Source organism: Stegodyphus dumicola, chromosome 4 (assembly GCF_044657685.1).
Source record: "Stegodyphus dumicola isolate Sdum_Otavi_A_Nest chromosome 4, ASM4465768v1".
Classification (NCBI taxonomy): domain Eukaryota; kingdom Metazoa; phylum Arthropoda; class Arachnida; order Araneae; family Eresidae; genus Stegodyphus; species Stegodyphus dumicola.
In genome coordinates this window covers 72,614,476-72,902,833 of record NC_140771.1, presented here as the reverse complement: position 1 = coordinate 72,902,833, position 288,358 = coordinate 72,614,476, and the positions used below count along the sequence as shown (strand labels likewise).

At 34.8% G+C, this 288,358-nt stretch overlaps 2 protein-coding genes and 1 long non-coding RNA gene across 4 annotated transcripts; 2 read left to right on the top strand and 1 right to left on the bottom strand.

Annotated features, from left to right (window-relative positions):
• Positions 1-1,241: 1,241 nt before the first annotated feature.
• Positions 1,242-2,006, top strand: LOC146997573 (uncharacterized). The gene has a single exon (XM_085814250.1). It carries the CDS (start codon positions 1,242-1,244, stop codon positions 2,004-2,006), a length of 765 nt encoding a protein of 254 aa, XP_085670376.1.
• A 136,368-nt stretch (positions 2,007-138,374) lies between these two features.
• Positions 138,375-265,261, top strand: LOC118191468 (neprilysin-2-like). 2 transcript variants are annotated; one of them, XM_085815076.1, is made up of 24 exons: positions 138,375-138,432; positions 139,099-139,197; positions 173,629-173,714; positions 189,997-190,268; positions 193,173-193,271; positions 197,738-197,845; positions 206,339-206,500; positions 211,454-211,537; positions 216,931-217,142; positions 234,072-234,245; positions 235,931-236,017; positions 240,106-240,218; positions 243,532-243,754; positions 246,293-246,391; positions 251,691-251,768; positions 251,873-251,973; positions 254,657-254,736; positions 255,156-255,207; positions 255,343-255,410; positions 257,692-257,816; positions 258,913-258,978; positions 262,090-262,185; positions 264,725-264,801; positions 264,999-265,261. In XM_085815076.1, the coding sequence occupies exons 4-24, from the start codon at positions 190,223-190,225 to the stop codon at positions 265,096-265,098; spliced, it is 2,250 nt and encodes a 749-aa protein (XP_085671202.1). In that variant the 5' UTR covers positions 138,375-138,432; positions 139,099-139,197; positions 173,629-173,714; positions 189,997-190,222; the 3' UTR covers positions 265,099-265,261. The 2 variants fall into 2 exon arrangements, with proteins under 2 accessions (XP_085671202.1, XP_085671201.1); XM_085815075.1 differs by lacking the exon at positions 138,375-138,432 and adding an exon at positions 138,572-138,746.
• Positions 265,262-270,652: 5,391 nt separating this feature from the next.
• LOC146997572 (uncharacterized) lies at positions 270,653-273,455 on the bottom strand. Its single transcript, XR_015040494.1, has 2 exons — positions 272,519-273,455; positions 270,653-271,000 (listed from the first exon to the last, which is right to left on the bottom strand). It is a non-coding gene; the product is annotated as an uncharacterized LOC146997572 (long non-coding RNA).
• Positions 273,456-288,358: the final 14,903 nt, after the last annotated feature.

The following is a 288,358-nucleotide window of genomic DNA, read 5'->3' as shown; positions in this document are numbered from 1 at the left end:
AGATTATAAAATATTCAAGAAAGGAATTGAAACGGAAAACTCTAAAATAATAGCTATCATAAATTACCGTCTGCCGAATAATGGAAAGAAGCTATCTTCATTCTCAGCCATTTGTTCATATTATAGAACTTTCATTAAAAGACTTCGCTAAAATAGCTGAACCATTGTTACAATTAAAAAAATAAGTGACTTGTATGGAATATTAAATTATAAGCATATTTTCTTGCATTTAATTTAATCTTATTGGATTGTTCGTCGTTAACGCATAAACCACAATAGAATAAATGCACTCTTTAAAATTTACTATATTTGTTTACCATAGCGATACTCTGGCGCTAGGTTCACTTAACAGCGTTATATTTCGTTCCTATTATAATTCAGAATGCTCAAAATTTATATAATTTGAAGAATTATCTAATCGTTGCCATATGTTCTATTCAAATACTATAATAAATCTAGAACGATGTATAAAAGAAATTAAGCAAACAAAACAAAAAAGAAACAGTATTTCACAGACGATTCAGTATTTCTCATTCAATTAATTCAGTTCTCACTTCGCGAAAAGGCAAAAACACATAAAAACCCAAAATATCTATATTAAAAATTGCGAAGTAAATCTTAAACACTTATTTTGTCGAATGAAATTCAGAATGGATCGAGCATGATTTAATTCGCAATAATAAAAGAAGGCGTTATCTTTGTTGTTGAGAAACTTAATTTGTCTAGATTGGCAACAAATTCGTTATTTTGCCCCAAGTTTCAAATGTAAATAAACATGGCTGCCATCGTAAAAATAATTAGGCTTAGCCGCACATAAATAACTTTTAAATTGTTGATAATTCTAAAAATATTACATGCAGATTTACTAAAGGCATAAAAACCTTAACCGGAAGATAAGAACAACATAATTCAATCATTTTTAAAGCAAAAAAATGCACATACAAACATATAAGAGTTGTGATGTTGCCATGGAAACACAAAGTTTTGTAAGTTCTGAGCATGCCCGTCTCGGATGAGCAGCGGATGGAGGAGAGAATGTCGTGTATGCAGCGGCAGTTCCTTTTTCTTATCGAAATGTCATTATTGATGTGTTAAATAAAGTTTATATATTTTATACTTGTGTCTTGCCTCACCATGGAATTTCTACATTGGTGATTGACGTTGGACAACGCATATCTTTTGATCGTTTCTTGGAATTCGGACAAAATACGAAAACGGAACTAAACAAAACATCATAAACAATGGATGAAATATCAGCAGTGAAAATACCTCCTTTCATTCCTTCTAATCCATCTCTGTGGTTCACGATGGTGGAATCTACTTTTGAATTAGCGGTTCCAAAGACTATAACAGAATCCAGAACCAAGTATAACCACTGTGTGGCGCATTTACCTCCCAACATCGCTATGACCGTGAGGGATATCACCATTTCTCCTGACAAAACGGATCCACATGGGAAACTGAAGAATGAAGTCCTTTCTCGCTGTGGTGAAAGAAAATCGCAGGAAATACGTCGCTTACTTGCCGGTGAGAAACCAGGGGATCGAAAGCCGTCTGAACTCTTACGCGTTATGCAGCGGTGTGTAGAAAATCATAACGTGACGGATACTTTTGTTTTGGAAATATTTCTGCAGCAACTACCTACAAATGTGCAATCTATTTTAGCATCAATGACCCCTCTAGCCACACAAAAGGCTGCTGAAATAGCGGATAAAATAATGGAAGTGTCATCTGCTCAGCTAAGCGTAGTTTTTGATTCTTGTGCATCATCTAGTGCTACACCGAACTCTGAATTGCTTAAAGAGATAAAATCGCTTCGCAAGGAAGTCGCTTTTCTACGACATTTAAGAAGTCATTCTCGTAATTGTAATTTTCGTCATGCAACAAATCGTAAGAAATCCTCTGAAAAAAGTGATCTATGTTGGTATCACCAAAAATTTGCTTCTAGAGCAAAAAAGTGTACTCCACCCTGCAATTTTCAGGGAAATTTCCAGGGCAAGGAGTAGCGGCGACATAGGTCTCGTTTTTCAGTTCTCTTCACCTATTTGTTCGTGATCGCAAAATCAATATTAACTTCAAGTAGTGATTGTTCCTTAATTCCAGCCTCAAGATTAAATAAAATTACTCTTCCTATTCCAGTGGCCAATCGCTAAAACCGCTGAATACTGGTAATTCGACATGGGTTCAAATCCTGACGAACGCGCTTGTTCTATGAAACTTTTCCAGGGGTTTTCGACGTTCAGTGTGGATGAGATCTAGTTCCCCTTAGAAATTCCCTCCATGATAGTTGTTCGCGCCTGCGCATCTGTAATGTAATCCACGCATGCGCATCTGTAATGTGATGATCAGACGAGTTTGAGAATCGCCATCGACGGTATAAGAGGGCTAGTCACAGCTATGAGTTAATTGTAATTAATTATGAGAATTAATAAAGAATCGAACCAGCGAATTTATTTAGTGTGTGTTATTTGGGACGAGACCCAATCATATCTGGTCGTAGTCGACCGGAGTGTGAGTTTGTGCATGAATAAGTAGTGTTTCGTTTTTGAGAACACAGGAGTGTTTGTGTTTGCCAGTATTCCAAGCTTGTTCTTTTCAACGAATATCGCTGATTTTGGATACGGATATTCATCAAAAGTGAATCACTGCAGAGGTAAGTGATTCCTCTCTTGTTAATTCTGTACTTTCTGTGCTTGTTCTGTTATAAATAACAATGTTATTTAAGGGTGCTAAAAAAGAAGATTTAAGGCTTATTGCCTTAGAAATAAATCTAAATGTTGACGAAAAAATGACTACAGCAGATTTGACTGATGTTATTGAGAATAGTGAAATTTTTAAAACTAAACAAGATTTAGTAAAAGAGATAGCAAACTCTATTATCGAAAATAGAAAACAGGAAGAGCAAAAAGAGCAAAAACTTGTCGAGTTAGAAAAAATAAAACTTGAGAGATCAAAGAATGAGTTAGAGTTGGCTAAGCTTAGAGCAGAAACTAAACTTGATGGTGTAAGCGAAACCGAAACAAAATCAGAGTCACTAGATCAATTAATAAAAAGTATCAGAACCTTAACTGTAAAAATTCCTATACGGCCTGAGAGTTGGGGATTTTTCTTTTCGTCATTAGAACGAGCGTTTATTACAAAAAATGTTTCGGAGGACTATAAAGAAGAAATTCTGTTAAATCTGTTAGGAGACAAAGCTTCGAATATAATAACCTATTTACATGATAAGGATATCGCGAATTATGAAAGAGTAAAAGAAGTAGTTCTAAAGGAGTTTCAGCCAACGCCATATTCGTGTTTAGAAAACTTTAGAAAAACTGTTAAACAACCACATTAAACTCATGTGCAGTTTGCTTCTCGCTTAGTAACTACTTGGGATTATTATTTAAAATTAAGGAAGGTAACTGACTTCGAGACTCTCAAAGAACTAATAGTTTCAGATAGGTTATACCAATCTTTAGATGCGGGAACATTCACCTAGTGAGTTAGGTAAAGAAATAGATTTATATTTCACGTCACGAGGAAAACCTCTTACTGAGAATTCTCATGTTAATCGTAAGTATAATAGCTCAAAAAGTGTAGCTAAAGTGTTTTTATCAGATGTTAAAACAGAGAACTGTATTTTATGCCACGAGAATCACGGATTGGCAAAATGCCCATCGTATTTAAAATTACCGGTACAAGAAAGAGTACAGGTTGTGAAAACTAATAAATTATGTTTTAACTGCCTACATATGCATTCAGTATCAAATTGCCCATCGAAATATTCTTGTTTTTGTCAAAAACGGCACCACAAAACTATTCACTTTCCGAAAGCAAATAATATCGTAAAGGAGAAAGAATGTTCATCGGAACAAAATAAAAACAAAACAAATGTATCTGACTGCAACATTCCCAAACGAGATGACTCATCGACCTTGAATGTTAATGCGCAGGAGTTCGTTCAAAAGGCATTTATTAGCAATTATTCGAATAAACAGAGTACGGTTCTGCTTTCAACAGTCGTATGTTTTCTAATTGATAACGAGGGGGAAAAACACAGAGTGAAGTGTCTGCTGGACGGGGGCAGTATGTCGAACTTTTTGACACGGAATTTTATTGAGCATTTGCAGTTAGAGAAAGAAAAAACAAACATTTCCGTTTCGGGAATAAATGATGCTACTTTAACAATAAAGCATAAAAATAATGCTTCGATATGCAATAAAGAAGGAACTTTTATAAAGAATTTGGACTTTTTAGTAATTCCAAAAATAACTGCTGATTTAACACCTTCGCGCAAAATTAAAATTTCAGTGCAAGATCTTCCTAATTTAAAATTAGCAGATGAAGGATTTAATGTTCCAGAAAGGGTAGATATGTTGTTGGGAGCGGGAGTTTTTTATGAACTTTTGAAACCGAGTCAAATTCGAATGAATAATCCTGATCTTATTTTTCAAGATACAGTTTTTGGTTTTATCGTGTCTGGAAGTATTCCAACAGAGACTGAAAACAGGGTTCATTGTGGGTTGATAAAGGAAGAAGACAACTTAGATAAAACTCTTAGAAAATTTTGGGAATTAGAAAATATTGAAACTGATAAACCCCAAAACAAAGAATTTTTAATTTGTGAGAAACATTTCGTAGAAAATTATACACGAGATAAAACCGGTAGGTACGTTGTTAAAATGCCATTAAAGGAGGATCCAGACACTTTAGGAAGTTCTAAACAAATTGCAACGAGTAAATTAAATTCCTTATGGAAACGCTTAGTAAAGAATCCCGAATATTTAAAATTATATTCAGATTTTTTAAAAGAATATCAACAGTTAGGACATATGGTTGAGGTGAGTGAAAGCGAGGAGGAAAAAGGTTCATATTACATTCCTCATATTGGAGTATATAGGGGAGAAGAGAAAAGTAAGTCGACTCCCTTGAGGGTAGTATTTAACGCTTCTTCTTTGACAACCAAAGGAAACTCTCTAAATTCTATACAGTATAATGGAGGAGGAAGATGATTTATTCTCAATTATGCTGAGATTCAGGAAATATATTTTTGCTTTCACTGCTGATATACAAAAGATGTATCGAGCTATTTCTATCCATCCAGATCAATGGAAGTTGCAAAGGATTTTATGGAAAGAAGGCATTGATAAGCCAGTTAAAAACTTTGAGCTAACTACTGTAACCTATGGAACTGTGAGTGCACCATTTTTAGCAATGAGAACATTTGTACAGCTGTCAAAGGATGAAGGAGATAAATTTCCTTTAGCAGCACCTGTACTGAGAGAAGACATGTACATGGACGATATTCTATCTGGAGCTGAGTCGCTAAGTTCTGCGTTAGAACTTCAAAATCAGTTAATAGGCATTTTGAAGAGTGGAGGTATGTTACTCCATAAGTGGTGTAGTAATGCTACTGAACTGTGTCAAACAAACGACAAAACATATTCCTTTGGTAAATCAGAAGAATCTAAAGCATTAGGTATTTTATGGAAGTCAAAAGGAGATTGTTTGAGCTTCAACGTTAAAATCGAAGACGACGTAAAGGTTACGAAACGGCAAGTGTTATCCGTCATATCTCGCATCTTAGACCCGTTGGGTATCATTTCTCCAGTTATAATTGTAGCAAAAATATTTATGCAGAAATTATGGCTGTTAAAATTGAGCTGGAATGATGTTTTGCCAGAAAAGGAGGCTAAAGAATGGAAAGAATTCTCCACTACCTTGCAGCTAATTAACAACATTGAAGTCCCTAGATGTATTTTATTACCGGATAGAATCAAGATTGAATTACATGGTTTCTGTGATGCCTCAGAGGCCGCCTATGGAGCAGTTATCTACTGTAAAGCAACATCAGCAACAAACCATACATCAATGAGGTTGGTGTGCAGTAAATCGCGTGTCTCCCCCCTAAAGAAGACTACAATCCCAAGATTTGAGCTTTGCGCAGCAGTGCTATTAGCTAAACTGATGCAGCGAGTGAAATCATCATTAAAATTGGAGCTTACTGCTATTCACCTTTGGACCGATTCTATGATTGTACTGTCATGGATCAACAAAGAGCCACACCTGCTCAAGACATTTGTTGCAAACCGGATTTCAAAGATACAGGATCTGACTGAAATAGCACAGTGGCATCATATCGCTTCTGAAGAAAACCCATCAGATCTCATATCTAGAGGTATGTCTGCCAAAAAACTGCAACTAAGTCAACTGTGGTGGAACGGGCCTGACTTCTTAATGAAGGATGAGTACCCTATAAGAGTTATACCTGAAGCAATTACTGAAAAAGACAGTAATGAACTTAAAAACTTTGCTGATTCTGAACTATCTACATGTTTAAATCTGAATGTGAATAATTTTATTAATGATTTATTGAATTGCAGTAATAAGTATTTAAAATTAATTCGTATTATAAGTTTTTGTTTTAGGTTTTACAAGAATTGTAAGCAAGATCAAAAGCAGGTAGGTAATTTACAAGTGGGAGAATTGAGAGCAGCTGAAGAAACTTTAATAAAATTAGTACAGGGTGAGTATTTTATAAATGAGATAAATGATCTTAAAAAATCAGGTATTGTTCCAAGAAATAGTTCTATTAAAAGTCTTAACCCTTTCATTGACAGTAATGGACTGTTGAGAGTTGGAGGTAGATTAAAAAATAGCAATTTAATTTATGAGAAAAAATTTCCTATTATTCTGCCTTCTAAACATAAATTAACAGAGTTAATAGTTAATTACTATCATTTAAAATATTTGCATGTGGGTCCTCAATCTTTGTTATATCATATAAGACAAAAATTTTGGATTGTAAGTGGTAGAAATGTTTGTAGAAAAATTGTATAATATGTTTTAAAGCTAATCCCAATGTAGCTCAGCAAATCATGGGTGATTTACCCAAGGAAAGAATCACAGCTAATCTTACATTCAATTGTACTGGAGTTGACCTCTGTGGCCCATTCTTAATTAAGTACAAAAAACAGAGAAAAGGTACATATCAAAAAGTTTATGTGTGTATATTCATTTGTATGGTTACTAAGGCCATTCATTTAGAGCTGATAACAGATCTAACATCTGAAGCATTAATAGCTACCTTGAAACGTTTCTTTGCACGGAGAGGTAAAAGTTTAACACTATTTAGTGATAACGCTACAAATTTTGTAGGTGCAAATGCAGAATTAAAGAGGTTAAACAAACTAGTGAACGAACAAGATGAGCGTTTAGCTGGTTATCTGAGTTCTGAGAATATCGAATGGAAATTTCTCCCTCCCAGAGCACCTAATTTTGGAGGCCTTTGGGAGGCTGGAGTTAAATCTTTTAAGTACCATTTCAAACGTGTCGTAGGTAATGCAAAATTGAAATTTGAACAATTTTTAACAATTATGATTCAGATTGAAGGAATTTTAAATTCCCGACCATTGACACCCTTGTCTTCGGACATTGATGATTTAGAGGTTCTAACACCTGGGCATTTTTTAATTGGTAGAGCAATTAATTCGATCCCTGAGCCAGATATCACGGAAGTTAACATTAACAGGTTAAAATTGTGGCAACAGATCACAAAACTAGTACAAATTATCTGGAAAAAATGGAACTCCAATTATTTAAGTCATTTACAAAATCGATCTAAATGGCAAAGTTCTAAAAACAATATACAAGTTGGAGACATGGTCTTAATTAAAGATAATTTGCCTTGTTGTAATTGGGCGGTTGGTCGTATAATAGAAGTATTTTATGGTAAAGATGGAAAGGTTCGAGTGTGTAATGTAAAAACTCAAACTGGAACTTTCAAACGACCAATTACCAAATTATGTGTCTTACCAATACAAAAATGAGTATTGTCTGTATAGTTATTGTACAGTATTGAATGTGTTTCACATAAAATGTCATTATGTAACTGAAATGTTATATTGTATTGCTTTGAGTTGTACGCTAATGTATATGGTAAATGTCTAATTATAAAAATGATTTTTATGTAATAGTACTTATTCAAAATTGTTTATGATATACTTGTTTAATTTTTATGCTATATCTTAATTACAATAGTTGAATGCTAAGCATTGCAACGCGGGGCGGCATGTTCGCGCCTGCGCATCTGTAATGTAATCCACGCATGCGCATCTGTAATGTGATGATCAGACGAGTTTGAGAATCGCCATCGACGGTATAAGAGGGCTGGTCACAGCTATGAGTTAATTGTAATTAATTATGAGAATTAATAAAGAATCGAACCAGCGAATTTATTTAGTGTGTGTTATTTGGGACGAGACCCAATCAATAGTTTCAGTCCTCTTGCGCAGATTCCAAATCCATTAAATTTTCTTTATTAAATACAATTATAATTCTTTCTTTTTAGAGAAATCGCATTGAAAAAAACTGTAAACATCAAATCGACTGCGATTACGAATGCTTTAAAATAGTTAACATTTTGAGTGGGAAAGCTTTTTTAATACGTTCATAAGCAACTGAAAATTAGGGAAAGAAAAAAATTTTAAATTGGCATAAAACTTTGTCGATTTCTACAATAATCTATATAAATGCGTTTTCAAAAACTTCTGCTGAAATATGAAGAGTCGTATTTGTAAAGCATTTATTAGTGAGATTTGTAATTATATACTCAGCTTTTAGTTTTCATAACCTTCCATTCATCAGAATTTAGTCATTAAGCGTAAGGGGGGGGGACGAAAAAGGAATTTTAAAGAAAAGATTATTTTTACAAAATGACTCAAAATTTCCTGAGCTAGTATAAGTAATTATGTAACTCAAGTAATTAAATATTTGCAAAAATTTTGTTGACCTCTCTCAGTCTTGCCAATATTTCGGTATAGATATAGAACATAATTAAATGTCGATAATGAGTATCATAGATAGTGGAGCATATAGAATGAGCATCACAATATATAATTATGTTTGTCGCAAAAGCAGCCATTTTGATAAATGAACAGAACTGTCGGGAATCGCGTATGAATGTCACATCCATGCTTTATAACACCAAGAATGTTATAAAAATGACGGTTATCTGATATCAACATTTACCGAACTTTCCAAAATGTTTAAAAATGTAATATTTAAGAGTCGGCAAATTTGTTTAAAAAATTGTATGCATTTCAATGACGGTGTTTGTCGCTATAATCAGAAGCTCGTCATCGATATTTAGACTATTTCTCGATAAGCTACCGAGTTCAAATTTTGTACTCACACCGTTTACGGATGGAAATGCGGCGTGGTAAACAGAGTTTTATAAAATTCGATTTAGAGGTCTTAAAATTGAATGTTAAAAAAATTTTTTGGGCATATTTCCATTTAAAGAATAAACTAAAAATCTCACAGATTTTAAGTTTGCATCATTTTACAGAGCGTAAAATAGCTTTTGAAATAAAATTTGCATAAAATTAATATAATTTCTGATTTTGGGAGAATTTTTAAAACTTTATACTTTTATGAGGTAAGAGGAATTTTGGAAGTAAAAGACTGAACCAAAAGGAGAAAAATAATTTGTCATACAGATAATGGGAATAAGACCGTGAAATAAGTAAGTTTTGAAAAATTCTTGTACAGTTTTATAACAAGAATAATAGATTCTTAAATAACGAAATCAAATAATCGAATCGCATTGTCAAAAGTATAAGATTTATGAATTTATCAAGACATTCGTACTTTTTTATTATTCGTGATATAAATTTGTAGAAAAAATTTTTAGAGAATTATTTAATCATGTGTGTTCCCAGTAAATTATATAATACATTATTTTTCTCATTTTAATTCATTAATAATTTTGAGTCATAAACAAAAGTTTATTTTGTAAAAACTCGTTTATTTTATTCAATTAACTGTTCTAAAACGGAAATTCTTAATTTCTGTTATATATACATTCATTTTGTAACTGGTAATAAATTTGTTTCCTTAAGAGTCAGTGTAAGGCCTTTATCTCAAAACATCGAGAAGACTTCTCCGCGCGCTAATGACAGCCATTACCCATTGTCGTCAGGAGTTGCGTGGACCCTTGTCCCCTTAGGCAATGGGGATTGGAAGACGTACAAAAATCCGGGCTAGTCGTTTTTGGCGTATTTTTTCGCTATTACAAAAACACGGGACGATCCGTTTTCGAGGGTACATTTAAACTAACAATAATTCGTAATGAACCGTTAAGAGACCTGCATAAAAGAATGAGAAAATACGTGTCAAACCGTTGAAGGGTTAAGCTGCGCTTCAAGAGTTCAAAAATAGTAGTAGCGGACTAAGTTCCGATGTCTATGCTGCGAGTTTAATATTAGCTCTCTAGTTTGGTGTTCGACATCTTTCAAGCTTGTGCTAATACTTTTCGGCTCTGTTTTGCTGTGTGCAGTCGATTTAGCGTTAGTTTAAGCTAAGGAGCCGGCCATTAGACTTTCTTAATTTACTAGTGATTTGTTACATTCTTATTTTTCTGTTACGTACCACAAGTGGTGGTGATTTGTGAGCATGAATTGCGTGCATCTGTTTTAATTTAGTTTTAACTAAAAAAGGTTATTTAAACCTTTCTTCTGCAGCATTTATTCTTAAAGACATAGCGAGAATTCGCTACTTCTTTTTCAACGTAGAGTTCAGGGTGTATACTACCAAAGAATACACACAGACTCCATAAAGTGTGCTATGCTTACGGCAAAACTCCTTGACTCACGCAACACTATCGTACAAGAATTATAAAGGGATCACGATTTTAAAAAGTTTTATTCTTATTTGAAGGATGGATCAGTTTGAGCACCCGGAAATTTAAGGCCATCAGAAATAGAGCCGAAAACTATGAACTTAACAATAACTTTTTATTTTATTCGAAAACAGTAGATCAAAATTACCAGCTTAGACTGGTTATTCCGAAGAGCTTAAGATTAAATATTCAAAGTGAATTACACGATTCGCCCATTTCTGGCCACCTAAAATAAGGAAAACAGTACAGCGAGTTCGCGAGGCAGTATAATTTTTGCAATTGCAAAAATTTGTAAGTGCATATGTCAGGTCGTGCCAAGCTTATCAGCTAAATAACGATGTTAATTACAGCTCGGCTGGGTACTTAAATAGAATAAAGGCAAAGTTTCCAAACGCATTAGTTAGAATAGATTAAGTCCGTGTAAACGTAGAAAGCTCCGTGTAAACGTAGTGAAGTCAACAAAAATATATATTTACTCGTTATTGTAGACAATTTCTCTAAGTGGACAGAAATATTCTTCTTAAGAAGAGGCTCTCATAAAACAGCTGAAGATACTTTCTTAAATATATACATTTTAAAATACGGAGCTCCGTTAAAAGTAATATCCAATAACGGAAGACAGTTTATTAGGTAAATATTTGAGCAATTATGCGCAGGACTTGGCATGCGACATCTAAAAATAGTGCGAGAAACTTTCGCAGAACTTTTCTTAGGCCGAAAACTAATTACGCCACAGGATAAATTATTTTTTGTGCAGAAAAGAACGCCAGAGTTCAAAATGGCAGATATACAGGAAATTATAAATGAAGCAGTGAAAAATTCAGATATGGCAAGGGAAAAACAGTAGCTGTTCAGTGGGAAACCAAGTGCTCAAGGCGAAGTATTTTTGGGGGAAGACAGGGTAGCTTTTTTCCACGATCTCAAGCACATAAATAATTGAAAGAATTTGAAAAACTGTAATTTACCCAAAAGATAGAAATGGAGAACAGATAGTGACAAACGTAAACCAGATCAAGCCGTACTATGATAGAAACGAGCTGGAAACATTCGAAAATGTTTTACCCGAAACAAGGGAAAGCTGAGACAGCAAGAAACAGTGGTAGAGCATAATTAACTTCGAGAAGTGATTAGAATGTAAAAGGGAAAAGATATGTGGAAATTTAATTTCTCCTTACTAAGATTCAGTTTTATTTTATGTCTAAAAATATAAGAGCTGCTAGTATATTTTTGAATTTTGGTTCAAGTGAGGTTATTTCCGTTGTTTAAGTAACAGAAAACTTCGAAGTAAATTGCAATTACTCATACTCGTTTTAATTTAGTTTAAAAACAGGAACTTTATTTTAGTCTGAGAGATTGATGTGAGGAAATGTTAACGAAAAGGTAAAGAGGATCTAAGTAATGCGCGTGTCTTGATATAAAGTGCAAGTTGAATTTTCCTTAATGTGTTGTAAATGTTTCATTTAATTTAGTATATCTAATATTTTGTATTGTAAACATTAAAGCTACTATTAAATATACGTGCAAATTGTCGTTTAAGAATCCGAAATTAGTTCATGGAACAAATATTGTTGCATAAAAATTCAATAATTTAGATAACTATTTTACTCTTGTTATCGAATATGCTTGTCACTTCATAACCAACCAAGGAACCAAGAGCTCCAAAATTCAGGTAACTGAAATAAATGAATACAATAATGTCAATAATATTAGAAATAAAATCACATCATAAATAAGACAATTTTAGCCGAATTAATGATTAGTGCAGTATGTGGGACATATTAACAACTTACTTCGATCGATCTTTGTCAAAATATGGAGGTTGTAAAACTAGAGCAGTAAAATCTAGAAAAAAAGTGTTATGTTGAAAAATATAGTTACAATAAAAAATAAAATTTGATTTAAATAAAAATAAGTTTCCTGTTTTGCGTTTCAAAATATTAATATATAAGTTAAAAATTAGATCAGTAGGTCTAAAATCATTCAACTCTTGGTTTTTGAGAACGAGCATGCATTCTACAAATATATATATATATATATATATATTGACACACAGAGAAAAAATATAATCCAATTGTGCGAAATTTATAAGCTCTTCTTTCGACTAAAGAAAACTTAGCAAAATATTAAACTTAACGCTCATTTAATCAGTAACCGTCATTTCAGTATATCAAAACGGAACAATGTACAATGCTTTCAAAAATTAAGGATAAGGTGGAGAAATTTGCATTAAAGCAAAACAAGGCCCCAGAACGGGCTGAAAGACCACCCAGGGGCGAAACGTGGGACCAGTACAATACAGCATGACTTAGGAGGAGGAATGTTGGAAGGGGTGTGTTGTAGAGGCGATGTACAAAGTTATTTCATGGTTTACAGTGATTTCAGCAACGTCAAGTTGTTACCTTGTGATACGGCCCATAGACAATCAAAGAGATATAGTCAACGATAATTTATCGGAGATCACGTGATTGGGAAGCTCGAAGAAAGTCGAAGTGCGACAAGAGTAGCGAAGGAGTTCCGGACCGCTCCCAGCATCTTTTCACGAACAATTCAAACGGCTGAACAGCTGTTCTAGCGTTTAGCTGTGATCGTATTCTAGAGGTCCGCGGTTCGATTCCCGGGGAAGGCGTTGCTAATTTTTCATCTTGCCTGATTCAAAAAAAAAAAAAAATTGCCTAATGTTTCTGCAACTATTAAACTCAAAAATCTCGTGAAGAAAAAGAACAATTGATAGAAATTTTCTGTGATTGTACTCTAACTGGACTTCAAAAATAACACACTTGTAAATTTTAGGCTGAAGTGAAAAAAAAAAAAAAAAAAAAAAAAAAAGAATTTAAAGGCATTTCAAATAAAGCTATTAAATTTTTATTCCCTTTTTACACAGCTGTCTGAACAAGGATTTTCTTTCATGTTATATTCGGGGAAAAAAAAAATTACAAAACAAAATTAAAAGTGGATCCTAAATTACCATTCAAACTAAGTGAAATATGACCAGACATAAAGAAATCGATCTCTCTTAAACAGGCCCAAATTTCACAATAAATTTTAGAATTAAAGTATTATAACTTAAAGTTTTAATAATTAAAATGGAAACCAATTTCTAGTCTAATATTTTGTGTGTGTGCGTATTTAATACAAATAGCCAACAGGTTGTGCAAATGGCAAAATATATTTTTAAAAATTTTTGTATTGAGAAATTGAAAAATTGTCATTGTAAAATGTAGTGATGGTTCTAAAGTTTTTCAGTTTTTATTTAAATAGTTCGCGTTAGTCAAAAGGTTGGGAACCGTTGGGTTAGGCCAGGGGTCGGCAACCTTTTGAGTCGGAAGAGTCAAAAATTACAATTTACAAAATTTCAAAGTTATTAAAGAGTCACCAAATTTTTTCTTGCCAACAATAAATAGTACTCGCATAAATATTTTTTTTTTGATAAACAAAAACTAATCTATTCATTCATAAGAAAAAAATTTATATTTATTCATAAGAAAAATATATATTTATTCATATATAAATAGTGTTTTTCACAACAAATTAGATAATAACAACAAATAAATAATAAGTAATTATCTAATATGTGGCATTATTAGATAATTACTTATTATTTAAGTAAAAAATTAAAACAATTAAACATTTACTTACAACACTAACTTGTACTTCAATAAAAAAACAATTGAACAAACAAATTCAATGGGAGACGATGGCTTTGCATGGTTTTAGAAAGTTTGGATAAATTTGGCTTATAACTGGTTGTTTTAAGTTTCAAACACGACTGTAAATTTTTATTTGTTAGTTAGCTTCTTACTGTACTTTTAATTATATTCATGCAAGAGAACGCTTGCTCGCAAAAATATGTCGATCCGAAGATAGCACTCCAAATGCCAACTTCTTCACCTCACGGTAGCAATCTGGAAGACTATTCCATGTGTTAAATATAAGTGCCTCAACTCGCTGCATTTCGTTTAAAGCTGATCACTTTTGTTGCACTATGTACATTCATTTCTGGACCTCCAACTCTTCCAATTTGCTTTTCCAACTCTGTAAATTTTCCACTCCACAAAGCTTTGCTTTTTAAATCGATCAATTGCATTTCTAGAGATTCAGTATCAATTCCAAATGGCTCAATGTGGATTTCGTTACTATTTGTGTTTAGAGGATTTACTATAAATGCTAGAGTGGCTTTATTGGTTTTGAGTTGCTCAAATCTGTCTACAAATTCATCTTTAACTTTTTGTAACTGTGCTGAAGTAATTCGTGTCAACAGTTGCAGTGGTTTTATCGCGATAGTACTTTAGAAATTGAAAATGAAGTAATTTACCGCTCTGAATATCTTTTGCAAAAAGAATTTTTTTTTTCAAAACAAACCTATTCTTCTTCTAAAACATAGGCTGGGTTTCCCTTTCTTTGCAATTTTCGATTCAGCTCATTTAATTTCGCTGTGACATCCACCATAAAGTAAAAGTTTTGCAACCGTTTGTCGTTCTCTAATTCAGGGTGATTAATGCCTTTTTCATTTAGGAATGTATTTATTTCATTCAAGCACAAAGCAGAACGTTTCAACACCTTTCATTTGGAAAGCCATCGCACTTTATTGTGAAGAAGGAGGTCGGAATACTAAGTCTCTTTCGTTTAAGAATTCTTTAAACTGACGATGGTACAGTGCTTTTGACAAGATACTGTTAACAATCTTAATTACCAAATTCATGACTCAACTATTTCGGGAGGAAATGTTTGGGTGCAAAGCGCTTCTTGGTGTATTATGCAGTGAAACGTAACAATTTCGTGGTTTATTTTCCTCTGAAGAATCGTTGTTGCCCATTTATTTTTTCCTGTCATACTTCTGACTCCATCAGTTGCTATTGAAACGATTTTATTTAAATCGATCTTATTGTCTTCTAGGCATTTTTGCACGGTATTCGCTATATCTTCCGCTCTATTTTGTCCCGAGAGCGGTAGCAATCTTATAAGTTCTTTTGGATCTTCGGAAGACATATACCTGACAAAAAGGGCAACTTGTGCTGTGTCTTTTATGTCGCAAGACTCAAGTGCAAGTGATAAGGCAGAAGAAAGCTGAATATCTTCCACTTGCAAATATGTTACATTTGAAAACATTTTAGCTATTCTATCTTGTACTGTTTTAGCGGATAGTGGCAAATCTTTGATTTTTTTCAAGACTTCTGGTTTGTTTTTGAAATCACAAAACAGTTCTTTAGATGCACGTATGACGCAATCTTTCGCATACTCACCATCTGTGAATGGTTTGCCTTTTTTTTTTTTTTCAATTTCTAATGATACCGCGAAGCTTGCCAGATTAATGTTACTTGTAGATTGCGTCCAGTTACTTAACATGGAACTTGACTGCTGTTTTTGTTTTTGGAGCTCGTTGACAGCTTTCTTTCGTTCTTCGCCAGCTGGATATTTACTAGCAAACTGAGCACGTTTTTTTAGTGAAGTGCCTCTATAAATTTGATTTCTTATCGTGTGCGAGTTTTTGTAATTAACATATAATTTCTTATTGTGTGCGAGCTTTTCCATTTGAGTTGCATATGAAAGCGAACGACTGCGTCCAATCCCGATTGAATTCTCGATGCTCTTCTTCAGTTCTTATCTTTTTTTTGGGGGGGGAATAAAATAAATAATATTTGCGTATGGAACTAAAGAGCCGCAGCTTCACATCCAAAGAGCCGCAGGTTGCCAACCCTGAGTTAAGCCATATGTAACATGTAGAAATAGAAAGTTCGCTTAAGGTTTGGGTAACAGCGATGCAGCGATTATATAAATTTGGCAAAAAGGTTGATGAACAGGAGATTATAGTATCTTGAGGACCACATTTAACTTTGGGCCTCATCAGAGCGAGAAAGTATGTTGATTGCCAGAGTTCGTGCAGCAGCTTATTTGTCTGATTAACGATACGAAGCGGTATCGTTAATCATTGCACTTGACGAAAAGTGAGTCCCAAGACCATTTAATAGGAGAACTAGAGAGTGGGTTTAATGGCAAAACGACTCACACAACCTGAAAAATTTTGTAATTAACATTTAATTAAAGAATAGCATATTATTGGAATGCTTATCTAGGTATATTTAACATTTACCAAACATGTGCTCAATTCATTCTTTCCTAGATGATTAATAGAATTTAACTATCCTGTCTATCAATACTTCTAAATAATCAGTACGCTTCATGAAACTGCTGGCAATGTGTTTTTAACTGTGACTACGTTACCTTAGTATCTCTATTTAAATCGCATTTAAGCAATAAATAATATATTTATTGGGTGTATACGCATAACTCCGTCCTTTTTTAATGTATCTTATGAGTAGCACTGTTGCATACAGCTGAAGCTTGGAACACATGTAACTGAAATGTTTAACAGCTACTTTTATTAAATACAGTAAGACCCCGCTTAACGCTGTTCCGTTTTAGCGCTGTTTCGGCTTAGCCCTCTTTGATTCCTAGAAATTGCTCGTAGCACTGCGGGGATTCCCCGAAATTGTGCGCAGCGCTAGGTTTCCAAATAACATATCCGAAACAGTGTAGTTGTGTTTTTTGTTTGGTGCGGTGCTGTACGGACGTATTTTTATCATTTGAAACATTTGTTGACATTATTGTAAGTATAAATTTATATAATACTATAACGATTAATGCAGTGACAAATATTATGATCTTTTGTTTTTATCATGGGTGATAATAAAAAAAAAAAAAAAAAAAAAAAAAAAAAAGCATTTCACTGGAAACTAAAATGCAAGTGATTAGAAGATTAGATTCTGGTGAACGTCAATCTCAAATTAGTGCTGCATTGAATTTGGCAACTTCAACAATAAGGACAATTCTTAAGAATAAAGAAAAAATACTATCATCGGCAACTGCAACTACGTGAAGCTCTGCAACTAGAATTACCCGTTCTAGAAATAACATTATAGAGGAAATGGAAAAATGACTGTGTATATAGATTGATGACGGAATTGAACGCAATATATCATTAAGCCAATCTATCATAATGCCTTCTCGACAAAAAAGCAGAAAATTGGAAACACAGAATAGACTGAGAATTTTATTTGTTTTTATAAGTATATTCGTTTATATTGTTTTATTTTTGTAAGAAATAAATGTTTGGTTTTATTTTTATTAAAAAAACATTATTAAATTTAATACCTAACCAATTTTCTATCCATCCTTCCCTAACCCCATTATTTACATGTTAAGATAGCCTCGTTTAGCGCTGTTTTGCATTACGCTCTACTTTTATGGAACGTATCCCCCGCGTTAAGCGTTGTCTTACTGTAGTATGGGGTGCATATTCAAAGTATGAGCAATGATTACTTTTACCTCACTATATAAGGTATTTCTCCCGCTTTCCTAGCGTGTTTTCGTGGTGTAGTGGTTTTGCACGCTGTGCCTGTATTCCAGAGGTCCGTGGTTCGATTTCCGGCGAAGGCGTTTGCTAATTTTTCACCTTGCTTGCTTCAAAAAATACCTAATGTCTCTACAACTAAAGCTATCGAGTTGGTACGAAAAGAAATATTTTCGAAGAGTTTTACTTCATTAGCTTATTGTAAAGTAAGATGCAGCAAAAGTGTACCGTTTGTGATTGGAAATTTACGGTGAACATACTGTACTGAATGCAACTTGAAAAGAGATATTTTGATTGTTTAAAAATAGTGATAGTGTTATACACATGCCAAAGACCACGGTAGACGTCAAAAACATTCTATGGGGAAGAAATGGAGGCGTAACTAGTTGAAGAGCAGTTTCAAATCACAATTAATAAATTTGTAGGAAGCGAAAATGCCTATATATGTCAAAAGACAAACATGGTTATCTTCCAACCAGAGAATGTTCACTTGGATGTTGCAAGACCACTCCACTGTGATGCATTGCCCCAGTTGCTCTCTTACACAAACGCTATTCCTTCAGGATGACTATTTGCTTGAATCCATGAAGAGTGGTCTTCCTGGAAAGCAGCTGAATTCTTATGAGGATATTAAAAATTAGCCGGAAGACTGCATTGTCTTGTGGTGATGGCGATAAGGAGCGCGCCTTGCGCCCTCCGATAAGTGTGGCAACCCTAGAGGAGAAGTTTCTTACGAGTAGCGAGCAGAGCGAAACAGGCAGGCTGTCGGGCAGTGTGCGCGAAGTTCCGAAATAAAGCTCAATTTTTATTGTGCACTATGTCTTGTTAATATTTATATTAATGCAGTAAGAACATAATCTGTGATATGGAATTCGAGGATTGGTGGTAAAAACATAACAGGAAATTTCCATAATGGTAACCCGGACTGTGTTAAATCGTATGAACAGTTCTCAAGCACTTTCGGTTTTGACTACAAGCCATCACTCAAGATCTCCAAACCAGAAGTAATGGATTACATCGGTTTTCGTCCTCCGGATCACAGATGAGTAGTAATTATAGATCATTTTATAATTCTGTTTTCTACTTATCATTTAATTTAATTTTCTTTAGTTAAATTTTTGCTTTTATTTTGGCTTAAAAACCTTGCACAATGTCTGATGTTCATGCCGTCCAAATTCCGGTTTATAACCGATCAGACCCATCTTTATGGTTTATTATGTGTGAAAGTACTTTTGCTCTTGCCACCCCCAAACCTATCACAGAATCCATTACTAAATATAATTATGTAGTTTCTCATCTTCCTCCAGATATCGCATCACTAGTACGGGATTTACTTATGAAACCAGACCCTATTGATCCATATGCAAAGCTTAAAACTGAGTTAATAAATCGTTCAGGAGAATCTTCTCAGCAAGAAATTCGCCAATTATTATCTGGAGAAGAATTAGGTTCTCGAAAACCTTCCGATTTGCTTAGAAATATGAAACGTCGAGCAGAATCTTTAAATGTTCCTGATAACTTAATGTTAGAATTATTCCTTCAACGTTTGCCTTCGACTGTTCAGTCTATTTTGGCAGCGGTTTCCAATTTAACTGTAGATAAAGCTGCAGAAATTGCCGACAGAATTTTAGAAGTAAATCCAACCCCAGGGACTTGTGCCGTTTCTCGCACAGTCGATCAGTCTCTTGAGGATAAATTATTTAAACAAATAGAAAAATTAAACAAACGTATTGATCGCATTTCTCTTTCTCGTGGTCGCTTGCCAAATCGCGGAGATCGCAATAAGGAAAGAAGCAATTCCAAAAGGAGAGATTATTCTGTTTGCTGGTATCATAGACGTTTTGGGAAAAAGTGTAGAGATGACAAATGTACAAAACCTTGTTCATGGCAGGGAAACAAAACCAGCAAAGAATAGAGGCGACTTATTCTTTGCCTCAAGTTTCACGTCGCCTGTTCGTTCGTGACCGTAGAACAAACCTTTCATTCTTGGTCGATACCGGCTCTGACGTGTCCTTACTTCCAGCAAATAATTCTCAAAAACGGAATTCGTCCCAACAAACACTTTTCGCTGCTAATTCTTCTACTATTCATGTTTATGGTCAAAAAACACTTTCTTTGGATTTCAAATTAAGACGACAGTTTACATGGACTTTTCTTATAGCAAATGTTAGTACACCCATTCTTGGAGCAGATTTTCTCCATTTCTTTGAATTGGTCCCTGATCTCAGAAACAAATGTCTCAAAGATTTAAAAACGCATTTTAAAACCGTCGGTTGCGTGAAAAATGCAAGCATTTATTCAGTAAAAACTGTATTTAGTGATACACCATATCACAAAATTTTAAAAGAATTTCCTTCAGTTACTAGATTACCAGATCCTAACCAACCTGTTAAACATAACACCGTTCATTATATCATAACTAAAGGTCCACCTGTGGTTGCAAAACCTCGTCGGTTAGCTCCAGATCGCTTAAAAATAGCAAAACAAGAATTTCAAACTATGATGCAATTGGGGCATTTGAGACCTTCGAGTAGCAATTATGCATCCCCACTTCACATGGTTCCAAAAAAGGGAAGTCTGGAATGGAGACCTGTAGGAGATTATCGAGCATTGAACGCTCAAACAATAAAAGACAAATACCCTATTCCATGTTTAGCCGATTTTACTGCTGCATTGCACGGTACTAAAATTTTTAGTCATGTCGACCTGATTAAGGCATACCATCAAATACCAATTAACCCAGCCGACATCCACAAAACCGCCATATGCACACCATTCGGTTTATTCGAAAGTATCCGTATGCAATTCGGCTTATGCAATGCATCTGCGACTTTTCAACGTTTTATAGATGAAGTCACGCGGGATTTAGAAGGCGTTTACGCTTTTGTCGATGACTTGCTCATAGCCTCTAAAGATTCTGAGGAACATTGCAGGCATTTGAAAGCTTTATTTTCCAAACTTCAGGAATATGGACTTTGCATAAATGTTTCAAAATGCACCTTTGGTCAAACATCTATTGATTTCTTAGGTTTTCACCTTAGTGAAAACGGAATTGAACCTCTTCCTGACAAAGTCAAATGTATTTTAGATTTTCCTCAACCTACCACTCTCACTCAGCTTCGCCGATTTTTAGGCATGTTTAACTTTTATAGATGTTTCATACCTAAAGCAGCACATATTCTTTCTCCTTTAATAAAATTGTTAGAAGGCTATATTAATAAAAAGAAATCTCGTTCTCGTGTTCAGGATTCATCCCCACAATTAAATTGGAACGAGAATGCTGAACAAGCCTTTATTGCTGCCAAAAATGCCATTGCTCAGGCTACCCTTTTGAGACACCCTATTCCCGGAGCCCAGCTAAGCATCTGGGTAAATGCCTCAGACGTCGCAATAGGCGGCACACTTATGCAGTTGTCTCAACAAACATGGGAACCTATAGCATTTTTCTCTATGAAACTCAGTAAAAGTCAACAGAAATGGTCCGCGTACGATAGGGAATTATTTTCTATTTATTCTGCAATTAAGAAATTCCGACACATGTTAGAGGGCAGAAATTTTATAATTTATACGGATCAAAAACCGTTAATATACGCTTTTAAACAGAACCCTCATAAATGTTCACCTTGACAATTGCGACATTTAGATTTTATTTCTCAGTACTCTACTGATATTAGGCATGTGCAAGGTTCAAAAAACGTCGTTGCTGACGCTCTTTCAAGAATCGAAATTGATTCCATAACAAAATCTCCATTTTTGGATTTAAAAAAATTTTCGGAAGCTCAACGGCATGATCCGGAGGTACAAGACCTTCTCAAAAACAACACATCATCTTTGAAACTGGAATTTAAATCGTGCCAATATTCTGATGGTAATATTCTTTGTGACATATCAACAGACATTCCTCGTCCATTTGTTCCGAATTCCTTTCGCAGACTCATCTTTAATCATCTGCATAATCTGTCACATCCAGGAATTGCAGCTACTACGAAGCTTATTTGTTCTCGTTATGTATGGCCCGATATGAAACGTCATATCAAAAATTGGGTGAAATCCTGTGAATCTTGCCAAAAATCGAAAATTACTAGGCATACTAAAGCACCACTGGGCACATTCTCTCTTCCTGATGCACGTTTTTCAGAAATCCATATGGATATCGTCGGACCGTTACCTCCATCAGAAGGCAATGTGTACCTTTTGACTCTAATAGATAGATTCTCCAGATGGCCTGAAGCCATTCCCATCCCGGATATGAAAACGGAAACCATTTGCAGAGCCATCTTCAACTGTTGGATATCTCGTTTTGGCTGCCCATCGATCATAACAACAGACCAAGGTTCTCAAATGAGATCCGCACTTTTTGCAGAATTCACGCGCATTTTGGGTACGAACAGAATCACAACAACAGCCTATCATCCAATGTCAAACGGCATTGTTGAACGATTTCATCGACATTTAAAATCTTCTCTCAAGGCTCACGAGACCAATAACTGGACTGAAACACTACCAGTTGTTATGCTTGGTATTCGGACAGCCGTAAAGGAAGATCTACAGTCATCTTGTGCTGAACTGGTGTACGGCACAACTCTCAAGCTGCCTAGTGATATGATAACGTCATCTAAGATATCTCCGTATGACACACAATTTATCACGAATCTTAGGCATAGAATGCAACAATTGAATCCAATAGCAACATCTGCACATTGCCAAGAAAAATGTTACGTAAGTGCTACCTTAAAGTCGTGTACGCATGTATACTTACGTGTCGATCGAGTAAAGCCACCTCTGTGCCAACCATATACAGGTCCGCATAAAGTCCTTTCTAGAACGGACAAAACTTTCACAATTGATGTTAACGGTCTGAAATCTACTGTGTCTATAGACCGTGTGAAACCAGCCTATTTGCTTTCGGACTCTAATTTGCCTGAACTGAAACCAAATAAAGACTTAAAGACAGTTCAGCAGAATAAATCTGCAAACGAACTCTCTAAGACACAAACTGTCACCAGATCGGGAAGACATGTTCACTTCCCTAAGAAACTTGCTTCTTACATAACAATTTAAAACATTTTTTTTAAATTCATATCTTAACATATTTCTTGTTATTTCATGTTTATTATATGTGTCAATACCTTGTTATATATTGAATTTCATTTTGATCTTTTCTAATTTTATATTCTAATTTTGTAATCATGTAAAAATACCCGACAGTTCGGATACTCTGAGATAATTTCATAACCTATGTCGTTCCTTTGAATAGCCATTAAAGGAACTGGGGGGAAACTCTGTGGTGATGGCGATAAGGAGCGCGCCTTGCGCCCTCCGATAAGTGTTGCAACCCTAGAGGAGAAGTTTCTTACGAGTAGCGAGCAGAGCGAAACAGGCAGGCTGTCGGGCAGTGTGCGCGAAGTTCCGAAATAAAGCTTAATTTTTATTGTGCACTATGTCTTGTTAATATTTATATTAATGCAGTAAGAACATAATCTGTGATATGGAATTCGAGGATTGGTGGTAAAAACATAATAGGAAATTACCATAGTCTTAAAGCAATTAGATTTCTTATTTCAAGAATCCGTTTTATGCAAATATTGCAATTCCCGTTGAAAAATGCTTTGAATATATCTTTCCTTCATTTTAAAAAGCAATAAATGTATTTTATTTATTCGAAAAATGGTGGAGTCATATTTATACACCAAATAACAGTGTTTGTGCTGTGCAGTCTGCCCACAAAAAAAATTAGACAATTTTATATCTTCTGTTCTACAGGACCGACTGACGTAATTTAATTTGCATTCTTCATGACACAAAAGCGCGACTTAGGATACATATTAGATTTATACATAGCAATTGTTCAAACAGCGGTATTTTGTCACAAAAATCGAACTTTTCCTGAAATGACATACCGATTTTTTCCCATATTTTGACTCTATGATTCAGAATGTGACTAAATATTGAATTTGGCGAGAAATTAAAAAATTTATTTTCGTGTATTCTTTTTTTTTTTAAAGATTGCACCAAGAATAATTCACTTGGAGTAATTCTTAATTTATGGTAACCTGTTTTCCTTTCCCTTTCATTGTGCACGAGCGGAAAAAAGGTGCATTTTTCGTTCTTTCAAATAATTTTAACAAAGTGCATAAATCATATTTAGTATTATAATCGCTTATAATAAATATGCCAAATTTCAAAAGGCGCCAATATTTAAATTCAAGTATATCTTAGTGAGAAATTTTGAATAAAATAAGCCTAATTGTTTGCAGCTATGTCTAGAAATTCATAACTTTAACATAATGGTAAAAATTTTATAAGTTGTTATTCAAAAAGGTTTTCGAAAAAATTATAAAAACTACTAAAAATACAAATTAAAAGAATAAATAAGAAAATATCTGCGAATTTGATTTGGATTGAACTTAAATTTCGAACTGTGAAAGAAGGAGTTAAGGAAGTTTGATTAAAAAAAAGAGAAAATTATAAACATATATATATATATACCAAATTCAACTGACACTGAGGAGCTAAAAGTTTGAAAGTTAATTTTTTAAAAGCTGTTCTAGCGATTTTTTAAAAACTTGGCGCAATTTGAGTCGTAGAATCGAAATATAGAAAAAATATTGGTATGTCATTTCAGAAAAAGTTTGATTTTATGTCAAAATACCAATATTTAAACAATGCTATATATAAATCTAACACGTATCCTAAGACGTGCTTTCGAGATATGTGAAACGCAAGTTAAATTTCGTCAGTCGGCCCAGAAAAAAAAGAGATATAATATGTAATAATGACGTAGTTCTTTCCTGCAATTTCCAGCATATTGACTTATTATTATCGCTTACTAGTATTTATAGTTACTTGCGTATATTCATACTATTACGGCATTTGTTTATGTTCGTGTTTAAGGTTTCATGATGCATCAAACTTGAGAGTTATCGCCTAATATCAAAAGCAGAGCCAATATAACTTCTAGTGTCATTTCTGTTTTATTAAAATTTATTAATATGAGCATTTTTGATTTTAAATTTTCAACAACAACTTGATAGAGTTTGATAACAGCTAACTAGCGAATGTTTCATCTCTCAATTTTTTTCGAACTTAAGAATTCCCTAGGGTATAAATTTATAGTCTTCTTAATTAACATATTGTTCTCATTCATTATACGATGGTGTTAGACACCAGGATGCCTGGGCTACTAAACTCTTTCCTAAGTCGAAATAATTAAAATTTCGATCAACATTAGTTCGAAATAACCTAGATGATTAATAACAGTCAATTTGTTAAGAAGAGAAGACTCAAGCAGAGCATACATGCATAATGCAGATGAGCAGATATGAAATCTTTGAAGACAGTACAGTAAACATTTCAGTATAGTAAATACTAACCAAAGAGTGTACTAGAAACACATGAGCATAGATTGCACGTTTAAAAAAACAAACAGAAGTTTGCAAAGTAAATTAAGGCACATGAAAGATATACCTGAAATATATTATAATAACAAATACTAATTGCGGGATTATCAATTTTCCCCTGTCGTTTATGAAAAGCGCCAAAAGATAATAATGCGTCTTTAATTGGATAATGGTTTGGTCTATATGAATTGTGTTGTTGTGAATATACCAGGATGAATCTATAATTTTCCGAAGAATACAGTTATGGGCAATTTGGAGTAGTCTGAGATTTGTTTTACAGGACAAACTGGACAGGGGTAACAAAATATGGGACGCAGAATGGATTTATAAACGTGTAACTTATCAGTGACTGACAGAAAGCTGTTTCGAGCAGTTAACAAATAGAGCACTTGAAACTTCTTAATAATAAATGCAATGTGTCGGGTTCATGAAAAAAAATTTGCCAGGATCCCCGCAAGGGAAGGGACTTTCGTAGCTCGGGGCAGAGTAGTTCCATAAAACTTGAGATTTTTTGCAATTTTCTTTTTTATAAATAAAATTGCCACCGTTTTCTAATGTTAATTTGCATCTTCCAGTTTTTTAGTGAGGTCTCTAAAGCTTGTATATAGTTTTGTAAATATCAGATGACTGGACAAAAGAATGCACTTTGGGCAAAGATCTCTGCTTCGTTAGCATACATTGCGTGTGTATAGAATGTTGTTCATATAAATGTTGAATAAAGTGGGCTCTAATAGGAGCCCTTGTGATACACCAGATGGTTTAGATTGGGGGTTCAATATATGCCTGAGGTGTGATCGACAAAGTGTTTACCTGTCAGGTAAGATTTGATTACATGTGCAATGTAATCCAGGAAGCTCAGATTGTATTTGGTGTAGGAGTGCGTACAACCAAACGCGATCAAAATCCCTAGCCAATCATGAAATTATTAATTTGATAACTGTTTCTGAAAACCAAACTGATATGGGATAATGATGTTAGTAGTGTTGAGATGCATATGTATTCTAGTGAATATTACGGCTTTAATGATTTTGCTGATGCACGATTTTGCTGATGCACGATAGTCCGTAAGACAACTGGGCAGCAGCCGGCTTGTCAAGTTTCAGATTTATGGGTACTCCTCAAGAAAATGTTGCATCGTAGGATGAAGTTGAATAAAAGTAATCTCGATGGGGAATAGCTTGATCATTTTGTTGAATTCTTGACTTCTTATTCTCGACTTCTGACTTCCTATTTCCCTTAAATCTTTCACTTTAACCAAAAATTTTCCTACTGAAGGTCTAGAACGATGATAATTGCATGTGGGTTTGTTGGGTAATTGCGAAGTAAAAATCAGAGACATTTTTTTCCATGGCGGGCCCAAACTGTCCACAGACGTTGGCCACTATTAAGGCCAGAAACGGTAGTCACATTATTATGGAGACACCCTGTAAAGTCATTAGGTTAATTAGAAGCAGAAAAGATGAAAAATATGCAACCTCCTTCGCCGGAAATCGAACCACGGACCTCTGGAATACCGGCCCAGCGTGCTGCCGTTACACCACGAAGGCAAGCTATGGAAGTGGGAGAAATACCTTATAACCTAACAGGTGGACTACCTTCGCCTCGTATGGGAGAACGAATAAATACAACCATGCCTTCTCCGGGATTCGAACACCGGCCCTTTGGAATCGCAGTCGGCTTCTCTAATCACCATACCGTTTGGGCGGCTAAATCAGAGATTAAGTTTTCAGTTGTTGTGTGAAAGTTGTTAATGCGAAACTGAGATGCCAGATGCTTAGCTACAATTCCAGCCATCCCAGTTTTAGAGAATCCTTTGAGGGCCTTTAAAGGGCGGAATTTTATTGTGGCATTTCTAGTACCTGGAGATAGCTCTTCACATGGAGTTATCGTCCAGGGAAAGGCGAATGCAGATAGTTAGTACAGTCGAGTTGTGTCTGAGCAAAAATAAGAGATCTGACAGTATTTTTTAGAAGATTTAATTTTTTCTTATCAGCAAGATGCCTTGCTCTTTGAAATGGCCACCTTGCTGCGTTCCTTTGCTTAATAAATTTTTTTAACTGTACAGCACCTTCAAGAAACATTTAGTTGTAAATATTAAGATTGATGGCCCCTTTAATTGCGCATTTATGGATATTTGTAAATCCCACCTTGTTTTTCTGGCATCATCTCGTGGAAATTCTAATATTTTTAACTTTCCCTTTTTTCTAATATTTTTAACTGGCAATATCGAATTTTTCAAAATTTAAATGTTTACATTTAAATGTTTCTTGAAGGTGCGATGATAGGTAGATTGTTTTACTGTAACAAATCAAACAATGCAGATTTTTAGATTATGACAATTTTCGTCGCTTTGAACGGAACCTCACTATTTTAAGTGTCAATCTCTGGATCTGGGGATAACAGAAACTGGCGCGGGTAACAGAAAATTAAGGCAAAATCAAAATATTAAATTACGAGATTTACAAGTTAAACTGCACCTACAATCTCTCGCTCCAGCCCCCAAATTATGCGAATAATTATGGCTACGACTGCTGAAGCCGATTCAAGTAATTCGGAAAGTGAAAGAAATAAAAGGTTTTTAAATAAGAAAGATATGATTTTAAAGTGAAATAAAATAAAAATTATTTTGCATACAACCAAACTCGCTATATTATTTTGAAGTACAATTCATGATATTGAGTTTTGAACAAAACATTATATAACATTATTATTACGACTATTACTTCGGCTTTCCTTGGCAATTCAGCATAGAGAGAGATGGCGATACTGGTGCGCCGAACAACAAAGCTGCATACAGGAGTGGCACAACATCCTCTTTTCAAACCAGTCCCGGTTTTTTCGTGCAGTATTCTGATGGCCGTATACGTATCTGGAGGCTCCGAGGAAATCGCACCTCGCCTGCTTGCATTCGATATCGGCATAGGCGCCCTGTACCTGGTGTAATAGTTTCGACAACTATTGGGTGCACGACACGCACATCTCTAGCTCGGTTCGACGGTAATTTGAACGCAGATCGGTACATTTCTGACATCTAGTGATTGCACCCTATCTTCGAGGCCTTCCAACAAGAAAATGCAAGACTACATGTTGCACGGCATGTTCTGACCTTCCTCGATAAATAGGGTATTTGATTGCTGCCCTGGCCTGCACGGTCTTTAGATCTGTCACCCATCGAAAATATCTGGTCATGGATTCCCGAGAGACTAGCCCGCCGTCCCTCTGCAGCTAATATGATTGATGAAGTGTGGAATAGACTTGAAGCATCATGGAATGAGTTGCCCGTTTCTGTTCAAGACCACTTCGACTTCATGCCTAACCAGGTAAGGCCGTTTAGATGCCAAGGATGGCAGGTGTTTCTACTAATTTCGCATCCCTGTAAGCTCCAAACCACTTATAAATTTAATAATTTTATCTTCATGCTATAGTGTTTACGTATAATAAATATCTTTTTTTATTTGCTTTCCTTCATGGTGTTGCAATTTTAATGGCCAGCAGTGTATAAGAATCAAAATGACATTGTATTTAATTGGACCGATCCTCCGGTTTGCCGTTTCGGCTTGGGCGATAGCCAACAAAACTGAAAGAGCAAAAATAGATGTTTTTCAAAATAAAACTCTCCATGTTATAGTGAATGTGCTATGGTACGTGAGAAATTCACAAATTTATAGTGATCTTCAAATTAAAGCAATACATGAGCAAATCTTAATCACCGCAGCACAACGTTTTTGAAAATATCCGAAACTCGCCTTACAGTGCAATTCAGGAACTCATGAATTATGACCCAACCGTAGAAAACATAGTCAAACATCCTAGAACGATTTATTACAATACTTGCTGATGAATGTTCATAATAAATAGTCAAGTTCTTGTGTTTTATTTTTTACCTGACAAAACAGATATTGGACTTTGATTCGCTGGCAAAGCAGGGTATCGACTTTGCATATTTTTATATTTTTACTCTACTTTTATCTTACTACATATCATTTAATTATCTACTGTGTTTTTGAAAGACTTTGTGTTTTTTCCCAAAGAAACTAGCGAAGTATTGTTAATTAGCATAATTACAAGAACAAATTCAATTAAGGCTTACGTTCTTCAAGAAAAATCGTATATTCTTCGTATATTAACTCAACTGACTAGAAAAATTGATTTCCGAAGAAGAATACGTATTATTAATTTTTCTTTACTTCGTGCTCTTCACCGAAGCTAGTACTTGTAAATATTAAATTGAAATTTTCGCAAACTGACAGATGAAAATGCCTCTTCGTTCACTCGCCGATATTCACATGACCTCGAAGTACTCTCTAAACTAACTAAAAATACATGATACTAGAAAAGAATTTATATACTGTTCATTAAGATTGAAAAATTTATACCGAAAATTAGAGCAATGAATATGACCTAGAAAAAAGACGTAGGGACATTGCTATGCCATAGAGAGACATTGCTACGCACGAGCTCTGAAATTGAAATTCCATGATTTTGTCACCTTCTGTTTCATGTCTCCGGACGATAGACGTGAAACAGAACATGACAAAACTTTTCCTAATTAACACAAACGCCTAAGCAAATTAAAATCAATTAGTAAAAGCTCCTTGCAGCTAAGACCGAATTGGAAAATGAAGATCCAAGATCTATTCTCATATGTTTAGTTAGCTGCTGTTATTGTTGCGAGTTTAGCTTGTGATCGGATTTACTTCTCGTTAGATACGCTTTGCATTGCCTTGTGTTTAACATTCTTAGTAGTTTGCAGTGTACCTACTGATTATACTGTGTGATTCTGTGAAGACTTGTACGAATACTTCTCTGTAAAAAATTCCAGAGTTCTGAAATATTTCTTTTGATAAAAATAAATTTTTATTAACCTGTTATCGGACTTGTGCATTCAGTGTATTATGAACGCAACAATGTAGATTACGTCGAGCAGGGAGAGAAGAGATATCTTTATCTGAGGATCAGGAGCTATAAAAGCTTGAAAAGAAAGTGCACGACATTTCTGCCACCAATTTCTTGTCAGATATGTATGATTACAGAACACTTGAAGTGCAAGTATATTTGAAAAGAAGAGACGCACCTATCAAAAGAAAGATTTAAGTAGCAGTCATACCACATAAATTTCTCCCAATACACAGTTTTTTAAAAACTTTTTATGCTACATAAATTCTTCTCTGGCTTTCAAATGTAGCTTGTGGGATGACATTACTAAGAATTCTTCATAACAGTTTGCAGAATGAGCATGTATTTTTAATGGACAGCAAAATTTAATATTAAAAGTAGTTTTTACTTATTCATTTCATTTTTTGATAACTTTAGATGAAAGCAGTAGATGTTCTGCATAAAAAGAAAGATCAAAATACTTGAAACATCTTTATTTGAATACAGCGTAGAGCACAATGGCTAAGGAAAGGAATGATTTTTTACAGAACAATCATATCATTCTAACCCTTGTGAAAATTAGTATTTTCAGCACTTTAAACCAAGACTAATGCTATACTAACCTTACTTTTTACCAACACCTTGTATTTTAGCTTTTAGCCACGTGATGGGTATATTTAATAAACGAGGATTTGTCAAAATTCGAATTTCAATCAAATCAATTTTCCTTGAAAAGGAAATTCCATTTGCATTTATATTTGGAAAACACATATTCCTATATATATTATCTGCATTATTAAATGAACTTACATTTCTTGCATTACATTTTTATATTTCATAAACGTATATGATGAATTGGAAATTTGAATTTTATAAACCATCGCTTATTTAGTGTATCCGCCATCAGCAATGTTTATTTGAATACTTTTGTGGTAAATTAACTGTAAATTAATTTGTTGGAAATTGTAATGAAATCAGAAAAACTTAAACGTTCTTTTTTCCCTCGAAAGTTTTGTTGTATATTGTATTTTAAGTAGTTCTCCAAAAACCATTTTTCATGAGTAAAATTTCCTTGAAATAAATTAATGTTAAAAGAATTAATAACAGTGATAAAAACGCTTACTGCGAACAAAGATTTAAACTGTTATAAATCCGTCATTTTTAATTGTTACCAATACTAGAATTTAACACTTGAATAATTTTATGATAAATCAATTGCACATAAATTTGTTCCAAAATATGTTAGAAGAAAATAAGTGAGTTTTTTAATTTTAAACATCTATAGTAAATTATGTTATACGTTATTTCATTAAATTTTTTCCCACGTGTAAATTTTCTTCCAGAGTTAAATAAGATTATATGCAACATTATCCCATTCAACACACGTTATGATCAGGATCTGAACTACGGACTTCGCGAGTATAGTTTTATTTAAATTTATAGTTATTTAAAAATTTAGTCTTTATTTTTTGCATATACCTTTGAGAGACTAGAGCGCTCCCTTCACCTTTGAGAGCATTTACACAGTTATGGAGAGTTTTTACAAAATCGATGACGTAAAAGTCGACACGCTGACGAGAACTATCCGGTATAAGAAAATTCCTGTTTAATCATAAAGCGCTTGGAATTTGAGCATTCACCCAATTGATATATTCCTGAAATGTTTATGCTTCGTTGCAGAACATCATTGGTTCAACAGCTTAAAACTGATAATTGTTATAAGAACAAAGCTTAGCGATTCACAGTACTTTTTTCGTATGGTTTGAAAGAAAATGAAGTTATTGAATAGAAATTTATGAAATTGATTTTAGTAAAATGTAATCAGAGAGAATATGACAGCCGAACCGAAATTAATGTATAGAAAAATGAATTATTCCATTTTGAACGGATATATATCATTCACAAATTAGAAAAAATTTATTCGGCAAAGAAACGTTAATTGCTTACCAATGCCAAGGCCTCCTGTTGTTTTTTGCCAGGTATATTCATCAATTCCATACTCAAAGCCCCTTGTACTGCAAATAAAAAGATGACCCATGTAAAATATAATTTTTGCGGTTTCAATAGCGGGATCCTCAAACGATAAAATTTACTTTTGATTTATTTACGCAGAAAAAAAAGTATCTTTAAATAAATTATGTAACTATGAAATAATTCAGGAAAGAAAAGATTTTCTATTAGTAGTTAGTTTAACTTAATTTTAAAATTATTTGTAATCTCTTGAAAAATTAACCTAGCACACAAAATTTAAGTTGTGATTGGTAATATCTGGAGCTTAATCTAATATTAACTTGCTGAAGTATAATAGCTATGGGATACTAAAAGTTTTCAGGTAAACACAGTGAGTGAATGAAAGTGATCACAGTGAGTGATTTCAGGTGAAATGAACTTCACATTTTACATCACAATTTACATCACTACTTGTGAGGGTAAAGTTAAAATACTGCAAAGCAAATTCATCAGTTCTTGGACATGGTTATGAACACAAAGTGTTCGCTCTTAAACTTCTTGTTTAGTATAATACATAATTTATTTCTAATACAGGCTACAAGTTTCCGATAGTTAGGGAAATGACCAACCAAGTCTTCCTTGAGATTTTACTCTGACGCAAAGCAGCAGCTATTCTCTCACTGGGAAGCTGAACTACAGACAAGCGATGCTAATACAAACTCTCACATACGGTTGCAAATTATTCCTACGTTTTAATACTAATTCGCTTGCCACTCATAATTTCTAGAATGAGAGAGAGAGCCTTATATAGGTGTAAACTAAAAATCAATTTGATTAGTGAAACTCAACACTGAAAAATGATGCATGTATTTTATGAGAATTACAGTCTATATAATGGGAAATAAAAATTCATTAAAACCGTATCGTTTGTTAATATTACTGGATTTGATTTACTGTATTAATGGAAAGAAATACATGTACAAGAGTACGCTTTGCATGTTTAGAGACATTAAGTTATTTCGAAATAGGAGACAGGAAAAATGAGCAATGCCCTTGCCGGGACTCGAACCACGGACCTCTCGAATACGCGCTGAGAGTTCTGAACACTACACCACGAAAGCATGCTAAGAAGGCAGGAGAAATACCTTATGTGGAAGCTAAAGTGCTTTGATTTTGGATGATATTTTCTGGGCAGAAAACTTCGATTTTTAAGCGATAGATTAAACTAGAGCCTCAATGAAACTAGTTGGAACTATTCGGCATTATACACTGGTGTGCAAAAATTAAGGACGCGACGGTTTTTTCAATATAACTTTGTACAAAAGCTTTCCAAATCAACACATTTAATACCGTAAGATCCCCAATACGTAAGGACATGAGTAATGTAAGCAACACTTACTAAAAGAGAAATCAGAGGGATAAAAAGAAGCTTTATTGAAAAAGTAGCATGGAGCGCAATGCAACTGAAGGACGAAACATCCCTTTGATGGGTGTCCAGCAAGAAACATCCGGTCTTTAATAGGGGATATGATCTCCCCTGACTGCTAGGCAGGTTTCACAGCGTTTGCCCATGCTGAGAATGAGGGTGTCAATGAGTTGTTGCCCATTCGTCTTGCAGCGCCAATCAAAGCTCCGGAATCGTTACTGGTGGTAAGATACGAGCTGCCAAGCATCTGCCTAGAAAATCCCATACATGCTCGATGGGATTGAGATCTGGTGATCGTGCCGGCCAATCCATACGTTCAATATCCTCACTCTCTAAGAGCTGTTTGGCAGCTACTGTGCGATGACATGGTGCATTGTTGTCCATGAAAAGGAACTGCGGTCCCATAGTGCCTCTAAACAGACGCACATATGGAAGAAGAATCTCGTCACAATAACGGGTCCCGTTGACTGAACCTGCATCGAAGATGTGAAGGTCTGTACGACTACCAAGCATGATGCCTCCCCAAACGAGAACACCACCACCTCCATACCTGTCCCCTTCAATGATGTTCGAGGGATGATTGCGGCTTCCCCGCTATGTCCAGATGAGTATGCGATGAGAATCGCTACTCAGACTGAATCTGCTCTCATCTGTAAATAGTACTCGTCCGCATTCATTGTCTTTCCAATTCCAGTGTTCCCGGCACCACAGAGAACACCTTCTCCGATGGGCAGGCATTAGAGGTACACACCGTACAGGGCGTCGTGCAAACAGACCACCACCGTGCAGTCTTCTGGCCATGGTAAAACGCGATATCGGTCGTCCAGTCACCTGTGTTGTGTGTCTAGCGATTTCTCCCGCTGTCTCCTGCTTGTTTCTTCTGGCCTGTAAGGCAATATACTGGTCATCTGCGGGTGTGGCTCCTCGTGGACGACCACTACTAAACCCCCGGATAGCTGTTCCTGTAGTTTGAAATTGTCTCCAAAGTCGTGAAACGGTGCTGTGAGCAATTCCGAACTCTGCAGCCACACTTGTCACACTGCGGGCTTCCTCCAACTTCCCAATGATTCGACCTCGGGTAAAAGCATCCAGATGTCGTCTAACAGATTGATTATTCGCCATTTCTCGCTGAGGCAGCAACTCGGTGTGATTTTAACTGCTATACGGCTTGCAATCTCTTTGCCAGAAATACTGATCTTACACCGACAACATGCTTTATACTACTCAGACACTCCTCCATTATGTCTACCTGCATATCTGCGCATGTGCTACCGTACTTCACCTTACTTAATCTCCTGATTGGTCTTTCTGTCCGCTCTGCCTCTTCGTTCAGTTGATATTAACTTTTCGACTTCGTCCTTAATTTTTGCACACCACTGTAGTTTAATGAATTTACACTTTATGTAAATATTTTCAAGCCGATCACACATATGTGGCTTAAAAAGTTTCTGCTTGATGGTTTTCTGTAGTGGGGCAAGCTGCAATTTTCAAAACAATCTCATTGCATGCATTATTTTACAGCAAAATGTTTATAACAAAAGCATTGCTGCATAAATAAAAAGCATTGCTGCTGAATTTGTTTCGCATATTAGTGCAGAAATTATTATTAGATCTTAAATGTCTTTGTTACCAAACTGTCATTTGTAATATAAATATTTTATCAAAATAATGAATACACATTAATATTGCAGAAATTCATAATATTAAAGCTGCACAGAAAGCGGGTTATTACTGCAGAAGACATGAAAAATCATTTTAAACATTTCAGATCTATGTCATTATATTGTAGGGTTTATATTTATTTTAACTAACATTTATTTTAAGTTTAAACTATCTTTCCTGTCAAGCCTTACTTTCCCCTGGAACTGCCAATGCCAGAATATGTAAATTTTAGTAGAACGCGCAAGGATTCAAATTATCAGCGGAAGTATTCTGATTTTAAATAGAAGGAAACGAGTTCGGTGTGATATTCTTACTTCACGAGCGCGGAGGTAGTTAGCGAAAAATTGAAGAACCCCGCGTTTCGGCCTATGTGCTTGGCGGGAAGTAGTGTTAATCGTCCAAGTGAGCTTCAAGTCTGCTGAATTAGCAGCGGTATTGTAAAACGCGGTGAGTTAGTTATTTTAGAGAGCCTCGTAGTTAGAGTCTTGTCTTTAGTTTCTTTTCAGGTTATTATTTTTATTTGACTGCCGAGTTGGCACAGTCTGTGAGCGTCAAGAGCACGCAATTGTAATTTTTACGTTGAATAAAAAGGGACTTAAACCCTTCACAAGACTCTGTGTTTTATACAGTTTTCACAGTCACCTCTTGGTTGCGTGCAAGTTGGAGGCGCGCAACGTTACAATATGTCAAGCCAAGGAAGAGAATGAAACCTACAGAAGGGAATGTGCCCACAGCTTTTATTGGAAGGAAGAGAGTAGAGTGAATCCTTCAATTTTTGAGCAAGCAGTTTTGTCCGTTTTAAGTGAACTGCAAATTGACTTCAATTATATATACTCATACTCAGAAAGTTCGTCCTAACAAGTAGCATAAGAAACATTCGTGCAATAATACCTTTCCTAGAGAATTTTGACAACAGATGGCTATGATAAGATATTCAGTATATCATTTCATATTATTAATTTCTCTAGGTATATTGGCTTTTAAAAATATTGACGGGGTTAGTAGAAATATTACATACCTTCCTCCTGGACTTATCGCCAGTTCGATTTGAATGTCATAGTAACTTTCCCCTTTAATGTTTATCTGTAAGAAAGATTAGATTATATGATTGAAAGTTATGGTTGAAGTTAAAGAAGTTGTCCAGACACCAGCATAATACAAAATAGTTCCTTCTGTAACTATCTGATACCAAACTTTCAGTAAGAAAGAAGAGACACCCCAGTTTTTAGCTGTTAACCGCTTCATGTTATTATTCAAGATTCTGACTAGATTCTTAATCGTTTCATAATATTTTTCAGGTGCAGTAGCCAAGAAAGTTTGGAGTTGATTGTGAGGTCTAGATACCTGAATTGTTGAACTATTTTAATAGTTGTGTTCTGCGACTTAATTGTGGACTTTCCTTTAAGAGGGGTATAGCTCCTAATATGTTTATAAACTTTAATTAAATACATACAATTATTCTATTACTTTAAAGTACCAAATAATTTCGAATAATCTTAGTTATTATCAGATGACTTATCTCTCCGTCTGCCTTCTAATTAAATGAATGGGAACTCGATGACGGCCGGCCTAAGTTGCTGAGGGCTCTTTCTCACCTATACGTTAGAAATGAGTTATTAATGCTTTAAATGATTTGCTGTCTGTTGGGAGTTGACGATAGTAGTGAAAATAAAGTAAAAATAAAACAAAAACAATAATACAATTGACAGGGATCCGATGGCAGTAAAAAGTTGGATTTTGTAATTTTTACGTGATGGCATAAAAATGACTAAATATGAATATTTGACTTATTTAAAATATTTTTGTATTTAAAATATTTTCATAAGATGGGAATCAATAATTCTTTCTCAGTTTTACTGCAAATGGTTACTTTTGTAACTACTTTGGTAAGACATTCTAATAAATATTAGTATAATGTACTTACGTCTCTATATATATGAGAGATTAGAGAATCATTCAGAACGTTTTCTGGATATCCCATATTTATCGTTACGTCTAAAGCCTGTAGAATAAATACGTAATTGTTATGCATATATTTTTATATTTCAAGTGTTCTATAGCTAAGTCTTAAATGTATAATTTTAGCAGATACACACACACACACACACACACATATATATATATATGTATATGTATATATATATATATATATATTCGCAATATACAAAAGTAATCAAGAGAAAATTTAGAATTATCTGTCAAAGTTAATATTCTATTGGATACGTACGAGGAAGGCTTGAACTAACGATTTTGTTGTTTATATGAAATAACATAAACACTGAAAAGTAAAAAATAACAAAATGTATAACTGATTTAATTTGAAAATATAAAATGGTCTTTTCCAGTTATAATATAAGACATATGGAAATTTAATAACTGTTGAGACATTTCCTCACTTTTTAAAATTAAATTAATTTAAATTTTTAATATTTCCCTTTTCAAATATTAAATTATTAAGGTAAGAATATGACTTAAATTCTAAACTTTGCCTCTTAGAATTTTCAAAACTACCCAGTAGGAAAAGTATCCTTAAAACCCTTCTTTTATCTGAAAAATCCAATACTCCTGTTAAAATAAAATACATGGCGCAGATCGTAAAAATGAATACTTATATTTTTTGGGACTCTCTGCACTTTGATATGTTTTCCTAGACACCGTTCAAATTAATGCTTTAAACTTGATGTAAATTTGACCAATTTTTAGTTTCTTCGCCTTCGCTTTTAAAATCAAGCTGTAAATTGTTTTAAAATTATATAGCGTTTAATTTCAAAATCAAAATTGCCAACAATAGTCGTGTTTTTGTCTCAGGAAAGTGTGCGGTTTAAAATAATGGAAATCGAGAAAAATGCTAAACCTTTTCTACAACACTCTGCTTGGTTTCTTCGTCCAACCATTCATTGTTTTGTATAATGCATATATATTCTCGATGTACATATTCAGCCAAATCTTGCATCTGAAAGAAAAGGAAACTTTTTTTTATTAAGTATGTTATCATTATATTACTCAGATTAGTCTCTTTCAAACTGAAATTTTAGCTGACCCCTTACGGTCTTGATAGACTGTTGTTCGTGAATTATATGTTCGAATTGTTACTTATGTCTAAAATAATCATTATTATCTGTATATATTTCCATAGAAATTTTGCGGAATCAAGCAGTTTTCCCGAAGCTTTCAAATCCATTGAAAAATGTATCTTTACTTATTGCATGCAAAAGCAGAGAATAATAACATTTATTTCTTAAGAACATATAATTTATTTTTTCAAAATAACACTCTTTAATCTTAATTTTTTAATCAAAATACACAGAATGCATTTTTGTGTTACCTGTCTTTCTTTCGGTTTCGGAAGCATCTTATATTGTTTTTTATTGAATTTTCGTGTCAATTTCTGCATGTGTAAACGCAATTGACTAACTTCACAATTCTGAGCGTCTATGCTGATACGTGGCAAAAGCTAGTCATACAAAGTTAGAAAAAATGTGTTCAGTTTATTGCTTCTGACGGCAAGGGATGATAAAGATTTAAGTCTTGATAGATTTCTAGGACTGTCATTGTATAAGGCTAGTATATTTTATTGATACCATGTATAATACTGCAGAAATTTTCCATGACGCAAAAAGAGTATTGATCTAGATTCCCTAACAGCTTGGTGCTTGACTCCAGTATCAAGGTTGAGATGGCCCACATCATGGGGAATTTGAGTCTAAGTTTGTATGTGAAAATAATACAGAAGCAAGTAAAGAAATAGAACAATTACAGGGTGTTCATAACAGAACTTCTCTAATATGAGCTCCTAATGGTCCATTCGCTCAATCAGTCGATATTAAATTTCAGATATTGTTATTTGAAGGTACGCGCTCGAGATTGTGATGATTTAAAACAATACAGCTCTCACGGTTACGGTTACAGTGAAAACATATCGAAATCTTCGAACGGCAACCCCCCTCCCCTCCACCACTTTTTTCTGCGTAAATTGATTAGTGCGTTAAAAAAAACATAAATGACGCTGAAACGATACACCTGTGACGAAAATTGCCGACATAAAACATGTACAAAGAAGAGATCATCATTATTCCTCTTCAGATGTGACAACTGCGGATGTTATGGACGGATGAGGAACATTTCTCGTTAACTGGATCAAATCTAATCTGCAAGAACTGTCTTCACTGAGTTTGTAAGGATCTTAAGTTTTACTAACGTTTATTTTATTTTAAATCTTTACTATCACTTCTTATTTTCTACTTCCGGCCAGAATTAAAAGCGTTAACTTATTTATGCAAAATTTGTCTGGCGAACGCCAAGTACTTAAGTTGTGGCTTTTTGCCAAGCGAAGAGAGGAAGCAGTTAGTCGAAGCAGGCCGCTTACCTTAGAAGTTTTACTCAGTTGCTGGTTGCCTTCCAGGCCAGAGGTTTAATCCTCTTGATAATATTTAAACGTATTGTAGTGTTAACAGTTCTCTGTACTACATACGGCTTCCTGTTAATATAAGGACGTTTATTATTTCAAAGTTAAGAGTTTAGTTATATTTTTATATTCTTACGTTTAGACCACAAGTAGTGGGTCTTTGTATTCCGAAGTACGGAAATTATTGTAAAGAGAGAAAAATAAAGGGTTTTGTGTACCCTTCTTGTGTATCCTGTCTACTTCCCACAGTTATTGAACATAGCTTTAGTAAGCTCTCTGTTCCGAGTCAGGTCCTTGCATGTTCCCAAAGAAAGTAAGACGGAACATTGAACCCGATAGTGGCGCCCGACGAAGAAGAATAACCATGGCCGTGTTTCAAGAAGAACCTGTGCTGCCTGCAGAAGCGGCTCAGAATCCAGAAATGCCAGCTGCCGCCCTGGAAGGATTTGGTTACATCGTCCAGACCATGCGCGCTTCGATGAAACCAGAAGCAACATTTAATGGAAACTCACCGGTAACCAGTTTTTTGGAAAAATTGGATGACCACTTCATGCTCTACCCCGTGCACGAGTTTCAAAAAGTTACCTTAGCTACCAGCGCTTTGAGGGGCCAAGCGCTTAACTGGTTCAAATGTATAGGCAGAAGTCTCTTGGGTCAAGCAGGAAGTCCCACCTATACTTACGAAAATTTCAAGACTGCCCTAGTAAAAGCCTTCCCTGTTGTAAGGGATCGTGCGAAATTAGAAACGGAAATTTTCAGTATATATCAGCAAGGAATCGAAAATCTCTCAAGCTTTATTTTAAGAAAAATTCACGTCTTCAAACTCTTGTATGGAAACCGTCCGGATCCTGAGATAATTCAAGTGATTTTGCCGAGGTTACTGCCCCAAGTGCAAGACTTTATTGAATTAAGAAATCCGACTACACTGGAAAAGTTATTTGAGCTAGCAATCCAGTTTGAAAGTAGAAGAACGGCGGACATTGAAAGAAGACGCCAATATCAACAGCGAAACCAATTTGGTGCGCCAAGACTACAGCAAACTCAAGCACACGGCTACGGAAGCAAAGCGAATCAGTGGGCAAGGAAACCCGAGCATTCAAAAACAGCCGGCGAACGTCGACAGTTCAATAGCAATCCAGGAAAAAAGTCTCAAGGCCAGTGGAAAAAGAAGGAAAGCACGGAAATGAAAAATAATTTAAACTAAAACGGATTTCTGCTGACGGGAGGGTGCGGAAATCCGAAGGCCACGAAAACCCCTCTTTCTTCAAGTTAAATACAGTAATAGTGAAAAATTTGACTCCTCCGAAGATTGAAGTGTTGGTGAATAATATCCCAGCCACCGCACTCCTGGATACAGGCGCGCAGTGTTTCTGTGTGGCAGAAGATTTTTTTAGGAAGTATTTTCGGAAAAACCGCATATATAATTCGGATAATACGACAGTGTTAGCGGCGCAAGGAGAAAGATGTAAGTGTATAGGTAAATACCGCTTTATGTCCGTATCAAGGACGAACAAGTAAAGGTTATGTTTTTCATAGTAAAGAATCTGCAAGCACATATTATCTTAGGAATAGACTTTCTTTCAGAGGCACAAGCAACGCTGGATTTTAATGAAGCGTCCCTTAAGCTGACAATGAAACCAGTTCGTGAAGAAAAGGCTGAACCGCCGATGTTAAACCTTGACCACCTGCCTAATGAAAAACAACGAAAAATCCGACAAGTGGTAAGTCAATTTGCTTCGTTATTTAGTGATATTCCAGGATTTACTCAGGTTACTAACCATAGTATTGACACCGTAGATTCAATGCCAGTTCGCCACAAAGCATACCGGTATGATAAGAATAAGGAAAAAATTATAGAATGGCATATCATCGATATGCTACGTAAAAAGATCATAACGCCCATCTCAAGTAGTTATGCTAGCCCGGTGGTTTTATGTAAGAAAAATAATGACTATCCTTTGACACATCCAAAAAGGTGGAGATTCGCAATTGACTACCGTAAATTAAACTCCATAACTAAATAGCCGGTATATCCGTTACCTATTATTGAAGAAATTCTAAGGAACATAACATCCACCAAATATATGACGACTTTAGACTTAACGACTGGTTATTTTCAAATAGGGGTTAGGCCTGAGGACGTGCCTAAGACTGCTTTTATAACCAAGTCTGGCACTTATGCATTTCTGCGTATGCCGTTTGGCCTTTCAGGGGCACCGGCAAAATTTCAGCGATGTATGGACATTGTGTTAAGGCCTGTTCTTGGAAAGTCCACATTTATCTATTTAGACGATATCATTATTACTAGTGATAATCTCGACCAACATGTACAGGATTTAAGACAGGTGTTTTCATTAAGAAATGAGGCCGGTCTAAGAGTTAATGTCGAAAAGTGCAAATTTGCAGCCCCTGAATTAAAATATTTAGGTTACAAAATATCTCAGAAAGGAATCGAGACAGACGAATCAAAAATAATCGCTGTACAAAAGTATCCGAGTCCAAACACGGCGAAGAAGCTCTCTTCTTTTCTAGGACTTTGTTCATATTATAGGTCCTTTATAAAAGATTTGCAGCTATTGCTGAACCATTGTTAAAATTAAAAAGGAAAAAGGCAAGATTCTCGTGGACGGCCGAAGCCAATAGTGCTTTCGAAAAATTTAAACAAGCATTAACGCAAGCCCCTGTGTTGAAATTTCCTGAAAATCCCTGAAAAGGGGATCCCTGAAAAGGATGAGAATTTAGAAATTTCAGCGGATGCTTCGGATTATGCGGTAGGAGCGGTACTTTCGCAAAATCAGCAGCCCGTGGCATTTTTTAGCCGAACTTTAAATCAAACACAAAGAAACTATTCCGCGACCGAGAGAGAGGCACTTGCAGTTCTGTTAGCAGTGTAAAAGTTCCGAGTCTATTTTGGAAAGGCGCCAATAACAGTGTACTCTGATCATGCGGCGGTAACTAGATTGTACTCAGGGAAAAACTTATCCCCAAGGTTAATAAGATGGGCACTCAAGCTACAAGAATATAATCTGGTAATCAAGCATACCCCCGGAAAGGAAAATATCGTAACAGATGCCCTATCCAGAATTAAAATAGTTGAAGAAGGTAATACTGTAAAGGTGGCAATGCTCACAGCATGTACAATAAATTACCGAGAAACTGTAATAACCGAACTGGGTAACGATCCTGAGTTTAGAAACATTTATGAGTATTTAAATGATCCTGAAAATTTTAGCCACCAAGATATTGTGGCGATAAGAAATAGGGCGGCCCATTACGAACTAATAGATGGTCTATTATTTTATACAAAAACTACGAATTCCAACAACGAATTTCGACCTGTTATCCCAGCTAGTCTTAGATTAAATATCCTACAGGAGCTCCATGACAGCCCTTTAGCTTCTCCTGCTGGTATTCGAAAAACTATCCAACGCGTAGGCGAGGCAGTGTATTTTCCTGAACTGCAAAAGTTAACAAAGGCGTATGTCCAGTCCTGCCCAACATGTCAAGCAGTTAATTATATTAATTTCCGCCCGGCCGGGTTTCTAAATAGTATTAAATCCGAATTTCCAAATGAAATAATTGGCATCGATTTACTGGGCCCTTTCCCAAAAAGTCAGTTAAATAAAAGTCGCTATCTCCTTGTTATGGTTGATCATTTTAGTAAGTGGACCGAAATTGTTCCCTTAAAACGAGCCTCCGCGAAATTAGTTACTGATTCTATTTTAAATAAATATATTTTAAAATGCGGGGCGCCCCTAAAAGTTATATCGGATAATGGTCCTCAATTTGTAAGTAATGTATTTGAAGACATGTGCCAAAAACTGGGCATACGTCATTTAAAAATGGTCCCGTATCGGCCGCAATCAAATATAGCGGAACGGGTCAATAGAAATATAGTGAAAATTATCCGTAGTTATGTTAAAAATTTTCATAAAAGCTGGGATAACTATGTCAATGAATTTGCTTTCGCCCTTAGGACCGCAAAACATGATACAACGGGCAAAACTCCTGCTGAGTTATTTTTAGGCAGAAAGATTATAACGCCGTTAGATAAATTATTTTATGTGGAACAAAGAGCCCCAGAATTTAAAATGGGTGATATAGAAAAACTAATTAAAGAAGCAAAAAAGAATACTGAAGTAGCACAGAGAAAACAAAAGCTGTATTATGACTTGAAACGACGGGGAGTAACTTATAAAGTAGGGGATGAAGTATTAAAAATTAAGCATTCACTTTCTTCAGCACCAGAAGATAAAACTGCCAAATTTTTTCCATGATTTGAAGGACCATATGTCATAGAAAAATACCTCACGCTGTAGTAGTGTTAAAAGCCAGGAATGGTGAAACCTGCTCCGCAAACATTGATCAAATCAAACCCTACTTTGATCGTAATAAAATGCAAATATTTTCAGATCTTTTGCAGGATCCGGCACCGCAGACATGGCAGGCACAAGCTCCAGAGGTGGAACAACGACAAGTACAAGGGCAAGCCATTAAGAGGCAGGAGCAAGTGAAAAGAAAGTTTCCCCGCGGGAAAATTGAAGGTAACAAGAAAAAGAAGCCGTTCCACCGTCCAGAAAAGAGAGCTCACGAACACCCCCAGAATGAAGAAGGGAGAAGGACGACGTATGCAAAGAGAGCCAGGAGAAATGACGGCAACTATAACCCGGCTCTAAAACGGAAGATCTACTCATCGGACAGGACTCTCCGCAGCAAATGTCGCCGAACTGCGGAAGGGCCACCAGCGGCGGAGGAAAAGTTACAAGGAAAATTTGAACGGCCAGCAACGAGGTCCAAGCAGGAAGCGAAAGAAGTTTCCCAGTTCAGCCAAGACCAGCTGTTATCAAACGGCCAAGACCACAGGCAGAGGCGAAAAAGAAGGTATTCAAGGGTGACCGAACTGGAGAAAAAAGAAACCTTCTAGAGAAAGACACTGAAGGGCGAGCCCGCACAAGAAGGAGGATAAATCAAACGAGAATATGCGCTACTTTCCAGGACTGGGCTCAGAAAAGAATGTCCGAATATCACAAAGATAAGTAAAAATTTTATGTTACTTTGCAAACTTAAGTTAATCTTTCATTCTTACTGCAAGTGGCAGATTTCAAGAAGTTTTACCTCATGCGAGGTCTACCTTTATCGCCAAAAGGGCGAGAAATGAGTTGTGACCGATTTTCTTATTATGTTTTTCAATTACTCGCGCGTAAAACTAAAGTTGATGTATAATAGCGTTGTATAAAGACTTAAATATTGTAAAAAGTTATTGTATAAATTTTATTTAAAACATTCTAACAAGAAAGAAGTTTTAGTCTGAAAGACTTTTTGAAATGTAGTATTATTTCAATGTAGAAAGAATTGGCACTTGCTTTGAAAAGAATAGAAGTTAACAATGTACTACTAACGTATGTTTTCAAATGCGTAAAATTAACGGCATGTTAATATGTTATTATATACAATGTGAACTGTTATTTTAAATGTTAAGAAATACCGTGATATGGTAAAAGTGAAAGTAATGTTAAAAATTTTTTTTTATTCGTGTGACTGTAAAAAGACCAAATCATGGTGAATATGTGTTAAAGGTTGAATGAATGTAGTTAGGCTCTCTGACGCTACACTTCAGAGTTAGCTACTTTCAGAATAGTACCTCAGGGTTTAGAGATGAAGTTAGGGTGTGTTACGAGGTCTTGGTATGTTGAATTTTAACACGTTAGTGTTTTGATTGTAGGAGGAAGTGTTGAACACGTATACATAAACACATTCATGTTTGGTGTTCTTTTACAACACATGTCAGAGAGCACGGGGAGAGATAATTAAAATAGTCATGAATGAAATAAGAATGTTAAGAGAAATATAAATATGCATGTTACTTGCCATTTCATTGTGTAACATTTCATTAAACTAGTTTTCCTTCCAGATCTCTGGAAGGAACCAGATTTGAATAAAAGCTCCTGTTTAGATGCAGTACAGATGAAAAATTGCGTGTCCTTGGAGCTGCTATTGTAAAAACAAATTTCTTTTTTTTTTTTTTTTTTAAATTTCTAGTTTCTAGCGAGAAATGTTTGTAAAAGATTGGCCTCGCGTTAGATTCTAGAGCTAAAAGTTTTCAACAAGGTCGTTTTAGACCTCAGTTTCAAACTAATTAACTCTGGCGGGAAGTATGTAAGGATCTTAAGTTTTACTAACGTTTATTTTATTTTAAATCTTTACTATCACTTCTTATTTTCTACTTCCGGCCAGAATTAAAAGCGTTAACTTATTTATGCAAAATTTGTCTGGCGAACGCCAAGTACTTAAGTTGTGGCTTTTTGCCAAGCGAAGAGAGGAAGCAGTTAGTCGAAGCAGACCGCTTACCTTAGAAGTTTTACTCAGTTGCTGGTTGCCTTCCAGGCCAGAGGTTTAATCCTCTTGATAATTTTTAATCGTATTGTAGTGTTAACAGTTCTCTGTACTACATACGGCTTCCTGTTAATATAAGGCCAATCTTCGACGTTTATTATTTCAAAGTTAAGAGTTTAGTTATATTTTTATATTCTTACGTTTAGACCACAAGGAGTGGGTCTTTGTATTCCGAAGTACGGAAATTATTGTAAAGAGAGAAAAATAAAGGGTTTTGTGTACCCTTCTTGTGTATCCTGTCTACTTCCCACAGTTATTGAACATAGCTTTAGTAAGCTCTCTGTTCCGAGTCAGGTCCTTGCATGTTCCCAAAGAAAGTAAGACGGAACATTGAACCTGATAAGTTAACTAAAATTTTCACGATGTCGCTCCAGCGCCTTTACACCAAGCCAAAGTTACTATGTGGTGTGGTATCGCAAACACATCCGTTCTCGGTCCATACTTCGTCGAAGAGGTCACTTCAACAGGTATGAAAACGTGCTCCACGTAATGCCCGGTATGCAGCAATATCACAGAAATACATAATTCTAGAATTGAACAAGCGAAACATAGTTAATGACATTATATGGATGCAAGATGGTGCTCTTCCAGACGTCGCTCCTTGTGTTCAACAAGTGCGCTTTGAAGGTAGAGTCACCTCTCGTACTTTGCAGTTTCGTAGCCACCACGATCCTCCGGCATCACTCCAATGGACTTCTGGTTCTGTTATATTCTGAAATCTATTGTGTACACATCAAAGCCACCATATTTGTGAGAACTGAAAGATTAAAATATGAAGTTATGCAGATTCCTCCTGCGATGTGACGTTCGTAACTGTTGTCAGCAATCTCGGTCTGAAATTCATTATCGTCTACGAATGTGAGCGCGTCAAAAACTTGTAATTCCAAAAACAATTTTTTTTCCTCTCTCCTGTAATGTGTTATCGCTGTGTAATTTTTTTTATCAAAATACGTTCAAAAACTGCGTGATTTTTAATTACATATTTCAGATCTACATATATTTTAGAGTTAAAATACACAAAAAAATTTTGTAAAAGAGTTTTTTTTTTTTTCGGTATAGAATTAGATCATAAAAAAAGGTTGTCGGAAAATTTAAACTGCAGAATAATCATATAAAAGGTAAATTTTGAAAATTAATCTTTCTTGAAATATGATTTATTTTATAAAATATAATGGAAAAACGAATATACTAATGAAAGTATGCAAAATATTTACAAAACACTTATTAGAAATGAAGTGCAATATGATAAACTTCGATGCAAGGCTCGAGGCATCCTACCTCGCCATCTTTGCACCATGTACGCGTTTCTTTGAGAATTTGTTTGCCAGTTTCAGTTCTTTTTGTAGAAACAAACAGCACAATGTCTACGATTTTCCTTTCTTGATGGAATTGGAGGATATAGTAGTATATCTAGCAAAATGTCGAGCAGTTAGTCTCATATGATTGAGAGTTGAACTACAGACATCTTTGAGCTTTGAAAAGAGCACGCAAAATGGTGCGAAACGTGTTTGTATATTTCGCAAAAATATGAACAACTGATGCCATCTAATACTGATGCCCAGATCTAAATAAATAATTAAACATCACAGAAAAGCCGAAATGAAACCAGGAACGGGAAAAGAGCGGGTTGCACAGTTAAATAAGCGAAAAAAATGCATCCCCGCGGAAATCGCGGGTTGCGCAAATTTTGCTACTTCTACGTTGTCCATGGAAATCGCGGGATACACAGTGAGAGGGATGAAAGTTCTTAAGTTTGCTGAGGACGGTGACATTACTGCCATTAAGAGTTCCTATCCAGGCTTGTATCTCTTTTAAAACACGACTTGGGAATCTGTTTTCATTAAAAACTAAATTATGCTTCTGATATTTTTTTAATGGTGTTTACTTACCAATATAGACTTAAAAGTTAGAAACTCAACAAAAACCTAAGTACATATTTTTCTGTTATTTTATATATATATATATATATATTATTTTTATAAAAATAATAAATACATTATTTTCAGCAATAGCAGTTTTAGTTTTTACTGCCCCAGATGTTTTGCATTTAAATAACTGCATTATATAAAATTATTTTCTTTTGAAGTGTTTCAATTCATGTAATATTTTAATCTGATTAAACGCTGGTGCGATGTTTTCAAATTTATGATTTTATTCTAATGCTTTGCTATAAAAGTAATAATTTTAGTATTTTATATTAGTGATAAATATATTTCTTTACAATCGCCTGCCATCTTGAGAAACGACGTTTTCAACCAAAAACTAATATATTATTTATAGACAGACAATATATTATTTATAACGATAGGCAAGACCCATGTAAGTTTCAACTCTTAAGAGTCGCTTGGTGGCTTCTGAGGTATAAAATTTTGCGGTGTTCAACTTTTACGTATGCATTAAAAAGATACTGCTGAAACAATTTTCGGTCATATAAAATAGGATGTGGCAATTTTGTCATACAGGCACTCTGTGACTATAAAACTGTAGCTCTGTGTACTGCTGTCCAACTCTGAATTCTTGATCACCATGAGAAAAGAAAATTACATACATCATCGGTTCCAAAATACGATTAAAAGTACTTTCTTTTCTTTCCACTGATAACGAGGCAGCTGATATGCTGGGGCAGTTAGCATATCGGCCAGGTAGTCCCGCTGACGAAATTAACTTGATTCAGATAACACGCTTTGGTGCATATTGTTCTCAAGACGAGTGCTTGGGGAGTGGAAACAAATGCTAGGCGAAGTCAGTGGTGCAGGTATGGAAGAAGGTTGAAATGCGGGTGAGGAGAATAATTTCAGTTTCACATTTACCAGAGTTATAGATAGATGATTACAGCATAAGTGCTGTCAATAGGCATCCACAGCGTGAACAACAAATGAATACTCTGGATAGTTAAAATGCAGGTATAATCAGCCGAATCGTTCATTAATTATGAGCATAAGCAATAAACAGAGTGCCTGATAAAAAAGTAAAAATAATACATCAAATAAGGCAATATAAATAATTCAAGGTTCACAATCCAAGGAAATAAGTATAAACAAAAAGAACAGAAAAAGACAAATGTTTGGCAAAAATCCGTAGACTGTTCTGCCAGTAGTCTGTTTCCCATAGATATTGCCAACGTTTCAATAATTCTCTCTCGAGCTCAACTTTTAAGAACGAACCCGGGAGAGGCACATCAAGTGTACGAACGTGGAGGTCAGTTGCTGCTCTTTTGGCTGTTGAATGTGCAATTTCATCACCCAGTGCTCCGGTGTGGGCCGGCTCCCACTGGAGTTCGGGTCTATAGTAGTTTGGAGTTTTTGCATGACCCTGGCGAGTGGAATTTTACTCATGTGCCTTGGATTGCTTGAAGGCTAGAGGCCGAGTCTGTATAAATATTGAAATAATTATTTTCCAGTGCATAGACAAATGCAGCTTCTTATACAATCAGTTCAGCCCGAAAAATTGAGATGTGGTGCCTGAACTTTCTTTCCCATGTTTTTAAGATCCGATTTCCATGCAGAACACAATATTCGCTACCGGTGCCACATTCGCCTTTGGACTCGTCAGTGTAGTTTACAGTAGCTTTGAACCACGCTGGTGACACTCAGTTAATCAAATATTAAATTCGACTGGGTGACAAGGTGGCTGGGGAAAGTTTTGGTTAGGTTAGGTTAGGTTATTTAATTACGGCAAAGCCTCGAGGGCTATCTGCCTAAGGGGGAATGCCTTCGTGGAGGACTTTCTAAGGGAAACTGGCTCGTATACACGTTGCACATGGGGAAAGCCACGAAAACACCCATGCAGCCAGCCCGTTCGCGGGAGTCGAACCTCGGACCTAACTACCAGTGTTCAGCGACTTTACCGCTTGGCCGCTGGTGGTCCGGGGAAAGTTTTGCTCATAGTCAGTATATACACAAGTCCTATCCCACAAACTTGTCTCTTTGAGTCGGAGCATACGCACTATTGTACTCCCGGGCTGAGATAAGAGTTGTAGAGGCAGCAGTCCTGAAACCACGTTTAATGCATTAGTAGGCGAGGTCTTGTATCCTCGGCAAATGCTTAGGAGGAATGGTCTTTGTGCTGAGAGTAGCAGATTCTCCATCGTAGAGAATAGCAGATTCTCCATACCGTTACGCCCCACATGGAGGTCCCATACAGTGCAATGGTTACAGCCGAAAACATCGCGGACGAAAACGTCGCGGAGAAAACAATGCAGGGAAAAAACTTCGAGGTACAAAACATCGTGAGAGAAAATAAAGCAGAGAGAAAACATCGCAGTACAAAATATCGTTGTCGAAAATAAAGCGGCTCAAAAACCTCTCAGTTTAAAAACATCGTCGTCGAAAATACTGTGGCAAAAAGTAAATTAACTAAATCATCGCATGAAGATAATATCGCGGGCATGCGTTTTTCAGGCTTTAATAATTGTAAATGGATATTCTTATAACGATTTGTGAGCGCAAAATGGAAAGAAGGATAAAATCGATGGCAATAAATTTACTTTCATATTTTTTATAAGCTAATAACCGTTTAAAAAGCAGAACAAGAAATTTAAACAAGATAAGAAACAATTTTCACTATAAGACTATCAAATTAACAGAAGTCAAGAAAATAATCTCATAATTAAGTTAGCAATTTTTTATAGATAAGGTCATGGAATTACTTATTCTTTCTCTATTCTTTTTTAGATTATACTTTTCATGAAAAATTACAGTAAAACATTATAAAAATATTCTGTTAATGACCTTTGTTAGTGAACTATTTCAGTATACCATGTCAGTTAAAAATTCTATTATGTGCTGTAGTCGCATTAATTTTCAATGTTTAAATTCCTATTTTACATTTTCAGCAAATTTTTATTAGCTAATAAAAATATGAAAGTAAAAATTAACCTTCTTTCCATCTTTGCGCTCACAAATCATTAAGCGAGTACCCTTTTACAATTATTAAAGCCTGAAAAACGCATATCTGCAATGTTATCATCATGCGATGATTTGTAGGTACTTTATTTTTTTTTACCACGATATTTTCGACGACGATATCTTTAAACTGCGAAATTTTGAACCGCTTCATTTTCTACGACGATATTTTGCGCCACGATGTTTGAGAACTGCGATGTTTCCACTTTGATTTTTTCTCCGTCGATGTTTTGTACTACGACGTTTTCGCCTTGCGTTGTTTTCTCCGCTGCGTTTTCGTCCGCGATGTTTTCGGCGAACACCTTGGTTACCAGCAAAAAGTCATCGGTATAAGCCAGTATTTCCGTGTGAAGATCTGTGTTAAAGAAATTCAACGCTGTGTCGGATACAAGATTCCAAAATAGCGGACCCAGACAGGATCCTTGAACACAGCCTTTATTGATTGAATGTGAGCGCACACCTGTGTTCGTTGTGGTAGGTGCAGCCTATGTCGCTTTCTACAACAATACAGAAATTCACTCAGCACCGTTCAGACTTAGTGACCACGCCTCGGTTTTCCAGGCTGAGTCCTTCGCTTTAAAGAAGGCAGCTCTCTGTGCAGGTAACACCATTTTCCCATCCATCAGCTTCTACACGTACAGCATGAGCGTCCTACAGGCACTAAACAGGAAGGGCGCACAAGCCTTCCACATCTCTTCATTAAAAGAAGTGCTTATTACCATGTCTTCTTCCAGGCAAGTGTCTCTATACTAGGTACGTAGTCATCAAGGTACCCAAGGTAACGAAAGGGACGACTCTTTAGCTAAAGAAGCCACGAGCCACTTCTTCATCGACTCAGAGATACCACTTTCCATAGTCGCTGCCAAATACAAGATCTTCTGCGCCTTCATGTCCATCTGGCAAGCTCGCTGGAAAGACTCAGAAAAAACACCGGTCGACACACCTATTCCATCTTTCCCGTGGTTTCCACCAAAAGGCTGAAAACAGATTTCTATCTACAACAAGCTTTCACAAATAACAGAAGATTTCCCGCGTACCTCAGCAGGTTCTGCCATCAAAACGTAAAATGCGCTTGCGGTGCTTCAGCTTCTTCAGCAGACGTTTCACATTACACCCACGACTGTCCACTCACTTCTCCCATCAGAGCCTTCCTTCCTCAGCTTCAGGGATCACATAGCCTCAAAGATCTTCAGGATTACTACGGACAGCGGGGCATCAGAACTATCATAGAGTATGTATATTCTAAGAGAAGCATAATCATAGCAGATAACCAGGTCTAAGCACCTGACGAAATGTAAAAGCAGCAAGCCTCATCTCATGTATATATGTAAATATCTCTAAGCTGACTAACCCTTTTTGCTAATTTTATACTAACATTCCCAAAAAATTGTAAGTTGGAACACCCAACAAAAGTAATAACTATTGTTAAATCTGTTTATCTATAATAAGGTTGAAAAGATAAACAACCAAAATAGGTTGCTGTAGCAACGATCAGAATAACATGATTCACTTGTAGTGCCCATTGAGGGGTGAAGCAGGCGGAATAATAATAAATAAATAAATACCATTATCTACTTCATCAGGACCTGGGGCTTTATTGGTCTTTAATACTTTATCAATGTCACCCACTTCTTTGGTGGTTAGCAGTGGTTCTATATCTGTTTTCTTGGTTTTGTAATATTACTCAACACTGGTCTTGATATTTTTTTTAATTTATTTGTGCAGGATTATCTGTGTCTGTGTTATCAGGTCTGAAGATACTGTCCAGAATATATACGACTACTTCTGTGCTAGTTACTGCTACGTAGCTTGTTGTGGCCGTAAGATTAGAAGGTGTAATCATGATGAAGGTGAAAACTCTTTCCAGGATGAAACCTTCGGCTTTGCAATCTATCTTTTGTAAGTAGCTCTGTGCTTTCGAAAAATTAGTGAGTGTGTCGCTCTTTCTGTGGGAGCCTATGCTTGCGTTCTATGCCTTAGGGCACGGACTTTGCTACGTTCTGCAGTCAGCGTGGAGTTTCACCAACGGGTGCATTTCAGGGCAGCATAATATTTCCTTTTCAAGACGTTTTCACATACTGTTTACATAACTGTCTGCAGTGTTTGCATAAGATCTTTATGTATTGCGTTGATGTCTTCTTCACTAAACGTATACTAAACGGCAACTGTTCTATTGTGGGCATGACTTTCAATATGAGGTAACAGCGCATCTTTAAATTTATTGAGGTTTATGTACTTCGTTTTCCATCTATTCTTTGACATAAATTGGTATTCCGAATCAATTCTATCGGTAATCAGTTCTACCGAATCAATTCTTCGGTATAGCGATAGTCACTGAACGAGGGTGTTTCACTAACCTTCCAATTGTGAATTTTCAAGAACAGGGAAAGCACGCCTGTTTTCCTCTGAGGCGCTTATAGATGGTTAGCATCATTAAAGTCCTCCTGTATTATCTTGTACCTAGTCGGAATCAACATGACTTGTTTCAGCTCCTGGAGTGCAGTGGCAATGTCATATGAAGAAGGAAAATACACGCTGGTGATGGCAATCAGTCCATAAGATCCTTCCCGCTGTACAGTAACTGTGCAATCTCCTTTATGCATTAGCAGGGGCGTTAAGTGACCATTGTAGGCGATGGTTGCTTGATTGCCTACGGATTGAAATGTTTTGATGTTCTTGAATCCTGTGATTCTATAGTTTAGGAAATGGTACTCTTGTAGTGCAGCTTGATCTATATTATTTTCTAGAATAACCTGCGCTGCTTGAACAGTTGCAGCCTGGCAGAGCTGCAAGTTTCTTTGAAGGACTGCCAAACCATATACTGTTTTTGGATATGTAAATGTCTGCTGCTCAATTACCACTGCGCAGCTGTTTCCATTCTCAGTAATTCTGCCTTTTAGGCTTGGCTTGACATTTTTTTGTACTTGATGGGTGTGTCATGTCGAAGCTAATCCTTTTGGATTTATTATGAGTTGCGCAATTGTCGCAATGGGGAGTCTTTGCTTTGCAATTATCCTCGCTGAACCTATCCGCAGTTAACGCAGGTCAACGCTGCTTTACAGGAGTGGCTCATGTATCCCAGCCGCTGACAGTTAAACAAATAGCAGTTTCAAATATGAGAAGTAAAATTTAACCCTTAATTTTTTTCACAACATATTCTACGGATCTAAAACACAAATGCAAAACAATTTACACTATAATATGCATATTATGTGTTCAAATATAATTCGTCTACTTGAGGACTTATGATACTACAAATAATATTTGCCTTTTAAATGCTTTACATTCAACTGCTTTAAAACTCAAATGCTTATGATAGTACAAATACTTTCATCAAAATTCCCGAGCTATATCAAAGTTTGCATTCGAAGGTAAATTAAATCAAAAAAAAAAAAAACATATATATACATGCTCATAACTAAACATTAATATAACAACTGTCAAAACATAAAACTGGGGATTTCACACCTTTCTCTTTTACACGTTCAACAGAAAAAAGTTTTCAGTTTTTCACAACTAATGTTTTACACTCTTAAAAGATAAATTCTAACATTCAAAACATTTTAGCAATGATATGGCAAAATATCAGCTAACCTTTAGAACCTTCAGAATTATAGCAATTCTCTTTTACTCATTCAAATATAGAAACTAAATTTTATCACATTTCAGATATTAAAAGATCTATTTGCATCGATTCAACTTCTAAATGTTCAAACCAACACATTTCTTTAAGCTTTACATAAACCAGTGTCGACTTAAAAAGAATTATGTGAACTTGTATAAATTAAATTACAGAAATAATTTAAACTACTTCAATGCCTCAGCATAAAAATCCAAGGTATTTACTAGGCTGGATTTGTAGACTTAATGCACTAGTTGATGCTTGTAATATGTGGATGCTGTCACAACTTAATTAATTAATCACAACTTAAGATTTTTATGTACGCTGATGGTTCAGATACGCATATCAATTATTATCACAATACCCTATACACTTCAAATCACTTCACGTTTCAGACACTAATGGCCCCACAAGATGCTGATGATCTTCGAACATTGGCTGTCCCACAAACTTTCAACGATGAACGATGAACTGGATTTTTGGAACCTGAGAGCCGATTAGTACTATGGATAAAATTTCTTTTGCACTTCACTACAGAGAAATATTTTCGGACACAAAACGGTCCAACAAAATTTTAAAATGCTGATGATATTTGGACAATGACTGTCACAAAAACTTGAATTAAATTTCAAATCCTGCGGTCTGAATTCTCTGCAAAATGCTGATGATTACAATGACTGTCCTAGAAACTTTAGCTGAATTTCGGAACCTGGCCGTCTGTATTATCTGCAAAATGCTCATGAAATTTGGACAATGACTGTTTCAAAAACTTAAGATCAGCTGAATTTTAGAACTTGACTTTTCCTTTCTCTTCACTAAAAAGGGACCACCAGCGGCCGAGCGGTAAAGTCGCTGAACAATGGTAGTTCGGTCCGAGGTTCGAATCCCGCGAACCGGTTGGCTGCATGGGCGTTTTCGTGATTTCCCCATGTGTAACGTGTATACGATCCAGTTTCCTTTAGAAGTCCTACACGAAGGCATTCTTTCCCTCAGGCAGATAGCCCTAGTGTGCTTTGCCGTAATTAAATAAACCAAGCCAAACCAAACTCTTCACTAAAAACATTAACGGACACTGGAGGTACCATAAAACCTAAAATTGCTACAGATCTTCGAACATTGTCTGTCCCGCAAAACTGCTTTCATACATTTCGCTTCTGAACACTACCTGCCGCCAAATATAATAGCTGTAATGTAAGCGAGCTTCCAAGATGGAAAATAATGAGACCAGTGGTCTTTTAAATATTTATTTTTAAACTTAAACAAAGATTTCTGGGTTAAATAAAAGTAAAACATCAGTACAGTTACAGAAAGAAAAGGCCCCGCTTTTCCAGTAGAGGGGCACGACCTATCCTTACAGTATTCCTCAAACAAAATCCTCTTCCTTTCCTGTTTCGTTTGCGTCGCAATGAAGCTGCACAAGGAGGTGTCCTTAACGAGTTTTTTTTTCTCTTGATTATTTTCCAGCCATTTCGGGGACCCCGTAGTTCTTTCGCAAGAGGACAGGAAGTTCTCTAATGTTTTCCATATGTTACAACTAACAACATAAGAAATATCGCTACCTTTTCGGGATAGTTAAAATAGTTGATAACAAAGCACAGTTTATATACTTTCATATAACACATGACAGCCATATAAAAGAAAATAAGTATGTTGTAAAGACATTAGGTTTTTATGAAGATCGAGACATGAAAAATTAGCAATGCCCTCGTTGGGATTCGAGCCTGGACCTCTTGAATACGTGCCGAGTGTGCTATCGTTACACCACGAAGGCATGCTGAAAGGAGGGAGAAAATACCTTTTAGTATAATACCCATAAATACCGAGAACTAACATCCGTTACAATTTGTAAAACAAAGTACTAAATGCTATGCATACTATAAATATGAAGTATAAAATAATAAAATAACTACTCTAGGTAATAATCATCAGTACACAATCAATGGGATGTGACATACATTTAACATCTGCTATGGGATCCAAATAACTCATATCTGTCAATTACCATAAAACTATGGCATTACATTTGATCTGTGTGCTGAATCATCACTCTTAGAATATCTAACTATCAAAAAAACAGACAGAGAATAAAAACACTTCAAATTTATTCTACCTCAGCACTTGTGAACGTTTAAATTAATGCATATCAAACACAAAAATTTCAGCCAATCTGTCCCTGTTTTTAATACGGAGCATCCTTTGCAAATTGGATGAAATTCAATAATTTAAATCTAACATGGGCAGAGATTAAAAGCTTACCTAGATTGCAGCAGAGATTCAAACATACACTTAACAAAACAAGGTCTAACCTCAGTCTATTGTATTCAGAGCCACACCAGTATTATCGTCGTCAACAGATTTTGTAAGAATTGGCAAGGCAGCGGACAACAAGCCAAAATCTCACACTCCTGTTTGTATAGTTTTAAACAAATTAGTAATAAAACTGCTTGCTACTCAAATCTGCATAAATACCGGGATGAGAAGAAGCAGAAAGGAAAGAAGTAAATTATAACAAAATTTTGTTAGAAAAGCCGAGTTAGTCTTGAATAGAAAAGCCACACTCGCCCTTTCCGGAAGAAGAGCATTGAATAAAATCCTCAAACGTACTTTATGAAAATCATTAAAATAGTAAATTCTACTAATGGTAGTCTCTATATTAATATTACATTTAATTTTTTTATATAAATTTCATTAAAACCGTACATGATCTATTCTTCTAGTTGAAAACTTGGAAGAAAAAAGATATCTTTTCAGTACACGAGTTGAGTTCTAATACATTCATTTCATTAAATATATTTAATTGGCTATGAGACATTCGTTCAGTAGAAGAGTTCGTTTAGTAGAAGATATTCCTTTTCTATCACCCCTTAGGGGCCCACTTTTGTGAGTACGGGTGTCGCAATTCCGAGGTACGCTAACCCTTCAGGGGATCATCTTCTTGGTGAGACGGGGTTCACGATCCCGGAGCCCTAGTGATCTTTCTTCCTTTCATTTTCATCTCTCCTTATCCGTGCTAATTTCTTTTCTTCTGCCCTTGTGGTTTTCTTTCCCGGAGGTTTGGGCTCAAAGTGAGATTCTAATACATCCCTTTGTTTCTAATTTCTCACAGAGAGTAAACCGCCTACGCCTTTGCCGTGCGTTGTGACCCGTATGGCTGGAAAAGAGGGTCTTGGTAATTGAGGGTCGAGGTACTGTCCCCAACACACTGCTTTGGCCTCTGCTTCAGATTGAAACAGGAGGCTCTTAGTTGTCTCTACTAGTGTCAATCGGCTGGTCACTTGTCCTTAGAGTCAGTGGTTTGGGGATAAGCTTTCCGGAGTTCCTGCTTTCGGGAAAGCTTACTGTGGGGCTTCAGATTGCGTATAAGCCCGGTTAATCCTGGCACAGATTTCTGCGTCCCCTTGTTATGCTCCGTGGTGGGTGGGGCTGCCAGGTTCGAATCTTAATTTTTTCTTTCAATATGGCTCAGAACAATTTAATAACTACAAATGAACATAATTATGCATCAAAACGAGTAAAAACAAATATAAATGCATATCCAGCAAGTCTACCGCAATTTCTCATATGTCATAAATGATTTCACAGGCAATCTCAAAAAGCTGTCATCATTTTTAATTCAAAAGTACATCCAGTCTTCAATTGGGGAAACGAAGAATGTCAAACGGTTGCGCTCTGGAGATCTTCTTGTTGAAACTATATCAGCTACTCAGTCTGCAACACTCCTTGGACTGAATAAACTTGGATAAATCGATGTTAAAGTGTCAGTAGATAAAACACTCAATTTTTCTCGTGGTGTTGTCCCAGAGATCCACCTTCTTCAAGATGCGTAAAGAAGGTCAGTTGACTGACCTTCAAATCGTCTGATCTGCCAAAAAGTATAAAGCCTGGGTACTTACACTGCGCTGTAAGATCTTACATACTGAACCCTTTGCGATGCCTTAAGTTTCAGCGCTTTGGACATTCAAATATGTCGTGGCGTGGCAAAATCACATGCGCTGCTCTGTGGAAGGCCATGACAGCGAAAATTGCAATGCTCAGCCATGCGCAAATTGCAAAGGAAACCAAACAGCATTCTCACGACAGTGTCCGAAGTGGAAATCAGAAAAGGAAGTGCAGACAGTATAAGTAACAAAAAACATATCTTGCACAGAAGCAAGAAATTTAGCAACAGGTGCGCAGCCCCGAAAATATTTGTCCTATGCCGATGCATTAAATTCCTTTAAATCAGTAAGCACACAAACTGCAATAGACCTAACAAATAAACAACCAACACATAATATACAAAAGAACAAATCACAGAAATCAGTAACATCGACAATTAAAAATCAGCAAAACAAAGAACCAAAGGATAACCAAAGTGAAAGTACTAGAGAAGCTAAGAAAAATTTAAAACCTCTCAGAAATCCCAGTTTGAGCTCTTTTGTGAGCCTCAGCTCAGACAGTATAGATTCTGAGATGGATGTGGAACAGGGGCTGGATATCCATAAACACCTGCTTCCACAAAAATCAAAACAACAGCACCGAAAGAACAAACATCAAGCGTATTGGCCACCCTCATTTCATGGAATTGTTGCGGCTTCCACCAAAATCTTGAAAATGTTAAGAATTTGATAGATTTGCATCATCCTGTGTGCTTGGTAGTTCAAGAGACTTTTCTGAAACCTGTTCATCAAGCTAAGCTTCGGAGGTACTGTTTCACGAGGAAAGATAATCTTGCAGATAAGCATGTGAGTAGGGATATCGGTGTCCTGACTTCACTTGACTATCCTTCTAGTCCGATATGTTTCTTATGTTGTTAGTTGTAACATATGGAAAACATTAGATAACTTCCTGTCCTCTTGCGAAAGAACCACGGGGTCCCCGAAATGGCTGGAAAATAATCAAGAGAAAAAAAAACTCGTTAAGGACACCTCCTTGTGCAGCTTCATTGCGACGCAAACGAAACAGGAAAGGAAGAGGATTTTGTTTGAGGAATACTGTAAGGATAGGTCGTGCCCCTCTACTGGAAAAGCGGGGCCTTTTCTTTCTGTAACTGTACTGATGTTTTACTTTTATTTAACCCAGAAATCTTTGTTTAAGCACCGGCCTCCAAGCTGTTGCCATCCAAGTAAATATACGGAACTTACTTTCAGTCTGTTCTGTTTATTTGCCCTCAAATCATCATATAGCTCAACTAGAATTAGATGACCTAATAAAACAGTTGCCTGAACCCTTTATCATCATAGGGGACTTAAATGGATATAGTCCACTCTGGGGAAGTAGAGATAAAAACCCTTGGAAAGACAAATTGAGCAAATGATTGTAGAGCATTGCCTTTGTCTCCTCAATAACGGACAGAACACCTACTTCCATGAACCTACAAGAATATATCACGCTCTAGATCTGGCTATCTGTACCCCCATCTCCCCTGTCTTTTTGTACGTTTAGTGACAGAAATGAACTTTATGATAGTGATCATTTTATGATAGTGATCATTTTCCCATTTTGGTATCTGTAACACGAGATGGAGTAAATACCATATCAAGATCTCCCCATTTCATAATTATTAGAGCAGACTGGGAACTCTTCTCGTCTCTCGCAGAGATCATAGAAGAGATGGTAAAAGATGTGCCAATCGACGAATCTGTGAAAACAGTCACGGATGTCATTATTCAATCAGCTACGGTCTCTGTTCCGAAGTATACAAAACTATGGTGGAACCGTGAATGTTATGATACACTGAAACAACAGAGAAAAGCTTTGCGAGTTTTTCATAAACATCCCACTTTGTCAAACCTTATTACCTTCAGAAAAAGCTAGAGCAAATGCAAGAAGAGGAGGCGTAAAAGCCAGAGGGATTTGTGGATGCCCTATGTGTCTGGAACAACAACCTTTACGTCTAGTAAATGAGTATGGGAAAGAGTTAGAAAAGCATGCGGACTGTACAAGCTCACTAACTTTCCTTTCTCTGTAAAGAGATGGCCGAGTGATCAGCACAACAGAAGAAATTGCGAACGTGATTGGTGAGCATTTTGCTGCCATTTCTAGTGGCAGCAACTACCCACCGACATTTCTTTCTGTTAAGCGACGCTGTGAAAAAGCTCTCATTCAATTCAACTCTCCCATCTACGAGCCATACAATGGCGAATTTTCCATGTTTGAGCTAAGTAGGGAACTGATGCAGACACACAGATCAAGCCCGGATCCGGATGGTATCAGTTATGATATGCTAAAGCATCTGTCCTATAAGTCATTGGTTGCTCTTCTCACCCTTTTCAATCGAGTGTGGAAGGAGTATTCCTTTCCCAGTGCATGGCAGAGAGCTGTTGTCATCCCCATACCTAAACCAAGGAAAGACCCAAAAACTCCCTCCAACTACCGACCAATCGCTCTTACAAGTTGCGTTTGAAAATTATTTGAAAAAAATGGTAAACCGCCGCCTAGTCCATTATTTAGAAAAATACAGAGTAATTTCACCATATCAGAGTGGTTTTCGTAAAAGTAGAACAACTATGAATAATATGATCCTTTTGGAATCCTGAATCCGTAAAGCCTTTGTCAAAAAAAACCATTTAGTGCCAATATTTTTTTATATTCAAAAGCTTATGACAAGGCATGGAGATATGGCACATTACGTGATCTTTAAAACAGTGGCTTGCCCAGTAACCTCCCAATTTTCATGAGGAATTTCTTGAAGGCTAGGTTATTTTCAAGTAAGAATTGGCTCAGTGGTATAAGATGTGTTTTGTCAAGAAGAGGGTTTGCTTCAAGGCTGTGTTCTTAGTGTTAGTCTTTTTAGCTTCAGAATAAACTGTTTTAAAGGAACTTCCTCCTTCCATTTCAGGTTCACTATATGTTGATGATCCGTAGATAAGTTGCAAGGTGCTGATTGAGATACGTGGAGAGACAGTTGTAGATCGCTCTGAATAGGAATCAAAAGTGGTCAGAGAGTGAGGGCTTATATTTTCAAAAGAAAAGACTGTGTGCGTGCACTTTTGTAAAAAGCGGAATCTTCATCCTGAGCCTGAGCTTTACCTTCAGGTTTGTTGATTTCAGTTGTCTCTGAAGTAAAATTTTTAGGAGTGGTGTTTGATCGTAAGCTTACCTTTCTTCTTCACGTGTTATATTTAAGGAAGAAGTGCTTCAAAAAGTGCGCGGAATGTAGCTCTTTACTTCGTATTTACAGATCACTTCTACGCTCCAGATTAAACTACGGCTCAATTGTGTATGGATGTGCACGGCCTTCTGTTTTAGTGAAACTTGATTCCGTACCCAAGTAGCACAGCAATGTCTTAACGATGTTGCAAACTCGTCGCGGATGTCGGTGCAAAAACGTTGCACTATGTCGTCTTTAAAACGCCAGATGTCCGTGAACATCCACTGTCTTGCAACTGCTGCAAAGACGTCTTTATTACTTCTTTGCAGATGAGGTTTTTGTCGCATAGACGTCGTTATTGCGTCTTTCGCAGGTGATATTTTGGTTGTGAAAGCATCGTATCACGATGTCTCAAAGACGCCTAAATGCTCTCCAAATTCCACCTTTTTGCAACAGTTGTGAAAATGTCATTATTATGTCCTTGTGTTAAATATTGATTTATGCAGAAAAATAAGCTTAATAATTAATATATTTTTCTTCTGTTTTAAAATTTTGTATTCCTTGTATTTATATAAAAATTAAATATTTTATCATTTCCTGAAAACCAGAACATAATACAATTTTTTTTTTCTTCACACTAAATATGCATAATTAATAATAGATTTAATTATTTTCAGTACTTTAAACTATACATTTTTTCCCCTTAAGTGAGAGTAATTATGAAAGTGGTTATTATAAATATATAACATTAATAGTAGGTTTTAAGTAAATAAAACTCAATTAGACATAAATAAAATTAAAGATATATATCCGGGTTAATCACATTTATTTCATTGATTACAGCATTATCACATTTATTTCTGTTAAATCTCAGAGACATTGAAAATTGCCCCTGTCATGATAAATTAGGAAGCGGTTCTTAAGGTAACCTAATTAGTATTTTACCTGAACTGAAGTATAAATAAATTTATTCGCGTTTCATAGTAAAAAATATTACCATCAACTTTTATATCTCCAAGAAATGAAAGACAGTATAAAGTAGTTAATAAATGTGATCAAAAATATACCTATCCCAAAACTTCCCGTATTCATATCTAAAATGAAATAATAACTTAACAAACAACATACATGACAGTACTATTTAAGAAAAAACATGAACTACTAGTGTTTGAAAGTATAAATAGCAGAAGGAAAGTAACAGAACTAAAATTTCCAATTAAGGAAGAAATATTTGTGTTTTTTAAATAGTAAGCAATTAAAAGTGCAATAATTATGCATTGTAGTATTTACTAGTAATGCTGATGATTCTTATCACAATTTCTTTCGATCATATGTTAATGTATTTACCTATTTTTAGTTTCTACATTTTAGATTACAATGATTATTTCATGCACTTTTTATAATCAATAACTTTCCTTTTTTGTTACTGTACAGAAATAATTTGAATAATATAATATACGATAGTAAGCGAAGTACGTTAAAGTAAGCTCTTCGTTAAATAGCACACGATGAAACTTTTTGTTTCTATTTATTATATTCCACAAACCACTACAGACCTCAGAGACACTATTTCACGAACATTAGATTCACACACAAAATAAGCACAAATTCAGCATTCTAACGATAATTTCACTCGCTGAAGGCAGTTGAAGTAAATACGCTATTTCACGAACACTAGATTCACACACAAGATAAGCACAAATTCAGCATTCTGACGATAATTTCACTCGCTGAAGGCAGTTGAAGTAAATAGATACAGAACAATGAGATGATTCACAATGCGTTCTTTGATTGACAGTGCATTACATTTACTTTTAATATAAGCAATATTATTTATATCAGCCATTGCTTGATTCAATTTCAAACATGAGGTAAGTCTTTTCAAACGTCTTACAGATAGCATCTTTACCAAATTACTTGAAAGAACTGCTAGAATCTGAATTAATTGCGCAGTTGGTTCGAATTTGGCAGCTAGCCAAAACGCGCAAATCTCGAGATGTTCGTTATATAAGCATCCAGTAAAGCATGTACAGGTCTGCTTCTCCTTCCGTCATATGTATCGGCCAGCCGTGAATTCGTCCTTACTTCAAAAATAAAAAATAAAGTCATATTTCAGTAGTGAAATAGTTGCTAACGCGTGATTTGCATTTATTTTCGGAAATATGATTTTTTTAGTATATAAAATGCATAACTTAATAACTTACTTTATAGATTAGTTTCATTTTTAAATATTTTGCTATAATATTTATAAAAAGTATTTTAAGTATTAATTACTTTAATAAAATTTTAAACAATAATTTAGCACGTATATTTAGTACTAATTAAATTTAATAAATCAAAAGTATTTATATTAAATTTACATTTCATTAAATGAATCTACTTTAGATTAATATATTTAGATGAAATAAAGTAATGAAACATTGCAAAACAAATCTTATGCGGACTTCAGATTCTTGAAAGAGCAGATTTAGTCTCTTTTCATTCTAAAAGAAATGCTGATGAACTATGAAAAAGATGCTAAAACGACGACTAAACGACGGCTAAAACGAAAAGCGGTCATTACATGACGTTTCAGCGACGTCGACAAATTGCCAAGATGCAACGGCAAATATTTTGCGTCTTCGCAACGTTGTAAAGACGTCGTAAAAGTTACCACGACTACTTTGCAACCTCTCGGACCAGTTTGCAACGTCGTGTGCTACTTGGGTATATCATCAGGCTCTGAGGATTAGTTTGGGAGCTTTCAGAATGTCTCCTGTGCAGAGCCTATATGTTGACTGTTATGGACCGGCGCTTCAACTACGGCGTGAGCAATTGTCTCTTTACCAGTATTTCAATATTATGTCTCAGTCTGATCATCCCCTCCAGGTTTGTATATGCTTGATGACTAACACATACGTTTATTTTCTGCACGATCTCTTAACGTACTTTCTTTCTTAGAGAGAACAGAAACGCTGATAGAAAAATTTTCCTTGTCTGATATCAAGGTCCAGGCAGTGAAGTATGTAGAAATTCCACCTTGGTATAATCCGAAAATTGAATAATATAATATACGATAGTAAGCGAAGTACGTTAAAGTAAGCTCTTCGTTAAATAGCACACGATGAAACTTTTTGTTTCTATTTATTATATTCCACAAACCACTACAGACCTCAGAGACACTATTTCACGAACACAAAATAAGCAAAAATTCAGCATTCTAACGATAATTTCACTCGCTGAAGGCAGTTGAAGTAAATACGCTATTTCACGAACTGGAAGTTTTTCAACGATACTGGAAGTTTTTCAACATCTTAATAAGAGTGACACTAATGAGGTAATGTGCAGGCAAGTTTTTCTTGAGCACAGGGATGAATACAACACTTTTATTCCCATACATACAGACGGTTCCAAATCAGTCGGTCATGTAAAAACTCCTTTTGTAAATCAAAACCACACTGAAAGCAAACAATTGCAAGATGTATGTTCCTTTTTACTGCTGAATTAACTGCTGTCTATATCGCTCTTACATTCATCTCTAAACAAATTCAGGAAAAGTTCATAATTTACGCAGACTCATTAAGTGCTCTAAAAGCTTGAAGTAAATTTTCTGACACCCGAAATCCACTGCTAGTAGACATTCTTATAATACATAAAAAAACTAAAGAGCCAAGGGTATGATATTCTTTATTGCTGGGTCCCTGGACAGTAGGCATAAAAGGTAACGAGGTGGCAGACACAGCTGCAAAGTCTGCAATTGCTTTGTTGAATCCGCTTGTTCCTTTTAATGATATCAAAATGGCCATCAAGCAAAGAATCTCAACTAAATGGCAGTTATTCTGGGACGATCAGGTTTCAGATAAATGGAGAAGTGTCAAACCTAAATCAGAGTACTGGGAGACAAATAGAAACAGAGGGGAGGAGGTAATTTTAACCCGCCTTCGTATCAGTCACACTCGAGCCACGCACGGTTATCTGTTGAAGGCCGAGATTCAACCTGTATGTTCAAACTGTAGTGCTGTTTTAACTGTTCGTCACTTTTTAATTGAATGTCCACATTTTAACAGACTTCTGTTGAAATATTTTAATGACTCTGACTTGTCTCTGGACCTTGTAATCGGGAAAGAGGCCAATACAAATTTATTTGACTACCTGAAAGAGGCAGGTCTTTATAATTTAATTTGATTTTGTATTACTGTTACAGTTTTAGAATTTTACACTTACACTTAATATCATCAGGTATAGACAATTTCATCTGAACATTGATCATTTCATCAGTTTTGGATGTTATGCAGTTTAACCTTTGTCTGTCTATTTGTATATATGTCTTGTTTTATCTATCAGCTGTGTTTTAAGTACCTGACATGTAGTTCGGCGCAAGGTTTTGCGCCATAATATCCACACATCCATCCTTTTCTACCACCCTTTTACCCATACCAACAATTAGGAACAATTTTACCTAACCTTTACCTACAGTCGTTGTGTTTGGTTTGAAAATAACGCTACTGAACTTAGAGCCAGGGAACTGAGCATTGAAGCAGTGCTTCCCACACTCTCTAAAGAACGTTTAATTAGATGTAACCACAGAAAAAAATATAGAAACACTCAGGAAAGCGATTGAGGAAATGCCTTCACTCTCAGCAGCAGTCACGCTCATAGAGCCCTCTTTCAGGAAGTCCACAATAATCGTTTTTTCTGTCCCCACATCCACAACAGCAGACGACATACGTGAAGCTTTAGCGAGCCTGGTACCCTCAGAAAGGGGGGTACAAATAGATCCTAAAAATCCTATTCGCACAACTACCGGCCTAACTTGGATCGTCGAACTTCAGCAGAATCGGTATGAGGATATTAAAGACCATAGAATAATTCTGATGGGATTTAGCTCTTGTGCTTTCATAAAATACTTTCAAGTTGCAAGGTGTTTTAAAACAATTTTGTGTATATATATAGAGAGAGGGAGAGAGAAAGTTAGAGTTGTTAGATTTTTAACATAGATTTTGGTTAATGGCATTCTTAGTAAAAGTTAGAAAAAAGGTTCTTATAACCTTAGCTGAAGAGTTAAGGGAAAAGGTCGGACCTGAAATTAGGATTTTCCATCTAATACAACTGATTATGAGAAACGAAGCCTACGAGGAGGAACTTGTGAAATGTTTGTTGGAAAATATCACTTTGTAAGGATCTTAAGTTTTACTAACGTTTATTTTATTTTAAATCTTTACTATCACTTCTTATTTTCTACTTCCGGCCAGAATTAAAAGCTTTAACATATTTATGCAAATTTGTTGGCGAACGACAAGTACTTAAGTTGTGGCTTTTTGCCAAGCAAGAGAGAGGAAGGAGTTAGTAGAAGCAGGCCGCTTGCCTTAGCAGTTTTTACTCGGTTGCTGGTTGCCTTCCAGGCCAGAGGTTTAATCCTCTTGATAATTTTAAACGTATTGTAGTGTTAACAGTTCTCTGTACTACATACGGCTTCCTGTTAATATACGGCCAATCATCTCGGAGGCCCTCGTTTGTTACTCCAAAGTTAAGTTAGAGTTTAGATAATATTTTTATATTCTTACGTTCAGACCACAAGTGGTTGGCCTCTGTATTCCGAAGTCCGGAAATCATTGTAAAGAGTGAAAAATAAAGGGTTTCGTATACTCTTCCTGTGTATCTTGTCTACTTCCCACATTTATTGAACATAGCTTTAGTAAGCTCCCTGTCTCGAGTCAGGTTTTTGAATGTTCCCAAAGCAAGAAAGGCGGAACACTGAACCTGATAGTGGCGCTCGACGAAGAAGAATAACCATGGCCGTGTTTCAAGAAGAACCTGTGCTGCCTGCAGAAGCGGCTCAGAATCCAGAAATGCCAGCTGCCGCCCTGGAAGGATTTGGTTACACCGTCCAGACCATGCGCGCTTCGATGAAACTAGAAGCAACATTTAATGGAAACTCACCGGTAACCAGTTTTTTGGAAAAACTAGATGACCACTTCATGATGTATCCCGTGCATGAGTTCCAAAAGTCACCTTAGCTACCAGCGCTTTGAGGGGCCAAGCGCTTAATTGGTTCAAATGTATAGGCAGAAGTCTCTTGGGTCAAGCGGGAAGTCGCACCTATACTTACGAAAATTTCAAGACTGCCCTAGTAAAAGCCTTCCCTGTTGTAAGGGATCGTGCGAAATTAGAAACGGAAATTTTCAGTATATATCAGCAAAGAATCGAAAATCTCTCAAGCTTTATTTTAAGAAAAATTCACGTCTTCAAACTCTTGTATGGAAACCGTCCGGATCCTGAGATAATTCAAGTGATTTTGCCGAGGTTACTGCCCCAAGTGCAAGACTTTATTGAATTAAGAAATCCGACTACACTGGAAAAGTTATTTGAGCTAGCAATCCAGTTTGAAAGTAGAAGAACGGCGGACATTGAAAGAAGACGCCAATATCAACAGCGAAACCAATTTGGTGCGCCAAGACTACAGCAAACTCAAGCACACGGCTACGGAAGCAAAGCGAATCAGTGGGCAAGGAAACCCGAGCATTCAAAAACAGCCGGCGAACGTCGACAGTTCAATAGCAATCCAGGAAAAAAGTCTCAAGGCCAGTGGAAAAAGAAGGAAAGCACGGAAATGAAAAATAATTTAAACTAAAACGGATTTCTGCTGAAGGGAGGGTGCGGAAATCCGAAGGCCACGAAAACCCCTCTTTCTTCAAGTTAAATACAGTAATAGTGAAAAATTTGACTCTTCCGAAGATTGAAGTGTTGGTGAATAACATCCCAGCCACCGCACTCCTGGATACAGGCGCGCAGTGTTCCTGTGTGGCAGAAGATTTTTTTAGGAAGTATTTTCGGAAATACCGCGTATATAATTCGGATAATACGACAGTGTTAGCTGAGCAAGGAGAAAGATGCAAGTGGATAGGTAAATTACCGCTATACGTCCGTATCAAGGACGAACAAGTAAAGGTTATGTTTTTTATAGTAAAGAATCTGCAAACACATATTATCTTAGGGATAGATTTTCTTTCAGTGGCAGAAGCAACGCTGGATTTTAATGAAGCGTCCCTTAAGCTGACGATGAAACCAGTTTGAGAAGAAAAAACGGAACCGCCAATGTTAAACCTTGACCACCTGCCTAAGGAAGAGCAACAAAAAATCCGACAAGTGGTAAGTGAATTTGCTTCGTTATTTAGTGATATTCCAGGATTGACTCAAGTTACTAACCATAGTATCGACACCGGAGATTCACTGCCAGTTCGCCACAAAGCATACCGGTATGATAAGAATAAAGAAAAAATTATAGAATGGCACATTAGAGATATGTTACGGAAAAAGATCATAACGCCCATCTCAAGTAGTTATGCTAGCCCGGTGGTTTTATGTAAGAAAAACAATGACTATCCATTAACACATCCAAAAAGGTGGCGTTTCGCGATTGCCTATCGTAAATTAAACTCCATGACTAAATATCCGGTATATCCGTTACCTATTATTGAAGAAATTCTAAGGAACATAACGTCTACCAAATACATGACGACTTTAGACTTAACGACTGGTTATTTTCAAATAGGTTTTAGACCGGAGGACGTGCCTAAGACTGCTTTTATAACCAAGTCTGGCACTTATGCATTCCTGCGCATGCCGTTTGGCCTTTCAGGGGGCACCGGCAACAACGTATGGACATTGTGCTAAGGCCTGTTCTTGGAAAGTCCACATTTATCTACTTAGACGATATCATTATTACTATTGATAATCTGGACCAACATGTACAGGATTTAAGACAGGTGTTTTCGTTATGAAATGAGGCCGGTCTAAAAGTTAATGTCGAAAAGTGCAAATTTGCAGCCCCTGAATTAAAATACTTAGGTTACAAAATATCTCAGAAAGGAATCGAGACAGACGAATCAAAAATAATCGCTGTGCAAAAGTATCCGCCGCCAAATACGGCGGAGAAGCTCTCTTCTTTTCTAGGACTTTGTTCATATTATAGGTCCTTTATAAAAGATTTGCAGCTATTGCTGAACCATAGTTAAAATTAAAAAGGAAAAAGGCAAGATTCTCGTGGACGGCCACAGCGAAAAGTGCTTTCGAAAAATTAAAGCAAGCATTAAGGCAAGCCCCTGTGTTGAAATTTCCTGAAAAGGATGAGAATTTAGAAATTTCAGCGGATGCTTCGGATTATGCGGTAGAAGCGGTACTTTCGCAAAATCAGCAGCCCGTGGCATTTTTTAGTCGAACTTTAAATCAAACACAAAGAAATTATTCCGCGACCGAGAGAGAGGCACTTGCAGTTCTGTTAGCAGTGCAAAAGTTCCGAGTCTATTTTGGAAGGGGGCCAATAACAGTGTATTCTGTTCATGCTGCGGTAACTAGATTGTACTCAGGGAAAAACTTATCCCCAAGGTTAATAAGATGGGCACTCAAGCTACAAGAATATAATCTGGTAATCAAGCATACCCCCGGAAAGGAAAATATGGTAGCAGATGCCCTATCCAGAATAAAAATAGATGAAGAAGGTAATACTGTAAAGGTGGCAATGCTCACAGCATGTACAATAAATTCCCGAGAAACTGTAATAAGCGAACTGGGTAAGGATCCTGAGTTTAGAAATATTTATGAGTATTTAAACCTCTTGATAAATCCTCCTGATAATTTTAAACGTATTGTAGTGTTAACAGTTCTCTATACTACATACGGCTTCCTGTTAATATACGGCCAATCTTCTCGGAAGCCCTTGTTTGTTACTCCAAAGTTAAGTTAGAGTTTAGTTAATATTTTTATATTCTTACGTTCAGACCACAAGTGGTTGGTCTCTGTATTCCGAAGTCCGGAAATCATTGTAAAGAGTGAAAAGTAAAGGGTTTCGTATACTCTTCCTGTGTATCTTGTCTACTTCCCACATTTATTGAACATAGCTTTAGTAAGCTCCCTGTTTCGAGTCAGGTTTTTGAATGTTCCCAAAGCAAGAAAGGCGGAACACTGAACCTGATAACTTCAATGAGGCTTGAGAGAGAGACAAAAAGGAACAGGATAGAATTCAAAGAGAAGACGAAGAGAGGCAAGATATAATTAGAAGAGAAGAAAGAAATTTCATAATAACCAAATTGAAGTTACAAGCTGCAGTTGATAGGAAATGCTTGGAAGTGGGACACTGTTTTCTCGGAAACCGCACTGCAACAGATTTAGCAGAAAATCAAAATGAAGAAGCCTTTTATTCGCGAAATTGTTAGTACTGAAATTGAAAACGGGCAAAAGTATAATAAAAGGAAAGAAGATGACAGATGCACAGCCAACGGCAAAATTTCGCCCTGGATCCGCACCTATTTGCCGGGAATTATGCTTCAAGAAGGCGAAGCTAGCTCTGCTAAAGAAAAACCCACCTTCTAGATACTTGGAGGATAAACAAGGTGTACTAACCACACCTTGTTTATCCTCCAAGTATCCAGAAACTATTCCAATAGAAGATATCACATCTGATACTGGGGGTGCATGCATTACCACCAGAATGGGAATTTCTAAAGAAATTCGATACGATCAAGAAACTTTAGTTATGCCAAGTTTGGTCTCGTACCAACCAAATAAATCCTCCGTAAGTCTGAGAGAACCTGAAAATTTCAGAATTGGTTTGTTCGAACCAAACTGCATTGTAAATTTCCCTGGCAAGAAAGGCAGATCCACTATTCGCCATTTCATTACGTTACAGCCGTACACGGAGATGCTTAAAATGAATAATTATAGTTATTTCACAAATGATGTAAATAAAACTTAGAATGAATTGGTTTCCTATGTTAATGCCAAATCAAATATACATGATTAAATCACTAAGTGCAGAAGTTCTGGATCAAGTTTCGAGTCTCCGAACAGAGATTTCCAGAAATTGATAATCAGATATATGTAAGGCTTTCCATTTCAGCCTGGATAAATGTATAATCAATATTAGATTTTTAAAATGGAAATTGTATAATACTTGTTTTGCAGAAAAACCGAAAAATTCTGTTTGGTATGTGTGTGATTAAGATTAGTTCTTAGTAATTGCTTATGTGCTAAAAAGCACATATTAAGGCGAGTATAAAAATACTCGCCTTAATATATGTTTCATATTTTTATCCTTGGTACTTAACCCAGGCATAGTGTAAATATTTGTGCTTAAATTTATTGTTTATTGCTGACTTTATGTGTTTCTAGCAGAATTAATCAAGAATCCAGCAACATATCTGTTTTGGCCTCCTCGGTGATTGCGGTGATTTGCCAAAATGTCGGGCGTATTACCGCTAATTGAGGTAATTGCATCGTATCTGTCAGGTGGCAGAAAACTAATATGATGTATCAATTCACATGCCAGGTGGCAGAATATGTCTATCATGTACATGCCAGGAGGCATAACGCTTGTAAACATGCCAGGTGGCATACGACTTGTAAATAAATTGTAAATAAATGTACAGTAAAATATCTTGGTGCAATAGATCAAGGAACACGCATCAACAACCTTCTGATCATTTGGATACGTACATTTTTTCTGGTGACCCGGACGTGATTTGTGGAGATGAAGAATGGACGAAGAAAATTAGTGAGTTCATGACTGAAAAGCCAGGATTTAACGCGAAGAAATTCGAGGTAGGCCCTTTTTCATTTTTCCAGTTTTGAATAGAATTGTTGAATAAAAATCTTGGTGATTATTATAGTTGATAGAATCTAATGGTAAAATGGAGGCTATGAATAAGGCAAAGAAGTTGCGTACGGTGACGCGTAACTTAACTACCAAGTTGATGAGTAAAATAGATTCTGCATTGTTAGAAGAGGGTGAAACCGCGGATGAGAAATTAAAAGAATTACTCGAAATGTTACTTGAAAAATCGCAGTTGTTGAAACAATACGATTCTGAGATTGAAAAACTTATAATTACGGAACAGGAGTTAGAAACAGAAGTACAGTGGATGGACAAAAATATGGAAACACCTTGTGAAATGCATGTTTGAAAAGAAAGATTGATTTTAATGAAATATGTAGGTGGCGCTGGCGTTTTTGACTACTGACGCCACCTATAAAACTTTGTAAATGTGCTAAACAGTTCAGTTGTTGTCGGAGTACTGTTATGTGAGATTGTCATTGCATTATGTCAGAGTTAACAGACTTCGAACGTGGGCAAATTGTTTGAGCACGTATGGTAGGTGCTTCCGTAAGCAAGGTAGCCGAGGTGTTTAGTGTTTCAAGAGGTACTGTATCGAAGATTTATTCTGCATATTTGAAAAGCGGAAAAACATCATCTGCTAAATCACAGCGCGGACGAAACTGTGTCCCGAGTGATCGTGACAGACGATCATTAAGGGCAATTGTGACGAAAAATAAGAAGACCACAGCTGCAAAAGTTACTGCTGAAATGAATGTTGTGTTACCGAACCCTGTGAGTACCAAAACAATTAGAAGGGAGCTTCATAAACAGGGAATTGCTGGCCGTGCTGCAATTGAGAAGCCACTCATCAGTGATGCTAATGCCCGTAACAGGAAAAGGTGGTGTTTAAGTCATAAAGCCTGGACTATAGAGCAGTGGAAGCGAGTAATATGGTCTGACGAGTCTTCTTTCGCATTGTTTCCCACTTCTGGCCGAGTTTACGTCTGGAGAACGCCATTTCAAGCCTATAATACAGACTGCTTGTTGCCAAGAGTGAAACATGGCGGGGGTTCTGTTATGGTTTGGGCAGCCATATCGTGGTTCTCTGCTAGCCCCATGATAACTGTGTCAGGGCACATGATTGCCAAGACTTATGTGAACATTTTGGCCGATCAAGTTCATCTCATGGTACAAACTTGATGGTGTCTTCCAAGACGACAAAGCCCCTGTTCACACAGCTCACATTGTCCAGGACTGGTTTTCTGATCACGAGGATGAATTGTCCCATCTCCCCTGGCCACCACAGTCACCAGACCTGAATATTATCGAACCTTTGTGGTCTACATTGGAACGGAAAGTGCGTTCTCGTTATCTACCGCCAACATCGTTATCTGAACTTGCCACCGTTTTGCAGGAAGAATGGTATAATATTCCCTTGGCAAACATACAGGAACTATATTTATCCATTCCGAGAAGACTGCAAGCTGTGTCGGATGCCAACGGGTTTCCTACACCATATTAAGCGAAGAAACATGTTTTTTTAAAGGTGTTTCCATATTTTTGTCCAACCCCTGTAATTTCCGCGCAGGAATATCAGGAAAGAATTATAAGTTTTAAATGTAAAATTCAGGAAAAATTAAGAAAAAACGCGTGTAAAGTTGAATCTAGAAATTCTAGTGAGGAAACTATATCCACGAAGTTGAAAACTTGTGAAGTTAATACTTTAAAATTGCCAAAATTAACGATTACAAAATATTACGGTGATCCTTGTTCTTGGCTTGAATTCTGGAATCAGTTTAGTAATTCCATTCACCAAAACGAAAGTCTCAGTTCGGTTGACAAGTTTTGTTATTTAAAATCGCTTTTGGGAGGTTTAGCTTTAAATGCTATTAGTGGATTAACATTTACTAGTGAAAACTATACGGTGGCTGTTGATATACTAAAAAACCGTTTCGGCAGAGATGACCTGCTAATTAATGCGCATATGAATAAATTGTTGAGTTTAGAACCTGTAAAATATTCCGGAAATACGGCTTCTTTGAGGAAGCTTTATGACTATATAGAAATACAAATAAGGAATTTAAATTCTTTAAATGTTACTAGTGGTTCTTATGGACATTTATTATCCCCTATTTTGTTAAAGTTAATACCCGAGAATTTAACTCTAGAATTCACTAGGAAAAGAAGTGATAAACAAAATTTCGATGTTAATGAACTACTAACGTTCTTGAAAACTGAAGTGGAATGTAGGGAAACATCAATGATGTTAGCGCGTTCTAAGAATTTTGATGTAAATGAAACACCAATACGAAACAAAAGTTCCCATCAAGGTTATCAAAATAAATCTTACATGCATTCTAAAAGAAATGATTACAGTACGAATAAGCAAGGTGCTTCGGTATTAACTAGTCAAAGCGAAACTCCCTCTAAATACTTTCAAAAATCACATTTTAATCCAAATCGAAAGTTCTCTACCCCGCCTAAGAAAGAGAATCAAAATGTCTGCATATTTTGTTTATCTGCTTGTCATATGAATCATGATTGCGCACTTGATTTAAAGACTCGCCGAAAGGCATTTTGGATCGAGGTTTATGTTTTATTTGCTTTTCGAAAGGGCATCCAAGGCGTTTCTGTGCTCATAAAGATGAAAAATGCAGACTGTGCAATGTCCAAGGTTTACATAATTCGTTAATATGTGACGCCGCATCGAAAGATTTAGAGACGGATACTTCCAATCAGACAAAACAAACGCCAATCCCTGAAGCTTCTCTTTCGCTCTTATGTAATGAAAATAATAACAAAATTAAACTACCGACTTCCGTTCTTTTACAGACGTTTTCGGCAGCAGTTAGGTGTAAAGGGGGGAACGAAAAGGTATTACGTTGTATGCTAGATTCAGGGTCAACAAAGTCATTCATCTTACGAGAAGTGGTTGATTCACTGGGGTTGAAAATTATTAATAAAGAAGCGCTTATCATTTTCACATTTGGATGCAAAGATGCAAAAGAGCGCTTGTATGACATCGTAGAAATCGTACTGCAAAATGTAAACCATCCCAATAAAAAGATAAAAATTAACGCAATAGTCATTGATTCTATAACACTAGGGCAAGTAAAAGTTCCTTCTCGGTGGATACGACAGATAGCGTTTGAGAAGGGAATAGAATTAGCAGATGCTGGTACAAATGACGAAATTCAAGTATTAATAGGTTCGGATTATATTTGGGAAATTTTAGGAGAACGAAACGTGAAGATTTGTAAAAAATTAGTCGCAACAGAAAGCACTTTCCGTTTTGTGATTCAAGGCAAGGATGAAGGATCAAAGTGTAAGGACGCAAGAGTTAATCATATAACCGTTGTAAATGAGGACTTAGATTATGAAAGAGTTAAAAAATTATGGGAATTAGAAGCAATTGGGATAAGTTCGGATAAAGAAATATCTCTATCAGATAAAGAAATTTTAGAGTCATTTGAACGAAATACAACTTACAAGAATAAAAGGTATGAAACTCGATTATTGTGGAAAGAGGGTGTTGAAGGTTTAAATAACAATTATGAAATCGCGAAACAGCGTTTACAATTTTTAAATAATAAGTTTCAGAAAAATAGCGAGCTATATTTAAAATATAATGAGATAATTAATGAACACTTGAGAGATGGTATAGTGGAACGGGTAGATACGTATTTAAATAGTAGTTTGAAAACGGGGTATTACATGCCTCATCACGCGGTAGTGCGCGAGCAGAAGGATTCTACAAAGGTTCTAATAGTTTTTGACGCTTCTTCTAAAAGTAAGGGAAATTTATCACTTAATGATTGTTTGGAAAGCGGACCTAATTTAAATCCTGATTTGCTAAAGATTATCATTAAACTCAGGGTACATTCAATTGCGTTTTGTGCCGACATTCAGCGTGCATTTTTAGAGGTAGGCTTAGCTAAAGAAGATAGGGATTTTTTAAAGTTTTTGTGGATAAATGAAGAAGGGTCAAATCTCGATTACAGTAATTCCAACTTACAAGTTCTTCAACACAATCGAGTTCCTTTCGGGGTCAAATGCTCACCTTATTTATTAACAGCTACAGTAAGACTGCATTTAAAAAAGTATGAAGATGCCTACGAAAAGGCATGCAGTATGTTAAAAGAGCTTTACGTAGATGATTTAATTTCTGGGACAGTTAATGTAGCAAAGGCCTTACATTTAAGCAAGGACATGATTTTCATTCTTAGCGAGGCCAGTATGAATTTACGTAGATGGGTTTCAAACTCACCTGAGCTGAATGAACTATGGAAACTTAATGGAATTGACTCTCGTGAAACATCTGAAGACTCTTTGGTACCGTTGAAAGTTTTAGGTCTTATCTGGGACAATGTCAATGATAATTTGAAAATAGATGTATCTCAGTTTGAGAAGTTACAAAATCTCAAAGTAACTAAACGCATCATTTTAGCAGCATGTGGTATGCTCTTTGATCCCTTAGGAATTATGAATCCATTTACTGTTCGAATTAAACTCTTAATGCAAACTATGTGGGAAAAGGGTATTCAATGGGACGAAAGTGTTCCCCTTGATACAGAATTCATATTTCAGGAATGGTTAAAAGAAGTTGAAAAAATAAAGTTTTTCGAAATTCCCAGGCAGTATTTCAGTGATATGTGTTGGAAGTTAATAGAAGTTCACATATTTTCTGATGCCAGTCCCAAGTGTTATGGTGCCGTAGCATATTTTAGATTTAAGAAGAAAAATAAATGTAAAACAAGTTTCATAGTGTCGAAATCCCGTTTGGCTCCATTAAAAAGGGTAACACTCCCTAGGCTTGAACTTTTGGGAACATTAATTTCTGCAAGATTAGGTTCGTATTTGCAATCGATATTTCCGCAGTTGGATAAGGGAAATATATTTTACTGGACTGATTCCCAAATTTGCACTCACTGGATCAAGCGATCTGCCAACGAGTGGAAACAATTTGTTAGAAATCGTGTGGTAGAAATCAAGGAGAAAACAATTTTAAACAACTGGTACTTTTGCAGTGGGAAGACAAACCCTGCTGATAAACTTACGAGGGGCATGGATGCTGAAGCTCTAATTAATGATAGTGATTGGTTTTCTGGGCTACCCTGGCTTTCAGAAGTAGATATTCGACATCACATAAACGAAATGAATACCGAAGCTGACTTGCAAAACGTTAGTGAAGAACGAAAATGTGTTACTTTGAAAACACTTGTGGAGTCTACAGAACCGTTACTAAATCTTAAACTGTACGGAAATTTAACCAAAGTACTGGGAATAATGGCTTATGTTCTGCGCTTCGTGAACAACTGTAAATCCGCTCGTGAAAAGCAATCTGGTATGCTTACCGCCTATGAGTTACGGAAGGCTTCAGAATTTCAAAGGTGGTTAGCAAATGAAAACATAAGGTGGATATTCAACCCGCCAGCTGCTCCACATCATGGCGGTATATGGGAGGCAGCTGTTAGATCTATGAAGCTGCATCTAAAGAAATGTGTTGGAACTCAAATTTTGACTTATGAAGAGTTTCTAACTCTAATTGCACAAATTGAAGCATGCTTAAATTCGAGGCCAATAACACCGGTCTCCAGTGATCCCAATGATTTGACAGCTTTGACTCCTGGACACTTTATTATAGGGACTTCTTTAACAGCTGTTCCGGAACAAGATTTAACCGAAGTACGAGTGTCTCCATTGCAAAGATGGCAACTAACACAGCAGATGTTCCAAGGGTTTTGGAAGCGGTGGTCTAAAGAGTACCTGTGCCAACTACAGCAGCGTAGCAAATGGAGACAGCCTAGCAGAAATATTCGCCTAAATGACTTGGTTCTCATTAAAGAAGATAATATGCCTTCATTACGTTGGAAACTCGGGCGAGTAATAGAAGTGTTTCCTGGAAGAGACAATAATGTCCGAGTGGTTAGACTAAAAACTGTGCACGGGGACATTAAACGTCCTATTACCAAACTGTGTCTTTTACCAGTTGAAGAACATTAACTTAAGTGTTTGGTTTATATTGAATATGTTTTATTATTATTTTCATTTCTTATTGTACTAATAATTTTATTTGTTTGTTCTAGTTTAACCCTCATAGTTAACGTTTCAATATAGTAAGATATAAGATGTTTTGCTAGAAGATTGGTAAGTGTAATATGTAATTTTATACTTTTTGAAGGTTCTTGTATGTTTTCATTTTCTATATTTTTCATTTACTTGTTTGCATATATTGAAGATTGTATTACGATGAATGTAATTCATCGGGGGTGCGGAGGATGTTTTGGCCTCCTCGGTGATTGCGGTGATTTGTGCCCAGAGGGCGCACCGCACAAAAAGTTAGTTGCGTTACAGAACGTAAGGGAAGCGGACACGCCAAAATGTCGGGCGTATTACCGCTAAATGAGGTAATTGCATCGTATCTGTCAGGTGGCAGAAAACTAATATGATGTATCAATTCACATGCCAGGTGGCAGAATATGTCTATCATGTACATGCCAGGAGGCATAACGCTTGTAAACATGCCAGGTGGCATACGACTTGTAAATAAATTGTAAATAAATGTACAGTAAAATATCTTGGTGCAATAGATCAAGGAACACGCATCAACAACCTTCTGATCATTTGAATACGTACAATATCGGTCTTCTCCATGGAAAGAAGGTGCTGTAACATATGGAAAATATTAAAGACCTTTCTGGCCTCTTGAGAAAAAACCACGGGGTTCACCGAAATGGCTGCGAAGTAATTAAGAGGAAAGACTAGTTAAGGACTCTCCCTTTGTGCGGTCTCCTTGCATCGCAAACCAAAAAGGAAAGGCAGGGGCTTTTGTCTGAGAAAAATCGTAAGCATAACTCGTGTCCTACGACGGGAAGGGGGGGTCTTTTCTTTCTATAACTGTGCTAATGTTTTACTTTTATTTAAAGCAGAAATCTTTGTTTAAGTTTTAAAATAATTATTTAAAAGACCACAGGTCTGATTATTTCCCATCTCGGAAGCTCGCTTACATTATACCATTTATTCAACTGTCATGCAATTCTATATGGATATCATGGACTATGTGCAGTTATATAAACTAGCGATACTTTTTATGTTCTTATCGATTATAAATATTTAGTTTTATATAAGTATCACGAATTATAAGCAGTTATGCAAACTATGTTATGAACCATTTGAACTACCTCAAAAAGGTGGCGATATTTTTTGTGCTGTTACCGTCTATGAATATTCAGTTTTACGAAATTTCTTGGGACCCACATGACTTCATAATATTCAGAGTGTTATGGCAATTAGAAGGAATCATTTTTCGAGTTAGATAGGTGCTAATAAAGTATACAATAAATAGGTGGACTATACGGGGTATATGAGGTGGCATCAAAACGTTTCGAATCTAGTTCACACCAGACTAGACACGCCAACTGATAGCAGCGCAAGGCTACACGCATAGGCACAGGTTCTTTCATAAGTCAGTGTGCCAAGAGACATTGTCCTGCGTACAACGGGAGTTGCGCAGCTGGTGCTATTCTAACCACTTGCATTACGACGTCTGCGATGTCATTATGAATAGCAAGTTAGTACAACGAGCAAACGTGGGTTTTGTGTAAAACTGTGAAAATCCGCCGCAGACACGCTTGACATGATTCCGTACATGTAAAGCGATGCTGCAATGAGTCGTTCGAGGTTTTGAGTAGCACGCTCGCTTCTAGATCGGAAGAACATCACTCGAAGACGACGAGAGATCAGGATGACCTTCAACGAACACAACACCTGAAAATGATGAAACCATTCAGCAGCTAGTGCTTGAGGATCGTTGAAAAATAATCCCCCGCATTATTGATATTGTTGGTGAGTCACACGGAACAGTGAAGGCAATCCTCAAGTGTGATTCGAACATGCGGCGTGTTGCTGCTAAGTTCATTCTTAGGCTGTTGATTCAGTAGCAGAAGGAATACCACGTCCAGGTCTGCCAAGAATTCCGTCAGCGTGCCATAGATGACCCATCCTTTATGGCGAGGATCATTACCGGTGACGAAACGTAAGTGTACGAGTACGAGATTAAACAGAACTAATCTCGAAACTTTTTGATACCACGTTGTATAGTTATAAGTCTAAGAATTTAGGATTTACTGCGTCCTTGTTTTCCTTTTTGAAGTACTGTCGCAAAAAATAGGAACTCATGGCCATGCTCATTTTAGTAAAAAGCATAGATATGCATTCTTTCCAAACGGGCTGTCGTCTTTTTTGTCCCGTGATCGCTGAAAGATGTTCGAAAGAGACATACCTCCAGTCGTTCGACAAAAGGCGATAAGACACCAGAACAATTCTCCACATCATATAATTAGCCACCACCCTACAAAGAAAAATAGTGATTTATAAATTATCAAAGTTCACACTAATTTTGCCTTATTTCGTATGCATACTAAATTAATTCTTTGAAATTCATTGTAATTCTTGTAAAACCCGAAATACAACTGTTTTTGGAGCATGATTTTGAAAGAAATTCACGACTAGTTAACAGCAAAGGAAATGACCAGTCATTTCTATCTGTAGGTATTTAGAAACCAATTTTTATATTATTTAGAATGCAAATTTTGCACAGTTTATTTTTAGATGAATTATTAAGCGTTTGAATGATTGTCTTAAGTACCACATTCAATCTTACATCAATGTTCTGTCTAAAAGAGCAAATACATGAGAAAAAACCTGAAATTTATTCACTGAGAATCCTCTTCTTATGACAAGAGTTGTTTATGAATTCCTAAGAGTAGTACAGAATAATATGCTGAGTGCTACTACATTTTTTCCTCCGTCGTAGAGAAACATTAGAAAAATTTCGTTTTTGTCATAAGAGTTGCTAACAATTTCATGAAAGTAATCTATGAAGTACTTTTCTCGACTTTAATTTTTAATTCTGCATAATATTTTTTTAAATCATTTTTTTCTTTGTTATCGAAACTTTGATGTAGTATACATCAAATGAAAGCCTTATTTAGATATTTTTCTCCTCGGGCTGGCTTGGTTTGGTTTATTTGATAATGGCAAAGCACTCGAGAGTTATCTGCCTAAGGGGGCGGATGCCTTCGTGTATGATTTCCTAAGGGAAATTGGAAATTGGAAATTAAGTAATGTATCTATATATATATATATATGTTTCACAGAAAAAAAAACACACATGCAGCCAGCCCAGTCACCGGGATTCGAACCCCGAACCAAACTACCAGTCTTCAGCTTCTTTACTCCTCGGCCGCTGGTGGGCCTTTTTTCTTCTAAGACAAAGAAGTAAATATGAGCCACTATATGAAGTTAAATTAACTATATCTGCATAATTTTATATTTTTGTACATGAGGTAAATGTCTTAAATAACAATAATCTTATAGTATTTTTAATCATTGCTTTATATATTTAGAAAAATGATACACACAATCTCTAGTTATAAATGTTTTAAATAACAATAATCTTATAATATTTTTAATCATTGTTCTATGTATTTAGAGAAATGGTACAAATAATTTCTAGTTTTCAAATAAAAACGCTAAAAAGTGCCTTTTTTTCTAAATAACGAGTAACAGGATAGTTATATAAACAGAAATATAATTAAAATAAAATTTACTGTGCTAATCTTAACGCTTTTTTATTTACGTTTTCTTACTTTAATAAATGAAATTCATAAAAAAATGTTTCAAAATGGACGTTTTTACTTAATTTACGGACAACAGGAAAAATCAGACATATCTAAAAGTTTTTCTTGATGAAGAATAATACAGTTTTTATTATTTATGTTTTTGAAGCTTATATCATCACTAGCACTGTTAATCTCAAACGTAAAAATACAAACGCAAACTATTTAGCGTCTAGAAATAACTGCTTTTTTAAAACTGGATATTCATGATGAGATCTGGGCAGTATTTGTATCATTTAGATATTTAAGCCCTAAGTTAGGAACTGCTTTATTAAAATGAGCTAAATCGAATAGTTTTCCACCATTTAGAAAATGAAAATCGGAAGATATACCATGCCTTTCTCTGCGTCAATTGTGAGATGAAAACATCTATCATTCCTGCTGAGAAAAAATATTTTCCCGAAGTATTAGTTCTTTTATCAGTTTAACAATTAATTTGCTAATCGTGCTATTCAGTTTATGTTAGCATATTCATTTCTAAAGCTAGATTTTCATATTTGTCAAGAATACTCTTTCTGTGAGGAAAGTGATAATCCATCCGTTCCTTTGTTTATTTAATTCAATTCAGCAAAGCAGGTAGGCATCAATTAATTGGGAACGTTTGCAAAGAGACAGACTTGTGATATTTGTACTTACATTCTACTAATAATAGCTTTATGTTAATTTCCATCCTATGTTTCATTGCTCATCTCAATAAACACTCAGATATGTGGTTTATGCAAACTGTAGTTTAAGGATTTGATGCAATCTTAACCGGTATCCTTTTTGGAGCTTGTTCCGTAAGCCTGACGCCTTTTGTTTGCAATTTTTTAGCAAAGTTGGGAAAACGCTGCGAAAATCTGTTTGAGCTCGGTAAGTATTATAAACATTAGTTCCATTCCAACCCAGGTCCGCCAGCAGCCGAGAGGTAAAGTAGCTGAATACTGGTAATTCAGCCTGGAGTTCGAATCCCGGTAAATGGACTGGTTGCATGGACGTTTTTGTGATTTTCCCCCATGTGTATTGCATATACGAGCCAGTTTCTCTTACGAAACCTTTCATGAAGCCATACTTCCAATTAGGCAGATAGCCCTCGAGTACTTTGGCATAATCAAATCCATTCTGACCCACCCTAAGTTTATAGTAGATTTACATAGGTGTACTGTTGTTATCACTTCATGTTGTTGTAACGATAGGGTAAAGACAGCAATCTCTTATTGTAAACTTTGACAGGAAAATGTCGATTTATAATTTGTTTTCATGTTAGCTTAAAACACTCACAAATAGTGGCTAATAAAGTTTATGCAAAGTTTTACTTTTGAGGGCGTGTGTGTGTGTGTGTTTTAATAATTAAGCAATACCAAGAAGGTATAACTCTCCAAGAATGTGATTTAACTTACGTATTTAAGGGGTTAAGACAATTAGTTCTAACTTATTTTACACTAAAGATGTTAAATAGCGTATCCATGTTATATACTGTAGTCATCATACATCGGCGTTTCATCATTTTCACATGATTTTCTTTCTTTCTGCATGTTATAAATATAATTCGATGTACAAGTGCAGTACAAAATGCTTTTTTGTTACTTTTTTCCTGATAAATATTTTACGCTGATTTTATATACACTTAATATATATATGTTGTATTTAAGTGAGTTTGATCACATATCACATATTTTGCACATTTTACACTTAATATGCTGCTTTCGTGCATTAAAATTAGGCAAAAAGAGAGAAAAAATCATAAAAGAAGAGAAAATGCACTTATAAATTACTTCACTCTACTCGCCAGTATCATAAAATAGATAGTTCGCAATGAGAAAAATTGTCTGTTTCCCACCAGTTAAATTAAAATTTAACTGGTGGTTAATTTTAATTTAACTGGTATTTTATCTTTAGTGCACGTTTTAATTTAACTTTAAATAAGTTAAAACTAAAGATAAAAATACCGTTTCTAATAAATTTGATAATTATTAGTTATGTTATTGTGTTTTTATGTTGGAGCTCAGCCGCCCGGTGGCTGCTGTCGTTTGTTATTGGACGGGTCATTAGGCTGTACGTCTTGAGTCTGAACAAGCTAAGTGGATTGAAGGCTGCACCTTGCTTGGTACCGTTTCTAATATACATAATTATTTACCCTACGTAAATATCATATACCTAATTAGATATTATAAACGGAACGTTTATTATTAAACGAAATCTTAAAAAAATATTAATAACTCATATCAAGTAAAACTTTTGTCTGATCTTAACAGTGCTAGTATATTTAATTTATTGACTTATATCTGAATTGCTGAATCAGTTTTAATTCATTGTGTTACTTAACGATTTGAAGTATTACATTAAACATGTAAAAATTAATCATGTATTCCGGAAGCTCAGGTTTATAGTAATGATCAGTTTACTAGAATCACGATTCTTTCGAAAGGACAGGGGTTGGACAAAAATATGGAAACACCTTTAAAAAAACATGTTTCTTTGCTTAATATGGTGTAGGAAACCCGTTGACATCCAAAACAGCTTGCAGTCTTCTCAAAATAGATGAATACAGTTCCTGTACGTTTGCCAAGGGAATATTATACCATTCTTCCTGCAAAACGGTGGCAAGTTCAGATAACGATGTTGGCGGTGGATAACGAGAACGCACTTTCCGTTCCAATGTAGACCACAAAGGTTCGATAATATTTAGGTCTGGTGACTGTGGTGGCCAGGGAAGATGGGACAACTCATGCTCAGAAAACTAGTCCTGGACAATGTGAGGTGTGTGAACAGGGGCTTTGTCCTCTTGGAAGACACCGTCACCATCGGGGAACAAAGTTTGTACCATGGGATGAACTTGATCGGCCAAAATGTTCACATAAGTCTTAGCAGTCATGTGCCCTGACACAGTTATCATGGGGCTAGCAGAAAACCACGATATGGCTGCCCAAACTATAGCAGAACCACCGCCATGTTTCACTCTTGGCAACAAGCAGTCTATATTATAGGCTTGAGATGGCGTTCTCCAGACGTAAACTCGGCCAGAAGTGGGAAACAATGTGAAAGAAGACTCGTCAGACCATATTACTCGCTTCCACTGCTCTATAGTCCAGGCTTTATGACTTAAACACCACCTTTTCCTGTTACGGGCATTAGCATCACTGATGAGTGGCTTCTCAATTGCAGCACGGCCAGCAATTCCCTGTTTATGAAGCTCCCTTCTGATTGTTTTGGTACTCACAGGGTTCGGTAACACAACATTCATTTCAGCAGTAACTTTTGCAGCTGTGGTCTTCTTATTTTTCGTCACAATTGCCCTTAATGATCGTCTGTCACGATCACTCGGGACACAGTTTCGTCCGCGCTGTGATTTAGCAGATGATGTTTTTCCGCTTTTCATATATGCGGAATAAATCTTCGATACAGTACCTCTTGAAACACTAAACACCTCGGCTACCTTGCTTACGGAAGCACCTACCATACGTGCTCCAACAATTTGCCCACGTTCGAAGTCTGTTAACTCTGACATAATGCAATGACAACCTCACATAACAGTACTCCGACAACAACTGAACTGTTTAGCACATTTACGAAGTTGTATAGGTGGCGTTAGTAGTTAAAAACGCCAGCGCCACCTACATATTTCATTAAAATCAATCTTTCTTTTCAAACATGCATTTCACAAGGTGTTTCCATATTTTTGTCCATCCACTGGAGATAACAATGTCAGAATGGCGTGTAAATCCTTAAAATGCTAGAGCATTCCAGTACTAACAAGTTTAAGTAATTAGCAGATTATTTCAGCAGTCCGAAAAATTATGTTTGTTGTTGTCAGTTTGTGGGTTATTTCACCCGATCGACAGTAACATCAGATCAGGTTTTTGCTATCAGACACAGCCCAGAAAATTCATCATGGCAAGTGGTCAAGTTTGCGTTGTCGCTGGCAAGAGCTTTAAGCATCATATAGGTGACAACAGGACTTTGCTCAGTTCCACCCCACCAATTTTGAAAGAGAGCACCCTGAGAGGACGGGTTCGGGAGTCTCCCACTCCTATTCCCCTACCATCACTCTCTCGACAGGAATTCCCTATCGCTGCATATTTAGAGGGCCTCATGCTGCATAGACATTATGCATTTACAAACATGCATGCCTTCTCCGCGATTCGAACATGGACCTTTCGGTACGGCAGTCAGCTTCGTTAACCACTATCATATTTGGGCGGCAGAAAAATTATAAAATATCAAATATAATACGAAGGCCATTGAGCTTCTTGCATTATCTATAGTCTTAATAGAAAGAAAGACGAAGGAAGTTGGTTACTGGCGACCTATGCTCTCCACGAGAAGAACATGATAATACACTGATGAGCACATGATAATACACTGACAAGCGTAGCAGATACTCAAAAAATTTCACGACGCTTTGCAATGGAACAATTTGGATACCATTTTCATATTCCATAGATTAATCCAATTACAAAACAGCCAATTCCCCCCCCCCAAAAAAAAACGTTTTCGCTTAGATTTTTACGCCTATCACATGATGCTTCGAGAGAATGAATTCACGTGATTTTGTGTCGACTACAGACGTCTAAATTTTATTACGAAGGAAGACAGTTGCACTTTGACTAGAATCGGCGACACTTCAGGTAAATGATTTTCCACCGTGAATTGTAAGAACGGCCATTGGCAACTAGAAATAGATCCTGAATATCTTTCATTTACTACCAGTCAAAGAATGGGATATTTTAAAGGACCTATTGAACTATCCAATGCTGCAGTGACATTTGAGAAATTAGAGATAGTTTCGAAGAGACTGTCACATGAAGTCTGCCTTGTACATTTCAATGACGTTATTATAGCCAGATGCGCTTTTGAGAAACAGCTGGGAAAATTAGAAAGAAAGGTAATTTAAAGTTGAGTTCTCTGAAATGTAATTTATTTTTCTTAGAAGTTAACTATTTTGATCATGCTATGTATGCCGATGTTGTACGCAAAAACCCCGAAAAAATTAAAGCTGCTCCTGACTAAAACGCTCGTGACGTAGCCCTCAAAATATTCATCAGTTAAAAGGCTTTTTCGCTCTCTCGACTTACTACTGAAGATTTATTAAAGATGCGTCTACAGTAACAGGCCTTTTATCTCGCTTAACAGTAAGCAAAGCAAAAGTTTTCATGGTCTGATGAGTACTGAACTATTTTTCATGATGTTACGCTAGTAATGGAAGAATTTGAACTATACAAGAAATTGATAGGAAGAGAGTACATCGTTGCCTATTTACAGCTTCTCAAAGCCAGAAAGTAGACCAGAAAAGAGCTGTTAACTGTGAAGACAGGAGAGTATTCCTATCACTGTCTTTACGGCAGCAAATTCTTATTGCGCACCGAACATGCTCATTAAGTTGGCTACTTAATTTCAAACATTTGGAGTATATAGATATCTACAAGTCTAGATATCTTCAAGTATCTAGATACAAGGGGTGATCAAATGAAAAGGTACGAAACGACGTAAAAATGTAACAGTTAAATATTTGCATATTCCGCCATGGGAGAACGTAACGAGACATCTCGGGATGCGATTGAAGTCTCTGACTGGGATCGGAGCCTCTCCTCTCTCCTGCGCATGCGGACGCCTGCGCAGGAGAGAGCAGAGGCTCTTATCAAAAGCGGCGTCCAAATGATGCGGCAGTCTGTATGAGGACAGGATGGCGTTTGCTTTGCAAAATTCGACGACTGAGGAGCAGCGAGGTGTTATCCGATTTCTGACAGCGGAAGGTGAGAAACCGGAAGCTATTCAACACTGCAACATCAGTTTCGGTATTAGGAAGACCCCGCTTTCATGGAGCGGATCGTCACAGGTGATGAGACCTGGTGCCATCACTACGAGACAGAGACAAAGCGGGACAGCATGCAGTGGAAGCATGTGTCGTCACCTCCCTCTAAAAATTTCAAAGCCGTGCCGTCAGCAGGCAAGGTGTTGTTCACCGTCTTTTTCGACGTTCAAGGTCCGCTTCTTGCGAAATTCCTCGAGCACAGAAAACCCATTAACTCCGATGTGTACTGTGAGACACTCCGACGCCTACGCAAGTCCGTCAAGAACAATAAATCAGGGCTGCTCACGGAGGGTGTGGTTCTGCTCCATGATAACGCGCGTCCACACGTCTCCAAAGTCACACACATGGAACTGGCTAAGTTCAAGTGGGAGACGTTGGACCATCCGCCCTACAGTCCGGACATGTCGCTCTGCGATTTCCATGTGTTTGGTCCACTGAAGAAACACTTGAAAGGGAAGCACTTCAACTCGGACGACATACTCAAGGACGCTGTGAAGGACTAGGTCTCGTCACGGCCACAAGAATTCTGAGAACAAGGAATCCTGAGGTTTGTTCATCAGTGGGATCGCTGTGCTCAGGCCTATGGTGTATATTTTGAAGTCTACATTTGTACCCACCATGTCGTTTCGTACCTTTTCATTTGATCACCCCTTGTATATGCAGCAGCTATAGCAATACGATATGAAAAATCAATCATCACAAAGGATGTTTCCATGAGAATGCTGGTACACTTTCAAGAACTTACAGCTCGAAAAGCCAAGAAAAAGCGTTACTTCGAAATCTCAGTGCCAAACAAATTAACACTGTCTTCGTAACATCATGGATTGATTCCTGGAGCAGCGAAGAACTGAGAAAGGTCCAAATGGGAGATCCTGAATTGAGACCATTATTTGAATTAATGAAGAGAAAGAAAGGAGAACCCAGCCGGTCAAAAAATGACACCCTTACTGGATTCCCTCCACCTGCGCGATGTACTTCTGTATCGTAAATGGAAAGCTGATGACAGAAAAAAGTTTTAAACGGCAGATCATTTTACCAAGGTGTTGAGTCCTTAGTGTTCTGTCGGAACTTAATAGTATCCTCAAGGTAGATCATCATTCCATAAATGAACGTTTCTTCTGGAACAAAGCAAATGTAGAAAAAAATGCATATTTCGTGGTGTGTATGAAACTCGAAAAAACCGTGAAGACGCATATGAGGAAGGTTATAACACTGCAAAGTGAAATCACCATTTGAAAGGATAGCTCGCTCTGCAGATTCTCAGACATTTAACACTTACAACTAAGGGTAAAGCGTGCACCCTAATTACCGTGGGCAACTTTAATAAATGGCTATTGTTATAAATTTCTTAATCAGAGCAGCTTATACAATAAATAACTGATCAAGATGCTTCACTTGTCGCAGACCTTCTAGTAGAAAACTGGATCTCACGTTTTGGAGTGTCTCTACTTACTCACTGTCTACAAACAAACTTCACATTGCCATATATAAAGGATTATTTAAGAACACTAAATTTGCTCCAAAGCAAATGACTTATGTTCTTGATCTTGGTCTACCATGTAACCTGTTTTTCTCACGACCACTCGAGAAGCCTTCATTTGAGTAGTACCTGAAAGATCTGCACTATAACTTATATATTAGAAGAAGAGTCTAGCGTCCACAGATACTTAAGTTCAGAAAAAAATAATAGTTTAATTAGAGAAATCTTCTACTGTTACAATAAATATTGTATTACTCGAATAAGAAGATCCTGTAGAGGTCTAAAAGGCGTAACGGAGAAATATATGGAAAATTTACAGAGTATATTGAAGGATTAGATCGTAGAATTTGAGGTAGAACTAACTACTAGAGTGAACAAGAGGCTCAAAAAGAAGAAAATAGAACAATACTATTTCTTGGAAGTCTGTGGAGATCTTAAAAACTTAATGCACAGCCTGGCGTTGCGAAAGTACCCTTAAGTAAATATACTGCTGGCCATTAAAATTGAAACACCATGAAGAAAGCAAATACAAAAAAGATATTTATTGTACATAAACAATATGGCATGAAAGCAAATTTAAATAAATCTGCAAGCAGTTTGGGGGTTTGCAGGGAAGCAAAATTAGTAGAAACAGCTGCCATCCCTGACAGCTAAAATGGTCATTATTCAGTTAGGCATGGAATCGAACTGGGCTTGGATGACAGAAACGGGTAACTCATTCCATGCTGCTTCAAGTCTGTTCTTCATTTCATCAACCGTATTAGTTGGAGAGGAGTGGCAGGCCAGTTTCTCAGTGACCCATGACTAGAATTTTTCAATGGGTGACAGATCTGGAGAGCGTGCAGGCGAGAGCAGACATCGAATACCCTGTGTATCGAGGAAGGTCAGAACACGACGTGCAACATGTGGTCTTGCATTATCTTGTTGAAAGCTGGCATTTTGGCAGGCCTCGAAGATGCGGCACAATCACTGGACGTAAGATGCCAGAAATATACCGATCTGTGTTCAAGTTACCGACGATCCGAACTAAGAGATGGGCGTGTTGTGTACCCAGTGGCTGTCCAAACGATCACACCAGGTGCAGAGCTCCTATAGTAATACTGAATGCAAGCAGGATACGCATAGTCTCCTCGGGGCCTCCAAACATTTATAAGTGACGGAGGGCGTGGGCACCATCCCTCTACCATGATGGTCAATTGGTATAGCGCCACGTCCTCCCTTATCTAGAGTCCGGCTTGAGGGGCCACACGCGAGCCTCGCACAGGACGCCCTGTTCCAACGCCCGGACCGTACCGTCAGCAGTCATGCCGACCAAATACCAACGGGGTGGACTCCCGTCCAAAGTGTCCGGGCCCAGCGTATATTGAACTCCAATAAAAGTTTACATGGCCGAACAGAGGCAGTAATACATTCGTTTGATATCATTGTGCATAAGTGCCACTCAAATGCATAATAATAATTAAAATAATAATAATAATAATAATAATAATAATAATAATTTTAAAAAAATTAAAATATATTTAAAAAAAACCCTAAAAGCATGAATACCTGAGAACTTATTGCGTGTGCATTTGAGTACTGAGTACAACGTTACCTGGATACTGAATACATTAATTTTAGCATACTTTTGTAACATGTTCATTCGTACACACCGACCTAATTAACCACATAAATACGCACATAAATACACTTAAAGACATAATAAATAAATACCTAAATACATAAAAACCTGAGAACTGGTTACGTGTGCACATGAGTGCTAAATACAACGTAACCTGGAGACTGAATGCATAAATATTTGCATACATTTGCGACATGTTCTTTCGTACGAATCGACCTAATTAAAACACATATATACACACATATATACATATATTCACAAATGCCGCTTAAATACATAATAAATAAACACCTATATGCCTGAGACCAATTACGTGCGCACATGCGTACTAAATGCAATGTTACCTTGAATCTGAACACATAAATAATAGCAATCTAATAACTTTACATATTATGCATACCCCTGTTGTATATATATCAGTATGTTGCCAATATTTACTTTACGCATTTTTACTTATTGGTACTTATATCTTTGCATAATTATCATTACATAAGTTATATATATTGTAACCTGACTAGTTTTAATCGTGCCAAAGCGTGTGTCTCTTCAGGCTGCTTTATGCTACTATCACTAGGCACTTTGACATAAATCAACACCTAATGCCGAGAGTTTTGACATTATGTTGCAGACTTTTCGTACCAAATGTTTTTGTTTTATTAGGTACTTGCAATATGCCTGAGTGTTTGTCGAGGGAATAGTCAGGTGTTGCCCAGCAGTGAGTTGGCAAGTATCCAGACACTTATACGCCAATCAAAATACAACACGCAAAATTCGGAATCTTCTGAAAAGACGACATTTTGCCACTCCTGTATCCAGTTTTGTCGTTCGGCGCACTGTACGAGCGGATACGGGACATGCTGCAAGCATCCCCATTTCCTGATTTACGGTCCGTGATGTGGTTGTATGATTTTGCAGGGCTGACCTCATATGTCTCAATATGTCTGTCCTCTCGGGCGTTAGTCATTTGAGGGCGTTGAGATCCTGCATGCCGTTCAGTAGACCCTCAGCAACCCATTGATTTCATATTCGCATGGCAGTGGTTGAATGTCGACCAGTGCGACGGGTGATATCACAGAACGATAATCCGCACTCTCGATAGGCAACGATCCTGCCTCTACTGTATTCAGACACTTGTTGGTAAGCATTTCTCCTTATTCGAGGTATAATACGATATTCTGAACAAACTTCTTTCTTTCATGGATTTTCACGTTCGTCAGATAATTTCTTCCTGGTGTGTTAATTTTAGTGGACAGCAGTGTATAATAGAAGAAGAAATCAGATTGAAAAGAAATATAGCTTATAAGAGGGAGCTAGTCTAATATAAAAAGCGATTAATGAAGCAAAAATACAAGAGTAAAGTATAATACTTTATTAAAAGTAACAATCACTATGGTGTTCTTTTTAAGACAGCAACAGGAAGATAAAAGATAATTTTAAGTCCACATGAGGCAATGGGAAAACGGATATGGAGGAAATTAAGAGAAACAATATTAAAGAGACTTTAAATGTGGGCCCCGCCCAGGATGCAGTTTTACCCAAGTTATTGAAAGAATAAATGAATGTGAAGAAAATAAGTAAACTTTGACGTCGGACGGGATTAAAGCGACTGTTCCTCAAATGCGTGCAAAGAAATTTGCAGAACTAGATGGATCACACATTGAACTTGTAATAACTTTATAGGAAAATTATTCAGGGTTTTTATCTTACTGTACAATATATGTTTTAATTGTAGCCTTATAATGACGACCTTAACAACTACTAGATTCGTTTTGAAACCAAAAACAATGATAGTAGCTATAGATCAATATGTCTTTCAAAACTCCTCGGGAACATTTTAGATATACTAGTTTTAAAACCAAAGCAGTATTAACCCCCTCTGTAAAGCAATTCAAAAGGCTGCCACGGTAGCAGAGGTACCTATAAATCACCACTGCAATCGTGGCAGCCTCTTGATCAGGATCAGGATACGCTTCAGGCCACTTGATGAAGAAATCAATGACAACAGAGCTCTAGTTGTTGTCATCAGCAGTTCGTGGACGCAGAATCTCCAAAACGATGTGTTCAGAAATCGCTCTTAAACTGTAACTTTACAGCTTCCTTAGGTTGCGTTTCTTCGTTCTTTCCGACCCGCACAAGCATCGCAACGTTGGCACCACTTTTGCAGGTCAGTCCTTTCATTACTCTAGAAGAAGCACTCTAGAAATCTATTCAAAGTTTTCATTATTCCGAAGTGAAGTCCTGTTGGACTGATATGTAATTCTTTAAGGACGTCCGTGATCTGGGATTTTCGAAGAATCAGCTGCCATCGGAATGCCTTTCCATTATCCATTTCCAACGTCCGGTACAAGACGCCGTTTCAAATATGGAGTGAGCCCCAGCGAGCCCAGTGTTGTTTATCGTAGGACTATGGATTGAAATATCCTGCCAGACAGAACTAATGTTTGAAGGTTCCTTTAAGCCAGTTATGGGTTTAAGGTTTCTGTCTCTCAACTGGTCTTTATTGATTTCTCCGCCAGTCTATGGAGATCAGTCGATATTGGAGTTGTATTAAGCAGCTTGTATTTTGTTTCGAATCTGGAAAAACACTGGCAGCTTTCTGAAAAGCGTCTTCTGTAGAGGAAGTCGGAGTTTTCGTATGACGATTTCCTATGACGGATTGTTAAGCCATATTCCTGGAGGTCTCTGTATCCACCTGGCCTTCGGGATTTTTGAAATTTAATAGCCATGTTAACAGTGTATGATCTGTACGGAGCCGTAGAGTTAATGGTGTAAATATTTTAAAGATTTAACTATGACCGGAAACACTTTTTTAGTGATACAGTGATTCCTGCACGGTTTAGATAGACGCTTGCTCCAGCATGTTATGACAAGTTCTTGACCATTTATTGCTTGAGGCAAAACAGCGTTGACACTCTTATTACTCGCATCCGTGTCGAGAATAAATGCTTTGTCGAGCTGAGGTTACGTCAAGACTGTCGCATATATTAAAGCCTCGATCAGTTGGCTAAATGCATCCTCACATTCGTTCGTCGAAAACTTTTGTCTGCCCCTGTCGGTTTGTAAGGGGATTTTTAAGATAGAAAAAAGTCCGTCACAAATCTCCTATAGCAGGTGCAAAGCCTTAATTTCTCAGCTGATGAACATTTTCGGGGCATCTCCAATTTTTAACTGTTGACGCATTTTTTGGATCTGTCCATACACCTTCGACAGAGATGGCCACAGGGATCGTGCAGCTCTCGGCTCTATTGTACGGATTTCAAGTTCCTGCGAGGGCACTGCACATTTTTCACGTTTTCTGCTTTAGAAAAAACCTTATGACTCTACAAAGTACTTAATATTTTTAATAGTGGCAATAATAAATAGTTTAAAAAAGAAAATTAGTTATTTACCTGTGGAGCATCAATCATCAGTTGCTTGACAGTGGAATAGGTCTCATTGTAACTGTAACGTGGGTCTTGTGCACTGAACTGAAAACGAATACTGATCAGTTTGAAAATTCATAGCATGTTTAAGAAGGCTTAAAGAAGCAAGAAAGGAAATAATTATTGAGCCTTAAAAATTTTATTTCATAGAATGCAAATTCCTTAACAAATATAAAGGCAGATTTTTGGGCATTTTTTTCCTTAACTTTATAAATTATTACTGCACTAAGATCAATTTCTCTTGTTTACGCGATTTCAAACTTGATATGAGTTAAATATGCTTGAAAGTTAATTTCATATAATTCTTCTTTGTTATGCTACACCATAAAGTTTTATGAAATATTTTAGATTTTATTAAGTTTGTTTATCATGCATGAAAATTTAGCACATAGGGAGGGAACATTTCGACGCACCTGCCAGAAGTTAGAGCCGATTCAGCTCTATTTTACTCAAGGCATACAGTGGTAAATTGACGCAGTATGAGCGTCCGTTCTTGATCAACTAGTTTTGTACTTCTTGCATTTTCATGATATATTTAAAGTAAGAAATTTTAGTGAGATATTACATGTTTGCAGTGAGGTTATAGAAAAGAATCTGTAGCTTGCAATATGAAGGTTAGGTTAAAAAATATTTATTGTATTCATATGGCTTATGTTACGAAGAACACAGAAAATATATAAATCAAATATATTCAAAACAGTTCGTTCAGTTGCGGGCCTGCCTCTACCCGAGGCTGGGTGCATTATGAATAAAGAAAAAAAAGTTCTTAATAAGTCATTCTTTATTTCCATCAAAACAGTATCACTCTTCCGAGATCAGCTTTCGTTCGTCTACAAGCAAAATCATTCGAAACACTCAGCACGCAGGCTGACGTCACAAACAGCAGCGCCTCGCGCCGGTTATTACTTCAGTTCATTTCACAACATCCTCCCCCCCCCTTGAGACTCAGGTTGAGTCTCAAACTCATAACAAACATTATTTAAAAGATCAAGTCTTTTTGGAGCTTTTACAAGTCGTCCAGAGGAGGAATATTGTTGCATCATCTGAAGACCAGCATGACAGTTCTTATTATGCAAAATTTCTGATTAATAACTTAGTGAAATCACATTTTTCTGGTAACAGTATTGGATACAGAAAGGATTCATGGTCATCTCTATTTAGTATTCTCGTTTTAACTCTTAGAATACCATCATCATCAATGAGCGTTTCAATAAAATTATAATATTTCTTATCAGTCAGATAATAATTTTGAACCAAACGAATTAAATTTTTCTCAGAATTTTCAATTTCATACTGTGAAAGTTCAATGTTTCTATTCTTTTCAGAACCACCTTTACAATTATTTACAAATCTAAATATCCATGCAAATATTCTAATCATTTTGTCATAATTGGATACATCGATTCGATGCGTCTTTTGATTGATCAATATTCACTATTTTTATCTTTCTCCTCTCCAATTCTATTTCTTCATGCAAACAAATAATCTCACCAGTGGGCCAGTTTTCAGGGCCTTCTCGCAACCACAAGGGCCCTTCCCACCATCTAGACCGAAGCATTTGCTTCGCTAAACATCCGCGCGATAACAAGTCGGCAATATTTAGTTTCCCTGGGACATGTCTCCATGAATGACCTCGCGTCAACTCTCGAATCTCTTTAACCCTATTTTCGACGAAAAACGGACCAATTTCCTTGCTCTGTTATCCACCAAAGGGCAGTGGTTGAATCAGACCAGAAGGTAACTTTTAAATCGGGCAAACTGAGAGCCTTGATAATAGAATTTGCAAGTCTAGAACCTATACAACAGGCCATTAATTCTAAGCGAGGAATGCTTAAAGATTTCAAAGGCGATACTCTAGACTTCGCCCGTACGAGATTTATTTTTACTTCAGAATTAAATATTGATCGAACAAAGACGCACGCTGCATACGCCCCTTTGCAAGCATCCACAAATACATATAGTTCAGACGTGTCATTGATAAACAAGTATCGAGGCAAAGTAACATCTTTCAAAACATTAAGTTCTTTAAACCAGTTCAAAAATATATTTACATCATTCGGAGACAATTCATCATCCCATGCAATTTTCACTTTCCACGATTTTTTCAACAACAGTTTTGGAAGCAATGTAGTTGGCGTTAATAAACCAATAGGATCAAAAATTGTCTGCACAATTGCCAAAATTGTCCTCTTTGTGATTTTCGTATCACAGGTCAATGTATCTGTGTCTGTGCAGCACCTCAGCGTATCATTATCCAAATTCCAAATTACCCCCAAAACGGAAGTATCCCCTGAATGTTTGTCAACATTTGTACCAGCCACATTGCTTTCAAAACCGCGCAAGTTAAAACATCCATTTGACATGATTAATTTGGAATGTTCAATAAACGTAAACTGTTCATCAATACTAAAAACACTAGATAAACAATTATCCACATAAAATGACGATTTCAATTTTTGAGCAACTTCACTTTTTTGACGTGGACGTGACAACTTCACTATATTGACAGTTTTCTAATAGATGCATTATAGATGCGTTCAACAAGTAGGGGCTCGAAGAAACTCCAAACACAACTCTGCAATCCCTATAAATTAATTGCTCTTCATTGCATGGGAAAAAAAATCTGAGAAAATCTCTATCTTTAGATGCGACGGATAACATTAAAAGAGCCTTTTCAATATCAATCTGATACATTCTAAACCAATCTGATACATTCTAAAACGATCTAGAATATCAGGCATTAATTCAATAAGATTTACTCCTTTACACAAACATTCGTTCAAAGAGAGTTTCCCTTTCTCAGATGCAGAAGCGTCAAAAACAGGACGAATTTTCGTGGTTTCACTTCCTAATTTGATTACAGGCCTATGCGGCAAATAATGACATTCATTATTCAGTTCGGTTTCTGGTACGCGTTCAATAATATTCAACCTTTCCCATTCCTTGAACACATTTTGATAATCATCGAAAAATTTACTACATCTGAGTTTATAGATCATCTTTTGATACCTTTTCCAGGATAATTCTTTATTATCGGTTAAATGTGTCGTATCACATTTCCATGGAAGTTCTACTTCATATCTTCCATCTGGAAGAATTTTCATTTTGTTCTCAAATTCAGATAAATTAAAACTTTCATTCATTTTAACAGTTTTGTTTGGAGCGCATATTCCTAATTTTTCATGTTCCCATAACTCATTCAGAGGAATTTTCCTGACATGCATTGAAAATGTTTTCAAAATATTATCCTTTTCACCCGAATTTCGTTTTCCAAATACCGTCCACCCAAGTTTCATTTCAACAGCCGTTACCCCGGACTGTAATTCAGTAGAATTTCCCGTCAATAAATTTCCTATAACATCTGATCCGATTAAAAGGTTAATTTCAATTTCCTTTCGCAATGGATCAGAAAATTCGATTTCTTTTTCTTTTAATTCATTCAAAATCTCTTTATCTTTAACCTTAGGAATAAAACCGCAAATCTTATTTTCCGATAATGCCTCAAAACTACATGCGAATGTTCCTTTTAAATTGCTGACCTCGACCGAAAACACTTCATGTTGTTTAGGTTTCGTTTCGTCCCCCCCCAAACAGTGCATGTATAACTGTCTCCTCCCGAAGTGGAGATGCTTTAAGCTGACTCATCATATTTTCACTAACGTAGCTACTTTGGCTTCCGCTATCAATTATCCAGCGAATAATTTTCTCGCGACCTTGACACCGAATTCGAACACAAAGCGTTTGCAAAAATACAGTTTCGCTTCTGCTACAGTTAGAAAGAGGACTCTCTTTTGAAACATTTATCTGATCATTATTTTTTAGCTTTTGATTACACATTACATCAAAATGATTACAACTTTTGCAAATAGAACAACTTAACTTACCTTTGAAAGTACAAAATTTACTAATGTGACTCGCTCTTTTCAGACAAGAAAAACAAGCACCTTTTTACAACAACAATTGTTGTTTTTCAGCTAAAGTCATTTTTTTTTTTTGCAGAGTAACATTTTTCACTAAAATGTTTCTTTTCACAAAAATTACAGTTCGGAACACTCTTACCTGAATTCTCAAGACTTAGCTGATGCTGTTACGGGATCATTTTGCTTTACCTGTTCGTGGTTAAAATCTTTCTTCCGATGGTTCTGTTGGGAAGCGAAACGAGTTCTTGCGAGGAGAACCATCTTTTCCCCCTTAACTTCCTGTTTTAAGAAATTCATTAAATATTTCAAAGATCGATTCCCTTTAGTTTCAATGGAGTCGTGATTTCTGCTTCTTTCCCATGCCATCAATACTTCTTCTGGTAAGCAACTTTCCACTAAGGGGGTCAAAAAAATCCCTATATTTTTTTTGAGTTCTTCCCAAACTTTCCAACGCTCGCAATTTTCCTTCTAGTTCATCATACAGGGAGGGTAGATCCGTTTTTGCTCTTCCGGTTACAGCGTTCTTCATCACTAGGCTTAACAAGTCTCTCACATAGATTTGCACAAGTAAATCTTCGCGTCCAAAGCGCTCTCTTAGTTGTTCGATGGCTTTAGGATAATTAGGTGCCGTTGCCGGGAAGCTAAGGACTAAGCGTTCTACTTTCGATTTGGGTTCCATGGCCTGCAATAGATACTGCATTTTATCTTCATCGGCGATACTTTTGTCATCGTGGATTTTCTGGAACTGACTCCAAAACGTCAGGTGATCTTTAGCTTCACCACTGAATTTTTTTAAGCTCAATTTTAGGCAATTTAAATTTCCTAGATTCGGAATTATTTTAAAGAGAGGAGGCTTGTATTTCCGCATCTATTTGAGCACACTGTTCTAGAAACTTATCTCGATAATTCTCCGCTTCTTGAAAATCATCACTAAATAATTTTTCTCCATCTTCAGTCTGCAAAATCTGCTGCGATATAGCACTCTAGCATACGTCAAGTCTCTGGAATTTATCACAAAGTTGACACTTCAAAATCGAAAGTATTTTTAAATCTCTTACTTCTTTAGTTAATTCACTTTCGGTTTTCCTTGAGGTTTGCGAAAACGCAATTCTAAGTCCTTTTCTTTGGTCCTTTAAAGCGATCAAATCCATCTTCAAAGTATATTCAAAATCGAAATTCAATATCAAAAGTTCAATCGGAAAATTCTAATTCATAGCACCCGGTCCCGCCGAGGGTACCACTATGTTACGAAGAACACAGAAAATATATAAATCAAATATATTCAAAACAGTTCGTTCAGTTGCGGGCCTGCCTCTACCCGAGGCTGGGTGCATTATGAATAAAGAAAAAAAAGTTCTTAATAAGTCATTCTTTATTTCCATCAAAACAGTATCACTCTTCCGAGATCAGCTTTCGTTCGTCTACAAGCAAAAACATTCGAAACACTCAGCACGCAGGCTGACGTCACAAACAGCAGCGCCTCGCGCCGGTTATTACTTCAGTTCATTTCACAACAGCCTATGACTATTCATATGGCCTATGACTTAATTAGTTACTTAGGTTTTATTGTATTCGTACAGCTTACTGAAAATTTCAGTTTGCAAATTTGATGCTACTAACCACCTAAAATAATTATTATGAAAACGAAGAAAAGGAAAAAAAAAACATATAATAATCATAATGAATTCCTCTAGTGTAATTTCAAAGATTTAAAAAATAAGAGCAAAATAGATATTCGTCTCGGCAAATGCATGCCAGGCTAAAGGTTTCAATATTTTCTTGCTTCTCCTTCACAAAAATTTTACATTAAACACTCACTGAAAACCTTGTTTTGATTTTTTTATATAATTCCTGAAATCGTAAAGTGCCTCTGAGTAGACAATACTAAGAGTGATTCTTTGTTCGATTAGATGAAAAGATATTCTTCGCTTCTACACGTAAACAGCGGACTTATACACTGGTGAACAAAAATTCAGTACGAGGCGGAGAAATTACTGATAACGGAGCAAAGCAACTAAACGGATCGAAAAACCAATCAAAAGATTGTCTTGGGACCAATGCAATAAGGCATGTCCATATATGGACAGAGTAAGGGACAGAGGACTGATTGTCGGAATGGATGTCGGATACAGATGGTATACGCTGAGCAATTCATTGAAAACATTGCACGGTTGAGTTGCTACTACAGTGTGATATGGTCAGAAGACGTCATCAGGATGAGTTTACCCGAGGTCATATCATAGGGGAGCTAGAAGAAAGTACGACAAGTGTAGCGGGGGCACACTAGCCGGATATAGTTTGCTGGGATTAGTTGGAGGCACTGTATCACTCACAGCATCGTTAGGAGCCTTGACAAAATTCCAGGTAATAAGAACAGCTGTTCGAGCGTTCAGGAGTGGCCGTTCACAAGGAACAGCGGCTGTAGACGACCAGTATATTATCCTATTCGCGAGAAAAGGCAGGTGGCAGACAGAGGGAGATATCGCAAGGCACATGCCACAGAGCACTGAACATCCGCTATCACATTTTAACTTAAACAGGAGGCTGAACAAACGCGGTCCATAAACACGACTATTGATACGGGTGTGTACCATTAACGCCTGCTCATCGGAGACGCCAGTTTTTGTAGTGCCGGGAACACAAGAACTGTATACAACAGGAATAGAGTGTTCTTTACGAATGGGAACCAATTTAGTTTGAAGAGCGAATCTGGGCGTATACACATCTGAAGAGAAGGGGACAGGAAAGCATCCCCAAAACACAATCGAAAGAGACCGTTTAGGAGCTGTCGAGGACCTTTTTTGGGGATGGTATCATGCTTGGTAGCCGTATTGACCTTCACATCTCCCTAGCAGTTTCAGTCACTGGTGTCCGCTATTTTATCGAGGATCTGTTGTCTCATGTGCGTCTATTTAGAGGTGCTGTGGGTGCAAGTTTCTTCTTCATGGACAGCAATGCTACACCTCATCCTACAATTACTGTGGCAGAGCTCTTGAAGAGTGAATGTATTTAACTCATGAATTGACCTGCAAGGTCCCCGGGACTAAATCCCATAAACCACGTGCGGGACCTTCTCGGAAGATGCTTGGCAGCACATGGCCAGCCTCCAGCAACGGATTCCAAGTTAAAATTAGCGTTCAAGAAGAATGAGTGGAGATGCTTAACAGCTTCTTGACAGTCTTGTCCTCCGTACGAACAGACGTTGTAATTTTTACATCGTAGTCAGCAGTATTCATATTCCCTTCGAAAGACTGGGAGTTTTATACTAGGCGCTTGTCACATGAATATTTCTGTCTTCTCGCCATGCGTGATCGGAGTTATCTTTTCAAGAAAGTGCCTTTTTATTTTTTATTCCTAGTTAGAGTGGCTTTTGTCACTTGTCCCATGTATTTACATCTTGGGGATCTTATTGTATGATTTGTGTCGGTGTGGAACACTGCTGGACGGCGTTACGAACAGTCTCGTTCTTAAACTTTGCATGTCAGTGTAGTTGTTTTTTGCGAGAAATATGTATTTCTTAGATCTAATCGAATCACTTTGAATGCGTTTGAGATCTAATTGAGGCCTTTAATAGTAGACTTGTAAAACTAATGGAAAATACTATGACTATAGGCGTTCGAACTGAAATGGAAAATTTGACAGACTGAAAATAACTCTTCATATAGCTTTCATTTCCTGTAGGTAGTCCAGTGATAATAAAAGTCTCAATAACATTATTAAATAATTGTTTGACTACAGTCTTGTTGCATTGCACAGTGAAGAAGGATACAGATTTTGTAGCAGGAAGATGGGTGCACTAATCTTTAGCTGTAATATAGGTGAAGATATTCCTGAGATCGCTAGCAAATTTAAGGAATCTGTAGGAAGGATGCAAAATATATTCATGTCGTACATGAATCGCACATGTTGATTGCTCGCTGAACAGAATCAGCAGTGAACATTCAGGAATGTACAAGGTAATTAAACTATAACCAATTCTGCAAGATCAATAACCACTTTTCATGAGGAGCATATATGTGTTGTAGAAAGATTGGTTTTTGGATTTGCCTGTGTATCTTGCGATGAGGCAAGTTGAGGCTCATTAATCTGCGAATCTCTTGAAAGACCACCATTGATAAGAATTTGTATCTCGTACTGGATTCCATTTTTTATGCCCTAATGGACATTTGGCATGGTTGCTTTATTTATATACTAGACCAGGGTTTCTTAAACTTTTTCAGTCGCGACCCCTTTTTATAACTGAGATTTTTTCGCTACCCCCAGTACCCCATAATATTTACAAAAATTTTGTGGGAACCCATAAGTATTGCGCAAATGTGACACACGCGTGAGTGAAACTATCAATTTTTTCACTTGTACTATAATATACTATTGCAGTTTTAGGTCATTAACTTTAATTTCTAATTTTAAGACATAGAACAATGTGAAAATTTTAAATAAGTAACAGACGAAATGACAGCGTCACGTGCAAAGCAAGGAAAATGAACGTTTATATTACAAAAAGAATGCGTCGAAAGGTTTTCGTTTTTTTTTCTTTGTCTATATTGTCTTATCTCTATCTATTTTCAGATACACTGTATAAAAATATTTGATAATTGTAAAATTATTATAATAAGTTAAAGAAATATCAAAACTGCTAAAATTTTTGGCGACTCCCTGCTGCAGGTCCCACAACCCCCTTGGAAGTTGCGACCCACAGTTTAAGAAACACTATACTAGACCATAAATGCAGATCATTTTAAAATGCATTTGTAGGTTTCCCTTGCAAAGCTTCTCAAATTAATATAATACTAAATACGATAATCATGGGTACTTATAAATAATTGATTTTGCTGGGAATATTGTAGACTGTAGTTAGCTCTTGCTTAGTAATGTATGCTTTTAAAACTCTTTATAGGTCTAGGAAGAGTTTTAAAAGCATATAATCTTTGTAGGTTAGATTTAAATTGTTGAATTTATATCCTTTGTAATAGGAAACTTGAGCGTACTGCCGAAACGTGAGTGAGAAACTTTGTGCTGAAAGCAAGTCCAGATTGGCTAGTAGCTTTTTTATTGTATATTTTAATTTAGTCACTCGTTGGTTAGTTAGATATTCTAATGGTGATAAATAAACTCACAGAACATTGGTAACACTTTATTGAGATTGTAATTGTCTTTACTATGTAGTTGTAATTCATATAGAGTGTTACAACATGCTTCTCTAATTTCTAATTCACCAACGTTTTTAAAAAAATACATTCTTTAAGTCTGCGTTTGCGCTGAAAGGAATCCCTAGAGAAAAGGCGTCCTGAATGCTGAGTTTGACGGGTATGAGAAAATACTTTAGCTTCCATTACATCAACCAGAGCTTAAAAATATGAATGTTATGTGCGTAGATACTTTTCAGATTATATGAAACTTTGACAGAATTACATTTAATTCCCAAAACGCAAATTTAATTCCCTCTCTAATTTCCCCTCTAACTTGTTATCCATAAGTTGGTAGTGATAAGTTACAATTTTGTGTTTCGTAATCTTCAAAACAGTCCAATTAAACTTTCTTTATTTTAAATATGAATCATTTTAGCGGTGCAAATGATCTAACAGAAATTAGAAAATAGACGAAACCTCGACGAAGCCTTTAGCAATAACTGACCTAGATATTCCAGTGATTCTGGTAATGCGGCCATTGAGTACTGCACATTTAGTTGATTGCTAGGTGAATTCTACTGAGTTCATTTATGGATATGCATATACTTTGGTAACATAAACTAGAGTTAGATTCCTAATAGACTTCGCACGAATTATCGTTGTGCCTGAAGTGACAACAGAATCATGAAAAGGTTTATGCAACCTTTTTATTAAAACAGACTTTGAACATAAATGAACTTCTCATGCTAACAGAATCAGCCGCCACTTGTGGCTATAAAACTAAAGTATCAGTCAAAATCTAAATTTAAAACATAGCCTAGTAATCAAACACTAAACAATTTATCTTTAATTTTAATTTGGCTCAGAACTTCTCCCCGTAGCAATTAAATTTCAGCAGCAATAGTGCAAAACCGAATCTTTGCAATATTATCAGAGCTGTCGAAACCTATTAATGTGGCCTCGAGAGGCATTCTAATGTGGAAACTAAAGGGAGAAATGATGGTAAAGGCTGAAATTATGAATAACTAATTTATGCAAAATAATCGTAATTGTACAAATTTTCTTTCTTGCATCCTTACCAAATTAATGCCGATGAAATTTTCTGATAACTAATTCTAAATGGGTTACAATAAAATAATATGCACAAAATAAAATAATCGAGTGATATATAATAAATTTCGTATTGAAAAGATAGTTTAGTTGCTAAACACTAATGCATAAGCAATAAAACTAGGAACTTTTTATACTTACATTAGCAAGTGTAATTTCGAAATTGAAAACTTTTCGTAGTTCTTCTTCCGATGTTGTTTTATTTGCACCAATTAGCTGATGCCAATTAGCTGATGCTACCATTAATTTGAAGTAAGTGTCTGCGACGGAATCATTTGTAATTCCTAAATAATACTCTTTATTTGGCATTCCAAGATCAGGAAAGTACATCTTAAAAGAACAAAAAATAAGTTTTACTACGCAAAGATTCTCGCACATTACGCACAAAGAGAAAAAAAACAATAGATCCCTTTTTTGATAAACACATATGAGGACTCATAATTTTCTCTGAGCTTTTGACTTTTTAACTATAATTAAAAATAATAAAAAAAATTAAATCTGAATGTTTCAGATTTTAAATTATGTCCAAAGGGGCTTTTTTTTCCCCACGTTTCGTGTATTACCTTTATTTATTAAATATGTTCTTCGCACCTAAATCATAAAATTCAATTCAACAGAAGTATCGCAAATTTAAAATTTCGGATGCACAGTCTCGCGCGCTGGAGATAAAAGTGCTTTTTTCTGTACAACGTTGCCATTGCTTGCTTTGAAATGCTTAAGTTTGTTAATCAAAATTGGTTAAAGGTTTTACAAAATATGAAATCGATAATAAAACAAATTCCAGATTCCAAATTTGTGCTACCAAAGGATTTCGTCATTCAAAATTTGATGGCTCTAGGTACTGTTGTTTTATCACAATGCGAGAAACATACATACATTTATGCAGATTCTTCCTTATTTAATTTCTTTAAATATAATACAGGGGGATAATATTTGGTGGCAACAATTTGAAAAGTGAAACAATGCTATCAGGTTCAATGTTTCTCCTAACCTTCTTCGGAAACATACAATGACCTGACTAGAACAGAGAGCTTACTAAAGCTATGTTCACTAATTGTAGTAAGTAGACAGGATACAGACGAAGGGTATACAAAACCCTTTATTTTTTCTTTATATACAATGACTTCCGTACTTCGGAATACAATGACCCTCCACTCGGGGTCTAACTTAAAAGATATCAAAATAAAACTAAACTCTAATTTAACTTTAGAATAAGATTGGCCTTATAATAACAGGAAGCGTATGTAGCACAGAGACTGTGAACACTACAATACGTTTAATTTATCAAGAGGATTAAAACCTCTGGCCTGGAAGGCAAAGTAGCAACTGCGTAACTTCTAAGGTAAGCGGCCTGCTTTGAACTCACGGCTTCCTCTCTTCTGCTTGGCAAAAAGGCCACACTTAAATACTTGGCGTTCGCCAGACAACTTTGCATAAACTCCTTCACGCTTATAATTCTGGCCGGAAGTAGAAAATAAGAAGTGATAGTAAAGATTTAAAATAAAATAAACGTTAGTAAAACTTAAGATCCTTACATACTTCCCGCCAGAGTTAATTAGTTTGAAACTGAGGTCTAAAACGACCTTGTTGAAAACTTTTAGCTCTAGAAACTAACGCGAGGCCAACCTTTTACAATCATAACTTAGCTAGAAACTAAAAAATTTTAAAAGAAAGAAATTTGTTACAATAGCAGCTCCCGGAATATACAACAATCTTTTTTCTTTTTCATCTGTACTGCATCTAAACAGGAGCTTTATTCAATTCTGGTTCCTTCCAGAGATCTGGAAGGAAAACTAGTTTAATGAAATGTTACAGAATGACATTGCAAATAACATATAGAATATACTTTTTCTTAACATTCTTATTTCATTCATGACTATTTTAATTATCTCTCCCCGTGCTCTCTGACATGTGTTGTAAAAACACCAAACACGAATGTGTTTCTGTCTATGTGTTCAACACTTCCTCCTACAATCAAAACACTAACGTGTTAAAATTCAACATACGAGACCTCTTAACACACCCTAATTTCAACTCTAGACCCTGAGGTACTATTCTGAAAGTGGCTAACTCTAAAGTGTAGCGTCAGAGAGCCTAACTACATGATTCAATCTTTAACACATATTCACCATGATTTAATCTTTACAGTCACACGAATAACAAATTTTTAACATTACTTTCACTTTTACCATATCACGGTATTTCTAAACATTTAAAATAACAGTTCACATGTATACAAGAACATATCAAGATGCCGTTAATTTTACACATTTGAAAACATACATTAGTAGTACATTGTTAACTTCTATTCTTTTCAAAGCAAGTGCCAATTCTTTCTACATTGAAATAATACTACATTTCAAAAAGTCTTTCAGACTAAAACTTCTTTCTTGTTAGAATGTTTTAAATAAAATTTATACAATAACTTTTTACAATATTTAAGTCTTTATACAACGCTATTATACATCAACTTTAGTTTTACGCGCGAGTAATTGAAAAACATAATAAGAAAATCGGTCACAACTCATTTCTCGCCCTTTTGGCGATAAAGGTAGACCTCGCATGAGGTAAAACTTCTTGAAATCTGCCACTTGCAGTAAGAATGAAAGATTAACTTAAGTTTGTAAAGTAACATAAAATTTTACTTATCTTTGTAATATTCAGACATCCTTTTTTGGGCCCAGTCTTTAAAGGTGCTGCAGACCGTAGCTTGGTTGATCCTCCTTCTTGTACGGGCTCGCCCTTCAGTGCTTTCCTCTGGAAGCTTCCGTTTTTCACCACTACGGCCACCCTTGAACATCTTCCTTTTGTGCTCTGCTTGTGGTCTTGGCCGTTTGAAGGCAGCTGGTCTTGGTGGAACCGGGAAACTTCTGTCGTGATCCTGCTTGGACCTCGTTGTTGGCCGTTCAAATTTTTCTTGTACTTTTTCCTCCGCCGCTGATGGCCCTTCCGCAGTTCGGCGACTTTTGCTGCGGAGAGTTCTGTCGGATGAGTCAATCTTCCGTTTCACAGCCGGGTTATAGTTGTCGTCCTTTCTCCCGGTCTTTTCCACATACGTCGTTTTTCTCCCTTCTTCATTCTGGGGGTGTTCGTGAACTCTGTTTTTTGGACGGTGGAACGGCTTCTTTTTCTTTGTACCTTCAATTTTTCCGCGGGGCAATTTTCTTTTCACTTCCTTCTGTCTCTCATTGGCTTGCCCTTGTACTTGTCGTTTTCCCACCTCTGGAACTTGTACCTGCGGTGTCTGCCGTACCGGATCCTGCAAAAGATCTGAAAAGATTTGCATTTTATTACGATCGAAGTAGGGCTTGATTTGATCAATGTTTGCGGAACAGGTTTCACCATTTCTTGCCTTTAACACTACAACAGCGTGAGTTATTTTTTCTATAACATATGGTCCTTCAAAGCGTGGAAAAAATTTGGCAGTTTTATCTTCTGGTGCTGAAGAAAGTGAATGCTTAATTTTTAGTACTTCATCCCCTACTTTATAAGTTACTCCCCGTCGTTTCAAGTCATAATACAATTTTTGTTTTCTTTGTGCTACTTCCGTATTCTTTTTTGCTTCTTTTATTAGTTTTTCTATATCACCCATTTTAAATTCTGGGGCTCTTTGTTGCACATAAAATAGTTTATCTAACGGTGTTATAACCTTTCTGCCTAGAAATAACTCAGCAGGAGTTTTGCCCGTTGTATCATGTTTTGCGGTCCTAAGGGCGAAAGCAAATTCATTGACATAGTTATCCCAGCTTTTATGAAAATTTTTAACATAACTACGGATAATTTTCACTATATTTCTGTTGACCCGTTCCGCTATATTTGATTGCGGCCGATACGGGACCATTTTTAAATGACGTATGCCCAGTTTTTGGCACATGTCTTCAAATATATTACTTACAAATTGAGGACCATTATCCGATATAACTTTTAGGGGCGCCCCGTATTTTAAAATATATTTATTTAAAATAGAATCGGTAACTAATTTCGCGGAGGCTCGTTTTAAGGGAACAATTTCGGTCCATTTACTAAAATGATCAACTATAACAAGGAGATAGCGACTTTTGTTTAACTGATTTTTTGGGAAAGGGCCCAATAAATCGATGCCGATTATTTCATTTGGAAATTCGGATTTAATACTATTTAGAAACCCGGCCGGGCGGAAATTAATATAATTAACGGCTTGACATGTTGGGCAGGACTGGACATACGCCCTTGTTAACTTTTGCAGTTCAGGAAAGTAGACTGCCTCACGTACGCGCTGGATAGTTTATCGAATACCAGCATGAGAAGCTAAAGGGCTGTCATGGAGCTCTTTCAGGATATTTAATCTAAGACTAGCTGGGATAACAGGTCGAAATTCGTTGTTGGAATTCGTAGTTTTTGTGTAGAATAATAGACCATCTATTAGTTCGTAATGGGCCGCCCTATTTCTTATCGCCACAATATCTTGGTGGCTAAAATTTTCAGGATCCTTCAGATACTCATAAATACTTCCAAACTCAGGATCCTTACCCAGTTCGGTTATTACAGTTTCTCGGGAATTTATTGTACACGCTGTCAGCATTGCAACTTTTACGGTATTACCCTGTTCGTCTAATTTAATTCGTGATAGGGCATCTGCTACGATATTTTCCTTTCCGGGGGTATGCTTGATTACCAGATTATATTCTTGCAGCTTGAGTGCGCATCTTATTAACCTTGGGGATAAATTTTTCCCAGAGTACAATCTAGTTACCGCCGCATGATCAGAATATACTGTTATCGGCGCCTTTCCAAAATAGACTCGGAACTTTTGCACTGCTAACAGAACTGCAAGTGCCTCTCTCTCGGTCGCGGAATAGTTTCTTTGTGTTTGATTTAAAGTTCGGCTAAAAAATGCCACTGGCTGCTGATTTTGCGAAAGTACCGCTCCTACCGCATAATCCGAAGCATCCGCTGAAATTTCTAAATTTTCATCCTTTTCAGGAAATTTGAACACAGGGGCTTGCGTTAATGCTTGTTTTAATTTTTCGAATGCACTATTGGCTTCGGCCGTCCACGAGAATCTTGCCTTTTTCCTTTTTAATTTTAACAATGGCTCAGCGATAGCCGCAAAATCTTTTATAAAGGACCTATAATATGAACAAAGTCCTAGAAAAGAAGAGAGTTTCTTTGCCGTGTTTGGAGTCGGATACTTTTGTACAGCGATTATTTTTGATTCATCTGTCTCGATCCCTTTTTGCGATATTTTGTAACCTAAATATTTTAATTCAGGGGCTGCAAATTTGCAATTTTCGACATTAACTTTTAGATCGGCCTCATTTAATAAAGAAAACACCTGTCTCAAATCGTGTACATGTTGGTCTAGATTATCACTAGTAATAATGATATCGTCTAAATAGATAAATGTGGACTTTCCGAGAACAGGTCTCAACACAATGTCCATGCATCGCTGAAATGTTGCTGGGGCGCCTGAAAGGGTAAACGGCATTCGCAAAAATGCATAAGTGCCAGACTTGGTTATAAAAGGAGTCTTAGGCACGTCCTCAGGCCTGATCCCTATTTGAAAATAACCATTCGTTAAGTCTAAAGTCGTCATAAATTTGGTTGATTTTATGTTCCTTAAAATTTCTTCTATAATCGGTAACGGATATACCGGATATTTCGTTATGGAATTTAATTTACTGTAATCAATAGCGAATCTCCACCTTTTTGGATGCTCCAAAGGATAATCATTATTTTTCTTACATAAAACCACCGGACTAGCATAACTACTTGAGATAGGCGTTATGATCTTTTTACGTAGCATATCGGTAATATGCCATTCTATAATTTTTTCCTTATTCTTATCATACCGGTATGGTTTTTGACGAACCGGCAATGCATCTCCGGTGTCAATACTATGGTTAGTAACCTGGGTAAATCCTGGAATATCACTAAATAAGGAAGCAAATTCACTTACCACTTGTCGGATTCTATCTTGCTCGTCATTAGGCAGGTGGTCGAGATTTAACCCTTGCGGTTCAACCTTTTCTACACGCACTGGTTTCATCGTCAGCTTAAGAGACGCTTCATTAAAATCCAGTGTAGCTTGTGCGTCTGAAAGAAAGTCTATTCCTAGTATTAAGTGTGCTTGCAAATTCTTTACTATAAAAATCATCACCTTTACTTGTTCGTCCTTGATACGGATGTACAAAGGTACTTTACCTACGCACTTACATTGTTCTCCTTGCGCCGCTAATACTGTTGTATTATCCGCATTATATATGCGGTATTTGCGAAAATACTTTCTAAAAAAGACTTCTGCCACACAGGAACACTGCGCGCCGGTATCCAGGAGTGCGGTGGCCGGGATATTATTTACCAAGACTTCAATCTTCGGAAGAGTTAAATTTTTCACCATTACTGTATTTAACTTGTAGGAAGAGGGGTTTTCGTGGCCTTCGGATTTCCGCACCCTCTCGTCAGCAGAATTCCGTTTTAGTTTAAATTATTTTTCCTTTCGGTGCTTTCCTTCTTTCTCCACTGGCCTTGAGACTTTTTTCCTGGGTTGCTATTGAACTGTCGACGTTCGCCGGCTGTTTTTGAATGCTCGGGTTTCCTTGCCCACTGATTCGCTTTTTCTCCGTAGCCATGTGCTTGAGTTTGCTGTAGTCTTGGCGTACCAAATTGGTTTCGCTGTTGATATTGGCGTCTTCTTTCGACGTCCGCCGTTCTTCTACTTTCAAACTGGATTGCTAGCTCAAATAATTTTTCTAGTGTAGTCGGATTTCTCAATTCAATAAAGTCTTGCACTTGGGGTAGTAATCTCGGCAAAATCACTTGAATTATTTCAGGATCCGGACGGTTTCCATACAAGAGCTTGAAAACGTGAATTTTTCTTAAAATAAAACTCGAGAGGTTTTCCATTCTTTGTTGATATATACTGAAAAGTTCTGTTTCTAATTTCACACGATCCCTTACAACAGGGAAGGCTTTTAGTAGGGCAGTCTTGAAATTTTCGTAGGTATAGGTGGGACTTCCTGCTTGACCCAAGAGACTTCTGCCGATACATTTGAACCAGTTAAGCGCTTGGCCCCTCAAAGCGCTGGTAGCTAAGGTAACTTTTTGAAACTCGTGCACGGGGTAGAGCATGAAGTCGTCATCCAATTTTTCCAAAAAACTGGTTACCTGTGAGTTTCCATTAAACGTTGCTTCTGGTTTCATCGAAGCGCGCATGGTCTGGACAATGTACCCAAATCCTTCCAGGGCGGCAGCTGGCATTTCTGGATTCTGAGCTGTTTCTGCAGGCAGCACAGGTTCTTCTTGAAACTCGGCCATGGTTATTCTTCGTCGGGCGCCACTATCAGGTTCAATGTTTCTTCTAACCTTCTTCGGAAACATACAATGACCTGACTAGAACAGAGAGCTTACTAAAGCTATGTTCACTAATTGTAGTAAGTAGACAGGATACAGACGAAGGGTATACAAAACCCTTTATTTTTTCTTTATATACAATGACTTTCGTACTTCGGAATACAATGACCCTCCACTCGGGGTCTAACTTAAAAGATATCAAAATAAAACTAAACTCTAATTTAACTTTAGAATAAGATTGGCCTTATAATAACAGGAAGCGTATGTAGCACAGAGACTGTGAACACTACAATACGTTTAATTTATCAAGAGGATTAAAACCTCTGGCCTGGAAGGCAAAGTAGCAACTGCGTAACTTCTAAGGTAAGCGGCCTGCTTCGAACTCACGGCTTCCTCTCTTCTGCTTGGCAAAAAGGCCACACTTAAATACTTGGCGTTCGCCAGACAACTTTGCATAAACTCCTTCACGCTTATAATTCTGGCCGGAAGTAGAAAATAAGAAGTGATAGTAAAGATTTAAAATAAAATAAACGTTAGTAAAACTTAAGATCCTTACAATGCAAAAAATGAATCAACGCAAAATGCCAAAACGAAATTAATAGTCCTTCTGGGCAAATTGCCCCTTTGGACTAATAAATAAATAAATCTGATGTATACACCACATGACTTGTAGCCTATTAAATTATACACATTTTTTGCTGCATTTCATTTAAACTTTTTTCCTCGAATTTAATTGGCAATATATTTCTCATTCAATTATTTCAATCCTCATTTCTCGGGAACGCATAAATGCATGAAAACTCAAAATATCTTCACTAAAAATTGAAAGATATGGAAAAACATAAAACACCACATACAGTTAAAACAATTAAAACAACATTTTTAAGGTATATTTTAAATTTTATAACAGTTATTTTAAATTTTAAGTCCCTTTCCTATCGATTCTTGTTTCCACTTACAACTCCCTACCGGAATGAGTTTTTAGAATCGCATTGGATGCAAATGAATTAGAAGAACTATTTAAGGAAGCTTTAACTTACTTCGTGAGAGAGAGTTTGGAATCCTGAGTAGCTCGTGTTTGCCTTCGGGCTAACTCTCTCTAAGCTGTTACACCCGGGCCTTATATTACGTGCCTTTTTTAGATAGTCGCCGGCTACTTTAAGTTAAGGTCCAACTACGTTAGATACTTATGTTTAGCTTCGGCTAAGTCTCTCTTAGTTAGTTATAGTTTAGTTCTTATTTCTGAGTTTAAGCCCAAGTAGAGGCTTTGTTATAAGCCTAAGAAAGGGGCTGACTGTTATTTTACTTTAAGTGAAATAAAGGGTAGTTTAACCCTTCTTGAGTTTACATTTTTAGTTATTTGAACTCAGCGATTAAGTCGCTAAACAGTTCACTAGGTTCCTCGACGTTCATCTTAGACAAAAAGAGTGTGGAATCCTACAGCATTTTACAATTAAAATTACTTTGTAGGCAACACAACAGTTTGGGAGCGACTAAGAAAGCAGATTTTTCGATGCACAAAACTGAATGTTTACACAAAACTGAATATTTATTCTGTCCTTACGTACTCAAAAACACTGTTACTCAAAAACATTGTTAAATTGCATTCGATATTGGTCAAATTGGATATTTTCGTTGAAATACGATACCCGAAATTTTTCGCGATTACAATACTTCCTTTACTTCGTACAAGGAAGTAAAAGTAAAATTTCCAAATGATATTTCATAAACAATTCTTCAGGTTTGCAGTCGTAGCAAGCGCCATCAACGTATATAGATCTAATCACTATCCAAGGAGCAATCAAACGTTCACAGCACAACTAAAGAGCGTACCATTCCTTCTGCGGCATTGTTATGTGCATTTAGAAAATTTTAGATGTCGCGTTATCATCCTGAGTATTACAACATAGTTATTAGAGAGCAGGTTTTAATAAACAATGCTAGTACTTTTTGAGACGTGCCAGTATGTGTTGTAAAGTACGTGTTACTCATGTCAGGTTTAGACCAATTTCTAGCTTAATAACAATTATCAATTAATTATTTTCAGACAAGTAACTTATTCAAAATTTTGCTTTTGCTGGCTTTTAACTGTAACAGATACATTTATTATAAATATATATTATTCACTCAAAATATATCCTCTGTTATTAAATAACGAATATTCTTTATATATGTTATTATCTTTGTTCGACGCATTGTGGAAAGAGGTGGCACCTAGGCAACAAATGTTGAACATTCCTAATTCTCCACCTGATTATTTTAATCCGTAAGAAACTTATATCAGTGATATTCATATAAGCCTGCATAATATTTGCTCAGCAGAATATAAATATGTTAAATTCCTGGGCAGAAATGTACCGTTTAAAGCTCAAGTGTTTTGCTATAAATTTCAGCAGATTCGTTATAAAAAAAAAACTTCAGTATTTCAGGGTATTTTCTTAAGATTTGTGTCCTTTTTATTTTGCAAGGTACATAATATGCCTTATCTGTAGGTTAATAGTTATGACAAAGCATGCAAGAACATAGCAATGCAAAGCCTGTCTTCAGACGGGAGCATTTTAAGGATTATTTGCTTTCGTAAAGGACATTTTGATAGAAAGTATCTGATATTTATCTTACTTCTTAGAAAAGCCGCGAGACTGAGCCCAAAATAAAAGACAGTTATAATATATCTTATTTATTTGGCTACGCTTGGTATATTATTTTTTAAACGAGAGAAGGAGTAGTTTTATATAAAATGCATATATATCTGATTGTAATAGAGTTTACATCGTATATGCGCAATCTTTAGCTTGTAAGCTAGGCGCAATACACTAAGTATGTTAATTAACTACGACAGCCTCCCTTGGTTTGGAAATTATATTTAGTTAAAAATTTCTGAATCTTATCATTTTCACAAGAAAATTTAGTAGAATCATACTAGTCAATAAAAACAAATAATCAAAATTTTTTTCATAGCTGGCACATTTGTATTATTTTCAAAGAAAATTATCTTACGAAGAACTCAGTGTATAGTAGCGTACAGCAATAAAATAAACTTCGATTTCAATATGTGATAGTGTATATTATTGCAGTCTGTCGGCTCGCTTATATATTTCTAAATGATCAATTCAGATAACGTGAAGAAATTAAAAATTTGGTACAAACATCACTTGCAAACAGCACAGTAATTAACTTGAAACACCTTAAGCGGAACGCAGATATAAATAATTTCTCTTCAATGCGGGAGAAACATTGGTGATTGTCAAAATCACTTGCAGACTAAATCTCATAGTTGAATAACATTTAAAACAGCAACAACAACTAATCCAAACCCTCTCAGCTGTATTTGTACAAGAAATGAGCTTCCAGAAAACTCAAGAAAAATTTGTTGTGTGAAGAACGTATCTTGTGTTTCACTTAAGCATTTTTATATTCCGAACATTTTCTTTCTCAGATTAACAAAATTAACAATTACATATACTAGAAATGAACACACGCATATATATTAAAAATAAATGTGGCCACAAATTCAAAAAAAAAAATAAATAAGTAATGATTACAATGATGTAATAAAAAGAATTGAAGTATTTACAGACAGATAAAATAGCATGCTTTCAGTAGAGAACATTTCACGACTTAATGTCGTAGCTGGCCTTGCCCTCTCCATTTCGTTATACAAACGGAAAATTTCATAATCCGTCCACTTCGACTGCGCATCATACATCTCTGTGGAACAGAGAATTTATCAGCACTGACTATGAGTACAGTAACCCAACAATGCCCTGCCATCCGTCCGAATTTGATCTTTATACGAAACTACAAGCTCTATCAAATCTTAAGTCATGTACACTCTATACCGACGGAAAAGAAGGGGATCTAGGAACAGCTTTTGTGCGAAAAAAAGGCAGCAGCATTTTACACATCTGGACTCGAAAAATAAATTCTATCACTACAATGTTTTAAGCTGAGCTTGTAGCACTCAGAGCAGCAGTTCACTACTACATTCTAGTTGGCGACAAATTAACTCTATATTTTGACTCAGCATCAAGCCTCTACTCTATACGAGGTGCAAATAAAAGCAGACAGACATAATCAAGGAGATCCAAAGAATGCTACTATCCTTGTCGGCAAATGTCACACCAAAACTTCAATGAGTTCATGTACACACTAGAACATGGCAGTGAAAAAGGAGCTGAAACTGCCATATTGGCAAACACGGACGAATGTATGCGGTCACTGTAAATACAAATAAGAAAAAAGATCATAAATTGCAACAGCATCAGAGAAAGGTTGGTTTCCAGTGGGTGCCACCATACTGTGATCTCTATGGTAACAAGAATGCGGGCTTTTTGGTAAAAAAAAGGAACTGATATTCTTCAGAATTTTATAGAGATCTTCCGCTCTATTCTGCTAAAATAGAAGTAAAGAGAATTTACAATCGTTTCGTCGTGTGGCTTTCCACGCTGCTGGTGTTAAGCCGTGGAGTGGGCTTTGTGGTACTCACAGTGTCCAGGACGCGTATTGGCAGACCGCACATTCAGTTGACTAGTCTTAAAGGAATTTTGCATACTGCGCATGCCCAGAAGAGAATATGGCGCAATTTTTAACGGTTGATATTCTGTTATCTGGGTGTAAACAGTTCGGAGTTTCAAAATTTGTCAGGTTATAAGTTGCTTCATTACTTGGAGTGTAAATATCGATTGTAAACTACGCAAATTTTTGTTTAAGACGGATTACAAAACGGGAGACATTACAAGATGTATTAGCTGAACGTTTAGTGATTGTAGTTCTGAAAAATAAAAGCAACTGAGTATTTATCATACGTTCCTTTCCCATATACTTTAACAAATTAAGGAATAAATCCAGTTTAAATTACTGAATTAAAGTCAAAGAAATTATTACGAATAACTGATATTAAATATAATGTTTATGAATAAAATAAACCAAAATGGAATGAAATAGAAGCAAATGCAATAATCACAAACAAATTTTCGTAGTGTTGCAGTTGCAAACAGTTGATAAGACCTACATGATGAACAGGCTTCTGTAGGGTTACTTTTGATTAGTCGCCGATATTTCCTTTCGCGTTAGCGGTACACCATTGAGTATGCGCAGTAAAGGAAATTCGTTAACCTTGATCGACTCAATGTGCGGTTTGCCATTAAGCGTCCCGGACTTACCCCGTGCTATAACGGGACATGGCCCCTATCCAGCGTATTATTATAGGCACAACATCTCCACTACAGATGCTTGCGTGTGCGGCCAACTTGCATCACCAGACCACTATATTTACTCTTGCCCACTCACAGCAGACAACCACATTAAGCATCTCACTCCTCCTACAGACGTCTTTCAACGGTTCATTATTAAAAACAAACCTGCAATCAATAAAATCTGTAAGGTCATTGACCAGTTCGCCGCTATGGGCCAAGATATATGCGACGCTGCATAATTCCACAACGTCCGCCACTAACAGAAGTCAACATGAATATCACCCTGTGCTGCTAACATGTCACCGCGCTCGGCATGCTCATATACTCAGCAACCTATGCGCTCCACAAATATATATTCGTCGGACCTCTACGTGTCCCCCATATCAATGTCCAGCAATCACATGTTATTCCCATCTTATGGCCCCTCGTCTGTAAACACACACCACAATGTACAGTATATGTGATCAATGAGGCCAAATATGTATCTGACATGTAGTATATGTGTATTATTATTAAGTGTGCTTTATTTGTCATAAGACTTCAGTGTTAATCAGGTGTATCCCTCTCCCCCCTTTTTTCCCCTCTGCGTGTGTGTTTTCTGTACATTTTCATGTTTTTGTGTTTTCATACATTTAGTACCTAGCTCTGAGCCCCTCACCTGTAAATCCGTCCCACAAGTCTCATACCTGTAATTATGTAATTAGTCAAGCAATGTTAATAAGTCGCCCCAGTTTGGCCATGTAAACTCCTGCACCCTTAATAAGCTCCCGGTGTGGACTCTTGAGGCCACAGGGAGTTGTTGCCATTAGATAGTGGAAGGCGAGGGACACATTCCTGTTTATCTCTGGTAGCCACCAGGCGTCCCCGTCTTCCGTCACCTACCTACCTACCTACCCCGTGCTATTGCCGACTTTAGATTTTTGATCGAATACGATTGCTTTAGTTCCTATTTGTTTCGAGCGGTAAAGTCTCTGTACACTGGTAGTTCGGTCTGAGGTTCAAGTCCCACGAACTGGCTGGCTGCATTGGCGTATTTATCGTTTCCCCATGTGTATACGAGCGAGTTTCTTTTAACCCTTCCTTCAGACAGATAGCCCTCTACCGCTTTGCCAAATATCAAATCAAATAAAATCAAAGCAAAACAAATCGGTTTACTTTGTTTTAACTGGTTAATTCACCTTATAAGGTATTTCTCCCGCTTTCCTAGCGTGGCATCATGGTGTAGTGGTTCTGCACGCTGGGTCGGTATTCCAGAGGTCCGTGGTTCTATTCCCGGCGAAGGCGGTTGCATATTTTTCAATCTCTCTTGCTTCCAAAAAATCCTAATGTCTCTACAACTTGAATGTGTTCTGTGTGACTCCGAACAAGACATGGCTGCTCCCCATTTGAAGGGGTATTCTGCACTGTCAACGACCTGGAATTGTTTAATAAATAATAATAGATGGACAGGTATATTTTCAAAAAAATGAGTTTATTTATTACCTCCGTAAATATCTTCTGGAAATGATAATATGTATATTTTTACATATTCTCAATCTTTTTAGCGTATCTTTAACAAAGCACGTAGCATATCTATTTTTGGAGTATCTGAAGTATCAGTAGTATTTTAAACAGGGTTTTGATACGAATGCTTAAGGAGAGGCATTAGAAAGTTGTAGCGATAGAGCTCTGGCAGCGGAGCTCGCGGTTGCTCTTTTCTCTCATTCTGCTCTTCTATGTTAATTAGCCGGCATTATTCACTTTGCTAGCCGAAATAAAATCGCGTGTTTATAATCTGAGCAATGCTTAGTCAGGCCATTTACACTGTATAGTCTTCGACTATGAATTGATTTAAATATGCGAATTCTGCTTTCTGATATCTGTTACCTCTAAGTGGTACAGTCCTGATTTGTTCGCGCAAGTTGTACTGCCGTCAAGTTCAAAATTTTAATAAGTATATTATTTAAAAACCTTCTCAGGGCTTTCGTAGATGGAACACTAACTCGTTTATGAGTCTAAGTAGTCAGTGAAGATATTTTAGTTAATTTACAAAGAGAGAATAAACCCTACATCATTCAATGATAAATGTTTTATAATAATTCTTTTATAACATTCAGACTCAACGGTGATTTATCATTCATATTTCTAATTATTGCTCTATAGATAATCCTTTAAAACGTGTCTAAAATAACCTTTGTTTTCAAATATATTCCCCAAAAAACTGCTGATTTTTATGAGCTATAGTATTACGAATATAGTTACCAAATATAATGCTTCTAAGCCATACTCACCACAGGCCTCGACGAACCACCCACATGTGCAAAAATGTTTTCGTTTTGGCCGTTTTGGGAGAACTTAAATAAAGTTTCCATCCAGTTAAAGCTTATCAGGTTCAATGTTTCTTCTAACCTTCTTCGGAAACATACAATGACCTGACTAGAACAGAGAGCTTACTAAAGCTATGTTCACTAATTGTAGTAAGTAGACAGGATCCAGACGAAGGGTATACAAAACCCTTTATTTTTTCTTTATATACAGTGACTTTCGTACTTCGGAATACAATGACCCTCCACTCGGGGTCTAACTTAAAAGATATCAAAATAAAACTAAACTCTAATTTAACTTTAGAATAAGATTGGCCTTATAATAACAGGAAGCGTATGTAGCACAGAGACTGTGAACACTACAATACGTTTAATTTATCAAGAGGATTAAAACCTCTGGCCTGGAAGGCAAAGTAGCAACTGCGTAACTTCTAAGGTAAGCGGCCTGCTTCGAACTCACGGCTTCCTCTCTTCTGCTTGGCAAAAAGGCCACACTTAAATACTTGGCGTTCGCCAGACAACTTTGCATAAACTCCTTCACGCTTATAATTCTGGCCGGAAGTAGAAAATAAGAAGTGATAGTAAAGATTAAAAATAAAATAAACGTTAGTAAAACTTAAGATCCTTACATACTTCCCGCCAGAGTTAATTAGTTTGAAACTGAGGTCTAAAACGACCTTGTTGAAAACTTTTAGCTCTAGAAACTAACGCGAGGCCAACCTTTTACAATCATAACTTAGCTAGAAACTAGAAAATTTTAAAAGAAAGAAATTTGTTACAATAGCAGCTCCCGGAATATACAACAATCTTTTTCTTTTTCATCTGTACTGCATCTAAACAGGAGCTTTATTCAATTCTGGTTCCTTCCAGAGATCTGGAAGGAAAACTAGTTTAATGAAATGTTACAGAATGACATTGCAAATAACATATAGAATATACTTTTCTTAACATTCTTATTTCATTCATGACTATTTTAATTATCTCTCCCCGTGCTCTCTGACATGTGTTGTAAAAACACCAAACACGAATGTGTTTCTGTCTATGTGTTCAACACTTCCTCCTACAATCAAAACACTAACGTGTTAAAATTCAACATACGAGACCTCTTAACACACCCTAATTTCAACTCTAGACCCTGAGGTACTATTCTGAAAGTGGCTAACTCTAAAGTGTAGCGTCAGAGAGCCTAACTACATGATTCAATCTTTAACACATATTCACCATGATTTAATCTTTACAGTCACACGAATAACAAATTTTTAACATTACTTTCACTTTTACCATATCACGGTATTTCTAAACATTTAAAATAACAGTTCACATGTATACAAGAACATATCAAGATGCCGTTAATTTTACACATTTGAAAACATACATTAGTAGTACATTGTTAACTTCTATTCTTTTCAAAGCAAGTGCCAATTCTTTCTACATTGAAATAATACTACATTTCAAAAAGTCTTTCAGACTAAAACTTCTTTCTTGTTAGAATGTTTTAAATAAAATTTATACAATAACTTTTTACAATATTTAAGTCTTTATACAACGCTATTATACATCAACTTTAGTTTTACGCGCGAGTAATTGAAAAACATAATAAGAAAATCGGTCACAACTCATTTCTCGCCCTTTTGGCGATAAAGGTAGACCTCGCATGAGGTAAAACTTCTTGAAATCTGCCACTTGCAGTAAGAATGAAAGATTAACTTAAGTTTGTAAAGTAACATAAAATTTTACTTATCTTTGTAATATTCAGACATCCTTTTTTGGGCCCAGTCTTTAAAGGTGCTGCAGACCGTAGCTTGGTTGATCCTCCTTCTTGTACGGGCTCGCCCTTCAGTGCTTTCCTCTGGAAGCTTCCGTTTTTCACCACTACGGCCACCCTTGAACATCTTCCTTTTGTGCTCTGCTTGTGGTCTTGGCCGTTTGAAGGCAGCTGGTCTTGGTGGAACCGGGAAACTTCTGTCGTGATCCTGCTTGGACCTCGTTGTTGGCCGTTCAAATTTTTCTTGTACTTTTTCCTCCGCCGCTGATGGCCCTTCCGCAGTTCGGCGACTTTTGCTGCGGAGAGTTCTGTCGGATGAGTCAATCTTCCGTTTCACAGCCGGGTTATAGTTGTCGTCCTTTCTCCCGGTCTTTTCCACATACGTCGTTTTTCTCCCTTCTTCATTCTGGGGGTGTTCGTGAACTCTGTTTTTTGGACGGTGGAACGGCTTCTTTTTCTTTGTACCTTCAATTTTTCCGCGGGGCAATTTTCTTTTCACTTCCTTCTGTCTCTCATTGGCTTGCCCTTGTACTTGTCGTTTTCCCACCTCTGGAACTTGTACCTGCGGTGTCTGCCGTACCGGATCCTGCAAAAGATCTGAAAAGATTTGCATTTTATTACGATCGAAGTAGGGCTTGATTTGATCAATGTTTGCGGAACAGGTTTCACCATTTCTTGCCTTTAACACTACAACAGCGTGAGTTATTTTTTCTATAACATATGGTCCTTCAAAGCGTGGAAAAAATTTGGCAGTTTTATCTTCTGGTGCTGAAGAAAGTGAATGCTTAATTTTTAGTACTTCATCCCCTACTTTATAAGTTACTCCCCGTCGTTTCAAGTCATAATACAATTTTTGTTTTCTTTGTGCTACTTCCGTATTCTTTTTTGCTTCTTTTATTAGTTTTTCTATATCACCCATTTTAAATTCTGGGGCTCTTTGTTGCACATAAAATAGTTTATCTAACGGTGTTATAACCTTTCTGCCTAGAAATAACTCAGCAGGAGTTTTGCCCGTTGTATCATGTTTTGCGGTCCTAAGGGCGAAAGCAAATTCATTGACATAGTTATCCCAGCTTTTATGAAAATTTTTAACATAACTACGGATAATTTTCACTATATTTCTGTTGACCCGTTCCGCTATATTTGATTGCGGCCGATACGGGACCATTTTTAAATGACGTATGCCCAGTTTTTGGCACATGTCTTCAAATATATTACTTACAAATTGAGGACCATTATCCGATATAACTTTTAGGGGCGCCCCGTATTTTAAAATATATTTATTTAAAATAGAATCGGTAACTAATTTCGCGGAGGCTCGTTTTAAGGGAACAATTTCGGTCCATTTACTAAAATGATCAACTATAACAAGGAGATAGCGACTTTTGTTTAACTGACTTTTTGGGAAAGGGCCCAATAAATCGATGCCGATTATTTCATTTGGAAATTCGGATTTAATACTATTTAGAAACCCGGCCGGGCGGAAATTAATATAATTAACGGCTTGACATGTTAGGCAGGACTGGACATACGCCCTTGTTAACTTTTGCAGTTCAGGAAAGTAGACTGCCTCACGTACGCGTTGGATAGTTTTTCGAATACCAGCATGAGAAGCTAAAGGGCTGTCATGGAGCTCTTTCAGGATATTTAATCTAAGACTAGCTGGGATAACAGGTCGAAATTCGTTTTTGGAATTCGTAGTTTTTGTGTAGAATAATAGACCATCTATTAGTTCGTAATGGGCCGCCCTATTTCTTATCGCCACAATATCTTGGTGGCTAAAATTTTCAGGATCCTTCAGATACTCATAAATACTTCCAAACTCAGGATCCTTACCCAGTTCGGTTATTACAGTTTCTCGGGAATTTATTGTACACGCTGTCAGCATTGCAACTTTTACGGTATTACCTTGTTCGTCTAATTTAATTCGTGATAGGGCATCTGCTACGATATTTTCCTTTCCGGGGGTATGCTTGATTACCAGATTATATTCTTGCAGCTTGAGTGCCCATCTTATTAACCTTGGGGATAAATTTTTCCCAGAGTACAATCTAGTTACCGCCGCATGATCAGAATATACTGTTATCGGCGCCTTTCCAAAATAGACTCGGAACTTTTGCACTGTTAACAGAACTGCAAGTGCCTCTCTCTCGGTTGCGGAATAGTTTCTTTGTGTTTGATTTAAAGTTCGGCTAAAAAATGCCACTGGCTGCTGATTTTGCGAAAGTACCGCTCCTACCGCATAATCCAAAGCATCCGCTGAAATTTCTAAATTTTCATCCTTTTCAGGAAATTTCAACACAGGGGCTTGCGTTAATGCTTGTTTTAATTTTTCGAATGCACTATTGGCTTCGGCCGTCCACGAGAATCTTGCCTTTTTCATTTTAATTTTAACAATGGCTCAGCGATAGCCGCAAAATCTTTTATAAAGGACCTATAATATGAACAAAGTCCTAGAAAAGAAGAGAGTTTCTTTGCCGTGTTTGGAGTCGGATACTTTTGTACAGCGATTATTTTTGATTCATCTGTCTCGATCCCTTTTTGCGATATTTTGTAACCTAAATATTTTAATTCAGGGGCTGCAAATTTGCAATTTTCGACATTAACTTTTAGACCGGCCTCATTTAATAAAGAAAACACCTGTCTCAAATCGTGTACATGTTGGTCTAGATTATCACTAGTAATAATGATATCGTCTAAATAGATAAATGTGGACTTTCCGAGAACAGGTCTTAACACAATGTCCATGCATCGCTGAAATGTTGCTGGGGCGCCTGAAAGGGTAAACGGCATTCGCAAAAATGCATAAGTGCCAGACTTGGTTATAAAAGGAGTCTTAGGCACGTCCTCAGGCCTGATCCCTATTTGAAAATAACCATTCGTTAAGTCTAAAGTCGTCATAAATTTGGTTGATTTTATGTTCCTTAAAATTTCTTCTATAATCGGTAACGGATATACCGGATATTTCGTTATGGAATTTAATTTACGGTAATCAATAGCGAATCTCCACCTTTTTGGATGCTCCAAAGGATAATCATTATTTTTCTTACATAAAACCACCGGACTAGCATAACTACTTGAGATAGGCGTTACGATCTTTTTACGTAGCATATCGGTAATATGCCATTCTATAATTTTTTCCTTATTCTTATCATACCGGTATGGTTTTTGACGAACCGGCAATGCATCTCCGGTGTCAATACTATGGTTAGTAACCTGGGTAAATCCTGGAATATCACTAAATAAGGAAGCAAATTCACTTACCACTTGTCGGATTCTATCTTGCTCGTCATTAGGCAGGTGGTCAAGATTTAACCTTGGCGGTTCAACCTTTTCTACACGCACTGGTTTCATCGTCAGCTTAAGAGACGCTTCATTAAAATCCAGTGTAGCTTGTGCGTCTGAAAGAAAGTCTATTCCTAGTATTAAGTGTGCTTGCAAATTCTTTACTATAAAAAACATCACCTTTAGTTGTTCGTCCTTGATACGGATGTACAAAGGTACTTTACCTACGCACTTACATTGTTCTCCTTGCGCCGCTAATACTGTTGTATTATCCGCATTATATATGCGGTATTTGCGAAAATACTTTCTAAAAAAGACTTCTGCCACACAGGAACACTGCGCGCCGGTATCCAGGAGTGCGGTGGCCGGGATATTATTTACCAAGACTTCAATCTTCGGAAGAGTTAAATTTTTCACCATTACTGTATTTAACTTGTAGGAAGAGGGGTTTTCGTGGCCTTCGGATTTCCGCACCCTCTCGTCAGCAGAAATCCGTTTTAGTTTAAATTATTTTTCCTTTCGGTGCTTTCCTTCTTTCTCCACTGGCCTTGAGACTTTTTTCCTGGGTTGCTATTGAACTGTCGACGTTCGCCGGCTGTTTTTGAATGCTCGGGTTTTCTTGCCCACTGATTCGCTTTTTCTCCGTAGCCATGTGCTTGAGTTTGCTGTAGTCTTGGCGTACCAAATTGGTTTCGCTGTTGATATTGGCGTCTTCTTTCGACGTCCGCCGTTCTTCTACTTTCAAACTGGATTGCTAGCTCAAATAACTTTTCCAGTGTAGTCGGATTTCGTAATTCAATAAAGTCTTGCACTTGGGGTAGTAACCTCGGCAAAATCACTTGAATTATTTCAGGATCCGGACGGTTTCCATACAAGAGCTTGAAAACGTGAATTTTTCTTAAAATAAAACTCGAGAGGTTTTCCGTTCTTTGTTGATATATACTGAAAAGTTCTGTTTCTAATTTCGCACGATCCCTTACAACAGGGAAGGCTTTTAGTAGGGCAGTCTTGAAATTTTCGTAGGTATAGGTGGGACTTCCTGCTTGACCCAAGAGACTTCTGCCGATACATTTGAACCAGTTAAGCGCTTGGCCCCTCAAAGCGCTGGTAGCTAAGGTAACTTTTTGAAACTCGTGCACGGGGTAGAGCATGAAGTTGTCATCCAATTTTTCCAAAAAACTGGTTACCTGTGAGTTTCCATTAAACGTTGCTTCTGCTTTCATCGAAGCGCGCATGGTCTGGACAATGTACCCAAATCCTTCCAGGGCGGCAGCTGGCATTTCTGGATTCTGAGCCGTTTCTGCAGGCAGCACAGGTTCTTCTTGAAACTCGGCCATGGTTATTCTTCGTCGGGCGCCACTATCAGGTTCAATGTTTCTTCTAACCTTCTTCGGAAACATACAATGACCTGACTAGAACAGAGAGCTTACTAAAGCTATGTTCACTAATTGTAGTAAGTAGACAGGATACAGAAGAAGGGTATACAAAACCCTTTATTTTTTCTTTATATACAGTGACTTCCGTACTTCGGAATACAATGACCCTCCACTAGGGGTCTAACTTAAAAGATATCAAAATAAAACTAAACTCTAATTTAACTTTAGAATAAGATTGGCCTTATAATAACAGGAAGCGTATGTAGCACAGAGACTGTGAACACTACAATACGTTTAATTTATCAAGAGGATTAAAACCTCTGGCCTGGAAGGCAAAGTAGCAACTGCGTAACTTCTAAGGTAAGCGGCCTGCTTCGAACTCACGGCTTCCTCTCTTCTGCTTGGCAAAAAGGCCACACTTAAATACTTGGCGTTCGCCAGACAACTTTGCATAAACTCCTTCACGCTTATAATTCTGGCCGGAAGTAGAAAATAAGAAGTGATAGTAAAGATTAAAAATAAAATAAACGTTAGTAAAACTTAAGATCCTTACAAGCTTGCTTCATTCCAATTTTCACCTTCGACTACAGGCCATCCTCCGAAATTCTTTAGCATCCTTTTCAGCGGCTCGACGCCTTGTGCGTTTCTGCTTTCTTCAAGAAATATATATTAAAAGAATATTCAATAAAATAAATTAAAAAGCAGTTAATCTTAATATCCGTTTATTTATTGCATCTGTTAAGGAACTAATACAAGGCTTATTCAGATTTAGCTGAAAAGCAACCTTATATTGGCATAGGTTTACAATATTTAAAATTTATTTAAATCTAAGGCTGTTTTTTTGCTTTATTTTATGTTTACGCGGAGTATTTAATCTTCTAATCAGAGATGAAGTTAGCTAAAAATAAAAAATGACAGCCAAATCAACCTTTATGAAAATTTTGAATTTATTACAAAGAAGATAATAAGGAAAATATGTTTTTATAAAACTGAAAAGTAGAAGACAAAAGATAGTATGTTTTCATATAGATAAAGATAGAAAGAGATAAATTTAATTAAAAACTAAAGTGTAAAAATATTGTAAATATTGCGGTTTAATCTTCCAAGTCTCGATTTTTTAGCTGAATCTTCATCGTAGTAGGGATGCACAGTTACATAAATAAATAGGTAGGCAGACAGTTAGCTGGAAAGAAAGAGTGTGAGCAGACTATACGAGCAATTTGAAGAATAAATAAATAGAGAAACAGATGCATAGACCAAGTGATAGATAAGTAGAAATATTGCTAATGCTGTTAAATAAAAAAGACATTGTTTGATGTCGAATTATTTATTATTTAGCATTAAATTATTTATTATTTACAGCATCTTTCTCATACTAATAGAAATTTCTCATACATTTTCTTTTTAGCCATTACCTCTTACATTTGCTTTTCAAACCAAACTTTTGAATTTTCTTTTTATTGTTGCCAAAACTAATTATGAAATGTGAGGTTTTCAATGAATCCATTTTCCTTTAAACATTATTAAATTAGTAAATAACTTGCATTTATCTTGTGAAATAAATGATATTGAAATTTAAAGGATGATTTGACAACAAATTTTATAAAATATTACTAGACTTGTCCTCCAGTTTTGAGTTGCTATGTCACTGAGAGGGAACTTTAGAAACATTGAAACATATATTACTAAAAGTTAAATTAGAAATTCAAAAGTCAAAAACCAAAATTTTAAATTAAAAGGAAAGAATTAATAGTTCAACAAACGAAAAGCAGGTTATGTGGGAATAATTTAAATGAAAATTTTCATTATGTAGCTGATTTACAATTTCTATCTCTACAAAACCGCCTATAAATTACACTAGCTTTGATACGTACTTATAAAAATATGGTAGGCGATGTCGAAATGTATACATGAGTTAATGCTAGTGTGGCATTTTCTATAACCAGATTCTTAAGGATATTAAAAAGGTCAGTTCTAAATTTTTGTGAACAAAACACTAATGAAAGGAAATTATGAAAGTGAGTCATCAGATGTATAAATTACATCAAGCAAATGTGTTATGTAATTTAAAATTTAAGCATAATTATAAAAATGATCCGAGTTAACAAAAGATGATTAAATCACACTAACTGCAGTTATTTAAGATAATTATGCGCATTTGAATACGCAACTATATTGCTGCAAAGGTACTGGCTACCAAATCGTCAAGTACATGAAATGGAACAAACCGTAAAATGAAACATGCTTGACATCGTTCACATATCTTGAACACAAAGGTGAGAGTTGAAGCTGCCCAGCTATCGATAGTTGTGTCTGAAAGAAATCGTTTGAATAAAGACCATAAGTGGTGAATAGTCTGTTGGCTCGATGCGGGTCAAACACTATTGGCATCCTTCAAAATAGCAAATTGTTTCACAGAGTGTGACCTCAAGAATCTTAAATACTTTTTTAAACGTGGATGTAATTAATCATCTTGCTAATCAAAATATTCAGAGAAAAACTGCAATATCCGAGAAATGGTACCAATCATTACTAGCAGGCAGACCATCTGTACGCATGCTAGATAACTTTGAAACTCTCCAGTAGGTACAATTATTTGAGTAAGTAGCAATTTACCTCTTATTGCGTCTTAGAGAGGAAAAAAAATATAATTTTCATCAGCCCAGCCAAAATAACTAGGACCTTCTACTTTACTTAACACGTCTTTCCATCTCATATTCAAAAATACGCTTTTTATATGATGCAGAGTTATTTGTTTCCTACTGAACCATGAGAATGGCACCCGAACTCTTTATCTAGCGTTACGATATTTTGGTAGCCACACAGAAGTAAGCACATGAAGGTCTTTATCTCCAAATAAAATTGTTAAGGGATTATTCGGATGTTAGTGTCAGCTGACAGTTATACCACTATACCTTAGGTTTCAAGCCTAAGGTATAGTGGTTGTGTAATGGTTTCTTCGTTTAATCCTTCCTAAAGAAAAAATATGGCATTCTATTCTGTCTTATGCTTGAAATGATGCTCTAATTTGTGATCAATTTTTGGCGAATGTTCTGCTGTAAGGTAAAATATAGTTGTGATTAACTCGCCTCAAGAACTATATCACTCGATGCGGTGATGGGTTTTCAGATATTATTAAAACCATTTGACCGATGAGTTGAATGAATCAATTGAAAACTAGACTTACCGATATCATTACAAGCCTTATACAAAGATTTTAGCTTCACAATGAAATCTGGTTCTGTTCCTGTCAACTCTTTTTCTAATAAAACTGAAAAAAAAAAAATAAATATTCTATTAGTTATTTAAACGAAAAACAAATTAGTTTTACTTTCTTCTTAAATTATCTCTGAAAGGTTTAAGCTATATGCACTGCTGGGCAGTAAAATTGCTACATAAAAAAAGAAAGCAAACAGCAGAATCTTATCTATTATACATATAAGAATATAATGAAAGGAAGACAACCAGATCCAGGTGGTTTGCAGGAGGAATTTGCAGATAGTTTGGGGTAGAAAATAGGCAGAATTCAATACAGAGCTTTAGCAGCAATAACGACTAAATTTGATTAGGTATCAAGTCGAACCGAATTTAGATAACGGGTAATTCATTCCATGTGGCTCCTTTAGAACTGATGACCTCTACCCCAGAGTTCATCAGTTTTAGTGGTTGACAAAAATGGCCTGACAGTCTCATTTTAACCAAATATTCTCAGTGGGTGAGATATCTGGAGAACGTGCTGGCCAGGTCAAAAGTCAGAGAGTCTGCATCCAGGAAAATCAAGACAGCACGGGGACATATGATCGTGCATTATCTTGCTGAAAGATGGCGTCACGCAGGCCTCAAAAATAGCGTACAGCACGAGCTTTGACGTATAAAAAAATGAAACGGTACTGTCTATATTGTCAGCTATGTGGAAAAGGGGTGCCCGGATATATACCCAACGGTATTCCATATCAGGGCATCAGGTGCTGGTTCTGTATGATGATAACAAATGCGCCTATCATGATGCTGTAAACAGAGCCGGAATTCAACTAAAAACAGGTCGTGGTGTCTGTGTCCATTGCACCTGTATCTAGTGCCGTCGTCCTGCTATAGGCATATCTGTCTCTGGCAATGTAAAGGGAAACCACAAAAATGGTCAGTTTCCGGGAAGTCATTGGACCATGATCTGCCGTGGTCGAGCACCAACACCGAGTTTCTCCCGTCTTATACTAGATATAAGTTACCCTTTTCACAAAAATGCAACATTCAAATGCAATTTCCAAATAAGAAACTCGCTATGCAGTCTTATCATTTATACACAATGCAGATGGAGCTAATAGTATCTGATTTATGCACATCAGCTGGAATGCTAATAATTTGCATAATTTATGGTACCTTTGATACAAATTCGACATTTATTGTTTGCCGCCTTCATTAGGTTAGCAAGTTTAATGGCCAACAGTGTAACATATGATATAATATATATACACTCATGTCCAAATTTATCTTTACGTGCTAAAATAGTAATAATATTTCGCGAACTATCGACGTAATCCATTTTTGCATGACAAGCCTATTTAGCGTTATCGAATCAAAAATGATGAGTTGGTTATTGATATGTAAATCAAGGCGTTATATCATTCGATGCCTGAATTAAAGCGTTTTGAGCAATGTGATTATCTGAACAAATTCCTGCATTAGCGTACACGATCTCAGTATGCAAGGACTGAAAACAGTTTACTATGGTTCCGAAGTGTCAGTTTGACGAATCTGTGAAATGGTAAAACATCGGCGCCGCTTAGAAGCAGGACAGATAACAGTGGAATCAATGAGATGCATTAAAATTTCAAGACAGACGGTCTCTACGCCAAGGATGTCCAACCCGCAGTTCGCCGAACCACATGTGCCCCTTGCAACCCTTTTATATGGCCCGCATTGCACTTCTAATCCTGTCTCAGTCTTTTGAAGTCAAGTGCCAAAAAGGTTAAAAGAAAAATCTCATTATTCCAGTACGCCACAAACTGAAAAGTGTAGCTGATGTAATCCGAAAGCGCAGCTAATGAAGAGATATCTTCTTCAGGGACTTTGAGCTGCCACGCTTTTTACACTACAATTTCCGTGGCAACATTGCTGCCAATATCTCATCAGTGACACCACAGTGGATTGCTTCAGATTGAACTGAATGCTGCGTTTTCATTTGCTAATCAACGACTAGCTATTTTACAGTCATTGTCAGCCTCTTGCCGAAACCTGTAAGAAATATACGGCAGCGAACACTGAACGAATTTTCCAAGTTATGCGTAATGTACTTGATTTGGCAGCTTCATATAACGCAGGAATATGTAATATAACAAATATTGTTTTCTTCTAAGTATGTTAATCATTAATTTTAATATATATTAATGATTTTATAGTTACACTAATCATGTCATGGAATAAGCGGGGGAAGAACCTATAATTATAATTTTAATAGCAAATGGGAAGAGAAAGTTTTTTTCATTAATTTTAAGAAAAATGAAAAATGCATTTATTTAATATATAGTTCAACAGTTTCTATTGAACAAAAAGTAACATATAATAACATTTTACAACAGTTCACTAAAATATGATACTAACAGCAATCAAGGGAAATGTAAAGTGGAAGAATTGAAAAGCATATTTATTGCCGAGCAATCAGCGTTTACCCAAGTCCGTAAATAAAGTTGAGGTTGCTATGATTGCATCTTTTAATGTTGCCCATATACTTCACAACCTTTGAGGACCTTTGAGGATGACAATGTAATTAAAGAAGCAATGCTTTCTGCATCGGAGACTTCATTTCAAGAACTAAAAATAAGAATAATATTATTTCAGCTACCCAGGATGTCCAATTATAAGACATTCCTCGACTCGTAAAATAGCAATCAAATCTGAAAATGTCAGAGGACAGTAAAAGTTGATTTACAAAAATGCGTTTACTAAGATTACTGTGGGATAATTAAAGAGATATCTGCAGTGTAGCTGAAGGAAATATTTTTATTATGATGGTATTTAATCATTTCTCAGTAAAGGAAGGTATATTGTCAGTTTTACCATTAAAACGCAATACACGCGGAATGGGCATGTATCAAGCTATTAAAATCCATATAACCTAAATTATTCTTCCGCCTCGAAAGCTTGTATCCATAATAACAGACAACTCACCTTCCACTACTGGTTCTTCTGATAGTTTCATCACATTATGTAGGAATGACGTTGATTTTTTGGACATTTTTAACAATCACTGCATAATCATTAGCAGGCATAATGCATGCGTTTTACATTACGAACATGCGATGAAAATTGTTAGTTGTTCAAGAAATCGTAAATTTCTTTCGTCCCGACTTACTTAAAAATAGATTGTTCAGAGGACTAATTGATGAACTTTATGCTGAATATGGAATTTTAATGTCATATTATAAAATTAGATGTCTTAGTAAAAAAAATTCCACAACGATTTTTAGCTATTTTTCCTGCGATAAAATAATTTTTAGAACCCAGAAACAAAACTTGCGAAGAACTTAGAGATCATAACTGGTTATCGGATTTAGCTTTTCCTACAGAACCAAAGCGAATAAACTAAAACTTCAGAACAAAGACTATTTATAATTGACTGAAGAGGAAGTGTGAATTTAAATTCAATTTGTAGAAAATATGTAATATTTTCAGAAATGTAACTTTTGAATGATAACAGGATTTGAATAATAAGAGTTTTGAGAGTTACGTGTATGTGCTTGGGTAAGTGGGAGAATGATTTTATACGATCGGAATTACGTATTTCTAAAAATACGGTGAGAGATGGGAAAAGATTTTATAGGGAAGTGTGGAGTTATGCTTGAAGGAGAATGTGATGTTGGGTGGGGAAGGCGGAATTGTGGAAATTGACTAAAGTAAATTTGGCAAGCAAAAATATCATAGAGGGAAAAGAGTCGAAGAGAGATGAGTGTTTGGTTTTCTTGAGAGAGAGACGGATAAGCGCTTTTTTAGAGTGGTTGAAAGCAGAGGTACCGAGTTATTGTTGGAAGTCATTAAACAGAATGTTCTGCCAGGATCAACTGTTATATCGGATTGCTGGAAAGCCTACAACTGTCTCGAGTCCGAAGAATATGCGCACTTAAAGGTCAATCATAGCTTGTGTTTTATATATCCGGAGACAGGTGCGCATGCCAACAGTATTGACGGAAGTTGGGCAGCAATTAAAAAACGTTTCTGTGGTCCTCGGCACGTAAAAGGACAATTCGATTCCTATCTGGCTGAGTACATGTGGAGACAGAAACAGAAGAAATCCTACATATGCCAATTAATGGTTATATTTCTCAATATATCCATTGTCAGCAATATATTCTGCAAAAGGAGAGGATTGAAGGTATGTTTCATTTATTATTATTGACATTATTATTATTATTGACTCGCGTGCTTGTCAAATATGGCAATGTCGCTTTATTTTACTAGCTTTATTTTCGTTTTGTGTCATTTTTCTGGAAACACTTTTTTATAACTCGAATGAATGGAGTTGGTTATGGGAGTATTTCTGCAAATCTCTGATTTATTTTAAGTGAAAGCAAGTTTCTGAGTATATGAGCAATGCAGAGTTTATTCAATATCTCATTTTTTTAATGAAAAGAGATCGCTGTGTACATGGGCTTTGCCCATGTACACAGCCCATGTACATGTACATGGCTTTGCCCATGTACACAGCGCAATGCCTAGGAAATGCGCAATGCCTAGGTTGCGTGTGATGCTGAGTTTGTGCAATTCTAAGATTTTTTAAGTGAAAATAGATCGATGTGTACATGAGCAAAGTCAATGTAGCGCGCAGTGCCGAGTTTGTATAATTCTCTGGTCTTTTTTAGTGAAAATAGATCGATGTGTACATGGACAAAGCCAAGGCAATGCACAAAGCTGAGTTTGTGCAATTCTCTAATTTTTTAAGTAGAAACAGATCGATGTGTACATGGACACCGAGTATGTGCGATTCTTTGATGTTTTTCGAGCGAATACAGGTTGAATAATAATGTAACGATGCGATGCGGATTAATAACAAACAGCAAATGGACTGTATTAGTAAAATGCGATTTTATTTTCAGGCCAAAAAAAGGTTCTGTTGCGAATTCAGCTAACATAAGCAGAATATCTGCTCTCGACACCAAAGTACGAGTAGTTGTAGTGGAACACAATTTAATGTTTCTATATAATTATTAAGATTTCCTAAGTGGCAACATGATATAATGTTTTGAATAGTTATTAACATTCCCCGTGTGGCAACAACGAGTCGAGCTGAAAACGCCGTTTCTTGGAGTATTCCTTGACGAGCGTTGCGTAAGCTTTATTTCTTAAAAGTTTGTTCTATTTTTATGTAAAAAAAAAATAAGTAACATGTTGCAAATAAGAATGGAAATTGTAAAAATAAATATACTGTTTCTTTTAAGACCAAAATAAGCATTTATTTCACTTATGAAATGCTCTGGCTGATCAGTTTCGATTTCACTTATTCATCAAATCCACATTAAAGGATTGGTAACAGTAACATTGGATAATGGAAGGAACATAAACGCTGGAAACTTGCAAAGTGAGTGTTAAAATTCCACCTTTCTGGCCAGAAAAGCCTGATTTTTTTTTTTTTTTTTTCAAATAGAAGCTCAATTTGAAATTAATGCAATAACTGTTGATAGTACCAAATTTAATTATGTAGTATCTCAACTAGAGCCAAAATATGTTGAAATTATTTGGGATATCATTACGGATAAAACATCTGATAATAAATATGCTTTAGTGAAAGAAAGTCTGTTAAACACATTCAAAGAGAGCGAATTAAGCGCTTAGTCACTGGCCTTGACATTGGAGATATGAAACCCAGTCAGATACTTCAAAAATGAGATCGCTCGCTACTGATGACGTTTCAGATAAAGTACTGAAAACATTGTGGTTAGAAAAAATGCCTGACTCGATAAAAAATATTTTACTGGTTTCCGATCAAGGGTTAGACAAAATAGTTTTAATGGCCGACAAAATAATGGAAATGAATTCAAAGCCTGAAATTTATTCCTCTGCCGAAAATTTAAATTCGGTCGATGAGTTACTGCTAAAAATTTCTTCTCTGGAAAAACAGATAGAAACTTTAAGTGTTTCTTGCTAATCTCGGTCTCGGAATCGTAGTAGGGATGCGAGACCGAGATTAACGAAAAGATTTAATCCAAGTAATAAACGAAAAGATTTAATCCAAGTGGAAAGTATTGTTATTACCATTACATGTTTGGCTCAAAATGCATTCCTGGAAAGTGTCAATCTAACTGCCCTTGGGGTCACAAGAAGTCGGAAAACTTAAATCAGCAGCGGAATTAACGGCTGATTTTGCTGCAGGTTATGCTCAGGATGGCCGCAAACACCGAATATTTGTGACTGACAAACACACGGGTTTGCATTTTCTAATTGATTCCGGCGCAGATGCTTCTTTATTACCTGCTGCAAAAAAAGATAAACTTCAAAGTGACTTCAAATTATATGCCGCCAATGGCACAGAATTCCCACTTATGGGGTAAAATTTTTAACGCTTGATCTTGGCCTTCGTCGAGCTTTTCGATAGCCATTCATTATTGCCAAAATTAATAAAGGCATAATCGAAGCAGACTTTTTGGACCATTTCAAGTTAATTGATTTAAACAACAAAAGATTAATCGATGGTGTAACTAACCTTACTACTAAATGTGACATTACATCCATCTCCAAAATGAATGATATAAGTTTAGTACATGGATAAGTTAAATTATCATGATCTGTTATCCAAGTATCCGAATATAACAAAACCTAATCTTTTGATAACAAATGTTAAGTATCACATTTTAACGGAAGGTCAACCGATGTATTCCAAGCCAAGACAGCTAGACAGTAAAAAATTACAGATTGCCAAACAAGAATTTCAGTATATGTTGGAAAGCAATATAATAAGACAGTCTAACCTTCATGGGCTAGTCCTCTCCACTTAGTCTCTAAAAGAGATGGAAATTTTCGTCCCTGTGGAGACTATCGAAGACTTAATGCTATAACTATTCCTGACAGATACCTTATCCATAGGATTAATTATTTTAGCCACATTTTAAAAGACAAAAAAATATTTTCCAAAATTTATCTTTTCAAAGCCTATTTCCAAATTCCTATAGCCGAAGAGGACAAATAGAAAAGCGCCATAATTACGCCTCTATGAATTTAATGTTGTGAGCTTCGGTTTGCGAAATGCACCGTCTACTTTTCAAAGATTCATATATGAAGTATTTGAAGATTTGGAATTTACTTTTCCATATCTCGATGACATATTAATTGCTTCTGCCTCAGAAGAAGAACACAGACATCACTTGAAACTTGTTTTCGATAGATTAGATAAATACGGTTTGAGAATCAACATTTTTAAGTCGATCATGGGTGATGATAACTTAGAATTTTTAGGATATCTTATAACACCGGAAGGATCTTGTCCTCTACCTGAAAACGTCGAAGCAATATTGAATTATAAATTACCAGAGACTATCCATGATTTGCGAACTTTCTTAGATATGCTTAATTTTTATCGACCGTTTCTGAAAGATGCTGCTAAGACACAAGCAATACTTCATTAATACACAAAGGGTGCTAAGAAAAAAGATAGAAGAAAAATTAAATGGCCAGATGAAGCTATATTTAACTTTGAAAAATGTAAACAGGTTCGGCAAACGTAGCTCTTTTAAGTTATTCCAATTCAGATTTGCCCTTGTCACTATGCACGGATGCATCCGATTGGATTGTTGGTGCAGTTCTCCAACAGTTTGAAAATGACCCATGGAAACCTTTAGCGTTTTATTCAAAAAAATTAAATATTACTCAGAAAAATTACAGTATTTATGACCGCGAGTTACTGGGAATATATCTTGCAATTAAACATTTTAAACATATGTTAGAAGGTCGCGATTTCAAACTTTTTACGGATCATAAACCACTAGTTTATGCTTTCAGACAAAAGAGCGAAAAGGCATCCCCAAGACAAATGTGCCAATTGCAATACATATCTCAATTTTCTACTAACATATGCCATATTAGTGGAAGTGAAAGCATTGTTGCAGATCAGTTATCAAGAATAGCCGATGTCTTTATTTCACTCATTGATTATGATAAAATTGCTGACAAAGAAGTTAATAATAAAGAATTACAAGATTTACAAGCTCAAAATAAAACGTTAAATTTCAAAAGTTATTTACTTCCATCTGGTAAAAATCTGTGGTGTGATATGTCTTCTTCTAACATTAGACGATTTATACCCAAGCAGTTTAGAATGGATATATTTCAACAAATCCATGGCCTCGCTCATCCAGGAATCAAGTCGACCGTTAAAGAAATGACGTCCAAATTTATTTGGCCAAATATCAAAAAGGATATACAAACATGGAGTCGTGCCTGTATTGGTTGTCAAAAAAAAAAAAAAAGGTTTCACGTCATACAAAGTCTGAATTAGGAACTTATCAGCAGCCTGATGAACAATTTACTATAGTTCACATTGACTTAATAGGTCCTTAATCACCATCTGATAATTTTGTGTATTGCTTGACTTGCATTGATCGCTATACTGGTTGGATGGAAGCCATTCCTTTGCGTGATATAACAGCAGAAACCGTTGCCAGAGCGTTTTATGAAAATTGCATCACTCGTTTTGGAGTTCCTTACGAAGTTATTACGGATCGTGGAGCACAATTTACTTCTGAACTATTTCGAACCTTGGCAATTATATGTGGAGTCAAACTTCACAACTTTCTATCATCCGGAAAATGTAACGGCAAAATTGAGAGATTTCATCGAACTTTGAAAGCTGCTATCAAATGTCATAATTCCATTAAGTGGTCGCAATCCATTCCAACAATTATTCTAGGTTCTTAGGGCAGACTTAAAAGAAAAATCCATTGCACAATTCCATTGCACAAATGGTTTACGGGAAAACAATCAAACTTTCTGGCGAATTTTTTGATCAACCGACAGTTTCTACAACACCTCAAACATTTTTGCATAAATTGCAAAAACAAATGGAATTGTCCAAGCCCTCTACGGTACAGCGAAAAATGATTCCTTAAGTTTTTGTCCATAAAGATCTGAATGTATGTACTCATGTTGTCCTAAGAACTGATAGAGTCAAGAAACCATTAGAACCTATTTATGAAGGACCCTTCAAAGTACTTAAAAGAATGGAAAAATACTTCTTGTTACAAATCAAATTTAAGTAAGTAAACATTTCGATTGACAGGCTGAAGCCAGCCTATTGTTTAACATCAGGTGAGCAAAGGCTGGAAACAAAAACTTCTGATACCCAGCCCAAGACTCAAACTCTGTTAAAATCTGAGACCAATAATGAACGACCTCAAGTCTCAGGAGCTGGACGACTAATAAAACGTCCTTTACATTTTAGTAACAATGTTGAATATTTTTCCTAACCTCTAATATTGAAATATGTTTAATTGTTATTGTATTTAGTATTTTTAATTCTAGTGTTAGCTTACGCTACATTACTCTACTACCAGAATCTCTTAAATCGTAACACAGTAGTTACTGGAGGGGGAGTAATGTACTGGAATATAATTTAATGTTTCTATATAATTATTAAGATTTCTTAAGTGGCAACATGATGTAATGTTTTGAATAATTATTAAGATTCGCCGTGTGGCAACAACGAGTCGAGCTGAAAACGCCGTTACTTGGAGTATTCCTTGATGAGCGTTGCGTAAGCTTTAATTTCCTAAAAGTTTGTTATATTTTTATGTGAAAAAAATAAGTAACATGTTGCAAATAAGAATGGAAATTGTAAAAATAAATATACTGTTTCTATTAAGACCAAAATAATCATTTATTTCACTTATGAAATGCTCTGGCTGATCAGTTTCGATTCCGCTTATTTATCAAATTCACAGTCACGTGATTGACTTAATCAGTCTGCGTTCGCAATAGCAGCGTCATCTACAAAGTTGAATTTAATAATAACACAGGTCGCTGTGCCCATGAGCAAAGCGAGGTTGTGTGTGATGCAGAGATAGTAATGTAATGTATTTATGTGCAATGTTTAATATATCGTTTGTGTATTTTAAATTTGTATTGTTGTTTTAATTGTTAATTATATTTTAGACATCTTTTTTTATTTAAATCATATTTTTAATTGTTTGGTTTTGCTATGTTGATAATGCTTACGATAAATATCGATAGTCCGACGATCTACTAAACAGTAGCAAAACTGTAAATGTTAAGTCCATAAATAATTTTTACCTCATTATTTTAATATAGTGTTTGCTATTGTAATTGCACTTGATAATATGAGTTCATTGATAATATGTGCGTGTATGTGAAGCATTGCTTAGTGTTACAAACTTGTAATATTTGTTTTCTTATCTTGTAGGTTTTTTCTTAATTTGCATAACAAATTTATTTTAAGTTTTCCTGTTCTCAACTTCTCAAACTTCCCCTCACATTCTCTCGCCAGGATGTAAATTTAAAGGTAAGTGAAGTGCTAAAACGTGTGATTATTTCAGTTTATTCAGAGCGTGTTTCGCTAGCCTAGTGCACGTTTCGTTGTTATTTCGCGGTCACGCTAGTGAGCCTCTTGGCCTTATCAGTTTAGTATCACGCCGGTTAGATTTCTGTGAGTCCATCTCTAAGGAGTAATTTTGAAGTGCGTTCTTGCACTCGTTTATTTTTCAGATTTGATTTATATTATAGTCTACGTTTAGCTACCGCCGCAAGTAAACGGTGTTTTTGTAACGCACGAAGTCCCTGCTTTCTTTTAAATCAGTTTTATTCAACAAAGGGTTATTTTGCACCCTTCTTCTGAGCTGATATTTAATCCTGTGCGAGAATTCGCCAGGTTCATTGTAGGATCTAAGTTAGTGTATGTGGACAAGTAGAGAAAGATCTTACAATCTTATTTTCTTATTTTGTGAGAAGTTAGATTATTTTTATTTATTAATTCGTAGAATTCTAATATGCCTACAGAGAATATGACGTGATTTAGGAATTTAAGAAACTGATATGGAAGCTGTGTATGATGTTCATATGCAATATAAAATAGTTTTTTTTATTAATGTAAAGTTTAAAATTTTTAGAAAATATTGAAAATTTTTAGTAATAAGGTAATTTGTAAAAATGATGAAATTAGAATGTTCCACAATATAAAGAATTTGAAAAAAATTCTCTTTTTATTTGTATAAATGCTTAAGCTTAAAATCTTTGAAAATACTGAAGCTGTATGAAATACAAGTATTAGAGACCGCGACGTTGTTTACCGTTTTAATAACTGGTAGAATTCGCTTACTGTATCATAGTAATTTTAAATATAAACAATTTATTATACTTATTTTCAGTAATGCCAAGCTAAACTGTTAGAAATGTAAATTTAAAGTAAGGAACTTGATGTTAATTTACAATAATAAACCAATATTGTTATTTTTAAGAGAAAATATAAAGCACGCGTAGCGTAAATGCGAGAATACCATGGACCTTATAAGAAATAGACTAACTCACATGGGTTTTCTCCCTCGTCTGAGGTGTTCCCGGCTGTCACCTTGATCACATCCGGAGGAGTAGGGACGACTTGCAAAAATTTAACAATGGTTGCCTATTGCAGCCTGTATAATTGTCAAGAAAAAGCTGGTTGTAGCTCCTCATTTCACAAATTCAAATTTTTTTTTTTTTTTTTTTTTTTTTTTTGAAATTGAGATTGATTTTTAAAAATTTAGCATATTTATCAAGCATAATTAACGTTCCAAATAATTATAAAGCTATTGCATGCTTTCAGGACTGGATATTTTTTTTAGCTTTTCCTATGTTGTATGGAAATTTGTAACTGCTTCTTTTAGAAACAAATATTTTATATCTGAACTAATAAAAAATTTCAAACAAGCAATTTTCTCTTGCAATTTTTAAGCTTTTTATTGGTGTAAATAAGTAAAAAATACTAAAATATTTAAAAACGAATTTTTGAAAGTTTTGTTTAAAATTCTAAATTGTGCTTGTGCTGCTTTTTTAAAATTATAGATGCGTATTACAGCACAATTTCTATAAAGGAATTTTATTTCAATTGTATTTCATAATACATCATAGTGATAAACACTTCTGAATCCTTAACTTTTATACATTTAATTCTAATATTAAAATTTATTTAACCGTAGTAATTAATTTTGCTTGTATAGTGATTATTTTTTAATTTATTTTTAGTTCTGAATAAGATTTTTTTTATTTACTGTTAATTTAATTTATTAGCTCGAAGCGGCATTTTGCGTTGTTTCACTATAAATGTCCGTGTCTTCTTGCAAATTGTTGTTACCAAATATTATCGCCCTGTATTATATTTGAAGAAATTAAATAATGAAGAATCTGCATGATGTATGTTTCTCGCACTGTGACAAAAACGACGGTATCTTGAGCCATCAAATTTTGAATAATGTTATCCTCCACCCGAACAGGGGCATCTGGACTGCCGAATTTCGAATTTGTTTTAAATTTCATATTTTGTAAAACTTTAACGAATTTTTGATTAACAAACTCAACGAGTTCAGAGCGAGCAATGATAACACTGTACGGAAAATAACACTTTTATCTCCAGTGCGGAAATTCTAAAGATATGCTGTTTTCAAATGTATGTGGTTTACGGGCGAAGAACATGATATTCAATAAATATAGGTAACACACAAAATATTAAAAAAAGGTTCCCTTTGGGCGTAATATAACATCTGAGTGCTTCTAGAGTTTTATTTATTTTTTTTCCTTCATTACACTCAAAACATTTTATGCTCCGAATTTTATAAATTACTAAAATAAATATTCCACTTTAATGTTAATAAGTTAATGATGATATAATCAAAAAAATCATTGTTTTGTAATGTTATTATAGTTTTGAAAATGGTCATTAAATTAGAAAAAATTATCAGATCTTGTTTAATTTTACCTTATTTATTTCAAAGCATCACGTACTATCAATCTTATTTAATTTAATTTTATTTTTACGCAAAATTAAGTTCATAAATTTTGTGCTTAGAGTTTTTACCGTTTTACTAAGAATTATGCGTGAAAAAAATGCACGAAATGCAGTAAAAAGTGCTTTAATGAGATATATTAAATCCTATTTGGAAAAAACTGTGGCTTTCATAATCTCATCACTATGCAACGTATCACATTTAATAATTAAAAAGAGTTATGTGATACAAACGCCATAGGTTTCAGTGTTAAAGTAAACCAGATCGTCCCTTCTCTTTCTTGCCGACATGTCGGTGACGCGCGCCCCCGCCCACTGGGTTAGTCTATCTCTTATAAGGTCCATGGAGAATACCATGAACCTTACCTTGCTTAAAAATAAAGTAAAATTAAATAAGATTGATAGTACGCAATGCTTTGAAATAAATAAGGTAAAATTAAACAATATCTGATAATTTTTTTAATTTAATGAACATTTTCAGCCAGTGATTTTCCAAACTATAATAACATTACGAAACGATCATATTTATTTGATTATATAATCATTAAATTATTAACATTAAAGTGGATTAGTTATTTTATTAATTCATAAAATTCGGAGCATAAAATTTTCTGAGCGTAATGAAGGAAAAAAAAAAGATAAAATCTAGAAGCACTCTTTTTCTAAAGTTTTGTGTGTTACCTATATTTATTGAATATTATGTTCTTCGCCCGTAAACCACATACATTTGAAAACAGCATATCTTTGGAATTTCCGCACTGGAGATAAAACTGTTATTTTCCGTACAGTGCTCGCTCAGAACTCGTTGAGTTTGTTAATCAAAAATTCTTTAAAAGTTTTACAAAATATGAAGTAGATTAAAACAAATTCGAAATTCGGCCGTCCAGATGCCCATGTTCGGGTGGAGGATTACATTATTCAAAATTTGATGGCTCTAGATACTGTCGTTTTTGTCACAGTGCGAGAAACATACATGTATTCATGCAGATTCTTCATTATTTAATTTCTTTACATATAATACAGGGCGATAATATTTGGTAACAACAATTTGCAAGGAGACGGCGCAAAACGGACATTTATAGTAAAACAGCGCAAAATGCCGCTTCGAATTCGAAACTAGCAGCCTTTCTAGGCTACCGCCCCTTTCGGCTAACAAATTAAATTAACAGTAAATAAATAAAAAAAAAATCTTATGCAGAATTAAAAATAAATTTAAAGAAAATAATCACTATAAAATACAAGCAAAATTAATTATTACGGTTAAATACAATTTTAATATTAGAATTAAATGTATAAACATTTTTAAGGAGTCAAAAGTGTTTATCACTGTGGTATATTCTGAAATATAATTGAAATAAAATTCCTTTATAGAAATTGTGTTATAATACTCATCTATAATTTTAAAAAAGCAGCACCATTTAGAATTTTAAACACAACTTTCAAAATTTCGTTTTTTAATATTTTAGTATTTTTTACTTATTTACAGCAATAAAAAGCATAAAAATTGCAAGAGAAAATTGTTTGTTTGAAATTTTCTATTAGTTCAGATTTAAAATATTATTTTCTAAAAGAAGTAGTTACAAATTTCCATACAGCATAGTAAAAGCTAAAAAAAATATCCAGTCCTGAAAGCATGCAATAGCTTTATAATTATTTGGAACGTTTATTATGCTTGATAAATATGCTAAATTTTTAGAAACAATCTCAATTTCAAAAATAAAACTATGTAGAAAATCTAATTTGTGAAATGAGGCGCTACAACCAGCTTTTTCTTAACAATTATACACGCTGCAATAGACAACCAATGTTAAATTTCAGCAAGTCGTCCCTACTCCTCCGGATGTGATCAAGTTGACAGCCGGCAACGCCTCAGACGAGGGAGAAAACCCGTTTGGGTTAGTCTATTTCTTATAAGGTCCATGGAGATTACATTGTGACGTCACAAGCTTAGTCCCACCCATTTATAGAAGTCACAAAGCTCCGCCTTCTGAACTTAGTTTTATGCAGCGTATTCTGAGCTTTTTCCTATCTCTGAAATATCGCAAAAGATTGCAAATATGCTAAATAAAAAATTCTACTTATCTAGAAATGGAAATAATTGATTTTCAGTTTGATCTACAACTAAAATCAAGAATATCACAAACAAATTGTTTGATTGTCATAGATGATAAAAAAAAATTAGTCTCAAAAGAAAATTTTCAATGTTTCTCTTGCTTTGGATAATCTTTCTATTGCGATTGTGGTCTTTCAATAATGAGTTTGTTAAACTCAAAGTTCAGATCCGGGATAATAAACGAACATCCGAACGCCTGCACGAATTTAGCCATAACATCGTATTGTGATACTTGTTTTGCAGTTGAAGCAATCTCCATTAATGGAACACAACAGTGACTTTATTTAACACTTTAATTTCACAAGATGAAAGATACACTGCGAAAAAAAGGCAGCATGCAAACAAGAAAAGAAAACGTATTCTGACTTTTGATAAATAAAATAATTGCTTTCTTCATGGGAGAACCGCATGTGGTTCTGAGCATGGGTTTCAAACATTGCCGTTAACATATACATTAATCTTCATTTATTCCAATTGCACAAGATTTTAGCAACAAAATTTAAAGCTGTTACAGTATGTACCAGAGTGCAATAAAGTCGCAGAACAAGTGCAATATTAGGTTTCACATTAATACATGCTTTTCCTGTATTTAATTTGCATTTCAATTTTTAATATATAGTAATGTAAGAATTACATGATTATCTTTTGCTTTTACATGTGATACATCACGTTTTTATAATCTTGGGTATTATATTTATTTATAATTGGAATATTAAAAGTGCAATATATAACTGTAGCCAGCGAAAACTTTTTAAATTCTAAACTGGCTCTCGTTAAGTTACAGGTTGGGCACCATTGGCCTAGGGTATGTGTTTTACCATTTTCACAACAAAAGAGGGATCACTTATTGGTGCAAAAGCATCAGAAGTAAAGCGAACACAAGCGGTTCCATGGGTTTTCTTTTCTCATGAATCGACATTTAGAGTCAGAAATGCGAAATCTTCCTTCGAAAATATTATGGAAAGTGAGCATTTCGGTAATGATGAGGTGTGATTGAAAGGGAAGTTTTCAGTTTTGTTACACGTTTACACGCACTACGCGTTTTCAACAGCGGATTTGTGACTGGCCAAAAATATTGAGATGAGGTCTTAGAACCTTAAGAAGATACAGTTTTCATTTAGGTATGATTTTTACTTATGGATGATATTGCTCGTCCATATCGAAGAAACCTCATTGACGAATTGTTTGAAACTTAAAATTTTAAGCGAGTACAAGGGTCATCAAAATCTCCTGATCTTAAACCCGATACAGAATTTATGGGACTACCTTGGAAAAGCAGTTGCACAGAGACATCGTCCTCCTAGAAATCCAAAGGCCCTGAAGACCGCATTGGTGGAGGAGAAATTTATTCCCAAACTGTGGTTAATAACTATATTGTCAGCATAACATGATATGTGTTTTCAAGTAAGGGAAGATCACATTCCATATTAAATTAAAGAGGCTTACTTTTTTCTGAATTATTACTTTTCCATTTTTTTCTTTCGTTGTAATATGTTGTTATTATTTTTATTGTTCAACGCTATATTTTTATATAATAAATTTCTTTTTTAACATCAACTTTTAACTAACTTAAAACTTTAGTTTCCTTTGCATTTATGTGTTTTATTGTTATGTATCACTCCACACAAATTCAGAAAATTATAGTTCACATTTTCTGTGAAATCCGTGATTTCATGCCTGTAAAGGTAATTTTCGGCATTAGTGCCCATAACGCCAAATATTAATAAAGTATTAATATAAAATATGATAATAAAAATATGATAAAAGATATTCAAATAATTCCAGAAGATTTTAGTAAAACATGGTGGATGAAAAATTCTTTTTAAACATTTTAATCTCATAACAATCAGTTACTAGAAACACACAATATAATAATAATATTAATGTCTTTATGCATACCTTATAATGTTTGTCGTTTAAGCCAATTCTTTAGAAATAGTATATACCGGGTATTTTTCTCCTGGCTTTCAAATGGTAAAATTAATGGAAAGAGAGGCGAAAATACGCGAGTAATTTTACCATACGCGGTATTACTTTCCTACTAATAAGAAACAAAACAATTTGGTAATAAACCGAATCCTATCACTTAAGAGACTTAAAAGCATCTTCATGTTTTTATTATTGAATTTAAATCTCGGTGAATTGAACATTTTAATGCAGGAAAGTGCGCCTTAGTTTGAGTTTGTAAAAACGATGCTAATTACGTATAGTGAAAAAAAAATCGAAGGAATATGAGAAAACAATATAAATTAAAAATATACTGGTTCATCTGTCAACATGATCTTACACAAAATCTCTCGCAGCATTTAAGATTCATTTTACAGAATATTTTCGGGCTACTTACTACCTGTATTCTAGGAAAATGGCAAGTGCCACAGAGCAACATATATTTTGACTCATCTTTTGCCATGTTATGAAACACAAGAATATCGAAAGAAAAATTTCTTGCAGAAAATATGTTCACAAGACAAGTCATCTCCAACATATGATTGCAATGTACACGAATTCGAATTAATTTTCTTACCTACCAGTTGTAAAGTTACATCAAAGCAATGTCCATTTTACATTCCGAAAAATAAAATTCCCTATATCTCTACATCTACAGGAACACCTTTCAAAATTTACTATCGTCATCAGCCTGATTTTTTGAAGATTTTCGACGACATTTACAATCAAATGGTTCTTCAAAAGCTTTTACAAATTTACCTTTCAGTTTTCTATCTCGATCATCTACGGCTTTGGAAGGAACGGAAACATACATTTGGTCCTCAGAAATGTTATTTTTCTTTAACCAACCACCACAGGCAAACTGGTAGAAGTCTTCACAAGGTGCCACTGTTTTATCTATGTTCGACAAGACTGCATCAGCTGCAACGCAAATAACCATTATCAGTTACATAAAACTTACTCTGCATGTATGTTACTTTGTTATAAATGATTTTAAGCATTCGGAAATAAAAACAGTCTACATTATTAATTTAAGTGTTACTACAAAATAGAGACAAGACATTAATTTACTAAATAACTTAAGAGTAAAGTGTTTATCAAAAGTTACAGCTAAAAATTAATTTCTAAAGATAAATCGAATTTGATAAAACTGATAAAAACTAGTATTTTATCAAATTCGATTCCTTTTTATAAAATCTCTCTTCTTTTCTCAAAATATTTCGCCAGATTAGAATTTATATTTTAAAATAAAGTCTAAGAAATCTGTTTATAGGTTCTAACTACTTTATTAATGATTGTAGCAAATGATACTTAATTTTCTGGAAATATTTAACTGTTTTTACTCAGGCTTCATATGTTACAATTGCGAGGCTCTGAAAATTCAAAATATTATTAAAAACATATTCGAAAGCCTACTTTAAAATACTAAGTGCTACTTTCATTCTCCCAGGTTGTGTATACTGTGGGTGAATGCATGTTGACATATATATAGCTCTGGCTATTCATACGCCTTGGCGAAAATTTAATGAACTTAAACACTTGAAATTTTATACGTACATAGGAAAGGTGAAGCGCTTTTAGCCTTACAGGGAATAAATGGTATTAGGTAGTTATGACGTTTTTAGGGTATTTGGTTAGACATTTGTAAAGCATTGCGCAAAATAATTTTGAATGAACATGTTTTCTTCTGTACATGTTGTCATGTGGAATACGAATCAAATATTAGAGAAGAGAGTGTCTGACAAAGTCGTGATTCAGTACTGTTAAAAAGGACTCAAGATAATTTCATCTGGGTATGTTGTAGATGTAAAGAGATAAATCTGCATCATTTGCAACTGTGACACGGGGGATCAAAAACTCTAAAAGTGGGACCGAAAGCATTTTCAGTGAACCAAGAGAACGCAGAAAAACATGAACGCTGTATTAGATATAACCGTAGACTATCGTCGAGTGTCTATGAAAACAATGTCTGAACTTTTGCATATTTCAACAAAACGTATGCGGTTCCCCCCCCCCATTTCAAGAACTGTCGTCCATGAACAATATGTTGTACCAATGAGTAATTAACACGGAATGTATCAAAGTGTTTTGATACAGATGTAGAGTAATTAGGATTTTTTGGAAGCCAGAGAGATGAAAAATTAGCAACCGCCTTCGCCGGAAATCGAACCACGGACCTCTGGAATACCAGCCCAGCGTGCTACTATTACACTACGAAGGCACGCTAGGGAAGTAGGAAAAATACCTTATATACTCTCCTTTTTAAAGGGCGACTAGGGTTTTAAGGGACCTAATCGTCAAATCCTGGGTGCGGAGAATCATTATCCACAACCCTTTTAGTTCGGGCGCCACTTGTAGAGTCATTAGGTTAATTGGAAGCAGAAAAGAGGAAAAATATGCAACCGCCTTCACCAGGAATCGAACCACGGACCCCTGGAATACCGGCCCAGCGTGCTACCGTTACACCACGAAGGCACGCTAGGAAAGTGGAAGAAATACCTTATACAGAGAATGGTTATGTAGTTAAATCATAATGAGAAACTTTAGCTTAAACATCCCATCAGTGTGAAGTTTTCAAACCTTTCAACCTAGGTATGAAATGAGTTGAATTCGAGCATCGGATATCATGAGGAAAATGTTTCTACTCCATTTATGAGAAATGTTTTTTTCAAATCTCTGCATTAAATGAAGGAATGAACAGTGGAAGTCTCTGTGAAACATATATTATATCAATGGTCCTTAATCTCTTATTTACCACGTGCCGTCGTTATGTACCCTCTGATTTTGTTGATCCAAAAGAACACTGTTATTCTTCAGACTACTGAACGAATATGTAAGCTATTTATAGAGTAGCCTTTAACAGTATTTATTATTTTTTCATGAAAACAATAAAACAAAACAACAACATTATGTATTTATTATTTTTCATGAACGAAACGAAACAAAACAACAATAAAAATATAATTAAGTGTAAATTTAACACTATTAACATAAAAGAAATTTAAAAGGTACTAATATTAAATAAAAACAGTATTAATAAGTTTAATTTTTGGGGGGAGAGAGAGAGTACATTTCACTTCACAAGATTTGGAATGTAGGACTAAAACTTAGAATGTTTTGTTTCAGTTCTCATTTTATGGTCGCCATAAATTTCTGCCCATATTTATAAGGTGATATTATATGGAACTTAACTTCTTTCAGTGTTAAGCAAATTCCATGAAGGCAGGAGAAGGTTCAAACTATCTCTGTTTTTATTAATTCACCATCCTAGCTAACGCAATCTGTGTTACAGCAGATATAGTCTCCTTTGTTTCGCTTATTCATGCAGGCTTGCAAGTGAGATTTTACAAGATAAAGTGCGCCCACAAGTTTTGACTCAACTTGTGCCAGTTAAAGCTAATTCAAGTAATTAAGGAACTAGACAAAAATGAAGCTAGACGGTCAGCAGTGGTTGCCAAAAGCTTTCTCTGAGACTGGAAAATTTTGTACTTATGTACATTAACTAATTTGTAACTGGTGAGAGCCAACGGAAGTAAAAGCGGTAACAAAGGCAAAAGTAGTAATATATTCAATTAAAAATAAAACTATACGAATCAAAGCAGAGGAATTTAGATTAAGAGCGTGATTTATTCAGAAATACATTTAAAGTTTCAATGCTATAACAAACAATCGAAGAAAAATCGTAGTTTAAATGAGCCTAGATATCTAGAAGTGTGTAACTGCTATAGACGTTTCAATTTGAAAATCTATATATTTATATAAGTTAGTTTGTAGTAGGGCATAAAAAATTCCAAATTCTTGTACAACAATCTGAAATTTGTAAAATCTTTCATCAGTTGTTCTTTTAATATGATTTGAATTCTTAGAGATTCTAAAAATAAGCTGAAAGTGGACCGTTAATCAAATTATCATTTGCATTAGAGACAGAAAAGTAAACACACAAATATTACTTCAGGTTTTACACATGTAGAATATAAGCATCTTTCTTCACTCAATAGAAAAAAGTTTTTTTTATAAGGTGGGAAACAATTCAGATTTCTTCTCAAATGTAAGAAGATACCATAGTAAGTCATTTTCAAAACATTGTAATTAACGATTTTGTTTTCCTCTTTAAAGACCTGGAACATGTGTTTCCTGACAACTAATTCAGTATGTTTAATTGAGTGAAAAATGTTGAAAAGAATACCACTTTGAATACCAAAATAAAATGAATTCAGGCGACCGTGCTGAAGTTCGGGCTCAGTAAATAAAACCTTTGTTTCGTTTCTTATGAGTTACACAACGTCTCGAGACAGCCCAATGAGAGATCTCAACTCATCTAATGTTGATTGTATTCAATCTCCATAGTTTTTCAGTGTTGAGCAAAACATCTGCAATTTAATTATTTAGTTTCAAAGAAATTAATAGTTTAATTTCATTGAAATCCTATAGAGTGTTATTTAGTCTTTTGATACTTTCTTAGCATCCCAAGCACCTCTATTAAGGCTCTTTCTCTGTTCTCTTTCCTAGAATCTCTATTAAAACAAAACAAAAAAAAAAAAAAAAAAAAAAAAAAAAAAAAAAAAAAAAAATCCCGATTTCCCGAAGGAGTTGAAGTCTTCTTTAACTCAAGCTCCTATTCGAGAAATGTGTCCTATGTTTTATCTGTGCATATGCTAGTGCATTTCATCCAATTATTACTATGAGAGAAAGCGCTAGGTATTTTGCCTCCCCTCTCCAATGCAAACTCGAGTTCTAAATTCAGGTGTTCTGTGTCTCCCTACGTTCTAAAACTTTTGCCTCTCAAATTCTGGCGCCTAGTGTATTGTTTAAATTCTAAGGCTTTTTCTATTCTCAAAATTTGCTGCTCAGTGTTTTTCTGAATTCTAAAAATTTTCCCTTCCCTAAATTCTGCCGTCCTGTGCGAATGCAACGATTACACTTAGCACCTAGCTTAAATGCGTTTGTTACACCTCATTGAAGTGTTACAAACGCATTTCATTTCAGTTTTAAGTACTAGGTTCATTTCAGTTTTAGCTGTCGTATGAATCAATGTTGGGACAGAAAAAGAGTCTTAGATTACATTTTTTTTTATAGAGATATCTAAGGCAAAACAAAAGTATTCTGTATTTGTAATATCTATCCTTTCACCAATTTGCAGAGGAAAGTAGAGAAATAAGCAAACTTTTCCGGTAAATATTCTTTTGTTTGTTTTGTTCTGATAAATCACGGGCTCCATGTTTAACTTTATAACAGATATATTAAGGTAAGATTTCTGACAGCTTTTCCACCTATCACTGCATAAGTAATTATTTTTCAATACGCATATTGTAGAATGTGTTTTCTGTAATTTTAATGAAATCGATATTGTTTATGAAATACCATTCATGTTAGGAAGCAAGATAGCTCTGTTATTTTGAAAATTAACAGCGTTAGGTTAAAATACCTGTTTTCAGGTTTCAGTTTTGTTTAAGACTTAAGTATGAACGTTATCATACAGTATTATCGCCACTAAGTTCGATGAGTCAACATATTTTGATTTGCATAATAAAAATGTACTGAACAGAAATCCTTTTAAAAATCCACATATCTTATCATCTCGCCTATAGCTCAAGTAGAAACTGGAATGCAGATGAAAAATAATTTTCACCGTTGATGAATTGCGTTTACCCGCATTTTTTCGGAATCCGATTGTATTTCATTTTATCGATAGTATTATCAATCTTCATTTCTCCTGAATAATGACGTATTCTCTGAAAGCCCTGACATTCATGTGCCCCAAAAATCAAATCCATTGAAGATGTATGGGACAATATGGAAAGACAAATTCAGTTCTTGACGGAAATGAAGTAATGACAAGTCGTACTCGAAAAAAAAAAAAGCATTGAAATATCTGCGCCCCATCAGTTGATAACAGGCATGCCACACAATTCTGATTTCTGCGTCACAGTTCGAAGTGGACTCACTCACTTTTGACGGAAAGAAAAAAAAAATACTAACAGAGAATTGCTACGCATTTTTTTATCTTATTTCCCATATACACAACGCTTCTAAAACAAGTTTCTTTTGATCCCTTTGATTTGTTTACAACAAGTAAAATCCATTGGAAAATCAACATCAACATGAATACTGAAAAAAGTTTTAAAATGAGGATTTTTGAGTCAGAGCGTAAGCAGCCAAGCTTCAAAAAGCAGAAAAAGAAGAAAGGAGGATTTTATGAAATAAGCATTCAATAAAATAATGAACTGAAAGGAGGAAAAAACTTAACCTTCAGTTTAGTTGGAACAAGATGCTAAACATTTCTCTGCATGAAATTCATCAACATTTTTGTTTCATGAGGAATAAACGTTTGGGCGCCTTAAATAACGAAATCTAAAACTGCATTGTTGAGCGTATAAGACGTTATTTTTATAAATTTATCAGGGATGCTTCATAAATTAATCAATTTTGTATAGAGAATTATTTTATCTCTTGTCCCCATGAAACTATGTGATAAATTGCTTTGCCTTTTCAAACCATTTATTATTTTGTATGTTTTAAATAAAAATTAATTTAATGAAATATTTTTCAATTTTTAAAACTTTTAATCTTTTAGTCTCAACGACACTTTATCAGTCAATCACTCTCTGACTTCTGGCATTTCTGTTAAAGTAAATAGTCGAAAGCATCTACCAGTTTTGAAAAAAAATCAAAAATTAAGTAAAAAAAAACTCATATAAGCTTAATTTGAAAGATTTCATTCCCTTCAAGGATGGTTCAAACAGTAAATTTTAGAGAAATTTAGTTTGATGTTTAAGCAAATACATATGCGAAAAAATTATTCAACATTAAATTTAAAATAATATAAAACACATTTTGAAAACTTTGCTTCTCCTCAGTTTATTGTTTTTACAATGTGTATGCAAAATTTGAACTCGATAACTTATGAGGAAGAAATTTAAAAGACGGCGATAAAATTTTGATCATAATAAAAGCTTACGAAAATGTGGCTAGTTACCAATCCTTAAATTCTGTTTCCGTTTTTTCTCCTGAAATTAATGACATGAAATCAACTGTAAATCTAAAATCTATAAAAGGAAGGGGATAGTATTTATAAATTAGTAGAATTACATCAAAGGGAACGAGGTTTATAAATATAAGTTAATGTCCTAAAAAAATTAATACATTTTCTTTATGATTCCGATCGGAAAAGAGCGCGAAGAGCTTTTTTCACAACCTTAGAAAATTTCAAATCTTTATAACAGTTGCGTATTTTAATGATCGAATTTTTAAACCCCATAAAAGACTATATAATATTACGTACACGATTAAAATTGAGATTATCAACTTTTGAAAGAGAAATGCAGAGAAAAATATATGTAACTTTATGAAGTGGAAAACTGGAAATAATATACTAGATTTTATTGCAAGTAATTTTAATTGCTAACCAATCGTTAAATTCTGTTTCCGTTTTTTCTCCTGAAATAAATGACATGAAATCAACTGTAAATCTAAAATCTATCTATAAAAAGGAAGGGGATAGTATTTATAAATTAGTAGAATTACATCAAGGGGAACGAGGTTTATAAATATATAAATAAAATCAATTTTATGTAAATTTATACAGGAGAAAGAAAAAAAAATGTGACATAATGGCATTAAAATCTTCAAACTATGTTTCCAAATTATGGCAAGGAAGAATCTACTGCTTTCTATTGTTGTACATTTTTTTAATGTGGAAAATCGCCACATAAATAAATTTTGATTGTTCTTATTTTGAAAGAGGAAGTAGAACGTGATTTGCAGCGCGTGGAAATTTCAAAACTTTGTAACCGATCCAATTTCAGATACTGAAATATTAAAATAATAGACTTTAAAGAGTTATAAAAAGTTGAGCAATATTCAAAAATTCGTTAAGAAATCAGAATGGCGTTACTAATTTATTATAAACTTAAAAACATTTTTTCAGCTGTACTCGATGGTGAAAACAAGAAAATTCTAGGATTTCTAGTGTGTTCGTTAAACAACGATATGCGGGAAAATTGTTTCAATGCTAAATTAAAAAAGTCTAAATCTAATTTAAAAAGTCTCTTCATCATATTATATTGTGATCAACATGCAATATATACATACAGGGTGATTCTAAATTGTTTTTACAAATTAAGATGGGTGATATTACCCATCCAGATGAGCAATAATTACCATAGAACACAGGGTTGCATTCCAGTCTGAGAGACAGAAAAGAGGAATATTAGAATTCCAACCTGAACTTACAGCAGTGTTGGAAGAGCGAATGAACGAGACCAAAAGTTACGCAATCAGTTTAGTGAAAAACTCACAGAGAGTGCACGAAATGGATTAAACCAAAAACTTGGTAGTTTTTTAGCAGTTAAAAACCTGTGTAGCAATTTTTCCCCTTCGCCATCTTCTATCCTGTCCTTTTGGACTTGCTCTGCCTCTCTCATTCTACTTGAAGCGCCCTTCTATGGCAGACGATGCTCTGACAGTCGGAACACAGCAGCTTCTCATGCTAATCTCGGAATACAGTGGAGTTGGAGTTAGTTGATAATATTCAGCCCTTGATTAGATAATTAACTTGTTGCAATCGTTTGCGAGGTTGAGACCTTGCGAACCAGAGATGTGCATTTGAGTGTTTGCTCTCAAAGTCTGAGCTGCAATTAACACTCGAACGCCAAGTTTTCGGTTTTATCCGTTTTGTGTACTCTGTGAGTTTTTCACTAAGCTGATTGTGCTCCTTTTGGTCTCGTTCATTCGCCCTTCCAACACTGTTGTAAGTTCAGGTTGGAATTCTAATATTCCTCTTTCCTGTCTCTCAGAGTGGAATGCGACCCTATGTTCTATGGTAATTATTGCTTATCCGGATGAGTATTATCACCCCTCTTAATTTGTAAACGCAGTTTAGAATCACCCTCTACATGACTGAAACTCGATAGCTTATAAGGAAGTAGTTTAAAAATTGAGCTTGACCATAACAACAAACCCTATAAGCAAGCTAAGTAAAAGCTTAAGGTCCACCAACGGCTAAGCGGAAAAATCGCTGAACTCTCGTAGTTCAGAACGGGATTCGAATTCGCTTTGGCTGCGTTTTCACCATGTCTAACGTGGACACGAGTCAGTTTTCATTAAACTTTTGAACTGGCCATCCCTCTCCTTGACGGATACGGTTGTGTACTTCGCGTAACATATCAAAAAATAAAAACTTGTGAGGTATATTTTAATTTTATAACAGTTATTTTTATTTAATTGTGCTTTCCTATCTTGCTTCGGTTCAACTTACAACTCCCTACCAGAATGAGTTTTTAGAATCACATTGAATGTAAATGAGTAAGAAGTAATATTTAAGGAAGATTCAGCGTACCTGGAAACAGAGAGAGAGCTAGGAATCCTGAGTAAGCGTGCTTTTGCCTTCGGGCTAAGTCTCTCTATGCTGTTACGCTCGGCCGTATATTATATGCCTTTTAGACAGTCGCCGGCTAGTTTAAATTTAAGGGCCAACTATCTTATATTTGTTTTAGCTTCGGCTAAGTCTCTTTTAGTTAGAAATAGTTAGTTCTTATTTCTTATTTTTAAGCTAAAGTGGAAGAAGAAAGGGGCCGACTGTTCATCTTATTTTGAGTGAAATAAAGGGTAGTTAATCCTTCTTGTGTTTACGATTTCTGTTATTTTAACTAAGCGATACTAATTCGCTTAAAAAGTTCCTCAATATTTACTTTAATAGAATAAGAGTGGGGAACTCTACATGCTAATAAATTGAATAATTGCTAATTGAAGAATGATGTTTAGGATCGGTAACTGTCTTAGAAACGTATATTGCTTAGAAACGTATACAGTTACTTGCAGGAAACATATCAAAAAAGAAAATGAAAATGTATTTAGAAGTAAGCTGAAGGAGAAAAACTTTAAAACTTTTCAATACTCCAAATAGGCATTTTACCGTGACAGTAAAGACGATTGTGACAGAACTAGAAGTTGGTGGAATTTAATAATGTGAATAAAATTGTCTGCAAAACTGAATTATCTTTGACATATTTTCCCTTCAAGGAATTCGAGTTTCGTTTTATTCTGGTATCAAATCAAATAACACATTAGTCAAATCAAAGCAGAAGTTTCTTTCGTTAGATGATTTCTTAGTGACCTGTTATTTCAGTTCACTATTTGCAAAGTGCAAGTGAACCTTTAAATTTGATTAATTGAAATTGGTTTTGAAAATTTTTTAATTCATTTTCAAAAATGATTAAATTTAGCTGTGTCTGCATTTTTGTTTTATAACTCTGAGATCAAGACTTTCTCCCGGCACAAAAAAAAGCTCCCGTTCTATAGCTTTTGAAAGAATACGCCATCGCAGAAAGTATTTATTGAAGTCAAGTATGAATTTTTTGTTAGATTCGGTATTTAAGTTACTATAATTTTTTATAGTGTAATAACAGAGTGCAATATATATAACTGACAACTAGAAGCATTGTACATATCTATAAAATAAAATCTAGTGAGTAGATTTTCAGCAGAAATAAAACGTAGTATAAGCTTGTATAAATGCAAGTAGCGCATAAACAGACTTATCCGAGAGGGGGGAAAAAGAGAAAGAGAACGAAATTTTAATAAAAACTCGGCATGAATAGTTTCGTCTTTTAAACAGCCTACTGTTTTTAGAAGCAAAGTTTTTCTGTCGAGCATTTCAAATAACAAGTCATTCTGAAAAATATTTACATTACCTGCTTTGAGACATCCTGTTGTGTGGCAGGTATCGGAGGAAGAAAAGTCTTCAAGAGGAACTGCTTCTGCTAATACGCATACGTATAATGCGAGGTCTAGAGGAAAAAATACAACTGGGATATAAGAATTATATAATAAAATAATAACATGCATAAACATTTAATAGAAATAACATTATTTTGTTTAAACGTTTTGCGTAAAGCACATATCACCTACGCCAAGAATGTAGTAATTGAATTTGGTTGCCGTAGAGAGGGATTTGGATTCATTTATTCTGCGAGCGAAAAATACTTGACGTGTCATTATTCAAGGACAGCGTATTTTATATAGTAGTGAAAGAACGTGTCAACCATTAAATAGAGTAAATTTTGAGCAAAGAACTGTATTCATTTATTTTTATTAACCAGTTATTTTATATTAATAATTATATTATTTTATATTAATCTTTTTCGTTTTTAATTTTTCGGTTCTGGGTCGCCTGAGTTACTGCAAACATCTAGCGGAAACTTCAAGGCCAGTAAAGCGACTAGCGGAAATTAAGAATCCTCAAAGACGGTGAAAATTGCTGCGATTTTGAGAAAGACCTCAGGAGAGGAGAGCTCAGCCGGATGATAAGACTTAGCCCCGAAAGAGATTTCATGGGCGATAACCCAACGTTTATCCCTCACGCCGAGAATTTCTTAGCAAAAGGATGGAGGATTTCTGAAAATAAAAAAGATTATCGAAAATTTATTTTTTCTAAGTAGATTCAGTTTTATGTCAAAACGTAGTTGCTATTTTACTTTAATTTTGCCCAAAGTGAGGTTATTTCATTTGTTTTAAGTGGGAAGAAGCTGGGAATGTTGATATGCAGTTACTGATACTGATTCTAATTTAATCTAAAAAAAAAGGAACGCTGTTTTAGTCTGAGAGACGGACGTGAGGAAAATTTAGCGAAAATGTAAAGAAGTTTTAAGCAACTTGTGTACCTTAATGTAAAGTGCAATTTAAATTTCCTTAATTTAATGCATTGTTAATTTTTTATTTAATGCAATTTACCCAAGTCTTTTTAAGTGTAAATCTTAAAAGTACTGTTGAATACATGTGTCAAAGTAAATTAAAACACTTGTAAATTTAAAACTAAAGTAAATTAAAACATTTGCAATCGCCTTCGCCGGGAATCGAACCACGGACCTCTGGACTACCGTCCCAGCGTGCAGAACCACTACATTACGAAGGCAGGCTAGGAAGCGGGAGAAATACTTTATATACTCCCCCTTTTAAAGGGCGACTGGGGATTTTAAGGGACCCAGTCGCCAAATCCTGGGTGAGGAGAATCATCATCCAACACCCTTTTAGTTCGGATGCCACTGTAGATACATTAGGTATATTTTTGGAAGTAGGAGAATAAAAAATTTGCGAATATTTAAATGAGGTAGAAAAGGGATAGTATTTAAAGGGAACTTTTGGTTGGCAGAATCATAGCGTGCTTTGCCTGCTGCTATTTGACGAAGCCACATTGCTATTTGATTCTCTTGAGAGCAGTTTATCTGCGGCATTGCGTTATTCTCGCCCCATTAGATATTAGGTTGCTGATATTAAGTTTCAGCTAACTTGCGCGTTTCTGTCTGTGTAGCCTTCGGGTTAACTTTAACAATTTACAAATTTAAGTTTTCGTAGTTTTCTGATTTACGACGTAAACGCTGACTGGTTCTGCAAGCATGAGGAGTGCCTTTGTTAATCTACTGATTTTAAATAAAGGGTCTTTTACACCCTTCCCACTTTTCTGTCGTCATTTCTAGGACATAGCGATAAATCGCTTACATTTTGGTTAGAGTGCTCATGTCATTTATGGTACCAAAGAGGTTGAGATGTTATAGAACGTTTTACAGAGGAATCTCGAGTTTCTTTGTTCAGCAACGGATCCCCTGTAATGTCAGAAACACCTTATATACCACATTTCTTATATGCTAGTTCGCAGTACTCTCTTATCAAGTTTTACGACGCCAACATTTGCTGCTTTAAAACTTTTCTGCTATTAAACTACTTACTGTTGAGCACCAGGCTTAATTTTTAAATAATATGCTTTTTATAACAGCAATAAACTGAAATAAAGTATTGTTGCCTCTTACAAGTTGTATTAACATATCGTCTGCATTTATGTAAAGCTAACGTGCTAATATTAAAATAAATTGATACCTAACAAGCAGACGATAACGCTTGGCTTATTGTGATACTTTTATCTTGAAATAACTTCTTTTAAAATAATACAAAGAAAGAAATTTTAGGCATAATTCATTCTATAAAAAATCGAATTTTGAATGAATAATTTAATGCTCATTTGCTTCATCTGCTTTACTTCTACTGGCTGAATATTTACACGAAATAGTTCGCATTTAATGTGAAGGAGTCTATAAGTCTAGTAAGAAAGGCTATATTTAAAAATTACAAATTTCTTGTAGCTTCAAAATAGGATATACATATTTTGGATTTTAAATAGAAGTCAGTTTTGAATTTCGAAGTTAGAAAAAATGTATAATAAACAAATGAACAATTGGGAGGAAACAAAACTCGGATAAATGTAGTATCACCATAGATTTTTTGTGGGATGTATGTCTAGATCAGTGATGGGCCAACTACGGCCCGCAGGCCAACTCCGGCCCGCCGGAAGGGTCTATCCGGCCCGCGAATAGAATTTTAATTTGCCGGTCCGAGGCAAATTGAAAGAAATACGTATTTATATATTATATATTCATCTCCTTTTCTACTTTGTTTAAATATTACTTTTTTTTCCTTCCTTTTTTTTCAAAGGACTGAGGATCTTTTTACTTTTTCTATTTTTGTTCTATAAAACATAAATTGGAGGAAGTAGCAAGCACAGACAGCTTTCAATCGGTAAAGTGTTAAAAGCGGAAGTTCTTTGTTAGTTACAGCTGTAGATTAGCGCCAACATGCGTTACCTCTTTCTCGGGGAGCAGGCATATGGGAATCCAGTATGGAAGAATTAGATTTCTTAGAAAAAACTTAATCTTAACATAATTATCCTAACTTAATAAGAAAACTTAATCTGTTTGCTGGGCAGCTAGCTAAGAACGACTTGTCTCAATTCTCAAGGATAAATTCAATATCTTCTGTAAATGAAGAAAAGCTTAAGAATTATGAAGATGGCATGGAAAAACTGCATTTTGAGTTCGAATGAAGATTTCCAAATTTCAGTGCCATTTAAACATAATTGGATATTTTTAACCATACTTTTAAACTTAAATTGTAAAGCAGTGAGGTCAGATTTGCAGCTTGAATTAATTGAGTTGCAATCTAACAATCAGCTCAAGCAGTTGTTTCTAAATATGCCAAAGTTAGAATTTTACAAATCATCATCGAAAGTTAGTTGCCCAAATGTAATATCTCAAGCCTAGAAAAATCAGTGCTATTTTTGCTTCATCTTATATATATGAACAAGTGTTTTCAACTATGAACCTTAGAAAGAATTACTTCAGAAGTAGACTGAGCCTCGTTCTTTAGAATCAGTACATCTCATTTCGAACCTTAGCATAAGGAACTTTTAGAAATGAAATCGCAATTTCATTTATCTCTCTAACATATTTAAATTGTAACACTTGCATATTATTTTTAAAATTTTAGAAAAATTTATCTTGGCCCGCCAAACTTTTTTTTTCGATTTTTGGCCCGCGAGCGAAAACGTTTGCCCATCCCTGGTCTAGATGATACGACTATTAAAATTACCTGATTAAAAAAATCATTTTTGAAACTCCATGAAGATTTGAAAAGTTCAAAAATTGCAGCTGTACATTCCGGTCTTGTGGAATGGAAAAATAACCAAGACTCCGATGGAAGAGAAGAATTACATACTGAGGGAGGATGACCGAAACTTTGTATCACTCCTAGGAAGCGTCTAGTTTGTTCTTCTTTAGGAAGCGGTTCGTAAATATACGTATAAGACTATCACGCAGCAGTTTCAGCTGAATTGGAATAAATGATAAAAAAAATTCTTCAGCGATTAATTTGTCATTTCTGATCTTCACGAACTTCACAATGACTGCAACGTTTAAATTCATCTCGTAGAATTTTACCATTACTTTACAAGGCGTGCTTCAGTGTATAAGTTGTAGATAGGGAGCGTCATTAGGTTTTAGTTGGAGTAGAAAATGTGAAAAAAGAACAACGCTGTCCCCAGGATTTAAACTCAGCACCTCGTAGTAGCTAGCCGAACGTACTTCCAATTACACCTTGCATTACTAAGGCAAGCGGTAGACAGGAAAAAATATCTTAAATTCTCCCCCACTTAAAGGGCGACTGTATAAAACAGAACCCATTTGTTATATCTTGCTGGTGAAGAATAATTGTCTACCACATTCAGTTAGGCCATTAAAATTTTTTCAAGCCGAAGAACTTGAAGAATCAGTTATGCCCTTGTCGGAATTCGAAATCCGAAATCTCTCCATTGCTAGCCGGACGTGCTTCCAATTACACCACGAAGTCACGCGGTACAGAGAGAGAAAATATTTTACAGACATACGACCTACATTTGAAGATCCAAAGTTCGAATCTCGAAGAATACGTAGCTGAATTTTCATGTTTTCCTGCTTCAAAAGTTCTAGGAGACTCTACAACTCATGTTCAGAATTTTCCATGTTAGGTATATAACACTCTAAGAAAGACTCTAAAATCATTTTAATTATCTTATAGTAGAAAAAGCGAAGATTAAAAAAAACGTTTTTGACGTAAACGCAATCAGCTGATTCTACAAGGTTAAAAGGATAAAGTTCTTCTCTTCAGTCTTCTCGGAACATGAAAGTGGGACCAAATTTTTTCCTATTTGCATGCAGTGCGCTTATCATATCAGGTAGAAGTGCATACTTTAGCATAAAATTTGGGGCATTTTATTATTAAGTTTCAGACATTATTATTAATGTTGAATAATATTTAACAATTTTTAGAAATATTTTTACTGGAATCAATGCGTACAGTAACTTTTTGGTTTATTTCACGATTTTATTAATTTTTTAAATTTTACGGTTCAGTAAGCAAAAATTTTCATTTATGTTGTAAAATAAAGCAATAAAATAATTGATTCAGCTTCGCTTAATGTTTAATTATTATTTATCATTTAATGTTATTTTATCTTCATTTAAACTTATCCCCAGATCTCAAAATATGTATACAACTTTATAAAGTTGAATTTTTTTCTACTATTTAAGCCTCTCGTTCTCATTCCCATGCATTTTATAACGTAGAATGTTTCACGCATCCGCTTTTTAAATTCACTACTGAATCGGGCTTACTTGGATCTTTACCCGTAAGGTTGAAGGTTGCAGTATTTCGACATATGCGTCTTTTCTGTTAATGATATTTAATGTTTCTGTGTTATTTGATAATTATTTTGATCTCAAATTGCGAATCTCGAAACAGGAACAGGAACCGAAAACGAAACAGGAACCGAAACAGGAAACAGGAACAGTTGTTCCTGTTTCCACTGCACCCTTCGCAGTGGTAAAAATATTCCTTTATACACAATCTTTGAAGTGAAAGAACAGCAGTTGTTTTTAAATTACTAGAAATATTAAACTCAAGACTTTTTCTAAACTGAAAGAAAACTATGCTCCAGTGTGACAATGATCCTCATGGAAATTTTTCATATTTCCAAAGATTAATAGCTTTCAACTTTGCAGTTTTATGATATTTAGAAAAGAAATGTTTTTAGTTATTTTTGAAGCGCTTGCATTTATATTTTTTCAATATACGGGTATGGGATTTATAGTTTAAGAATGAAATTAAAAATAACGTGCTTGGACAGATAATCCGATTTAGACAGAAAGAAAAATGTCTGAATTTAAATGAAAGGGACAAAGTAATATTTGGAGAAAATTGGCACCGCTACATTTTACGACAAATATATCTCAGAAAAGAAAAGAACTATGAATTATATAAGCATAACTAAGAGGGATATCGTAATTATTCTTCTGGTCTACATAAAAGACATTTAAGCACAAAAAACGGAGGAAACTATTCATTATTCTTAAATTTAAAAGCTTCCTACACAATACCCATCTCATAGCTTCTATATTCATATAAAATCTTACTTATGATTATGTAGTAGGTAGAATTATTAGAGAAAGAAAAAATATGCTAGAAAAACTACTATTGATCAAGACGAATAGAGCAAACTGAAAAGGTATTCGTTGATAAAAGAATTAATCTGTGTCGATGTTCAGTATTTTTCGGTTTACTAACGAATATTTAATAGCATTTTTATAATGTATTGTAAAAAAATCACAATCTTTGTTAATTACTTTTCCAGTTACAATGTTATGAATAATTCAACAAGCTTAAAAATACAAAAATCGAGAAAACCTTTTATAAAAAAGGGTAATTGTTAAAGAATATTCTAATCAAATTATCGATATGAAACTTACGGGAAAGATTTATTAACAAAATCGCAATATTATTCCTAAAAAAAAAAAAAAAAAAAAAAAAAAAAAAAAAAAAAAAAAAAAAAATCGGTATTTACAAAAAGAGTGATTTTATATTCAGACACATGTTAACTAACTGTATGTGCTTAATAACATTCCATGAATAATTTTCAACAGATGAAGTAGTACATATTGATTTTCGGATTTTGAGTGCATCCGTTACTGTCATTAAACCACAAATATTGTAAAATAGATCTACATACATTAGCCATTAAACAACGAATAATTATAATTACAGATATGCGAAGTAGTGTTTAGATAATCTTTCTATTTTAAAGCATTTTTAAAGCTATATTAAAGCATTTTATATTAAAATCTGATAATCTTAAAAGACAGAAATTGTTAGGATAGAGCATAATTGGAAAATTTATAAACGTATAAAATGTCAAAATATCAAGCTGATATACACGTAATTAAATGGCATTATTTATAAAAAATTTTAAAAACAATTTCAGTTTCTGCGAGTGCCCAAAATTATTAAATGTATTAAGTAAAATGAAAGAAGAACTATACGTTAGTTAACTTAAATATTTAAAAAATTGCATGTTAAATCTTCTCCATTTCATTTCAAGCTAACAAAACATAACATGCTACAGCAATGCACTGTTTCAATTTTTTTTAATTTGCGTTTGTCAATTTTTTAACTTACATTACATTTTTATTTAAAAACGTTTGTCAGTTATCTTATTTTTCTTTGCTTTGTATCTTACTACAGTGTTTTATACGACAATGTTTTGAAATTCTAAATTTTATTGCTGTTTTTTGTTTGCTTCTAGGTAAAATGTAGTAACAATAATTAGTCGCATGTTCACTTCCGCTAACGTGTGTTTATTTCCTCTGCAACGATTTTCTCTTTGATGCTCTCGGAAATTACCCTTTTGGTACTTGCTTCCTTTTCTGTCAGATTTGTTTTTATCTATGAAAAACTAAACGTATTGCAGGTATATTTTATTAATTTATATAACCTTAAGCATTTACATACTGCCTGATATTACAGCTAATTTATCAGCTCAAAAATAATAATATACTTAATATACTTTTTTTTACCTTTTAGCGGCGACCTTTTGCATTTTAGAGCTGATTAAGCAATATTAATCTAATAGTAAATTCAGATGCGTTGAGAAATGATGTATTTATGCAAAAGAAAGGCATCTTTACTTTTTTAATACTACGATTTCAGTACACTGTTACAGAATAAGAAAGGTATCACACAAGCTATATTTTAGATCCATGTATTCAGTGTTGTGCTCATTACATTCGTATGAAGTGGCTACTTACAATAAGCGGATAGGAAAATACGGTGCACAGGATCCATTACGGCGTCTTGTTGCTATGTCTATGGTTAAAGTCACTTTCCCTTTTTCTGTAATTTATAAATTTTACTATGCTACTTCAATAGTTCAACTCTTTGAATCAGTTATTGGCAAACTCAGATCTTAAAAAATATCTTAAACTTGAACAGTATCTGAGAGCCCAAGGCGAATATGAGAATGATATATTTAAGTAATGACTGGTTTTTGCTACTCTTCCACTGCCAGGGCGCCACGTACACACCCAGAACTGTGTTAACTTTGATTGACGTTTATGGTAAGTCAACGCTACGAAAAAAGATCTAGAACACACATGGAGAGAAATGAACAATGCTGATCGACACAACTTGTGCATCAACCTGAATCAAATACTGACAGTCAAAAGAACGATCATTTGTGTTTGAAATAAGGCAGATGAAAACATCATGTATTTAGATTTCATAACAGAAAGGAACCAATTTCTTTCACAAAAAATAAACACCTGCAATTTTCTTCTGTTAAGCGAATTATATGTTACATAAGCATATATATTGTCTAATCAATCAAGAAACTATTGTATTACTTTTCACCTGCTCAAATCATTGCGGTTGACGTAACATATATGAAGGATATAAAACAATGCTCAGGTGCTTAGATCATCATGTGTAGTAGACGCGTTATCAGGGTCAATGTTCCTTCTTACCTTCTTCGGGAACATGCAAGGACCTGACTCGGAACAGAGAGCTTACTAAAGCTATGTTCACTAATTGTGGGAAGTAGACAGGATACACAAGAAGGGTATACAAAACCCTTTATTTTCTCTATTTACAATAACTTCCGTACTTCGGAATACACGGACCCGCTACTTGGGGTCTAACGTAAAATATAAAAATAGACCTAAACTCTAATTTAACTTTAAAATAATAAACGTTGAAGATTGGCCTTATATTAACAGGAAGCCGTATGTAGAACAGAGAACTGTGAACACTACAATACGTTTAAAATTTATCAAGAGGATTAAAACCTCTGGCCTGGAAGGCAACAAGCAACTGCGTAACTTCTAAGGTAAGCGGCCTGCTTCGACTCACTGCTTCCTCTCTCTCGCTTGGCAAAAAGCCACAACTTAAATACTTGGCGTTCGCCAGACAAACTTTGCATAAAAACCTTAACGCTTATAATTCTGGCCGGAAGTAGAAAATAAGAAGTGATAGTAAAGATTTAAAATAAAATAAACGTTAGTAAAACTTAAGATCCTTACATACTTCCCGCCAGAGTTAATTAGTTTGAAACTGAGGTCTAAAACGACCTTGTTGAAAACTTTTAGCTCTAGAATCTAACTCGAGGCCAATCTTTTACAAACATTTTTTTTCGCTAGAAACTAGAAATTTAAAAGAAAGAAATTTGTTTTTACAATAGCAGCTCCCAGGATACACAATTTTTTTTCATCTGTACTGCATCCAAACAGGAGCTCTTATTCAAATCTGGTTCCTTCCAGAGATCTGGAAGGAAAACTTGTTTAATGAAATGTTACACAAAGAAATGGCAAGTAACATGTATAATTATATTTCTCTTAACATTCTTATTTCATTCATGACTATTTTAATTATCTCTCCCCGTGCTCTCTGACATGTGTTGTAAAAGAACACCAAACACGAATGTGTTTCTGTCTACGTGTTCGACACTTCCTCCTACAATCAAAACACTAACGTGTTAAAATTCAACATGCCAAGACCTCGTAACACACCCTAATTCCCACTCTAAACCCTGAGGTACTATTCTGAAAGAGTCTAACTCTGAAGTGTAGCGTCAGAGAGCCTAACTACATCATTCAACCTTTAACACATATTCACCATGATTTAGTCTTTTTACAGTCACACGAATAAAAAAAAATTTTAACATTCACTTTTACCATATCACGGTATTTCTTAACATTTAAAATAACAGTTCACATTGTATATAAGAACATATCAACATGCCGTTAATTTTACACATTTGAAAACATACATTAGTAGTACATTGTTAACTTCTATTCTTTTCAAAGCAAGTGCCAATTCTTTCTACATTGAAATACTACACTTCAAAAAGTCTTTCAGACTAAAACTTCTTTCTTGCTAGAATGTTTTAAATAAAAATTTACACAATAACGTTTTACAATATTTAAGTCTTTACACAACGCTATTATACATCAACTTTAGTTTTACGCGCGAGTAATTGAAAAACATAATAAGAAAATCGGTCACAACTCATTTCTCGCCCTTTTGGCGATAAAGGTAGACCTCGCATGAGGTAAAACTTCTTGAAATCTGCCACTTGCAGTAAGAATGAAAGATTAACTTAAGTTTGCAAAGTAACATAAAATTTTACTTATCTTTGTGATATTCGGACATCCTTTTCTGGGTCCAGTCCTTAAAGGTATTGCAGATAGTTGTTTGATTTATCCTCCTTCTTGTACGGGCTCGCCCTTCAGTGCCTTCCTCTGGAAGCTTCCTTTTTTCACCAGTTCGGTCACCCTTGAATACCTTCTTCTCCTCTGCTTGTGGTCTTGGCCGTTTGATGGCAGCTGGTCTTGGCGGAACCGGGAAACTTCTGTTGTGTTCCTGCTTGGACCTCGTTGCTGGCCGTTCAAATTTTCCTTGTAACTTTTCCTCCGCCGCTGATGGCCCTTCCGCAGTTCGGCGACATTTGCTGCGGAGAGTCCTGTCGGATGAGTAGATCTTCCGTTTTAGGGCCGGGTTATAGTTGCCGTCCTTTCTCCCGGTCCTTTCCACATACGTCGTCCTTCTCCCTTCTTCATTCTGGGGATGTTCGTGAACTCTGTTTTCTGGACGGTGGAACGGCTTCTTTTTCTTGCTACCTCCAATTTTTCCGCGGGGAAATTTTCTTTTCACCTGCTCCTGCCTCTTAATGGCTTGCCCTTGTACTTGTCGTTTTTCCACCTTTGGAGCTTGTGTCTGCGGTGCCGGATCCTGCAAAAGATCTGAAAATATTTGCATTTTATTACGATCAAAGTAGGGTTTGATTTGATCAATGTTTGCGGAGCAGGTTTCACCATTTCTGGCTTTCAACACTACTACAGCGTGAGTTATTTTTTCTATAACATATGGTCCTTCAAATCGTGGAAAAAATTTGGCAGTCTTATCTTCTGGTGCTGAAGAAAGTGAATGCTTAATTTTTAAAACTTCATCCCCTACTTTATAAGTTACTCCCCGTCGTTTCAAGTCGTAATATAACTTTTGTTTTCTCTGTGCTACTTCAGTATTCTTCTTTGCTTCCTTAATTAGTTTTTCTGTATCACCCATTTAAAATTCTGGGGCTCTTTGTTGCACATCAAATAATTTATCTAACGGCGTTATAATCTTTCTGCCTAGAAATAACTCAGCAGGAGTTTTGCCCGTTGTATCATGTTTTGCGGTCCTAAGGGCGAAAGCAAATTCATTGACATAGTTATCCCAGCTTTTATGAAAATTTTTAACATAACTACGGATAATTTTCACTATATTTCTATTGACCCGTTCCGCTATATTTGATTGCGGCCGATACGGGACCATTTTTAAATGACGTATGCCCAGTTTTTCGCACATGTCTTCAAATATATTACTTACAAATTGAGGACCATTATCCGATATAACTTCTAGGGGCGCCCCGTATTTTAAAATATATTTATTTAAAATAGAATCAGTAACTAATTTCGCGGAGGCTCGTTTTAAGGGAACAATTTCGGTCCATTTACTAAAATCATCAACCATAACAAGGAGATAGCGATTTTTATTTAACTGACTTTTTGGGAAAGGGCCCAATAAATCGATGCCGATTATTTCATTTGGAAATTCGGATTTAATACTATTTAGAAACCCGGCCGGGCGGAAATTAATATAATTAACGGCTTGACATGTTGGGCAGGACTGGACATACGCCCTTGTTAACTTTTGCAGTTCAGGAAAGTAGACTGCCTCGCGTACGCGTTGGATAGTTTTTCGAATACCAGCATGAGAAGCTAAAGGGCTGTCATGGAGCTCTTGCAGGATATTTAATCTAAGACTAGCTGGGATAACAGGTCGAAATTCGTTGTTGGAATTCGTAGTTTTTGTGTAGAATAATAGACCATCTATTAGTTCGTAATGGGCCGCCCTATTTCTTATCGCCACAATATCTTGGTGGCTAAAATTTTCAGGATCCTTCAGATACTCATAAATACTTCCAAACTCAGGATCCTTACCCAGTTCGGTTATTACAGTTTCTCGGGAATTTATTGTACACGCTGTCAGCATTGCAACTTTTACGGTATTACCCTGTTCGTCTAATTTAATTCGTGATAGGGCATCTGCTACGATATTTTCCTTTCCGGGGGTATGCTTGATTACCAGATTATATTCTTGCAGCTTGAGTGCCCATCTTATTAACCTTGGGGATAAATTTTTCCCAGAGTACAATCTAGTTACCGCCGCATGATCAGAATATACTGTTATCGGCGCCTTTCCAAAATAGACTCGGAACTTTTGCACTGTTAACAGAACTGCAAGTTCCTCTCTCTCGGTCGCGGAATAGTTTCTTTGTGTTTGATATAAAGTTCGGCTAAAAAATGCCACGGGCTGCTGATTTTGCGAAAGTACCGCTCCTACCGCATAATCCGAAGCATCCGCTGAAATTTCTAAATTCTCATCCTTTTCAGGAAATTTAAACACAGGGGCTTGCGTTCATGCTTGTTTTAATTTTTCGAAAGCACTATTGGCTTCGGCCGTCCACGAGAATCTTGCCTTTTTCCTTTTTAATTTTAACAATGGCTCAGCGATAGCTGCAAAATCTTTTATAAAGGACCTATAATATGAACAAAGTCCTAGAAAAGAAGAGAGCTTCTTTGCCGTGTTTGGAGTCGGATACTTTTGTACAGCGATTATTTTTGATTCATCTGTCTCGATTCCTTTTTGAGATATTTTGTAACCTAAATATTTTAATTCAGGGGCTGCAAATTTGCACTTTTCGACATTAACTTTTAGACCGGCCTCATTTAATAAAGAAAACACCTGTCTTAAATCCTGTACATGTTGGTCGAGATTATCACTAGTAATAATGATATCGTCTAAATAGATAAATGTGGACTTTCCCAGAACAGGTCTTAACACAATGTCCATACATCGCTGAAATGTTGCCGGTGCCCCTGAAAGGCCAAACGGCATACGCAAAAATGCATAAGTGCCAGACTTGGTTATAAAAGCAGTCTTAGGCACGTCCTCAGGCCTAACCCCTATTTGAAAATAACCAGTCGTTAAGTCTAAAGTCGTCATAAATTTGGTTGATTTTATGTTCCTTAGAATTTCTTCAATGATCGGTAACGGATATACCGGATATTTAGTTATGGAGTTTAATTTACGGTAATCAATAGCGAATCTCCACCTTTTTGGATGCGCCAAAGGATAGTCATTATTTTTCTTACATAAAACCACCGGGCTAGCATAACTACTTGAGATGGGCGCTATGATCTTTTTACGTAGCATATCGGTAATATGCCATTCTATAATTTTTTCCTTATTCTTATCATACCGGTATGGTTTTTGACGAAATGGCATTGAATCTCCGGTGTCAGTACTATGGTTAGTAACCTGAGTAAATCCTGGAATATCACTAAATAACGAAGCAAATTCACTTACCACTTGTCGGATTCTTCCTTGCTCGTCCTTAGGTAGGTGGTCAAGATTTACCATCGGCGGTTCAGCCTTTTCTGCACGAACTGGTTTCATTGTCAGCTTAAGGGACGCTTCATTAAAATGCAGTGTTGCTTGTGCGTCTGAAAGAAAGTCTATTCCTAAGATAATATGTGCTTGCAGATTCTTTACTATAAAAAACATCACCTTTACTTGTTCGTCCTTGATACGGATATACAACGGTACTTTACCTATGCACTTACATTTTTCTCCTTGCGCCGCTAACACTGTCGTATTATCCGAATTATATATGCGGTATTTGCGAAAATACTTCCTAAAAAAATCTTCTGCCACACAGGAACACTGCGCGCCTGTATCCAGGAGTGCGGTGGCTGGGATATTATTCACCAACACTTCAATCTTCGGAAGAGTCAAATTTTTCACCATTACTGTATTTAACTTGTAGGAAGATGGGTTTTCGTGGCCTTCGGATTTCCGCACCCTCTCGTCAGCAGAAATCCGTTTTAGTTTAAATTATTTTTCATTTCCGTGCTTTCCTTCTTTTTCCCCTGGCCTTGAGACTTTTTTCCTGGATTGCTATTGAACTGTCGACGTTAGCCGGCTGTTTTTGAATGCTCGGGTTTCCTTGCCCACTGATTCGCTTTGCTTCCGTAGCCGTGTGCTTGAGTTTGCTGTAGTCTTGGCGCACCAAATTGGTTTCGCTGTTGATATTGGCGTCTTCTTTCGACGTCCGCCGTTCTTCTACTTTCAAACTGGATTGCTAGCTCAAATAACTTTTCCAGTGTAGTCGTATTTCTCAATTCAATAAAATCTTGCACATGGGGCAGTAACCTCGGGAAAATCACTTGAATTATTTCAGGATCCGGACGGTTTCCATACAAGAGTTTGAAGACGTGAATTTTTCTTAAAATAAAGCTTGAGAGATTTTCGATTCTTTGCTGATATATACTGAAAATTTCCGTTTCTAATTTCGCACTATCCCTTACAACAGGGAAGGCTTTTAGTAGGGCAGTCTTGAAATTCTCGTAAGTATAGGTGGGACTTCCTGCTTGACCCAAGAGACTTCTGCCTATACATTTGAACCAGTTAAGCGCTTGGCCCCTCAAAGCGCTGGTAGCTAAGGTAACTTTTTGAAATTCGTGCACGGGGTAGAGCATGAAGTGATCATCCAATTTTTCCAAAAAACTGGTTACTGGTGAGTTTCCATTAAATGTTGCTTCTGGTTTCATCGAAGCGCGCATGGTCTGGACGATGTAACCAAATCCTTCCAGGGCGGCAGCTGGCATTTCTGGATTCTGAGCCGTTTCTGCAGGCAGCACAGGTTCTTCTTGAAACTCGGCCATGTTTATTCTTCTTCGTTGGGCGCCACTATCAGGGTCAATGTTCCTTCTTACCTTCTTCGGGAACATGCAAGGACCTGACTCGGAACAGAGAGCTTACTAAAGCTATGTTCACTAATTGTGGGAAGTAGACAGGATACACAAGAAGGGTATACAAAACCCTTTATTTTCTCTATTTACAATAACTTCCGTACTTCGGAATACACGGACCCACTACTTGGGGTCTAACGTAAAATATAAAAATAGAACTAAACTCTAATTTAACTTTAAAATAATAAACGTTGAAGATTGGCCTTATATTAAGAGGGAGCCGTATGTAGAACAGAGAACTGTGAACACTACAATACGTTTAAAATTTATCAAGAGGATTAAAACCTCTGGCCTGGAAGGCAACAAGCAACTGCGTAACTTCTAAGGTAAGCGGCCTGCTTCGACTCACTGCTTCCTCTCTCTCGCTTGGCAAAAAGCCACAACTTAAATACTTGGCGTTCGCCAGACAAACTTTGCATAAAAACCTTAACGCTTATAATTCTGGCCGGAAGTAGAAAATAAGAAGTGATAGTAAAGATTTAAAATAAAATAAACGTTAGTAAAACTTAAGATCCTTACAACGTAATGGTAAAAAAAAGGCGAATTAAAAGTCTTGTCTAAGTCATTTGTAATGCCCAATAAATGAAATAATCATGATCTATGCAAGGCAGCTAAAGTTGTAAGTTGTCATAAACTTTCAATTTTGGAAGAAGACACATCGTTGGCTGACACATCGTTGTTGAACAACGGGAATCATTGCCAGATAAAAGAGTAGCTGGGAATTTAGTCAATTGTCTCATGAATACAAGCGATATAGTTTAATACTTATACTTAAAAGCTTTTTTAATTACATATGAGCAAGACTCTCGCGTTAAAAAGGTGTAAATAATAGATATTGCAGTCTATTTTTTATTATTGATCACGTGTATGTATTCTTAAGACATTTTGCTTATAACACCCATTTCAAATGAGCCACATCAGTAAAATGCATAGCGTAAGTGCCATTAAAATTTCCAGTTGGCTGCAGTATATTTTGCAGAGTTTTAATAGCATTTGGTATAAAATCCTACAAACGATGTTTTAGTTAATTTCCAATTTTATTTTTATACTTAATGAAAGAGTTTTATTTACACAAGTACATTTTCACAAAGAACCATGAGCAAAATTGTATCGAGAATATCATAAATCAAACGATCTTTCTGTCCTCTAGCGGTTAACATACGATTTAGTGGTTCTGCACTACCAAATCAGCAATTAGTGACGAGGCACTAATTTCTATAGAATAGACTTCCTTGAGCTGCAACAAGGATCTGGATTTATTGATGGTACTAAATATTGCGTCAGCTGGTTTCTGAGCGCTTTCTAACACTGGTGCGTTACTGATTGTCTTCTGAGAATTATAATTCACAGTAACTTGCTAACACTTATCCATGGCTTCAACGAACACAAAGGTTTCTTTTAATAAAAAGACAAACACTATACGCTGTCAGCAATAGGTAAGCAGAATTTCTGAAGGAACTTGTTAATGGTTTTGTTGTGGTATAATGGCAGAAAGTTTATTTACAGTGGTTAAAATTTTTCAGAAAAAATATCTTCTTGAACAGCGATAATTGAAAAGAAATGCTTCGTTAAAAACTTTTTGTCCTATCTGATAATGCAATTCAAAGAAATTACAGTAAAGATAATAAGATAAAACTGAATGTTTGGCGAACGCATAAATGCAAATGTTTCTAAGGTCCTGTTTAGAGTCTATAAGGTCCTGTTTAGATTTACTAACGGTTATCTTAATTTTTGAGACTTTCTTGAATTCTCTTATTTGCTCTCGCATTTTCTTACCAGGTTGTAAATGAAGTAGGTGAGCGTGAGTATTTAAATTCTTGAAACAAAAAGGTTAGACAAAGCGTGATTGCGTAAGTGAAAGTGGACGTTTTGTAATTTGTTCTCCAGCTGTTAATCTCAGTAGCGGCTACACATTACGGCTGTCTAGTGAGCATATCGCTGGTGTAGATTTCTTATTCATCCTGTTAAATTTAATTTAATTGTGTATTCAAACTCTACATCTCTACCTTTAAATGTATTGCTAAATTCACTTTAAGTTCTCACAGCAAGTGGTCGGTATTTTGCATAAGGACAAAAGACCGTGCGTTCTTTATACAGTTTGCGATTCTTTTACACCATTTTCCTCTTGTGTTCATCTTCACGCCTGTGCGATAAGTCTCCAGCTACGAAATTTAAGATCACGTCACCATCTTATGCTTGCAAAACACACTAGATATCACAAGACAAAACTTTTTTTTCATCATAGCATAGAAGAACAGCTATAAAATATTATAAGACTTTATTTGATCATTTTCTTTAACATATAGCGGTTCCTTTTTATAGGAAGAAATAAAAGCAATAATTTAAATATTTTTTCAGGTCCTACCGTACATCTCCTGTCATCTGCATTCATTTGGAGTTTTGGATGAGTACAATATCCTATATTATCTCCCACTGAGTGTACAGTAAGTATGGATTACATAATTATGTAAACACATAATTAATATAATACAGATTCGGCGTCTCTGAAAAACATCGCAGACGAAAACGTCGCGGGCATAACAACGTAAGGAGAAAAAATCATAGTACAAAGCATCGTGGGGAAAAAAAATGTACAAGGGGAAAACGGCATGAGTCTTAGAATTTTATGCGTTTTATATGCATGTGCACATTATTAATCCAAAATTACTACTAATCCAACATTTAAAATCCACATGACTTATACATGACTTCCATAACAGCAGAACATATACATGACTTTCTTGTACGGAATATTATATTATACGCAATTTTACCTGAATTTCATTTAAACTTTTTGAATTGAATTAAACCTATTTCGTCGATAGCGCATAAACCACAATAGAATAAATGCACTCTTTAAAATTCTGTATATTTATTTACCATAGTGACATTATGGCGCTAGCTTCACTTAACAGCGTTACATCTCCCTCATTTTACAAATCGGAGTGCACATAAATTATATCATCTGAAGAATTATCTAATCGTTGCCACAAGTTCTATTCAAATACTATAATAAATCTAAAATGATGTATAAAAGAAATTAAACAAATAAAAAGAAACAGTTTTTCACAAAAGATTTAGCGCCACTTACCTAATGCACATGCGCTACTCGTAAGCATTCTCATCTGCCCGAGACAGACTGGCGACAATATTTGCTGCTAATACACTTATTTTCCTCGAATTTCATTACAGATATATTTCTCATTCAATTAATTCAGTTCTCACTTCGCAAGGCAAAAATAATAAAAACTCCAAAATATCTTCATTAAAAATTGAAAGATAAAGAAAATCATAGAACACCAAATACATTTAAAACAATTTTAAAAATTTTACAATTAAAATTGGAGTTTCTGCCCAAAACCAAGCAATTCGCTCAGCATGCAAGAAGGCAGATTTTTCGGTGCACAAACTAAAAGCATGCTTTTTTGGTACCATCGGAAAAAAGACACTGAAGGACTCCTGGATCTTCTAATCTGTTTACGGAACATCTAATGTCCTGAATGGGAGCAGGGAGCTTACACAATCTATGCTCGTGGTATGTATGGAACGGACAACACAAGCAAGAAGGCTTAACTTTACCCTTTATTCTCCACGATATTACAGGTGACAGGTGACGGAGGACGGGGACGCCTGGCGTATAACATAGGTAGACAGGCATATGTCCCACGTCCTCCACTATCTCGAAGAAGCAACTCGCTGGAGCCCCGTGAGGCTGCACTGGGAGTTTACATGGCCATACAGGGGCTAGATGTCGAGTAGTTTTTACATAGGACGTTGTTAATAACGCAAAGTAACTTAAAAAGAATATAAAGGATAGCATTAAAACACTAAAACACTCATATAAGCTGAAACACATAGATATACAAAATTAAACGTAAAAGCATAAAAACCCACTCGTAATTACGTAACATAAAGACATAAAAACACACACGAGAATACATATCATGACACATAGAATACATATGGAAACACAATCATTATTTCCTATCTTGTTCATTTTTGGTTTTGCAGCTGAGGATGGTGGCTCGATAAAACCATCGAAACTAGTCCTGTGAAAATTTTGTAAATATAACGCTGATTTTTGTTGTTTGACTTTTGAATTAGTATTTATTCGGCGTGTTATTGTGTCTTAATTATAGAAGCCCCAAACAGGCTTATTTGTTGCTTTCTTTTTTGCACGTGGTGTGGCCGCCATTTTGTGATTGCATCAGTTTCGGTAAGTACTTTTTTGCAATTTTCAAGTTATGTTTATGTTTTGTATACTTGGATATTGTGCTTTGCTTGTCTGATTTCATGCATTTTGCTTCAGGGGCGTAGCTAGGTGGGGTAAGGGGGCACCTGTCCCCGGGCGCAGAATCCAAGGGGCGCCAAACTGATGTTACGCCATTTTAGAATTAAAAGTTTTCCATCCTTGGCAAGCAGTAGGGGGCGCGAAATCTTCAGTTGTCCCTGGGCGCTGACAACCCTAGCTACGACTCTGTTTTGCTTACAAACGTTTTGTTTTCTATTCATTTCAGTGAGGGATTTTTCTGCTGTTTTGTGTGTGCTTTATTATTGCTTAGTTAATTTAGTTTGATTTTCTGCATTGTTTATCATGCCTTCATCCGTTTATAGTTTCACTAAATTACGCCTGAAACGGCAAAAATTTCTGAATCATCTTGACTTTTTACTTAAATGTAAATGTAAAAAATTGATCCCCAATTTTATTCAAATCAAATCTAATCAAAAACCTTCGAGTCGCGTTTCAAGAATTCTGTTAAATTACAAGCTTGCCTTACTTCGGTCCGTCATAAGGGATACTCGTCAACAATTGTCCAGAATTGAACATGAACTCTATAAGCTTCATCTGGAACTCGCTAAATCATATCCAAAATTCACTGCCCTTGAACAAAAGTCTTGGTCTAGAACGGAGAATGCAGTTAACCGTCATAAAAACACCCTTGCAGTTAAATTCGAAAAACTTCTTTTACAGTCTTCCAGTTCAAGTAGTTCAAAAAAATCTTCCCATCGTAAACATCAAGCCAATAGTTAATATTTCTAATGTTAGTCTTTCAGAAGAACAAGAGAGAATTCTAAAATATAATTTTAACTTCTCACAAACCTGTAAACCCTCGATTCCAAAGATTTTGGCTCCTATAGAAAAAGCTTTCAAGTTCAGTAAAGTTTCAGATTCACTGAAGGAAATGATTACGCATCTTATCGCTCATAATGTGAAATTCAATAATAAACCTTTGAAACCAAATCTAACTGCGAGAGAAAGAGCTACAATGCGCGAAATTCATTCTAATCCGGATATTATTATTTCAAAGGCCGACAAAGGTGGCCAGATAGTCGTCATGGATAAGAACACATACATCGATGGTGTCACTAAACTCTTAAACGAAGGATCATATAATCCGATCCCTAAAGATCCTTCACCTCCGGACTTGTCAAAAATAAAAACTGCGATCAAATCTTTGCAAATCATTTCAAGCAACTTAAAACATTCGCTTATTCCACGATATTACAGGTACACTTCGGGATACAAAGACCAACCACTTGTGGTCTGAACGTAAAAATATAACAACTACTAACTAACTAATTTTAAATAAGAGCTATCTTTGAATACTTTACACAGATGACTAACACTAAGGTTGGCCTTTCAGATTATTACATATGTAGAACGCAAACTGCGAAAAACTACAATACGTTTTAGATATCAAGAGAACTAAACCTCTGGCCTTAAAAGTGGACAGCAACTGATTGAAAGCTAGCATGAAATACAGTGGCAAGGAGGCTCACTCTCTCCCCATCTCAACTCGATTTGCCACAACTTAAATACTGAAGCGTTAGCAAGTACAATTTGCATAAACAAATTTAACGCGTTTATTCTGGCCGGAAGTGGAAAATGAGAGAGGGCAGTAAAGTTTTAAAACAAAATAAACGTTAGTCAAACTTAAGATCCTTACAAAGGTGCAGAAAGACTTAATTCACTATTATGCTAAGTTTCGAATGTAAAAAAATATGGCTGCTATGGTAAGAAAAGTTAGGCTTAGCTGTACTTAAACAATTTTTAAATTGTTGATAATTCTACAACTATTGCATGCAGATTAACTAAAGGTATAAAAACCTTAATCGGAAGATAAGAAAAACGTATTTCAATCATTTTCAAAGAAAAAAAATTCGTAATTTACCAACATATAAGAATAAAAAACTGAGCTCATGGAGCCGAGTAACAGAGTATATATATATATATATAGTCAAACTTAATATATATATATATATATATATATATATACCTACTACATACTACATGTTATAGCAGTCCCATATACAAAATTTCAACGTACTAAGGCTACATGTTTTTGAGTTATGTGAGATACATACATACATAGACGCTACGAAAAATTCTTTTCTGAATCCATTTTAAATTAGTTTTATAATTCATTTGGGGAGAAAGAGTCCTTTATTCTCTCCTTACATGCAGACCTCATGCAAAAACATGGTTAAATTGCATTTGATAGCGGTCAAAATGGATATTTTCGTTAAAATATGATACCCGGAATTTTTCGTGACTTCGTATTTCCTTTACTTCGTACAAGGAAGTAAAAATGAATTAAATATTGATATTAAATACATTTTTACTTCGTACAAGGAAGTAAAAATGAATTAAATATTGATATTAAATAGCTAACTCTCCAACTTTAAAATTTTATTATTTGCTATATGTAGCATTAATTTTCTATTACTCTTCAAATTTTGGATGCTTAAGTTATCTTCTTGCTTTTTCAGCAAAAATTAATTACTTAATTCAAAAATATGAAATATGCAGATATAACTTTGCTCATTCTTTCTTGCGCTCACAAATGATTTTGCAAACATAAATGTAAACCTTTTATGTCTGAAAAAATATGTCTGCGGTGCTGTACTTTTATGCTATCGTGTTTTAAATTTTTTACTTTGTGTGTATTTTGTACTACAATAATTCCTATGACAATGTTTTGAGGTTATAAAATTTTTAACCGCTTTATTTACGGCGATGTTTTATACCACGATATTTTTAATAAAATATGACGTATTGTCTTTGCTTTTTTTTCCCATGCTGTTTCCCCTTGCGTTGTTTTCTACAAGACATTTTCTTGCTCGATATATTTGGCTGCAACAAAAGATTAAGCTTATAAATATTTCTCCATTAAGAAAGGAGTTGCTCCATATTTTGAGTATAATTCTTTTAGAGTTATAGCTTTTTAGTTTCATGCTTTTGGTAGAGTTTGTTGCAGATTGTCTGTTGTTTATGGATCAAGGTAACGGAGTCGAATTGAGTATTATTCAACTTCTTACTATTCACTCGTCAATGTAGAGCTCACACATGTAAAACGTCAGTTACCGTTAATTTTTCACAGTTTGTATATGATGTGTACGGAACAAAAGTATCTAAAAACAGTTTTTCATTTAAAGAATATGTGAACTGATTGCTAACTTAAAAACATTGCCCGCGGAGTAAGAATTATTATTACACTCAAGCCCTCGAACACCGCCGCGTATTTCTAGGGCAGTATACTGTAAATTGTGAAACTTGTTATAAAGCGAAGGATATTTTGTGAATCATTTCAATAAAAAAGAGGTTCAAGATAGCCTGGAATGCTCGGTATAAGGATCATCAACACTCCAATAATTCTACTTGTTCGGTCTTCTGAATACCTGAATTAAGAGCAAATTCGTTACCTGAATAAAGTGAGATGTTATAGGTAGTTAACATTTTGGTAGATTAACCGAGCATTTTGTGACACTGAAATCATGAAAGAAAATTTCACTAGGTTCGAATCCCGCTATAAGAACCCAGATTATAACGGAATTTAAAAATACAATGACATGAATGCTTACGCCATTAAAAATAATTTTGCTACTGGAAATGCATGTCTACTGCTATCGATAGTTGATAGAAATGCATGTCTACTGCTATCGATAGTTGATAGAAATGCATGTCTACTACTATCAATAGTTATTACACAGGGTCGGATTTAGACATCATTTTAAGGCCCTAAACTTTTTGAGATATGGGGCCCTTTATAAGTCCAGATATTATATGTCAGTGACAAATATGATTTTCGGATACCTGGACGGTATTTTTGGGGGACGCCAAGAAAGCGGGGGCCCGCTACACCTTGTGAGCTTATACGTAAATCCTGGACTGGTTGTAAATCATGTCTACTACTATCAATAGTTGTAAATCAATATATATACACACACTCACACAAATGTATATATAATATACGGGTAATAATAATATACTGTATGTGTAATAATTCTGGGAAGCACAGAAGAGTATAATTAACTTGCAGTCGTTGTAGCTGCGGGTGAAGGCTTACAGAGGAATACAAGAAAACATGAACTTGACAAATTTCCACTCTTTATTTCCACGCATATAAAATCATCTCCATGGGTCTTTATCCAATCATAATGAAATCCAAGACATTTCTATGATTCATTCATTCATAATGAAATATAATAAATTGTTATGTACATTGATTCTTAAAATTAAGACGCAGGCAGTTTAGACGGAGAAGCAAAGCAAGGAGCTATTAGCAACATAGAAGCTAGTAGAAGTAACGTAATTAGATGCCAGGGGAATTTAAACTAAGTCTGATGTACAAGTACAGATAATCTATGATTGGTTAGTTAGTAGCGTTACATAACGTACAAAAATCTCGAATATGGGAGAACAGATGAATTTAGGGGGAGAGCACCAAATTTAGAATGTTAATTTTGAGGTTGCCAATTATTTTTAAAGCAGCTATTGTATTTTTTTGTATCTTACATAGCAAACTTCTAATTTTAATTGGCTATAACCTCTTTTACTTTTTTAATTAATTTGGGGACTTCCTTTCTCTGTATAAAAATAACTGCCGTAAGTCTAAACGGCGCCATTCAAATTAATCATGCGATCTTACTTAACCCTTAATGCAGATACCTCTTGCCCAATCAAATAACTGCAAACCAAAACTTAAAACTGAAACTCTTGACTCCCTCCCTTCTTCCTTCTGATGCGTACTTTTTCACTTCAGCTTCTCTCTGTGCACTGCTTGGACGTTTTCGCTGTGCTTACTTTCTATCGCAACAATTATCAAAAATGTAAACGTTCTTTAATAGGCACGAGTAGAATGCCAAGTGATTGTGACCCCAAATATGAATCTAAATAAAAAAGTAAATTAATCCGGCTCTATCTGTTCTTCTTCAAAATGGATTTAAGCATGAAGTATCTAAGCCGCCATTTGCGCATATATATCTCAGTGTTCTGCACATATATCTCAGTGTTCTTATATCAGTGCTTCCAAACGTGTGCTTTCATTACATTTACGTATATATATGTGATAAAACTGCGGTTCGATGACACGACATGAATGATTTGATTATTTAATGCGGCACAAACTTGGATTAAAATTTTTGCTGAAACAGGACTTTTCCCATGATTCACTGTGAACATAGAATAACAAACCTGTGTAGATTACCCATATAATTAGAACTGGCCGAAGAATGCAATAAAAGCGCAATTTTGGAAACACTGGATGTAAGGACGCTGAGATGTAAATGCGTAGCAATATTGATGGCGTAGATGCTTGATACTTAGAGCGTCCATCCATTTTGAAGAAGAAACAGTCAAGCCGAATCAAATTCCGCATTTATTTAAATTCACATTTTGGTTACCACAATTCACTTGGCACTCCAATCGTGCCGACTTCCAGAACATTCATAATTTTGATATTACCGGTAGAAGCTATCATAGCAGTACATACATTATTGCAGCAAAGCGTCTTAACATGATGAAAACTAAAAGAGAAATAGTGTCGCAGTAATAATGCTATCTTACACATATATATAAATATACAACGTGCGCACAAAAGTCTTAACCCGGCTTTTACTTTTGCAATTATTCGTTGTACTTGCAGTTAACGGTGGTTTAAATGAAGAAAATACGTAAGCTTTGTCACACTTTTCAAGTTTTATAAAAATTACGAAATTTAACATTTTTAATAACACCATCTTTAAAACAACAAAGCAAGAACTCTTATTAAAGCCATTGTTACGAAATGCCATGAATAAACTTCGGGTGATATCTACGAGACTTTGTTTTATGAATAACTTTGTTGAATGAATACGAGATTTTGTTTTATGTATCCTTTTTTGTGGATGGCATCAGTTTTCGGCGTTGCCATGCACGTTCTGATCCGTGTTTGCTTCGTAATATAAGCGTTCTATGAATTTAATGTATTAATTGAATCATGTATTGTACTTTTTTTTCTGTTTATTGAATAATATCCTAGTAGAGAATTCCTGCTTTAATTCAAGGAAACTGTGAAGCTGCTAATGTCAAGTATTAATAAAAATTTATTTCTTTTTCTATAAATAAAGATACTCTAATAGTAGACTCATTGTGTCTAATTATTATTAAGGTTTATATACGTATACTAAGGACTTGTGCAGAACAACCGTTGACGGGTAGTCTCGGTGTAGTTCTGATTTTGGTCTTTGATTTTTCGTAACAGTGGCGTCCGCGACATGATGCAGTGAGGTTCTGTTAGAATTATTTTGTTGAATGGTATTTTTTTTTTTTTGAATTAAAGCTGGTTTAATTGATTGTTTTATTATGAATCCTTTAACTGCAAAACGCGAAGGATTGCATTCTTCCTTTATCAGGTTCAATGTTTCTTCTTACCTTCTTCGGAAACATACAATGACCTGACTAGAACAGATAGCTTACTAAAGCTATGTTCACTAATTGTAGTAAGTAGACAGGATACAGACGAAGGGTATACAAAACCCTTTATTTTTCTTTATATACAATGACTTCCGTACTTCGGAATACAATGACCCTCCACTCGGGGTCTAACGTAAAAGATATCAAAATAAAACTAAACTCTAATTTAACTTTAGAATAAGATTGGCCTTATAATAACAGGAAGCGTATGTAGCACAGAGACTGTGAACACTACAATACGTTTAATTTATCAAGAGGATTAAAACCTCTGGCCTGGAAGGCAAATAGCAACTGCGTAACTTCTAAGGTAAGCGGCCTGCTTCGAACTCACTGCTTCCTCTCTTCTGCTTGGCAAAAAGGCCACACTTAAATACTTGGCGTTCGCCAGACAACTTTGCATAAACTCCTTCACGCTTATAATTCTGGCCGGAAGTAGAAAATAAGAAGTGATAGTAAAGATTTAAAATAAAATAAACGTTAGTAAAACTTAAGATCCTTAGACCTTTACCAAGACTGTTAATGTTTTGAAAAGCGAAATTGGTAAGGATGATTTTTCAGCAGGTATAATTAAAGATAAATTTACAAAGTTGCAAATGTTACAGAAAGATATTGAGGAACTTAACTAGCAGATTTTGAATTCTATAATTTAGACTGATGTAACGCCTGAAAATGTTAACGATGGAATGGAAAGCTGGGATATTTAGGGTAAGGATGAATCCTAAGGCTTTATAAGGATGAATTTATTATCATTTCTCGCTGAAGTTCGATGGAGAATTATTGAAATGGCTTCCGTTTGGGTCTCATTTCGAAAAAATACACGAGGACCCTGATTTGCACGAAAGTGATAAATTCCAGTATCTTGTGCAAAGCATGAAACAAGGGACACGCACTAGAGACTTTATTGACAGTTACCCAATGTCTGCGAAAAAGTATTCAAATCTATTAGTGCTCTTAAGGAACGTTTTGGGAATCATGATTTATTACTTGAGGTATACGTCAGAGAGCTTGTAAAGTTGATTGTAATGAATGTTAAGACAGGTAGTAGTGAAAAATTACCATTACGGCAATTATTTGATAAAATTGAAGCACAACTAAGAGCTCTCTAATCTTTAGATATTAAAACGGAAAGCAATACTTGTTGGTTATCCCATGGTAGAATCATGCCTCTCGGAGGGAGTCCTCAGAGCCTAGCAAGGTAGCCCGTTTTTTTGGGAAGTAAACGAAAGTCAAGGTATTTCTCGCCTAACTAATTTGATGAAATTTTTAAGATACGAAGTGAAAGGGGAGGAAAGACTTGAGTTAGCGAGGTGTGGATTTGAAATTTTTTGGCAAAAAGACAAGTATTGCAATAAATCTCGAAAAAGGATTTAAAAGGCAAGTTTAAATCGAAACAGTTAACCGAATGTCCCTACGTCGGCAGGTTTCCATACGACGAAAGATAATAACTGTATTTTTTGCAATAAACTGCGTGGTAGTAAGGATTGCTACGAAGCCCGCTCTTTGTTATTAGATGAGAAAAAAGAATAAAATTAGGCTTAAGAGGTGCTGCCTAAAATGCCTTTCTCCTGGACATGTTCCTAAGTCGTGTAAGCAGTTTGTACGTTGCTATGTGTGTGGTAAGACTCACACAGTTTCTCTCTCCCCGGATCTGCAGACACAGGAAACGCAGGAAAAGGCAACACAGCCAGACACCGTTCAGGCAACTACGGCGGGACAGATGTGCTCCATGGAGGTAGCTCTCATGACAATGTCGATATGTTACGAAAATCAGTCACGAGAGAAGTACGAGCGCTTCTCGATTGCGGATCACAAAAATCGTTTATTTAGTCTACGGTACAGAAATTAGGACTAATTCCCATTGCAGATGAAACTGTAGCTCACACGCTTTTTGGAGGGGTTAAAATTGAACCGAACGTACATAAAAAGTATCGGATCAAGCTACGCTTTCTCAATTCTTAAATGAAAAAAGAAATGGAATTTGTGTTTTTGGATCAGGAAGCTATAGGTGAAAATATAGCACACGTACCTAAGGGCCCTTTTTTAAAAGAACTTAAGTGCAAAAGGATATGGCTTTCAGACATACGAAAAGGTTGCCCGAAGATAGAGATGCTAATCAGCAGCGACTTTTACACTACAATTCTTACAGGGAGAGTCAAACAGCTCGATGGAGGTTTGACTGCAGTTGCCACTACATTAGGATGGACTTAAGGAGCATTCCAAGCCACAAGGTAGAGGTATATATCTACTTTGAATGTAAGTCTAACGTTTCGAGTCTTAAACGTATCCGATCTTTGGAATTTAGAGACAATAGGAATTTCAGATTTCGGCAGTAATTCTACAAAGAACGGGGAAGAAGGTATTGCTTGGGAACATTTTTTTGGCTCCTTAGGTAAAACTGAAGAGGGAAGATACTGTGTTGGTCTACCCTAGTTAGAAAATACCATAGATTTGCCATCCAACCGCGATATCGCGGAAAAAAGGCTTCTCAGCACAACAGACTTAAATCTTTGAATATATTTGAAGAGTACGATAAGGTTTTTAGGGAATGGCTTGCTGAAAGCGAGATAGAAGAAGTTCCGGTGTACGATCTTAAGTCTAAAGGACATTATCTGCCGTATCATCCTGTCATTAAACCGGATAGTCTTATCACCAAGGTACGGCCGTATTTGATGCGTCTTGTAAATTTAAACGAGCACCTTCTCTTAATGACTGTTTGGTAAAGGGACCGAATTTGATCGAGGAAATACCTGCCTTATTATTAAGATTCATAGAGAAACGCATAGGAGTTACGGCGGATATAAGACGCGCATTCTTACAAATTGAACTTAAAAAAAAGGATAGAGATTTTGAAGGTTCCTTTGGTGGAAAAAGGATAGTGTCTTAAAGGTGTATCGCCATACAAGGGTAGTTTTTGGTGTTAGATACAGCCCGTATCTTTTAGGTGCTGTCATTTCCTTCCATTTGTCTCGAGTATCTGCCGAGCGAAGTCACGTAGCAGAAAATCTTCGAAATTCTTTTTATGTCTATAATTGTATCACGTCTCTTGACTCAGAGGAAGAGTTGAAGGATTTTTATGGATAAATCAATTGACATTTTGGCAGAAGTTAAGATGGATCAACGGATGTAGACATTTAGAAAAACGATGCTAATAAAATTTCGAGGAATGATAATTCGGAATATCGTTCAAGAATCAGATTTCATCAGATTTCAGTCTTGGGTATTCTATCTGATAGAACGGAGGATAGCATTTCTATTCATTTCAAGCCTGTACCAAATCTAGACAATCTGTCAAAAAGAGAGATTTTGTCTTTAACACAGGGAATTTTCGATTCGCTAGGGTTCTTAGCTCATGTATTATTACCGGCTAAGATATTGATTCAAGAAGTGTGGTCTATTAAAGCAGATTGGGATTCTCCACTGTCAGAAGAGGTCAAACAAAACTTTTTGAAATGGTACAGTGAATTACAGATCTTATCAGATTTGAAAATAGCCCGCATTGGATATTGAAACAAACAAACTTAGACTTTGCATGTTTTTTTTTTTTTTGACTCGATCGAGAGAGCTTACTCTACCGTGATTTTCTTACGTTATGAAAACAATGGTGACACCTGTGTAAATTTTCTGACCGCAAAATCTCGTGTTGCACCTTTAAAAAGATGACAATATCACGTATTGAACTTTTAGCCTGTGTTTTAGGAGTACGTCTAGTGAAGTATGTTGTAGAGGCATTATCCTTAGACGAAATTGAAAAACATTACTGATCTGATTCCACCACAGCTCTGCCATGGATCAAGAGCGATGATCAATGGGTAACTTTTGCAGGAAATCGCGTCAGAGAGATTTATGCACTTTCAGAGGTAAATTAGTGGCCTTACGTGCCATGCAGTTAAATCCAGCCTATATACCATCTCGGGGTTGTACCCCTCATCAAATTCTAAAGAATTCATGATGAGAGGGTCCTAACTGGTTAAAGAATCCGAAGGATAGTTGGCCACGCCTTGAAATGAAACCCAACGAGGCATTAATTTCTTCAGAAATCAGAAAGAAAGCTGTAGTATTAAACGTTAGTGTGAGTACTGATACGTAACGACTTACCAAGAACTCGAACAAGTAGATTTTTCACTATGCGAATTAGTCTCTCCCACCAACCGCCCCACCATGCTGCGGTTGGGGGAATGAATTTCCAGTTAATCGGATTTAGAGTTTCAAGAGCAGATATATTTTGCCACTCAGTTTGGTTCAATGCACTAGAGACACCGATAGAGTTCGTTCCGTTGTCACTATAGATAACTGTCGAACGGCCTCATCGAGCGATGAATCTTCTCAACGCGAGTGCACAGCAGTCTGCACTTAAAAACGTACTTAAATGGTATGAAAATATTCTAAATTTTCAGCAATTGTAAGAATTTTAGCATGGGTTCTAAGATTCATTGGAAGCTGTCAGGCAAAATCTGTAAATAGAGCAAAATTCTTGTCTGCAGCCGAGTTAAAGGATTCAAAAAACACTTTGAGTCTACTGGTTCAGCTTGAAAGTTTTTGTCAGACTGGAGATGTAATAAGTGGTCTCTCAGTTGTCAGAGATGAAATAGAACTGATAAGAATGAAAACAAAGATTCTCGCAAGAGACGATGTACTTGGATTTAAATATCCAATTCTGCTTCCGTCAAAGCATCATATTGTGCAAAGTCTAGTGCTCGAATACCATAAAAGGAATTTTCATGCCGATGTTCAAATGCTCATGTCAATAATTAGAGAAGAATACTGAATTATTTCAATTAGACAGCCAATTAAATCAATAATCAAGAGATGCATTACCTGCAAGAGATTCACAACAAAGTCACTTCAACCATACCTATTCATTTACCTTTAGAGAGAGTAAGGGACGCTCGAACTGTCGAAATCACCAGAATTGACTTGTGTGGTCCTCTTATTCTTAGGAAAATGACTAAAGCTTGGGTGGTGCTGTTTACATGCGCAGTCTACCGAGCAATACATTTTGAGATTGTGACGTCCTTAAGTGCAGACTGCTGTGCACTCGCGTTGAGAAGATTCATCGCTCGACGGGGCCGTTCGACAGTTATCTATAGTGACAACGGAACGAACTTTATCGGTGTCTCTAGTGCATTGAACCAAACTGAGTGGCAAAATATATCTGCTCTTGAAACTCTAAATCCGATTAACTGGAAATTCATTCCCCCAACCGCAGTATGGTGGGGCGGTTGGTGGGAGAGACTAATTCGCATAGTGAAAAATCTACTTGTTCGAGTTCTTGGTAAGTCGTTACGTATGAGGAACTGCTCATAGTTTTTTGCGACGCAGAATCCACCGTTTACAACTGAGCGTTAACATACGTCTCCAAAGATGCAGATGAGTTGAGGCCTCCAATACCTAACTTTCTCCAAGATGTAAAAGAGATTGGAACGCCTGATCTTGATCACTTCGACAGAAATAAACTAGTAAAGAGAGAACGTTATTGCCAAGAACTGCATGAAACATTCAGACGACGATTCCGGAAAGAATACTTAGGTCAGTTGGTGCAAAGAGCTGGCACATCTGACAAAAATTTCAAAGTTCGAGAAGTAGTCCTTGTTGGTTCTGAAAATCAGAAGAGATTAATTGGCCACTTGCAGTGATTGAAGAATAGGGACGGCCATGTGAGAGTCGTCAAAGTCAAAACTCCACTTGGTCATCTCGTTCGTCCTGTCCAAAGGATTTACCCTCTAGAAGTTAATTCTTCTGGGGATCCCATTATACCAGATCAACATCCTTCTGATGACAAGCCAGCAACATCACAGAATGACAGTCCAATTTAGAAGGATGTTTCAGCAGCTCCTCGGACATCAAGAAGTGGTAGAGTAATCAAGATACCGAAGAGACTGTTGTGTTGAACTTTCGAACTTTGTTGATTTACCTCGAAGGTGGCAAATCAAGGTGGGAGAATGTTACGTAATGCCATCAATAAACTTCGGGAGATATCCACGAGACTTTGTTTTATGAATAACTTTGTTGAATGAATACGAGACTTTGTTTTATGTATCTCTTTTTGTGGAAGGCATCAGTTTTCGGCGTTGCCATGCACGTCCTGATCCGTGTTTGCTTAGTGATATAAGTGTTCTATGAATTTAATGTATTAATTGAATCATGTATTGTATTTTTTTCTGTTTATTGAATAATATCCTAGTAGAGAATTCTTGCTTTAATTCAAGGAAACTGTGAAGCTGCTGATGTCAAGTGTTAAATAAAATTGTTATTCGTCAAGAAGCAGTTCGTGTTTCAGGCAAACAGCTATCTGTTTCGATTTTTTCCTCGGAGTCCACTGGTGAAATATCCACTGGCTGCAGAACGTATGGTATCCTAACTCCATCCGTATAATGCTTTACACACTATTGAAGCTTATGTCGAAATCCTTTAAGAGCGCACAAATGGATATGCCTTGTTCCACCCTAATTGTGCCATCAACTTTTGCTTCTTGTTCTCTGTAACGAAAGTGGATAGCCTCCCTGATCGACTTGCATATCTTAAGTCGAATCTCGGCTAACACTGAACATAGAGCACCATTCCACAACTGTGGTTTTTCACAGGCAATGCTTCTCCATGCACATTCTTCCTTTTACGATGAATATCTACCATTTTTTATCTTTCGCAGTTTAAAAAGGAATGACAGTACTCTGGTCCTGTTTGGATGCATTTATTTATAACGTGGCCATTGTTAGCGCACAATAATCCCATTTCAAGCTTTCGGTGTTTATAAACCCGCATTGACTACACGCTAATTTTCTTACACCGTGCAGCTACACTTTCAAACGGAAACTTTTTAATCGTCACTTATATACAGCATTTGTATGTGTGCGCATGTGTATATGTGTGAGAATGTATGCTTGTATAGATGTATCTTATAGAAACTGAAATAAAATGCTTAAGTTTAAGATATTTTTATTTTAAAATACTCGAAATGCAACAAAAGTTAGAAATAAAAATTTGCTTTATATAAACTCAAACAATGGGGAAACTATTTTCCCTCGTCTGCCATATGCATTGGCTATTATCTAAGTTGATATCTTTCAAATGGGTTTTTATTTGGCCGCAGATAGGAAAGAGATCACGGTATTTTTTCATGCTATTTAGAGTTCGCTTTTAAGTTATAAAATGTTTCTTTATTAAATTAAAAACTTTAACAAATTACAAACAGCGGCATATAACTGAAACCAGATTGATGGTTTCTTTAAATAGTTGGCGAGGGTTATTCGTCCAAAGACAGAGATGCGTTCCTCAAGCATTTCATTTTCTAAAGTAGAGTGATTCGTATACGTCTTAGACCTAGAGGAAACCAATGATATGTCCAGTACTAAATGAAATGATTTTGAGGAATGATTGAATGTCCAAAACTAAAAAAAAGTGATTAAAAACTAGATTAGGGTAATGATAGCAAGCTTCCATTAATTCTTGAGTAAGGTGTGTCATGCCTCTTAAAATGATGATACTCAACATACATAATTGTTCAATTTCTTAAAATCCATTATACATGTTATATAATTTTGGCTTTTGGTTACTTTATTATCTCTTAGCTTCTCAAACAGAAACATTCCGAGTAGTCAGTTAAACATTGTTCTACTTCCACCATGTGCATTTCGTCGCCAATCAAAATCAATCCTATAATAACTACACAATGCATAAATACATTGGCATTGACTTAACGATACAAATGTCACATTTATTTTGTGTTATTACTCAATCCGCGTCTGTAAACTCAACTCTAGCCTTTGTGTTCTGTTTATAGCACAGATGCTATCTATATTGAACGTCAGGTTTTCATTTTACATGACAGAAATGTGAGTTCATCAGCATTGTTCTGCTTTATCCATATGTACTCTGGTGTCAATCGTAGATATACAGTTACATAAAATACAAATACAATCGCAGTTCTGTTAATTGCAATTGTTTTTGGATAGTATAAAAAAACCAACTAAAAAAAAATCTTCGTTTATTCATAGGTAGCATTTACATGGCGGAGCAGTTGGAAAGTTGGCTTATATCTATGAACATCATTTTCAGGTTTGTCAACAGCTCTCGCTTCTTACTCGAGAAACTAGAACTGCTTTTGCTTTTACAGTGACGAAATCAACTCCAAAGCCTTTTATTGCTTAAACAAAGAATTTGCAATATAACAAAAAGCAATTAATTACAGCAATAAGAAGCTGCAGTTAGCAAGAATTAAGTATGAACTACTTAACAAACGTTCTTTGTAGGCTGTCGCTCTTCACCAGTAAGTGAAACTTTATTTTATACAAGTATGCTAAGGTTATTCTTGCAAATTGTAGTACGTATGTTTTCTTTCTGGAGTTATCATTCTAAAGTGCAGTGATATCATTAATATGTTCATATTACAAAACTCTACGAAAAGCATAACGTAAAACATTAAGGGCTTGTATTTTGAGTATAGGAATTGTGAATTTCCGAGTCGGGTGAGGTCTTAATTTCGTTAATTTATATCATACATAAACTAATACTCCACATCCACTTGATATTGTTATTTAAAACCTTTAGACGTATGAGTGGCCTTGTTAACAAAACCATCAGAAGAAGGTATTGCTTATTTTGAATTCAGCCCGGTAAAACTCATTTTAATTTCCGTCAACAGATCAGTAAACTTCTGAATTCTAAAAAGATGGAGGGTTATCATGTAAATCCTTTCAAATTAATGAATTATCAAAATTTATTATCAAATTTATACTGAAGTCAGTTATGCAGAGACACTTTTGCATTTCGAAGGAGACTACTATGAGACCCTCTCTTTCAAACAGCAGATATATTTTGTCAAAACAAGAAAAGCTCAGAAATTTTTTACAATAGCAACGCCATAGAAAGCTGAGTGCTGACTGCAGGCATCTCAGTTTAGTTTTCGAATCTCATTATATTCTGACGTCTGGTTTGCATTTCTTCATATTTTACATGTAAGAGCTTTTATTATGTTTCCATTACCATTTTTGCATATTGTTATTTAAAGTTATTTGCTTTTAAAAATTTGTATATTGCTAACAATTACGGGTGTTTATTTTGTCTATAATAAATCAATATTTATTTTTGAGAATTTTTAAACTGTATTCTGATATGTTTGAATTCTAATTTACCATGCCTTCTAACTTTCAGTATTCACTTTTACGACTTTTATTCGTAATATTTACGTACCTATAATATGTTATATATAATTATATAGTTAAAATTTATATATTTTTCTTCTTTCGAATGAGCATCTTTTGAAACATACCGATGTAACCAAACTCAAAATTTTCTAATTTATAACACTGTTTATTAACATTTCTTTTATTATAATTTAAGATCATTTTGATATATGTTTCGCTTGAATACTACGATTTCCACATACTGATATGAAAAGATATTTAAAAAGCATGTGCACTTTTTTTTATGATATGACATATATATATATATATAAGCAAATGATAAATAGTGAACAGAAAAATCAATGAATATACTTTAAATTCTTCCCAGGTCAAGATACCCAACACATTTTACATTATAAATTTATTTGAAAGTTTTTGTCTGTTGAATATAATCGCATTAAGACCAGTAACTTTATACAATTTTCTTCATATATTCCATTTTTTCACTGGAATACAACTTAAGTCGGGTTATTTTAAACTAGAGAGAAGAAGACTTTTCAGTTCAGTATTCATAAAATTATATTATATTTTTAATGATGGTAGAGGAAAAAACACGATTAAAAGACATTGCAGTTCATTCTCTAAATTTAGTTTTATTAATTATTGACACGCATACAAGTTGAGTCCGAGAATAAACCGGCAAATGTTTTAGGCCATATAGATATCGCTTAAATTCTTCAGGAATTTTAAGATATTTAGAATAATTCGCAATTCAAAATATTAAAAATCCATTAAAAAGAATAAAATACGCTCTATATAAATAGAAAGTTTTTTCTCGTTTTTATGTATCTATTTATAGAATGAAAGAATTAATTTGAAAATCAATTAATAGTTTGTTTGTAAACACTATTGTAGTTCATCTTAGAGGCATTTATACTGTATGCACATTTCTCAAAAATTAATTAATTAATTAATAAAAATGGGACAGTTGAATATGTCTCATTCTACGGGCGTAATTACAAAGCGAGGAAAATGTTTCAATAAATCTTTTTATTTAAACAGAATTTAGAACATATAAAGGCACGTTCTTGTGCTAATAAAATCATCCAAAGCTCGTGGTGATGCAAATAAAGTAACAGCAAATGTAATTTAAAATATAGACTAGTAGTCAAAGACTACTCAATCTAAATCCTACTCTAAAATGGCTCAGTAAATGTCTCGGAGTATCAGATCGCAAATATCGGAAATGATAACGCAAAGCCGAATAATTACACCTATCACAGCTGACAGGAACTAAACGTAGCATATCCTCTCATGCCAGAAACACGGTCTGCCTTACAATCCAAAAACATCAGTTTAGATATTATCTAACTCATTTACATTCTGGTGAGGAAGCTATAGTAAAAGTTGAATTTATAGACAACTATTTAATTTAAATAACAACCTTGTAAATTATTTGTTCATTTCTTGTGACGCCGTCTGTAGATATTGCAGCAGGCGAAGTTTCTAGTAATGCTTTTGAGCTATTATTGACTGCAAATAAATGAATCAAAGTTAAAACATCGACGCATTCACAAAGTGCTTGATACAGGTTTCGAACGTCAATACCCACTTTTTCCTACGCAAATTGATGCTGCTTAAAAAAAGGTAACTAAAATTAACCAATCATAACTTAGAGTACTTTCTGCATGTACTCGCTATAAATACCGCTCACAAATAACTATGTCATTCATCTTTTCCCAAACTTCTGCTCTGCCAACACCGCACCACTTTACTTTGCTTAAATGCTTACGTCTTATTTTTAAAACCAGTGTATATAAAAATTATCGTATTTCATTATGATTGAATACATGTCTACTAAGGTGGTTTTATGTGTGTGAAAAATAAAGTCTGGAACTTCTCCAAAATTCATTTGTTTCAGCGTCATCTTTTCGCCTTTTCACTCTAAAAGACTGTCAGCTAGTATCTGATTCCTCCTATGTATTAAATTATGACATATACTACATATAATATGATTTTCTGTTCTATAATAAGTTTTTTTTTTTCAGGTCCCAGTCTAAACCTATATACACCGCAAAATGCAGACTGCATTGTGTCACCGCTCAACTTCACCTCTCTTTCTGATGTTTGTCGGGCGCCCAGTTGTGGTAAAGTAGATAATATTCATATATTTTTATTTATGTTTTCCTCAAAAGACGCAGAGGGTAGAAAAGATAGACAGGATATTAAAAACTGTATCATTAACTTATATTTATGAAACTGCGGCATTGGCTTAAATTGTTGTTCTCCGACGTAACAAATATTTCCATAATTTGTGTATCTCTAAAGCCATCAATAAGCTAAAATAAGGAATATTTAAAAACTTATATTTAAATGGACTATATTTAAATGCAAAAGCACAAAATTCACGAGATTCTAAGAAAAATAGCTAGAATTTAAAATTTTTGATTACTTTTATTTTGCAAATATTTTACTTTAAATGCGCCTATTAAATGGTGTTATATGTATCTTGAAATAATAACTGAAAACTAATTGACAAACTAGGTCAACCAGATCTACGGGTACATGAATTATTGACTACCAGATATCATAGTTATTCTCAAATCATCAGAAGTTGCAACATTACTAGCCCTGCTAAGCAAACCTCAGTAACACATTAGGCTAACAATTTCTATGAAATGACCTCAATAAATTGAGTTGTCTGCAAAACAGAAATCTTTTATTGCTTGCATTGGAGAAAGAGACGTTTTCAAATCCCATTCTTTATCGGTCACTCGTCCATTTCGCAGTTCATGGAAATGTATTTCAGTAACTTTTAAATATTTTAAACTTGTTTTTGCTATGGAATATAGCCGGAAAACGGCTGGCCATTATGTTGATGTCAGCACTTACGACTCGGAAGACAGACATCACCATTCTCAAAATTTCCCATGATCCTTTAAAAGTAGAACTTTCTTATGTTTGTTTGACCTTTGCGAGACAGTACTGACAGTGCAGTTTTCTTACTCCGAATCTTAAAATATTGTACATACGTACGCTAAACCACTGAATGCAACTCTTGTGTCTAGAAAATTCTCGTTAAAATTAGTGCTAAAGAAAAGTGTTTCTCGGAAAATTTCTAATCGCGTTGCTCGTCTCTAAATGCCATAACTTAATTACTGTGTGAAAAGACGTTGGGCAAAGAAGACATCAATGATTTCTGCAGAAATCGTACCTGCGCTGTCTATATATCTTTGGCTTGTCTTCAGGCATTTTTTAAGCATTCTCTTTGATTCATCTTCAAAGTCGTCTTATTAATGATAGCTCCCTTATTCAGCGTTTATTATACGTTATTGTTTATAATTCGGCCCAGTCTTCACTTTTACTTAAACCAGGCAGACAGTCTATGGTGGTTCCATATTCAGCGTTTGTTATTAGTTATTATAAAATCTTCCTTTTTATTTTGGGGGCCGAAGCACTTTTTTGGAAGTATTACTCTAATTGAAATTTTTGCTTAATAAAATTGTTTTAGGTTTTGATTTTATAAACTTCTGTACTAACTGCTATACCATACGTTGTGAATTCCTGAAATCCAAACTGTTAAATATTTCCTGCTTTAATGTGCAGTATAGCATTTTTATGGTGATTGCGTCTTCGTTTATAAGTATACATGTTATGGAATGTATTTCTGGAAAATTAAAACAAAACTCTAGTAAAATTCCTACGTAATGTATTCGTGACAATTGTAGTGTTTTTTTTTTTTTTTTTTTTTTACACCATTCAGTAAATTAGCTAAAAAATGTGTTGCCATTTTTTGGCAAAAACACATAATTTAATAGGATTCATCTGCAGTTCTTCATTTCTAGATATATGATTGAGCGTTTCAATCGGACGTTTTTTATGCAAGGTCACACATATTTGTTCTGTACTCATTTTTACTTTAAGAACGGCTGAAAGAACATCGGCCTCTTAAGGAAGTTGAATTTAGAGCCTTATGTTGGGTAATTAAACGCAGAACTATGCTGCTTGGCTTTTGCTTTTCCTGGTAAATGGTGTTTATAATGGCTCAATAAATAAAACATTTTACTCTGTAAACCACATGAAAATGAAATTCGAACTCAGCATGATGCACCACTGATTCCTGATGGGTGAATTAATGCCTGATTTTTCCATCTGTTTTGAGGTTCTTCTGCAGACGCTTTTTCTCCTTCTTTGGAGGTTGTCGTTTTCCAGCTTGAAGGTTGTGGGAAAAATTTTGAGGTAAAACAAATTTGAAGAAGCAAGTCATTAAAAATTAATGACATGGAGCATAAAGATAAGAAATTTTATCCAATTTTAAGCTTTTAAACTAAATATTTAAGTTTCACAAAGATTTAATAAAGTTCAATAAATTTTTGATAAAGTTCAATAAAAGATTTAATAAATTTCTTTAGTCAAATATATGGTAAAAATATAAATAATCCTAACTTACTTAGGGAAAATTCAAAAGTTTCTAAAAAGGAACTTATTGTTTTAGCACCTTCTTCTGTTTTCTTCACCTTTCCGCTTTTATAACCTTTCCGCAGTTCTACTTCATCTCTGTTCTGTGATGGAAGTGTATCTTCTGTATCTGCCCCAATTTCGGCATATGTTAAAATCCCACATGGGATGAATGAAATATCATCATCTCGAAAATGAAAACTTATAATTCTTAGCGTTAATTTCTATGAAAAAGAACAGATGATAGATGACAGGTCTTCACCTATTGGTTGTTATTTCATTGTAGGAGTCGTAGAAATATTTCCACACAGAGCCCTGCTATATATATATAAGATAAAAAATTCATAAATCAAAATTACAACTTAAATTAGGAATAGCGCCTTAATTCTTCATTTTAATTTGGGTATTTCCCCTCTCTTCTCTAAAAATAGCAACTGCTTACAATAACTTTTTCTGTACTATGTCATTTGTAGTTTATTCTATATTATATGAATTTTAGATAACATTTGTAACATAAAAGGAAATAAAACTCAAAAAGCCAATAATCATTTTAGAGCATTATTGATTACCCAATCAAATGCATTGAAATAGAAACTAATCCATTCCAAATTAAGATATCATCATGAACAGAGCATACTTCACACCTGCTTTTCGGCCTAGCTGGACTGCTACTGCATTGCTTTCTTACCGTAAAAATATCAAAAATGTAAACAAACGTTCTGAAACAGACACAATTAGTGTACCAGTTTATTTGTAAGCCCAAAATCTTTTAACTAAGATAAAAGAAATATGATTTAAATCTACTAGACTGCATATAATTGTATCTATATACTTCCAAATTTATTCTTCATTACATATCTTCTATGTGTACTGAAACATGTATCATAATTGCAATCAATGTTCCCAAATTATCACACTCATACATGATTTGCTTATAGAATATAGAAAAGAACAAAAATCATTTTCAATTGTGTAAATCTGAAGGTTTCGGAAGGCAAAAGCCCTCAGGCTGCGAAGAGCTTCTGAGAATTTCCGGAAAAAAAGAGCATAAAGACATTGTGACTTGTCAACGTTTGATTTTATGTCAGTTAATATAATGCAATGAATTAAAAAATTGAGAATTTTTTACTTTGTCGAAATCAACTGTTTTCAGACTTAACTGGTTGAAAATATTTGTTACAAAGAAAATAGTTGTTACAAAGAACAGCCTAGATGTAACTTATGCCTAGTCTGGTAAGGAAAGGGGGAGCGGACATCCCTTTACTCATCAGACTGAGCATCGAGTGATTCTTCTTTTTATTTCCTGGAAAAAAAAACTTAATTTAAAGGACATTTTTAGACTATATAAAGAATTAAAAAATTATAAAATGTATGAAAGAAGGTTCCAGAAGCTGACTTGTTGAAAGGCATTCAGAATTCCTGTGAAGAGATACATAGCATACTTAGAAAGATATCTGGAAGGTTTAGCTATGATAAAGTTGCTCTATTAACTATTTATGAATTTAGTCATAAAATCTCGTAGAAGCCCGCTATAAGTTTCTAAATGTACGGTACTAAAGTGTGATCAGAGTAAAGTGGTACAATTTTTAATTAATTGCAGTTTGACTACAGAAAGCAATTCAGCTGCAATTACACTTACGTCTGCGTGAACATAGTAAAGAAACAACTAACAAGAACGTAAATTTTGATTTAAAAAAAAAAAAATAGTAAAATTCGTATTTGAGAAAAAAGAAAAAAAAAAAAAAGCTTAGTTTTTCTAAATTATTTACGGAAATTCAGCAAATAATTTTACTGACATCTTTCGTATTAAATTTGCACTATCAGCCTTTTCTTTTATTTCTTCAGTGTAATTTAACATCCCAAGAAGAAAGACCTAGCTTGTCTGTTTCTTTAATTCTATAGCAAATGCTCCATAGCATTCGCTATAATAATCATTGATAGCATGAAATAAACACATTTCAAAACGGGAGGCCTTCTGTTTCCCTACGAGAGCAGTAACACGGATTAAATTGAAAAAGAATTTATTTGACATATTGAGTGGATATGGTACTGGAACTTTTATTTCGTTAGTATGTTATTAAATCTGAAATAATGAAATTATATACACATTGTTTTTATCATGTAACTCAAAGTTTAGTAAAATCCTATCTTACAGGTACAGAAGACGTGATTGACCTTCCACAAGACGTAACTACTCTTGTGTCTGTCCTCAACGATACATCTCACAACGACATCTGTTTACAGCCTGGATGTGTTAGTTCAGGTAATTTTTTAGATTATGTTATTCATCCTTTTCTTAAAACTGCATAACATTGCTTGCTTTTTCAGTGGAGTTATTAAGATTTTCTGTTGCTGGTGGTTGTTGTAAGATCTAACCGGTCTCGTGGCACTCTCTATGATTAGTGCAGTGAACCAATCGTTCTCGATTTAATCTTAGTTAATTATTTTAATGGCGATGTTTGGCAATAAACAGCGTCCGTGAAGCGCGTGTTCTTATGTACTTCTACTGCCAAGTGAGGATAGAATCTGCAGTCCTCTGCTCTGCAGCATGACGCTTTTACGAATTACTCCAAAAAGAGCTGTCTTTGCAAGAAGCCACAAATATAGGGATGTCTTTCATGGGCCGCGCTTGCACATTCTATTCTTGCTCTTTAAAATATTTTCCGTTTCTAACAAAAGCATAGCTCTTTGCTTGTCGGTTTATATTATTTCTAAGTGCCCTGTGAAGCTATAAAGCCTTGAAAAGATCTACTCTGACACTAAATTCCATGATAAGGCAGTCACTCATGGATTATTGAATGCAGTTTCAATGTATATTTTTCCCTCTTGATTTAAAGTACTGAGGTAAATAAGTAGCTATATCAAATAAAAATAATTTGCCGATCACCTCTGAAAAAAAGGTCACATTAAATTTTGCTGACCCCATTTGGAGATAAGTTTTAAAACCGATTTACGTGTTTGTACTCTTCCGGGCTTTTGAGCTGATATTAACGGTACAACTGTTTGAAGACAATTTTTTTTATATTTCTGAGTATGAATTTTTATTAACATGATATTTCACAATTATAACAGCCTTTTTCTTAATGGAAATGCCTTATAAGGTGTTTATAATTCGTTAAGTTGGAAATTCAAATAATACCTTTTAATCTTAAGGAATGAGGAAAAGCAAGTATAAATTATATCTGCAGTTTATTTCATTCCGGAAGTCATATTAAATACCATAGAATCATGCTTCCGCAGCAATCATTTCCTCGTTAAGTAAGGTCGGTGATTTTGGTCTTGAATAAAACTGCATACGAATAACACTATTTATTTCTGTACCCATCATTTCCCAAACTAACATTTAATCTCATTAGTCGTCTAAAAATTGCATTCTCGACGGAACATTACTCTCATGCATCATATTAGAGCGAAAATAGGGCAAATACAGCATTTTTATTTTGCACAAATTGCAAGCGATGCGGACCATGAAAGCATTTTAAATCTCGAAATGTTCTAGGGTTCTACTCACTTAACTATTAGGTCTCTACTGAGACCTAATAGTTAAGTGAGAGACCTAATAGTTAAGTGAGTAGTTTTAAAACTGTGTATTCAGGTTAACTACTCGGTCTCTATTGAAAATTTCAAGGGAGATATCGCTCCGTCTATGCAAAACAAACTACCAGCACAGAAGAAGGCCTAATCAAACCCTTTTATTTAAAACTTCGAACTTAAAAAAATGTAGGATTTGTGCTCAAAATTAAATGTATGTAGCTCGCGGGATTTCAGATAGCACAAAAGGTGAATTAAATTTCAAAGTAGTTTAGAGTAGAGCTTTGCAAGTACATTTACCTTTCGCTTGACAATGAATGAAATGAAATTTGCAAGAGCAACTCGGATGGCGAAAGACTAAGGCCGGATAAAGTAATTCTCAGAACTGGGGGAGGAAATAGCACAACGGGCAGCATTGCTTCCAAAACTCTTTCTCAAATTTTGGTACTTTTCTATTATTGTAACTGGATTCAGGAATGTATGTAGTATGTATGTATGCATTTATATGTCTGCGTTTATGCACATACATACATATACATACACACATACATAAATTCATGCACACATACATACATGCATGCATACATTTCTGAATCCGGTCCCGATAACAGAAAGTACCCTAATTTTCAAGAACTATGTTCTTATATACATATATCTCCTTTATATCCTGGTTAGAGTTGATAAAAAGTAGAATTGATAGTATAACTCATTCACTTCCAAAAATTAAGCACGGAGAGGAAAATGCTAATTTCCGGAAGCCAATCAGAATTGAAGAGGATGCAAATCACTGCAGAGGTAGATGGAAGTATGTAAATATGTTAGGTAACAGCCAATTGCGCTTTCCTGTCAGGAAATTTGCAAAAAAGGCAGTCTTATAAGAAGCCAGCTTTATGAAAGGTTACAGAAGTTGATTGTAAGTGCTGATACAAGGTGTTTAAAACTTTTGTACAATTTGTTTTCAAGACATACGTGTTTCTACGACTTCCAGAAAAGGAATAGAAGATTCTGAGCGCTGGCGTGCTGTGGGGCGGATTGAAGTAGGACAGTCGATCACAGATGTTGCTCTTCGGCGTTCATCATTCTGTAATTTCACGTTTATGGAAACAATTCTACAGACAGCTGTCCGAAGGCCCGTAGCCGGTCGCCCAAGGGTTACAACCCCCGCGGAAGATCGATATATTGCTATTGTAGCCAAGCGGAATCGCAGAGCGACCTCCACACGTGTGACATCTATGGTTACAGCGTCCATTGGTAAGGCGATATCTGCAGTCACTGTACGCTGAAGATTACATATGAGTAGACTGTACGCCCGGGTACCTTGAGTTTGTGTTCCTCTATCCGTCCAATCAAGAGGGGCACGATTACAGTGGTGCCGGGAACATGTCAAATGGAATGTGTCTGATTGGGGCAATGTCCTGTTTACTGATGAGTCAAGATTTGCTCTTGAGCCAGATGACAAGCGTATAAGGATATGACGTGAACAACGAACACGCAATCAGTCCCAAAACATTACTGAACATCACGCATTCCGAGGCGGAAGGATTATGGTGTGGGCAGGGATTTCATTAAGATACCGTACCGCACCTGCACATCTTTAAACGGGGTTCTTTGACGGCTGTCCGGTATCGAGATGAACCCATTGTGAGATTGTACGCTGCAGCAGTTGGCCCTGCTTTTGTTTTAATGGACGATAACGCACGTCCCCATAGAGCTGACATCGTCGATGACTACCTGGAGAGTGAAGGGATTGCGCGTATGCCGTGGCCAGCATATTCGCCCGACCTTAATCCCATTGAAATCTTTGGGATGCTCTCGGCCGTGCTGTCACGTTTCCCACCTCCAGCCACTCTTATTGAGCTGGAAACTGCTCTACAAGAAAAATGGCGATTGCTTAATTCTGAGATAGTTGACCACCTAATTAAAAGCATGGTCACTAGGTGTAAACTTTGTATACAGATGAGGAGGGGATCACATACTCTATTAATGTCTTTTTTTTTTTTTTCATTTTATGCTGTTTATTCTTTCCTGCCGAATTTTGTGTCAACCAAAGCAGTATTTTTTAATTTTTTTTTTTTTTTTTTTTTTTCATTTTACATTTTCGTGCTTAACTTTTGGAAAGTTTAAACATTACACAGTTACATTTTCAGTTCAAGTAGAACTTAACAAGAAAGAAAAGGACAGTGCACGATCTGGTTCTTAAAAGTAGATTTTAAAAATTTGTATTCATGTTGAAAGTAATATATGTTATTTATTTGCAATATATTGCTTATTTACAATGAATCAGATTATCCCGGCTTACTCGTTTCCCGTTTTCATCATTTCTTCACTTCTTTCCTTCGAAACATATATATCGACAGAAATACGGGTTCCATAATATGTAAAATTTCAACTTAATTATATGCTTGCCAGTAAAAGAAGCAGAGTGTAAATTTAGAGCTGACTCGAAATACATATAAAATACTATAAATCTGATACTGCTGATAAGATGATCAAAATAATACTTAAACAGGGTCAGAAGAAATAAAGTAAAGAAAATTCACGTGAATCAATTAATTCTGTAAATAAAAGGTTTTTTTTTTTAATTGGTCTTTGAGTACTCAAAATCATCGCTTAATAACTCGAAGGCACTGGCTGAACTACGAAGGAAGGCTGAAGAACTCGAAGGCACTGGGAAAGCGATTTCTTAGAACTTCTTTGAGTATTTACTATTGCTTCGTTTGTGACATTATTCGGTAATCTGTTCATATGAAAGCTCCGGTCTAAATAAAATATTCAAATATTTGATAATTATTTTCAAACCATTGCGATTGTGTAAACGATTTTAAACTGCAACTAATATCTTAAGATAGACATAAAGAATTTTATATCATAAATGTTTCAGATTTTCTTCAAAATACTTTTGACATGCATATTTTCATTAAAATGTGAGGTTTTAAACTCAGTATTTACGTTAAATGGATAACTAAAAAAATTTTGTTAATTTTTTCTAGCATTTTTATAACTAGCTAATAACAGTCACATTAAAACGAACTTTTAATGCAGAATTTTTAGTAATTCCTTACAAAATTGTGAAGTTTGTAATCAAAGTTATAAATGTTTTGCTTGACAATGACAACTTGTATCATTGCAACTTTTGCTTTCAAAAAATTGGAAAGATTTATTTCCGAAAAACACCCAAGCCTTTCACAACAATTGGGCTGAATTATTTTCCGCTAAAATCTTGCAGATCATATACCCTTACAAATAGCTTAAAAAATAATATTCTTTGTGTAATCGAATGCTGAAGAGCAACAGAGGGCTATATGTCTAATAAGGGAATGTCTTTCTAGAGAAACTGTAGAGAGATTAGGTTATTTCGAAGCAAAACAGATGAAAAAGGAACAACGCCTTTGCCGGGACTCTAACCACGGTCCTCTCGAATACGCGCCGAGAGTGCTACCCTCACACCACGAAGTCACGCTAAGAAGGTGCGGAAAATACCTTATATACTCCCCCTTTTAAAGGGCAACTGGGGTTTTAGGGGGCCCAATCGCTAAATCCTGGTAGTGAAGAATCATAATTCACCACCTTTTAGTTCAGGCGCCACTGTAGAGCTATTAGGTTATTTTGAAAGCAGGAGACGTGAAAAATGAGCAACGCCTTCACAGGAACTCCAACTACGAGTCTCTCGAATACCCGCCGAGAGTACTACTTTCACACCACGAAGGCACGCTAAGAAGGTGTGAGAAATACCTTATAAAACTTCTAAGGAAATTTTTGGATTATGATAAAATACGCGAGGACTATCTCCTAAAGAAAAGGTTTTCTAAGGGGAAGACTTGTTTAAGGAAATACAGCGAAAAACAACGAATCATTCAGCGAAAAATCCCAAACCTCCACACATACTCAAACAGCCGTCCCGCTCATCGGGATATGAACTTAGGTAAAATTACGAGTGTTCAACGGTTTTATCCAGTGCGGCCATTGGTGTACTTAGGAAATAATACACAAATTCTTTTTTATTTTATGTAGAGATTTTTGATCAGTCTTGATCTTTCCATTTGGGATATGAAAGAACATAATACATCTTCGTTACTTTTAATAATATTTATTGCACATTACAATTGCCGTCGTCGTTACTTATGACCTCTTGCCAAGTGTGTTGGTAACTCGTAGATACTATTTTTGGGGAAAAAAAAAAAAAAAAAAAAAAAAAAAAAAAACCTCTTCTTAGAGGCAAAGAACGCAAGTAGTGCTTGTATGACATCATCAGTTTTGAATTTTTTTCCTTCAAAGCTTTGTAAGGATAGCACTGAGTGTTAATCGGATGACGCTAGGGATGGGAAGTATGTGTATGCGGAAGAATTTCCCAGTCCAGCTCTGCAGTTTCCTGATAAGTCACCAAAGCAGCATGTTATTTAGCATTATCGTGATGCAGGTGTGATGTGCTTCCTATTGAACATTGCCGGTCATTGTTTCTACTGCTATGTTTTAATCGCTCATTTGCTGACATTATCTCTCCGAATTGAGCTTTTCTTTCGGTCTCAAAAGCTTGTAATATATTTGTCCGGACATCCCATACAGCATTCTTTTATTTAGGCTCAAACTTGGTTTAAAGGGCGTGAGGATAGGTTGTCTGGGCTCACAGTATGCTCTTTTTCTAACGATATTTTCGTAGGCAATCCACCTTTTATCCCCATCACCATCCAATCCAAAAGGGGTTCGTTTTTTTCTCCAAGCAAAGCAAGTAGAGATGCACATATAACGACTCAATTATGCACATTTTTCTTACTTAACTAAAGAGGCATCCATCTGGAATATTTAGATCAGTCCTAAATTCCGAATATGGTCCTAAATGGTTTGTTGAGCTGAATTAAACTTTTGCGCAATCTCCAATATTGTCAAAAAAAGGATATTGTCATGGTCTTTCGTCGGTCACAAATGGCCGCTCAAAACGTGACTTATCATTAAGATGGAAGTCGCCTGCTTCAGATTTTTCTAACCATCTCCTGCATATACTATCCTAAACTCCATATACCTATAACATCTCGATTAAGAATGATATGAGACACTTTGGGTTCAGTTAATTTAAGTGGGCTCATACGCCTTAAACCCCCTTGTGATCTTCGCATATGTGACTGTTGCAAGAGTTGAGATATTTTATTTATTTTAAAAGCAATTACTTCCAACTTTTTAGAGCTGATTAGATAATATGGCTGCTTTGGAAACTAGTAACCAGAAAGGTTTTGTTGCTGCAAATATTTTTGGAATTTAATCCGCTTTGTGACAAAATTTTTCGTCATGTTTCCACTTTGCGCGCATGATATTTTAAAAATGACTAATGCTACATACTTGAAATTTAATGGAATTTTTTATATGGGTAATATTTTTAACTGAACCAAAAATTTAATGAATATTTTTAAATTAAAAAGTTTATGCACGAAACTATTACAGATTTCTTTTAATAAAATACATTTTATAAACTCAACCCCAAATAAAATAAAAATTTAACACGAAATTCTTAGGATTTTTGGTTCACAGTAGTTTCCAAATGTTATAAAAGCTATATATTAAATATGGAATTAAATTATGCAACAGAATGTTTTAAACTGTGCGCGCAAGGTGGAAACACGACGAAAACTTATGTCACAAAGCAGATTAAAGTATAAAAATATTTATGGCAACACAAAATTTCTGATTACTATTTCAGAAAACAGCTACATTATGTAGTCAGCTGTAAAAAGTTGGAAGTAATTGCTTTTAAAATAAATAAGTTATCCCAATTCTTGCAACAGTCACATATTCGAAGATCTTGTGGGTTTTAAGGTGTACGAGTCCTCTTAGAGACATGTTTGTAAATGCAGTGATAAAGAGAGAAAGCCATATATGTCTCAAATGAACTCCTGCGTGTATGATGAAACTTGAAGTAACATTATAGGACAAACCTTTCCACTGGACCTTATGCATACAATTTTAATCCCACGGAAGCATAATATACAGGGTGATTCTAAATTGTTTTTACAAATTAAGAGGGGTGAGAGTATTCATCCAGATGAGCAATAATTACCATAGAACATAGGGTCGCATTCCACTCTGAGAGGCAGAAAAGAGGAATATTAGAATTCCAGCCTGAACTTAGAGCAGTGTTGGGAAAGCAAACAAACGAGACCAAAGGCTAAATTATTAGGAAGAAATTATCTATTAGGGGAAAAGACTGCTACTTTGATATCAAGTATCAAGTTAGCAGTTTTTTCCCTTCGCCATCATCTATTCTGTCCTCCTGGACTTATTGTACTGCGCTCATTCTACTTCAAGCGCCGTTGTATGGGATACGAAATTCTGACAGCGGGAACACAACAAGAACTTTTCAGGTTAATCTCGTCATACAGCGGAAGTTGGAGTTAGTTGACAATATTCAGCACTTGATTAGGTAATTAACTTGTTGCAATAGTTTGCGATGTTGATACCTTGCCAACCAAAGATGTGCATTTGAATGTTTGCTATCAAAGTCTGAGCTCGAATTAACACTCAAATGCCAAGTTTTCGGTTTTATCCATTTTGTGCACTCTCGGTAACTTTTTTTACTAAACTGATTGTGCAACTTTTGGTCTCGTTCATTCGCTCCCAACACTGTTGTAAGTTTAGTTTGGAATTCTAATATTCCTCTTTCCTGCCTCTCAGAGTGGAATGCAACCCTATGGTCTGTGGTAATTATTACTCATATGGATGAGTACTGTCACTCCTCTTAATTTGCAAAAACAATTTAGAATCACCTCTATAATAAAGCAACAAAATAGAAAACTACTGTACTCATTAATTATTGCTTGCAAATTAAATGAAACATAAGCCGTGCATAATGTAGACTGAATTATAGTTTGATGTAGTTAAAAACTAAAATGAAGGATCTGTTATGTAATTAGACAACATGATTCTTGATGTAATTAAAAACTAAAACGTAGGATCTAATATATATAATAGACAGCGTGATTCTTATTTCAAATCGCACTTGAATGTTTGTTTTGATGTTTGTTTAGTGGAATACAGTTAAGCGCCAATGGCATTTTCCTTAAGCACGAAAATGTTCCATTAATGGAGATTAATTAATTCCTTTTTCGGATTTTTCAATCGTGTCTGCTTTCTAAGTGCTTAATTAATGTCTTCAGAGCTTCTGTTTGAATTTGAAAAGGTAAACAACATTACGACGGGTTCTATCTATCATTCATTATTAGTTTTTGCTTACTTTTAGCTGCTGAGATCTTATCAAACTTGAATGAGAATGTGGACCCTTGTGATGACTTCTACCAGTTCGCCTGTGGTGGTTGGATCAGCAAACATGATTTGCTCGAGGATAAAGTGCACGTTTCCGTTCATACTGAAGTTCAAGATGACCTTGCACTTGCGCTTAGAGGTAAGCTAGTAAATGCATTTAAATTTTTCACGAGGTTTATGAATGTAAATGCAATCAATAGCTTTGAGGAAACAAGGTTATTCATAATGTGAAATATTTAAATGTTTACATAATGCATAATATGCAGAATTATTCTATTTTCTACGTTATAAAAGATGGATATTTAAGAAATAAAGCTATAAGCAATTGAAAAAATGGCAAGTCATTCCTGCAATAGCTAGCCATTCCGATCATAATCTATCTTGTGTAGGAGTCATTCCGATCATAATCTGTCTTTTGAAGTTATGGCATACGGAAGATTAAGGTTTCTGTCTTCATGTCTCTTCTGTCAACGTAGCTCGCATTCATTTTAGGGAAACTTACGAAAACGCGCATATAGCCAGTCCGTTCACCAGAATTTGAATCTGCATCAATTTGTGATGATTAGCTATTTTAGTGAGGTATTTAGCTAGTCAGTTTGTGATGATTATCAACAGTGACCGCTCGCTCACTGTTGGGCTAGCTTAGGATCACTGTTGGGCTTAACGCAAAGCCGATTATTCGATTAAAACATACTATTTTAGCTGCCTCACAAGGAAAGCCTAACAGCCCTGAATTCTAAATTTTTATTTTTCTGAAAACAGTATACTTGCATATAAATCTGGTCGACTAGAAATAAATGGTATTAAAAAATTTACCTGCTGGACAGGGAATGGGATTCTATGGACAGGGAATTAAACAAATTGCGAAAAATAACCAAATTTGGCAATAAAGCTCAATTGGCGAATGCCAGATTTCCAAAATAAAATTTTATGAATCCATATAAAACTGTATTTTAAAAAATCCATCCATCGCATCCAAAAATTCATCTACGAAAAATACATCCGATTGATTTTACGCAACGAGTATATAAAATTATATATGAACAGATAAAATGCAAAAGTGATGTATTCTGATTATCAGTGTCGGTGTGAAATGAACTGTTAATTAACACTCATGGAAATTTAGTCTTCGAAAAAGAAAAATAAGGTCAAAATGCAAGAAGATCTAAAAAAATCATTGTGCTGTAAATATCTTATACATCTACAGTCTATCTTATAAATTTAGTCAAAATGCGTTGTATCAACAATATTCTTTTCTCAAATCAATTAAAAGTTCAATTACGTGCAGATAGCAATTCTGTTGAAAATCTGAGAAAGCATTATCGATTAACATTGAGAAATTTCGAAGTAAAGCAATACACAACAAACTGTAAAATATATTTTATATTAATTAATAAATGTTCTTATAATTTGGAATTGTGCTGTCACTTCTTCGTATCCTTGGCTCTCAGTAGGTTGTAAATGAGCTACGGGTATTTAAGTCAGAGTTCTTGAAAGTTTAGACAGAGAGCTTTTTGCAGCAATGTTGTCCGGGCACGTTTCTCTCTCCCAGCTTTGGTCTCCGGCATTAGCTATTCTGCTAGTCGCAATTAACTGCTCCACGTAGTAATTTGGATAGATGCTTGTTAGGGTGTTTTATATAGCAGTTTAAAGCATCTATTTAATTGAAATTTTAAGTTCACCTGTCGGAGATTTAATTTGTAAGTTCAAATCCTGCATTTGTTTGAGTTCAAATTTTTGGATAAAACGATTGTTGAAACCTTCTGTTTCAGTAGTTAATTTCATAAAAGAGACAACTCGACTGCCTAGGGCTGAAGATATTAAGTTAGTTGCAGAACAACCTATAAAATTGCAAACTGTTTATTTATAAATTTATAATGTTAAAATGTTAATTGGTAAATTGATGTAAATAGAAGATTGTAAATATATAAATGTAGTATTTAGTGATTCTGTGATGTTTTTGAGGGGGAGGAGGAAGTCCTGATTAAGATGGTGGTTTAAAGCACTTCCGAATATTTTTATTTAGGATCCTATGTAAATATTCAGCTATGTTTTCCGAGGAAACTTCCCGTTGCCATTTTATATGTAAAATGGAAATTATTTTATATGTAAAATGGAATTATTTTTCTTTGCTGAGCCTCCCAAAAGAAGATTTTATACTTCTAAACACAAAATGATTGAAACTTTTTATGTCCAAAAACAATTTCGAAAAACTTAAATGCACTTATTGAATCTCTAAAGTATGAGTTCCATTATATATATATATCTAGCGATTTTTTATCTAAAATATTTTTTCAAGAATAAAATAATAAGCAGAAAAATTAATATCTCATTTTTTAAGGGAAATCAAGTCACATAAGTGATGGGCTATTTAAAATTTTGTCAAATAAAAATGAAAAAAATTTTATGGAACTATTCTTAGCTTTCAATAGCATAGTGTAATCTTTTTGTATGAATTCAACTAATCTATTTCTTATTTACATCTAACTAGTCTTCAATTACCTAGTATTAATCAATTTTTATTTCATAAAAGTATATTTTACTTAGAATTTTATACGCTCGAAAAAATTTTATCTGTGCATTGAGAAAATATTTTAAGCATTTTAGAAATATTAAACCATATCCAAAGTTGCATATTCAAAGCAGTGTGCTAAGGATCTTGGTGGAATTGGAAATAATTTTTCAGGCTTTTGTGCCGATGAATTCTAATTCTATTCTAAAATTATAATATGCTTCTACAAATCACGGCTTGAATAAGCAACGTATGCAAATAAATCACAGCTCCTCTTCCAACTTCTCTGGTACCAGAAATAACATCAGATTTCAAAATTATCTTTCGCCTTTTCTGTACATTTATTTACTCTCAGAAAGTCGAAAATTAATTCATGATCATCTTGATTCAAGATATTAAATTATTTTCTCTTATCAAATATTATTTTGTTCAGCAATCAGAATTCTTGTTTCTGACTGCTAATAGATTCTGAGAAAGAAAGCTGAAGTTTTCCCCTTGTTTACCAATACAGAATTTTAAACTTTCCAACCGGGCATTGTTCCTATATATATATAACTTTCATTTATACAGTCTATTGATTAATAAACATCTTGCATGATTAATAAACTTCTGCTTAAAATCTGGGAATATCCAGCTTTCGATTTTTAAAATTTTGATTGTTATATTTTACTAAACATTTTTGATTTCCCCAATACCTTCTTTCATTTTGAATTTTTCAACACTCTAATATTTGACAGTGACAAAATCTGTTAAATTAATCATTTCCACACAAATTCAATACATTTTGTTTTTCTAGCTGCAAATTTATATCAAATTTACAAATGTTACCAATAATTGTTTGGGAATTTGACATATATCATTTTTAATTTAGCTATAATAGTAAAATGCTGAAGTAATAGTACAATCCAAAGCTAATGCGTTGAAAAATTTAGGTTTCGTCAATTAATTCTAATCCTTTCAAATGCCTTACGAGCAGAAAAATAAATAAGTATATACCTTAAAAGTAAACCATGTTTTATAATTTAAGTTTAATGCATTTAGAGTTTTGATGTTATTATTTATTAAAATTAATTTGCATAAACGTGTCCTAACAATTTTTTAAAACTCAGTATGTCATTAAAACATAAATTTATGATTGAATGAAAATACTGTCTTGTTTAAAAAATAATTTTTTCCATTCAAATTATTCATGTTGTAGAGACATTAGGTTATTTCAAAGCAGGAAACATGAAAAATGAGCAGTGCGCCGGCACTTGAACAACGGACCTCTCAAATACGCTTCGAGTGTGCTGACTACGAAGGCATGCTAAGAAAGCGGGAGAAATACCTTGTGTGCTGCCACTTTTAAAGGGCGATTGGGGAGTAGGGGACCGAATCGCCAAATCTTGGTAGAGGAGAATCATTATCCACCACCTTTTAGTTCGGGCGCCGCTGTAGAGACATTAGGTATTTTGAAGCAGGAGACATGAAATATGAGCAATACCCTCGCCGGGACACGAACCACGGACCTCTCAAATACGCGTCGAGCGAGCTGGCCATTACACCACGAAGGCATGCTAAGAAAGCGGGAGAAATACCTTATAATGTAATGTACGTATAATCTTGGTCAAAATTTTAGTATAAATTAGCCTATAATTAATTGGTATCGGGTGTGTTCCCCCTCTGACCGAAATACAGTTCTGAAATCTCGATTTTATGACATTTACATAACTCTTCTTTTGGAACAAGTCTTTTGAAACCGCATACTATTCCTCTTAAAGCGCACTTTGTATATCTTGATTAGCAAAGGTATTTAGCTGCAAGTAGGGTATCATACATGCGCTCAAACGAGATATAATTGATGCGTAGAAGGCTCAATCCATTCGAGTGATATCTCCTATTTTCAAGCATTCTGGTACCAAAGGTTTTAGATACGGACAAGCATGGTTCACCATTAGAAGAAATTTGTGCCAACAGAACATTTAAATGGTTTTACATGGGGTTTCATCTGTGAATGGTTCTAGAGATTTCATCAAAGATATACAGCTCGATGCAGCCATTTGTATCTATTCTACTCGGCGTCTACAAAAATAAAATCTTTCATGAACAAAAGAAGGCCATTTGCGTATTCCTTGCTACCTTGAAATTCCAGACATCTAAAACCAGGTTACATTTAGAGTTGTCAGTAAAAAGCATACGATCCCTTTCCTCTTGTAGTTTTTGAATATAAGGAGGACACCATCTCCAGCACACCCCTCTGAAAGAGTAAATGAGAGCAATATAAATTATCTTTTTTCGATCCTAAAAGCAAACCTCGTGAAAAGTTCGTATAGCAGAAGAAAAGGCTGAATTGAGTTGTGGTAGTTTGAAGATCTACTTGTAAACAAACTTCCTTGCAGTCTTTAATTACTTCTTCGAGCCGACCGCGACATGAAACGGTCTTCGGATGCAGCTGTTTGTTTGGCGTGCTGTTTTGCAGTTTGTATATTAACTGATTCATTTTTTAAAATACAAATTCTTGACTTAACACATTGAGAATTACTTTATAAAGAAAGACTATATAGCTTCAACAACATAAATGTTATTTTTATTCATACCTAGTTCTCTTAGAGAAGAAGTTGAAAGGATCCGAACCTGATTTCATTCAGACAATAAAAAGAATGTATGACACATGCATGGATATCCGTAAGTCAAATTTCAAATTTAACTTGTCATTAATTGCTTTGTATATTTAAATTATGATGGAAATAATCAAAATGCTTTGTAGCAGTAGCTATACTGAAAATTATGAAATGTGTTTAATATACTGTAAAAGTATTCATTGTAGCCTTTATTTCCTCAAATTACATTAAACTTAAAAATATCGAATCACAATATTTCTCAAACAATCGTAGATAATTTTATGAAAATTCTCTCTAAATTGGGCAAAAATAATTTTTAAATAAAGAATTTCTTTTTTTTATAGTAACATTTTATTTCTGCAGAAACAACTAGAAAATTAATGACAATCGCTATTTTATCAAATAAGAATATGTGAAGTAGATTTTATTTTGTAGTTCTTTTTTTAACTAGATTCAAATAATATTGAAATAGTTTAATTGAAAAATAATCAAAAATCAATAAATTTATTTGCAAATACTTCTCCGAATTTTCTAAAGCAAAGATATGATGTGGTTTGCATTTAAATAATAAAAGCACATTGAAAATCAGACAACTAAAATTAATCATCAATAATTTAATAATTTAATTAAAACCAAATCTCTTTTATCATTAAATTTAAATGATCAAAGCACAATGAAAAGTTTATATTTAAATTATTCAAGCACTAATTGAGGTTTTTAGATGCACAGAAAGTTACAATTTCCTAGTTATAGAATCCTGCGACCCACAGGGTTAAAACTGTTTCCTTAAAAATTTTTACTTTACTTTGAGAAATTTCGCAATCGGCAGCAAAAATATAAGGACTTGACAAAACCCTTTCGAGCTCTCTGCCTTCTAAGTCTATAACTATAAAAAGGGCAATATGATTGCAAAAACCCTCTGAAATGTCATTTTTCAAAGAATTTCATACATTTCACATTCCTTTATTTTGCGTTTTATGAATAAAATAGGAAATGATGAATTTTAATTAGTTAAAAGGTACACTTAATAAGGTATAAGACTTGATGTAGCAGACTGAGAATGAGAAGATACAGTTGAAGAAGACTGCATAAGATCATCAATTGATATTTTCTTCCTTAGATTTTTACTATTCGTTATTAAATGTTTTAAATCTATCACTTTCATATCTTCTAAAGCTATTTCCCCGAGTTCTGAAGCGACAAGGAATAGATCCCTTTTCTTAGCTTTTCCCAAAAATGCTATTTTCACAAAAGTAATTGCTCAAAACAAATAAGAACTCAAATAGTTATTCACAAAAAATATATCAGAAATATAAAAAACACTTTCTTCTTTCTTACAAAATTAGGCAAATAAAAATAAAAGGTTAATAAAAGCATTAATCATTTTGGATTTATTTCCATTCAAACATAAAACGAATAAACAACCTTACTGAATACTTCGTATAAAAAAAATAATAACAAATTCTTTTCATTTAGTACAGCCAGACAGAAAAAAAAAAACCAGAGTGGCGCCAATAAACATAAACACCTTTAATTAACTATCGTTTTCATGACATCTAGTTCCGCTGGCAACCACATAGCCAACGCAAATACTACGTAAATTCGATAGGCGCAGGTTTAAAAATCAGAAAACTATTAGAACTTTTTTTTACTGCTCAAAGCTTTAAAATTAAGGTAAAATCCTAGTATACGGTGCAGCCTTGGCGGGATTTTGAAAATTATCGCTAACGCCAAAAATGACCCAAAGAACGTCTATGTATATACTATACACTATATATTATCACTACATACATACTATATACTATGTATAACTATATATATTCTTTGAATGACACGTTTACTACTCATCGTATATGTTTCGTTTTTACTGCTCATCATAAAGTCGCCAAAAGAAGCCAAATCCCGTATGCACCGGATACTAGGATTAAGCCAAAATTAAAAATGAAATGATAGAATTTAACATTCTACTTCTCAGAAAATACACATCCTATTAAAATACAGCACTGGTGTGCTTTCATGAGAAAACAAAAGTAACAAGTTTTTAATATATTCAACAACTTATTTCTTTCACAAGAATTTAACATAAATTTTCTTCTAATGACTTCGAAATGAAAATTGCAATATTGCACTGATGTGCTTTCACATATACACAAAATAAACAGTTCAGATTCTATCACACCAATTTATAACGAAACGTTAAACATAAATACACTGATGTGCTGTTTATTTACGGGAATGGATTTTCCCCATTATCATACTAAAGAAAAATATCTCGTTAGATATATAAACGCAATACTTGATTTGAGAAACTGCATACTGTAATTTTATCGGAAGCCGCGTTCTTACTGCAAATTATTTTGAAGAAAGTTTGCTCTTCCTCACCACGCACCTTCGTGGGATAATTGCGGCCAGCAGTTGAACGATTCGACCCAGCAGTGGCAACCTTAATTGTTGATGTTTCTCGGCTTCAAAAAATATCTAATGATTCTACAAATGTTATCCAAACTAAAAATATGCTGGATGATAATTCGTCACTACCTGCATTTGGCGATTGGGTCCATCTCGCCTTCAGTTGCCCGTTCAGTTGGAGAGGATTATAAGGAAATTTTTCCTTTTTTTTTTTCGGTCTTTGGGGTATAATTGGAGAGACTGTAACGTTGCGCGCCTCCAACTTGCACGCAACCAAGAGGTGACTGTTTAACATAAGGTTTTTGATTGTTTTCAAAAACCTTATGCATTGACGTGCTATAAAATGCACTGATGTGCTACGTGTTAATGGGAAAATGTTTTCCCGAATATACCACAAAAGGAAAATATCTTGTTAGATATATAAAACAAACACATTGCTTAAACTCGTATGCACTGACGAGCGTACTTCTGCTTTGGGAATTGATTTCCCGAATAAGTAATAAATAACTACATTATACACTTCAGGCCTGGAAATGAATATTGTGGAGAACACATACCTGGTCTCTTGTCACACAAAATCTCGGTTGGAACCTCCAATTTTTATTTCTTTTGTCTGTGACGTCGTGGATGCTTCAGTGGGAACGGAATCAACACTGGTATTGGTGATGCATCACTTTAATTACACAACATAACACAGATACAACATTTAATTAATACATTTAGAAAAACTTGAGTACATATCCGAGTTGGTGACACAATCAGAGACGTTAACGAAGATAGCACTCGTCATCACTGGACAAATTTTATCTCCAGCTCGCTGGCGGAGCTTCCCAAACTCTCTCTCACAGGCGTCTCAACAGAAGTCTCATCTCTTTACGCATGCGTAATTCTCAGTTAAGTCGTTGCCATTCACAGTTCTTTAAATAAGGTGTTAAAATGAATTATAGTACTCGTAGTGTGAGGAGTTTGCTAACGACGTTCTCTCTAGTCAAGAGCATCATAGGTCTTTCTAGTAGAGTTCAGGAGCGTTCTTTACACCCCACAGGAAAAAGTCCAAACACGAGAATTACAGTGATCTTGGTGGTCAAGTTATGGGACCATTTCGGCCAGTTCATCGCCCTGGAAATTTCGTAGTTTGTATAACCAGACATTCTCTCGGCAATTCAAGGTAGAAAATGAAGTTAGGTTGCGAAGACCGACCCTTTTATTATACCATGTGAAATGCTACCTTGAGGCTCACCGTTTGTGTTCCGACCATGCATTCTATGACGAATATTGTTTGTATAGCTGCCTTCTATCACCTCCTAAAGTTTTGCCTACTTGTTTAGATACACCCTGTACATAGTACATATATATATATATAAGAGGATCGTTCAAATGAAAGCGGCATTTCTGTAATAACTCCGCCATTTGAAAAGAAAGATGTCTGGGCATGCTCTATAGAGGGCTCTGAGTGCTGGGATTGCATTCTTCAGATCCCTCCAGATGCGTGTGTGGTAGCGTCGGAGCACATTAAGAGCCAACGTTTGCATGATGGATGCCTCCAAACGGTATCAACGCGCGGTCGTGCAATTTTTAACAGCGGGAAATGCGAGTGCTTCTGAAATCTATCGTCGAATGCAAACTGTATAAGGCATGGAGTGTGTAAAATGTAGATTGGTATTCTGATGGTGTAGGGATTTTCGTAGTGGAAGAAGCAGTACTGACGACAATGCACAATCTGGTCAAGTGCACGTGGCGATCATCCAAGAAGCAGTTGCAGATGTGGACCGTGTCGTGAAAATCAATCGGTGAATCGCCACTCAAGAAATAACGGAGGAAATGTCTATGAGCATAGGAAGTGTGCACACACTTCTTGGGTGCTTGACCAGGTTGTGGTGACCAGGTTCTTTGGTGCTTGACCCTGTCGTCAGTACTGCTTCTTCCACTACGAAAATCGAAAATCCCTACACCATTGGAATACCGGTTTGCATTTCATACACTCCATGCCATACACAATTTGCATTCGATGATAGATTTGAGAATCACTCGCATTTCCCGCTGTTAAAAATTGTATGACCGAGCTTTGACACCGTTTAGAGGCATCGATGATACCAACGATGCCTCTTAACGTGCTCCGACGCTATCACACAGGCATCTTGTGAGATCTGACGATATCCCATGCAATCCCAGCACTCAGCGCCCTCTATAGGTACATGCGCAATCATCTGTCTCTTCAAATGGTGGAGTTATTACAGCAATGTCACTTTCATTTGAAGGACCCTTATAAAGTAGCTTATCTTAAAGTAAGGTCTTTTTATGAATGCTGTTTGAAATTTCCCACGTGCATGAAAATGAGTGTTCTCTTTGAATGCCGACATTCTTTGAGCAGACTCTAAATCCATCTGGATTCACGAGATCAATGTATAGGCTTCGTAATGAGAGGTTAAAATGCTTAACAAAATTCAGCGCCTAGGATTCCCAACTGCGAATTATAACTCATCGTTTGGTTCTTAACAAGAAATATAAAAGTTCTTGATATTGATCACCAGATCGTGAACAATCAGCTGTCATCACACTGTCACAGCTTCTTGAGTAGGGTTTTCAAAAACTCGTTGTTGGTTACAGCAATTGTTAAAAAAATTGTTTAGGAAAGTAGAGAATTGTATGTAAATTCAGAAAGCAATTTTCTTTTTCCAAAAGTTTTACTTATTTCTTTTTTATTGCATGCTTAAAAATAGCCCTTATATAAACCAGAATTCATATCAAACAAATACAATACAAATAATCTAATGCTTAGAATTCCACCTAAATTTAAGACACAATCAGAAGAAGATTCTTTGCGACTATTCATTCTTTTAAGACAAGATTTTCTTTCATCTGAATATGCTTTCAACCGGTTTATTCAACATGTTGCCTTTAAGTATCTATTCAGATCGGAATAGTTACATTTGAATAAAATTTAAATAAATATTTGACCTATATACAACTCCAATATATAACTATGCATAAGAATATATTTTCTATCTGTTAACGTTTTAACGTTCATTTACCGTTTTATGCTGGTAGAAAAACTCGACAAAGCGGAAAAAGGGCCACTGAACAACATTCTGAATGATCTTGGTGGCTGGCCGTTGCTGGAAGGGGGCAGTTGGAATGAAAATTCCTTCAACTGGATTGACACTCTCATTCAGCTCCGCAGAAAGGGCTACAGTCATGATATCTTTTTAAAATTCGTTATTGCACCAGATCATAGGAACACTGCCCAGCACGCTATATTGGTAAGTACACAGATTTGAGAAACTGCATACTGTAATTTTATCGGAAGCCGCGTTCTTACTGCAAATTATTTTGAAGAAAGTTTGCTCTTCCTCACCACGCACCTTCGTGGGATAATTGCGGCCAGCAGTTGAACGATTCGACCCAGCAGTGGCAACCTTAATTGTTGATGTTTCTCGGCTTCAAAAAATATCTAATGATTCTACAAATGTTATCCAAACTAAAAATATGCTGGATGATAATTCGTCACTACCTGCATTTGGCGATTGGGTCCATCTCGCCTTCAGTTGCCCGTTCAGTTCGAGAGGATTATAAGGAAATTTTTCCTTTTTTTTTTTCGGTCTTCGGGGTATAATTGGAGAGACTGTAACGTTGCGCGCCTCCAACTTGCACGCAACCAAGAGGTGACTGTGAAAACTGGATAAAACACAGAGTCTTGTGAAGGGTTTAAGTCCCTTTTTATTCAACGTAAAAATTACAATTGCGTGCTCTTGACGCTCACAGACTGCGCCAACTCGGCGGTCAAATAAAAATAATAACCTGAAAAGAAACTAAAGACAAGACTCTAACTACGAGGCTCTCTAAAATAACTAACTCACCGCGTTTTACAATATCGCTGCTAATTCAGCAGACTTGAAGCTCACTTGAACGATTAACGCTACTTCCCGCCAAGCACATAGGCCGAAACGCGGGGTTCTTCAATTTCTCGCTAACTACCTCCGCGCTCGTGAAGTAAGAATATCACACACCGAACTCGTTTCCTTCCTATTTAAATCATAATACTTCCGCTGATAATTTGAATCCTTGCGCGTTCTACTCAAATTTACATATTCTGGCATTGGCAGTTCCAGGGGAAAGTAAGGCTTGACAGGAAAGATAGTTTAAACTTAAAATAAATGTTAGTTAAAATAAATATAAACCCTACATTTGCCGCTGCCAGAATTTGGAAAACTTGGAAGCAGGTCCTACAAACGACCTGTTGTAAGTTTCTCTAATTCTGAACTAACTGGCGAGAACCTCGTTTACACAAAAAAATCTTATGTAACAAATTGTATACTAAAATTCTGTTGCTCGTTATAAAGCTCTCTTCTTACAGCAACTTTTCCTGGACTTCATCAATCAATCTTGGTCTTTCCTTCCAGCATCTGGAAGGAATAAGTATCAGTATCTTTCTAAATACATTATAATTTACACTTTCTTGACACAATAAATTTTTGTTTTTAAACGATTCGTTTTTCTTAGTTATTGCTTACTTCACATTCATTCAATTTTTCGAGCATTAATTTAACTTTACCCTGGCTCTCCACCGTGTGTGGTGTCAAACGGGAATATTCGTGTTTTAGTCTTACAACACTTCCCCTAACCACCATGATTTGTTAGAATTCAACGACCAAATAGACACACCTTACTCGACATTCTACAACTCAATGAGCTACTTTAATAATCTTAAAAATTCAAATGTAGGTGGAGAACCCTACAAAACACATTCATTCTAACTTCCCCCTCATTCATCTTTAAACATGCAGGCTTTCGCTCTACAGCATGACTTTATCTACAATTTAATACTTAAATTTTGACTTCATTGCTTTTAAGCATTCACTTTTAGCATCTACAATTTTATGCTTCTAGACTAAATTCTACTTTTACATAACATTCAAGTATTTACGTACATTTACAAAATTTTAATACATATGATTTTTACAATTTGCCATAAAATGAATAAGAGAAAATAAATTTTTACTTTACTCATTCTTCGCCAAGCTGGCGGCACTGAAACTAAAATTCTTATTAATACAAGAATACGAAGTTATTTTTATCTTCGGCCAAATTTTGGCTTTAACATAACAGAATTAGTCTTTCGACCAACAGAAAATGCTTGTTTTTAGCTTTTACACTTAAAGAAAATAATACTTTTGCCTTAGCTAAATAAAGTAAAACAAAACTAAGTCTCAACCGAGACGCGTATTTCCAAACCCTACCCCACTTTTCGAATTTTTGACGTCACGGAAATATCGACTAGTTTCACCTGGCAAGATGCCTACCCCACTTTTGACTACTATGGCGCGCTTTCGAAAGAATTGTGCTGCCCAATAGTGTGTTTAGGTGCTAATTGTGAGATTTTCGCAATTTAAATTATTATGAGAGGGAATTTACGCAAAATCTTTAGTGAATGGTTATTGTTTATCGCCGTAGTGTATTTGAGGAAAGAGGAGAATAATTCACTGCTGATGTATACATTAACAGTATGAAAAATCTGGAAGGTGACACTCGGCAATAAATGTGCTGCATTTCATCGCAAAATTCAGCGCCGCCAGTAAAACAAACGAAAGTTCGAAAAACTTATCCACATCTGAAGCCACTATACAAAAATTGTATGTGTGCCAATACAGCAATTTAAAAAAAAAAAAAAAAAAAAAAAAAAAAACACCAATTGCAGAAAACTTCAGATCAAGGAATAAGAAATAATTGCAGTGCCTCTATGTGCTTAAAAACTACGAAGCATTCTGCAGACTTTCGTGCCAAAATCAAGGTTGACAAATAGATTAATACATTTTATTGTTTCTTTTAGTGTATATATTTCAAAATTATTAAAATAACTTGAACAGTTGTTTAATTGCTTAAAACAGCAATAAAGTTCATTTATAAAGATATACAAGGAACTTCATAATTATCAAAATATTTCATTGCTTTGGTGAAAAACTGAAATTTACTAAATTAACTAAACTAACTTTTATAACATTAGATTTGTTCGTAACTATAGTATTATGCTCTGTTTTAAAAAAGCTTAAATACTTTATTCATTTGTTATACATTAAAATATTTTCTGATTTATTTATTAAATGCGTAATCAATTATCAGGATTACTAAATGTATTAAGAATTTCCATACATGCTTGTGCAGTGTGAATGCATGTTTGTGTAATGAACTTTGATTTTCATGAACGAAAAAGAAATACAATCTCCGAATAAGTACTTTTTTGTTTTCCAGTTCCTGTGTTTAGCTGTAAAAGTAAATTCACTTCAAGTATGTGTCTGTGCAATTGTGACGATGTAAATACTGAAATGTATGTATAGTAAAAACTCAACAAAAAAAATATCCAGAAAGCTCTTGAAGTTTTGGATAGCCGGGCATATAAAAAATGAAATATTGTAATAAGTGAATGGAAGAATAAACTACTAGTCTAAAATCATAAAAACAATTCATCTTATTTGTATCAACTTGACTATCAAAAGCCAATATTTAATATTATGCACGATTTTGAAAAGAATGTATGCTGCTGATCTTTAGAATATGATAACGGGTGATTTTTACAATGGTTGTTATGTGGATTAAGACTGCAAGTTGAAACTTTAAATATGAATAATAGTAATCTGAAAATTTGAAGTCGTAATTTTATATCCAACAATCTCTGCCAAATAACTTCCATGTTTGAAGTAATTAAAAAAAATATTTTTAACCACTTATTATTAATTTTATAAAGTGCATTCTATAATTTAAATTTTATTTACTTTCATCTATTTTTAATGTTTGCCATTATAAATTTCATGCTATGTACTTTTTTAAGATTTCATAGTTGCTAATTAAACTTCCTTTAAAATTTATTTAGTTATTCTATACATACATTTATATTTTATGTAAGAAAGGGATTTATGTGCAACAGATATACAGTGAAAAATCATTTAACATAAAACTGAGGGGACTGAAATATTTTTTCATGATAAAGAATATTGAAAAGGAAAAAAAAAAAAAAAGCATATATTCAACAAAATTAAGCTTATTAGAGTACATTTTATTTACATAGATATGTATATATGCATGTATTTAATAAAAACCAATGAAACTAAAACATCCACAAGAACTTAATGGAATTTAATACAAAATTTTCAATTTTTTGAAAAACAAAACATTTATTGAGTTTTGGGAAAATAATCTGATATTTTTCTTTGCATTGTCTTTTTTAGCATCAAATTGTTCAATGTCAAACATTTTGTTATTCATTTCACCATTGGAATGTGCGTCTGAATAACTGTCCATACTTTTTATGATGTTCCTCATTTCGGATGAGGTGGGAACAGGAACTGCATTATTCACTTTATTTTCGTCATCAGAATCTGCATCAATGATAATTTTTTAGCTTTGAACAAACTCCAAAATAACTTTGTCTGCCATAATTGAGGCTGTACACACATTATCATAAACTACTGCAACGAATTCTTCCGATAGTACAGTAGACAGTTCATTAATAAACTTTCTCAAACATTTCATTAAGTGTCAGCTCAGTTTCAATATCCTACTTCTCCATTTCTTTCGGCGCCGAAGAATCTGATACTTTTGACAATTGTGTGTAATGAAAATAATTTTCATTCATCCTTGGAGTTGCTGAATTCTATGCAGTGCAACATATGAGCCAAACTCACTAATTTTTACTCACACTGCCATGTATTCATCATTGAATTCCAAAGCTAACTGATGAGAGACGAGATGTTTGTGTGGCGTTTGTAGACGTGGAAGGCGAAAGTACCGTAGATAAACAAAACTGGCTCGTGTCACAGGCTATTCCGAGGGTATTTCAAAGCCAAATTAGCCTCTTTTCTACGAAACATGTGAAACCACCTCTCTTTCGTTTCACACGCCGCTTAAATCTCGCCAGCGATGCCAGTGTTTTCTGTATTTTGTTCATTTCCAGAAAGGATATCTTTTCATGTTAAGCAATTTTTGTTTCGTGTTAAGAGAAACAAATTGCATGAAAATACATAGTAGTTTGTTGGGACCGTTGCATTATTTCGTGTTAACCGATATTTCGCCTTAAGCGTTTTCACGTTAAACGTATTCCACTATATACAGATGTGTTTGGACTATGTATATACAAATAATTTTTTAAAAGAAAAATTTATAATCATTCCAAAAATTTTTGTGCATTATGCTGCTAAAAATTGATCAGTTAATATATAAAGAAAGAAATTTAGAACCAATTTTTCAGAAAGAATAAAAATTGAAATTCAAATTAACTTGATAAAATCCTGTTTAGACTAGTAAAATCTTTTTAAATTGGAAGATATTTTTAATGATTTTACTCCCCCCTCCCATTTTTCTTTGCTACTGCTGTTTGATAAGAGGTTCTAGTGAAGTTTTGTGTTAAAATTATTTTGAACTTTCAAAGATTTTCCACTGCAGGATTTTAATTTTTTCTACATTTTTAAGGGCATGTTTTCTTTCTTTCTTTCTTTTTCGATTCTTTTTAGACTAGAAAAATATTTTTAAATCGAAAAATATTTTCAATGATTTTCCTTCGCTTTGAGAAGGACTAGAATTTTTTGGTGAACTATTAAGATAAAAAATATATTGAAATGGTTCATCAGCTGATTCTGGATACAGAAAAGCAAGGATTTTGTTTTAGAAGGGGAAATGTAATTAAATTCGACATACTTCCTCTTGACGATATTATGTTAAAGTTGGTTGGATTCCTCACCTTTCTTGTTGTTTTATACTACTTTTTGGTTTTTCTTGTGATGGTTTATTTTAACACGTTGACTGCCGTGGGGATCACCGGTGACCTGCACTCGACTTGGCTACAGCGCGGTGGGTGCCACTGGCAATGCGACCAATAGTAAAATAAATAATTAAAATAAATATTGATACTGATAAATTTTTAAATAGTACCATTGTTACTATAATGGTTTGAAGAATAATAAATCGTAAAAATTTAAATTATAAATCACAAAAATGGTCTACAGATGTTTGGAGGTCGCTGGTGACCCCCAGCATGAAGCACAATTATATAGCATTATGTTCTGTAGATAATATTTCAACATAATATATATCGCATAATAAAAATTTCAAGTTGGCGTCATGCGCAAATCACGTAAAATGCACGCGGCAGTCAACGTGTTAATTTTTACATTTTAAATTATTCTTGTTCCACATTTATAGGATTTTATGAAGATCATTTGAACTTCAATTTTTTAGTCTTTGTGAAAAGTTGTTTCTAAATTTCTTTATGTACTATATATAAGAACTACACTCCTAGAAAAAACTAATTTATATATTTATTTATCCCAAATTTTCATTTTGAAACATTTTAGTACATGCTTTTCCTCAATATTTTAAAAGTTGATTTTTTGTTGATCTGAAATATGTAATATGGAAAAATTCTATCAAAAAACATAACTCAGAAACAAAACAGGAGATAAATAGAGATAATAATAATGTGGGATATTTGATTATCTTCCCCTAATAGTCATTTGAAACATTTTAGCGTGTTTTTCCATTCAGCTGAAACGGTAAAAATATAGAAAAATTCCCACAGAAACATTATTCGGCTGAGAAACAAAACAGGCAAAAAAATGGGTTGTCGTCAGGAAACTGATTGGTCTAAAACAGGCCTTCTTTTCAGTCGTGACCCTTTTTTATCATAGATTTTTTTCCACGACCCCAAAATATTTATGTAAATTTTGTGAGACCCCATAAGCATTGCAAAAATCTGACACGCGCGAGTGAAACTGTCAATTTTTCCACTTGTATTGTAAGATAGTATTGCAGTTTTAGGTCATTATCTTGAATTTCTCTGAATTGAATTTCTTGAATTTCTGAAATTGAAGACATAGAACAATGTGAAAATTTTAATCAAGTAACAGACGAAATGACAACGTCACGTGCAAAGCAAGTAAAATGAACATTTATATTATAAACAGAATGCGTTGAAACATTTTTGTTTTTCTCTTTGTCTGTATTGTCTTATCTTTATCTATTTTCAGATACATTGTGTAAAAGTATTGGGTAATTGTAAAATTATTATATTAAGTTTAAGAAATACCAAAACTACTAAAATTTTTTGCGACCCCCTGCTGTAGATGGGGGTTGCGATCTACAGTTTAAGAAAGTCTGGTCTAAAATAACGTTACAATATTTGATTTTGTTGGAACATTGGATAACTGAGGCCACAGCCAGTGCAGTTATGGCAGGTGTGCAAATTTTGGAATTTACAGAAATATCAAGTAACAAAATTTTTGGAATTAAGGAGTGAAAAGTTTTTAGAATTTAAGACCCACAGAGATTGAATAGCATAACAAAATGTACCTGCTGAAGCTAGGACTCCAGTGCATGGTTATATTCTTATAAGGAGTGTATGCCTGAATGCAAAGATGCATTTTGAGTCATCATCGCTAGGTCACCAGCCTACACAGCATTGTGTGATACATCATTCATGTAAATAAGAAATAAAATTGACTGCACTTTAGTTAAATAACCAATTTTATTCCTTGTAAGTATTATGCAAGAGTATTGTAATTGTTGAATAAGAATACAACACCTGCTTTCTGTTCATCTGAAATGAGATAGATATTCTAGCAGTTATTCCAGCAGAAGTTTGTAAGAACGGATCATTCTGTATTTAGTTAGATAATCAAAATACACAAGCTATGAACATAACATATTAAACCGTAATTCACTTTTCATATTAGACAGCCAATGTTTATAAATTTTCACATAAGTCGTACTTTCTCGTAAATTTGAAAATACTCTATTGTATGCTGTTCTGTTGAAGACAAGCCTGAAATAATTTTTTTTTTCAAAATGCAATTGATAACTTGTTTTTTTTTACAAAATTTTAACCTGGGAGTCATGAACAAATTTGTGGGGGGTCACCAAATTCAAAGAAATTTATTTGACAATAAAAGATATACAGAATTTGAAGAGAATTTTGGATGTTTTTTAACATTTTCCAGGAATTTTAAACTAAACATTTCCATATTTTAATTCTGATTTTATTGCTTTCACTTGATTTATGCATTATGTTTGATGATTTCCAAACAACTCGAATCAAATTTCAAAGCAATTGCATACGCGCAGCTAAGATTTAGTTTTTTCGGCTATCTTAGTAGCATCTTGCATGCAATTTCTAATTGTAATACGCATCATTTATAAACTATGTTTCTTATTTCTAATCAAATTTGTTGTCAAGTAAGCACATAACATTTCCTAAGCATTGGAAAATTCAGTAGTGTCTCAAAGGATAATAAAAACAATTTTGTTTTCGTTGCAATTTTGTTCATGATGGTTAAATGGCCCAAAATCTCTTGTAAGAGAAATGGGATGGATGCACCAACATCAAATAAACTTAGAGAAAAACTATTAATGAAAATGCAAACAAAAATGTAACCATTGGCTCTCTTTCTACTTCTAAAAAAAAAAAAAAAAAATTGAGTAAATATCAAGAAGAGTTTATTTTATACTGTTTTACATGTTGCATTATCAATGGAAAAAGAATATCCATTGTGTGTTAAATGCAGTGAAAACTTGGCACATGGAAAGCATGAAACCTGCGAAATTAAAAATACATTTAGAAACGGTACTTTTTTTATTTTGCCGCCGCAAACAATAAAGTCGCCAACAACGGTGCTGCTGATGCCAAATGGAATATCTTCACTGCCAACGTTTTCCGCCTCATTTTCGAAACAAGTCGCAGCCATTTCTTATGAGATTGTTTCTTTCAATACTGGCATACAACTACATAGAATTTTTACAAGATAATTAAAATTTATGCCCCAAGACCATTCGCGGTAATTAAGACAATTACACTGCAATCACACCACTCACCCAAAGGCAAAAATATAGAAAAGGCAAAATCAAGGGTTAAATTCATCAATTCTAATTGAGAATGCAGTAGCAAAGTAAAGCACTGCAGTTTTACATAATTTCTGAGTAAGCTATTTGTACGAATTGAAATAATTCTTGCATTTAAACTTGTATTCCAAATTAAGATTTAATTAAAAATTAATGTAGATAATTACTGAGAGAATTAGATTTTTGTAGCGTAGTTTACGTGAGATGAGATCACGTGGTGTTATGTGATATGAACCGGCTAATCAGGATGTTGAACCATGAAAACATAGTAAATTCTTAATATCTTTTTACAAATTTATTATCTTTATTTATTGGTTTTTTATAAAATTTTAAAAGATATTAAAATATTTGTGCCTTCAAAATAAAAAATTCTTAGAACTAACGTTTGTTAACATTTTGTATGTGTATACTGTATGTCGTCAACAAAGTCTGCTTGGCGAGATTTGCGCCAGTGAAACTGAAAAGTACCTCAGAAACTAAACATAAAGATTAAGTAAATAAATCTGAAGAATTTTTTTAAGGAATGAGCTGAGAGCATGAAAAATTAAAATGTATTTTTGAAAAAATATACAACAGTTCCTGAGAAGGATTTACAGGCATCCTTAAAAGTTTCATATTTAATTGCAAAAAATTTAAAGCCTCATACGATTGGAGAATCGATCATTCTTCCTTCAGCAATTAAAATGACATCATTTATGCACGCAGAAAAATATAGTAACGATTTAAAAACAATAGCACAAAAAAAAGATACTGTTTCTTACCAAATTTTTGTCATATCAGACACTATAGAATACAAAATCCAGTCTTTACTATAAAACTTGATGAAACTACCGACATTACTAAAATGTTTCATTTCATCGTTTATGTGAGATATGTTTTTGAAAACAACGCAGTAGAATATTTTTTATGTTGTAATATTTGGGAAGGAAAAGCAACTGGAGAGAAAATATTTGAAATTATTAACAGACATTTTGAAACAAATAATCTTACCTAGACACACTGTGTTGCAGTTTGTATTAATGTAAGCTTTTAAAACTAAGCCAATACATTGGCAAGGAGAATTGAACAAAAAAAAAAAAAAAAAAAAAAAAAACAGAAACATGCTTTTTCACAATTTACTAAAGAAAATAATACAGATTTCTTGTTTAAAACAACATATGATAAAATTGACAGAAATTTTTTTGAAAAATTTCCAAATAAGGAATTAGGTTGGATCTGTGACCCATTTTGCCTTTGGTGTTTTTAATTCGATGTATTCGATGAAAAAGAACAATTAATTGATATTTTAAGTGACGGAATACTGTGTGTTAAGTCTCTAACTTTCCAAAAATTTTAGTTGATTGGAAACTAATATGCCGATTTAAAAGGAATGAAAGTAAATTATTATGTTTCATACATAAAATTGTACAGTAAACCTTTAGCTTCTATTTAAAACTTCTAAAATGCTTATGTTACATTTTTCTGTTATATAAGCATTGAAAGTGGATTTCTCACTGAAATAGAAATAATTTTGCTATTGAATTAACATGGAGAACTTTTTTATTGAAATATTTTTTCTCTGTGACATTAGTTGCATCTACTACAAAATAAAGATTAAAGAACTGTTTTTAAAACATTTTGAATTCGTTGTCATATTGATCTATGAAGCACTAGATTGATGAGTTTTTATTATATTATTGACAAATATAGTTTTTAAACAATCAAAAAATTTAAAGCGGAGATAATTATTTGTCAAATATGAATGTGTTTTCAAAGAGGAAATAAATAATAAGTGACAAAAAAAAATTCAGTCAGAACATTCACACCTCTAACAAAGTAATTTGCTTTGATTTAATCTTTATAATACAATATATTTTAAAATGATAAGGCAAAATCCAATGTGAAAGGTTATGCGAAGATTACGGTAGTACCTAGAGTATTCAGCATTTCGTATAATCCTATAACCAGATAATAATAATATTAAAATAAATTTTATCTGAATGAAGTTTTCTTTTTACAGAAACAGTAAAATTATGCAATTACATAAACGAATACACTTTCAGACAATATAATATACACTTTCATATAATATCGTTTACAAGCGCAAGCCAAAGTTCTGTTTATGTTACATCTCGCCCTTCAGCGCATGCTCATGAATTACCATCCAGGCGAAACTAGTCGATTTGTCCATGACGTCAAAAATTCGAAAAGTGGGGTAGGGTTTGGAAATACGCAACCGAGACATATTGACTTTCGTCAAAACATAGAACTTCGTACTTATGCATAACATTTCGGAACAAAAGAGAAAAAAAAATTTATAAAAGGTTTTAACTTATCTTTGAGTTTTCGATGCTTGAAACTCCGTCATTCGTTTTTGGCAAAATTGGCAAGTTAGAGGTTTCATGGATGTTAATCTTCTCCTTACTGCCCTCCGAGTATCGTCCACATTAGTTTTTCTTTTGCGTCCTCTACATGCTGGCCTCTTGGCGGAGTAATCGTCTGGTGGTTGGCATTTCCGTTTTTCCCTGGGACGGCTGGTCTTGACGTCCTCCGGTCTGGAGTCCTTCTTGAATTTCTTCTGTTCCTCGCATTTTTGTGCCTCCTGTTGCCGTTTCAGTTTCCGGAACGGCGGCCTTGCTGGCACCTGACTCTGTGGCCGTGTGCGCATTCTCCTTGATGTATAATTTTTCCTGCAATCCTTTGTAGGTGGTGTTTTTCTCTTTACCACGGTTTCTTTACCCGGTGCATCTGTATTTTTGTTTTTCTTAAACGCTGGAGTCTGAAAGTTATTTTTTCTTTTTGATACCGACGTCCGGGTTGTAGAAGGGCTAGGTCTCTCTTCAGTTCTCTGTTTCTTGGGTGGTGGAATAGTTGTTATCTCTGGACCTTCTATTTCGTTTAGACTTGAGTCCTGCAAGAAACTTTTAAGGATTTCAAAATCATTTGGATTATAGTATTTTTTCACCTGGTCGGGACTTGCTTTACAGATTTCCCCTCTCTCGTTCTTAAGATATAATACTACTCCTTTGATTTCCTGAATTACATAGGGGCCTTCAAACTTTAGAGCTAGCTTTGCCGTAAAATTGTCTGGGGCACTTGATAAAGAAAATTTCCGCTTCAATACTTTATCCCCAACTTTAAAATCTGCTTCACGGCGTTTTCTATCATAATATATTTTCTGCCTATTTCTTGCCGTATCCGAGCTTTTAAGCGCCTGATCAATCAGCTTTTGCACATCTTTTTGTTTAAACTCCTGCTCTCTTTGTTGCACAAAGAATAATTTATCTAAAGGCGTAATTAACTTTCTGCCTAAAAATAATTCTGCTGGAGTTTTTCCCGTAGTATCATGATTTGCCGTTCTTAAAGCATAAGCTAATTCATTTATGTAGCCATCCCAGCGCTTGTGATGTGTGCTCACGTAACTGCGAATTATTTTTACTATGTTTTTATTAACTCTTTCTGCTATGTTAGCCTGTGGTCTATACGGAACCATTTTGATATGGCGTATGCCAAGTCCATTGCATATGTTTTCAAATATTTGACTAATGAATTGTTTTCCGTTATCGCTAATGACTTTTATCGGTGCACCGTATTTTAAAATGTATCTGTGTAAGAATGCATCTGCGACTGTTTTGGCTGACGCGCGTTTAAGTGGAACAATTTCTGTCCATTTTGAAAAATGATCTACTATTACTAAAAGAAAACGATTTTTATTTAACTCGCTCTGGGGGAAGGGACCAAGGAGATCTATGCCTAAAATTTCATTCGGAAATGTAGCGCGAATGCTATTTAATTACCCGGCCGGGCTGTAATTAATATCATTTATTAACTGACATTGATTGCAGGACCTGACATACGCCGTTACTATTTTGTATAATTGCGGGAAATATACCGCCTCGCGTACCCTTTTTAAAGTCTTTCTGACCCCTAAATGGCCCGCTATTTTTGCTTCGTGTAACTCCTTCAAAATGCTTAATCGAAGCGAGGCTGGGATGACTGGTTTATACTCAAGATTTTCGTTTGTTGTTTTCGTATAGAATAATAAATTATCTATTATTTCATAGTTTTTTGCTCTATTCCTTATCGCATCGATATCTGTGTGCTCAAAGCTTTCGGGGTCTTTCAAATAAGCATAGATATTTCCGAATTCAGGATCAGCTTTCAGTTCAGTAATAACCGTATCTCTAGAATCTAAAATTTTTGAAGTCAACACAGCGCATTTAAGTTCATTTCCTTCATCGTCCAGTTTTATACGAGAAAGTGCGTCAGCTACATTGTTTTCCTTACCCGGTTTATATTTTATTGTGATATTATATTCTTGGAGTTTTAAAGCCCATCTTATTAACCTGGGCGTTAGGTTTTTCCCCGAGTAAAGTCTACCAACAGCCGCATGATCCGAAAAGACTGTTACTGGCGATTTGCCGAAATAAACTCGAAATTTGTGTACAGCCATTAATACGGCTAATGTTTCTCTTTCTGTAGCTGTATAATTCCTTTGTGTCTGATTCAATGTTTTACTAAAAAATGCCAGAGGATGGTTATTTTGCATAAGAACCGCACCCACCGCATAGTCTGACGCATCTGCTGCAATTTCCAGGTTTTCGTCCCCCTCCGGGAATTTTAAAACAGGGGCATTAATAAGCGCTTCTTTTAATCTTTCAAAAGCTGTGTTAGCTTCCGCTGTCCACGTAAATTTACCCCTTTTTCTTTTGATTACTAAGAGTGGTTCAACAATATTAGCGAAATCTTTTATGAAAGATCGATAGTAAGAACATAACCCAAAGAAGGAAGAAAGTTTCTTGGCGGTGTTGGGCGGTGGAAAATTCTTAATAGCTTTTATTTTTGAATCTTGCGTTTCTATACCCTTTTGCGAAATTTTATAACCGAGATATTTAAGTTCTTTAGTTGCGAACTTGCGTTTTGAGGCGTTAATTGTAAGACCGGCCTCTTTTAATAATTTAAAAACTTGTTCTAGATCATTAATATGTTGTTCCAACGTACTACTCGTTATAATTATATCATCTAGATAAATTAAAGTTGATTTTCCTAGGACAGGCTTTAGAACAATGTCCATAGCTCTCTGGAATGTTGATGGGGCCCCACACAACCCAAAAGGCATGCGTAAAAATGCATAAGTGCCCGATTTTGTTATAAACGCGGTTTTATGTATATCTTCGGGTCTCATAGCTATTTGATAGTAGCCAGACGTTAAGTCCAAAGTAGACATATATCTTGTCGATTTGATCTGTCTAATGATCTCGTCTATAACCGGCAAAGGGTAAACTGGAAATTTGGTAATACTATTTAGTTTTCTGTAATCAATAGCAAACCTCCAAGCCCTTTTATCCGAAGGAGGAAACTCGTTCTTTTTCCTACATAGTACGACTGGACTCGCGTACTCACTATTTATGGGCGTTATTATTTTATTCTTTAACATCTCCTGAATATGTTCTTCGATGATTACGTCTTTTTGTTTGTCATACCGATAAGGTTTAGTCCTACAAGGTTTTTCGGCATTTAATTGAATCTTGTGCGTAACTATTTGGTAGTTTCCTGGTTTTTCTGAAAACAAATGAGAAAAATTACTCACCACTTGCTGTATTGCTTTACTTTCATGGTCATTCAGATGGCTAAGGTCCAGTTAAGGTGTCTCCACAGGTTCCACCACCCTCTGGTCCATCTCCAACACCACGGAACTATCTTGAAAATTTAATTTGGCCCTCGCGGCCCTTAAAAACTCCATACCTAAAATAAGAGAATGTTGCAGATCTTTCACTACAAAAATTAATACTTTGAGACTTTCCTCTTTTACCTGTAAGTTTAATGATAATTTCCCGATGCAGTGACATGTTTTTCCTTGCGCCGCTATAATTTCCGTATTTTTGGTTTTAAATAATCGTACCCTATAAAAATTCTTTTTGAAGAAATTTTCACTCATAAAATTTCCTTCTGCTCCTGTATCGATGAGGGCTTCTACTGGTACATCGCCAACCAGGACTTGTATAATTGGTAGCTGTGAGTTTTTTACGATGACCGTATTTAAATGTCTATTTGAGGGTTTTTTTAAAACTTCCGGGGTCTGGACCCTCCTTTTCACAGGCCCCTCTACTCGTTTAAAGCTTTCCTTTCAATCTGTGTCTTCTGGGTACGCGGATGTTTATTTTCAAATTTTCTTTTTGGGCCTTGACCTTCGAGTTTCGATGCGTTAGCTTGATAGTTCTTTCCCCCATAAGAGCGATTTCCATTTCTGGTTTCCTCATTTGAAGATTTCCTTCGGGTACTTTGAGAATATGTTTCCCCTCTCGCTTTTTCCGCTATTCTGCGATTTTGAAACTTCACCGCCAATTCGAAGAGTTCCTGCAATGTGCTTGGGTTTCTAATTTCAAAGTAGTCTTGAACAGCGGATAACAAACAATCTTGGTAATATTATTTCAATAATCTCCGCATCGGGTTTCTTCCCATACAGCATATCCGTTAGCTTGATTTTTCGTAGAATAAAGTCCGTCAATTCTGCTATATCCTGTTGATAGAAACTATATAGTTCGGCTTCCAGCCGTGCGCGATCTTTCACTATGGGGAAGGCCTTCACTAACGATTTTTTGAAATTTTCAAATGTATATGTCTGGCTTCCAAATTCCCCTAATAAAAATTTGCCTATATTTTCCACCATAGCGCGGCCTGTCCTCTTAGTGCTGATGTGGCGATGGCAACTTTTTGTCTTTCAGGAACAGGGTAGAGCTGAAAGTGGTTTTCTAGACCTTCTAGAAATACCGCCACCGAATTTTTTCCGTCGAAATGGACGTTTGGCTTGATTGACGCTCTCAAAGTCTGGACCAGGTATCCAAATCCTTCTAACTGGCTTGTCATTTCTTGGTGTTGTCCAGCGGCTTCCATCCAGTTTTCGGCCATTTCAGTTCGATAAGTTTTCGGGCGCCAATGTAACGTTGCGCGCCTCCAACTTGCACGCAACCAAGAGGTGACTGTGAAAACTGGATAAAACACAGAGTCTTGTGAAGGGTTTAAGTCCCTTTTTATTCAACGTAAAAATTACAATTGCGTGCTCTTGACGCTCACAGACTGCGCCAACTCGGCGGTCAAATAAAAATAATAACCGGAAAAGAAACTAAAGACAAGACTCTAACTACGAGGCTCTCTAAAATAACTAACTCACCGCGTTTTACAATATCGCTGCTAATTCAGCAGACTTGAAGCTCACTTGAACGATTAACACTACTTCCCGCCAAGCACATAGGCCGAAATGCGGGGTTCTTCAATTTTTCGCTAACTACCTCCGAGCTCGTGAAGTAAGAATATCACACACCGAACTCGTTTCCTTCCTATTTAAATCATAATACTTCCGCTGATAATTTGAATCCTTGCGCGTTCTACCCAAATTTACATATTCTGGCATTGGCAGTTCCAGGGGAAAGTAAGGCTTGACAGGAAAGATAGTTTAAACTTAAAATAAATGTTAGTTAAAATAAATATAAACCCTACAAGACGTTGGATAACAATCGGGTGGTCCAATTTCTAATCTCAACGAATACAATGCTGATTTTTTTTTATATTTCCTTCTGCAACATAAATCTACTTTGCATTTTTACTACTAAATCTTGATTAGTTTACAGAGTTTGACTTTCTTTGGTATCATAAGCTAGCGTCAAAGTCCTAACACATATACAGAAAATTATTGCTGATGTAAAAACAGAATCTTGAAAATTTTTTTATTAAAATAGAATTTTAACGTAAATGCACTTCTAGTGCTAACAGAATTGACCACCGTTTGTGGCAATGCATATAAAGTAGCAGTCAAGTTCAAAATTTAAAACTTAGCCTAAAGAACTAAATTAACCCTTTAACTTTAATTTTTTGTTACTTCAGAAGTTCTCATGGCCTAGAAGTTAAATGTTGGCAGCAATAACGCAATATTATTTCAGAAAAAGTCCAATTTTGTTTCAAAATACCTATGTTGGAGCAATTTTATGTATAAATCTAATAGACGTTATATCTCGTATATCCTAAGTCACGCTTTCGAGAATTGATAAACACAAGTTAAATTTCGTCAATCGGCCCAGCGAAACGAGAAATATAGAACTTGACCATCCCCTTTTTTTGTGCAGAAAGTACAAATTCGATATAGAGAAGGGACGTAACTTCCTTTCTTCATATGAATTCATTTAGTGTTCTCTTAATTTTGCCTTCTGGAAGTTAACGGAAAAAAGAGGTGCTGCCTAAAAGTATATTTATATCAATTTTGAAGTTTTTGTTTGTTCAAAAAAATTACTTTTCTTGAATAACTCATATTATACATCAATACCTTTCTTTAAAAGCTGAATGCAGGATCATTCGGAATAGACAGCATGTATTTGGTGCGTGGATTAAATGATTCCCGCACTGCTTCTTACTACGCACTGATGGTGAAAATAGCTAAGCAGATGGGAGCAAATGAAGCAGCATTGGGAGAGCTGAATGATGTGATCAATTTCGAAATTGAGCTAGCTAACGTAAGTACTGAAGTACATACTTTTACAACACATGCAACATGACAGTTTCATTCAATGCACCTTTCTTAGTATTAATAGTTCTAAGTTATCTCTCATGTAATAATTCATTTTTTGAATATCTGATTCGTAATTTCTACCCTGAATTAGGAATTAATCACAAAATAAAATTTATGCTAGATATAATGGGATTCTTCATATAATAGGGATTCTAAATTGGATATGATATTTCTTTCGTTCCTTTAAATTTTAAGCATTTTTATAAATAAGTATTTAACTGATAACAAAATTAGAATACTAAAATACCTTTGATAACGTTTTAAGGCTCTGTTTTTTCAAAGATTTTCTTAGTGTCCTGTGATTCAGAAATTCAGCATAAAACATTTCAGAGTTACTAATTTTTCTAAAGACTTCATGCAAAACAAATAAATAAACACAGGCACAAAAGGAATTGGATATAAATTCATAAAATTATTCAATACGTAAATAAAATTTTTATGTACTGAACAATCAGTTTATCTAACAGTTTCAAAACACAAAATAAAATAAATATTTTTAAAAGAATAAAAGTAAATTGATTCAGCCAATCTTTTTCTAAGGAGCACAGACGCAAATGAATAAATCTATGAGCCATTTTAGAGAAAGAATTTAACCGCTGGCTGTGATTGAACCCATTTTAAACGATTAGCATCCGCACCTTTTATTGCTCGAATGCTTATATATGTATATATATATATATATATATATAATTACTAAATATATATATATATATATAATTACTAAATATTCATCATTATTTCGTTATTTCAGTTTACATTTGCAACCACAATTTACTTAGCACTCTAATCGTGTCTATTCGAGAACATTTACATTTTTTATACCATCGCAATAGGAAAAAAAGCGGCCAGCGTCTTACCAGCAAAAGAACTAAAAGCAAAGGTTCGCAGTTATCCAATATGGCAGCTTATTAAGAGGTAGTTTTAAGTTCTGAATTAGCTACGTCATTAGCGTTATGCAAATTATATGATATGGATTGATTTAGAAACGACGCAGTCCAGAAAAGAAATTACTATTTTTGGAACACCGAGACAAAATACCAAAATTAAAAATGAGGAAAAGCTATTTTTATCTTACATATTATATCACTTACTTTATGCCATTTGTGCTGCACTTAATAAACTGCAGCATTTCTTTTCCAAACTTGAGTCGATTTTTCTTTTAATATTCAGTCAAGCAGGAACCCAGAACTATTTGTTAGTGTCATTTGGTAGTAACATCAGGAATAAAACCATACAAAACCATTCTTCACTTCACACATTAATAACATGCAAGAATAATTTTAATAACTGTCATTGTTGAGTTACTTCTGCATTTTAAAAAGCGGCCATCATTCCGTCCGTTTTAAACATACTGTAGTATAAACCCGCAAAATATCCTGTACAAACCCGCAAAATACCCCCGCAAAAATTATTACTACGAAACACCTCCAAAAAGTTAAAATAATACCCCTAAAATTTATTTATGCAAATAAAGAGAAAACTTCTAAGAGAACAGAAACGAAAATTCCTTCAATGTAAAAATAAATAAATAAATAAAACTGAGTAAGTAAACATTATTTATCTTCATAATTATTTAACTGATATGCTATGAAATTTGCAAACTGATAAAAGTTTTATTTTTCTTTATAGTTATCTCTGCCATACAAAGGTGAACCAAATAGTAATGATCTATATCAGCAATACACCGTTTCGAATCTTAGGGAAGAAGTACCACAGGTTCGTTATTGTTGAGAATGTAAGCAATTTTCGTTTTCAGTAATTATTTTCTGATACTAAGCTCCGCAGAATGTAGAACGCTGTACCACTTCATTGTGCCATTAAAAATTCTGCTTATTTTTGTTCCCTCTACTTGCTTTTATATTTTTGCCACATAGTTTATAATTTTGAATCCTTCATATGTAACCTGCTAGCTATTAAATTTGCTACACCAGGAAGGAAAACAAATAACAGAATCTTATTTATTATAACAGTAATAGTGCAATACGAAGACATAATTAAATTTGCAGGTGGTTTGGGCTACACAACGTGCAGAATTGAGTACGCAGAGCTGCCACCTTTCCCGCAACAACGGCTGTAATACAGCTGGGCATCGAGTCAAACGGAGCTCGGTGACAGATTCGGGTACTTCATTCCATGTTACTTTAACTGTATACTGTAATTTATCAATTGTAGTGGCTGGCAAGTAGTGGCATACTCTCAGCAAAACATCATAAGATGTTTTCAGTGGGTGACAGATGTGGAGAACATGCTAGCCAGGGCAACAATCGAACAATCACTATATCTGTCAGACTTAGGGAAGACTGCGCCTATTGGGATTTTCAATATAATCATCTTACTAGTACCAGCTAAACAAAAATAATACAATTATAATACAAAAAAATACCTCTCGAATACGCTCCGAGTGTGCTGACCATTACAAAGAAGACGGGAGAAATACCTTATAAGTACACCATATTAAAGCAGAAGGAAGCAGTAAAGGAAAGGGGGTCATCCTAGGGCATTGCAACAATATGAAAAACTGATTCCTGTAAATAAAAAGACGGAGATGCTCCAGCTGATAAGGCTGAAGGAGAAGCAACTCGAGTAAATCGCCGAAGCAACTTGAGAGAAATGTGTTGCATGAAAGAATGCAGTTGCCCAATCATGTTTGAGGCAAGTTTGAAGAGTTTAAATGTCGAACGGGAGCTTGTTCCGTCTCCAGGCATATTGAAGTAGCGAGATCAGACATGAAGGCAGCTGAGGAGTACCTCCAAACGCTTCCGGCCCCGACAGATGTCTAAAAGTACATCGCCAAGCTAAGTGAAGTAAAGTTAAGTGTCTGGGATGTAAAGTTAAGTGCGTATTTAAACGGGTGAATCTCTGAGTTTATTCAGAGCGTGTTTTCGCTAGCCAGCACAGTTTCGTTGCTATCTCGATGTTACGCCTCTTGGTTATTCGGATTATCGTCACGCCTGTTAGGCTTTGTTGAGTCAACCTAAGCAGACGTAACTCAACGTGCTTATCCAGCAATATTCTGCCTTAGATTTGAATTGATTTATATTCTACGTTTAAGTTTCGGGCAAATTTGACAGTGTTTTTGTAAAGCACGAAGATCGTGCCTTTCTATTGTTTGTTGGAATTAAATAAAGGGTTATTTTCATCCTTCTTCTGTGCTAGTAATTCATTCACGCTTGTGAGAGAATTCGCCAGGTTCATTGTAGGATCTAGTTTAGTTTATGTGGAACAGAAGAGACAGATCTGATAACCGAACACCTGTTTCTTCGCAGCCTTGACGTAACGAGAGCAGCGGTCCCATCATACACAAATTCTGCGAAGAATATTACAGTATTGCAAAGAAAGTTTAAAAATTATCGAGGTGGCATTGCAGTAGGTTTCAAGGAAAACATTAAACTCTGAATGGAAGAAGCTGCGGTCTGAAACTAAGCCCGAAAGTGATTTTAAAAGATTTAAACTCGAAAAGCTTGTGTCGGATGAGACGGTACTGTCGGGAAAGACGTGGGTATGGAAATGGATGAGAAAGAAGTAAACAAACTCGCTCAGCATCTCTCCGAGGCAACCCAGACTTAGAGAACTTATAACGGAGGAGTTAAATAAATGAGTTACTCATCAAGAAGCGAGAAAAGATTTTATAGATGAAACTTGTTTAATACGTTTAAGAATTATTCTTAAAAGAAGGATGAAACAAAGTTCTTTCGACAAGTTTATGTTTGAAACACGGTTTAGATGAAAGCGACGAAGGAGTAGAGCAAAGAAAAAGGTTTGAAGAAAAAAACAGTAAAGAATAATGCAAGTACGACGTCTATAAATAAGTACATTAATTAAACCAGTTTATTTCTTTACATTCTCTTTTATATGTTTGTATTATGTTTTATGAAGTTTTTATTAGTTTTATAAAACGTAGTGCATTTGTTTAAATTTAAAATCATACAATAAAATACTAAGAGACCTATTTAGGCGTCTGGAACGAATTAATGGCATTTAAATATATTACAATGGGAAGAAGTATTTCAGGATGCTTGACTTATGAGCTCGGTCACCAATGGATTAAACTTGTATGCTGAGGTACTACTGCGTTTGCTTTTTATAAAATGCAAATTATTATTATTTTGTATTTTTTCCAAACTGCAAGTAACTTTTGGTTAGTTCACAATCAAATCCATTGTTTCTAAAAATTATGGTGACATTGAGTTAAACTTTTAACTCTCAGCTATGTTTTTATTTGTAGGTATTTGTAGGTACAGATACATAGAACATGGTCTGGCTGTCAAGACTAACAGCCCGTAATTTGAAATTAACACATTTTACAGAAGAAGATATTTAATTGAAAGATCTGGTGTCTAGGATTTAAAATAAGCAAAGGGAAATTATGGTTGACGAAAATAAAAGTACTCGCCTGATCAGTTTCAAAAATGATTAAAAAACTCCCCCGAAAGAGAATTCGCATCAAATAATGAATTCAGAAGATGAAAGAGAAATAACCGAAAGGCTCAGTCATGTATCACAGGATTAACAAAAAAGGGTGTGAAATTCAGACAGAGTATAAGACGAAAATAGATGTAACTTTGAGTGCGTCCAAATTAAACTTAGGAAACATCACCCGTAAACAGCCATTCGCCCTGATCCACTTCAAGATTCTTAGAGTCAAAGGTTTTGATGCTCTGCCGTCAGTGGTCGTGCAGTAATTCAACTCATTTCGCTCTTTTCATTATAAAATTATTTCTAAATTTCTTGTTTTCTGACCTAATTCTTTAAAAATTAAATTTCCATTAGTTCTATTTAACCGTTCATTTTAAATTACCGTATATTGAAAGGCAAAACATGTATCACTTAGACTTTATCTCCTCATCATTTTTTACATTTTCGTTGCATGAGTCACTTAGCGAATTTTCAAATTGTCGCCATTCGTCATTAATTATTAATTGCCTATCAAAGCAATTAAAGTTTCGCTACTTTGCATTACTAGGCGAATCGATTCATGCATATTGTTTTCAGAAAACTGAGAGTTCAAACCTGGAAAATTTATCTTGTAAGACACCTTAATAAAAAGTATTATTTGGTTGGGTTATCGCCATATTTTGGTCAGAAAATATATCACAAGGAGAGCACTCTATATGCGTAAAGGCAAACTTTCCAAAAATCATTTTCTTGCCCAAATCAATGGAACTTTAGAATTTTTTCAGCTCTCTGTTTCTGAGATCATCCGTCATATTTTATCGCTTATGCCCCTCAAACAATCTTAACAAATGCAGGTAAAGTACAAGGCATCTACAATGAGCACCTCTTGAATAATTTCAGGGTTTCAATAGCTTTTATGTTTCAATTAATGCAGAGAATATAACTGTAATATGATGTTCTAATTTTGCTCCTACGTGTATATTAACATGATTTTGGATACAATTACGCTCCAAATGCAATTAATTGCCATTCCGCCAATCAGCGCACCTTGCTCATCGGTCAAATACATATTTAGTCTCGGGCAAAAAAAAAAAAAAAAAAAAAAAAAAAAGATTTTTCTAAGCAAAAATAAAAAATGCTTTCTGAGCCACAAAATAAGAAATTTCATTTGCTTAAATGTATGGGAAACAATTATAACGCTTTTGATCGTCCTTCCTTTCCCTCCCAATAAATTGCATTATAAGTTTTGTCGAAATATGAGTAAATGTTTACCATTTTCTTTATTTTAAGAGTATACATTTTATTATTATTAGGCGTTAATATTTCTCAAATATCATGCATAAAGAGATACGTTAATTTTTTTGTGTGTGATAAAACAGGTGAAATGATTTAAATTATTTTTGCAATAGGTTGACTGGCACAAATACGTCACAGGATTACTGAATGATGGACTTATTAATAATGAAGTATATATTAATGTTCCAATTTTTTTCGAAAGTCTTATGCAAAGATCAAACAAGAGGTAAGACAGAGTTAGCCAAAAATTACATTTAACTCAAATCTATTTCAAAATCTATTTGCCTAAGCATGATGAGCGAAGCACTGTAAGTAAAATTCTCATAAAGTTACATGAAATAAATTTAGCAATGTTGTTATTATAATGAAATATGTAATGAAATTGATGAATGTAAGAAATGAAACTTCTTTCGTTTTCCTGATGACTGCCTGAAAAATGGGCTTATCTAGTAACATTACATAGGAAATTTTTCACAGGCTAAGAATGATATGCCAGGGCTACAAATAATAAGTAGAGAATTAATGCTATGCGTAACAGGTAAAGCAGTTTTAAACTCATGTAGTTAAATATTAAACGTCATTATTCAAATTATCTCTTTTACAAAGCTTTACTGGTAGTTTTTCATAAAAAATATAATCATAAAAGATTAGAAAAGGGATGAAGAGTAACTGCATGAAGTTGCCTATATTAAAATTATTTAATAAATTATCAAATTGTAAAATAATTTGCTTTTAATTTGTTTATCTGATATTATATTTTTAGACTATATTTTCCATGAAAATCGCCAATATGTATTTAATAAAGGAGATCAGTAAAATAATGATCTTTAATAGTTAACTGCATAAGTGTTAAATTCTATTAACTGTTATGCGTAGAATTAATTTTCTATTAATTTTCAGTTTTTAAATGCTTAAGTTCTCGTCTTGCTCTTTTAACAAAAATTTATAATATGATTCAAAAATATTAAATATGTAGCTTAAAATATTTCTTATTCCTTCTGGCACTCACAAACCATTATGCGAATATACATTTAACAGCTTTTAAAGCGTGAAACATATGACTGCAGTGTTATCATCATGGGGTGATTTGTAGGTGCTTCATTTTTTTACTGTTATATTTTCTGCGACGAGATTTTAAAACGGTGATGTTTTTGAATCGCTTTATTTTTGACGACGATGTCTTAGAATTATGACGCTTTTAATTTGCTTTCTTTTTTCTCACAATATACGACGGTGTTTTCTCCTCGATGTTTTCGTTCGGAACTTGCACTTACGCAAAAAAGGAACCAGCAAAAAAGGAACTTCGGGCTTTGTTTTAAACTCAGAAAATATGTTACTGAGACTGTTTAATTCATGAGAACAAGTATAGAGATATAACTGTATCTTCCATGTATAAATGATCAGAGGGTATACGCAAGTCTAAAATTGTCAAAATGATTGAGGAAGAAGCTAAAACTGAAGGTTATGTTTTTAATGAATTATTTGTTTCAAAAGTTAAAGAATAGTTACAACTAGATCAATAATTGATTGAGAGGTTGATTTCAGATATGTTTGATGTTAATGATATGGCGATTCATGAAATTTTATCGAAATATTTGAGGAAATGGAACGCTGCTCTTCATTTTGTACTCCATCTTTGTCTAATCACAGAAACCATGATCGTTTCGAATACTAAAAAGATATTTTTAAATATTTAGAGATATAACTTTTTCTTAAAAGACAAATGTTACGAAAATGAAATACCTGTTTTCCCTCTAATTTGATAACATAAATAAATGCCAGAGGTTTTTAGTGAAATATAACGACATTCAGCAGAAGAAAGAATACCATCTTTAAAAAGTTAAAATAGAAGATAGTATCAGTGTGCTTCTATCACACTAACAGAACTTTCTTCATGCATTTGTTTCCGTTTGAATTCATGAGAAATATAAATGCAACCTTTGATGTAAGTATTTAGAAACATCTGTGTATTTTGGAGTGAGATTAAGTATTCAGCATATAGCATTTGTTTCCTTCTCAACAATAAAGCATTGATTCAAACAAATTCAAACGCATATGCTTAATCATTCTCCTTACTCCGTGTATCTATCGCCTTGCAGTTATTTTCTATTTTCAAACTGAAGTTACATCGAAAGAAAGCCTCTTTGACAATGCTAAAAACATCCAGAAAGAGCAACACAGAATATTCAAACAATACGAAAAGAAGATTGTAAAAATCGTTCAGGGCTTTCTTAGATTGCACCATTCACTGTAAAGTTGTAAAAGCGATGTACGTTTAATGAGAAACATATAACATACTTTTTTGTTGTTTATATTTGATTTTGTAAACTCAGTCTCAATTTGTAATGGTCAAAGCGTATATTACGTTCCCTTCCTTTGGCCCATGCAAACATATTGAAGTGACATTTCGAAGATTCCAAGCAGTCTTATTCAAAGTGTTCCTTGATTCATATGTATGCCATCAGTATTTAGACATCTTTAAATGCAGCTAAAAAAAATTTAGATTTTTTCCTAAGAGACGAACTTCAAAATAACTGATCACGAACATGAGTACGAAAGTCAAGGACTCTCTATCAAAATCTAATAAATTATTCTATGAATTAAAAGGAATAATTTTTCTCTCCTTTTCTAAAATTAGGTGTACACAGGACATTACGAAAATATTTCAGTGCTTTTAAGTTTTGCTTTTAGTTCCTTGGAGTTAAATTTATATTTTTACCTGCACAAATTTTGTAAATGGAATAAAAAAACCAGTTATGGTAGATGCAATTATCAACGTAGAAGTTGAAACATTTAACGCATTATAGTAAAATGTTAGATCATCAAAAAGAAATTACAATTCAGTTTAAATTATTTTAAGTTTCTGTGTTCAAAAGTGCAGTTAATCATCGGCCGAGAGGCAAGATTCCTGAATACTAATAATTCGCTCTGAGTTCAAGACTCAGCAAGCAGGCTCGGCTGTATGGGAATTTTTATGGGTTTCGAACGTGAACGAGAGCCATTTGTTTTAAGTAGCTCTTCATAAAGTCCCTTAACTCACATACATATCTCTGGCATGCTTTGCAGTAATCTAAATAATCATCTAGTCTAATAATGGACGTTATGTAAACACAGTGATTTTAGAAGAAGCCTGTCTTCTCAAATTCCTTTCAAGAAGTTATTATCAGCTCTTTAGAAGACAAAATTGTTCAGTAAAGAAATTATTATTAGCATATTACGAATGTGGATTCTTTTAAGTGACTACATTAAGATTGAAATTATAGTCACTCATAAGTAAGCTGTAAAATGTTCTCAAACTATAATTCCTTTTTGAGTTTTGCAAATACCATTCTCAGTTCCCTTTATCACATGTAAAATTATGTTCATTTCTCTTGAAATGTATAACCAATTCACTTTATAAATATTTATGGTTGCTTTTTGATATCTCTCTTCAAATCGTTTAAAAAAATTGCAAAAGTTTCATGTACAAAACACTATTGGGAAGAAAAGGCAGAAAAAGTTTTTTTCCTTAATTAAATCGTTGTTACTTCTTTTTTCAGGGTAGTGGCCAACTATATGATGTGGAGGGTTGTTTTACAATCTTTATCTCTATTGTCAAATGAATTTAGGACCCTGGGTAAAGAATACCAATCAATACGCAGTGGAAACAGACCAGAACCGGCTCGTTGGGAACTATGTCTCTCTTTCATAACTGATAATCTAGGAGTTGCCCTTAGTTCCTACTTCGTGCGACAGCACTTCGATAATGAAACCAAGGACGCCGTAAGTACTAAAACAAATTACCGTTGAGTTTATATACATGGTTTGCGAATTATATCCCGGCATTTTCCTTCTATGGTTGATTTCTAAATTCAATTCTTATTGCTTACAAATTTGTTTTTAACTGCTAAACTTAAATGTGGTTAAAAGTTTTCCGAAATCTATAATCATATTAAAATAAGAATGCTCGATATAAATATAAAGCTCAAAAGGGAATATTTTTGATAATCTCAACCTACATCGGATAAGCATTTTCAATTGTGAGAATTTCTAACTGTCGAGAGCACACAGTTTTAGGACTACGAAATCAGGTTTGGTTTCTAGCCGAGTTGTGCTAATAAAAGTCTTTAAAATGGGGTCAAAATTTAAAAAACTTTTTAAAAATTTGCAATACTCTGTTCTTATTTCAGGTTTTGAGTTTCTGTGGTTTGATAATGCGTAGCGTGCACATCCGTCTTTAGCAACAATAACAATTGTCACAGAGCTTGGCAAAAGTGGAACAAATTTTCGATGCCATTATCTGGCACTCCAGTGCACACGAATTCATTTCTACGCCAGAGTTCCTTTGCTGTACTGATTTGCGAGTTTTGTCGTGCCAGTTTCTCTCCAACTATTGGCTAAACGTTTCTCATTGCTGAGAGATTTTCAGAATGATTCAGCCAAAGGAAGAATCTAGCACCCTTTATAATGAAAAAAACATAGTTCAGTGTGGGCAGCATGAAGTTCCGCATTGTCCTTTTGAAGGGTGGGGCAATAAAGACCTCGAAGATATGGCATAATATTGAGCACTAAAATCTCAGCATTGTAATGAGGTCTGATCAAAGTATTAGATACCTGTATGCCTACTAGAGGTAAAAGGACTGCGTATCCCATACTTTCAATCCAGGACGATAAAGATTTAAAGATTCTACCTTTCGTTCTGCGGCGTACCTTCGCAAATGAATACAACTATCATAATGTTATAAGCAAAAACGGAATTCATCAGATTAAGAAATTTAGCAAAGCAAAGCTCTTTATTAAATTAATGTTCTAATAATTGTTTAGATTAAAGTACCTGTACCAGTATAAAATTTTGTTTCTGCAGGTACACCTTGTAACAAATACCAACCACCGCTACTGGAATGGTTTCAAAAATGAAATGTATAAATCAGTAAAACATACAATCTATGTTCCTTAGCTCAGGCTAATGGGTTCCTAATCGGTAACAGACGTCCAAAATTATTTATCAGTCTACCATTCGTTTAGGTGGGCTGTATTACCTGTCACTTTCATAAGCATCTGGATGACTGGCATAGTACTCCTTCTAAATTGCAATCCCATTCTCTATTTAAATTTGAACTAATGAACTAATATGCTTTCTGGTAAAAGGTTAAACTAACAGAAGCATTTATATATTGATAGTTACATTATAAAGGAAAAATGCCTATAAAATAGTTTCGATATTGTGTAATCATTTTACCTTTGCTATCTTGGAATTTATACACTGATTCCAATCAGTTCGATGGAAATCATATTTTTTAAATATCATTATGTTGATATTCCTACAGAATAGCTATCATCTTAAACAACTTATGAAACAATTTTCAAATCAGCAAGATTTGTTTTACTGCAGGTTCATTTTCCTGAAAATTATTCAGTATTCTTTAAAGCACTATATGAAACTTGAAGGTAAATCTAGCATTGAAGGAACAACATAGTTAAAACAACAGACGTTTCTTCAGCAGTTCAAGGTAGTTTTTGCTTTCACTTAGCATTTTATTAGAATTCGAATTGAGTCTCTAAGCACAGATCTTCGTGCGGCAGAAATGGTCGCACGCCTGAATCATTTAATAAATTATATACATTGGGCTACAAATAAGCTTGACGTTTTACAAGGGTTAGAAAGCTATTAGAGTTATTCTGAAGATTCGATATGCATCACGTTTTATAAAGACACGATATCTGCAATGAATATCAAAATAAGCCAAAAATAACATAATTTCAAGGAATTTTAATAAATACTTTCGATTTTAAAATACTAAAAACTTATCGATAGTTTTACCTCAAAGTAAACATCCGACACAATATGAATAGTTTAAGTGACACATTTTTTAAATAGTTGATATATATTGATTAGGAAGGAAAAATTAATATGATAATATAAAATACTTGTTTCAAATGATAATTTGTTTCAATTGACAACAGACATGTTTACAGCATATGCTGCACTGAAAAGAATTAGTAAATATTCCTGATGTGTTTTGGAGGACGGTTTATAGTGTTACACAATAAAGTTTCAATGCCCATCACGCATGCATGATGTCGTGATGTCACCTAGGAGATAACAACACGCTAGCGCGTGGCGAAGTCTATGCTAACATTTTACTTTCACATTATTTGGCTTCTTGTGAATTTTCGTTTACCTACCCTGGCAGTAAACGTGTTGACACATTTTTCTTATAATTTTCTGAGGTACATTAATGTTATAAAGAAATAGAAAATCTCAGCCTTGGTGTAATTAAACATGAGTTTATGTAACACTTTTTTTCTTTTTCTTACTAGGCACTAGGACTGGTCGAAAACATTCGGGCAGTATCTTTAAATATCCTACAAAATGTAACCTGGATGAGTAATGAAATTAAGAGACAAGCTGTACAAAAGGTTTTGTCATATTTCTTTGTTTTTATATATTGTTAAATAAATTTAAATCATATTTTTAATAAGATAAACAAAAATCTTTGCTCAAAAGCAGCTGTTGGTGCAAAATATGCAATTTTAAAGAGATTTTTGATTCCTTGTACGTAGTAAAGGAAGTATTCTAATTGCGTAAAATTTCGGGTTTCATATTTCAACAGAAATATTCATTTGATTACGAGCGAAAACATATAGAGTGGACGAAAACTTCGCAGAGAAAGCAATTCAAGGCGAAGACGTCACCGTGCAAAACAAAACAGCAGAAAAGAAAACAAGGAGAAAACATCGACGTTGTAAAACATCGTGGTACAAAACCCCGTCGTTCTAAAAACATGTGGTGCAAAATATCGTCGTCGAAAATATCGGGGTCAAAAATAAAGTAGCTATAAATCACCGCATGACGATTATTGATATCATCATAGGTATGCGTTTTTCAGACTTTAAAAGTTCTAAAAGCATATTCACACAATGATTTGTAATCCCAAGAAGGAATTAGGGACATTTTAATACCCCTTCGCCATCCTCCCTCTCTTAATTAATTCCCCCATTAATTTTATTTATTTCATAACTATCATAGCCATTATCACCTAAAAACTAATAACCTCCCCTTTCAAGTCCTGTAATCAATACCTTCTCTTTAATACCCCCACCAACTTCAATGCCCTTCTTCTAATCAAATTTTCTCTGTAACTTTAATTAGTTCCCTCTTAACATCAAGAACTTATAACTACTCCTATTCCATTCCTCTGGTACTTTTTAATACCACACACCACCCCGGTTCCTCCTTAATTTTTAATTAATTTCTCTCTTTAGCTCAAAACCCTCAACCACTCGAAAAACTAATAACGACCCAGATCTTCATTATTTTACTTAACACATCTCAAACTACCCTTTCTTCCTCATTATACACATAATAGAAATGCCCCTGCAGTGCATAATTGTTGATTGATTTACCTAAATGAAATGCAGTTAAGGCATTTTGTATTCTAAATATATAAACTTCAAGTGCAATTCTCTATGCTATAGGAATGCTCAGTTACTTAAAAATTCAACAATAGTGTAAAGAGTACAATATAATCAACTTAGTTGAAAATAGTACTAACTGATTCGAGTAATTTTTTAGTGTGTTGCAGAGCAGATCGCAGTCTACTTGCTTAATAATAGTATTGCAGCTTAGAGTGACTGCTTAGTATACAATAGTTTAGATCAGTGCATAATGGTACTATTTGACTAGAATACTGCTCTAATACATAACAATCTAGAATAGTGCACATTTCAATAGCAAAATTACTTCATGCAACATCACCGATATGGACATGTCATAATCATATAAATATAGACGAACTTATAACATCTGAAAAGATCTCGTTCGAGAATAAGATCCTCGTTCTCTACGCAATAATTGCCACCAGTAAAAGTACTAATAAGTTTCGGCTCCCGCAGGAAGTCAACAATCATATTGTAGTGGCTCTCGAAGCTCTTAAAACACTAGTGTTACAGCGATTTGATGTAAAGAAACTCTGCCGACTGTAGAAACCGCAACCAATACGGACACGGTGTCTACTCTGTGTATTAAGACAGCAAAAGTGAAGTCAACACATAAAACATTTTCGAACTTACTCAGAAAGTTCAGTTTAAGTACAACCAAAAGAATATATTACAACAGCTGAACTCAAGGAATAAATGAGGCATAAAGCGCTGGTCCATGAAATAAATGTGTCAATAGAAAGCATCATGACAACGAGCAAAAGAGGTTTTAGGAACTTTGCCGCATAGCAAAAGAAATCTCAAGACCCGAGAAGCATCTCTTCATAGAAAACGTCCTGGCAGAGTTTACAATACCTACAAAAAGATTTTCCTAGTGCTGAGTACGTGATATTACCACAGCGACCAAATCAGAAGAGCTCAGAATTGCCACAGAGGTACACGGAGGTACCTTCAAAGCAATCTTCCGAATAAAAGAAAGAGGTGTCAATAAGGTCAGATGGATCTTTGAGTGTGATCCGTCAAGCTTTGCAGCGGTTCTGAAGATCAAGAAAATGGCTTCTGGATGGCATGAATGCGTATTCAGAAAATTACTTGGCTTCATGAAATGCCAAAAGTGCCTAGCAACTGAGGCGTCAGCAGGATGCATGCCAAAGTGAGATGCAGTTAAGGCATCTCACTTTGGCATTCAAGCATAAGTGAGAAAAAAGCTGCAGAAAGCGATCGCCAACCTGAATCAAATGCAGCAGTATAAATAATAAATATAGCAGGAACCATGACTTCCAGCACTCAGCCTATCAACCTAGCTGTCTCGAATACAAGGTAATCCCCAAACGCATACGAAACAACACCGAACACTAGCTAGCATGTGCAAGGTTACCTTCACGTCCCTTGCAAATAACCCACGCTTAACAGGGAACTGCGATTGACATCAAAGCAAATACGTTATAGCAGGAAGAAGTAAAAGTATTCCAAGTTAATTTACAATCCAGGAAGAAGTAAGAGTACTTCAAGTTAATTTTCAGTGCACGAGAGCGGCAAAGGCTCAACTCGTGCAATAACCTATGGAAACCAAAAGTGGATTTTATTTGGCACAGGAGCCCTACTATCACTTAAACAGAGTGACAGAACAAATACTAATTCAGAAATCAAACAACAAAAATCAGCGTTATCTTTTCAAATTTTCACAGGACTAGTTTCGATGGTTTTACCGAACCACCATCCTCAGCTGCAAAAAGCGTAAATGAACGAGATAGGATATAATGATTAGATAAGATAAGAAAGCCTCCACAAAAAATAAGCTAATGGCTAATGTTAGAAAAAACATATATGTTAGAAAAAAGGAAACACAGAAGTCTTCTGTTGCCCAACATTGTTGGTCCGAAAATCACACTTTCAATTTTTCTGCTGCCAAAATTATTCAAAAAACATCTTCCATTGGAGAACTGGATTTTCTAGAGGCATTTCACATTCAAAAAAATCTTTCTGTTCTAGTTAACGATCCTAATTCCAATCCATCTTTGCCTTCGGCCTTTAAAGAAATTATGTTTTAGTTCTGATTTCATCAACAGATGGCGCCACTAGCTTATTTTCTGTCCAGGCTTTCTAATCTTATCTAATCATTTTATCCTATCTCGTTCATGTGCGCTTTTGCAGCTGAGGATGTTGGTTCGGTAAACCATCGAAGCTAGCCCTGTGAAAATTTGAAAATATAACGCTGATTTTTGTTGTTTGATTTCTGAATTAGAGTGACAGAATTTCCATTGTCGTGGATGGTTGTCAAGTTAAATGAAGAGATGAATCCAAGGGCAGCAACAATATGTTGTCAACTGAAGTGGGCACTGAACATCATTTCACTCTCAAAGAACATAGTTACCATTTTAGTGGAGGCTATGGACCCTTACTTATCACCAAGTCATACATTTAACCTACCGCTTGGCTGAAGCTCTTGATGCCCTGCAAAAAATCTTCTGTAGATTTCCTTTGGCACAGCGACTGCTAATTTAATATTACAACGCGCAAACTGAGTCCTGTGGATAACCTGACATGACTTTTCGGAGGGTAAAAGGTTCATGACATTTTAGACAGCAATGATCTCACTCTCCGCAATGTTTCAAACCACCCGCCCACTTAATAAGACCGTTCATAGATTCGGGTGGTCAAATCTCACGCTCCCCTCTGCATCTCTGGACTCAATGATCTGCAGCCGGACTGTTCGAGATGTCCGTACGCCTCAGATCACCACTACCGTATTTGACGGAATATAAGACGCGCCCTTATTTAGACGGCCACACACAAGGAAAAAAGTTTCAATAACGTGGTCTCTTTTAGTTCTCACGTTTCGTAAAATTCGTAAAATTCTCACGTTTCAAATAAACAATTATTGAATGCAATTACCTTCACGTATAAGACTGTGTCCTTCACGTATAAGACGCAGATAACTTTTTTGAGACCAAATTTAGGAAAAAAAGTGCGTCTTATATGCCGTCAAATACGGTATATCATTTTTTAGATCTGGCAGTTTCATGCTAGATATGTGATGAAGCGTTATCAGCTTATAAGGAGCAAACTTACAAAGTGTACTGCTCAGGAAAGAGAGGCTGTCATAAGAGCAGAAAATGATCTAAATGCCTGCCAAACTGCCAGCGACATGGATCCTTTTACAAATAACCTAATTAAAGCTCTGCAGGACATCTGCAACAGAATATTCTTCTACATGTGTCTCCTAAAATGCTGCACGATGCAAACTGATGGTCGAAATACCTCAGGGCGCAACACAATTGCACAAGAGCTATAAAACGTAAAATGAAAGCCAAATATATTCACGAAGCAAGGCAGATCTTGTGCGTAGTATATAAGCAAGCATTAGCCTTCTACATGAAAACATTCTAAAAGCAGAGCTGGAAAGCTGGCAATAATTTTGCACTAACAGCATGGGTGTGTACACGAGATGAGGAGAAAGAAATGGAACCGAGCCAACACCTTCTTAACACCTTGTTGACCGAGCGAGGATCTAGTCTGTCCGCTACAATAGCTAACGATATGGGGTCATTCACAAACACAGAAGTGCCGTAATCTGTGTACTGCCCAAGAAAAGCCCCAGGATCAGATTTCTTAGATGGCAACATCATTAGAGCTGTCCATAAAGCAAGACCAAGCTTTTAACAAAATTCTTTAATATTTTATAACTTTTAACGAACAATATTATATACCTTTTAACTCAATATTATATAACTTTTAATTATTTTTCAATAAATTTGTACCTACTTTCACAGAAAAAAGAAGCTTACATTCTGAAATATCAAACGTACGTTGTTCATTTTACTGCTAGTAGAAATCCGGAAGTTTTAAAATTAAAATTTTTATTTGCAGTCTTTTAAGCAAAAGAATTTTTAACCAGAAATGTTTTTTATTTATAAACAAGAATTTTATATTAAATAAAAGGAATGTTTAAATATAATTACAGGAATAATAAATCTTGATATTTGATCATACAAATTTAATCTGGTGAATCATTTACTAAAGATATAAAAACAAATACTGTAGATTTTAGATTACATCAGAATTAATTTACTTATTGTTTTAAAAAGTATTTCATTCCTCTTAAATTACGGAATTATCAAAATGCTACTCATTTTGCCCAAAATTTCAAAATTCTATCATGAATGCTTTTGAGCATTCTAAAATTATACCAGAAGAATTAAAACATATTTAGAATTTAGATATTTTTCATACCTGCGAACTTTTTTTTTTTTTTGAGTTCTTCTAATTTGTTTTGCAGGCTAATGCCAGAGCGTATCGTGTTGGGTATCCAGAAGAACTTTTGAATGATTCTCTTCTTACCGATCTATACAAAAATGTAAGTAAAATAATATCGATTAATTAGTTTCCCAGAGAATTTCGCTTATAAAATTTAAAAAATTTTTGAGACATTGTGCCAGTACAAATTAAATTCTGTTTTAGTTAACTCTTGATGAAAGCTTTTTCAACAACACACTGAAAGTTCGTAAGTGGGCAGCCGATAATTACTTTGCAAAGATTCAGAGACCACAGTCTGAAGAAGGGTATGTAAGATTTTAGCCCTCAATAACTGCATAATTTTATCTCACTTACTATGCTTTTAACTTGAAAATCTGCATTAAAAGTAAATTTTAAAATATGTGAGATCTTCACCTATTCGTTCTCATAAAGTTAAATTGATGTTACTAGGAAACCTGGCGATTTCTTGCACAGGCGCGAATAATAACAGCACAGAAAAAAGGTAAAATAAACCCTTTATTATTCGTCAAACTCAATACAGATACACTTACTTCGTGCTTACAACAACACCGACGACCTGCGGTGGAGCTTCAGAATAATTTAACAAGGAATTCAAAGATAATAGTAGTCTTGCTGGACTAGCAATTTAATTGAAGGCTGATTAGACTGACTGAACAACCCATATGGCAATAGACTTATTAAATATCCAAAAAGACGTATCAACAACTCAAGGTAAAAACAGCGAGAACAGAATAGTAACATGCGCTAGCTAGCGAAATCACGCTCTTTAAATAAATTACCAGTTTCCTCTGCTTTTATACTCTCTTGTCTTGACTTTAAATTTGCATCCTGGCAAGGAAATGCGAGGGTTAAATGAGAGGTTCACGAAGGATGCCAAAATTAAAATAATTTCCTATGCAAACTAAGGGAAACTTTACATCTGTGAAGCGATAAACTAGAAGTCTTGTAGTCCAGTTGTATCAAATACTATCTCATTGTCAGATTTGAGATTACTAAATGAAGTCTTTACCTAGTGGTAAGTCATCCGGAGCTGTCATCCTTAAAGTGACATTCAGTTATTTAGAAACAGTCTACCAACAAAAGGTGGTCTTTTTTTTTTTTTTTTTTTAATATTTTGTTTCTAAATAGAAATCTAAGCGTTTTTTAAAATATTTTTTAATTGACAAAGATAGATTTCGAAACATAAATCATCAAGACATTTTTATTGTACTTGAAGATTCTTTGAACTGAATTTTTTAAAGATATGTGTGTCTAATTTTTAAAAAGTTTTGTAAATCTATGTTTTTAGGAAATCTGAACGAATGAAATCATAACTGTTTATGAATCCTTTGCACTTCATTACAATATTTTGTGCCAATTAGGCAATTTCGATTTTCTCTTAAGTTTTACGCAGTATTTTTAATTGTATACTTGATACATTCTAATGTACTGAAAATAGCTTATTCAACTTATTAATTTATTATTTATTTTCCATATGTACTTTTCGTTCATTATCTCCACAGTTTCAAGGGAAATGATATATTTGATCATCTGAAGTAACTGGCTTGGCCCTGTCTTTCGGCAGAGTGAAGATGCTTCATTTAGGGAAGGGGTGTAGATTTTTCGAAATTTCAGATAGAGAGTGATGATTCTCTTTTTTTGTTTCAAGGAAACTACGCAAAATTTTGCAAAGTTCGAATAAAACTGTAGAGCAGTGAAGAACTAATACTGCGCCATGTAACAGATTTAGTAAGAACTGGTATTTATTTTGTTATCGATTATGTCTTTTTTTGGAAATGAGCTTTCCAGAAAATCACCTGCAACTTTCGCCGATTTCTTTACCATTTCCAAAATATTCGAGAAAACTAACAAAGAGCACACTTAAGTTCTGCTTTAAAGGTTCTGCATTGTTCTAAAGAGTAAACGAAAAAGGCGGTTTTTAACGGTTTTTAACTCAGATAGCGGGAACGTGACAACGATGACTTGAACATAAAACGGGTGACTTGATTTCAGAATTGAAACTGTATTAATGGCTATTTTTTGTAAAAAAAAATAATGATGCCTATCTTAATTAGCATGTATAAATTTCACTGATAGCGGGAAGCAAAAACGGCGACGGGGCCCTAAGGTGAGTGACGTGCACGCAAGATGGATATCGAGAGCTCAACATATTCTAATGTAAACGCCTTGAATGTAGACACCGTGGAGTGGTCTTTTTCGAATGAATTACATGCATGCAAGCAAACGAAAAATCTTCTTTTGTTTGTAGTTGATTTTAATAAATCCATCTAAAGTATTTCACTGGTCCAGCTATAAAATAATAATAATTGAAATAAATCTGAGTTTCTTATGCTTTACTGAATGACAAAAAAAAAACTATCGCGTGGAAAATAAAAATATTTTGATTCCGTCAGTGGCAGCAGATTTCTCTTAAATTATTGATTCCCCCCCCCCCAATTTGAAAGACAAATTATTGTGTGTGACAGCTCACTTCTTTTTTATCACCTAGTTTTCTTATTAAATTTGAAACATAAATATCTAACACTTTTCAAAATGGCAACGCAAAATTTTACTGATGACCGATTGCCCACATCACGGTATTTTATAGATTATTGCATTATATTACAGATTGCTTTTGCTCATTCGTTTACATTGTATAATCTGTGTGTATTTTTCCCCATTGTGCAAATAACTTTCATAAATTTGCAATTGAAAGTTTTCCTGATTTTATATATTTTCGAACCAGATTTTTAATTTATTGAATCCACTCTTATAGGCAAGGAAAATTTCTTTACCGACGGCATATGGTCGTTTTGCCATTGGCATGTAAATTTTAAATTAAAACAAAATGTGTTGAAATTACTTTATCTCTATTATTCATCTTTGGAAAGCTTTCGTCATTGGTTTAGATGCTATATATTAAAAACAAATTTTTATTATGTGATATAAACTATCGTTGAAAAACATAGAAATTTCATTTCTTTGCAGGTGGAAATCATTCGCAACAGCATCGCTCATTAGCGAGGACACAAACTCCTGTTACGGATGCCCAGTAGATAATACCACTGGTGAATTCGCTTTTCATCTCTCCTTTGCTTTCCATTACTATAATCTCAATTATGTCATAAATGGCAAACTTGAAGCTTTAATATTTTAGTAACAATAACAAGATAGAAAACTGAATTAGTGAATTAGTACGGAAATGAATCGTTTGTGTCAAATGTAACCTGCGAGAGAGGCAAAAACGGAATTTTTATTACAAAAATGTTGTGTTGCTACGCATAGTAGTCTTGCTACGCATTTACATTTAAGAGAAAATGAAATCATTGTGATTTTCTAAATGGTGGATACTTTGTTTCCTGCCACTTTTATCGAGCATTTCACTCATACAATAATATAACTCCGAATAGTTAACTGATTTTTGATAAAAGAAAATTTTTATTTTTATTATCTGATTCAATTCTGATTGAGAGAGTTTCTTTTGCAGAATTTCCAGCAAGAATTTTCCGACGCCCATTATTCAGCAAGGATCGACCTCAGTAAGTTGCTAGTGCTGTCTTATACACTTAAAACTGATGTGTTCTTGTGTTCTTGTTCACATAACTATAATTTTGTTTACAATATATATATAATATATTAGCAGACCGTAGCATTGATTCATGCGTTTATTTCAGTTATCTGAATTTTGGAGCTATTGGTTCTGAGATTGCTCGAGAAATTGTATATGAATTCCTTGTCAGAGGTATAATTAATTCTATTCATTAAAATATTAAGTCAATAAAATATGAGTAAATTATATGAGTAAAATGATAACTTCTAATCTAAACATTGCATGGTTCGTGAACGCATTGCAATAGTCAATATAATATATGATTATAAAAATAATGCTGTAGATAGGAAAGAGTAAACTCATTTTCAGTTGACATTCTTTACGTTCCTTCTTGTGTTATATATATATATAAAAAAAAAAAAAAAAAAGACGTTATGAAGAGCAATCGTTATAATGAAAGTGGATTTATATTCTTATCAGCTGTCACCTTTTATACCCGTCGTTCTCATGGAATGTTTGCTATAATAAATGGACGTTATAGAGAACGTGGATTATATAACACAAAATAAAAAATGGGCTTAAAACATAGAAACGTCATTAGTTTAATAATCTTGAAATTGAGTTTAGTTACCTTGATATTAACCATTATTAACAGTTTGTACCATTTTGCAGTTAAAAATATTAAAAATATGAGAAAATTGTTAGGTATTTTACGAACCCTAATATCAAATGGGTTACAGACACATTTTTATCAGTTGAAAAAATTAAGAGTCAATAGCAGAGTAAATGCAGGAGAAAAGTCAAATTATCAAAATCTACTGCAGTGAATAATATTTATGTGCCACACCTTAAATGAGAATAAGAAAAAGAATTATTTATTTTCGTGAAACTAAGATTATGTTTCTTGTAAAGAAGGCTACCTTTACAAAATCAATGCGCTAAAACTTATAATTTTTTATAGTTAAAAGATTTCATCAGTTAAAGTATACGAGAAATATTATTTCTAACTCCTTTTTAAATTATTCGTCCAACAACTAATATTTGAACAGTATTTTACTTAACAATAATTAAATGCATTTTTAATTATAACAATTCTCCATGAATAAGCTAAAGTGAACAAGAACTACATACAAAAATCCGTTAATAAGACACATTTAAAAGTACTGATCTTACGATTCGCTAAGCAATGTTTGCTTAACATATTAGCATAGTGCAACTTTATATAGCTGAAATTTATAGCAAACCAGCTGCATATTATCTCTGTAAAATAAGGAACGCGAGAGAAAAGAGACATATGAAAGTTAATGCAACTATGAAATAATAGTAAACATATATAAATTTTCAGAACTTATTAATAATCATACCCCTACTTAAAGCAGCTGCAGAGTCCGGAATTTTAGTAGTTTGCGAAGGTAATAACAACTTACGTCTGTTATGCAAAACACATCTAGCTTTCTCTAAAGTGCCCTTTTTACCTTGAATTTCCTTGCTCAATGGTTTTTATTAAGTTGATTTTATATTAACTAATCTTCTTGTAAGCAATGAACCAATGCTTCTATGAAAGGTAACGTCCGATATTGTTTTGCACATATAGGACAAACTCGCAAATGTTTAAAATTAAGAATAAGCGAGCACATACGACATACATGCCTTCATTTGCATTGAATTTTAAACAGAAGGTGAGAATATTTTCCGTAAAGTTAGCACATAACTTAGGAAAATGTTAGTTAATATAAAAGTAACACAAAGTGAGTGAGCAGGAAAACTAGAAGAAAGAGGCTAGTTTAGAAAGAGAACAAAGATACGTTTCAGAAACAGTAGTGCGGCATGAACGAAATACCAAAAGGTGTAAAATCTTGCTAGACCTACATAGAAAAACACATATATGAAATTTGTATTTGAATGAAAAACATAAATGTTCTTTCAGCCATTATATGTCGCTATAGCATCCCAGCAATCAACAACTTACGAATAATGCTAAGAAAAGTAGCTTATGTTCACAGAAAATGAATCTTTTCTAACAATCCAGTTATCATGCATAATGATTCTACGTCACCACCACCACAGATGTGAGAAAGTTCTTCAATAGCTTCTCACTGTTGGAATAAAAAATCACGAATTCCAATTTTCGGGTGTAAAAATCATTGCTTCTCTGCTCCATTTATATATTATTCAAGTTTCTGAAATTTTCTTACACAGTAATCCTATTAATGACGCCTTTCCCTCTTCAGGAAAGACAAGAGGCGTCGAAAAATTCCTTTCGAACATAACCAAACTTTTTCACTGTTCACCACGGTAGCATCTCCACTTTGATAATACAGAATCAAGCTCTAGTGAAAGCGCAATCAGCAATAAAATTATTGCTTACTTGTGCTAAATGTTGCATTAAATTTCTTTATTTTTTAACTGTTATTATTATTATTAAACTTAAGATCTATGTATTATTCTCTATACATTAACAATAATGTTATAGATCGTGGTACTGGAGAGGGTGATAGTGCCGGTTCGTGGGGCGCAGAAGCAAACCAAAATTTTGAAACGGAAACCAGGTGTATCATTGGCCAATATAATAATTACATTGCTGAAAATGGAATGCACGTAAGTTTTTCATTCTTTCTTTATATCAGCCGCTGTGCATCCAAAGCTCTCTTTATATCTAAAGATAAAAACTGATATAATATACAAAATATAAATTATTGCAGGTTTTTAAATCCATTTTTTTTCTTACCCATAACAATAATGTAGTAGTTGCATTAATACTTCCCCTTTTAAAGAGCGACTGAGGGTGAGAAGAACCAATCGCCAGATCCTCGTGGTGACGAATTATCGCCGCCCTTCATTTCGGGCGCCACTTGTGTTTTAGAATTTTTTCGATGTCAGGAAACTGAAGAAATCCGCTGCGCCTTCGATTCGAATACCGACCCTTCCGAATACGCGTCAAGCGTGCTTCTAGCTTCACCACCAAAGCATGCAGAAAGGAAAAAGAAAATACCTTATAACCTGTTGTGATTACATATTACCCTGCTCCAAATAAGATAAAAAATTTACACATTTGAAAATTACTAAGGCATATACATTGGAAACAATGACACATGTCAAAATTAGCGAGCTATATACATAGAAACAAATTAGCAAGACGTATACATTAAAATTTTGTAATATTGGAAAACGGTGACACATCTATAAAAACAACATATACACTTGCAAAATTACCAAGACAATAAAATCAGTGGAACATTCCAAAATTATCAAGATATATACATTTTACAAAATAACTCTAAATACTTTAGTCCTTAATCAATATTGTAAAATTAATCAAATTTGATTTTTAACTTAATACTGTGTTCGTATATCTACGTAGTTATTAGGTTATTCAGAATAGGAGACGTAAAAAATCGTTTATGCTCTCGCCGGGAAATGAATCATGGATCTTCCAAGTGATAACTAAATGTACTAGCCGTACACTACGACAGTACACATGGGGAAAGGTTATGGGACCTTTCCCCATGGGGAATTCCAAATATATCTACCACATTAAGTATATCAAATAATTATACGATAATATTTTGCTACAAGTTTCTTAGAATTCGAAGCTTCTTAGGACTTCTGTCATGAGCCTTTATGATTACGCCTTTGCTTACCACTGACTGAAGGGATTGAATATATATTGATTCAATATTTATATATTTTGTAGGTAAACGGAGCAAACACACAAAAAGAAAATATAGCTGATTATGCAGGTTTAAAAGAAGCTTACCTGGTAAGAAAAGTATTTAAATTTTAAGACACTGTAATATAGTTCAAACCCTGTTTCAGAATATTGTTCAACAATATCTTTGATTTTATACTGATTACTTGTTATTATTAACAAATTTGTTTTTAATATGTGTATCTTTTAACAGTTCGAGAAGCTAGATACTGTTTTTACTTGTAGGAAATAACCTACTTCCGCACCCAAACTGCAAACGATTTGACTCATTTAAAAATAATTTAATTTAAAAATAAATAATACTGAATAAATTAACTTTAAATAAGTCGATGTAAATAAGCTATGAAAGATTTAATTGCAATTACTTCAATAACTACGTATCTTTAAATAATATTCGTCGATACAGCGCTGTTTTAAACCTTCCCAAAATTTCAAACTGTTGTGAAAGAAGAATAATAAGAATATACTAGTTAATACTACTCACTATCATTTTCTTTTGAATGCGTAGAGCCAGTAAAATGTTTTATCTGAATATTCCGAATATCAAGAAGCTTTTTTAGGTCTACTCTGCTGCTTACTCAACTTTTCAGAGAAAAAGGCTGAGAATACCTAGGAAAAAAAGAACAAAACTTACTCATGATAAGCAAAAAAATAAATAAGTAAATAAAATTTATGTATATTTATATAGTTCTGAGACACAATATGTATAAAATAAAGAAAAGTCAAAAAGGAGAACTATTTTAAAATAAAATGAGACGACAATTTAACCTCTCCGGGAACCGGAGCATCTATGAAGGTTAACAAATTGCACCTAATCCTACTAGCAACAATGGAGTAAATTAGCAATAAACCTATGATCAGCTTTACTGTTACAGTGCAACTAAAAGTGGCTGAACTGTAAAATCGCTGAGCGTTGATAGTGCTGGCTGTGTGGGCATTTTGATTGTTTTTTCCATGTATGACATTGATAAAAGCAAATTTCGCTCTGGAAGACTTTAATGAAGGCATCCCTACCCTTAGTCAGATAGGGCTCGCGTGCTTTGCCATAATCAAATACACTGAAGTAACGGCTGTTACCATGCAATTACCCTCTACACAAAACTGGATAAAAACGTCTTAAAATCTTATTTCTAATTGTGGAATTATTTATTGTAAGAGGCTATCTCTGAATCCTTTATGAATATTTTTTCCTGTCTAGAAAAGAATGAAGTGCTTATCTAAAATAAAGAGCGTATGTCAAAACTGGTTACAAAAATTAAATTTATGATCTTAACTGAACCATCTACGAAACGAAAAATATCAACAGCTTTTAAAATCTCAGCTTCTATTGGGAATGAAATAACAATGGCTTAAGTTGTGAAAATGCAGTTTTCATCGGGTTTTTTTCAGACGCTTAGCATATGTATAATTCTTTAAAAAAATCCTTTTGCACGTAAACAATGTAAATTGATAGTAACTGCAGACGAAGCATAGCTGTAATTTAACGACTGTAACACTTTAACGACTGTCTGTAAGAGATAAATTTGTTAACATTTGACATGCTTCAAAAGTTGGCTTCAAGAATTTAAAGAAAGTTTGAATAAACGTTTTCAAGCTCACAACTAGTCTTCTATGCAAAAATTGAAGCTGAAGTTAAACAGAATCAAAAGATTTTTTAAAAAAATTATCATCAATTATTATTATTATTATTATTATTATTATTATTATTATTATTATTATTATTATTTTTAAATACATTATCAAAACATTTTTGGTCCCTATATTTAAAAACGAAATCTCAGTTTTTTATCCATATAATGCATTAGAAACTGAATTCCATTAAGGAAAAGACACATGCTACGAGTCAACATCTACAAATAATTTTTTTTTAAAAATTCCAAATATTACAGCAGAGTCTTCCTTTGTGGCACAGGTAGACAAATATTTAAAACGATACCTTCTACACATCAGCCAAAGGCACTTGACAAATTATAGAAGGAAGCACAACAAAGTTGGGTAAAGTTTCCTATGGTAAAATTAAGAGATACCCATCTGCACTAGCTTCAGTAATTAACAAAATAATATTTATATGACAATTAGTTCTTCTGTAATATCAAAGTCGTTCAAACAATGGGCAAAATTCTTGCTTAAATTATTTACTGTTATATTTTTATGCTGACCATAATCACAGAATTAGTCTCAAAATCTAAGCCTATAAAAAATATTTAAAAAGATTTACGCGAAACGCTTATTTTATAATGAATCGTTTAAATAGAAATGAGAAGGGAGCCTCGTCTTGGATCGTGTCATGAAATTCTCGTCCCTTCAGTTGGCGGAAGATTAATGTCATGTACATGAAATATTTCAGTATTTGAACTTGGCTGTTATATGGTGTTAACATACTTTCCATATAGCTACAGATAATGCATAGAGAGGATGTCTGGCATACACCATTGGTAAACAGGCATCAGCCCCATGTATTATCCTCTTGAAATAAAAAATAATTGATGGAAATGGAGTCTTGTTATGGAGTGCTGAATGTTAAGTCGACGACCTCATGGCACAAGACCCTCTCACCATAAGAGACCTTTTTCGGGTCTCCGAGTTTTCGGCTTGCAGTGTCATCGGAGCGCAAAGTAAGTTAAAATATATTTCGGCCATTCGCTGAGATGCTACATTTCGAACAAACGCTGTTTCAGAAGAAAAACAACTTTGCGCTCGCTCTTCGACCACGTTGTTCTGTCTCTTAATGAAGGTTTTACATGGTAATTCAAGATATTCAAAATTATGCGACAACCAGTCTATAAAAGATACCAAAACAAAGATTCTTCCAATAATCCCAGGAACTTCAGTAGCTCTGGAGCAAGTGTGCGTGCATTAAAAGTTTGTTTTACTTCGAAGATGGCTACATAAAAAAATTCGCATTTCAAAGAAGCTTGCTCTACAGGTCTTTTCCGATTACTTTTGCCAAAGGAATTCATAGATCTTTCTTAAATTAAATTATATAATTATGCGGAATTTATTATTTTTAATTAGATAATTATTATTAAAAACTTCCTTGCCCTTTTTCACGCGTACATCGCAATTTGATACTGTGCAAAATAATCTTCAGCTATTATGACTAAATTCGTTTTATTTGAAGCGTACAGTTATTTGGATTTTATTTTTATTATTTTCCTACAGGCCTATAAATCATGGGTGGCAACACATGGAGGCGAAAAAATGTTGCCAGGGTTAAGTTATACGCCGAATCAGTTATTCTGGATAAGTGCAGCAAATGTAAGTCATATATTTTGATGATGTTTACACGAAAAGTTTCTTTAAAAAATAATTTTTTCCGATTGCAGAGAGTCGCCGATATGCAAGTTTAACTATACACTAAAGGCTATGGCTGAAATATAAATTACTGGCTGAAGTACCTGTTCTACGCGTGGGTGACAAGGGGTAAATTAAATAATGCATTTAGCAAAAAGCAAATAACAAAAATTCTTCTAATTTAAAAAATTGCATAACAGAAGCCCTCAATTTCTTATTTTCAAAGTAAAAAAAAACACAACCTTTAAACACCGAAAGTGAAGGGGCGTACCGGAGTTTCTGGCTGCCCCTTCGAACGCGCTTCACCATATCCTTAGCACCGGCTGGCGAGCATATACAAGTTTCTCGCTAAGTGGCCTTCACCATCCCCTCCTCCATCTCAGTCATACTTAGCTCTCTCTTGCCCATCTCTGCGAAATCCTATACCGATGACGCATATTACCTAACAACAGACGTCATATATTGCAATGTTAAAAATTTACTTTCGTCATTAGACTCTGTGTAAAAATAACTGCCTTGAATGACTGGGGTCAAACTTTTGTTTACTTCAAGTCGTTTCCTTCACACATCTAATACTTTTAACACAGTTTTGCGTCCTCCCGGTTAAATTGCGTGTGCAGCATATGTTGAAGAAGGCATTTTGTCTTTTCTGACGATTCCGCTTTAATCTGTGTTTCTGCAGAATTTTTAGGATCTTAACCCCGAACCTAAGATCACCGGACAACTCAGTTGACAAAACACTTGATCTGCCTTGTCTTAATCTTTGGAATTTACGTATAGGCTAGTGTATTTAGAAAAACAAATTCGATATCATAAGTATCAATTCGCTCTAAGACAATATCTTCATAAGATTTCTCGGCAATAACCTTTCTACCGTTTTTCTACGGTAGAAAAGAAAAGAAAACGGTATAAAGCATATTTTCAAATTTTTTGGTGCCTGCGTAGGGCTTCGCAATAGATGAATATATACATAATTAATGATAATTTCATAACATTTATTTTATCAAAAGAAATACTTAATAGTTCTGGAACTTTCCACAAAACTATTCATACAGTATCACAGAGTACAATCAATAATTACACTTCACACTACTAATAAAGTTAAATACAATGCAGTCATAACATATCTAAAGAGCGAAGCTCACATGGAGTCCAAACTCACGTTGAACTAAACAACTACTGAGAAATTGAGGCTGTCACCAGTCTTATATAGCTTTCTCTAGAACTATCGCCGAGAAATCTCTAGTACCTTCGACTTCTTGAAATTTTTAGAAGGTATATAAGGGCCAGATACTGCTAAAGTTACATATCTAGACTGATTACATTTATTTAGTCGCAATACCCTGATTTGGAGATTTCTTGCCAGTTCTCCCTAAAACTATATACATATGCACAAAATTCGTAACAACGTTATTTCTTTATTCTATTTTACAAACCTGCTAATAAAGTAAGAAATAATTACGTATTCATGTAACCTGAATTACAAGTTTTGTGGGAAATATTATTAGAATTGAGGAATAAACTTCTGAAGTAATGGTTATTCTAAGAAAAATTCTTATTAAACGAAATTTTGTGTATAATTTTAGATGTCCTTTACATGCTATTCAGAAACAATAAAATAATAAATTTCCCAAACCCTAATGTTAATGAAACCGTCAATTTTCCCGTTGTTAAAATAGTCACTTAATTGTTAATTATTTTTAATAGTATGCTTAATCAAAATTTCCGCACTGATTGTTATTTTAAATATGCATTGGCAAAATGTTTTTCAGTCTGTTTGAATAATTAGTTTCTGATGAGTACTAAAAAATTTTTCAAAATATACTAAGCAAGTACGTTTTAATAACCACGTACAGTTTCTACAAAATACTACCCTTGCTTGCAGATTGATTTATGAAAGTGAATGATTTTTGCATCATTCCCAACGTTTAAATGGAATTCATCTTTTTTCCAAACATGGAGGGTATCTTGAGGAACATCTACACATCCTACATAAACTTTATTAATTATCAGAAAGTATTAATTAAAATTATGCATTGCTTTAAATAATACAAGTATAGAAATTTAAAACACATAAATTAAAATTACCTATTAATTAATTATTACAGGTAAGACACAATTCATTCTGATGGACCAGGAAAATTAAACTGTTAAATAGTTTACAGTACATTCCCTTTTTTCGTAAGAAAAGTTCCTTTACGTGAAAACAATAACTTAATTGAAACAGATTAGCCAATTAGGTTAAAGCATTCAATTATAAAATGGAGCAATATAATATATTTCTTTAAATAAAATTATTCACATTAAAAGAAAATAATAATTCGCCCATTGTTTAAAATGAATTCAGTTTACAATTTCTTTTGTCAGGCAAGATCTTTTTCGATTTCTAGTTTCTTCAATCATCGTTAGAAGACAGCGTAATTGCAAATATTTTTTCTTCGAATTTATATATTTAACAAGACAAGTAGGATTATTTGTGAAAAAAAATTATTAAATTTTTCAGGTACATTGTGAGAAAAGGAAATTAACCTCTTTAGTATCCCAAATCGTCCAAGGGATATATAGCCCAGCGAAGTACAGGTAAATGATATAAAGCCTTTTCCTTCAAACATTTCGGAATTTCCTGACGTATAATACTACTTATCATATTCAAATTGATTTTTGTCAGAAAATGTTATTCATGCAGTATGTGGATTTTTAATTAGTTTCCTGAAAAATACTAAAGAGTGCTTGTTACAGTCAGTATAAATCAATTTAATTATTTTCTTCTGTTTCAGAGTGATTGGACCAATGTCCAACATACCAGACTTTGCCAGAGACTTTGACTGTCCTGTAGGTTCAGCAATGAATCCCCAAACCAAATGCCAAGTTTGGTAGAAGAATCAACAGAACGAATCAAGATTTTAGATTATAATTAATAAGTTTGTTATAATTATTTATGTAATTTTGGTTATAAATGCACCAGCAGTACATTTACAGTTTCGAAAAAGTTCAAGAACTGTGAGCAGTTTATTTTGAGTAAATAAAATATTGAAACGTTTTCTCTCTCATAGCTTTTGCCATTTTTTACTATAAATCTAACCTTCTTGCAAACGACATCTTTTTCCACTTGGCACAAACTATATCCATAACAATAATATTTTAAATAATTGCTTTTATATTTTGTATATATGTGGAAAAGTATCAGCAGGCCGTCACAAGCAATTGCTTCTGCAGGAATCGGATTTTAAACTCGTCATTTTAACAATCTCAACACATTAGAGCTCATATTTTTCAATTTCTATTGTCACGAAGTGGAGATTTAAAAAATGCTCTCATACAAGTACCTTACATTCAGTTTATGGGATCCATAAATATTTTAGCCTCAAATTTGCGTTGAAGTCAAAGACACTGAAGTCAAAGAAAGTCAAGGACATTTACTTTATTTAATTCTTTGTTGAACATCTTCTTCTTTCATATCTTAAATTATCTATATGTAAAATTCGTAACAATACTACGTACGAGACATCTCAGACAATCGACACTGATTAGTCATAGTAGAGGGAGATAGCAGAGCGCATGCGTAGTGCTACTTGACTCAACGAACAATTGTGATAGAAATTTGAATTGAAAGATCATTTCTCAAAACGCTTTCGGGCTTGCACAAAGTAGATTGGAGTGTCTTGACCAAAGCAATTTATCCTGTGCTTTGAAACTTCAGAAGCAGTTTTGAAAAGGAATGTGCAGCAAGGTATTGTTTAAATATCATATTTCAGTAGTAGAATATATATTATATTAATAAATTGTCTATGGCTTGCAGTTTTCAAATACGATGTTGAATAATATTTCTTATGTCTTTTTTATCGAACGACTTTTATAAGACAAAAATGGGTACTCTTCTGTTATCGGGACTGGATTAAGAAACGTATGCGTATATGTGCGTGAGTATACACACATATGATACTGACAAATACATGCATACATGGATACATACATGTAGGCATACATACATAAATTTCTGAATCCGATCTTTATCAGATTTTTAAAATAAAAAGTCGTAATCATTAAGATAAGTATTAAATTGGTAAATAAAAAGCGTATTATATTATCATGAATTTTAGTCCCAGAGAGGCCAGAACTTCTCATTTAAAACCGCATCTCAATGTAATATTTATTTACCGTATATAAAAAAATATTGAACATTTTTAAACAATCATAGAAAAAAGTGCAGAGATTTTTTACAAGGTTGTTTGCCACTATGCTATTTTTTAACTCTGAATTTTGACTTTTTTAAAATTTCATTAAAAATCTAAAACAGCTTGAAGTAATCTGATTGTTCTTTTTTCTCTTGAACTGAAAATCTAAACTGACGCCGAAAAATTGCAATTTCATTCTAATACTTAAAAAAGTTCAAAGTTACAAAATAATAAATTAATAAAATTATGCAACTATTATAAGTATAATTTTTTTTTTTATTTTCTAAATTTTCTTTCAAAACTTTCAAACAGCAAATTTAAATGAGTTGACAAAATGATTTTTTAACTAAATATTCGTGATTAGTTAATTCTAAATAGTTTAAGAAATAATCGCCCGAGATATAAAATACATCATGCATGCCTTTAAAAAGAAAAACTTATTATAAAAAACTTGTATAAAACTTATTATTACTTTGTAGAAAACTTATTATATTATTTCATCCACGTGGTATCCAATTTATATTACGCGGAATTTCATACCCTTATTTAATAATAGAATATTTTAATTATTCTTATGTGCTTAAGTATTTATTTTGCTTAACACTTGTGCCCGAGAAGATTTCTTCTATCCTGCATTATTTTTATTAAGTGCACTTCACGTGATATTTTCGACATAGCAAAACTTAGAAACTCGTACATGTTCGAAAATTTACTCCGGGGTAGCGATAAAACGAGGGATTACATTTCTGCGAGCTACAAGTTTGCCTGAGCCGAGGTTTGCAAAATATATTTCCATCAAGTAGCAAAATATTTTTTATTGGCGAGATACAAAATCTCATTCTTTCAACCACTAAACCGACTCTTCGACGAGTTTTAAAAAAAGTGCAGCACGATTGTGCATAGAAATATGTTCATAAAATATCCACATGCTGTGAAATGCGTTTCAGAGACCACGTGGTTTGGATCACATTGTCTGTGGAAGCCTAACATAGATAATATATTTTCATGAATAATTTATATGCTACCGACTATATCACTGGAATACAAATAGTCAAAAACTGGCATATATTATAATTGTATTTGGTAGTTTTTCTTACACACTTTTAATCCTCCGCTTACACTTTTTTCGAAAATTTGGTTTTAGTTAGAAGAGATATCTCGTAAAATGAGGTGGATTCCTATTTTTCCCCCCTCTGTCATGGGTATTATTTTAATTTTATTTAAAACATTTTAATAAAAGCAACTAAGCTACGTAGAGTGTTTATAAACTTTCTAGAATAATCCAATTGTTCCACTTAAATTTTAAAGTTAAATTTTAAGCTGAAACTTTCAGTTGTAATCTAATATTTTGAAATGTTTTTAAATTTACAAATGCAAAAACAGTAATTAATAATTTGAAAATATGAAAAATATAAATTAAAAAATACAAAATTATGGACTTAGGTTTATATTTTTTTTATTTTCGTTATTTCTTTTAAAATTTCAAAAGCAAATTGTAAGTAATTGCTAAAAATAACTTTTAACTAAATTATTTCAATCCTGCTATTAGCTTAATAAGAAATCGTCCAGGAAATCATGCTATACAAAATTAAATCATGCATCCAAAACGAACTCTTTAAACAACAGTTGAAGAATGTAGAATATTTGATCTGGTATTATTTCATCATGAATGTATGCCATGAGGAATTTATAATGGAATGTTTTAGTATTTTTATGGGCATATGTACTGATTTCGCTAGATCATTTATTATTATTATTATTTACGTTATCCTCTCTAAGGCACAACACGGAAGAGAGGGCTTCCTTCTGGAGGACTTTCCAAAGAAAAGTGACTCGTATTAATGCGTTACACATGGAGAAAACCACGAAAACTCCCATGCCGTTTGCTTTCTTAATATTTTCAGTGTTTAAGAGGGAAAAAATTTTAAATATACTTATGTTGCTTTTCTTTTCAGAATACTGAAGTCTTATTTAATGAATGTGTTATATCATTTTACGATATTTTACTATCTTTGGAACTACTGCCACCGTCAAAATTTCTGCTTAAGGAAAATTAATCTGTAATTTTAATATGAGAAAACTTGGTCTAATATGTATACCTCCTAGATATCGGAGTCCATTTCGTAGTCGTCGGAAAATGTGGGGCCGTTTAAACATCTAATTTCTCTGAATTCAGTTTTATCTAGATGAATATAAGAAAGCAAATTGAATTCTTTGAATCAATGCAGTGTTCTGCAATAAAATGGATTATTCAATGATAAACTGTAAGGCAAATACCATCTTTTTTTAAAAGGCATAGTAGTAGAAAGATGCATATTTGTTACATCAATGAATGCGTAGTATAAATATTGAGTTTTGCATTTCGAATGCTATGTTACACATATAAAAAATATCTGAGTATCTGAGAAAATAGTCTTAACTCAAATGGCTTTCAATCTTTTCACGTCTAAGGACCGTTTACCAAATTACAAATGCATTGCGGGTCGCTGCTTTTTGGTTAATTTTCTAATGCCATGTAAACATCTAATTGCTTTTGATTCGGGACTAATGAATAAAATTACGCAGACTTGACTTCAGAAAATTTTTAAGAATGAAGTTAATCATGCTGAAAAATGCATTATTGGTGCAATTTTTTGGTTATAGACGTATTAGTTAATATGGAATCCTTAAATTATATATATATCTATACGTTTATAAGTATATATAAATGGAACAAAATATGGAACAGGGTATAAACTATCAAAGAAAAAAATCTTAAATATACAATGTTAATTAATATAAACATATTTATGTAATATCAATATCAATGGTTTGTTAGGTTTTGAAAGAAATAGAAGATTTTAAATTACACACACACGCACATATGCTATAAATAAAAGGTCGGAACGTAAATTAAATATAAATTTAGTTCCAAAAAATTGTAAAGGCCAACCTATTTTTATCTCCGCGAAATGATTACAAAAACCTAGTAAACGTAAATGAAGGGTAAAAATTAAAAAACAGAAGTGATTAAAGAAAATCTGAAAAACACAGACTGTAAAAATGAGACTGTAAAAATAAAAAGTGCAATAAAATTGTCCGCAAAATTAATCTCCTTTGTTGATTGCTTCAAACAGAACTTGTCAAGGGAATTATAACTATATATATATATATATATATAATTATATATTTTATCACCTTATATTATAACCTATAAGAGTTTATTATATAACCTATAAGAGTTTATTATATTATAACCTATAAGAGTTATAACCTTATATCTTATATTATAACATATAAGAGTTTTAATACAATATCTAAACAAATCAAAATTAATATAAGAATTCATAGTACAAATTCGATAAATTTTGTTTTTAGGTTTTAGCCTCATATTAGGTTTTTTCTTTATGTGTATATATATAATATTGTTTGGTCTGGTTTATTTCATTATAACAAAGCACTCGGGGCTTACCTGCCTCAAGGTAAGGATGCCTCCGTGAAGGACTTTCTAAGCAAAATTGACTGGTATACACGTTACACACGGGGAAAACCACGAAAACTAAACATATATATGTATGTTTATATGTAGTGTATAAATACACATTAAATTACATTTACATATCGTTGATAAAGAATAATTCAGTGCATTTCAGTGATAAAATATTATAAAATATTCTACTGGATTACTTCGCTTCCTAGATTTTTTGTAAACTTTATTTTTCTCAAAGAGAAATTCAATGCTGATTCCATTTCCAAGGCATTTATGTATCTTATTTTTTCTGCACTGAATTATATTTAGAGAATTATTTCATATGATTATTAATGAAAATGCAATTTTATAAATGAAAAATTTTAGGGTAAAAAGAGAATTACGTACTTTTCTAATTAGTCTTGAAGCGTTTAATTAAAAAAATGGCACGTTAATACAGATCATTGAACTAAGATGCTACATAGAGCTAATGCTTAATTAGCTAATAAATTTCAGTTTTGAGTAAAAATGAATTCATCTCTGCATTCTGTAAAAAAGGAAACATTCCAAAAAAAGCCTCTTTCTATTTTCTCAATCATGATTTTTTCTTAGATATTCAAATATTGAAATCTATTATAATTAGTAATTACTACCTAAAACACAATTTTAAACTATCTTAATTGTTATTTTCTCCCTTATACACCTCTTTTTAGAATTCAAGTAATCGATTAACATTTTTCCGATATATATTTGGTGGTCGTGTGTGCTTAATGTATGATATAACTAAAGAAAATAAGAATAGACAATCTCCTATAACAAAAGAATATATTAAGTACTAAATTACAATTTAAATTACATTGAAGAGATCAACACAGAGCTCGGAACACAGTTCATGCTAGCGTCAGTAGATAGAAAATGGGGGTTCTGCATCAGGAGGAGCTGAGGAGCTGGGGGCGTGGTCAATGACGTCACACAGAAGGCGGGGCCAAAGGCAACGTCATCACACTTGGAGGCGTGGTCACGAGTGGAGTTGAGGTGTTCGTAGACTGCTGGTTGAGTTGTAGACTTCCTGCTTTTCATTTAAAGTTAGTTTTTTATATTGGCAACGGGAAATATTTTCTGCATCTTAATTTTGATGATATAGCGATGCTGCCCTCTATTAATGAAAAAGTGAATTATATGTTTTAGAAATATATTTTTTAAGTCTGGTGTTAAAATGATTCAATGCGCGACTCTGAAAACAATGTAAAAGAAACAAATATAAAAAAAAAGACTTTCCTTTAATGATAGTTCATCATGTTATGAAAATGTAACTACAAGATAATTTGTTTTTATTACTCAGTTTTATTCTGATACTTTTATCCTTTCTAGTTTTAAATGAAACTTTAACTTATTTCTTAGGTTTTCTGTTTCATAATAACATATTCATTTACTGTCATATTTTTTAATACTTAACGTTTCTAATTTATTTGTAATATTTTATTTAATTTCCACATACTATTTTTTTTCATACCTTTCATAAATTTCAGAATACCCTGATTTTTAACTTATACGTTATATTTCACAAACGTTCCCGCACGTGCTGTTTATTTGTTACATTACTTAATTTTAGATACAATTTAACACTTTTTTTAACGTTATAATGTTCAATATATTCTGAATTTTAACTTCATTTACTTTTTTTAAACCACTCTAGTATTCTATACACACTTTAACTTAGCGATATGAAATTGTATTTAAAAAGAAACGTTTATTTTTCGTGATCTTAGTTCTTTTACTAAATTTTCTACAGAAATTCTAATTTCTTTCACGTGTTTAACAATATCTTCCTTACATTACCGAATATTTAAAAAAAACACTTAAGTCTATAACTGTTAATTGCTTTTCTTACGTTCATGATTTCCCTTCTGTGTTTATATTTCTTAATTCTAGCTTAACTTATTTATTATAATGTTTTTATTTCTGTCTCATCACTCGTAATTCCAACATTTTATCCCTTTTTATTCATTTTAACGATATGGATTGTTTTCATTTACTCCATATTCAAATATTTCCTTACAATTTTTATAATACTTGTTTTATTCCTCGATCATAATAGATCATCTACAGGTTTTACTCAGAAATTTCCATTCACAACTTTACAGTTTAATACCATTTATATCTAAATGTATTTCTTTCTCATATAGTTTTATGGTCTTCAAAGTTTCTAACATCATGTTTAGTTTTAAATCCCGATTACCTTTAAGTGTGTTGATAATTTTCATTTCTAATTTTACAACCACGTTCAGTGTTTCATCCACACATACCAAAATATTTCTTACATTTTCTGATATTTAGTCTATGTCATATTTCAGTACTTAAAATGAATTTACACTGCTCACACTATTATTTTTTCATGTTTTAGAGACACTAACTATACTAATTTTACTATTTTTCCTGCACTAATTGCATCTATGTCAGCACTCATGATAAACTAGCAATTGTTTTGCATCATATGCATAAAGAAATTCTTAAAACCAACTTTTTCAATAGCGTACTCAAATTACTGTTTTCCAGATGGGAATTACCAGTATTCTTTGGTTTTACTCTGTTACATCTTTTTAAATTTTAACATCTCACTTTTAATTCTAACATACATCTTTTGAACAGTTTTTTCTTTTAATGATAGCCTTACCTTATTTGTTCAAATTAATTCTTTCATTCACCTTCTTTACTACCTTTCAGTACCTTCATAATTCACTATGCAAACGCAATGTCTTTCACTGACATTCTGTTTAATAATACCACAAGTTTCCTTAATTGACAAAAAGCGAATTATTTCTCATTTCAAAATAGAACTACTATATTTTTGCACAAACATTACCTTTATCCATTCAAGCCACCGCTTAACCTGTAACTGACGTAGCGATAGGAAAGGAGATTCTTATCATATGCTCTTTCGACATTTGAGGTTTCTAGAACTTCTTTGACAAGTATATCAATACCATCAGAAAATATACTTAACACTTTTACCCAGTTTAAAGGCAACATACTGTTATAAGAATGGTTTTAGTTAAATTTATAACACAAATAAACACATTTTGTGCTAAATAGGCATAAACATTTAGATTCAGAATATTTCTTTTTAATCCGATGTAAGACTTGAATTTCATTCATGATACGGATTGTCTCTTGATTTTTTTTTGTTTACCTTACACTAATAGAAAATTTTTATTTTACAAGTTCAGCTTTTAACGAAATAGAAATAAAAACTACGATACACCTGGTGTTTTTAAGAAAAGGAACTTTGATATATTTCTGGAAATGTAAATGCTTTTAGAGTTTTTTTCTTTCAATAATGTTGATTTTCATTACTTTACTAATTTCAATAATTCTCTTATTAGCTAATATGAATGAAAGAAGATTGTCAAAAATGTGACACAGTATAATTCTTACGAACATACGTACCTTTACCAGCATACAGATATTACCGATTGAAATGAAGAAAGATACAGATATTTTACTCCAATCTACATTAAATTAAAAAAAATATTTAAACTTTTATACATTCCAAAGAATAAATGAAAACTCAATAGATATTGCCATGTTTGTATATATGAGATAAAAGTTTTATGAATGGTATTTAAAGTAATGCTTAGAACTTCATAAAAGCGAACATTCACTATGTTAATACACATATTCTCAGTTATTTACATAATTCAATGTAATATTAATCATTACATGTACTATATGCATATATATTTAAAGTTTAATTGTCTTACAATTGAATAATTAACTATTGAGAGAAAGAGGTTCATATCTTACACTATTTAATTCACATGGAAAAAATTTTTCCATCAATCACATTGAACCGCGTTTATTAAATTCGCCAAAGCTCTTTTATTTCTGCATTTTCACACTCACGACACATTTTAAATGTAACTATTGATTACCATTTCAAACACCGATATCACAACTCAGTGTAAAACTACATCATAACTCATTTTTTCCCTATTAACTACAATTTTATATATTCAAGAAGTACATTCAAGAAGACATGATCATTTTCTATGTTCTAGCAAATCGATTCAATTGCGAACATACTATTAAGACTTGCGATTTTAGAAGACTTGCATGTATTAACGATGTCAACGTTTCTTCGTTTTTATAAGATTCACATCAAATCATGTCGCATTCGAATGTGGTGTAAGAGATCACTTTTTCTTTTAAACACTTGTAAACAATGGAGGTAATTTATAAGAAGAGAAGTATCATGCTGTTTCAAAACATCATCATCAGCATATTTCTGTTTCTTTTGACACCGGCAACATTTAAAAAAAAAAGTTTCCTGAGATATTCTTCAAATTCTGTTTTACTTGAAAAAATGTCCGAACATTCAATACGATGTAAAGATTCATATTGTTTTAAATTCTTATGCTCACTAAATATTTTTTATCATGATTTACTCTTAAAAGTAACTTTATTAGTTTTCATATCCTTTTTACATGAAAAGAACTTGTGATTATTCACTACAAAATTCTAAGACGAGAAGCTTCGCGACTTTTCAAACTATAAACTTAAATTTCTTAGGACATACACTACATCTGATGTTTCTTTCATGAGATTTCAAATATCTCTTCAGATTACTCGTATTCAAGAAACCTCGCAAATATATCACATAAGTTCAGCGAATAATCGCTTCATAAACTCTTAAATTTTCAACACGAGTGAATCACTTGAAGCATATATTGCACTGTAAACATAAAATACTTAAAAAAATTGTTATAAAAAATAAAAATACATTCATTTCACCAAGAAGCTTTTCTATTTAAATACATTTATTTCCAAAGAACAAGTTTCTGTATTATACATAAAATATACTTAGAATTTTCTTTCATTAGTTAATATCAAATTAACAACAATATCCATTTACTGATATTTGATATACATGCTTGCTTTAAAATTAAAACTAAAATTTCAATATATTTCTATTAAAATAAAACATAAGGAAAAAAAATACTCATAACATCAACCAAAGACAGAAATTTAAATAGAATAGCTGTACTTATATTAGTGCAATTTTATAATCTTCATAACATTTCGATTCAAAAAACCTATTACAAAATAAATGAAACATTTTTTTCTGCCTTAAAGAATCTCTTATATTTTTAAAATTAATACATAAAAATATATCTTCACCAATATATTTAATTCTATCCTCAACACTTATTATAATGCAATCATGTCTTGTTTGTGAAGGATGATTTACAATGCAACCTTCGCATTTATATAGCTTTTTTATCACTGAATTTAATTCAGTTTTGATAGAGTTTATGAGTTCTTTAAAAAGTTCATCATCATCACTTACCATATCCGAACAATTGTTTTTACATTTGATTTGCAACGGTAAAATAATTTCAAAAATACTTTTATATAAAGTATTAGATACATCAGGAATAATTTCTTTCAATTTTTTTTAAAATATCACAGTTTACTTTTAGGTATGTAGGTTTTAGTTTAAAAGAATTTTCATCTTGTTTAAAAACTTGTTGAAAAATACACTCACCTTCTTTGTTGAAAACTACCAACTCATTATTGCAAATGATGCTGGCACTCGTATAGACAAGATTAAATTCATATATTTTTGAGGAAATTTCTTGCCATGTTGCAAGAGTTATAACAACACCGCGTGTAGTAGGGTATAATATTTTATTTTGTTCCACACATTCACGTAGATGAATGTTCATTCTGTTTTCAAACTGATTTATGGACACAAAATATCCCCAACCAAGAGTCCACTGTGCAATCAACTTCGAACTTTCTTTTTTCTGTTCTCGATTATTCGGCATGAAGATATTTTCAGGAACAGACTTCATATAGTGGGCAAACCAGTCATCCTCTGGAAGTTCATCCTCATTATCTTCCAAGCGTCGTTTTTTAATTTTCGAAATTTTTATGTTTCGGAATGTGATACTAATTCTAGGATCTTTAACGTCAGGTTGAGAGGGTATTCCGTGCATCCAAAATTGATTCGTTGGGGGTTTCATTACAAGGAGAGTTCCATGAGTTAAGTCCACGCTTCGAGATGTGAAATTTCGCCTGGTAAATACCATTTGACGTTTTGCACCTAAACTGATGATAGGTATATCACTTTCAGGTTCGAGACAAGTTTCATTGTCTTTATGCGTTGAAATTTTCGCCACTCCGTCAGGATAATAGTTCAATAAAGCAAAATTATATTTTTTGCCAGTTATCGTTTCAACATAATCTTTTACATTTAGAAGAGTTTGAGTCCATGGTTCTGCACAAATGCTCGTTCCAGAGAATTCGTAACTAAGTCCTTCATCACCAAAACCGAGTACTTTTCTTCGTGGAACATACTGAGTCCCATTAATTTCAAAACTAATATTTTTAAAATCATAATTTGATAGTTCATCTAGCAAAATATCAGCTTCATTTCGTGAATAAAATTCTTCGTATAATTCCACATTTAACTCTGTATCACATATATTCCTCATATTCGCTTTTTGAATCTAACGACAATTCTGAATGATATAGAAATACGTAGCATTAACACAGTTCATGCTAGCGTCGCGTACACTTGTCCGACGAGAAGTCTGAGTGAGTAAAGATGTCGCTTTGCTACTCCGATTAAGAACTGGATTTTACACGTGGCGCCATCTCATGAATAGAAGTTGAAGTATCTGTCGGAACGCCACAATACTCCCCCCCAAGTACCATCGGTACGTTATAAGTACTTTGGGTTAAATTTAACTTTTCTTCCAGATCTGGTAGTTTTAGGTTGCTCTTTAACGGGATGTAAGCTTTCTTCCGGGAGCGATGTTGATGAGGAAGTTGTTGGATCTTGCATTAGAAATGCTGGTTTGAGACGATCGATTCCAATCACTGATTGTTTACCATTGCAGATGATGGTGAAATGTTTCGGTGTTCGTTTGACAACTTTGAATGGACCATCATATGAAGGTGTTAAAGTTGGATTAATTGCATCGTTGCACACGAATACGTGCGAAGATGTCTCAAGCGCAGGATGTACAAAATAGCTTGGCTGGTTATGCGAAGATGCTGGGGTTGGCGAGATATTGCTCATGGTCTCACGTAAACGTTGAAGGAATGTTGGAGGGTCGATTACTGGAGTAGATTCTGGGTGAAAGAATTCACCTGGCAGACGGAGGGTTGCACCATATAACATTTCAGCACAAGTGCTACCAATGTCTTCTTTGAATGCTGCGCGAAGACCAAGCAAGACTAGGGGTAAGGCTTCTGTCCAGTGTGTGCTACTGTGGCTCTTCAGATGATTCTTGTTTGAGAGATTGGTGAAAGCGTTCCACCATCCCATTTCCAGATGGATGGTATGGTGTTGTGCGAATATGGCGAATGCCAAGAAGAGAGGTGAGGGATGCGAACAAGTGACATTGAAATTGTCGGCCTTGGTCAGTAGTGATGGTGGTAGGCATGCCAAATCTTGAAAGCCACTGGGAGATGAATGCTCGAGCTACAGTTTCAGCGGATATATTTTCAATAGGAATGGCTTCAGGCCATCTTGTGTACCGATCAATACAAGTGAGGAGGTAAGTGTAACCATTTGAAGGAGGCAATGGGCCAACCAAGTCCAAGTGCACATGATCAAAGCGTCTTGCTGGAAGGTTAAATTGTTGAATGGGGCTGTGAGTGTGACGGGATACTTTACACCGTTGACAGCTAATACATGAACGAGTCCATTCTGTGATGTCTTGATTCATTGCTGGCCAGACAAATCTGTCTGCGATCAGCTTTTTGGTGGCACGGATTCCAGGATGTGCCAAATTGTGCAAGGCATTAAACACTTCACGTCTAAAATTGACAGGAATATAGGGACGTATTCTATTGTTCTCTATGTCACAGTAAATTTTAAGCGTTGGATCAATGTGCAGCGGTTGTAACTGAAGGGAGGTTTGTGGATTTGAGATTAGGTTCTTGAATTCCTCATCATGCAATTGAGCTTTTGCAACTTCAGAGAAATCTGGGGTAGTGAGGTTGATATTGTTTACCCGAGACAAGGCATCAGCGACACAATTATCACTACCAGAGACATATCTGATATCTGTACTAAACTGGGCGATGAAATCCAGATGTCGAAGCTGACGAGGAGAACATGAGTCAGAGTTTTTTCTAAAAGCGAAGGTTAATGGTCGATGATCGGTGAAAATGATGAAGTCGTGTCCTTCCAAGTTGTGCCGGAAGTATTTAACAGCACAGTACACAGCAAGTAGCTCTCTGTCATATGTGCTGTATTTCCTTTCTGCAGTAGTGAGTTTTCTGGAAAAGAATGCCATTGGGAAAAGTCCTTTAGTGGTATGGGTTTGAAGCACTGCTCCTATGGCCGTGTCAGATGCATCTACCATAATAGAGAGCTGATCACTAGGTGAGTGATAAGAAAGTGAGTCTGCATTTGCCAGATCGTGTTTGCATTGCACGAATGCTGCAGATGCAGATTCAGTCCAAGGGACAGCTCGTTGATCGTTTTTTTTTTTTTGCTATTCTTCAGAAACTCATGTAGGCAGGCTTGTGTTTTTGCGGCATTTGCAGAAAGCGTCGGTAGAAATTTAACATTGCTAGAAAACGCTTCAGTTCAGAGATGGTTTTGGGATGAGGTAGGTCGTTAATTGCTTTGACTCTTTCCGGTAAAGGTTTAACTCCGTTCTGGGTGATAAGACATCCAAGAAAGGAAACTGAGGGTTGACCAAGTACACATTTGGTTGGATTTAGTTTTAATCCATGATCTTTAAGGCGAGTGAAAATCTGACGCAGATGTTTAAAATGTTCTTCCGCATCTGTAGATGCAACCAGGATATCATCAAAATATGGGATGCAGAAATCGAGGCCAGACAGTACTTGGTGTATGAAACGCTGAAATGTTTGGCCAGCATTGCGAAGGCCAAATGGCATATATAAGTACTCAAAGAGACCAAATGGTGTAGTCACTGCGGTCTTAGGCACATCTTCAGCATGCACTGGGATCTGATGATATGCTCTGGCAAGATCGAGGGTAGAAAATATGTTTGTTCCATGAAAAAGATGGGTACAGTCTTGGATATGTGGGACTGGATATCTGTCAGGGACTGTGACGGCATTAAGTCGACGATAATCTCCACACGGCCGCTAGTCACCATTAGACGTTTTAACCATGTGAAGTGGACTGGCCCATGGACTTTTAGATGGGCGAATGGTTCCCTGTGCTAGCATGAATTCAAATTCTTTGCGAGCAGCTTTTAGCATCTCTGGAGAAAGACGACGAGGCTTGCAAAATACAGGTGGGCCATGTGTTTCAATGTGATGATACACTTCTGGCTGATGAGTATGCTGCCCTGATTTGGATGGGTTTAAAATGTCAGGGAATTCTGCTAATAACCGATGAAACCGTGTGCTGCCTGATAAAACACTTATGTTGGTAGGTACATTCGATATGTGAGAAGCTTGGCCCTGTGATGTCAGCTGAGTTGTAGCATCAATTAAGCAATTATTCTTGACATCCACTAGAAGGTGGAAATGTGTCAAGAAGTCGACACCAATAATTGCTTGAGTTACATCCGCAATAATAAAAGGCCAGTTGAAAGTCCGGCGCAAGTTTAAATCAAGTGTCAATAGTTTGGTGCCGTAGGTTGCAATTTGGGTACCATTGGCTGCATACAGTACGAGTTTATTAAGTTGGTGAGCATTTGTTTTAGTTCTCGGGAGCACTGATATGTCAGCTCCAGTATCTACTAGAAAACATAACTGAGTTGAACGATCAGCCAGTACTATTCTGTCGATGTGGCGGACATTCTGTTGGCCAGCAGAAGACCGCCCATTTAGTTTCCAGCTTGTTCAAAAGTGCATGGAGGGGCACACTTGCGAGCTTGCGTGCCAAAATTCATATGATAAAAACATATGCCACTTGTGGGTTCTTTGTACTGCGTTCGAGTACTGTGACGAGACTGACTCCTGCTTCGGGCACGAAATTTATTACGTGGGCCCTGATTTGATCGATTGTATCTCCGTGAAGCATGAAGACTTGTAGAGAGTTCAGATACTTTTTTGGTCAATTCAGCCACTTGTTGTTCGAGGGATGAACTGGAAGGTGCAGCATTAGCAGCACTGACATAAGCTGGAGTAACAAGTTCATTAATTTTGTCAGCCATTGCTGCTAAACGGGTTAGATCTTCATTGGAAGCAGCGAGAATTATTTGTATATTATTAGGGAGACGCGAAAGCCATAGTGACTTCAACAAGTCGTCACTAAAATGGCTTCCTGCCAGATCACGCATTCGTGACAGCAAGTATGAAGGTCGCTGATCTCCAAGTTCAAGTCCTTGTAGTAAAGTACGTATTTTTGAAGATTCACTTTCTGAATAGATTTCAATGAGCCGCTGTTTCAGTTTGGAGTATTTATCACAATCAGGTGGTTTGAGAATTAAGTCATGCACTGAATTCAAAATATCAGACTCAATTGCTGCAACTACATGGTTGAATTTTGTAGAATCCTCACTAATGCGAGCGATAGAAAATTGTGCTTCGATCTGAGCGAACCACAATGAAGGATTATTTTTCCAGAAAGGCGGTGGCTTCACCGCAACGCGTGTGATTTGTGGCTCTGGTGGAATATCGTCGGGCATACTGATAGATAATTTTCACTTTAATTAATAAACACTTAACGGCACAAATATTGTAGCAAGAGGATACACTATTGATATTTTGCCATGATAACAATAAATATTTTAACCATGCGGAAAAAATTTACATAACGATACACACACAAATAATACAGGGTCAGCACTTACACACACAAATAATATTTTACCGAAATGCATTTGAAAAGAAACCCCTATTTGAGAAAAAAAAATGATGCGTTCATTTTGTATTGCGCACACACAAAATCACCACTTCACACTGCTAAGGCACTTTCGAAGGAAAAAAGGAAATCACTCCTGTAGCACATGGGAAAAAAAATTCACTACTTTCGAACACTGAGGGAAGAATTTTGCCGTAGCACGTTGCACAAAAGTTACTGATGTAGCACATTCAGCGAAAATCACTGTTGTAGCACATTTGTCACAAAAGTTGAATGATCAAAGAATTATTGCACGACGGCGAAGTCAGCGGAACGGAACAGATCACATTGATGATTTGCTGAAGCTCCTTGCGATATGCACGACTTTGAAAAAAACACAAGCAATATATATCAATACTTCTAGAAATAATTGAAGGGGTACGTTGTAGCATACGTTTAATGTCCATATTCGTTGTTATTTTTAGTCAGTTCTTCAGAATGCCTTGGATGCACGTGGCTTAGGGTCGTTGAAAATCCATTGTCAGTAGCGTGCTCAGTCAAAAGGTCACCACTTTTGGTGGTCGTGTGTGCTTAATGCATGATATAACTAAAGAAAATAAGAATAGACAATCTCCTATAACAAAAGAATATATTAAGTACTAAATTACAATTTAAATTACATTGAAGAGATCAACACAGAGCTCGGAACACAGTTCATGCTAGCGTCGCGTACACTTGTCCGACGAGAAGTCTGAGTGAGTAAAGATGTCGCTTTGCTGCTCCGATTAAGAACTGGATTTTACACGTGGCGCCATCTCATGAATAGAAGTTGAAGTATCTGTCGGAACGCCACATATACGTTGCTCGTAATCGTCATTTTAATATCTCTGGGGAAAATTGAATATGCGAATCCAGAAAATGATTCTTAGTGATATTAAGATTATTATTATTATTACTAAGCATTGCCATCTCCCAGTGCTTCAAAAAAATATCATTATTATGATTAGATTAAAATTATATTCATATCTTGGGCTAAAATTAATAGCTGCGAGTCAAAATTAAGTAGGTTGCTCATAGGAAGCCTTAATTAAAAAGTATTTATAGGAAATGTTGATCAATGTTTAATGTTATTATCTGGATTAAACACTTATTCACTATTTGATCAAGTGTATGACAAACAGATATTCGGCACTTATAAAGGAAAGAAAGGTTAGTCCAAATGAGTTATATTTTCGTTTTTCCGACAGCAAAGCCATCTTAAGATATCTTAAGGCTTTAATCTTTAAATTATTCCAATATTATTCAGAACAATCGGAAAAACAGAATCCATATACACATTTTGTTAACTACTGACTTACAGTAAAGAACAGATGAGAAATCTTTGTGTGTCTACATTTTAGCTTTTGTTCCTGATATTTGATACTGCAAGAAACCTAAAAGTATCTTTTTTTTTTACAAAATCTCCCCTTATGACCCCTAACCAAAGAACGTCTATGTAAAGAAGGAAAGGTTCCATAGACGTAATGTAAACCAGTTTGTCTTCTACGCCGCTAGGAAGTAGAGGGAAAATTCGCCAAGGGATTTGGCAACGGAACCTGTTACATATTGAGGTTTGCAGATATATGCGACGACAAACGCGGAGATCATCATTCGTTAAGTGGTGTTCGACCCGAGGGCCTTTACCACTACATGTTTATCAATCCCCTAAGGACCTGTAAAAGTTCGTTAAATTCCATAAACTGGAAAAGTCCTGTGCACTTGTAATAAAAGTGCAAAGTCTTCAGTAGTGAAGAAGTTGATCAGGGGTGGCGACTTATATCGGCCACAGATGAAGTCTTCGTTGGATAAGCTATAATAGCAACTAAATTTTGGCATATCTTTTACACATTATCGTATATTTGACACAGTACGCTGAGAGTTTACGACGGGCGGCTAAAACCCGCCGGGAACTGGAGAAATTCAACCAATCAGAGACAACCGTTGCGCCAGGAACTTTTGGCGTCATTTTCCGATCGCCAAACGCAATTTTTGTGCAAAACTGGTATACAAGAAAGCAGTTGTTAATGTTATGGTAACTTGTTCGTATTTCTTGGGTAGAAGTAGTTCATTTGTTTTGGTTATTTTGTGTTGCCCTGATATGATTTAATATTTAATTTACTGTAGAAGCGATAAGTGAAGTATGTAAATCTCAATTTCGAAAACAAATACAACTTTATATTCCACTTAATTGGCGTTAACTCGATACCCAATAATTTTTCTTTACTTTTAGATAAAGGGTGAAAATAATAATTGATAAAAATTACTTACTGTGAAATTTCTGGACTCTTTGTGTATTTGAAAATGCTTGTTGATATCTAGGTTCACATTATTTCACGTACTCTAAACATCGTGAAATTCAATAAAGAAAAATATTTTAAGAATGTGGCTTTTTTTTTTTTTTTAAACTACTTTTAAAACTTTTAGAAATTTCTCTTTTGTATATTTTTCCGTAGGCAAAAATCACATTAACAAAAGCTCCTACTGAAATATAGAAAATACAATGATTATTCAGAGAATCTGTATATTAAAATGCTGATGTGGGATAATTCATAAAATAACCCAGGTAACCCAGTAACTCCCAAAAGAAAAATAATAATTGAAAAAATTAACATGAAACTTGTTTATGCATTATTCTCCATCGAAATAATTCTGTTTCATTTCATAGTGTTATGTAAAAATAAAGATGTAATTTTTAAAGTCTTGGAACATTAGCACAATCAAGTAATTTTTATTCATTATGAATCTGTGGGGTATTTTACACTTTATATTACACCGTATGTGTTACTATGTACATTCTTTACTTTCATTGCCAAGACTTTTCTGAGTAATATGCAGTAATTTATCACCTTCATTAGTCTCCAGAGTTTGTAATTATACGAGGGCTATCCAGAAAGTAGATTACGTTTTGGAATAAAAAAATAAAGTATAGGAAACAAATTTTATTATATACAGATGAAAGCCACACTCAAATACTACTTTTCTGCATAGTCACCATACAAATTAAGGCATTTATCGTAGCGATGTACGAGCTTGGAAATTCCTTCGTCGAAAAATTCGGCCACCTGCGCCTTCAACCACTTCGTTACCTCTTCTTGCAGCTGTGCGTCGTCATCAAAACGCTGCATAGCCAGCCACTTCTTCATTGCTGGGAATAGGTGGAAGTCGCTCGGTGCCAGGTCGGGACTGTACGGCGGATGAGGAAACAACTCCCACTTAAAAGATTCAAGAACTTTACGAGTGACATTTGCCGTGTGGGGCCGGGCGTTGTCGTGAATCAACAAGATCTTAGAGCTCAACATTCCTCTGCGCTTGTTTTGAATTGCTCTTCTGAGTTTTTGGAGAGTTTGGCAATACCTTTGAGAGTTTATTGTAGTGCCTCTTTCCAGGAAGTCCACCAAAATTACACCTTTTCTGTCCCAAAAAACAGTCGCCATCATCTTCCTTGCCGACATTGTTTGCATGCATTTCTTGGGTTTTTGGGGAGAACTTGTGTGCCCCCACTGCATTGATTGCAATTTCGTTTCACAGTTCACATGTTTCACCCATGTTTCGTCACCAGTAACGGTGCGATCGAGTAAAGAGTCACCATCCTTATGGTAAGCGTCCAAAAAGTTCAACGCTGCAGCCATTCGCTGATTTTTGTGGTCCTCTGTCAAGATTTTTGGAATCCATCTTGCACAAAACTTGTGGTAACCAAGCTTTTCGCTGATGATTTCGTGCAACAAACTTCGCGAAATTTGTGGAAAACTCAAAGAAAGTTCCGTTATTGTGAAATTTCGATTTTCACGGACTTTAGCATCGACTTCTTCGAGAAGTTCGGCGGTCACTATGCTGGCTCTCCCACTTCGATCTTCGTCGTGAACATTGGTTCGGCCATTTTGAAATCTTATGACCCACTGACGCACTCCACCTTCAGTGATAATGTTGTCCCCATACACTTCACGAAGCTGCCGATAGATTTCTATCGGTTTACAGTTTTTTGCAGTCAGAAACCTTATTACTGAGCGCACCTCGCAGGATTTTCAATTAACGCAGACATTTCAAACCGTCACAGTATCTGAACGGAGCACAGCACGAACCTCTCACTAGCACGGCTAGATGCAGACTGAGCTGCGCAATGCTCTGACCCCAAGATGGCCGCGCTAGCCCCGCCCCTAGCGGACACAGACGGAAACGTAATCTACTTCCTGGATGGCCCTCGTATTTTAGGAAATCACACAGTCTTTAAGCTGCAATTTTAATTCCACTTGCTTATGATTTCAGATGTCATGTATTAATCCCTAGCAGAAATTCTGTATAAGTTTTCTTGAAATCCAAAGCATTTTCTTTTTCTGTACAAATAAAATATTCCAACAACAGCTATCACCATTGGATGCCTCTAATTTTTATTTTGTAAAGAGCAACAAATTGTATATTGTAGTCTACACATCTGCTGCCTATGTTCCTATAATTTGCTATCATTTCTGATTGTGGAATTGTGGTGAATTTTCACAATTCTGTATTATGCATATTAGAGCACGCATAAAAATATTTCAATTGGTAAGAGATTGTATAAGTGTTTTCTTTCTTTTTTTTAAAAAGTTCTGTATCAATGGTAGTAATTTATTTAATTCATTATTGCAAAGGAGGAAAACAGTATCTTCTTAAGGGTAGAAGACTTTCATGAAGTATATGTTTAAAAGAATATGACTTCAGTTCATGCGGCACAAGAGAAATATCCCATGCAGCTAGCCTGTCCACCAGTGTTCAAACTATTAGTGCTTCTTAGTCTTATCCACTCGACTGCTGATGAATACTAATTATGGAAGATAGTAATAATTTTTCTCAGTGTGAAAATTTTGTGACCATTTTATAGAAAGTTTCTCACCGTAGTCTGCTCTAGAATCTTCGGATGAAGTTATCATTACATGATATATCATAATTTATTCTTTATATTGAAACTGATTGGGAAACTTTTTTTTTTCATCTGGAATAATTGTTCTTAGCAGCAGAATAACTGCACACAAAGGACTCTGTTTATAATTGTTATTCTCCAAGCAGATTTAATAAATTAACATCATTCAGTTTATTATATCAGTGTTGTATAAGAGTCAAAAACGACTTTAAGACAAATGGGTGGCATCTGAGTATAAGTGTGCATTTAGTTACAATAATTAGTAATAATCATTTGTTGTTTTACAATGGTTTACATTAATGTTATGTTTTCCTAATATCTAACATGTTAAATAACAATTCTATTTTGCTTGGTTTAAGGTTGGTTCCTAGGGACCAATGCTATATTTAATATGTTAAGAAATGACTGATGAAGTGTTAAATTGATAAAAACAACTTACTTATACATAGAAAACAAACACTTGAAATTTTGAACTTCAAGTTATATTTTGTGATTATCCATATGATCCATGCGCAAAAAATATTTTAAAATATAGTATTAAAAAAGAAAATTTACAGAGTTTAAAAATTTATTAAAAAATATTCATATTATGCTACATAATCTGATATTTTGAGCAATATATATTAAATTGTAATTTATCAACCTAGATAAAATTTTGATTAAAATATCTAGTGGTGAGCTATTAAAATATTAACAAAGAGCACACACTTTATTTTATAAAATTCAAAATACCAAATTATGTTTAATTTTTAAATGTTTTAATTTTTACAAAAACGGAAAACAAATAGTAACTGTGCATGAAAAAAAATTAAATAAGAAATATCATGGAAATTACATAAAATAGCAAATAAATTTTATGATGTGCACAATTTGTGCCAGAAGTTGCCCCTCACTTTTCTTCTCACATCAGTTGATCATTTGTAAGGTTTTAAGAACCAGCAGAGATTTTTCAAAAATTTTCTATTTTGCTAAAGGTTTCCCCATTTAATATTCTCTTTAAATCTAAAACTTCATGTGAGTCAAAGAAGGTCTTATTGTGGAAACACTTTTTGTTAAGCTTAAAGCCTGCTTAGCTTCACCTCTATTAATACTAATAGTCTTTATAATAACTATACCTTCCTTTACACTATTAGGAATTCCATTATGCAGTTTTCATGTTAAAACCATCCCGATGGAAATCCTAAAATAATTTATTTATATTTCATGTTTTAATGTAAAATTTAACGTATGTTAAAGTACGGTTACAACATGCAAGACGTTTTTCCCTGGAATTAGTAATAAGCAAACAAAAAGAACTAAGGACAAATTGAGCAAAGGACGCGTGCAAACTTCGTACATCTCATCACTGAAGATATCATAATGGGCTTTTTGTACCCCATTTAATGTTGAACACCTAATATTACTGATACTAAGAATAGGCTAAATAGATTTCACTTGTATATATATCAAAGCTATATTTGCAGACATCTTTAGAAATTTCAAGACACTTTCAACTCAGACTAATTGCCAAGCAGGCTCATTTCCATTGTAGAACTGATGGTAATGAAAAAGCTGATTTCCTCACACAGAAAAAACAAATTTACTGAGTGCATTAGATTTCACTTTCTAAAGTTTTTGACGAATTTAATTTGTAAATTTTTCATGCAGAGTCATTTTGAGCATGTAATCGAAGAACTTGGAATGATGTTCGAACAAATCCACCTGTGGTCCCTGGTTCTCAAAAATATATAGTTGTCACAAAATTTGTCAGGTCATGAATTTCAAGATTAAAATAAATCAAGAAGGCTTAGAATGATGCAGAATTTGTATAATTCTTATTAATTTTGAGTGTTATCTGATATCTGTTCTTCAAAAGGCCAGCAATAAAAACCTTTTTTCATTTTTATTGAAGAAGAGGGACCTACGTCAGTTATTTCTTAAAACTGACACAAGATTTTATGTTAAGCTGCTATTTTTACCTTACTTTAATTTTATATGTTTTTGTCAGTTAAGTATGACTTTTAACTGCTCTTGAATGTCAGAAACATTAATTTTTCTAAACCATGGGTTGTATCAAAATAAAGTACTTTGGAAGTAGATTTAAGCAAAATAAGTATGTTTCAGAGAAGACTCATAAGTATTACAGAAATATAAATTATAATTGTATTGGAAGCCTATAACTTTAAAATACATAATTACAAATGTTTGATGTGTACATATTTGGTTATATGGTACCTGTCCCCATACTGCTTGATAAGAGTACTCTAGCTGATGTATTTTGTGTAATATCTACATGACACATATATTTCACTGGCATGTCGGTTTCCACAGCCACAGTACTCTTGTTTGCAGATCAGACTTAATACTGGATACAAATACTTTGTTTTTCATTTACCATTTTATACAGATCATCAGACCAGATAAGCTAAGCAAAAGGTGTCCAAATATATAGTTAGGATACAAACCTAACTATCAGTGTTCAGCAGTCTTACCATTCATGGGCTCTTTTTCAGATGATTATCAACTGCATTATATTACATTATAAAGATCTTCCCATTTTACACTCCTCATGTTATGCTAATGACAATTTTTCAAAAAATCTATTTGTTACACACATTAATCCTTCACACATCCTTCTTTTGAAATTGGGAAAGAATTCCAGATTTTAATAGATAAACAAAACAATTTAATAAAACTTCATATTAACCTTTTCAAAAATACAATACATTTGAGATTTTTACTATCAATTTATTCAACATGCTACATTTCTTAAAAATCAAATATCACACAAAAACGTAATGCATTTTAGAAAAAGT

What these genes read in the sequence shown, in the direction of transcription:
- LOC146997573 (XM_085814250.1), top strand. Translation starts at nt 1,242, where the DNA reads ATGGATGAAATATCAGCAGTGAAAATACCTCCTTTCATTCCTTCTAAT.
- LOC118191468 (XM_085815076.1), top strand. Translation starts at nt 190,223, where the DNA reads ATGAACTACTTAACAAACGTTCTTTGTAGGCTGTCGCTCTTCACCA. An exon ending in CCTTGCACTTGCGCTTAGAG is followed by an intron (nt 206,501 to 211,453) that starts GTAAGCTAGTAA and finishes ATTCATACCTAG; the next exon opens with TTCTCTTAGAGAAGAAGTTG. An exon ending in GTTTAAAAGAAGCTTACCTG is followed by an intron (nt 258,979 to 262,089) that starts GTAAGAAAAGTA and finishes ATTTTCCTACAG; the next exon opens with GCCTATAAATCATGGGTGGC.